Source organism: Eutrigla gurnardus (genome assembly GCF_963514095.1).
Source record: "Eutrigla gurnardus genome assembly, chromosome: 10".
NCBI classification, from domain to species: domain Eukaryota; kingdom Metazoa; phylum Chordata; class Actinopteri; order Perciformes; family Triglidae; genus Eutrigla; species Eutrigla gurnardus.
Window position 1 is genome coordinate 25955188 of NC_139924.1, and position 288358 is coordinate 26243545.

The following is a 288358-nucleotide window of genomic DNA, read 5'->3' on the forward strand; positions in this document are numbered from 1 at the left end:
GAAGGGCATTTATAAAACTGTACGATTTTTAAGATGTGTATTCATTTTCACACACAAATGCTTGTGTGTATTCACAAGCATTTCAATCAATTTGTCAGCGCTTTACTCGTCATAGTATGACTTTTTTTCTACATATTCTATTTTTTTCATCACTTTTTTTTTACATACTATACTATGACTTCATTTCGACATACTATACTTTTACTATACATACTGACTTTATTTTGACATGGCTTTTTATGACTGTTTTGGACTTACTACACAGTAACTTTGCTGGCATTTTATGACTTTTAATCACTTTTTAGAACATTTTATGAATTTTGTCAACTGTCTTTTTTCACTTTTTTCGACATACTATACTATGACTTTTTCACTTTTTTATATTTTCTACACTATGACTTTTTTCACTTTTTTTGACATTCTACACTGACTTTTTTTTCATGTTTTTTGACTTTCTACACTGACTTTTTTCCCCCTTTTTCGACATTCTACACTGACTTTTTTTGACATTCTACACTGACTTGTTTTCTTTTTTTTCGACTTTCTACACTGATTTTTTCACTTTTTTGTCTTTCTACATGGAGTTTTTTTACTTTTTGACATACTATACTATGACTTTTTTCACTTTTTTGGACTTTCTACACTGACTTTTTTTCTAACTTTTTTTGACTTTCTACACAGATTTTTTCACTTTTTTGACATTCTACACTATGACTTTTTTCAACTTTCTACACTGACTTTTTTCATTTTTTTGACCTTCCACACTGACTTTTTTAAATGTTTTCGACTTTCTACACTGACTTTTTTCCACTTTTTTTTTACATACTATACTATGACTTCATTTCGACATACTATACTTTTACTATACATACTGACTTTATTTTGACATGGCTTTTTATGACTGTTTTGGACTTACTACACAGTAACTTTGCTGGCATTTTATGACTTTTAATCACTTTTTAGAACATTTTATGAATTTTGTCAACTGTCTTTTTTCACTTTTTTCGACATACTATACTATGACTTTTTCACTTTTTTATATTTTCTACACTATGACTTTTTTCACTTTTTTTGACATTCTACACTGACTTTTTTTTCATGTTTTTTGACTTTCTACACTGACTTTTTTTCCCCTTTTTCGACATTCTACACTGACTTTTTTTGACATTCTACACTGACTTGTTTTTTTTTTTTTCGACTTTCTACACTGATTTTTTCACTTTTTTGTCTTTCTACATGGAGTTTTTTTACTTTTTGACATACTATACTATGACTTTTTTCACTTTTTTGGACTTTCTACACTGACTTTTTTTCTAACTTTTTTTTGACTTTCTACACAGATTTTTTCACTTTTTTGACATTCTACACTATGACTTTTTTCAACTTTCTACACTGACTTTTTTCATTTTTTTGACCTTCCACACTGACTTTTTTAAATGTTTTCGACTTTCTACACTGACTTTTTTCCACTTTTTTTTTACATACTATACTATGACTTCATTTCGACATACTATACTTTTACTATACATACTGACTTAATTTTGACATGGCTTTTTATGACTGTTTTGGACTTACTACACAGTAACTTTGCTGGCATTTTATGACTTTTAATCACTTTTTAGAACATTTTATGAATTTTGTCAACTGACTTTTTTCACTTTTTTCGACATACTATACTATGACTTTTTCACTTTTTTTATACTTTCTACACTATGACTTTTTTCACTTTTTTTGACATTCTACACTGACTTTTTGTTCATGTTTTTTGACTTTCTACACTGACTTTTTTTCCCCTTTTTCGACATTTCTACACTGACTTTTTTTGACATTCTACACTGACTTTTTTTCTTTTTTTTTCGACTTTCTACTGATTTTTTCACTTTTTTGTCTTTCTACATGGACTTTTTTTACTTTTTGACATACTATACTATGACTTTTTTCGACTTTCTACACTGACTTTTTTTCTAACTTTTTTTGACTTTCTACACAGATTTTTTCACTTTGACATTCTACACTATGACTTTTTTGAACTTTCTACACTGACTTTTTTCATTTTTTGACCTTCCACACTTACTTTTAAAAAAAATTTCGACTTTCTACACTGACTTTTTTCCACTTTTTTTTTTTACATACTCATGACTTTGTTTCGACATACTATAAGCCTACTATTACTTTTTTTTAATTTGACTATGACTTTTTATGATTTTTTTGGACTAACTACACGCTCACTTGGCTTGACGTATATGATACGGTGGCTTTTTATGACATCACTTTTTACCACATTTTATGAATTTTGTCTACTGACTTTTTCTGTGAAGACTTTTTTATCGAAGAATTTGAATATGGCTTTTTATGACATACACCCATTTTCAAAATTCTTTTAAAATACAATGCAATACAATACAATGGTGTTTTGCTCTCAGATAATGCTGACAAATAACCAAAGGAACATGTATAGTTTGAACTTTTTTATTCATCTTTTTTTTAGTCTTTTTACTTTTTTGCTTTACGAAACAAATGCTTGCAGATGTCCTATGAATAAACAACAGCACCCTTCCTCCTTAAAAACTGGGGTCTGTCACCGCTGCCTTATCAAGAAAAGAGACTCTTCTTGTCCAATTACGACCTCTCCAGATTCCCAAAGTGACTCTTATTTCCTGTATTTGACATTCGTTTTAAGTGCATTAGTAGACAACATAACCATTTAGATTAATGTGCAATAGCTGAGTTTATGGTCAATGCGAAAAGATATATACATTGCAGCTATGACTCACATTAACTGTCTTTCAACACTTGAGCTAGCGTCAGAACTGGAGAGGAAGACAATCACAATGCAAGGAGTCTCCTTTCAAGCACAGCATACGTAAACAGCAACCTTTACCTACATCATCATCATCATCATCATCATCATCATCAGGATTAACTAGACTCTTTTGTCATACGTGTTTTCCTCCAGTAAGACAAAAAGGTTAATAGATAGAATGGTTTAAAATAAAGTTTAGTGATTGTGCTTTTAAAACCAAAGTAAAACAAATAACAAACATTGACAACAACACGAAACATAACAGTGCATTACAAAAAAGAAAAAAAGAAAATAATAAAATCCCAAAGTGGCACTTTCTAGGGGCGGCTAAATAATATAGCAATTTACAACATGGATGGAAATGATAAAATAATAATTATATTTACTGGCATAATAAAATTAGAATTCGCAAAATAAAACAAGGAAGACAAATTTGAGGTACCACAGTGGGTAAAACAAGAGGACATCATGTATACACGTATATTTACAGACAGTCCACCCCTCTCTGCTCGCATTTTATTACAGTAACAACTGACTGTGTGGGTTCTCCATAGTTCTTGTTGAGGCAAGCAGAGTCATGTCAATGTCTGGAGTAGCATTTCACTCCATATTGCATTGGAATTAAACATAAATATACTACTGAGTATTTTTGTTTTGAATGCACTCTTTTATCTTCAGACAATCTTTCCTTTTTTTTTTTTAAATGGACATAGAAAATGATAAGTTAGAAAAAAAAACATTGGTCTGTTTTCCAGATGTAAAGAAACACTACTGATGTACAGTATGATGGCAGCCAACATGATGGTGAAATACTGAGATATTTAAAATTGTAAGAGAAACAATGGTCCTCCACTCTTGGAAAAATCAGGACAGTTCCTCGTTTTCCTCCTCCGTTCTTCAGCTTTCTACCATCTAGGTAAAAAAAACAACAACAACATTTTGGTTAACATCCATCATTCATAACTAGAACGATAAATCACCTGATATTAGTTTATGGCAGGTACAACTGTATCTGTTAGTGCCAGTAAGTAATAAGGAATGGCAGTATAGAAATGTGGAACTAGGTTTAAGGTCATTTTACGTGCATAGATACAATTTCCATGGCAACAAATGTAAGGGATCTCTATCAAAATTGGCAATTTTTCTTCTTTTTTTTTAACCACTGAAATATCAATGTTGGATGAATCTGTTGAGGGACAGCTTTTTGACATAATATAATCTAACTTAATGACATTTTTCATAGAATATACTGCACTATGACTTTTTTATGACATACTATACTATGAGATTAGAGTCTGTGTTTACCTCGAGCTCTTCATCTCCTGGTTGGAAGGCCCCCGTGGTATTGAGGCTAATGTCTGCAGGGTTCCTGCGGCCTCCTTCACCTCTCCGCCGGCCCCCTGAGCCCCTGGAGGACATGGAGCTGGAGGAGCTTGGGTCCCGGGGACTGTTGACTGTGGGGAACTGTGGTCGGCTGTAGGGCAGAATGTCCTCTGAAACTAAGGAGCACAGTCGCAGGAAGAATTGAGACGTGTATGATCAAAAACACATTGAGAGATTCCCTCACATTGGATTTGCTGTCTTACCTGCGTGTTGCCGCGCCTTGTTGGCAGTGCTACCCTCATGTTTATTCCCTTTGCCTCCGTGAGCAGTCTTTTGTCTCTCCTGAGCGTCTTTGCGTTCAGATGAGCTGTTTCTGGGGTCCGAGCCCTCTCTGGGCCGATAACCCCCGGTTCCTCCTCTCTTGTCTCGACCCTCACCTACTTTGGGGGAAATCACTCCCCGGCCCTCCAGGACTGCCTTGGAAGGGTGTGTGGGTGACTTTAGCACGGCTGGAGGTGGGATGGGCGGAGGTGGCAGATCTGAAGGAGAAACACATTAACCATCAAAAACTAGGGTTTCGGTATTTGCAGGAACTGAGGCACAGAAATGAAACTTTAGTGTGTATGATCTGTCCCTCGGTTGTCTCACACCTGCAAGGTGACACGCAAACACAGCTGCACTCAGACCAGAGAGCCCTCCGCACAGACATTAAACATAACGGATGGCATTAGAGAGGCGGATTCTAGCCGGAGAGTTATGAGATTTGAGTGAGAGGAAAGAGGGGAGCGTGACGGTCAGCAGCCGGCTCTCTGACCTGCTCGGCTTCCGCCTGTCGATGAATCAATGCTGCTTGTCCTTGAGCTATTATTCATATAAGATCTAGCCGGCGAGCCTCTCCACACATCACACAGTCCTCTAAACGGAAAAAACCTGCCTCTGCTTGCGATCGATGGCTTTTCTTCCAATCAGCTTCCAACCTGAAGGATGGTTTTGTCAGCAACAGGACTCATAATCCACAGAGGATTAGAAAGGTGATAAACGTAGCAAGTGCCAACTCTTACAGCATGCTTTGACTCTCTTCCAACCTGGACTTTGTGGAGGAGATTTATTTTATTTTTTTACACTAAAGGCTAATGGGACAGGTGATGTCTTGTTGGAAGAATCAGGCAGCTTGAATACACTCTTCTGATTATCCTCCACCTCCATCCACTCCTCCTGAATACAAAAGTGGGCCAGTCAATATCATACAGCAGAGAGGCGTCTGCAGGTTTTTAATATCTCTCTTGCCTCCCGAGTCCTGCTTCAGTCCGATCAATGCCACAGTCTGTGAGATATGGCTCACTACAAGGGAGGAGCGGAGCGCCTGTTAGATTTATGAGGAAATATGGGCGAGGACAGAGCTCAGGTCTGGAAAGTGTCTCCGGCTCGCCAAGGAGCTTGTACTGGAGGGTCTGGTGGTTAATTAGGCAGACGAGGCTGACACAGATTCAAAATGACAGGGAAGGGTTAACTACAGGTAGACAAAGGCATTAGAGTCACACACAATATGAATCATGGAGGGGATATAAGTTGGGAGTGTGGGTTCACTTGTTCTACTGCCACTAATGATATTTATGTGTTTTGATAGTGATGCTGCATGGAAAGTAGTCTCAGTCTGGAGTGTAACATCAAATATTGTGTGTTTAACAAACATGGTCAGGGTCTTCTGTCGTCACTGTCCTTTACATTTTATGAAATAACCTAACGGGGGTTGGGATGGGTGGGTTGGAGGGGAAGCAGAGGCAATAACCTCCAAATGAAAAACAATCCATTCAGATCAAATGCAATCAGCGGGAGGACTGATGGACGGACAGAGCGGCGTGGCTGTCAGTCCGCCCCCTCGCTGCTCAAACAAAGACGGAGGAGCGGAGAGGGATGGAGAGATCACTCCGAAGGGAGGGGCAGGAGATGGGGAAGAAGAAGGCAGGATATAAGGATGATGGCAGGAGGCGGAGGTTCGGGGTGGGGGGTTGGATTTTCTGCAGTGATAAAACTCGTCTGGCTCCCAGTGAGCTGGATATTAAATCTCCCTGTCAAGTGCTTCCAACACTCAAGGACACCTGACACTAAGAGGAGAGCCAGCTCCGGGACGCCGCATACTGTACACAGCAGAGCGGGCGTGTGCAGATACCATAAATAAAAAACAGAGATTTCCACAAGATCAACAGCACGGATGAAGTGATTTTCCACCGGTACGCTGTGTTTTTCGTAAAGAACGATGCTTTAAAGAGTCAATTGCTCTTTTCCTAAACAAGGTTAAAGCTTTTCCTTCCTGGTATTTAGCCCTTGTTTGGTTTATGTTCAGCTCCCGCCGAGTGAAAGGTAGCACTTCAGCATGAGCCACAGCACCTGGATCAATTTCATTAGTGGCTAGAGTGGAGAGACATCCCAGTGTCAGCATAGCCGAGCTGGGCAGAGCTCCCATGAGACAACCCCCCCCTGTCCCCTCCTCTCCTCCCCCCACCATGGGCCTTGGTTGGCCTGCAGCCCACCACTCGCCCGATCTGTTCAGCACCGTCACAGATTAGGAGCGATGCCATGTATGCATGTGCACAAACATGAGAGAAGATGATTAAAACTCTGGCTCATGACGCACCCCAACACTCGGTCATTTACAGACACTACATCACAGTAAACTGCACTTTCCATATCTGCAGAAGGAACGGGGCCGTCATTGATACAAACTGGCCATCTGTGCACTAAACTGCTATGTGTCTGTCGCTCTGTCGGTCTGTCGGTTGTATTCAGTCATCAACACCATTACAGACAATATGGGCGACTTAGAGTTTCTTTAATATGGAAGATAGTTTGGACAATTGCAAAATCACAGACATCTATTGATACATTATCATTAGTTATTGTTATTATTATTATTATTATAAGCAATGGTACTAATAGTAATAATAATCATTATTATTTAATTAATTATTAATATGCAAGAAGGGTAATGGAGAAGGGGTGAGAGTAAATAAGTTATACTTCTTCTCACTCCTTTCTGAGCTGTAAAGAAAAGAAAATTGTTGGACATTTAAATTTTGCTTTATGATTTGCTCTGCAAATATTGCTTGGAATGTCTAATTGTTTACCTATTTAGATTTTGTTGTTGTTTTTTAATTCCTATTTTATGTCTTTACTTGTTCGGAACAAATAAACAATTACAAATACAAAATACATCACAGGCATTATACTAATAAATTGATAATAAATTAAATTTAATAGTAATTATTTGGGGAGGAATCTACAAGAGACAACGTTATAATACTTGATTATAATACTGAAGTTTATAGATGTGTACCTTCGTTATAGGCTTCACGTCGCTGGTTGGCTGGATGAGCTGCAGGATGCTGTTTCTGCTTCTTCGGAGGCCTCCTGTGTACAGCTGCCATGCTCATGTTACTGTCTGTCGACACCGGGCTGCCAGGACGGTGACCTGACGGGTTTATTTGGTATTTTCGTGCTGAGACAGAAAAGCGATGATGAGTCATTTACTCTCACCATTCCTCAAACGCCTCGCAGTAACATTTCCTGGATGTGTGTGACCATATAAAACCTACCTGAAGCTCCTCCCACTTCGTGGCCCAGCGTGTTGGGATACTTGGCCACCCTGAGGCCTGAATACTCGGCGGCTGCGGCGACAGCTTGAGCAAAGTCGGCGTCGGTGAAGAACGATCCGTCCGACGAGCTGACGGCGCTGGACCTCCCTGAGGAGACGTTGTCCTCCTCAGAAGCGGACCCCCATCCGTTGATCATGGAGCCGGTCACCGAGCTCTCCAGGTCGCCCATGCTGGACGCGGGCGTCTGTTCCAGCCCTCGTAGCAGCAACCTCCGCGGATGCATCTGGGGGTGGTGGGGGTGTGTGTGGGGGTGTGTGTGGTGGTAGTGCATCTTGGCCACCTCTGCATCTGTCTCGTCACCATCCTCCTCTTCCTCGTCCAATATGTCCTCATCCTCCTCCTCCATACCATCAGTGTCCAAGGCCAGAGGGCTGGTGATGTACCCATATGTGTGTGAAGGAGAGAGGGGCCTCGGAGGAGCCGGGGGGCTCACAGTGTGACGCCTGCAACAGGTGACATGAAACACTAAGTATCAGACACCCATCTTATTATGGGTAAATGATGTATACACCAGTCAATTAGCATGGCATCATCTTTTGTAAAAATCAGGCAAACCTAAGCACATTAGACAGTATTTCAGAGTGTATTGCAATCCAGACATCAATAAGCAATAATAAAACAGAAATAGCAACAATGATGCAGTGATATATTCTGAAATGTTTTCTGTTTGGCAGTTTAATGTCATCTTTATTCCTCTGAGCACAAATGGATGAGTTCCTGCTCATCCATTTGTGCTGAATTACCACACAATGATAATATTACTTTGACAGAATGTTTTATTTTGACTGGGATGTATTACTTTCAAACAACTCCTAAATCCCTGCAAGTTGATTTTTATGCTATTTAGAAATGAGCTCATAAATCAGAAAACCTAAGATATGCTTTTTAACAGTTCTTTTTGGAGTTAAGGGGCTAAAACATGAACAGTTGCACATTTCAAATACTTGGGGTTGGCTGTGAAGCTGGATGAAGCGGATGTCATGCAGGCGTACCTGCGTTCATGGCTGTCCAGGGCGTCCTGGAGCATCGGCTGCATCTCCTCCTGGGGCGAGGGGGTGAGAGTGGCGGTGGACTGGTGACTGTAGGACACAGCTGCAGGGGAGGAGGCGGCCCCTCGGATGGGAGGAGTAGGGCCCCTCTCCATCTCCTCTTCCTCCTCCAGCTCATCAGGCTGCAGGTACATGTGGGAGGGGGGCATGGGGCACTGCATGTCTGGTTCACAGCTGGGGAAGCAGGCATCGTTACTGTCACATCACTCACAGAAAAACATGAATGTTTTCATACACTGAAGGCAGGAAAACATAAAACTAAATATTCATGGCACCCTTCTATCAAGGTTTGACATGAGCCTCGCACTAATAGATAGAAAACCCTCGGGGCTAAGGCTTGCAGAGAAGGTGAGAAACAGCAGAAGCTTCTATTTTCATACAGTGCTGTCAGATTATCTGTGCCTTTGTGTCTGCAGACAAGTCCCACCTTTCTTCCATGGATAGAGAGTACTCCTCCGTGCTCCGGCTCGGGGGTGGGTTTGCAGGGGGAGGGGGCAGAAGGTCAGACCAATTCATTGTGCTCTGTTTGGGTAGTTTGGGGGTGCGCACTCCCTTCTTATGACCCTGACTCCCTGCTCAACAACAAAAAAATGAAAAAGAAAACGTTCCATCAGTCGCAAGACACCTGCAGACACACGTACTCATATTCACACCGTCTCTGAAAAACACATCCATTATTAATGTGGAAGAAATCACAAGGTAATGAGTGAGGAATTGGCGGCAGATAAAAATGCATGAACGAGAGTGGCTAACAAAGAGAAAAATCATGTGACACGTGCGAGTGCAAAGGCTAGTGCAACCCTCCACTTATATGCAAGTGTGCACACATACCTCTCAGCTATTAAAAGATGGGAAATACTATAAAACACAGCCAATTCCCTACAGCAGTATGAGCAAGTACCAAGAGCAAAGGTAGGGGGAAAAGGCTCCAATTAAAAGCAAACTATTAGAATTGTGAACCAATGAGCTGTGAGGTGCAGCAAGCACTAAAGGCTTCTCCTTAATGGCTTGAACTTCAAACGTAATATCAGAATGGATACATGGCATTAAGGTGGCAGTGTTGCATGCCGTCTGCAATGTGTTATCATTTGTCCTTGTCCGCAGACAGACATTGAGGCCCAGACGAAATTAGGCTGCCCCATACTGGAATTAAAGTAAAGCCAATTAACAGAGAAAAACGGAAATAAAATACAACGCAGGGGGAAAAAACAGACATTAAAAAACAGAATTAATAAGAAAAAGGCTTATTTTATCGAATTTGCCATCCCTTGGATGACGTTGCACCCAGAAAACAAAAGGAACAACAAGCGAATGCTTGGCACGGTGCTCGTCTTTGTTCAGAGGCTTTGTTTTCAGTTTCTGCTTCTTTTTGTTCTGCAATTTTCCACTTTCTGAAGGCATCTCCTTTTCAATTTCTCTTCAAGATAGGCTGACGTGGAAATTAATCTAATTACCATTTTAAAGCATGCATTATTAGCCTCTCAAAGTGATTTATTGCTTCTGAGCAATACTGGGGTTTTCAAATAGAGCTGGGGTGGGGGGGGGGGGGGTTGTTATGTGATTATGCTTCACAATAACAACAAGCTGGGGAAATGTGGTGCTTAAATTAAAAAGATCAAGAATACAACAAACTTAAAGACAGAGAAAAAGGCACATGTTGATATACAAACATTTTTAAAGATCACAAAGTCCATTATCAGGTTTTCCTGGATTGTGTCATTGACATGTTCAAGAAATAGTCATAGTATAGTCATAAAAAGTATGTAAATGTAGTAGTGTACGCTATTAAAAATGTTATTTGAAGAAATAGAGTCATTCAAACGTGACATAATCAAATAAAAATAAGCTCATGATTGTGCTGTTGACATAAAAATATTTCAAAGTCATATTATAGTACATCATTTAATGTCGTCAAACGTCACGTGGCATAAAAAAAGTTTTCTTGTGGCGCTGATCTTCTTACCCGAGGTGCTACTGCTGCCTCGGTCCGAGCTGTTGTAGGAGCCTCCGGTGTGGCTGTCGTGGGTCTGGTTGTAGGGGATGGTGGCTGGCATCGAGCTGTCACCTCCTCTGTAGCGGTCTGATGGGGGGGAGTGTATGGTTAGTACGGCCCCAGGCAGACCTCCTCCCAACTTACAAACCTTCAAGCGAAGCATCCACCTCGTAATGAAGGAAACTAACGGTGGTACAAAAAACCACTGATTCTGTCTACCATGAAAGGACACGTTGTACAGCGTTACACGTGACCAGAGGCATGCAGCTCATGTGTTACAATGTTTAAGGTGAGTACGTAAACGCATGCATCATCTGCAAAGACAATCTCAAACCTATCACACCAGACGTTGTTCCTGCTGCAGGTACAACAAGGTGATGATAGCTTTGTTCAAAGCGCTTAAAGATCCAAGAGTTATCTTTGTCTTCTCTTTAGAGACCAAAGATAAACACTCACACCTGCCTTTCATCACACACACACACAGACACACACACACACAAAGACAACCCAGATACCACATTTAGCGGCAACGATTGTACTTGATTGCATGAAGGGATGATGAGGGGTTACATGAATGCCATTCAGACAGCCAGAAAGAAAGTGATGACACTTATGTCGCCTGAGAAGGAGGAAAGTATGAGCATGAGGCTTCCGCAGTGAGAAGAGAGCAGAGAGGCGATGATGGCTCGGAGATGACCTCTTTAACCTGCCGAGTGTTCCACAAACTCACCCTTGTTCAGCTTGTTTTGCTCCATGATGTTGTACTGCAGCTGGGAGCCCATATCCTGCTTCTGCTGCTGGACTGAGGGGGGCTTCCAGCAATGTTTCTCATTCATCTCCCCTCCACCCATGAGGCCTCCGCCGCCGCCGCCGCCGCTCCCTCCGGTCCCTCGGTCCGAGTTCACGTTGTTGCCCATGATGGAGGACTGGATGAGCTGGGTGGTGGCGTACGGCGTGGGCTGGCCCCCCGGACCCACGAAGCGTCCGTCTTTCAGGTTGGGGCTGTTGAAGGTCTTCATCTCGTTGATCTTGTTGGACAAGTCTACGTCTCCGTAGACCCCTGACTCCGGCACCATCAGGTTGGTCTGCTTGTTTTCCATCTGGTTGTTATAATTGGCGATGCAGTCGGCTGGAGAACATGAGGAGGGGGTGTTTTAGTCAATCTGATCGTGCTGATCAGCTGAGAGGCAGAACGCCACTTTGGTGGAACAATATGGCATCATGTGATCTACTGCGGAGATCAAAGTAGCACATTTACATAATCCTTTCAAGAGAAAGAGGGAAACATCTATTTCTGTTTCAGTTTTGTTTGCCAAATGATGATCTACTTTAGGTGAGGTGACACAGGCTGGCGTTACACCTTCCTCCTCTCAGCCTCACCCACGACTCAGTGTGGGTGTCATCCCTGTTCTCTTCCATCTGACGGCGGGAGCATCTCTGCTCATCGAGAGGGACAGAGAGACATGTCTGTATCAAAGACCTGGAATGAGGCGCGCCGTAAAAGCACAGCTCCACTGACAGATCCAATTTTCCCTGGCTCATAAAATATTCAAATCCTCCCGCAGATCTAAGAGCCAGCCTCGCAGTAAATACAGAGGACGGCCATATAGGTGCACGCCGCCCGTGCCACGTGCCTCGCATTTCGGCGGCGGCGTGCAGCTTGACACTTCAAAAGGTTGATGTGAGAAGGCGCCCCTATGGCTGAGATAAAGGGGACATTAACTTCTATTTCTTTGCTCTGTCACCTAGTCAGTGATCCTCTTAATGTTCACAGAGTTTAGGTTTGGCACACACACAAAGCATGCGTCTGGCAAGCTCCTTAGTGTTACACAGTTATACAGCAGGGTGTCATGCAGAGAGTGAGGGCTGCCTTTAGCCTGTTATTCCCCGTTAAACATCTCACACCATGTTAACGCAGAGCGGAACGCTACAACCCTCAGACGAGCGATTAGCACAGAGGAAAAAAAAAAAAGAGAAGGAAACTTGATGACTATAAAGTCCACAAAATGAATTATTAATCCTCGCTTGGAAAAGGTTTGAAGCAAGGAGAATCTATTGAATGGCTGGATGGATATTAGGCCGAACAGCTGGACAGGAATTACGTGCTGCCCTTAAAGGCATCGTCCCGAAGTGCATAATTTAGACCGTAAAGCATTTCATTGCAGTCCAAGTTTCCAAGGATAGGGTTGTTTAAGACTTTGGGTTCGGAGCTGAAGTAAATCCTGTGTCATCCATGCTGACAAATTTGGCCGCAAGTTTTACTCTGCTCTCTTTGATCGCTCTGTATACTGTATCATTTCTGTACTAGTGCTGAATAAACTAAAAGGCTGATGTTCCATACTTTCCTTCCCCCCCCTCTCCTACATCCAGGCTCTCTACCTCGCCTCACACATTCCACTGTGTGCTTTAGCATTACGTATTCGTCATCACTCTTTTGTCCTCCCCGCTCCATCTGCTCCTCCAGGTGCACCTTTCTTCCCTCTATCATTCTCTCTTCCTCTGCTCCTGGCCACCGTCTGCAGTCCAGCCTTGACCTCTCCGCCCGCTGCATATTTCTTAAATAACTGAGCACTTAGGGGAAATTACATTACTGGCTATAACAACAGTATGGAAATCAGCAGAGCAATTCGATTAGCAACAGAGTAGAGCCATAAGCCCCTCTCAGTGTGCTCCTTTTATTTCCTGCCTAAAACAGCTCGACTTTAACCTCCGATAAATCAAACACACAAGTACACCGCCTCTCTTAATCCTAATATTTCTCCAGGTTCTTCCTGATGGAGACCTACAGGTGGAGGGATGCACAGCGAAGCTCTCCAGGGAGCTAATCCAGATATCAGCTGTTGCACCGTGGATTCCCCCAGCTCCTACATTTCTTATCTCTGTAGTGATTTTGTCAAGGACCTCATCATCGTGTAGTGAGAGGAGTGTTTATTTTACCTGGTCGGCTGTAGGTTGCCAAGTTGCTGTCGCTGTTGCCGTTGCCTGCCGTGCAGCAGTTGATGCTGCAGTCGTTGTGGTTGGAGCAGGAGTTGGGCCACGTGTCTGCCAGCCAGGGTTGAGTGGCCGATTCCCCGATGTTTAGCAAACCGGGCCTGTGGAAATAAACGGCAGCAAATGGTTAACAATAGAGACACAATGACACCTTCAAGTCCCACCTCAAAACACACCTTTTTAAATGGTCCTACTCCCTATAATTCTCTGTCCCCATACCGTTTTGTCCTTTTTTCCATTGTATTTGTATTCAACTTGTATATGTGTATGTATTTATATGTGCTATTGTATGTATTTAATACGTTTTTAATCAGTTTTAATACGTTTTTTCTGTTTTTTTTAACATGTAAGGTGACCTTGGGTGTTTGAAAGGCGCCAACAAATAAAATGTATTATTATTATTATTATTATTATTATTAATATTATTATTTATGTGAATGAACTGAAACACCCACACTAACAGAATATCTGAAAGAAAAGATTATGTGGAGTTTATTTATCTGGTAGCTGAGAAAAGGGGGGGGGGGGGGAAATCCAGCTTTAGTATGTTTTGCCCTTTGGCCACACACACACACACACACACACACACACACACACACACACACACACACACACACACACACACACACACACACACACACACACATTAGAAGGAAAAAAGCCCAGCTAAATAGATTGTGTGTGCTTGACTTGCCTACAGCCGATGACACTTTCCTTAAGCCCTCATGAGCATTAGCGGACTGCCTGGATTAGACATCCAGATAACATTCACTCCCAATGTTGCAAAATGTGCGTCCCGATCAGCCAGTGAACCACAAATGCTCCCTGAGTAGATTTCCATGATGTTACACAACATCTCTACGGTTTTAAACAAGTTTGTTTAGCTGTTCAGGAGGAGAGGAATGAATCTCCAGCACCAGAGGAGAAACTCACGTGGACCAGTCTCACCATCATCATCATCTGGCCATCCGTCTCAATATAAGATCAACAGGATTCTACTGTACAACCTGACCAGCGGGGGTTAAAAGAGCTGAGAATAAAATGCATGCTGCTCCTCCAGAGCCATATATAGTTTCAGTATCCAACCGTCCACAGTGTGACTCCCCCGTTTGCATATCCCAACGCCGAATTAGCATTGAGTTACGTCTCCTCGTTCCCTCTCAAATGACTCATTTCTTGGATTCATTTTGGGGTAATGAACGCATTTGTCTTGCGCAGCCAAACACAATCTCACAACAAGCTCCTCAATCACCGCGGCGGCGGCGGTGTGTTGATATTGAATGGCCATTGTCTTTGTGCAGCGCTGACACAGCCACGCCGCATATGGGATTCAATCACACAACCGGGCAATATAATGAATATGGATTTACTGCTGATGGCTCCGAGCTAACTATTAATACACACACACACACATGTACGCTTACAGGCAGTAATGTGTGCATTCTGTGCTCTCAGTAAAGGCAAACAAATATTTTACATACTCAATGTCATCATTCCCCGGCTGTAGGAGTGGATATAGAAAGAGTTTTCTCAGTGCACACAATGCACCATTCCACAGCATGAAGAGGTGTGCCGCTCCTGCTACGTGCATGCATGTATCTCTATATAGTATTTCAGGGTGACGCTACGGCACAGCCTTGTGGTTGGATGTGGCTCTCCACCACGCAGGATGAGGATGGGCACCTGGCAGAATACATGGGGCTTTGTTCCTGTTATCATAACATATTTAATGCACCTCCTTCCTTACCCCTCAGCAGAGCTGGGCTGCTTCAGAAAGTCACAGCACTCCCCCTAGTGTTCGTTTGAACAAAGTACAACCTACTCATGTGGCAGCTGTATTTGTCCATTCCCCCAAAAAATGTGCTTATTTGGAATATCTTCTAAAAAAAATGAACTCTTACCTTCCAGCGCTGCTGACGCCTTCTCCTCCTCTCTGATATGCCACTGAAACAAGAGAAAATAAAGTCAACTATTATTAGTCATCATCTAATTAATCTCTATTTTATTCATTAGATTTTGAATCGTCATTTTGTTCGCTATGATTGGAATGCTTCTTCTTACGAGTGTTTGTATTATTATCAGTTCAAGTGAGCATGTACGTGAGTGTGTGTGTTTGTGTTTGGCATAACTCACACACACACACAGCAACAGCAACAACAACAGGAGGACGATATGTAAGAGGCTTATGAAGGAACAGAAATGCAGAGCTCTTTGGTTCAGTGTCTTTGAAGTTCTGCACGCTGGAAGTTGGACTCTTTCAAGGAGTTCTAAGCTGCCGGTGTGTGAAGGAGAGATAAACCTCAGACTTTAATTCCAATCTCTTCCCTGAGAGGAGGTGGAAGAGCGGCCAGGTCTGGCCTTAGCTGTGTCGATCCCGTGTTTCATTTCCCCAAAACAGGAAGTGAGCTCTTAGATCAGCTCTCTCTAATGCAAACCAAACGTATCGCCATCTAATTCTAGATTAAAATCAGTCAAACTGTAACGTCCTGGCTCTACACCGGGTACCAGGGGTACGGGATTTTCTTCTTAAAGAGACAGACACCTCACCGCACAAGCCAGGAGTGTGTTGCACCTGAAAGATTTCCAGCAGATCATAAAAAAAAAAAAGAGCTTGCAACTGCAAAATTATTCGACATGATTGCACGCCTCGGGGCAGACAGAAACAACACTGCTACTGTTTAGAAAGGAGCTGTGCACAGACAGGATCAGCCTGTAACCACAAACACAAACTCTCTCCTTGCCCTGCTCTCAACTTGACTTCACCGTTTCACAATCGCCATCGCACCAACCAAAAAACCCCCGACATGCCTCTATTAAAGTCACTTCAATTCACAGATAACCTCCTTAGCTCCGCTGCTGCTCGCCTATCTAATTGGTGTGTTGGAGCGCCGGTGGTGTGTCATTCTCTTAAATCCCATCGGAGGTTGCCAGCAGCCCTTTGATCAAGTTACCACGAGTTACAGCAGCACCTCTCAGTAGTGGGGCCTGCTGCTCTTGAACGCTCCGACCCGACCCCGAACACCCGGTGGAACATTTTATTTCTAGGTCGATCTTTAAACCGTCCCGTTGTTTTATTGTTACACACCGAGTGTCCTTGCTGACTTCTTTATTTATAGATCTTTTTCATCTTTTAGTACAGAAAGGTATCATACCCAGTTTTTCACCATCTCACTGCTCTAGAACATGTCGTTTTACAATATTAACAAAATAATCTGTAGTGGGGGCATTTTTCTGGAGCCAACATTTTGTGATGGCTTTTTTACTTGCAGTAGGGACTTCTCTGCAGTTGATGGCAATGAGGACTGCGATGGTTCCAGGTGATAAAATAAAAGAAGTGTTGTGAAGTGAAATGTACTGTATTTATACAGTGAATAAATAGAAACAGACATTCCTCACTGTAAATGATGGAAAAGTGCTTACCTGTTGGTGTGAACGTAAAGGACGGCACTGTTGGGACAGAATCAAAAAACTAAATCACTCATTTGTTTCATTGATGGTTAATGTGCACATAGATTTAGTTCCTGGGACATAACTCATGGGCTTCATCACCACCAGTACAGAAATCCATAAAAAGCATTTTCGACTGTATTCACACGCTTCTCGCTGGCCCCTCGTCTTTGATCCCTGCAGACATCACTGGACCCCAAAGTGAGTGTTGAGCCAGCTGCCGGTTCAAATCCCGGCTCAGACAGTCGGAGGCCTGCTGGGCAGGGGTCACACACCAGGGAGATATCTGTTGCTATCTCTAACACACACATCATCACCCATACAGCTCGATTACTCACACTTTGGCATGGGAAGGGGCCCTTGTGCAAGAAAGAGGAACGGACTGGAGGCAGATTTAGATTCTATAATGGCTGCTGTGGTCTGTGGGTATCTTCTATAAAATTAACTTTGTCCTGCGTTGCCCTCTTTGAAGGAGTGGAGAATGCTACAGTTTGCATTGAATTTGGTGCAACGTTGCACCATGCTGGTAGCGATCCACTTCACGGCTTTAAAAGATGTGCATTAGAAACGCTGCAGTCTGTCTTCAACTTACAGAATGAGACATCTGAGAACAAAAAAGACACTGCAGCCGTCAAACTTTCTACAGTACCTGCACCATCGGATGTCCTCTAAATACCACGAGCATCCTATCACGTCCCAATCTCTCGTCTTGTTGCTCCAACAAGTCGACAGATATGAACAGTTGGTTGGCTTTTATCTGTTTGATGAATCCCTTTGAAGAAGGGACGGACTAACGCTTGGAAGGCAAAGTGATTGAAATACATAAACTGGCTTCTAGACTGTCACAGATAGATGAAGCTGTAACGGAGCTCCGAAGCTCCTTAAGTTACGTCATCATTTAGTTGCTCGTTTTAAGCTGAATTGTTTGAAGTATTTCAGTTCTAAGATTTCTTTTTGAGGATCTCTGCAGCGTGGCATATTCACATGTATATTACAGTATGTCCACACATAAGGTTTGCATGATATCATTCATTGGTAGAGAGAAAATAAGGGTCTATTTGACATTTAAACGTAGATTACAGGCATACACACATACACGAGTCCCTATTCAGCCTATTTCACCCCGAGTGCAGATTGTTGCTTCATGTGGTTGCAATTATGCTCCTTTCAAAACATTCTTAGTAACCAGTTCCAACAAAGACCGCGGCCTCTTGTGGTCTGTGTGCACGGGGAGGAGGAGGGGGGCGTCTGCCTACTGTGCCCCTGAAGAGCCTTTGTGAGTTCATGTGAGTAAACATCAACGTATAGAATCACAGAGAGGCAAAGGGCAACCTCAGCCTACACAAGTCTTATCTGCCACCCGGCCACAGATCGTTACTCTCACCATTAAAGTCTTCAAAGGTACAATTACCTTTATTGAGTATTGCTGATGAGGAAATCTAAGATTGGACGTCATTTCTTCCCAGAAAAACAACGTCCGGCAACATATAACCATTAGTGTGATTGCATTGAGACATAATTGGAAACGTCACATTGGTCTTAGCGAGGATGTTGGAAGAAACAACAGTCGAGACTATTACCGACCACACAGGTATGTGTAAAAGCTGTGAACGACCAAAGAGCTTAAGGAAAAGCTTCTGTCACTTTCACATGACTCGCAACTCCAAACTAACGTTGGACTGCACATGGACGGCCTGTGTGTTTTGCTGTATGACGGCTACAGATTAGAAGCAGCTAAGCCAAGCCGATTGTCTGTGTGTGTCTCGAGGTTGAAGGGTGGATCTCCTCTAACCCTGGCAGTCAGCGGTAAACCTGAGCCCGGCACAGGTAGCGCTCTCAGGCAGCAGCTGCACAGCCCAAGGCCACGCATTAGGACAGCTCACAGATGAATGAGACTCAGAAAGAAAGGCTAATAGCTCTCTTTATACCCCGACTATTGTGGGCAAAGGTGGGCCGTGTCACGAGTCCTGTCACTTTCACTCACGTTAGGTAAAAAAAAAAAAAAAAATTATCCACTGAGTAACGCTGTATCTAGGGGTAGAACATATGCTAAGTAGTGGGTAAAAATATTGATACGGCAATATATACCCAATACAATATCGATTTTTCAACGAAAAAAAGATTAATGTTTAGACACGTTGTGAATGCAGTACTTTATCCTTTTTCATTTGATTTTCAATATTTATTCCAGTGAATTTCATGGGAATTAATAAAATGGAGAGGCTGTTTTGAATGAAATAGTTTTGACTCAATTTGTCCTCTGATCAATATCATCTGATGTACATATACAGGTACTTGTGTTTCCATCTTTATTTATATCGCAATATCGTGATACGTATCGTATCGTGACCAAAGTATCGTGATATGTATCGTATCGTGAGGTTCTTGCCAATACTCACCCCTACTAAGTAGACACGATTAACATTTCTTGCTAAAAGCCCAATATAAAAAAGGAGAGAAGAGTACTTCAAGCATGTGAAAATGCTGGCATGTCCTTGATAAAGATGTATTCTGGTAAGACATTCTCTCTCTCTGTCTCTCTCTCCTAGCAGTCAGAAGGGAGTTGCTAAAAGGGGAGTTGTTGGACCTCAAAATGTACTTTGTGGAAAACACTCTTCACACACCCTCGCAGAATGAGTGTGAGGAGAAGTATGAAAAAGAAATCCATGCTCTCAGCGGGAGTGCTCCATTGGACTTTCAGTTCGACTTCACCTCGAGTGCTCGCTCTGTGTTTGACAGGTTGAATGTGAGGTTGGTTGGCAGCATTTGGGATGCAGAAGATGGAGGAGACTGGGGTTGAAACACCACCAAATCACCAAAACGTCCTGTGCAAACCAGAAGGTGGACGTTCCTGGGAGCGTGCTCGTGTACTGACCCTTGCGTATGCCTGCGTAGCTGCTGGAGAGGCCGTTCCTCTTCTTTCGGTGTCGGTACAACCAGATGCTGAAGACCATGAGGATGATCCAGCAAGCTGCTCCTATGCCGGCTATAAAGGCCGGCTGCTTGACCACGTCTGAGATCTGCTGGGACAGAGGGTTCTCCTGGTCCACGGTCTCCGTCATCCGCCCAGATGCATCTGAAGACGGGGAATGGAGGAGATATTTAAAAAAAAAGGTACATTTGGTGGTGGAAAATTGGATAGCACACATGAAATAAAGGGAGTTAGGGACGTTAAAACAAGAGACGAGGTAACGGAATGTAATTTAAAACTCAAACCAAGTGGAAAAAGCCTGAAATAGAGAAAATATATTCAAAATAAATACATATGAACATTCCTGCTTCATCTCAGCGGGTGTGTGTGAGGCCGCCGCGTGGAAACGCAGTCGTTTCTCTCTATTATTCAAACGTCTTTCATCGCAAATCCCAGTCAACAATGGCAGGTGAGCAGACGGAAAGCAACCGAAAAGACATTAAAACTGCCATCATTTTACACCGAGCAATGGTGGTACCATGGTATAAATAAATCCAATGAGATCATCCTCAAATACTAGTAATTAGCCAAAAAAAACCTGGTGCACATCCGTGGGAAGCCGAGGTGAGAATGCCTTGAAGGCGTTTCTGCTGTGAAACGTCTGCACGGCTGCTCACAACAAGCCGCTCTCGGTCTGTTTTTCTCATCTGTCTATTCTCTCTGTGCCTCTCCCCTCATGCGTGATACATGAAAGACTTCTTTTTGGGTTGCCCCAACCCCCGCCATTCTGAAACGTCTTCATGTTCGTGTTACTTTGTCTTCATCTCTTTTTTGGCTCCACTCTTTCATGTTGCAGCCACCGACTCTCAAAAAGCCAGAGGCAAAAACCAGCTCCCTGCTTTCCCTCCTCCACATCCCTCTGCCGTCTTTATCTCAGTCCATGTCTCTGTTTTCCCACTGCCTCTCTCTCTCTCCTCTGTCTTCTCTATTTGGTGGCTGTCTGGCCGAGTGAACGCAGCCAGCCGATGTGACTAAGCAGCCCACGAGGGACTGTACAGGTATCCGGGGCTCTGGGATGACGCATGCAAGCTCCAGAGTGTGACAAATGCATTTGGGTGTAGCGCGGGTCCCCGAGGCACATTGTTCCACTCCAGTGTTGGAACATGGCAACAATCACCACAGGAACTCTTCAAGGGGAGAGAAATGGTATCAGTCACAGCCCATGCTTCTTCATGCCCACTCCATCACACATTTAAAACCAGACGGAGTTCTGCTGTTTGTTTGTTTTCTACCCTTCTCCTGAGACTTTGGGGAATAAAATAAAGCTCAAAATATCTGCGTGTCTAGACGGACAAAAATAAATAAATTAGAGCAACTAGTCACACAGCAGTCTGCTGTGTGTTTTCTTCGGCATTAATAACGTGTCATGTCCAGGATTCCTCATTGTCGTGGTGGTTTGAAAGCGAAGTGGAGGCTGGAAAGGGAGCAGGGTGGGGCTGCCAGCTCAACAGCTGCCACACAGGAATGTAATGTGCCCACGTCTGTCTGCCAGCTACTGTAGTGCTGTTCATTCAAACTCATCAGAATCTTCCAAGTTTGATGATGTTTCAATAACAGTAATCACATCAATTACAGTTTTTTTTTTAAGCATCACTGTGGATAAAGAGAGGGAAAAGGCTTGGACATGTCCATCAATACAAAGACATGGAATTACATAACCGTACTTGGCAGGAAGTCACATAGCTCTTCCTTGCAGATGACTGGATTAATGCCACGAGTGTTTGTCTTACGATTGGGTTTCATTCTGTTTGGATTGCCAGAGGACAAACACATTGAAACACGGAAAGAAAAAAAGAAAATAAGACCTCCTGAGAGAGAGAGAGAGAGAGAGCTGAAGGTTGTTTCTACACACCGAGCTGGAAGAAGGTGACGTCGCTCTTGACCCCGGGACCCGCCCCCGTGCTGGCTGCTACCTCCACGCTGTAGCGGATCCCCGGGGCCAGACTGGGAATCAGCACGGATAAGGCGGCGCCGTCGACTGTGCGGTTGATGTGGTACCTGCTCTCGTTCCCCAAGCACCAAATCTGCCACGACAGAGACAAATAGAAAGTGGGACGCTGAGGCAATGTTATGACGGCTTTGTGACAACATTCACTTTGGTGTAGCTGCTGCCAATCTGTGTCCTTATAATTGGCCGCTGCTGCTATTGCAAAACATTGAACATGGTGGCTTTCTGTTTTCCAGAGGCGTGCTGAACACAGGGTCAGTATTAGCCGAGGTAGCCATAACAAGTCTCGGTGTAGCCTTAAGCCAATGAAAAACAAATGTGGATCAGTAATCATCCCCATAACCCAATTTTCAGCAGAAGCTAAGTGGTGTCACTCCCAGGAAGGAGGACTGGAACCGGGGGCCACAAAGAGAAGTATACATTCACCTCAGTGTGAGGCCTGGAGACCTCCACATCCTGGACCTGACATTCTGCTTTCTTTACCCCTCCTCCTCCACCTCCTCCTCCCACGCAGTTAACACACACACTTCCTTGTGTCTGTGCTATAGGTGTGTTTGTGTGTGATGGAACTACAAAGCCCTGACATTTTCTGTGTATCTTAAAAAATTGCGGCGAGTGGAGGAGCCGCCGGGGACCGCCGCTCGGTAATGAGCAGGGAACGCTCTCGAGCCGGACTTAAAAAGCATGAAATTACTCTTACGGTCTATCAGCAGAATACATTTACCTGGAAAATTAACAGCGGCCGAACGTTTACAATGACTCTGCCTCATCACTACTTCTACCAACTAACCCCCCCCAAAAAAAAAAGCTTTCAGACAGCGCTGTCCGGAGTGAGGTCATTAGAAAAAGAGGGGACTCGTTAGCATTCCTAAGAAATGACAGGAATGACAATAGAACTACTTACATGGATGCTTCTATTAAATCATATAATACCATCAATACAAGTTAACTTTAACGCAGTTTGCGGTTCAAATAAGTAGTTTAATCATTGAAATCATTTTTACTAAACACACAATGATGTGTAATCACAGGTTAAGGCCCAACCTAGAGAAGATAAAAAAAAAAAACTTCTAATTTTCCCCTTTCATGTGTGGGTCTACTGTCGCCACCAGATGGCACTGTTTCACAACAGTTCCCAGCAGCTCCCCTTGCCTGTGACTCCTTCCCTGACTCGTGTACAAAGGTGTGCCTCCACCAGGAATGCATTACCTTTCCATGTCTGTGTATTGTCTCTCCCCCCTGTTATCTCTGCTCTGACGGCCATGTGTGTCTCCTTTGTGTGTCTCTACAATACGAGTCCCAGTTGCTTGGACTGCTGGATGCTATTTTGTTGTTTTTTGTGTTACCTTGTATTCCTGGACCACCCCATTCTGCTCCTCTTCTGGAGGGGGTTGCCAGGAGACCACGATGGCGGTCCCATTGTCCCCGCTCTCCGCCACTGTAACCTCACGAGGAGGGGCACTAGGGGCTGAGGGGGGCAGACAAAAGACAAAAAAAAACACACCTTCATACATGAAACAGTTGCTTTTTTTCATAGCTGCACGCAGCCTCCCCACCTCATCCTGTTTAGCTGGATCTCTGTGTGAGACTGACGCCGCGGTGAGAACAAAAGACTAATAATCAAAATGACGAGGCTTTTGTGTGACAACCGAGTTGGTTCAACACGAGCGCTTTTGTGGGGAAATAAAAGCAAATAACTGTGTACTGAAAACAGACATTCTGGTGGCGGCGTGAATGACGGTGCGTGTGAACACCAACCTGTGTTCCAGACGTAATTAAACACAAGTAATTATGAATGCAACATAAAAAGACGTAATCACAGGGTGAGTGAGTGTTATAAAAACAGGCTTTTTTTTCTGCACACGGGAGCGACAAACGTTATGTTTATAGCACCGAAAACAATTATCAACAAAATTGGGAACAAAAGGAGAAAAAAAAAAAAAAAACACACTCCCACACATGCAACACGCAGACACTCTCTAAACGCTCACGTTTGGCTACAGATTCAAATATGCAGTTGGGTTTCAACCAAACCTCATGAGACTGCCACAACCACACCCTCCGAGACATTAGTATAACACTTCCACTGGAGTGTTGTATACGGCTTTCCATAGGCCATTTAAAGAGCTGAACATCCACCCTTTTGCACGCTTGAACGCACCACATTTGAGCATAACATAATCCTGGCCTCGCTGCCTGCTGTGAACAGCTGTCGTGCTGCTCTCACACATGCAAGCTGTGCATATAAAAATTGTGTAAACATGAAAACATGCATGCACACATGCAAGCACTAAAGCACACATTCGAGCGGCCGCGCCCCCCCACCTTCTTCCAGCGTCTTGCCAATCTTGATGTCGCTGTCTGTCCCCTGGAACTCGTTGAAGAAGGGGCGGACTTTGAAATCGTACGTGACGCCCTTCCGAAGCTGCGGCACGACGGCGCTGTCCTCCCCGGGCGTCCGCACCTCGAACACGGCCCACTCGCTCCGGTGCTGCCCCTCCGGCGAAGGCCTGTACATCACCTTGTAGCCCTGGATGTACTGAGACTGCTGCTCCACCTTGTGAATGACATGGGGGGCAAAGACTTGATTAGCTGCTTCACGGATCACAGAGGAAGCTGACATGATGAATGGAATAGATATGGATTCGTGCAACTGATACACCAGGAAAAGGTGGGTAGGGATGTCCCGATACTAGGTGTTTAAGGTGGATCGTGATCGGCCGATCCAATTAAATGTCATGGCTGATCCATATTTAATATTTCCCATGATTCCATTTGTTTGTCGTTGTTGTTCTAGTGCATCAGCCGCCATTATCTAGTTGGAAAGTGGTCCCGATCCGATACCCGGATCTGATCGGCCCCAGATACTGGGTTTTTAAGGTGGATCGGGATCGGCCGATCCAATTAAATGTCATGGCTGATCCATATTTAATATTTCCCATGATTCCATTTGTTTGTCGTTGTTGTTCTAGTGCATCAGCCGCCATTATCTAGTTGGAAAGTAGGACAAATAGGTTAGCTAGTTTAAAAAATGTCGCACGTCACAACCAAAGTCCTATTTAACGTCCTAAATGAGGCCATTTATATCGGAAATCGTTATCGGAAAACCAGTTTCAGGAAATATCGGAATCAGATCGGAAGCTAAAAAATGAGATGGGGACATCCCTAAAAGGGGGTCCACGCTCATCCCCATCGACCCTCCGTTAATCCATCCGTATCCACATCTCTCTTTTTCAACTGTCAGTCCATGCGCCATTTGGAGAAGCAGCGATTTTTTTCTTTTTGCGAACCGCAGCATGAGGTCATTGGCCAGAGGTTCCTCTAAGTCTGGAGCTGGTTAAACAGGGCCCAGACTCCCAGAACAGCCTGTCTCATCCTGTGCTGCTCTCCAGCGTACCGACTGGCTGCTGGTTGAGAATACAACAATATTCCTTGAAGAAAAAGAATGATTGCAAAGCCGTATGCTGACATCCCTTACCACCCTCCGTGGAAGGCAGGCAGCACCGACTTGTAAAGATTTCTTTATCCCTCCCCCGTAATATATGCCGCTGGCTCAGGTGGTCTTCATTAGCCTGGAAAACTGTGCAACCATTTACCAGCGCACAAAGGAAAAGTCCACATTGGGAATAGATTTAACGCCACAAAACAAGGAAACCCAGTCGCTCGACTATAATGTCATTCTCCCTCATGTCATGTTTTTTTTTTTGGAACATTCCAAACAGACATGGTAACCGGGCAGTAATGTTTTAAATCAGTCTTGACATGTCAGTATCCTTTTCATGTCTCCTCAGTCCCATTCATCACTCACTATGGCACTTCCCTACCTGGGAATGCAGGGGTGGCCTGATGTCAGAAGGCCTTTCAGTGAGCCATCCCATAATACCAAGATCTGCTACTACGCTGGACAGCATAGCTATACTATTAACCAGATCAGGTGGACATTAGCACTTCATATCAAAGCCACCAGATAAGCTGCTACGTCTTCCTCGCCCACCTATCTAACATCTGGAAGCCATTTCCACTTAAGAGCACGAGTTGGCCGCCTCTTCCTTCTCACTTGTATTATTTTAACAGCCGTCAAGTGTTTCCAATCTGAGAGGGCACAGGCTGGCACGCCACACGCCGCTATACAGCACAACGCGGTGCAGCAGGAAGGCTCTGTAGTCCACTGTGGGCGGAGCTAAGAGTTCTGGTCTCTGGCCAGTCGATCAGTTCAAGCTCGTGCCAGATGGGCAACTGAGAACACTTGGACAGCTGTGTCCGTCCTCTGAAGGGTGCTAGGACGTTAGCACGTTAGCCATCCATGTCAGAAGACTAACCTCAGAGCTTTTGTGACCAGCTGTACCAATGATCCATACAGCTGTGTAGAGCTAGTGGCGTGTTTGTGTGTTTGAGATCACTCGACTCACCGTCCACTGCACCCTGACCGAGGAGGAGGAGAGGATGGTGGGGTTGTGCAGGTGGATGAGCACTTCTCCCAGCTCCCTTTGGATCTGACGATGGTCCACGCCCTGACTGGTGGGAGGGATGTCTGTACGCAGAAGGGCAGACGGACAAAAAAGGACAATATAACATTGCTGTATATGAACGGGACGATGTGGGATTATATCGCTGATCGTGTTAAAATGAAAATAAATGAATCGTGTTGAATTTTAACTGAAAAGAAAATACAGCCTGATTTTAAAAAATACAGATTCACACAATGTTGCTCATATATTTGATTTATTTATCCTTTATTTATGCAGGGGGATTTTATGATTACCTCATTTAATAGAATCTAATTATCCACTCATAAAGATGTGTCCGATCTTCTGATTCAATAAAACTTAAGGTAAAGTATTTTAGATTATTATTTGTATTTATCTATTTATTTAATTCATTATTTATTGCTCAGTAATTTGTTGACTAATGTGTTGGCTCAATTTATCTTTTTAATTATTAATTTTATTAGGACATTTAATTTATTTACCTTTTCTGTATTAGTATTTGAATTACTATATTATGTACATATATGTAGTATGTTTAAATTGTTGGATTTTGTTGTATGAATACAAAAACCAATAAAGACATAAAAAAAAAAAAAAAACTTAATGTAAAGTGATTCCAGTATTTTGACATGAAACGTTCATACAGTCCTATACCTAATGTTTTCTGTGAGCAGGAAGGCGGCTCTCACCTTGTGTTTTCACAGCTTCAGTGATTGGACTGGGATCACTCAGCCCGTAGGCGTTGGCTGCCCGCACCAGGAAGAGGTAGACTGCACTGGGCTTCAAGCCCTTCAGCACAAACGCCTCGGTTTTCACATGCTCGACCAAGGTCTGCCAGCTGCTCCCTGATGCATGACTGTGGACACCCAGCAGACAGAAGCGAGGTTTAAAATGTTGCCTTAAGGCCTTGCAGTTATGTTTACCGATCTCTGCAGCTTTACCTGAAGGCCTCTATTATATACGAGGTGGGCGTGGCTCCGGCGTTGAGGTTCGGTCTCCAGGAGAGGGAGACGGAGGTGCGTGTGACGTCGGTGACCTCTGGTTTGGACGGTGCACTGGGGATCAGGTTGGGGTCAGTCGGCCTGTTTGGCTGGACGGGGACTCCAAACTCTGAATGGAGAACAGAGGAAGGGAGGGAACAGGTGAGAATGTAGCTCAATGCTGTTTCACAGGCATGCAAAACATCTCCGACTTTGATATTACCGCCTTTTATTTAACTTATTGTTAAAGCACATCAAGCAATTTAATAAAGATATACTTGTCATGAGGGATGCAAGGGTTTTAACATAATCTTATTGGGATAATCGTGAATAAAGTCCCATATATGAGTGAATTGAAAAGGTGTCTAGGTAGGGTAGCAAAAAATAGAGTCTGATTTAAAAAGAAGGCCTCCAGAAATATATTTTATTTGTACTACTGATCTTCAAAAAAAAGATGTTATATATGTGATGCAATACAAATTGTGAGTAAAAGTGATTCTCGTATGTTTTTCTGACATTTAAAAGCGTATTTAGATTTTTTTATCGGGATAATATCATCCAGGATAACCGTGACATGAAATGTTCATATCGTCCCAAGCCTACTTGTCATTAGAAAACTCCTACTGGTGGACACTAGACCTCCGTACTGGGTGATGGGTCTTACCGTGGACCTCCAAGTAGGCTTTCCACGAGGCCTCTCCGCTGGGCGTGGAGGCGATGCAGCTGTAGGTACCAGTGTCACCGAGCTGCAGGAGAAGAGACCAGCACATTGGGTTAAATGGAAATTATTAAAACGTGAACCACCCTGCCCCTCCCCCCAACACACACACACACACACACACACACACACACACACACTCCTCTGCTTATTGACATTTGGGTGGAGTCGGTAGCAGGCAGCTGTCATTGCCTGATAATCTCAAGATCATCTCTTTCCCAGCAGAAACTAGCAGACAGCAGCTGAAAAGGCCAAGTGGCAAACCATTCCTAGTCAAATGGGGAAAAAAAAAAAAAAAAAAGAATCACCGGATCATCGGCTAATTGGAGACCTTTTTTTCTCTCTCCGTCCCCCTGAGTGCCAGACGAGGAAGCGACTGCTCTGTGCAACAGATGTGGTGACAAGCTGACGGAATGGTGCAACCACAATTATTCCAACACTTTTAAATATAAAAGGCACGTTGGGAAAAGTCGGACTCACTGTGCTTTTAGAGACCATTATGCATCGGCCAATACAGTGTAGTAATTTTTAGTTTATTTAAATTTTAGGACAGGGGATTACAAAACACTTAAAAGCACTCAGAGAGCTTACGCCTCTCTCTCAGGCAAGTTATTTTTATTCATGGAAAACATAATCTGCCTCTGGATCTGCATCAAAATACACAGAGAGAGAGAGACAATGATGTGGTACATGAGCCAATGTGTTGTCATTGAAAAGAAAGGAGTACATGAGAAAATAGAGCTTGGATCGACACCTGGATTTTGGATCCCAACCAAAAAAAAAAACGACATTTATTTCTTGGCTCACGGCCCTTTTAATTGAAAAAGATTGGCAATTATTTGAGAGGCTTTTCTAGCTAACGGGCTAATGAACAAAAACAGAACATAACCCCGTTGGCAAACGTATAGGAAGCATTTTCACGCTGCTGCATTTTAAAGAGACGTCTGCTTTCAAAGTCTGACGGATAATTCTCTTTGGAGTTTGTTGGTGATGCATGGGACGCTGAGGGCTTCTGTGCCGGAGCACAAACACAGCAAAAGGGAGGAAAACAATAAGATAAATAGTTTGAATAACTGAGCGTGAGCATGTCCCGCCAGTGACCCTCAAGGTATTGTTTTGTCAGGCAGGACAGGAATATGTATTAAACCTCAATAACAGTCGTGCGACCGCATTAATAAAATAAATTACCTCACGCATCAAAAAACATCTTCATTAAAATGTTGTCAGGGAGAAATGACAAGTTCATTAATGTGAAGTGCCTCGCACAAGTCGGGATTCAGACGCATCTCCTCCCGCCCGCCTCGCACCGGCGGACCAATCACACTGCAATCTTGTCACGCCGGCATTCATCAGAACACCGCAGACTGACGTGACCTCTGACCCCCGCCATGCCTCCATCTGGAAGACACGTCAGCACCCCCCTACTTCTCCATAAGAGTGTGTTCAGCATCACACACACACACACACACACACACAATGACACACCGAACCGCCTGCTTGCTGACTGACAGGAACTACAGACTGTTCGACTTCACAGACTCCATTTCAAACCTGCCGACTGACTGACAGCCAGCCGAGGGCTGGATGCCGGCGGGGAACACATGCTTTATTTACCAGCCAGCGGGGGTTTGTCCGGCACGTTATGGATGTGATATGGACCACTTTGAATTGACATTAAAGTGACGTTGATTAAAAACCCAATTATACTTCTAAAGAAATGTGTGGTTCTGCAAACGCCACAGAACCTCCCTTTGCTTGATGTTCCAAAGGCGTATTTGTACATGTGAGCGGGTGTCATACCTTTGCATAGCGTATCTGCAACGCGCCGGTGTCCAGCTGTTTGACCCTGGAGTCGTGCGTGGACACCAAAACACCATCCTTTCTCCACAGGATGGTGGGGGTGGGGTTTCCCGTCGCCACACAGTTAAAAACCACCGTGCCGTCCACGGCTACCGTCTGATTGGTCGGGCCCTGTCGGATAACCGGTGGCGGGCGGTCGGACACAACTGTGGAAAAGAGGAGGGGGGGGGGGGGGGAGGAGAATTATGTGGGGATGTGGTGGTGAAGGTGTTTATGTGCAGGAACAGAAGGAACAGTGGATTCAATGACATCCAGCTTGTGTGAGAAAAAAAAGAAACACACAAAAGGCAGAGAATCTGCCAAACGTGGAGCAATGTGAGCATGCGAATAAGCTGCAAGGGTAGTCGTGGAGGAATTAAATCCAATCCCAAGAACTGGAAACAATTTTCTAATCATTCAGCAGCAGGAGTAGAACTTAGCCAAATAAAAAGCAGCGTAATTAAAAAGAAACAGCCTCAGATACTTCAGTCTCCTCGCTGCAGCTAACAGACGCCTGGCACCAACCGTACCAACGCTCACGGCCAACAATCCCCTCCCCATCCCCCATCCATAAAAAACACAAAACAAGGGAGAAAATGCTTAAAAAAACACAATCTCCCCCTCTCCCCCTACACACACACACACACACACACACACACACACACACACTAATACATCCAGCCAGAACAGAGCATGAGGGCGTTTAGACTCCGCCTCCCTGCCTCCCACAATGTGAACCCTGAGTGTTCAATCAGCACACACAACAACAAAGACATAAAGAGAAAGCATGTATTTGACAGAAGGAGAACATTACATGCACCTGATCATTTTTAATTCCTTATGGTCTGCTGCCCCTCTGATTATTATTATTATCATCATTCATAGCATTGATAACCGTTGCTGTCGGCCCCACTGGATCACAAGTTCCACCCAGTGAGGAACAATCCCATTCTTTCCAGCACGGATCTAAGTCTGTGTGCACGGAGGAATCTCAGGGCCGCTTTGTCTTTGTGCCGGGGATGGTGCAATTACTAAAACATTGTCAGCATGACCTGTAATTACCAGATCTGCCTGCGGAGAAGTGGTGGCCTCAGAGTGGCCCGCTCACTTTAATAACTGTTATTATTATCCAGAGAGCATGACAGAAGGAGAGGGAGACGAGCAGAGAGAGGAGAGACGGCGTACATACGACGGCGGGCCTGAAATGAAGACGGACATTTGGTAAATGAAGGGATGAATCTAGGTGTGTCATAGACAAAATAATAGCTGCCCAGATCTCTCTGCGGGAACGGTGGAAATGAAGCCAAGGTTGGCTAGCGGAGTAATTAGAGGACCCAATCCAGACCTCACCACATAGCCACAGTCTTCCAACGGTAGACAGCAGCAAGCCAGCCGTGGAATACTGAAGGAGACATTAGCCAGTGTGAAGCCAGCGAAAGCCAAATCCCGAGCCACGGTCTGGGTGCACAGGCACCAGAGAGTCTCTATCTCTGACAGGAACACGTAGAACAGGCCAGACCAGACCTCACAAACCTCAACTCGGATATTAATATGCTCCGCGGCATTTTCAGATGAACAGCATTATCCGTGTGAGCCAAAGATTATCCGCAATACCAATATTTATCCACTCAGGTTTTTCTTGCAGCGTTCCCCTAATTCCCTCCCCGAGACTTTTGCAGAAACAGTGTTTCAAAGAAGGTCTCCTACCATCGGTGATCTCCAGCAGAGCCTTGGTGAGGACACTGCCGGCGGTGTTGATGGCTTGGCAGCTGTAGTATCCCATGTCTGAGCGCTCGGCGTCCGTGATGGTCAGGTCACCCGACTGGGACACAGAGAAGCGGCTGGAGGGTTGAGGAGGTTGGTAGGAGAAGAGCAGGTTCTGTGGAAGGTCAACACAGGTCAGACTTATATCAACGGCTGTTAAAAAGTTCATATGCATGCAAGCATCTGTGTTAATATAGCAGTTATCAAGTGAACTATGGCTCCAAAACAGCTCTTTCCAGAACTATGAGTGCATGCGGTATAGAGGAGTGAATCTTTGGCTTCACAGCGATTCGATTAATGATTAAATTCAAGGACACATTTTTTTTTTTTTAACAATTCGATTCTGTAAACCACGATTCAATTCAGTAACTTTTAACCAAAATTCTATATCCATGACATAAACATGCAATAATGCGAGTGAGACTATCTGTATTCTTCTGAAAGGTGAACAAATAAACAGACCACAGAATTACTTATTTAACATATTTATTCTATAAAAAAGTAGTCCTGCATCATATTCTATGTTGAATACAAACATTTGCATTGCATTTATTAAATCTAAAACCTCCGTTGTAGCTCATTTGTTTACCTGACTGCCTTCTCGCTGCCAGAAGATGGCCGGCTGTGGGTTTCCAGTGGCCTCGCACTGGAAGGTGACCGTCCTGCCGACCCCGACCACCTGGTTCCTCGGTCTAACCACGAACGCCGGGGGCACTGGAGGACAGCCATGAGGACGGTTAGCCATTGAACAGCCAGGTGTGCACAATATAGTATTCTAGTTATCACAGTGTTACAGTTATAAGTGTGATTTGAATGGAAGATAACAGACATGTGACTATCATATCGTGCCCGTATTCAAATCTGTTATTAAGGTATCAGGCTCCCTTTCAAACGTGTGTGCAAAGCAGATTAACCACTTCAATGATTAAATTCAAAATGCAGGGCATATTATAGATGTAATGAATGGAAAAAACAACGGTTACACCCATGCCCCTTCATTTGCATGGGCAAGGGCATGGACCATTAAAATTTACATGGAAATGGGGAATAAATTTGAGCCATCTGTCCATGCTGACACCCTCCAATAGTGAAGGCCTCAACCGGGATGCAGAATCCATGCATCTTAATGACAAATTCCATCTCAGACTAAGTGTGGTGTCGCAGCACAAGGCCGTCCATGCAGCGCTGGGCTGATAGGCGTGAGCCCGTTCACACCTTGACTCTAGATAGGCCCAAAAATATCATAAATCTACAATCTGTCATTTGAAACACAAATATAATTGACCATGAATAAGATGGGCTGTTTGCTAATACATAAAAAAGGGGGGAGAAATAATGAAATCAAATGATGTGGCTTTACCTGAGCTGAGCATATTTGTTTTGTTTTTTTACCCATTAACGTCCTTTTGTTACCGTTGCCCGTGACAACAGAAACATGAGTGCTGATTGGAGGGTGGAGAGGTGATGGGAGGAGGATGGAGGGGGGTTGTGACAGCTTCCTGTCTCTGTCAGGGGCGGTGAATAGGTGACGGGTGACATTTCAACTTACCAGACATGACTAAAAAGGAAACAAAAACACAACAACACAAAAATCCAAAGATGAATAAATAAATCATAAAGAGGAGAGATAACAATGTGATGTGCATGGATACAAGTCATCGTAATTATCATTCTATGAATACAACAACCCCACATGATACACACAGCAAATCATAATTAATGAGTGATCAGAGATGCATTAAAACACACATGATTCGACATTAATCCGTATTCTCAAGGAGTACAATGCAATGGCAATAAATGAGACACACAAGACAGATGTTTATGCTTTGAAAACAAAAATGCCGTGTTCAAGGTGAACGTCATCGTGCCGTTAATCGCTTTAAAGCGCCCCGAGGAGCAGCTGGATCCCGGTTCCCCTCCGACGTCGCAGCCTCGCAAAAATGCAAAGCCCGGTTCATAAAAGCAGAAGGTGAACGTTAACCGTCACTCGTTGGTTGTAAATCTCCCCCCAGCCAATCGCTCACCTTATCTAATCTGTGTGCTTCAACGGCTCCCACGGAAACATAAACGCTGTCAGTCAGAGTAATGACCCAGCCCTCCCTCCCCCTGCTGGCCTTTAAAATGCAGATAAGACGCGCATCAAACACTCCCAGAAGAAGAAGACGCGCCGCGGCTATCAGTGTGTGAGAGGCTCTAGATACACACACATGACAACACACACACCCATCCATGTGTGCCTAAACCTTTAATGAGGTAACGCTTCCTCTCGCACGGCACTGTGATCACAATCGTGGACTTGGGAGCCTCAAATCTGACCGGGTCCACTTTGATGTGGACTTTTCCTCCAGCCCAATAGGAGGCAGGCTATGAACCAAAGACCACGGCAGACGTATCAATGGGGACGTGAGGGGTGCTGCTGTTCTCTGGGCCTGACATCAACACAAGAGCAGGACTGCATGCGGAGGATTTAGCATGATTAATAGACGCTCCCACCGGGAGGCCTGTGCCATGCTTTTAAATGCTCTGTCCTTCTCTAAGGTTGTGTGTGCTCTATATACCCGAACTGTGCTTCTCACAGCGTTGCATGGCAGTGACTCACACACACCGAGTGTTCATCTGATGCTGAAGATGAATCAAATGCATGGAAAGAGACACAGATGGAACAATACAAAGCAGCAGCTCTGTATGTGGTTTTGTTATTTATCATCGGTGTAGCAGCACACAGTGGTGCTCACAGGTATGCTCCCTCTCCTTCTGGCTCCGGTTCCAGTCTCCTTCCAGACCCCTTTACATGGGTTATTAACTACGCTGCTCTGGAGACCACCATTCCACTCAAGAGCTTTCCACACATAAATCACTGCTAACGGCAAAACTTAACCAGCTGAGAAAAAACAACACGCTGAGTTTTCTGAATTCGGTCCTGAAATGACGTATTTATGTTCCTCCGCTGGTGAAGTTTAATTGACAAAATACTGTATAAATATCATCCTTGTCTGATTCTTAAACCTGCACACGTGCACGCTCTCACGTGCACCGAGCAGCCCATCTCACCGCTGCATCGTCATGTGGCTTTGATTAATGATTTTACGATGAAACTAGAAATGCAGGGGCTGGTTTCTCGGCCAATTATGAGCTTCTTCCATCAATCAATGAAATATTTTACTTGACATATTTATAAGTTCAAACGAGGTGTAGGGGACTCAGAAACATGTGTGAAAGACAATAATTCACTGATTAAGTAACGAGGGTAGAGCACACAGAAAGGAAAACAGCCCGGGGCTCCACACTTCCACAATGTGGACATTGTTTGCCGCCGATCTGACCGCCGATGGTGTGAAACCCCCCCTCCGTCCACACAGAGATGGATTCTTCCTCACAAACTGTCCAGCTTCGATTTGAATATCTTCAAAAATGGTGCGCCTTGCTATATTTTTAATACAGTTTTCTGCACATATTGCAATGATAAGCTAAATTGCATAATGACACTGCAGGGAACGACGTCTATTTTTAAGCATTTTCTTTTCGCCAAAAACTTTAATTTTATTGGCTTTTATCGTCCATTTACACATTACGGCAGATTTAGCGGAAAAAACTTGACTTCAAAGAATATTTACATTAATTCCACTCTGGCTATGAATATGGGATTACCCATTCTGTGGTGGAGATCTCTGCCAGTGGCTCACCACCACTGAAATTATATTATTCAGCTGTTTAGAATTAAAGTGCATTGGCTCAGGATGCTTGCCATACTTTGACTCTTAAAGTAGAGCGACATCGTTACCCAATAAACCCACAGACTAAACTCCTGCCCCCCCACATGACTGTTGTCTTCCCTCCGACAGCGACATCTTACTACCTATACATCGTTCCGCTACTTTGGCCTGTTTAGGCCTGCAATTACCCGGCCTTTCTTTCCTTTCCTGTGCCCGCGTCTGTAATTAGAAGCATGTCATTTCCGGGCGTGGGACTGTGGCCTGCTTGTCTTTAATTAGCTGGACTACTCAGTGGCCGCAGCCTCCCTGGCCTCCTCCTGTCCTGGTCTGGATGAAGCTCAGGGATCTAAAGAGTGGATGGAAATCGGTTGGAGGTGCAGCCGTCAGTCCGATCCAACCACGAGTAGTGAGGATTCCTATTATTCATTCATCAGTTCCCATGCATCTCTGACTGTAACAGGGGGTTGAAAGGTATGGTGTAACAGAAGAGGGCCAGTGCCTTGCTCCAGCATGCAGACAGCAGGGAATTAGCCCGAGGTTAAGACATTTCACTTGCACCGAGGACGAGGGGGGTTTTAGCATTTCAAAGAGACGGTTCTGAAGCAGGAGAACAGCTTATTGAACCGGCGCATCAATGCTGTTCCCTTTCATTAACTAAGCTTTCATCAGAGAGAGGAAAGGCAATAAGAGAGGCGGATATATCGATGGGTGTATTGGCAGGTGTGGCTAATCTTGCTTTTCAACCAATCAGGGAAAAAAATCAGGAAATAATTGCGAAGGGTAGCCATGTGAAGATGACGTGTGTCTTTGCGCGTGGGGGGTTGACAGAGGAATCAAATGGCATTGTCTCTTTATATTTCCGCTGCGTTGACTGCTGGGAGTGACATTAATATGAGTTACCTCACCACAGAAACCTCCCTCCTCCCCCTCCTCTATCCTCTTCACCACAATCCTCAGCCCCAATTCCCAAAGCGTTCTGCATCGGTGGCGAGCCGCCACCAAGACCAGCACCGCCACCGTCCCCCCATCCAATCCCTATCTCCTGTATGCCTCCTCCTCCTCCTCCTCCTCCCTTCTCCTCTCACCAGACTCCCCAACATTCCCATTAGCTTGGCGTTAAATGGCCCCTGTGTTCCTGCGATCCTCAGGAGGGTTTAGGGGTGATCCCGGCCCCCGGTTCCTCTGAATGGCTCCTTTCTGAATGTTCACGCTCTGTGACCGGGCTGCTTTATATTCCAACTGTGTTAATAAGATGTCCAGAGGAGAGAGGGCCACAGGAGACTCACGGATATTCCATAGGTTCAGAAATAGTTTCTGGATGTCTTCAAACATGACGGAAGACAGGCCTCCGGAGAAATGCCACTTGTGTAGGGCAAATGAAATCGATTGGCGTCAGGCTCCCATGTGCAGCACGTCAAAAGCTGTTATGGATTTCTGCGTTTCTTTTTTTATTAGAAATCAATCGGCTAATTGAGAGAGAATAGTTGAAAGTGATGACCGTGTGGTACTAAAGCTGTAGGCTATTACTGCGATGTGGCCGGGGCTGCACAATGACCCAAAATGGGAATTCATTTAGTTTAGCTCGACCAAGAGGGCTTTAAATTAAAATCTTACCGTGGACGGTGAGCGTGGCCGACGCCTCCGCCTTGCCCACCATGTTCTCCACCACGCAGGTGTAGGAGCCGACGTCGGCCGAGGTCAGACGGCGGATCTTCAGGGTGTGGTCCTCACGGATCTCGAATCTGAATCAAATCCGTGTATCACATGTTCAATCTTCACAGAGTCAATGCGACAAGCAGTGGATCGCACAAAGAGAGGAAGAGGGTGTGGAGGGGGGGGGAGGTATTGTGATGATGAAAGGTTGATGAGTCATACCTTCCTTTGGGGAGGTCACCGTCGTCTTTCCTCCAACGCACGGTGGGAACTGGGTCGCCACGAGCCTCACACCTGAACTCCACGCTCTGGTCAACTAACACCACCTGGCTGCCGGGGCGACGGACGAAGCTGGGACGCTCTGCACGTTTAGAAACACAGAACAGAGACAACGTTTAGATTAAAGCAAATCATTCATTGTGTTGCTTTGAGGCCCGCGCTAAATCTCGGTTTCTGTTCTTTACAGTCGGGCTTTGGAGCTAAAATTTTAATTAAATTGGAAATTGAATCGTTTTAGGTCCTGTGAGATGTCCTGGCATGGAAATAATCAAATTGAGTTTTTTTATACAGCGACACAAAATGACAAGGTAAAAGCCAATTCATGGTTCAAAAGCAAAACACTTTATTTTCCCATCCTTGCTGAGCTGCAGCAACTCTTCTCAGCTTCTTTCTGAAATGTTCTTTTTAGCCCCTCCTTCCCAAAAAGCCCAGTCTGCTCTGATTGGTCAGCTGGCCCACTCTGTTGTTGTCATCATCCTTTTAGAGTGTTAGTCATAATTGTCATAACATTTACCAAAAACCAGATAACAGGAGTTGTTCTACTGAGGAATAATTATACAAATTAATTTCAGCCCATATGAAGAACATTTAAGCTTTCATAGCAGAAAACAACTTCATGGAGACTTCATGCTCAGCAGCTTTGATGAAGCAGAAAAGCATAAAAAATTAGGTCCTCTACACAAACTAAACTAAACTAATTAAAAAACCCAGCTTGGAAACAGTTTCTGCTTTGACACTGACTTATTTGAACACTGAACAAGTCCTGACACAGGAAGTCTAACCTCGTGTGTCACCTTGTTAACCCCCGTCACCCTAAAGTCCAGCTTGGACATCACATCAGTAACGGGTCAGCGATGTTGATTTTTGGCATTTTCTAAGGTTAGATGCTAATTTTTCCATTTACTAACACATTCCATCAGACTTCCCAAAACCTAACCAGCGAGGTTCATGATTAACCAGAGTTTCTAGGTGAGTGACTCAGCAAGGAGCTGCCCTTGTTTGAGCTCTGAGACTATCATTAGAGTGGAATTATTCATCTTCTATGAAACTTCTTTGTTGTTCCGTCTGAACGATTATATAAAGGTCACGAGAAGAAGAGGTGGAGGAAGTAAAAAAAAAAACAGATAAAATCTGTAGTCTGGACATTCTCTCTGCGCGGGACACTGGCGAGTATCGGGGTCAGAGGTCAATCGTGATGAAATAGGGTGCAGCTGGTCATGGCATGGGCCAGCGTGGGATTCACAGTTAAGTGTGAGATTGGAGGTCATCTCACACTCCATCTGACAAAGGTCAGTGACACCGTTTAGTTCCCTGAGAGATAGACAATCAAAGCTTAACATCTGGATTCGGTTTCATGCTGTGGAAAAACAGGGGAAAACAGTGTGTGTGTGTGTGTGTGTGTGTGTGTGTGTGTGTAGACAGACAGTCAAATAGACAACAGATTGAGGTAGAACTATAATAGAGTGGGGAAAAAAACAACTTACCGAGCACTGTAAGTTCGGCTATTTCACTTTCACGTTCTCCGACCATGTTGGTGCCGACGCACACGTACTTCCCAGCATCGCTCTTCCGGGCATTTGTGATCATCAGCTTCGCTCCTCGTATCTGAGGGAGGAGAGGGAGGGAGGGGTGAGAGGCTTATCGTGGAGGAGAAAACAGCAGTATTAAAGTGTGAGAGACACTCGGGGCCTCCGGCTCCAAAACCGAAAACAGCTCAAACATTGCAAAACATTCCCTGATTGCATTTAAGAATGCCTCTGAGCACTTACTTACCCAAAAAGCCATTCCAACACGATGATGAAATGTACTCACAAACACATAATGCCTTAGTGCTAAAGAGTGTTTTTTATTGGGGTTTTTTTTTTTGCTCTGGACTACTCTTTCGTTGCTGTTTCCACTCAGAAATCCACTTGAAGACTAAATCACTATCAGTCCTCCTCAGGGTAAGCTGAGCCAAAGTACACTTCCCCAAGCCAACACAACCACAGGTCCCTGAGGGAACACCTGAGGCCCTGCAGGACCCCAGAGCACTTTTCCAGTCGCCTCAGCTTCAGCACAGTTTTGTCTATTATTGTGGGGGGGGATGTTTAAAAGAAAAGGTTTCTCCAAATGCTTTTTTTTCTGTGTGTGCATACAGCAAGTGAACATTCAAGCACACACACACACCCAGCAGTTTGTCCAGGTGAATGTCATGTCTGTTATTTCCCAGGGCTTTGATTACAGGCCAGAGGAGGTGCTTTGTTCTCAGGCAGTCAGAAAGGCAGCCCCGGCCCCGGGTAAGGCCCCTCAGCCCTCCTCTCGGCTCACAGCCGTGCCAGTCACACAATGGCGATGTCGCACCAATGATCTCTCCGCCTCCATGGGGGGGCTTAAGGTTTTAAATGCACACATCAGCCTGCGAGGGCAGAGACCACCACCTGCAAGCATGTAATCGATACCCTCATTAGAGTCCCACTGACAGAGAGCCTGACACACAATATTGAGAATGCGTGACTGCCATGTTGAAAGCCAGGCCTCCTGCATGTGTGTTCAGTGTGATACCTCTCTGTGGATATACATCACATGCATTCAAGTTGTCATCGCTGACGGACGTGCATGTGGATTTGAGTTTTTAAAGTCGCCAACTTTGCAACCGGACGCATTCTTCTGGTTCAGAGGCATTCCTCAGCCCTTCGCTCCTGTTTAATATTCATGGTGAAGCAGGAAGGAGAGAGGGACTGGGAAGAGGCCGTGGCTTATTTAGGGCACCCCGTGGTGCTGGAGGGGTTTGAAGTATCATTATGTTACTGTTTGTTTGAGGAAAGGCTTAACAGCTAAAACACTGTGACATTCACAAAGGCCCAAGGTCAGGGCAGACCATAGAGCAGAGGGGGTTGGGTTGTACTGTTGGGTCCACAGGGCTCTGACATGAGGATCCACTTAAGGGCCCCGTCTACTCTCCCTATATTCTTACCTCTGTGTGTCTGTGGCGGTTTTTATTCTCTGCAGGCATATTTGGAGTGCCAGAGCAGCGGGGAGTCTGAGAGCAAGTAAACGAATGCAGCAGCGGGCGGCGTTTTCTCCACATGCATATCCTCTCCACACCGCCGCCGCCGCCGCTGAAAGCCCCAACAAGCTGGACCATTATCCCCGCACGACAGGGAGATGGTTCGTTTTGTCTCATGTCATTTGGCAAGTTTGATAATAAAAGAAAAAAAAAATGTCCTATTCAGCGTGCATTCTGTTTAGCCGTTCGTTTTACTGGCTGATAATTAGCCACAACTATTGCACAAAAGGAGGACAATGTGTCGGATTATGGCTGCCTATTTATACATCGCCGCAAATGAAGGTTTGAATCCTGCCGTTTATTGTTCCTGAAAGACCTGTTTGACAGAGTTGAGAGGGACAGCAGCGTTACAGGCCAGCAGTGGGGAACTTTTAACAACTGCCCCGCATGAAGTCATAAATATATGTGAGATGGCACACAGCATGTCGCCGGTGTTTCCACACAGCTGCCTACAATAGATAGAGAAAGCGGAGGGGGCTCCTTCTGATGTGTCTGCCTCCCCCCCCCCTCTCATGTTCATTCCCTCTCTTTATGCCACCAAAGCCAGGCCGAGCCATCCCAGCAAAGAGCAGCACAGAGAAGGAAACGGTGTGGGACCTCGCTGTGATCACCGGTGATCACCAAGGAGACAGCACGTCCCAGCATGCTGCACGGCGGGAGGAATGAACTGAACCGAACCACAATGCAGGCTTGATGGGGGGGGGGGGGGGGGGGGGGTTTGACAAGCTCAGCTGTTCATCACATTATAAAGATTCCACCCTCTGCTTCCCTGCATCCACTCACACACTACACTCGCTATACCATAAACACATTCTGGACATCGTCCCGTGATTGTGCCTAATTCTAATATCTGATCCGTTAACACGGGAGACCGTCCAGACTCCCATCTGTCACCACGCTTGATTACACACGCTCAGATAGTCATACATGACGTGTAGCGCTACTTTAAAAGTGGTCGTTTGGGAACACTTTCGTCTTTTGTTTTTTTTTTGCTTGACAGGAAGTTTACAGTGAGCAACAGCAGCTGCTGCGTGTAGCCGGTTAGAGCTAGCAGAGCCTGTTTTCAGTTCCAGAGAAGGCTACAAGGACACATCTCTAAGTCATTAAGCCTGTGTTACAGCAGCGAGCGTTCACAAGGTTTACTCTCACACAGTCACACGGCAGCGAGAACAAGTCCCCACTTCCACCAGGCATGGAGGTTATTGCAGAAATTATTTATAAACAAGAGAAGAGTCGTGTGTTTGTTGTATTCAGCGGGGTTCAGATATAATTACAGGAAAGGCCGCAATAATAGTGAGATGAGCCAGGGCTGCTTTGTCCTCAAAGCATCACGCACACTCTACAGTAACAGCATGAGGGAGTTCGTCATTAGGCCAAAACTGAAAAAGATGCTTTTTATTTTATAGGAGCAACAACATGCTCAACATTAAACATCAAATAAGGGAAAACAGGATTTTGCATTTTGTCTATAATTTGTGTGAATGCAACCAACACATGAACGTAGAAAACAGTCAATTAAAAGGTCACAAGAGTTCACTATGCAGGCTAGAGGTTCCTCTCTTATCAGTACTGTCTTAACTGAGGGACAGATCTCATTTGATTCACTTTAAACTGGATTATGTGCTTGTTTCTTTCTGTTATGCTGCTCAGCAACCAGACACAGACTCCTAAATCCTCCGCCTATGCACAGAGGACAGACACTCATGTTGGCCGGATTTTAACCCCACGTTACAGGAGTGGAACATCGTTAATAGTGTGTTGTATTCATAATCAGGGGACGATCCGATCGTCTGTGACTGTACTGTGAAGTTGGCCGTCGTCTGTACTTAGAAGCCAAACTATTTGACTGAGTAACAACTTCACAATGTGCAGCCAGAAACCTAAATCCCCGCCAGTCAGATTGTGAAAATGGGATCCAGACCCGGCGCTAACTACTTCCGCCTCACTACGAGCCTGACTCAGAACCTTTAATGGACTTTCCTCACACACATCCATTCAGTGTAATCAAACCCTGCTAAAAGTCCTGCTCAGGGAAAACAAACTACGTGCCCAAAGTTGTGTTTGTTTCAGACAGTTTGAGATTATTCCAGACCTTTGGTAAGCAAGCATGAAGACGTGATTGATACCGCAGCTCCGGCCGGGCTGCTGTTTTAATTAAAGCAGAATAATTGGTGGTTCGGATGCAAATCAAACGTGCAGTAGATGGTTGTTTGCTGCTGAGTACAACTTCCTCCTCTTTGACTCCGGTCAGCTCATTTCTCCCTCGTTCTCCACGTAGATTTCATCAGCAGGTCATCTGTAATCAATGCACTGCTGCTGACTGAAGGAGCGAGACTGATTCTATCTACCACAGTCAATACAGGCTGCTGCTGCTGCTGCTGCCAAAATGGGCTGTTTTGGGTTCGGTAATTGCTATATGTGAATAATGAGAAAAACAAATCAATCTTCCAACAAACACTGAAGTGGTTTTAACAATATGACCCTGCACCACTGGGTCATTCCCACCTCATACATTTAAATGCATCATATAGCTCGTGTCGGCAATTACAATGTGAAAGTCACGGCGGAAACTTACGGTGATTCTCTCGTCTCGGTCGTCGATGTTCGTCCCGTCTTTTTTCCACGATATGGTGGGTTCGGGGTGTCCACGCGGAGGCTGACACTCCAGGACCGCCGGCTCTCCTGCCGCCACGATCACATCCGCGGGGTTTTGTCTGAAGTCGTCACGTAGAACTGCAAGGAAACGGGAAAAAGAGAGGAACGAAAAATGTCAATATATCCTCCTTCGGGGGGAAAACGCCACAAACGAAAGCTGTTGCTACATTTATGAAGTCGAAAGGCAGCTCGTAAAGCAGCAGCCGAGGTGTTTGGAAACACATAATTAGTTCCACACAGATGACAAAATGTGAGGCACACCATCACCATTGATTTACTGCAGCGTAGCTCGCCATGGAAACGGTAACAATCCCACCAAAGAGAAATAAGGAAAGAAGATAAAAAGGTATGCATAGTGTTTCTCCCCATATAACCTTCCTGTCAACAAGCTGTACAACAGCAGTGATGAGCGCGTTGCAATGACCTTCCTCTTTGTTGGCCCAATCACACAGACTTCAATATGATCACGATGATCACCTCTCCATCATCGCCTCCTCATCTCTCTCCTCATTTACATCGTACGCCCGTCTACGTCTTCACATGGATGGAAATCTACATTAGATCCAATCCACCATCGCTGCCTTCGCTTAGGACTTTGATATGATTCTTATTTGCATCGCATTTCCCCGCTGGAGGTGCAGGAAGAAGGATGACAACAGGCGTGGATTTTCATTATTCCACAAATGAGATCCACACATTCCCAGCTCTCATTTGTTGGTACAAGAATTGATACTGAATGGATCTGAAGGTTTAAAAGAGACGATGTGAGCAATTCTGGTTTTCAATTGGGGCTTAATGCAAAATTACAAAACCCGCCTCACCTGGAAGCATCAGTCGCAACAAAGCAGGTCGATGCATTTCTATTTCTTTTTGGAGGGAAACGACATAAATCTGGACTCAATATCTACGTACGTTTGTTTAGAGGGGAGAAAATAATCGAGAAAAAAAGCCAAAAAGCTCCGTTCTGTGTGCCAGTAATCATTTCCCCAGCTTTACGTATAAAAACATCTGAAAAATAGAGCTTGTAAATTTAAAGCTGAAGCTCAAGGCCACACACAAAGTAGTGCAGAGTGTGCGTCGTTATCCCTTTTGCACGTATGGAAAAGGAAATGTGGATGTGAACGGATGAAACCGAGCTTCCCTCCTCGTCTATTGTCTCACGCTCCTCAGCTTGCTACAAAGTCACCTCAGTCCCAGATCAAAGTCAGGCTTACCCCGAGACCCCTAACCTACTGACGGCCAACACATTCCTCACTAAACGCTTTAAGCACTTAATTGGACGGTGCTGAGCCCGGATCCAGCTCCCTGCTTCTCGTAACGCGGAGCGGGGGTCCGATTCAGCGGTATAGGAAGCGAGATGTGGCGGTAATGGCTTCTCCAGTCCGTTGCCGCATAATCACGCACACGCCTCCCTACGTAGAGTTACGACATCACCCCGACCTCAACTCTTCAGCATGGGAAGAGCATTCATCCGACATGATGCAGAAGGATTCATCTAGTTTACGACGAGGAGGCGGCGTTCATCCACGGATGCAGATGAATGACGATTATGTGCGTGAAAACATTTTTCCAAGATTTCCACTCTGATCCGAGTCGAGCTCGGCAGTGCAGCTGCGTGTGCGAGTGAGCTCATTTGGTCCGCTTAAAAGCAGATACAGTCATCCAGGAATGCAACTGTAAACACTAAACATCCGACCCATTAGAGCACCAGCTCCATCTGAAGAAACACCGTCTGTGTTTGTATCAGCGAGGTCAAACTCGCTCCACAGAGGGGGAGCCAGACAATCGAACTCGCAATACTTAGAAGTGAACTTTTAAAAAAACCCACTGAATCGCCCGGTGACGATGTTTGAGACGTATCCTGCTGATGGAGAGGATGTAAGTACGGATCCATGTCTGTCCTGCTAAGTGGGTACATTCAGAGACTTTTACTGTGACATTAAGTGCACATGGTCTCCTCTCAGCAGGACTCTACCTTCGCCTGCTGGAACTCCTACAGCTAACACGCAGCATGCATCTGTTCAAAATAAAGAGGGATGTGTGTGGAGGAACAGAGGTGGAGGTGGAGGTGGAGGGGGGAGGATGCTGTGTTGACTAGCTGGAGGCCCGAGGGATAACTGGCATCATCCAGTGTTTACACCAACAGCGCGGTGACCTCCAGCCCCCCCCCCCCCCCCCCCCCCTTTTCAGCACTAGCTCCCTCACCTCGCCGCCCCTCTCCTCCTCCTCCTCCTCCTCCTCCTCCACACCAACACCTCTTTGTTATAAACACAGCTGAGTGCAGCCCCTAAACATCTGCGTAGTGAAAAACAAAATCCTCTGGGATGGAGAGGCAGCCAGACAGTCTGTCAGACAGACAGACGGACACGGATCTGGATGAGCTACAAAGACCCGGCTCTTCCGCCAGATGAACCGTCAGATCCGGAGCTGTGGCGGGATTGGTTGCCTCTGGTTTTAAAGAAGGCACCCAGCGTCCCTTCTTCCTGTATACATTCTGCAGAAGACCCTGCCCACCAGCTGTTTCTGTTCCAGGACCCGGTATTGGGTAAAAAAAACATGGGAGTCTCTGTCCTGAAAGTGTGGGTGTGTGGTGTGGTCTGAGTCTGGGATAATGAGCCTACTCTACAATTCCGTCTCCCCAGTGAGCCTGCAGCTGTCCCCCAGCAGATAATATTTCCTGCGCTATTACCAGGGAGGCCAGACCCGATGTGTCTGTGTGTGCAGCAGAGAGATTTTCAGTTTGGGGCTTAATATGTGGAAATGGGCCAGAGTCACAGGTCCCAGCATGAAGACGCCTCTTCATCCGTCCGGGATTTGCTCAGATATGCTGATGGTTTGGATGAAACAGAGTGGATATCCGGACCTGGACAGATATCAATATGTTTGTCAAGGTGAAGGGATCTTTTCCTCTTTCCAGTAGTCCAAGAACAAAACACATCCTAATCTCATCTGGCTGACATGCCTCGCTGCGAGACAAAACAGCTGACTGTGCTCAAAAACAACCATATCTTTCAAGGCAGAGGTTTGGTTCGCAGCGCTACCAAATCCAGTCTAACCGCACTGCACAGTATCGTATGATGAATCACTTCCCAGGTCCACGGTAGCAAATCGGAGCTGTGTTGAGGGCTAACGCAATTAGCTGCCATCATTTCTTACACCCAAACCCTCCGTTAAAGGTCAGCTGAGATAGCTGCTCTCAGCTCCGAAAACTCCCAGGTTCATCACCCCCACAAACGATCCTCTGTCCACCCCCACACACACACACACACACACACACTCACACACACACACTCACACACACACACACACACACACACACACACACACACACACACACACACACACAACACACACACACACACACACACACACACACACACAACACACACACACACACACACACACGCACTCTTTTCCTCAGGAAATTGAAAACAGATGTTTAAATGTCAAATTAAAATGAGATTCCCGTGCTGCCCCTCCAACATTAATGAAAATGAAGACTTAATGCCACACACAAGTCGGGGTGGTAAGATCAGATGGGCTTTGTTCTGAGGAAATTAAACCAAGTACAACAAGAATCCCCGCAAATCTTTGGAAGGATATAAAAACAGACCCACCAGGGAATTAAAGATTTATCAGAAAGGCACCCGGACTCAATCCTGCAGGGAGACGGAGCGCAGCATGGGTCTCGCCTTTGGCTTTGGATTTTTCTCCCCCCTTGAAACAGGATGGACGTGGCTTACCCCTTCAGGGATGCAGAATGAATGATGGCAGCGGGGAAAGGGGACTAAAGAGAGGAAGAAGAGCGGCAGAAGCAAGGGACGAGGAAAGAGGCTGCTCCACACAATGAAAGATAATATATCTCTTTTCCAGCTCTCCTGGAGGTAGTTGTGCTTCTTCTGAACTCATCACATTTTGCTTCCATGATGTCAGGCTATCCGGACACAAAACATCCTATTATATTACCTGAGGACACACGGTAGGGATGATTGGACAACAAGCCTTATGTTCACAGTTATACGTGACTTCTTACAGCCTCGACATCTGATTAACAGCAAAACATAAAGGAATATGAGGAATAAAAGGTCATGAATTCTGTATATTCCACATATTCACAGTGCAACCTGTTAAAGTCGACCCCGGCCAAATGACACATTTATCTGTGTTAAAACAGGGCTTACATTAGCTGAGCTCCCCTCCACTGCCCTTCTGCTTACTGTACAATATAATTCCCCTTCACCAGCGTTGTTGATGCGATCAGCAGAACAGCTCAACCCCTCCACACGGACGCTGCTCACCTCGCCTGCAGCTCCGTCCCGTGGGACAAACAACTCTCCCTCCCCCCCCTCCACGTATCTCCCACTCTGGGTCTACATTTCTTTCTCCCCTCAGCGTTTCACCCCCTTATCTCCCCTCTCCGTCAGCTCACACACACTGAGCAGCTCGCATCAAAGCCCGCCTCGTAGCGATGCTGTGTTAACCCTTGCCACTTTATTGCAAAAGGCTGTTGCAGGTGGATAATTTGTCAGTGGCTTGTGTGTGTGTGTGTGTGTGTGTGTGTGTGTGTGTGTGTGTGTGTGTGTGTGTGTGTGTGTGTGTGTGTGTGTGTGTGTGTGTGTGTGTGTTTGCACAGCATAAATCTGTAGTTTTGCTGGTGGGTGTGAAGTCATAACAGGACTCCCACTGTATTTCGGAGAATCACTGCCTCCCTCCTCCTGACACTCCATCCTGTCCGGCAGCACATTACAGATATCACACAGCTACGTACACACACACAAATACAGAGATTAGACGGACACCAAGGGAAGTATTAAATAATAATGGGACAATAAAGCCATCACACTCAGATTTTCATTTATAGATTTCACATTTCTATCCAAATGCCATGTTGATAAATCACATGAAAACCAACGCCTTTCCAGACAACCGTGCTCTTCAATATGAGGTCACATCTGCAGAGTCACATTGGTTTTAAAAAACGGCTCGACAGCGGAAGTGTCTGGTGCACCGCGAGACACGACGCGGACACCCGTAAATATGTCAACAAGAGCACACGGCGTTACCCGACCGGCCTTTAGGGGGTTGCACCTGCACACCCCCAACGCCATGAGGTCATCCTGCTCAATCAGATGTGATGCCACTGAACGGAGACAGGATGCACCAATTAGCTCTTCTAAACATTCAGCTGGAACAATAAACTATCGGGAGTCCTCGGTAATTAAACAAAACATAGCGTCTATCTTGCTTTGGTGCAAAAAACCCCCCCAAAATCGAACTAAAAGGAAAAACAGAATGTAAAATAGAAAAATGAAGATATGTGGACAGTCATGTGATACAAATGTAAACCACGCCATGTAGGGGAATGAAACCACGCCGGCCCTGTGGATTAAACCAGGGGTAAGGCGGGGGGGGAGGGGCATGTACATGGTGATGTGCCAGGTGATTACAGTCTATACCTGGCACCGCCGCCGAGGGCAGATGGGCTTTGCGGAGGTCATAACTGCTCTGGCTGTGGCCCGGCGCCCAGCGCTTCATCCTCGCCGTTTACACACATCAACACACGCGTAGACCTCATGCACACATACGTATCCAACGGCAATTACGTCTGTACATAAAGAAACACACGCCGCATAAAGGAAACCTCGCCCCCACGGCGGCGCAGACAGAGAGGCCATTGAGCGCCTGTGTTTGTTTAAACGCTCGTAAGTCTTCTCGTCAGGCTCGGAGAGAGAGGGAGATGGCGTTTGGCAAACACGGCGAAGGGCAGCGGCGAGGCAGGTTTATGTGAGTGAGTGAGTGAGTGAGTGAGTGACTTGGCACCTCATAGTTCAATAAACAGTGCCTGTGTGATTTCAGTGCTGGGTGAGCAGGAGTCGGACTAAAATAAAGAGCGTTCGGAGTGGTCGGACTGCACAGGCAGGAATGTCGGAGGAGAAACAGAGCTGGAGATCGACTCTTTCTCTCTGTTCAAAAATATTAAAAAAGTCTCATAAAATCCTGATAAGAACAGCCCTCAGTACTACACATCTGTATGGGATTATCACATTTAAAGGTGACGAGTGAAAAACAACGTAAGGATTAGCCAGACTCTCTCAGATCCACAGATTTCCAAGCTGCTTGGATTCTGCGTTACCTGGTGTGGAAACACGGCACTAAGTTCAGTGGTATAGTTTTCCCATAAGGGCCAAACTAAATACAACATTTCGATGCCAATGGAATACATTTTGTTTCCATCCAGGTTCACAATGCAGTAAAAATAATAATGGGGTGGGAGAAGCAGGTAAACAAACACGTTTTACTAGATTTGCCTTCGTTTGCAACAAAACGATGACTTCACGACGCAGCTATCGCAACCAACAAGTCCTCCAACTCATACGACCACAGTTGTCGTTGGTCCATGCACTCGAATACGACCTCTGGGAGCGTATTGCGGAGATTCTTCCGCAACGATAGTAGTGGTTAAGGTTAGGGTTAGGTCGACGTGTGGAGGCGGTCTCTGCCGATGATGCACGCGCGGGGGGGGGGGGGGGGGTTAGCGCGGGGGGGCGCGCGGGGGGGGGGGGTGATTGACGGGGGGGCGCGCGGGGGGGGGGGGGGGTAGCGCGGGGGGCGAGCGGCGGCGCGCGGGGGGGGGGGATGGGGGTGGGGGGGGGGGTAGGGGGGGGGTGGGGAGGGGGGTGGGGGGAAGATGTCGTGGAATCGGGGTAGGTTTAGGTCGACGTGTGGGGGGGGGCGATCGTCTGAGACACCGGATGGTCGATATTTACTTGACCGCTAGAGGGCGCGCTATTTTGAAACGTAACATATGGTCGTAATTCGGTGCTTGACACACGACCTATGTGGTCGTTTTCTCGAGGAGGACAGTCTGATCGCAACACCGCAGGAAGTTAATAGTGTGAGAACTTTACAAACAAGCATTTTACGATTCGTTCTTGTTTTGCTTGTTTTTTGGATTCGGGTTCTACTCGTAGCTGCAAAGATGCAAGCTCGTGTGAGCCTCTGTTGTTTGGAGGTGGAGCTCATCGGCTTTCTCCCCGAGGACCAGGAGGATATGAGAAGCCCAGTAACATATCTCTCACTCACCACTCACTGTCTCAAGCCTGAAGCCCTTTGCATGGAGACACAATGGAGCAGCAGTAACACTATAGTACACATGTACACCTGTACTGTACTATGTTCCCTCATTCTCTGCCTCTCTCTCCCACTCCAAGCAATGGGGTTCTGTTCGTAGCACTCGTGTGAAGCGTGTCAGGGGAATAACCTGCTTCCTATGTATATACAGTCACAGAAACCTGGTTGGGCAGATAAAATAAAGAAACACTTCCTCAGTGAAATCTGCAGAAGGAACACGGTAGATCCCCACGTTCTTGCTCATACAAGCCATAGTATAAAGAAGAACGCAACTCTGTCTTCTGTCTGCATGTTATTCTAACTACATGATCCACACGCCTCGGAGTTAAGTGTTTTCCTGATGTGCATCACTTTGGGGACCACTTTCTCCTGGAGAAGGAGTTCCTTTGGAAAGTGCTGACTGTGTTTTGTGGATTATCCAGAGAAATAGGGGCCATTGATTCTGGAAAGAGACGTCGCTGATGCATTTTTAAAAAGTAATTCATCGATTCGGTGAGCACCGTGAACAAGAGACAGACAGAGGAGCAGCTATCTGTGTGGATTTCTGCTTGAGATTATATGTTTTTCTTCTTCCGTTGCCTCTCTTTTCTCACTGCCCTTCTCCCTTCCCCGTCTGAGTCACCAGACTGTTCTAGTCTGCCGGAGTCTTCACACTGTAATAGGATTTTACACAACACAGTACATGCAGATCGCACATTCGTCACCGTCGAATGTTCATTACAGCAAATCCCTTTACCTCCAGAAAAGCAGGGCATAAACATGCAAAGAGCTTTGGAATATCTTTATCCACTTGTGCCATAATCCCGCCTCGTGTTTTTTTACGCAGCTCAGTTCAAATTGTGTCGGTTATGTTTGCTGACAATATCTCACTGTGAGCCGTCTGTGTGGCCCCGCCAGCTAACCCTCTCTCCCAGCATCTGCAAAGATGAGGGCCTTATTAAAACAATCTTCCCAATTAACATTCCAGGCCCCCGGAGCCCCAAAAGCCCCCATGGACCGCCTCCACATTTGACCCCTCCTCGGCTCCACAATGACAAAGAGGCTGTGTGGGACCCGGACCAGTCACAGGACCCTTGAATATGACTGGACTAAAGAGGGGGATGTGGGGCAACTTATGTTTCTTCCTGAAGAACCAAAAATCGGTGTGATTATGTGTGTGTGTGTGTGTGTTTGTGTGTGTGTGTGTGTGAGCGATGACACATGAAATGGATAAACAAGTTACAACCAGTCATGGCGGCGGCACAGTCATCCCAAACGCTCCTGAATGATATGGACTCGTTTGCACCGGGTGGATAGCTCATGATCCCACGTGAGAAGCAGACCTGTGAGAGGAGCTCGTCCGCTAGCTAACTCACACCATCAGAGACATGACATCCATAAACACAGCACGCTTTCCTGCAGAGTGCCATTTGACCCGCCGCTTACCCCCGTCTGAGCAGTTCAGAACACAAACATCTGCTGCGGATCTTCTCACTCCGAGCCCGAGATCCCGGCCCGGGGCTGCAGATGAGACCTTTCATAATGACTCCGGGTCTGGCTGACTTCATGTCGGGGATAATGGAAATCACAAACATTACACAGCTCCTGTTGCTTGAACTCAGTTGGACCTTCTAGTGGTAACTTTGGAGAAACCAGAGTAAGCTAGATCCATCGGAAAAAAAACCCATTGCAGTGTTGCCAACCGTTTTCCAATGCAAGTAGCAAGAAGCTACCACGGCTGAGTGCTTGGCAGAGGCAACGGTCTGAATCCAAACTTTTCTGCAGGTCTGCCTATCTTCTAATAGCAACAAAACAACTATTTGCTGTGTAAAGATGTGGTGGCGTAATGTCTACCTGAGCAGAGAATGAAGTCACTCTCCCTCTGTGTGTGTTGTAATCCAAGCTTCTCCCATCGTTGTTTGCATAGCTGGGCTGGGTCTGCTTTTTAGTGCACGTAAGCGTGCATGTGAGCGTGCATGTGAGCGTGCCCGACTGGTCGGTCAAGCCGCCCGGATCGATGGAGTCATCGGGGAAGAGGAGCTCCCTCCCTCGGGCTCCTCCTCCTGGTAAACACTTTGTTTGCACTGTCAGCCATGTCGCCATATTGAGAGCCGTTGAGAGACGATGGAAAAGGATAAATCTTCTATTATGCACTTTTTAAAATTAACTAATTGAAAGCAGAATAGCTGGAAGCCTCCCTTCCATCTTAAATTGGTGGCATGGAAATCTTAGCCTATTATACGTTGTGTCCAATGAACATCTAATTTGAGGTTTAGGAAACGGGAGAGAGCGATTGTTGTGGAGAACGGTGACAGGACCGTAAACTAGGATTACATCAGCGGCTGTTGCGGAGACGACTGGGGAAGAGTAACATGATAGCGGCTGTGTGGAGGGAAACAGGCAGGCACAGAGGAAGGAAAAACACAAGGGGATCCAATGTAATGTTACAGCAGATCCCTCAGTCTTTCGTCATGGCCACTTTCATTTCCACCACGCTGATCCCTCTCCAATCACTTTACCAGGCACGGGGGAGACAGGGGAGAGGGAAGAAAGCCGGACCAAGGACCAAGGAGGAAGAGGTTGTAGAGGTTAAGTAAAAGTTTGGAGGTGGGGGGTCCTCCAGAAGTATAGGGCACAGGAATGTTAAAGAGGGTGAGACAAAGCAAATAAGGGTGCTTGGGATCCAAACATGTGCTGCGGCTCCAGAGGGGCACATCTTTCTCTGATCAGTTGCCGTCCCCATTCCAATGGTTTCCACATGGATCCTAAACTCTCCCAGATGGACCCGGAGAAGATGAAAAGATGCCCATATCCCTATCTGAGAGGGGATCTGTTACAGTGGGATGAGATACCAAGAGGAACGGGGCGAGGGGAATGCTGTCACAGATAGTGTGCCAGAAAAGAAATACGGAGCTGGAATTTCATCGTTAGCACTTTTCCCACCACGTGAACGTGGACGCCCACGCCAATCGTTGCCAAACACTTTGGCGCGGTAGCTTTTCACTACATTTGTCAAGTTGTCCAACATGCAATCGCGCAGCACGGCCGATGCCAGGGAGAAAGTTTTGTAAGTGTGCCAGAAATTACCCTGATCCCTGTGAAATTGACACTGTGTAAGGTTTCAAGACTGATGTTAAGCCCAGGATTTTCCATCTTTACATTTTCATTAGATGAGGTACAGACAAAAAAAACCAAAGGTCCCTTATCCCGTACGTTTCCCTCCTTTGTTTTATGGTTTACTTTGCTACTGTTAACATGGCTGAAACATCCTGGTGAGCTGATTTATGATCCCTCTCCCCAGGGTGCAAAGCCAAGCCCAGCAAAAGCAGGGAAATTTAATGCTACTGCACCAACTCTACCCAGACAGGACCCTAAAATATCAACTAGATTTATAGAAGTGGGAGAGAAATCTTTTCCTCCTCAGAGGTCCAGCCTTCCTCTTGCATAGACCCTTTGAGTTCAAGCTTGGCAGCCTAAGACGAATAGAGCGCCGTGTCAAGGTGCATACTGTCTAAAAATAATGCCTGCGGTTGATTTTGGCTTCGGCGTTGACTCGGCCTGTCCAATCTGAGTCCATCTTCTCCTCTTTTCAATCCAATTCTGAAGTCTGACTTTTTTTTTCACATTAGTAATGCAATGTTATGACGTCTGTTTAATGTAACACAACATAAAACAGAAAAAAACTACTGAGAGATGGCAGACAACTGGATGATGAGAGGAGAATATTAAATACTGGTCTCATATCTTTTCAATCCCGTCCCCGGCTGCCTCTCTACATTTGTTTGATGGATCTGCAAAACATCGACATCTGAAAAATTAATATATATGAACACCTAATCACATTGAAGAAGCTCCCTCTCGCAGTTCATCCTCTTGGGAAGAAGAGGGCCTTGGCAAGGAGGGTATGAAACCTATCAAATGTACAATATAATGAATTTATTAAGGATCAGCCGTTGGCATGTTTCAATTTTCTTTTAATAAGGGCAACTTATCCTCCTGGTTCTGGTTTCATTTCTCTGCTGCCCAGTCTGTTGCAGCTCTAAGTAGGAATGTTATTTTTATTCTAACAAAAGCATATATATATATTTTATTATTTCCATGCAAAGATCTACGATGTAAAAGCTTTAAACCCTGACCCCTCTGGCTTATCTCCCCTCCTCTCCTGAACAGGTGTCTTCAGGGACAACCACCGGAAGGAGCAACCTTTAGTTCACCCCATCATAAAAAAAAACTGCTCAACACGGATGCCATTCCCAACATCCAAAGGCATGTGGTCGGCCCAAAGCCCCCCGTGCATCGTAGACAGATTACTCTGGAAGGAAAAGAGGAGCCCATCTGGAGCAGAGGAGTAAGGGGGAAGGGGAGGAAATTTAAGAAATGGAGGAGAAAGAAACTGGCTGGATGACTTGGAGGATAAGGGAATGCAGGGCAGGGAGAAAAACCAAACGACGACACACATTAAAGCCACACAGAACTTGGCTGGAACAGCCTTCGGTTGCTGTTTGAGGGGGCGACAGTGTGTGTCTGAGGTCAGTGCACACACACACACACACACACACACACACACGGCCGGGTTTGTGAGGTCAGCGGTACATCTGATTAGCACCTGCTGAACCGGCCGGTTCACCGCACTCACAGAGCAGCAGAGCCGGGGGTATATAACAGGCGAGCGTGAAGGCAAACACGAAACACTCTTTCTGTGCCAGCAAACAAACCGTCCAATGGCAGACGAGAACATGAGATCAACAAGCCGAGGGGATGAAGCCCCCACAACCATCATCCTGTCCCTCAGTATCTCTTCAACAAATTGAACAACAGCACAGAGAGGTCAGGACTCAGCGAAGAGATAAACTCTCCCTCTATTCTTTCCCCGGCTCTCCCCAGATAAGACATGCCAAACGTGCCTCACATGGGGGAGAACAATTTACCACGAGACGCTGCCACAGCAAATCAGAAAATAAATCCTTGTTTAGTTTCCTGCCAGGCACAAAATATGCCAACAAAGCCCCGATAAGAGTGCGTGCAGCTAAAAAGCTACATTGTGCTCAACAGAAGGGGTGGGGGCTGGCAAATCAGTGGGAGGGGATGTGACGGGGCTTGTTGCCTCTCAAGATGAGGGTGTTCAGGTTTGTTGTGGAGAAAATAAAAAGTTCACGTCATGCGGGTGAGACCTGCCTGGAAGCAACGGCCATATGGGCCACATCAAGGAAACCTGCACCGGATCAACCGAGTGTCTGACACGGGGATCGGTAGCTTGACTTCGGTCCTGCTGGTTGATGCAGCGTCTCAGAACACATAACTATTATTTATATTTTGATGGCATAACGCCCACAGCCAAGTTGTTACAATTATCATTCCACTTGAAGTGCATCTTGTTTGGACTACGGGATGAAACTTGCACACTCGGGTTACTTCGTCGTTACACGTCGGATGGAAAGCTCAACATGGCATTTTAACTTACCTAACAAAGCATCACAGTCCGCTGTATTGGATCTGACTACCCCCCCCACCAGTCCCAGAGACCACATGCCTTCTATCGTCTCCGCCATGTTGTCTCTATCTAGGAGATAGCATCTCTGCGAGCCCTTCTCTGTGGCTTTCCGAGGCCTTCAGAGGCTGTGGGAGGCAGCGCACCTGCACAGCAGACAATAGCAGCGGCTCCTATAGATTCTGCCGGTCTTTGAGGTGGCGATGGACGTGAGCTCAATACCCGTCCCTCCCCTCTTTTATCGCGCATCACTCTGTGGTTTCAGCACGCAGCCTTTTGTGATGAGAGACGGCTTTGAGGATGAGGCGACCGGCGCTTTTTTTTTTAAGGACGTTCAAGTGTTTGGTTGACCGGCCGTTCCACAACAGAAAAGGGATGTTCACTCGAGATACACGCCGCGGGTTCAAATCCACTGCGGTCTGAGTTTTCATAGCACAGGTAATTGGCATCGGGGGTCAGTTATCAAAACAGAGACGGTGAACATATACATTTGAGGGGAGAGAGATGGCGGAAGGCGAGCCGGAGGCTACAGTGTGTTTGAGTTGGGGAGGAGGAAAAAAAACACCACACCAGAGTATCACATCTAATATGACTTCCTTCAGTGGTGCGAGCCCGTTGTCTAACAGGCCTAAGCATAAACTAGCTGTGAAATATGAGATCATAAAAAACAGTGTCTTTTTCGATTATGAAGCATCTATGAATAATTCAGAAGTAAATGATGGCAATATTTTTCTCTCCATCTTCCTGTTTCCATCCATATCTTATCGTTATATCTCCCTTTTTCATGCTCTTTTTTTCCTCTATATATATATTTTTGTCGTTTCTCTACATTTCCATGCTGTGGGATGAGCAGAGCTAGCGATCTGGTCGGTGTAACGGTGTGATTGACTGGTGCTAAAGTGGACGCCTCACCTCTTGGCGTGGGCTACAACAAAGTCAAGTGAGTGGAAACCTTGACTGGTAAACACAGACATCCCGAGCATGCCAGACGCCGTTCCCGTGTTAACTCTGTCATCACGTGGCTCAAACCTCAGCGCCGTTTGTCCTTACAGTCTGACCCTCCATCTGTCACCATCTATTTTACTGTCCCGCCACACGTCATACATGCATTACATTACAGCTTTCTGGCTAAAACGACTGCTGATGTGAGCACTTAAGACCTCACAATGTCGACGGCGTCTTAAAGGGACGGCGTGTAGGATTTGGTGGCATTTTGAAAACAGGTGAATTATGTTTCATCATTGGATTTTGCTTCAAACTTCTTAAAAAGGACATTTAACAAGTTTTTTTTTTTTTTTTGCAGTAGCCCACATAAAGCACATGCATTTTAAACCAGTGTATGAAAGGGAATATTTACTTGGCCCACTTCCAGTGACACATTCTGGATTTTAAATTTAGGTCGCAGAATCTATTATATGTGGTTATCGAACATTTGAGTTTTCCCTTCCAAGCTTTCACTGTGTGCTCCCTCATATGGTGGACATAACTAGGCCAGTTATTAACCATACAAAGGGATATGATTCTCTGAAAATGATTTGACCCGGGTCGTCCTCTACTTCATCGTCAAAGTAATTCACCCCATTCACAAAAACAGGATCGCAGTGTGCCAGTTCAACACACACACACACACACACACACACACACATATATACACACACAGAGGAGAATACAATCCATGAAAACTTCATTTCCTCATGTTTTTTTTTGTAATAACTCGAGTAATGAGAAAGAAAATGAAATAACCTCTAGGAATAGATGAAGCATGACATCCATTCACCAACTAGGCCACGGGCTCCGGTTCTCCCTCCGTTTCATTCACATGAATATGGAAGCCATGTACTGCTGAAAACACATTTTATATATACACACTCTCAATTACGATCTTTAAATGACCCCGCCACCAACAAAAGCCACCGTTTAGAGCGGCGGTGGAAGGGACCGGCAGTGTTCGACCTGAATGGAGGAGTGAGAACCATCAATGGCCACTCCACACGAGATAGAAAAGCAATGCCCAGGCTGAAGAGGCCCTCCACCTTCTCCTCTGTCCACTAAAAGTCCTCCATCACTGCTTCCTGCGTGCGTCCTCGTCCACCCACGCCCTGCATGAGCCCCGGACTAATGCAGAGAACAACACAATTAAACTCCCCACTCCAGTCCGTGGATGAACGTGCAAGAGAGCACTCACTGCGCTGATGTGAGTTTGACCACTCTTGCATGTATATCATGCGTGGGTGTGTGTGGGTGTTTGCTCTAAGAAGCAGAACTGAGTTGACAGCTCCAGCCAGTAGACCTTTGACCTGTGGGCCCGAAGCAGCAGCAATAAGAAGGCAGCGCTGGTTTGCAGGAAGCTCTTCCCTCTGGCACAGAATCCTTGGCAGGTCACCATGAAACACAAAGGCCACAAGGCACATGGACCTGATCCAGGATGCCACGCTTGGTTTGAGCTCCCGCTCGACAAAGAGGGAGGGGGAAAAAATGATTTCCCTCTAGAAAATCCTGGAAGAAAGGGAACTGAGGAACAGTTCAGCAGTGTGTTGCACTGTAGTCAAAGAAATCTAAATCAGATTTCTGCTCTAGCGGGCCAACCCCAGCTCACAATAATGGTTTCACAGAGGCAATATTTGCTTCCAACGGCACTGTGCACGTTAAACTGCCTACACAATGGCCCATTTGTTATGGCCCTGATATATTTGTCTTCTTCTGCCTTTTTTCTTTTTAGGGCCAAGAAGAAAATCATTCTTGGTTTCTGCACTGCCTTGCCTTTCCCCCATTTCTGTCACAGCTATTATTTCATGAAATCTGACTCCTGGTATTCTGTTTCTTTTCAATTTCCTTTTCAGCCAAAAAACAAGCGCTCCCGTCTCCCATGTCAACCTCCTCTTAGTGCACAGCACAATGAGCCAAAAATACCCCCATACCAAGAAACAATCTGCAAGCTACGTTCAATTAAAATGTGCTATTTCACAATCGGAGGAACGAGCGGCGCTCTTTTCTCCAAAACACAAAGCCAATCATCTCGGGGGTTTCACTCTGCCTTTGTTCTACATCGCTGTCAGTCTGGTTATTTACTCCTCTGATGCCATTTGTGTTTGAGCAGCACTTGTTTGGACAGACAACATGAGCTCAACGGACTAACCAAGGAGGCCCTGGCACTGCTCCTTTCCCCGAAGATAATATACACTCGAATGTAGACGGAGAAAGGAGCTAATTGACCTGAAATCAAAGCTAATTGGCTTCTATTTAGCCTCTTCCTGTCCCAGAGCAGTATGGACACCGGGGGGAATATCCACCCTGGCCCAGTTCTCAGAATACCACCAACAAACAAGCAGTTATCAGCAGTGGGAAGTGGAATAGTGGACTGTATGTGTACCTGCAGGGCGTAGTGAGCCCCTGGCTGAGCTGCTGGGTGCAGACCACCTGACCTGTGGCTTGGCTGATGGATATCTCTTTCCCAGGCAGTTCCCACCATAAAGCCTCATTCAAACCGCCATACTTCATTTTACCCCGAGACCTTTCCCCAGCTCCCCATGGATCATTTTCTAGATTTCTTTCCGGCATGGTGTTGTAACATGTGTGTGTGTGTGTGTGTGTGTGTGTGTGTGTGTGTGTGTGTGTTTAAACTGGGGAAAGGACGCATGTTCTTCCTCACTTTTTTCAAACTCCTATTTTCGTTTCTCAGCTTTCGCAGTTTCAATTTGACTTGGCTCAATAAAATCTCTCTCGATTAATATTCAGCTTTCATTTATTGCCGTCGAGCAGTAAGTGAACTTTATAAATATTTTCAGGCTGTGGATTTCGCCTCTGGAGCCTCATAAATGTTGCCCTACAACAAACCCCACCATCTATTTAGGAAAATTGTTTTTTTTATCTGTTGTGAATTGTAGTTGATGCTGTTTAAATTTAACCTGTCAAATTATATTGCTATAAATTAAACTGCAGGTGATGTTACAGGGTTGGTAAAGGACATTATATAGAAAATATACATTATAGAAAATTATTGTACTATTATTATCGAAAGCACTGCAACATAACCAAGTCTGTGATTAATATAGTTTCTTTTTTCTGTTTTCTTAACAGATCCATCAGCCCATTTTCCGCCCACACTCCTAAAGGCAAACTTCTGGCCTTATTGTGTGTGACTACTTAGCGAATAATGCATGCATGGCCTGGAGAGAGAAGACGATTTGATTGTATCTAAGCTCTGTGGGTGCAGCCAAACAGAAGAGACAAAATGGAGCAAGACGCTCGGTTTGATATACGAGGTGCGGCATGGTGTTGTAACATGTGTGTGTGTGTGTGTGTGTGTGTGTGTGTGTGTGTGTGTGTGTGTTAAACTGGGGAAAGGACGCATGTTCTTCCTCACTTTTTTCAAACTCCTATTTTCGTTTCTCAGCTTTCGCAGTTTCAATTTGACTTGGCTCAATAAAATCTCTCTCGATTAATATTCAGCTTTCATTTATTGCCGTCGAGCAGTAAGTGAACTTTATAAATATTTTCAGGCTGTGGATTTCGCCTCTGGAGCCTCATAAATGTTGCCCTACAACAAACCCCACCATCTATTTAGGAAAATTGTTTTTTTTATCTGTTGTGAATTGTAGTTGATGCTGTTTAAATTTAACCTGTCAAATTATATTGCTATAAATTAAACTGCAGGTGATGTTACAGGGTTGGTAAAGGACATTATATAGAAAATATACATTATAGAAAATTATTGTACTATTATTATCGAAAGCACTGCAACATAACCAAGTCTGTGATTAATATAGTTTCTTTTTTCTGTTTTCTTAACAGATCCATCAGCCCATTTTCCGCCCACACTCCTAAAGGCAAACTTCTGGCCTTATTGTGTGTGACTACTTAGCGAATAATGCATGCATGGCCTGGAGAGAGAAGACGATTTGATTGTATCTAAGCTCTGTGGGTGCAGCCAAACAGAAGAGACAAAATGGAGCAAGACGCTCGGTTTGATATACGAGGTGCAAAGGCAGAAAATATCACAGTACACAGTGATGGGCAATAAAACAAATGAAGCAAGACTCAAATGCTGCTTGCACCACTGTGACTACATGACCTACATCTGTAGAGCGGAGGAATGCTGATCCTTATCTAATGTAGGATACAGCCTGAGGACAAGACGAGTCATCATGGCACACAGACCTCAGACCGTATTCACTGGAATCTCCTCATTGTTTCTCCACTACGAGCGGGAGTCGGCGAGTGTGCCTCTTTTATTGATGCGGCGATAGAGTTTGATTCATGTTACATTCTACGAGGAGAGCCACCAAGTATCCGATGAGACATTAAAGGCATTCCCGCGAACCCTCCGCACTCCACGGGACAGGATCCAAGTCTCTGGTTCTCCCTTCCAGACAGATGCCGGGGTCATTGTTTTTCTGAGCCTGCTTTTCAGAGAGAGAAAAACCTGATCTTACTGGCTACCAGTGTCACCAGTGGCCCCCCGTCCTCCCTTGTCATTCAATCCCATGCCTCCTCCTTTCAGGAATGCACTTCAGTCACTCTTTTCTTACCCTCCCTCCCTCTTCTCTCCGGACCGCCGGTGCCCTCAGGCGTTCTGGGGGCTAGCGTGCGTGTTTGGTTGTCCCAGATCCATTCATCCTCTCCTGTTGAAACGGGATACAGCGACCTCCTCTGTGTCCGGCGGCCTCCGTCCCAGGCTCCTGTCTGGTGTCGGAGATCGACAACCTTGAGGGGGGGAGGGGGGGAGTGTAACTCGATGGCCGGTCAGGAGACAAGCCGAGAACATGAGCCGATCGGGGCACCACGGAGAGATGACACTGGATCTGAGTGAATGGACCAGCAGGAATGTTCCTCAGCGACTTTGTGTTAACTGTGTGCCTCCGCACTCGGAGCCATCTGTTGTTCTGTCATCGCGTGACTCCCTCGAACAAAGCGGGAGATTATATCCAGGATCCGCACCGTGACTAATAAACGACGCAGATTGGAGGAACATGCCATAGTGTACCTCAGCAGGGGGGCATGTGCAGAAATGTGAACCTTCCTATGTTATTTCAACACACGGTGACATACTTGAGCCCCTCGCTTCCCATTAACGTACAAAACTAGGGGCAATTACGGGAAGGCTTCCTCCATTATAAAAGGGGAATGTGTGACACCCCCCTACCTCATGAGACATGACAACCTCACTGCACCTCACATTAGCATAATGCACATTTACCATGCGAGCTGCAATCTGTCTAAAATATCTTTCCCCCCCGCAGGTTTATTATTGAGAGTGTGTCCATTAAAAACAACGCAATTACCTTCGCAATTGCCTCGCCATAAGGTAAGGTAAGGTTTGGCAGTCTTTGAAGGCGTGACTGGATCCATAAAGGCAGTCAAAATGCAAGATCCATGTTATTTAGTGTGCATCGTGTGTGTGTGTGTGTGTGTGTGTGTGTGTGTCAGTTCCTGCCAGTTCCTCACAACTTTTTCCCCACTGCAGCAGCAGCACAATTGTTAATTGGGACCAATTAAGATCCATTTTCCTCATTTAATTTCATATTCTTTACATCACAAAGGCAGCAAGTCACTGTAATGACATTTTTCGACAAGTGCAGCACTCAACGCTTTTTATTTTCAGATTTGAATGTGGCTCAGCCAGACATTAATTTCCCTGGCAGCATGAACTGGCTTCACTTCACAATCACTTTCTGTTATTTTTATGCAAAATAACTCACATTCTCAATCGAGTTTTTAGCCAGTTATTTCCGAATAATGTTTTAATGATGTCGATCTCAGCTGCCGTGTCATGAACCAGTTGTTTTGATTGTGCAGAAACACACTTGGTTGAAAATAAAGGTGGAAAACAACACAGCAAATAGGCTGATCCCTGAGTGGATTGGTCACAGCAGCTCAGTGAATCCATTTACAGTTTAGCCCTAATAAAAGCCCCCTTTTAACTCCGCAGCACCTGCAGCTCTGGGCAGCTCATCTAGCTAACGTTAACAAGCCAAACAGGAGTTGTGCTCTGTGATAAATCTGACCACAGCCAGAGAAGCCACCTCCGAAAAAAAGGCCTTCCCCTCGTGATGAATGAACAAGCCTGCAAAAGTCCTTGAAACATGGGGGTTACTAGGAAATGCCACAAACCTATCCGTCTCAATTGTGCTCACTGGCCTGTGATTTCCATGGGTCCATGCAGGAATGTGTGTGTGTGTGTGTGTGTGTGTGCAAAACGAATGAATGCAGCAAAGCCATTACCTGTCTGAAATGGTGGCCCAATTATGACAGTCTCCTTCAGCGTGCAGCCTTGCAAAACCAAACTCCATGAAATTGATTACCCCCCACACCTGGACCTCATTTGTGACATTACTTCTTTTTTTTTTTTTGCTCTCCCTTGTCACTGACTCTCTGTTCATTCACTCCCAACAGAAAACAACGCTTTAAACATGCATATATATCAAGTATTGAGATATTAAATACTAACAAACCATGTTGGGGGGGACAGCAATGCAAAGAAGAATTAATTTTTGCTGAGATGTGAGAAAATCCAACATTTGAGACAAAGAGAGAGAGAATGGGAGGGTAAGGAAGCGAGAGGGAGAATGGTAGGAGATGAATTTCTAGATATTGAATAATCACCTTGGCTCTAAGCGTCGCCCTCCTTCCCTGCTATCATTAGCAAGCCGGACTCTTTTATTCCCTCATTCTAGTCTGTATCGCGTCTTTAAAAGACTCCCCCTCCGCTCCACATTGACCTCCTCCATTAAGCTCAAGGTTACTGGGGCGAGCGCCGGGCCATTCCTTTGAGAGAAACAGCAACGCTTGGCTGCCACTAAATAAATAGAGATGGTGTATGGCTGTTGGTGACAGTAAAACTCTATGAGATGACAAATCTGCCCAGTTGGCCTATTCTGAAAACGCACACGTTTTGAATACTGAGAGGTTTTACCACACTTAATCATATTTCTAAATATACACATTTTTTTACTCATTCATTCCAGAAGACAGCGATGGTTGAAATATCAGGCCGAGAGTTATACGACTTCAATTCAGCAGGAATTCACTGGCAGCCGGCACAAAGCCACGGATGGTATTTCAATGTCCCAGCCTTCGCCGTCTGGTTCCTGGTCTTAGTTAGCACCTCTACTGTGATTCTCTGTGGTCTGTCATAATGAGCTCTCAGTTCTCAGTGACTTATCAGGCAGGGAGTTGGAGTTGGAGGGGGGAGGAAGGTCGTTTCACTCCCTCACAGCTCCTGGAAAAAGAGAATAAGACTATTTGTGTTCTGCTGTTGACCTCCGTCTCTCAGTGGGAAAATCTCCGGGGACTCCGTCCTCCCTCCATCCCTCCATCCCTCCATCCTTCCGCCTGTCCATTCCTCCCTTCATCGCCGACGGCCCGGTAGCTATGCATATCTGCTGATATAATATTACAAGGCTTTTTTGCCTGATGGGGATACGTTACGTTGGAGGCCAGATGACAGCACACTCAAAGTCAAATTGCACACAGATGGCTTGTATCATTGGCCAATTTCAAGAAAGTACAAATGTTGAGTTATTTTTCTCTCCGTTTTTTTTCCTTCCATGAACTGAAATCGTCTGAACTCCCACTCAGTGAGTGCAAAAGCAGCGTACACTGATCCACTACAAACAGGAACAAAAACTCTCCCGAACGGCAGGCGGTGGAAGCATTCTACTATAATGACTGCAACGCAAAGCTCTGGCAGGGAAAGTGTCAGATCTGTATGCTTGTGTGTGTGTGAGGTAAGACAGGCAGTCACGCGGCGGTGGGTCCCACATAGCGGCGTAGCCGGTGAGTGAGGCTGGCGTACGGCTGACTGCGAGGCGACCTCGCCTGTCTCTCCTGACTGTTGTTTTGCATTCTTCATAATTAGAAGCGCCCAAGCATGCCAGGCATTCCTAATAGAGGTGTTTTACACTAGCGGCTGACACCATCACTCAATCCGAAGCCAATGGTCCTTTCACAAAGGTCAGCAGCTCAGCCTTCCAGCCTCCTTCTGAGCTGCCTCCCTTCCCAGAGATGGGGGGGGGGGGGGGGGGTCCACTCGTCAGGGTGACAAAGCCACACGCCTCCTCCTTTTGTTCCCTCCCCCCTCCGCCCGACTCTGCAAACCCTGCAAACCAACACTAAGGCTGGGTCCTAGATAAGACCACGACGCCCTACAGTGATGGACGACTCCTCCGCTCCCTATACCAATGAAGACGAACGCTAAGCATGAATTATTAAGGGCCAGAGCTGAGCGGAATATTTTGATATTGAACCCCTTATGAATAATTCCAGCAGGGCTACCCCCCCAAAATGAATTACCTTGTTCTCCATGTACTGCAGGAGGGAGATGCTCTTTGTCTCCAGGGGTTCATGCAGTGGAGGGAGATGTTGGATGCAATATAGTGGACATAAAAAAAAAATCCATCTCGTACTGATATTTTGGTATTGTGAGCGAGGCGGGAGCAGCCTGAGCCCCGATGTGTTTGGACAGCGCAGGATTGTATATTCTCTTTGATCCAGTGGTCAAAGTCGGGTCCATGGAGAGATGGGGAGAAAGGGGGGAGGGAGAAAGGGGGGAGGGAGGGAGGGTGGAGAGAGCCAATGATTGGGATGCAAAGGTTGGGGTTGCATGTCCAATTATCTAGCAGGCACGGAGAGAGGGGAGCTGGCCAATTAGAGGGAAAGGGGAGAGACCTCTAGTGCAGACCTTGTATAAACCCCCACAGAGAGAGACAGACAGGCAGACAGAACCGACAGAGAGACGGGGAAAAAAGAGAGAAAATATATTTCTCTCATACTTTCCTGAGGTGAAGATGAAAGGATATTTTATTTTTCGTAGTGCTGCTTCTTGTACATGACCCCTGTGCTGTTGAGAATATTACTGAATACTTTATTATGATACGATCCTTGAAGAAAATCCTTATTTTTCCACGTTTTGGTTATATCTGGTTTGTATTTTAAATTTCCTGGCACCTAATCAGGATCTCAGCTGTTAAATGAATGTACTGTTTGGTGAATATAATTACCATTCATATCTGTTGACAGTCAGCTCATGAAAAGAGGATGATTATAACCTTTGAGAAGCTGCAGCGAGCCAGATCCTTGAGTTAATAACACTTAATAGGGTTATTAGTTAATAAACGATGCCACGTATCCACGTCTACAGAAGCTCTCTCTCTGCTCCTGCCATGTGTTCATGAGGTTTACTATAATTTACAGTGAGCTTGACTGTAATTACCTTCTCCCTTCAAGAAACTTGTCAGAGTGACTGGGGATTAAATCCAGGGGTAAACAAAGAGGAAGACAGAGTGTGCCTTCTACTAACACAATGCCATCCTGTCTTTCTTAAGATAGTTGCTTCGCTGTCGAGCTGAGAGATGCTGCTGGAACGAGAGCCTTTCAGCACATCTGGAGCGGAGATGAATGGAACAATTAACAACCATCCATCCTCACTTCCTAATTAAGAAGATCGATGATTTATTGACCTTTAGAACATAAATAATTGCTCAAGTTAAAAGTACTTGAAGGGCGTCCAAATCAAAATAAATGTGATGTGTTGATTGGTTGGATATTTAGTTAGGAATTAGATTTCAAAGATTTTCTTTTGTACTGAGGATTACTCAGCTGTGGTTCACAAGTGCAGGCATGAAAAACCGAATCAAGTATTTGCCCAATAAACTTCAAGTCATTCACCCACAAAAACATGATTGAAAACCCATAAAACTGCGCCAGTCACCCCAGTTCTTAGAAACGCTCGTACTCCAGTATCATTTCTGGTGAAAACCCCACAATCAGTGGCATACCTTCACCATTCCTCAATTACTTGATGACTTTCCTCTCTCATGTCTTTGCCCCGACAATACGGAGTGATCGCTCACACACTCCAGGAATGTCTGCCGACTTCTCAATGTCTCATTTGAGTCTTAGCAAATTGAGGGGTTTTGAGCTAAACCGTGGCCAAGTCAAGTCCAAACAGTGGATTTTGTCATTTTAGACCAACTGTATAATTTCTGACACCACAGGAATGGAACCACAACTCTAAACGGAGACAATGCAGCTTTGAAAGGAACACCGAAGCTTGACTGCCGTTCCACTATCATACACTGCAATAATAAGAAAATGGTCTTCACCGCAATCAGGAGTGTGGCATTTTCTCTTCCAGGCATGTGCATGGCAGATTATCATCTGCTCCCGAGACTGGAGGACATGCCCAATCATCATCAAAGCAGCAGCAGCAGCCTCCTGTTTCTGACCTTCAGGAATGCTCCTCTCTGATACACACATATTTAGGGGCTACAAACAGGATATTAAAGAGCGTAGTCCTCTAGTCTTACAGCTGGCTCCCAGTACAAAGGGCTCTCGCTAGCCAATAATTAGCCACAGGTCCACTTCACACGCCTGCCTTGACCCCTGACCTTTTTTACTCACCACTACTTCCTGTGAGCGTATTTACGGCCCCGTTTTAAATGGCCCTTTGATCAAGGAGCAGCACAGATGGTTAATACATGCAAAGCCATTAGTCGTCTTTTGTGCCTTAATACATCATAATTTGGAGTTAAGCAGACAAAGGTCAAGAGGGCACTCTGGTGTGACCTGGGAAGGCCCTGAGCGGTTGATCAGTGGTCAGTCTCTTCGAGGAGCACGAGTGTGCCGGCTCAGAGAGGGGGGGGGGGGGGGGGGGGCTGCTTGGCGATGTGCGAAGCAATACAATTTAGTTCACATCAGAGCAGAGATTAGAAGTAAATGGGGAAAAGGACAGGGTCATCAGTCTTTTACAGCGCCAGGCCACTCCCCCTTCTTGCTTGGCCTCTTCCACAGCATCTTGTGTATTACTGTGTTGATGGAAACCCTGCTGGGTCTGTCCATAACGTACTGTAATAAAGTACGGGTAATGAGTTCTAGAAAATGTGAATTCTTCCGGGGAGATGTGCATACTCATTAACTGTACACACAACCCGAAGAGTGTTTCATCTACTCAATGTTCTTCACATTCTGTCAGTCTGCTTCCTCTGCTCAACAACTAGGCTTATAATTTAAACATTGTTTCACATACTTCTGCAAAAAATACAAACCATTACGAGCTAATTTACAATTTATAAATCTTGCAAATGTGTGCGTAAATGAACTTTCCTCATTTACTGTCATTTCCAACTTACACTGCATTGAATAGGATAAATCATTTCCAAGAGATGTATGTTTGATAAATAATTACTTTGTTTAATACACATATTATTGAGAAAATGAATACTTTAAATACTTCATAAATGATTCTAAATAAATGCATTGGGTTAACAGGCTTTCACTTTTAACAAACAGAATGCACGCTAGCATTTCAGAATATATTCCACGTTATAAGTGTGCTTAAAATGATCAGAGCAATACATTGAAAGGTGGAGAGCAGATATACATATAAATAATAAAGACTATGAAAGAAGTTAATTTGGCGACGCTGAGCAGATCTGCTACCCAGCGGTAGGTCGCGACCCAGTCCTCGGGAATAACTGATAAAGGACTACTGTAATGGCAAGGACACGTAATGGGCCCCTTTTCATTTTTAGGTCACATGAATAAAGAGTTAAATTATAGCAGGCACACACAGATGGGTCCAGTGTAAATCATTAGAGGGGCTGCAGTTTGTTCAGTGTGCTGATGTGGATATCAAATGAATACATCAATAAAAATTAGCAGAAAGGCTGAAAGCACATTATGAACTGTGCTTTTAATAAATCAATCTATTTCAATGCCGTGGCAAAATAACCGTTTCTCTGTCAGCAATTACAAAGCCGCGTGGACCATTCACTCAGAGTCATTCATCATCAAATACTATGATTCATGCAGAACCAAATAGCTCTAATAATTCCAGCCCCTTCCCCAGCACTCAAAGGGACTCGCTATAAAAACTTGACACAGATAAAACAAGATGTATTAGAAGAGGACGTGGAATGGGACGGGGAGGGGGGGAGGTTGCATGCTGGCATCTGGGCAGATTAAGATGCAGGAATGTTACAGCCCAGCATCTGTCTTTTTGTGTCCTCTGGCTTAAAGAAGACCTCGCACTGTGCATCTTTCTGATTGTAATCTGCGGGTGACCGCAATCAATGAAGACCTCTGTGAGCCGGATCAATGGAGGACAACCGTAGGTGATGGGCATTTATCATGCTGGAATGGTTTGTGTGTGTGTGTGTGTGTGTGTTACAAAATCACAATGCAAGGACGGGCATACACACACACACACACACACACACACACACACACACACAACTGTGTGCTTTTATATATAATACATTGTTTTTGTTCTTTATTTTTCTTTACCAAACTTGTAAAATCCAAAACAAAACCTGAAATAACTACATTTACAAGCATTTTTAGTTTTCCACAGAAGAACAGACAGAACGACTGTTTTGGAGTCGAATAAAAAAAGGGAATTGGAGCAGCGAAGCATCCATAAAAGGCTGGCCTCAAAGAGATGAGAGGGGAGAATGTAGGTTACTAATCCTCCCAAATTAAAGGCATAAAAGAGATTATGTCTACCAAAGGTCTCACTTCTAGGCCAGTACACTCCTCTCCCCTGCACTCACTTATCTTCTGTCTTTCTAACCAATCAGACGCCACATAAACTGCACAACCACAACTGTACACACACACACCCAAACCGCCACGAATACACTGGGATTTGCATAATAAATTGTGCAAAAGTGGCGTCGGATAGACACCTTTATTATTTACCAAAGGAGAATAGCCTGTGGAATACGGTCTTCACTGGAATATGTGTGTAAACACCACTTACTTCCCTTTAAACACCTGTCTATAGTGGGACACAAGCTTACTTTCCTCCTTGGGAGGATTTTAAAAATAGAAAAAACCTTTTTTAACACACATGCAGCCTGACTTTTGCATTGGCTATTTCAGAGGAGCTTTAGAGTCAAAGAACAACCCCATCACTGACCTGACTATTCTAAGTCATGAACTCTCACCTTTAGACAAGGACATGTCAAACACTACTAACTCTACAAGCCTATTTTAGCAGCAAACTACACATGGAGAACATCGTCAGCGACTGATCGGTAAGCATGGATCATATGCGGACCCTATCCAAGTGAGCGAGAGGATGCCTCTTCCAGTCTGCGGAGCATCGGCCGATTCTTTTCATGTTACGAGGATTTGCAACGCGAGCGCTCATGGTGAACGGCGCTCAGACCAGTGTGAATGCCATTCATTCCCAGCTGCATCTGCTCGCCTCGCCGAGGGAGCAGTGGAGAGAGAGCAGAGAGCGCTAACATGAGACGGGGGAGCCGATAACCTGCAGCAGCGCTGCTCTAGCATGACGGGTGATTTGCATTCAGGGGCGAATAGACGGGGGAAACTACAGAGTGCACCATGAACACACCTCCGTCCCAGGTAATGACAGAGCAGAGCTGCGAAATGAGTAGGTTTGGAGAAACATGTGGAAAGACAAGTGAGTTAACTGGGCGAGAGAGAGAGAGGAGGGAAGAACTCACAGACGGCTATGAAGCTGTCAATTGCTCTTTTGACTTTTTTCTCAAGAAGAAAAGTTACCCAAAGTTTTTTCCTTGAAAGGAAATGTTCAAAAGGAGGATATCCTCAAATGTCTGGTGCTCTTTTATGTTCAGCCTAATTATCACCAACATATCTGTCAGGGAATGAGGTCTAAAAGGAGTGTTTTGTCAAAGGAAATACATAAACGATTAAAAGAGCGGGGACGAGAGGAAATATTCACTTTGATGAGCGTATATTTATGCCTGGTATGGAAAGCTCTCCCCGTGTTGTATTTTCATGCCCTCCTTCATGTTCACTGAGATTTGAAGGTTTCCGGGAATCTCCCAAATCTCTGTCGGCAGGAAGGCTGCGTTGAGAGCAACCACATCCCGAGGTAAATGTATGACGGGAATGCTTTCATCCTTCAGAAAACTGTCTCTCTGTGTACGAGGTTTATCACAACACCACTTCCTTGGATACACAGAGGTGGATCTCTGAAGGTAAAACACAGCTGAACCTCACAGAAAGAGATGGACAATTGGCTATTTCACAACCCCGACTGCATTGATTGTAGCTTCGCAGGAAGACATAAATAGCATATTTCTTTGAAAGTCACCACTGGTGATGATAGCGCGGGGCTCATTAGCAGGACCACTGTGATCTTGTGTGAACACCTCGGCCCGCTTCATCCCTCATTCTCGTGGGTTTTCTGAAAGGTTAACAGGGAGGTGATCTGTTATAAAGACCACCACTTGGCTGCATGACTGTGCTGATAACGAATGCACAAGGTTGACACTCTCTATATCCATGGATTTAATAGAAAAGTTATATTCAGAACAGATTCATCTCGTGTGAGTCCACTTCAAAAAAAAAAAGAAAAATACAAAGATAACTACAAACATGTACAAACACGGTGACAACATGTCATTTTCATGCAATTCACAGAAAAAAACAAATGCACATTTCTACTCCCAGCTGACGTGGAATCTCTTTATATGATAATTTTCTATGGTTGACATGCTGGGAGGTCAAGATAAATGTGACAGGGTCTGCAGCGGACCACTGCTAACTGCCACAGTGAGGATCAGAAGCATCCTCACACAAGTGACGGGAGGAGAAGTCTTTGATTCGATGTTTGAGAATCATCTGACAACCTGAGAATGTGTCTTTATCTCGGGGAAGTTGACGGGGAACGCATGCAGAGTGTCACAATCTGCCAACAGTGTGACTATTGGCCATGGACCAGCTCCGCTAGAGTAGCTGCATGTTGAGCACACCTCAACGGCAGCTGTTGGGAAACATGTAGAGCATGAAGGTGGCAGTGTACCGGAACCAAAACAAATGGCACGATTCAAGTGGCAAAACAGCCCGTTTTCTCATGGATAGATGGAGGAGATCGACTTCGGCGAAGCGAGCAGGAGACGCATCTTTATTGTGATGATGATGGTTGGGCCATTCCCGCTTGGCCTCTGGTTGCCAATGTAAGTTATGGGACTGAAAGTGCACTGCGGGTCACCAACTGAATTATAACCCATTATGGGTAAGTGCTCTAGAAGAGATGGCAAGGCCAACCTTGGTGACCGATGTCATGTATATATACAGTATATATAAATGCAGAGGTTTTTCCACTGAAGGCTGAAGGTAAGACATTACAGTCAGGAATAATGGCACGACAGCAGGGTGGCAGGGAATCTCAAGGATCTTCTGCTGATGGATGAAGAGACTGTCATGTGCGGTGGAACGCTGCTGATACGCAGCTAGCTGCATCCGAGGGGGACCAATTAGTTATTTGGAACTCCAATAATTCACACTTACCTGAAGATAGTGATTAAGTATCTCTCAACAGTCCTCATTTTATCTCAGCGTGTGTGTGTGTGTGTGTGTGTGTGTGTGTGTGTTATAGAGGGAGGGGGAGAGGTTGCACACACATCCCATCAGACTTTGAGGTATGGTGATGAAGTGTTGCAAACAGAGCTTATTAACACAGAGGAAAGCTTTGAGGCCCCTTTCGGCCCCTTCTCCACCTAAACACAGCAAAACAAACAGGGTGACCCCGCTTTAACCCCAGCTCTGTCCATCCATCACCCAGCAGCACACACACACACACACACAAACACACACCCATAGCTCTCTCTCTAGCGTTGTCGACATTCGGCCTACCCTGTGGAGAGATTCATGCTGCTTCAAGCCGTTAGCAGTTCCAGCTCACACGTTTCACACCCGGAGTGATTCAAATCTAACAGCTCCTATTCAAACAGGTTCATACGATTTCTTTGCTTTTAGAAGAAAAAAACAGTTGAAATTAAGAGCAGAGTTTGAAACTCTTTTTTCCTGGAAAACGACGTGCTTGACTGTGAAAATGGAATTTCCAACATTTACTAGGAATTTCTCTTGACGAGGAGAGAAAGATAAAACATCTCTTTACCTTTGTTTCTTTACCGTATTTCTAATGGATATTCAGACGGCTAGTGTGATGGTCCTTCCATTCCCCAGGACCCCAGACAGACAGATACAAGATAAGGGCTTAGACAGTCAGACGTGGTCAGTAAGGCAGAGGAAATCCCAATCATTTGTCTAAGGCCCCCCAGACGTATGTTCAAGCTCAAGTCCCCCCCCCTTAATTCTCTCAGCGCTTGTCTCTCACTGGTTGAAGGGTCATACGGAGGTGAGGGTTACCTCCCCTCCCCTTCCCAGTGACCCCTTTGCTCCCTACGTGTCTCAGTTCAACAGACCCCCTCAGGGATCGACCTCTTTCCCCTACAAACAAAAAACACACACACACATGTTGCTTTTATGTGCTCCGCAGGTGTTGCAACACGCCGTCGAGCATACAAACTAACTGCACATGCACACTGAGGCCCAGACACGGACGCAGGGTGATCCTTTTCAAGAACAAAAAGAGATGAAAGCTAGTATCGCTTTTATTCTGCATGTTGCTCAAGCTGGTAGGAGCCCCTCCTTCTCCCCCCGGGGCCTTTGATTGAAATGGCAGCAACGATCTGTGGATTTGATGGTGTTCGATGCGCCAAAAACTATCAGAGGATGTAATTATTGTAATTTGATGTTGAATGGTGCAGCAACAAAAGAAAAATGAGTATTGTTGCTTGGCAGCAGGGGGCGGGGGGCGGGCTTTCCAGGGCAAAGGGGCCGAGAGACCCGGGACGACCCTGATGCATGGAGAGAACGATCAGTCAAAATGCCAGAGTGACTTTAAATCAGCAAACATCTCACTGCTAAGTCAGTTTTCCTAACACACGTGATGAAGGACGCTTCACAGGGCCGTCCAGCTCAGCCGTGTATTCCCACTTACCTCTCACCCATAACCACCGCAGATATATCAACGGGTTCCTGGCCCTTCCAACCGCACAGTCCCTTATATGAAGAGCTCTGGAAAAACCAAACTCAGCAACTATTTGTGCCTGTGTCCATCCCACCGGAGGGAGGGTCTGACGGACTGATGGATGTGTGCATCCTACAGCCGGGCGTGACTAACCGGTCCTGAAATAGGAGGACGAATGGAGTTACCTCGCATGGATAATATTATACAGGGCTGAGGAGCTCAATCAATTTCCATCATACATAATCAATAAGCATTAAGTTTGCTCATCCGTGATACTTAACTATATACCTGGGTGTCATTGTGAGCAGAGCGCTGTGGCCTGACCCTGCTGCTCCACCTCTCAGTGTCCGGGCAGCACCTCTGGGCGTCTGGTGGTAATGAGAGGGCAAGGGGACAGGCGGCCTGGGTTCACCCATGGAGCAGGGGGCCACGGGGGCCAAGCAAGGGAGGCCAAAGGATATGCAGGGCTGAGATGCATACTAAAAAAGGCATCAATTACAAATACCATCAGCAGGCATTCTTTGTCAGTCCCATCAAAGCGAATAAAATTGCCCTGTGATCCCAAAAACCCGACTGAGCACAGAAAACCTAGAGGGAGATTCTGCATATGCTAATGCTGCACGTCAAAGACAAACTTTGATCTGTGGGAGGGACTACTTTTCATCACGGACAAAGTGGCAAAGAGAAGATGAGCACTCGTTTGAATACTTTACCATCCGGCGATGAACTTAAAAACTCCATGCATATTCAATCCTCACATGCAGATGTTTGAGATTGTGTGTTTATGTGTCATTTAATCCTGCGACGGCAGTTCATTCCCCCGCAGGACTGTGGGTTAAGTGACAGCTTGGGCCCATCACTAAGATGAATGGTTTTGTCCTACACCGGACCTTTTAATTAGCTCCACAAGCTGCCTTTTATAAAGAGCACACACACAGAAATGCACCCGCACACACGTGGTGTTGTGCACATGTGTTCAAAAATGTGCCCACAAGCAAATGCATGGACACATATATCAAAACACACATGTTTGGGTTTTTTTTTTTTGTGAATGGTTGAATATTTCAAACACATACACTCAACAACAAAATACCTCAGCCCCCATCTATGCACAACCCCCCCATAAATGTGGGCGTCAGATCAATCCATCATCATTTTCGTGGTAGAATAAAAGAGGGGAGTGATGGGTAGCAGTGGTGGATTAGGGGGGAGGACCTGGAGGAGGGAGCTGCCTGGCAACCAGACGGGTACCATCAAAACCCAGGACAGGAAGCAGGAGATTGCACTCCTCCTCCTCTGGCTCCTTTTCATCACCCCCTCCCTTTTCCCCTTCTTCTCCTCCTCCCTCTCAAGAATCTTCCTCCGCACACATCGTCGGGAATGGAGGGCCCCGTCCACCATTAAGAGTGTGGGCGGGGTTATAACAGGGCCTGGGAAGGCTACAATGAACCACCAGCGCTGTTCCAATTACAGAGTGACTGATACCAGATGATGAAGCTTGCGGCATCTCACATTAACATCCACCATATCCGCACCATCTGCCCAAGATGAAGGGCGATGGAGGGACAGCAAGAAAAATCCAGTACCGTCCAATTAGTGGTGCTGCCAGCCCATCCAGCATCAGTTAGACTGTCGGAGTGGGACTCAAAACCCTGAAATATGTGGGACTCAAAACCCTGAGATACGTGGGACTCAAAACCCTGAAATATGTGGGACTCAAAACCCTGAGATATGTGGGACTCAAAACCCTGAAATATGTGGGACTCAAAACCCTGAGATACGTGGGATTCAAAACCCTGAGATACGTGGGACTCAAAACCCTGAGATACGTGGGACTCAAAACCCTGAGATACGTGGGATTCAAAACCCTGAGATACGTGGGATTCAAAACCCTGAGATACGTGGGACTCAAAACCCTGAGATACGTGGGACTCAAAACCCTGAGATACGTGGGACTCAAAACCCTGAGATACGTGGGACTCAAAACCCTGAGATACGTGGGACTCAAAACCCTGAGATATGTGGGACTCAAAACCCTGAGATACAGAGTCAAGGAGATGCAATGGTTGCTACACACTCTCATTAGGTCAAAGATCCTCCGTGGGCTGCAGCTTACTGGTTGACCATGTGCACCTGTGTGAGTCAGATAGAAAAAGTGAGTCACAGATTCAGCCGAAGATGGTCAGTGAAGTGCACATAATGGCTTGATCTGCCAGGCTCTTCCTCTGGAACGTTCCCCTTTTCTTCCTCCTTACCATACTTGTTCAACCACACACACACACACACACACACACACACACACACACACACACACACACACACACACACACACACACACACACACACACACACACACACACACACACACACACACACACACACACAGACACACACACACACAGGGCTTACAGTACATCTGTCACACTGCTGGAGCAAACACCGTCGCCTCACAAGACACCACCAGCTGTTATGGAGCCTGACTCAAGGTTTGTTTATAGCCCCATTGTTTTCTCTGCCCTGTCTGTCGCTCCTCAATTTCAATTTACTCAGATACACGCGAGCACAAAGGAGGGCAGTGTGTCAACGCCCACAGGCCTTTGAAGTGCAGGCTGACTGTTGGTTTAGACATCTGAGAGCAGTTTTAGAGGGAGTACGCTGTCCCCTCTGCACACATACAGGACACTGCACGCTTATACATTTTACTTTTAAAATGAATAACTTTTTGTACTTATGAGACTATGAAAATGTTGCTGTGTGCACGAGGCGAGCTATTATCCGAGTGATTTCGTGACAATCGGCTTTCAATTTCCCATTTCCAGAAGGTGCATGCCCAGTGTAAGTGAATAGTCGTGTGATTTTTGTGATTATTTCGGAAAAACGCAGATGTGCACAGAAATCGTTTTAAAATGAAAATGTAGAAGTGTGGTTGAGCCTCAGAGCATAAGGAAGGCACCAGGTGGTATCATTCCTGCACATATAAAGGTGCTACATGAGCAGCCTGACGGGGGGAAAAGTTACTAATTTCCTAAACTCCTCCCTATGGAAATAAGATTCTTAATAAAATACAATTCTTTATCTGATCTACTTGAAATACTGACAGTCCTATAAATCTGTCAGGTGCACTGTGAGTAACTACATTCCATTCACTCACTCCTGACGTCCTGTTGCCTGCGTGGAAAATGGTCATAGCTGCTGGGCAAGTCAAACAGATTTGATTTCACTCATATCTAGTAACGGTACGTTTTCTTTCTCCTGCGCTGGCTGTAACAGAATATGCCTTGTTCCCCTCAGGAGAAATCTTCTGCCTAGCAGGGCTAGAGATGGACGGACAGAGACCTGACTGACTGTGGCTGGCGGCGGGTCTGTGGGGAGAGGCCTCATCAGCAGTCTATTGGAGGGGGAAAGAGGGATGGATGGATGGAGGGGAGGGGCGAGGGGAGGTAGGGAAGGGGGGAAATCAATAAGCCGGCCAAGTGTATTCTTTCTGTGGTATGAGCTGGTCCAAATTTCCCTTTTTCCCCTTTCACACAGAAGGGACGGTCCACAGCACTCCAATCACAGAAACACTCAGAAAGAAGAGATATCTTGAGACAGATAATATAGAGAATTGGGAGGACAAAGAATCCAATCATAGAGCCCCTAAGTCGACAACTTTTCTTAGTATTGCATCAAACTGCTATCTCCCTTATTGTGAGAAGGTTATAGTGCCAGATATATCTGCAGGCGTAAAAACACACCACAAGCAATATTACCAAATACAGCCGTGGGGGTGATTCTTCAAACACATCCATAAACAGCACTCTCCTAAGGGGGATTCATCCATTTCATTAAATACACACACTTTCTCTGTTTTATTTGTGTCCTCTCATCAGTATTTCCTGCCAAGGTGTCTCGTTGAGCATCTTATCCTTCTGTCTCTGAGTTGTCAGAGTGTGAAAATATATCAATTCCTGATTACGATGAAACACGGAGAAGCCTCGACACCTCCCTGGAGACGACTCAGAGAGACAGGAAAGAGCTCTTTCTCCAACGTATTCTGCATTTCTAAGCTGAAGGCAAACAAACACCAACGACACAGCGGCACTCCCAACGTCTGACAAGTTCTGGATCATGAATCCTGCTTGTTAGTCATGCGTTTAAAGGGCATCTCTGTTACCGGCGTCATTGAGAGAGAATGCATTCGTCAAACCGACATCAACACACTTAACCTCTGCCCGCGTCGTCAGCAAATGGCCTAATCGATTTCTTAAGATCAGTTAAAGAATGGCAAACAATGGCCGACAATCACCGTGAGCTCTGTGCGGAGGGCAAGGCTGGAAAGCCTCTCCCACAAGGTCAATATTGGAGCCACTCCATGCTGATAAGGAAGCAATGGGTGATAAAGAGAGGGCAGAGGCGGCGAGGAGTTGACACTGTGGTACTTTCCATCGTGATTCATAAAGAAGATGACCTCATATCCTGATTACGATTACCCTTCTTGCTCTGACTCTAGTTCGACAAAGAGCTTTGACTTCAATTGGATAGAAAATAGAGGGGGGATCACAAAGGGGCCCTGGAGGTACCCAATACAACCTAGATCTCCAGAGTGGCAGCTAAAACCATTCATCTGACTCTTGTCAACGGAGCCATGTCACCGTTACTCAGGCATCATCTATCTGAAAGGGCCATGTTTGATGAAAGGACAGCTGTCATAGTGGGGGACCGGCATAAGTAGTTTGATGACAGAGTTATGCTGAAAGAAAAGGAGGTCATGTAGCTGAGAGGCACTTAGGAGCCACGGACCGAGGAGGCCAGGATATTGTTCGTCAACACGACTAACCCCACGGGGCTCACAGAAAACAGTCTGGCCCTCATTTAGCCTGTCCCTGTTCCTCTAGTTGCAACCACAGTACAACAAACATACCAGCACTTAAAAATGGGTATTCAAAATAAAGACTCTCTGATAGGCTGCAGGTTCTTCATTCCACGTGCTTTAAGTCACAAGCATTCACACATTATTGACCACAGCTTTAGATTATATAGTGTATACGCCGATGACAAGATGGTCTCCATTTACATTGTATGCGCAACCCATAAAATAATAGAAATCAGTTGCCTCTCTGTGTTGTCTCACACACCTAGGCCACGCCCCTCGCTGCCAGTAGCACAGGATGCTGATTGGTCCGTGCTCTGGCTTACTGGTCACAAACGCATTACTTGAAGCCTGACTAGATGGATTTTCATGTGATATGGGATCATGTGACATCATGAGAATTCAACTGCTCTGGAAAGTACCAACGATTGAAATGGACATTTCTTAAATTGTACTGGCTAACTAATCTAATGTTATTGTAATAAGAGAACTAAGACCATGTACATCTAGACCACAATCTCTGTTTACAGGAAGTGACTAATAGAAACACAAACTGTTGGTTTTTTTAACAGTACGCCATCCAAAAGCAGCTACATTCACCAGACCCCGATACAGTAAAGCACCACAGACCGGACGAGCTGTTAAACATAAGCATGCTACATACAGTTCACTGACATTTTCCTGGCAATATATGATCATTTTCCCAGTTTTCACTCACTGCTACTTGAAGCTGCCAATGTGTGAGTTGGCGAGCGTAACTCTAATGTCTAAAAATAAAAGGAAAACGTTGAACAAGCCAAGACATTGAAGTTAAACCTTGACAGTAGCAGAAGAAAACTCAGCAAACACTGGCGTGTGTCTTGTTGGTTTAGAGTAACATGCAATCAACTTGTTTTCTCCTTTTCATCTTTTTTTCTCCTGACAAGGGCTTCCAAACAAAACCGCATTGTTCAAACACTGGAGCGATGATTGTTGTGGGCACGAAGTGAAACTTATCTGTCATGTAGCTCCCTTCCAGTATGCGGTACTGAAGTTCTGAGGGGGGAAAGAAAAGCCAAAAAAATGTCCCTCTGGTACAGTGGGGGTCTTTGTCGAACGGCAGGCTGATATATAGCAAACAAAATGGTAAATGTTTCAGCAATGAACCTGAATCCGTGGTTCGTGGCTCAAAGCGGAGCCTCACCTGTTGGAAAGTGGTGAAACATTAAAAATACTTTATCAACTATATATTGAACCATCTGGTTTCATTTAGTCTGTAGCATGCATTTTCTTTTGTATTGCTAACCAGCTGAGCCTACAGTATGTCCACATTTGGTCCTCTGGTGACTAACCTATGTTTTTTGCCTTTTTGGTTAAGGTCATATGCTTTGTTTGGATCCGGGCCCCTGGTCTCGGACTGCCAACTCATACAGTACGAATCCATAAGTCACTCAGCTGTCTCACCGATGGACCCAAGGCAGCGTTTCTGTCCAAGGGAAGAAAATGATGAGATGATGGAGGCTTTGCTCAGAATGGATAATGACTACCTTCTTTGGTTGTGGACTCCATCTAAAGGTCCCTATATTTGCATAGACGGGCCCTCCAACATAACTGGACTTTGATATGTACATGAGGAAAGCCAGACCATGCCTCCTATCTCAAGGGACGATGCTTCGGGGACCAGTCTTTGACACAGTTGACCAGATTCGGAGCTCACTCACCCGCTGAGAATATCCAGATTTATCGTCTTTTCACGAAGTCTCGGGCAGGGATACAAATTACATGTGACATCACGTTGTAAAGACATTGAGCAGAACTGCAGCGTGGAAGGAGGCATGGACAGGAGGAAGGAGAGGATGAAAGGAGGCACCGGGATGTCACAGTGAGTCTATTGTGGATTTTTTGTTCAAGACCCAACGTGCCCTATTGTAGGAGGAAATCAACCGTGCCTTCCTGTGCATGTCTGGTAATGAGGGTGTCCAACCAAGCCCACAAATACCACCCGAAAAGACCAACACTCTTTTTCAACCACCGAACGCAGCGTTGCTTAGTCTACCTATTCACATCGTATAGTCCCGGTCCATAAATAGATGCGGCCAAATGGTACAACATAAACTCAAGACCGAGCTGTGTCTCTCAGCAGCATCTGCCACGGAGTAAATCTGCCCACAGCCTGCATCTGTCAACAGGAAGCCCAGAATGACCTCCACACACACACACACACACACACACACACACATGCTCAAAGAGTCAAACACACCAGTCTTTCATCTGTCCATGATTGGCTCAAGTCCAGCACTATATATCTCTTCCACTCTCTTACAAGATAATATTCAGTCTTGTTCAGCACCACTCCAGGTTATTATTATTATTATTACAGGAAAATGGAATTAGTTAAATAAATTACAGATAAGCAAAGGGACTATTGGCCGTTTTGTAAACACATGCTATATTTAGCTGCAGCCCCTATAGCCTCCAAGCAGAGTGCCGACAAATGCAGGGAAGGGTTTCTGCTTTTTGTCAGCGCAATAGCTGCTAGCACCTCAAGTGCTGCGTCCATATTGTCAGTTTGCTCATATTTTCCCCCCAGCCTGTCGGTGGAAAATTTACATGAACGCTTTTAACAGTTTGTTATTTCATGGGCTGGCAGAGTCAGTTTTGCTGAGAGCCTTGTAAATGTCTCTTAAGACCTCTGATAATCAGGGACTCTTCAGAGAGGAGGACATGAAAGTAGCAGTTTCCAATAATCTATCAGAGAGAGACGGAGGGAAAGGAGTAGAGTAACCACTGTGTGTGTGTGACTGCCAGTTTTCCAGCCTGTATCAGAGAGGATCTTGTCATTCTTCATAATTTTCCATTTTCTTATCATATCATGAAGATTGAATGGGCTGCTGCAGCATTTCCGGTACCGATGGGGTTTAGAAAAAAGTGCTGTAAGTGACAGCCGAAGCCTTGTACAAATCACATCTTTCATCCGTCTTCATTAAACAGACATCTGACCTGAAGTCAGAGTCAACACCCTTGATGAAACAACAGAGACCAGAAAACATGTGCACGTACACCCACGCTCCCAACACACACGAGTGACGTCAACGCAGACCGACGGCGGTCCATTAACGGTAATGAGCGTACACTAAGTCACAGGGATCTCAGGGTCTGACAGCGGTAGAAAGACAGGGAGGGGGTGCACCCTGTTTCAGTGCCAACCTGCCATCTGCGCCCGGGACCGGCTGAGTTAATGAGGGGATTAGGCCCACATGCACAGCCTTGGGACGGGGCCCCTATACCCCACCACCAGCAGGAGCCCACCAAAGCCACCACTTCAATGTGGAAAGCATGACGGAGGCAAGGTGGACCAGTGCACACATGCTGAGCAGAGCCCGCCCACTGACTGTTGAAGTGCAAGGGCATGTGGGTTGTGTGTTTGCCCATTCCTTTATGGAGGAGATGTGTGTGTGTGTGAGCATTTGTGTGATTTCATGGACGAACTAAGAAAAAGGACTAAAAATCGGACCATGATGCAAGAAGTGGGGATCACAGGGACTCTCTCCTCATCTGGCAAAAGAGCTGCTTGATTAAAGGAAACCAGGAGGCAAACTACATCTACAAAAAGAAGAAGACAATCTGTTGAACCGAGGAGGAATATGTTAGCAGCTCTGTTAGGCAGTGACCCTCAGCCAGCACTGGGAGCACAACACTGTTTACACCCAACACACCATCAGCACCCCCAGAGACTGCCTGCATGTCCCCAGGCAGCCTGCCTCTTCACACCAACCCACAAGGAGCACAAGGGGCCCTCGGGTCTTTCCCGGCTAGTGGCGACGTCTTAATGTGTGACTGGCTTCCTCTCTCACGGCCGTCACCACCTCTGCTCATCACACGAGGCTGAGGAAGGGCTCCCTTCAAGGGGAATAAACAGTGATGGAGATAAAAATGACTGCAAACTAACAGATAAATGAATAAATCCACTGACCTTGGGTCCAATTAGCCCTTAATTACTAGACACCGCGTGCCCTGGGAGACAGATTAATTAAAAGAGGATAATGGAAGGCAACAAGGGAGGCTTTGGGTGGAAAAACCTGCCAGCAGAGAAGATCCACCACAAGCATCCAGTATGATTTCTATGTGAGGAATGCTGTATGTCACAGTTATTGTACATATTTGTTATAGTATGCACCAAACACCAAGGAAAATTCCTCCTAAGTGGAAAAACTTGGCAACAAACTTTACTCTATAAATGAAATATATACACCATGAGAAAAAAAAAGAGTTGGCGTGGTAACCGATGCTCAAACCTCATAAGGCTCACAATTTATTATTATAGGTTTGGGAAGTAATGAAATGTGAAATCACAAAAATACTAATATACCACTGAAATGCCTATCATTATAGGTATTATCCTTAAACATCTAGCAGTACTCATGTTGGACATTTTTTAATTCAAACCGTTCACAACCAATATTGCCTCCTGACCACAGCGAGGAAACTTTAACAACTAGTCAAATTGGGTCTTGGCAAAAATGTCAATTCGCCCCTGTGAGCTTGATTCTAGTCCACAACTAACGGTCTTTCCTTACTTCCTTCACGGCTGTGGAAACATCATTATCCTGGCCGCCACCGACGCTGCAGCACTCTTAGCGAGAGCAGACACACATCCAAGGGTCAGACGTAAACCATAACCTCTAACAGTCTTGTTTTCCCCCTTTGTGCCGTGTGAAGCTGCAGCAGTCAGACGGATTAAGCGCCAGTCTTCCCATGGAACCAAAAGGACAATTATATTTATGTCTTGACTGTCCAGGTCTCCCCCTCCGGTCTACCCGTCTCTCCACACCGGCTGATCAAGGCCCTGGGAGCTCTGTAATAACACTCATCACTGATTGTCAATTAGAGCTTCTATGTCCAACGCCGAGACTTTAAGGGTCTGTTGACAGGCTCAGTCGTCTCTACCTGCTTAGTCTCCGTACTGTTTAAAAAGTCACCCCCAAACACCACCAAACGGCTGAGCGTCTCCAGAGCCGCCGTGACAAATCCGCCACAGAAAACAGAGTTAGCACGCGACCAATAAACAGTAAAGCTCCAACCCTAATGGCTGAATGCAGTAGTGTTAAAAAAATCATAAAATAAAAAAGCACTGGCACTCTCAGATAAAGAAGAAGTCATCACTATTTAACAAATGGCTAATAAAGAAAAAGCAGAACCCCGTAATGCACTGGAATGGAATGAATGGCATTGCTTCTCTGAGCCTCGTATACAGCCTATCAGCCCACTGGCAGAGCTGCAGGAACATTGTCCAGCGGTGGTGTTTTATTGGACGCTTGTATTTGTTAATGTGTCTGGGCTCCTGCACTGTTGAGAGAGAGAGAAAGGCGAACAGAGAGGCTGTTGTGTTTGGGTCTGGCTGAGCTCCACTGTCCCCTCCAGCTAAACGACCATATTCACACTTTTTACCATTTTGGTTTTAAAGCCTTATGAACTGGGAGCACTCTGTGTGGGTGAATAGCCACTCTCTCTCTTCACACACACACACACACACACACACACTTTTTTTAAGAGTTCACAGTGTCAGCTGGGCTGAGAGCAATTGTTCCAATGAGAGTGCTTTTGCTTTACTTCCATCACTTTTTTTTACTTGTCCAGCCTTCCCCTGTGTCCTTTTCCGGGCTTCTGAATGGCTGCATACACCCTCTCTTTCATGGTGCCCTCCCTGTTTCTAGAACAGTGACGCCTAGGCAGGGTCCCGGGTCTTAAATAAGGGCTCCAGGCCTGACACATGTGGCCTGCGTACTGACAGCCAGCTTTGTGAGGGCGAGGGGAGTGGGAGTTTAGGGGGCCAGGGGCCAGGGACACTCAGGGAGGAGAGACAAGCTGAAGGAGCCCCTTGAGAAACAGCCGGGGCCAACAACCACAACAACACCTCAACAAGGGCCCCAGTCATCCAGTGGTAGTGGAGCTGGAAAGGGAAAGGAAGAAACGGTACCACTGCTAGGATGCCAACAGGAATCAGAAGAAAAGTCGACGTCAGAGGGGGAAGAAGGGCACCGGGGCTGGAGAGAACCAAGGAGGATGGATGGATGGATGGATGGATGATGGACAGATGGATGGAGAGGGGGAGAATGAAAGGAAAGTAGACTGGTTTGTCACTGAAAGGAATAAATGGAATATACTGGAATTAAATCTGGAGGGAATCAACCTGTGTAAAGGCATGTTGTGAAGAAATGGGAACAGGCAGGTGAGAGCGGAGACGAGAGCAGCATGAAAGCGCGTTGCGTGTCACGATGCATTGCTGCATACACAGCGTGAAGCCGTAAAAAAGGCTAGCAGGGAGATAAACAACTCCCAAAGACACAATAAAAAATAAAAAAAAAGCCAGAAATAGCTCGACGTGACAATGCAGTGACAAAGATTATAACAAATGAAAGTAAAACGGCATCAGAGACATTTTAGAGCTGGATAGGGATCAGCAGAAATGTCTCCACAACAACAAAACGCACTAATGAATGTATCACTGATGATCACCTATAGGAATTCAGCACTAAACTGAAAGAACTTCAATGCAAGGGGAAAGAAAAGGCGAGGAGGAGGAGGAGGAGGAGGAGGAGGAGGAGGAGGAGGAGTGGGTGGTTTTCCAGAACAGCAGACAAAGAGAAAGACAATTACAGAGGCTCAAAAAATCCATTCAGTGCATTTTGCTGTGAACCGTTCCTCCTCCATCTCTCTCTCTCTCTCCCTCCCTGAGTCACCATGTACTCCGCTGGCCCGATCCCAGCCTAATCCACCACTTTACCTCCATCTCAGATGATTTCACAGTTGTCACCGAACGCTGAATTTCCTCTTTCTTCTCTCAAATGTTGACTGGGGGACGTGCCAAGATGGCGCCGAGATAGTGAACTTGCTAGAGGGGGAAAATGTGTCTCTTAAAACTGGCAAATCTGTCTCTCTCTTGCGGGTGTTAGCATTCTGCACAAGTTAAAACACCTTCAGGACTTCACTTACTGGGAGCATTATTCTAATTTGTGTCATGAATTTGTTGAATTTTTTAACTGTCATGGATTCTCTCTCACTATGCAGCGAGTACAATTCTTCGGAAATAGAAGTGGTGACAACATATAGTCTGAAACAAGACAGCCATCTTTATTCCTCCTCCCAACCCTCCCAACAGATTCCTTGCTTCCCTTCTTACTCTCAGATGAGTATTTGTCATTTTCCTGCTGTGTGTAAAGTTCCTAACAGTGTCTTTGAGCAGGTGGAAACAACCAGAACGGAGTCACATGACTTAACATTCAAACCATCAACATTTTACTAACGAGACAACGGAGCCTCTGAGAAGCTGGAGTCCACATGCACACACACACACACACACACACACACACACACACACATACATGCACACACACACACACACACACACACACACACACACGCACACATACATGCACGCACAAGCACTCCGAAGGTCATGATGACATCGCCACCTGTCCCCGACCAATCAACTGACGTCCACACACACACACACACACACACACACACACACACACACAGACACACACACACACACACACACACACACACACACACACACACACACACGCACACGCACACGCACACGCACACACACACACACACACACACACACACACACACACACACACAGTGATGGAAGTCCTGCCTGTGGCTGGTCTTGAAGGGACTGAGCTGGAGCAGACTCCCTGTCTAATTACACTTAGGGAGGTCACTGTCCTTCCTGCAGCCAATGTGGATTTACTGACACTAAATCCAGCCTTAACAAGCCATGAGATCTATCCAAAAAAACACACACACACACACATACAGCTGTGCAGTGTACTTAACAAGACAAGAGACGGTGGCTAATGGTTTAAAATGCCGGCTGAACATTAAATCTCCTCTGTCATGTCCACAATCGTGCCCATTGATTCCCTCCTACAGCTGCGACGCTGTTTTCTTTTCAACACCACAGATCTGTTGAGCTCCGTGCCATGAAGCTACGCCGCTGGTATGCGACGGCTGCGGCCACTGGGGCGAATTAGGTCCGAAACGGGGTCAGAACAACCACGCCGGAGCAGTGATCCTGCACCATGTGTTCCCCGGCTGGTTACCACTACACAGAGGTGTGGTAACAGTAAACAGCCCAGACGCAGGAATGCACAGGGCAGTAAAATGCTACACAGCGTCATTCATCACAGCACCGTGAGCTCAGCGGGGGCACGAATATCAACGCTTCCCCCCCACGCGCCCTGGATCGGCATACTTCCAGTCTCCCACTCACTATAATTCACCCCCCGTGTGCCTCACTGTCTATAACTGCCTGTCCCACATTCTTGCTGCCCGTCACTGATGTTGCTTTTCTTATTAATAGCTCTGTGAGTAAACTATTTGAGGGTTAAGCGTAACGCCACATAGGCCGTGGCGGCGGATGCCGGAGAGGTCACCTCTGGGACAGAACCTCGGGAAATGCCTGCAGAGTGGAAGGTTGCACAGCAGCTGAGGGCTGGGAGTCCAACACATAAGGATGGGGGTGGGGGTGGGGGTGGGGGGGGCAACAACAAAGTGTTTTCAGGGCCAAAGTCATCGCACTGCGATCAATTGCGCCGCGTTAATAGGCAATGATGATAATATACGAGTCAACATTTGTGCGGAGTGAGCTGGCATATTCAATAAAGAGCAAGTGTGTGTGACCAATGAGAGGAGGTGCGGTCCATATACACCGCCATGGATCATTTAGTCCACCGCCAACAGGGTAGAACCGCTGCAGCGCTAAAGCATGTGTGACATTCAGGAGTTGGAGGTGTCTTTATGTGTGTGTGTGTGTGTGTGTGTGTACAGACTTAAGCCTTTGGTGATAAATCCAAACATTTCGGTCCAACTTAAACACGACATAAATCTGTCCTCGGAGCCTTTCGCCAACAAACGGCCTCAGGGACAGATGTGTAAAAGAAAAAAGGAAAGAGTGACAGCCAGCAATCAATTCTCCCCTCCCCTCTATCTCACAGCGATACACAATACTGTTTATCTCGCTAAAGGTTTTAAACTTTCAGTCCCCACTTTCTCCAGTTTCCTAGATGTCACAGCTTGGCAAACAAGTGAGATCCAGACACTAATAAAGCACGGCGCTCTTTCTATTCTCCCACAGATTCCCGAGGATATTGGATAGGCAAACGATTCAACAAAGAGCCCGGGATTAGAACAGCGTGGAACAAGGTGCTTGGAGCTAAAAAAAGAAAAGAAAAGAAAAGGAAACAATGAGCGATAACGAAGACAGCACAGGGGAAGATCATTAATGAATAGCTTGCGTCAAATAACAGGAGCTGTAGCGGTGGGACGTCTTTGTCGTACTTCTGGGCAAACACACATGTACAAAAGGAGGAAGAATTAAGAAGGAATTTAATAGTGATTTACCAACAGACGTCCCCGTTAGAAAGGAGGATGAAATATGAAGTATATAAAAGCTGGCAGACAGCTGGTGTTGAAGCCACAAAAAAATATGCTCAAAGCTAGAAGTTTAGGCTAGGTCGGGGTCAGGTCAGGGATTTGATCCTATAGAGGGGGTTTGGACTTTTATTTGTGAGGCTCTTTCAGATAATCAGGGAAACAGACATGCCCCTCCAAAAAAGTGGACAGAGAACTACTTTATATGGAAATCCTGACACCGTGTTTGCATTAATGATGCAAGTCAGACCAGGAACTATTTCATAGATATATACTGGGCGGATAATGAAACCAGTTTCCAGAGGTGCATATTTACGATAAGATGTGATTTGTAAATTAATATTCAAATATATTCAGTTCATGGATCTTGCCTTGAATTACGAGAGCTATTTTTTTCCGCTCTCACCGTGCCGCATAAGTGCCTTGTTTCTGTGGCAGGTAATTGAGAGCAGTGATGTGAATAGTGTCGGATATATGGCGAAGGCCTGACTCTCCCCTCGGCGTCAATGTCTCTCCGAGGCCCGGGAAAGAACCATTGTGCCATCATGGGACACAAAAAAGGGATTAATTTGAATTTGGTTTACAATGCCATGCCTTTCAAGTTAATCCATCTGGCCTGTGCCCCGGAGTTGCCGGCTACTCCCTCCATCCATTCCCCATTCACTTTGCAGCGCTCTTTGTCTGCGTGAGGGGGTAAATGTCAACTCCACCACGGCCTGGATGGACACAGCCCTGAGAGGCAGGGAGGCAGAAAGGGAAAATGAAGACGGAAAGAAAATAAGCTGGCAACAACAACAACAACAAAAGAGCTGTTTTGATTTGCTAATGAGTTGAAGTTGCACTCCTTTAATGATAATAGCCTACATACTAAATACAAATCTCTGTGGATGCAGAGGAATAAGCACAGATGGAGAGCCAGCATTTAGATTAAAAAAAAAGAAAAGAAAAAAACTCACACACTTCCTTCCTGTCGTGAGTAAGTGGCCCTGCATTATCTGGCCCCCCTGCTGAGAGTGTGAAGATGAGTCTCACCATACATCCATCATGTCCCGTTTCCTTCCCCCAGATTCCACTTCATTACTAGAGAAGCATGTCAGTCTGTTTGTTCCTTTACTTTCATTCTTTCTTTAAAAATGTGTTTTTCTGACACATTTTCCGAATTCGAAAACAACAAAAACAGAAGGCTTCATGCTGTCGTTTCTAAACGTAGCGCTCACGTATCGTGGTGGTTTGAAGAGAAGCAACCAGATCCAGTTTAATACACGCCTGGTATACGGTATTCAGGGAGCAATCTCATTTTACTGCAGAGTGAGAGAGGCGGACTGTGTGGCTGCAATGGGAGAAGCATCTTATGGAGCTAACAGGCACGAAATGATTTAAAAACCCGTTCACTGGCCGAGGCTCTCCTTCACTCTTACAACAACGACAACAGTCGCAACTGGAAATCATACAGATTGTGCTTTTTGAAGTCCCCCTTCGGCTCTTACCTAGTTAGCGAGTCTTTCAATTAGCACGAACGGCAAACACACAGCAACAAATATCACTAAACGCAGAAAAATGGTTCATTTGGAGCCGAAACTTAATTAACGCAATTTATCTCACTCCCGTGAGAGCCAAGTAAAACACAGATAATATATACAAAGAAGAGCGGAGAGGAAACCCAGATTTTAATTAGAGATGTTATATCAAACAAGTCCACCGTCTCAGCTGATGTCCTCCTGGCACCATTTAAACACTCCCCTGCATTAATCAGGCAGCGGAGGAGATTCAGTGGAACTCTCCACACGCTCTAACGCATGGCACCGAGTCGCTGTTTTCTTCACTTAACTTCAGCACCAATAACAGTGCTTCTTACTTATTACAGCAGAGGGGTTGTTTTTCCGTATAAGTAGCATGTCAGGCAGACTAAGCCACTACGGAAAAACCATTAACAATCCTGCTCTGATAGTTTATCCAAACAGTTGCACAGAGACTTTGAAGGGTGGATGATCTCTGCACACGTTTCACACTTAAAAAAGGTGTCGAAACGAATTGCAAATACAAAAATCAAGCAATGAAATAGATGTAAAAGCCACGCAGCTTTCCTTGAGGAAGAACTCAGATGATGACTGAAAAAAAAAAGTTGGATAACCTAATTAAATTAGGATAAATACAATAGCAGAAGGCCAACTGTGATGCCTGAGGGGGGCACTGCACTACTCCAATTACAGATTTGTTTTTAGGTCAAATCTCAGTAGTATGATGGGGATTTAACTAATATTCAATTACACAGTGGCTTAGTTCTAATATAAGCCAGTAGATTTAACCGTCAGTCAGTTTGACAGCATGCATGGTGGAGACTGAAATAAATGGACAGTGTTGTGGCCCCGACAGATGTGTTTAACCTACAAAAGATCCTGCATCCTGCTCGCACTTCCTGCTACACAAGCACACTGTCAACATTGTTCACGAGAGGTATTTCTCACATGCCGAAAAAACGGCCGTGTTCTGTCAGAAGCGAGATTCATGTTGCATGTTGCACAAACTGGACGGGGCTTTCTACAATGCAGCTATTCTTCTGGACTAAATTAGAAGCTGTATACGTTTTGTACTACTTCCATTGGGAGGCTGAGAATCGGAGAAACGCAGCGCTCGGAGCCCCCCACACAGTAAAGAGGTGTATTGAGGTAGACAGCTCATGCCACCCCCCCTCTCATATACCATTAGCCATGGCTGTGTGTTGCACATTCCAGCCCCCCTGAGTGTGTCAGGGAAGTGGGGCCCCTCCATCTATAGAGTGCTAATCCACCGCTGGGCCGATGCAAAACAGGGGGACGACCCAACGTAAATAAATAAGAATGATTTGAATCTTGAGTCTACTTTTTTACCATTTCAATCAAGTGCCGGGATGGAAACCAGACGGCACGGTAACAGTCTGGGGTCAAGAAAGCCCCCTTACTGAAAACAGCCAGTGATTATTTGTAAGCCTTTAAAGTGTCTCTCCCTGCTGGCTGACAAGTAGGGAAGTGGGGCTCAGGAAGATAAAAAAAAAAGTGCTTTTACCCCCTAAATCCGCCTTTCTCCCCACACCGGCTGTCAAATGGTATAAAGTTTATAAACAGAGACAGACAGGATTAAAGGTGCAAGGAGGGAGGTCAAAGACAAGGAAAAGGGAGATTGAGGACCCCCTCAGTCTCTGACTGACAGATACCAGTCGGCAGCGAGCGCCAAGCTGAGCCTCAACACTGAGACCACACTGATGCAGGGAAAAAGAACTGAAGAAGCAGTATGTCTGGAAACCAAACTCTATTTATTCTTATCGTTTAGCATTCAGTTCTGTGCCTACGAGCGGCCTAATGACAGACACCGCACTGGGGGGTGGAAGGAGAGGAATACATGGTAGCGTTAGTGGTTTATATACCCAGGGAGCATTATCATGTAAATGGTAGTTACTGTACAGTAAAAACCTGTATTTTACAAATGATAGCAGCTGGGCCTCCGAGAGGGAGGGACGGATCCTCAACATAAGTGCTCTTCAGGGACACTCTCCCTGCTTTTTTGTCTGCTACATCAAAGCAGCAGAAGAGCTTCCATTTCCATGAACACTATGTACTTTGTCTACAAAACTTCCACATCCCTCTCCCCGACACTAACCATGTGCAGGCGTGACAGGTGCACGGTAACCCGTACCTGGCTACACCATGTTTCCTATTATCTCTTCAGCACGCATTCGCCCCCGCCATGAATAACTGAGGAGTCTCGTAAAGCGGTGTCGCATTTGTGAATCGGGGGATCACTCCCGAGTGTTTCATTAAAACGCTGCTTGATTTGATGACCTTGATGACATCCAGCTAGTTCCAGCTGTACTCTACCTCTATCTGCTTTCACTCATCACCTGGAATCTAATTCCAGCCCCGAGCAATACGCAGAGCACAACTAAATTTCATTATCCAATCCCCTTGTAATTTTCCTAAATATGGTGCTGACACTTCTTTGGAGCGGGAACAAAGGGATGATGTCGGTAAGGGAAGGGGCAATCTCAGTTCAGCCAGGCAGCATGCGTGACGGCTGAAACCAGTCCAAGAACCTTTCCAAGTCGGCCACTGTTTACTATCGACGTCCTGACCCCGAAGGCCAAACTGTGGCATTGTCCACATCACACACTGACCTCTTCTATTGGTCCAGCGCAGTGACATTTAACTCTGTCAGCCAGGCCGACGCTGTCAGCAGGGCGGAGTGATGCCGAGGCTCCCTGATGGATACAGGCATGTCGGGGGTAGAAATCGGTTTCATCTGGAGTCCGTCCGTACAACCCCGACGTGCACATACAATGCACACTTCCACACATCCACACCCGCATCGCCCGCTGAAAGATCCTCCCCTGGGTCTCATCCGTCTCACTTTGTTCCACACTCATGATCAGTGGCAGAAAAAGAAGCTCTGTGGGCATCTGTTAGACTTACTTCTACAGGAGTTTCCTCCCGAACAGCCTTTTAACTTGACATCAAAGCTGACCGATGAGTCCCTACAGTACTTAGCAACTATAAGCTCCCACTATAGAACTGGAGATAAGAGGAAGTGTGATAACGGCATTGTGCACCTTGTGATCGAGTTTCCATCACGGCCCGGATTTAATATTATTATTACATACCTAGAATTAAACACTGTATTCAAGTCTTATTCTGCAACATCCAGGCTCAAACTACCATCCTATATTAAAAATTATTTTTGTCTATATTTAAAATGACATCACATTAGAAAAATGGCTTCTTAATCCTCGACCTGTCCAGGAAATTCATCAAATCCCTCGACATCCCCCGTCTCCTCAAAGATATTCCCAAAACCCCACGACCAAACGGGAAACCCGTTAAGATAAAACATTCCTATTTCATTCCCATTTTCCTATTACCTCGCCGAACTCCTCACCGTGAAGTTAACACAGGTGTGTATTTAATGTATTCTATCATTTCCATGCGGCAAACCTTTTTGTCTACAAGCCGGACAGATGCTCGCTCTCCATCTGTGGCTGAGAGGATTAACAGCCAGGCTAAAGGAGAGTCTTATCTCACCTTGCAGAGATAAATCAGGCAGGGATACGCCGCCGCTCTAGAGAGTAGAGGGAGATGGAGGCATTTCAACAGAAAAGCCACACACAGACTGCTCCACCAGACTGTTTGTTTAAAACCTGCTTTAAGGGTTTACGTTGCGCTCTGCCATGCCCTTATAGGAATGAGTGGCCAGTCGCTCCGGGGTTGTTTGGAACGGGCGAAACGGTCACCTTGATCTCTTCTCCTGTGACAGTTTCCAGACAAACATGAGACAAAAGAGCTGTCGAGCACCTGGCCTAGCCTCCGATTGTTCACCCCGCTTGGGAATATCCTCCCAAATACGCTCTATTTGTGGTTTACTTACCTGTGAACCTCAGACATCAACGTTACACAAACACATAAGAAATACTGAATGAACAGGCTCTCTGAGATTACAGTTGGGGAAGCAGCCAACGAGAATATCTATAGACGTATAACTATAAAAGTCTGTGTGCACAGACAAATGTACAGTTCTGTATGACAAAAAAAAAAAGAAAAGAGAATTCTGCCATTTCCCTTGCGTCCAACATTACATACCAAAGTGAATGTTATAGGAGTCCTTACAACTTTATGGTCAAGAAGAATAACAGTTGATGTTCAAAATGAATATATTTATAGTCAGATGAGGACAGCTATAACAACATCTGTGTCTCGGGAGGACAAAGCTGACTTTATGTGGCTTTGCCTTCAGGGGAAATGCTTAGAATCGTGTGCGGGATGAAAGGAAACCATATTTTCTGATACAATTCAAGCTTGAAAGCAGCTTGAAATTCTTTTTGTGGCAAAGTGAGTCTAAAAAGAGTCCAAGTGGTGATCTATAGTCTTTGCTAAGGATTTCTTCTTCCCGCATTGCCGTTGCTGAGACTTATCATTACCGCCATTTTTCACAAAATAACTTAACCACTGAACATATGGCTCCAGGACGGGAGGAGACACTATATAATGAATGTCAGTAGCTATAAAAGAATCGACCAAGCAAGCTAAACTGTTATTTTACCTTTTTATAGACAATTTCAATTAGGAGATGATGTATGTGTGTGTGTGTGTGTGTGTGTGTGTGTGTGTGTGTGTGTGTGTGTGTGTGTGTGTGTGTGTGTGTGTGAACCTGCCCGCCCCCCAAGCAATTAGAAATATTGATCAGCAGAATTTTCTCAACAATTGTTAATTACAAAGAGCTTCAGTCTAAATGTATTACCCAATGAGATGCTCATTAAAGAGCGAATAAGCCAACAGGAATCTCGATAGAGTCGACGTGAATAAATGATGAAATACGAGCGCCTGATGGGCTGCAGGTAAGTGTAATTATGGTCTTAAAGGGATATGCAATGTCATTATGGGACTACTTGGACAGCTGATTAGATCAGGAATATGCTCCCATCACCGTGATTCATATCTAGTGGAGGGTACAGTTATAATGAAGACGGGTAGCTAATAATATATTTAGCGAAAGCTGAAGAGTGGATACAGATGGTGCCGGCGAGGAGAGAGCTCTTTCATCTTAAAACACTGTCATTAATTTTTGCATATGAAAAAGTTTCCCCCTCATCACAAAGACAGGCATCCACGTCAAGGTGACCTCTGAGGCGTGAAACATCAATGGATCAGGTGCAGACCAACTGTTCTATTGAAGATTTGAAGCTGAAAGGAATTACAGCGACTTCAAAGGCGAAACGCAGAGAGGGGAAAAAAAAGACAGCACTTATAACAGTTGACATTTATCAATAACGGCTTGGAAAATGGATTCACATTCTGGTGACCAAAAGCAGCGCGCCGGAGGGGGGATCTTTATTCTGAGCCTTCACCAGAGCACGATGGCCACGAAGAGCATGAATTACATTTAAGAGCAGCTTGCGTTGTGAACAAACACTGCGACGCCAATGGATGAAAGCCAGCTGTCAAAGCCACAGTGGCAACTGAGTGCTTCACCGCTGAGGACAGTGTCTGTTTGCCAACAGCAAATAACCGCCTCTGGCCCATTTAGTACCATCTCTTTTTCTTTTTCTGCAAACAAAAGCCGTCCGCCACTGAGATGGCACAAGCTCTTCTCAGCGGCCGCCGCCGCCACGCCGCCCGATCAAACACAGAGCCCTATCTGGAGCGAGCCCAAAGCCAACACAGTAAAGAACTCTGAACTTAACGGAGTACATGAACACTACATACTGCCAGGTCAACGCGGAGAGAATTCAAATTCTGTTTCTGGCTCGCTCGTTGTCCTGGCATCTGCTTCGCATGGAAAAGTGGTCATGAAATCAAGTTTATGAGAAGAGCAAACTTAACACACAAAAACCTAGAATTAGACTCTTCAGCAGACTAGAACACGTATGGTATTCTAGTCGGCAGTTTCAAAGCCAAACACCGCTTCACAATTCCAGGTCAACTTCACAGCTAAGTGTTAGAGTCATCTTAGTAGCTAACTAGCATTGGTAGCGTGGAAGCAGCAGTGGTGAATCACAAGGTAGCCACACCACATACTGCATCTAAATGTTCCATAATTTACAGAATGAACATCATGGTGTATTGAAAAAGATTTGAAACTATTGATTAAGACAATAAACCAATGATTACAATGCTTACTGAGGTAATAAATCAAGTGAGAATTAGACTTCTATACAGTCAGACGTTTGTTTACAACCATAATGGCCAGCAGAGAGAATGCACGTTTAAGCCACTTCAGTGTTAGCTTTACTTTCCAGGACCGAGAGGTTGCCGCCCGAGTACGACAGAATTCCAAAGTCACATGAAAAAGGCAACAGAAAATAAAGGTCAGACGGAGTAACACTTGTTAAATCTGAACTGGGTCAGAATAGGAATCAGCCTGCTGGGCCTTTCACACATTAGTACCACATGTTGAAGCTCCAACATGGAGGAGACAAATATTCTCACAGAACAGACTGGTATGAAATGGCCCAAACACCACGAGGCTGCCAGTGAATGGAAAGAAGAAAACCAACAAGGAAAGGATTAAAAGAAGGCTAGGTAAGAGAGTTGAGACTGACTTCAGGGAGATATCTCAGCTGGCCAGCATTCAAACAACCACCACAAATGCAGACACATGTAGCTATAAACACACATGCACTCACAAACAAATGTCAGACCAACACGCACATCCCACTCTCCGGGACATGCACACATACATTCTGTGGCAGCATGCTGATAGAGAGTTGCCAGCTGTCGGAGATCTTTGAGAGAACAGAACACCACCTGTCCCCTTATCTTCCATTCAAGAGCCAAGAGGGAGAATCTCTGTCCAACTGGAGCCACCTCCATCTACTCTCTCATCCCTAGCTTAATGGCAGCTTGTCCAGCTATTTTCTCCTCAACAATTTATCCCCGTCTTTGTTGTTCCTTCCCATCTCTCCTTCTGCACGGCTGATCTCAAAGCACTGCATTCTGTGCAGTTATTCTAAAGCACATCAAGGCCAGAGAGCAATCTAAATGTTGTACCTGGAGTTCTGGCGGTGGCGAGACCTGATTAGGTTTGGATTTTTGGGTTAAGGTGCACGGTTTTGCCAGATGTTGTTCCTGTTGCTGCCAGATAGGAATTTGGTCATCAGGTCAGTGACTGTGTGTGTGTGTGTGTGTGTGTGTGTGTGTGTGTGTGTGTGTGTGTGTGTGTGTGTGTGTGTGTGTGTGTGTGTGTGTGTGTGTGTGTGTGTGTGTGATGGGGTGCAAGGTCAACATTTTTCTGTCTCCTGTGTTTACATTTTCTCACTCTTTCACCTCGGGGACATTGTTTAACTTTTGGTTAGCTGAGCATTTGGGTGCAGGCAGATTGATAGAAGCCAGGCTGAAGCATGGGCAAACTCAAACTATAGCTAAAGCCAGTTTTGCTGCTTTCTGTGTTAACACCAGCCAGTGTGATACCTTCACAGAACCATGTGAGTAGTGAGGGTCATTTTCTCATACATTTCTATACAATCTGACTTCTTTTTGCTACCAGAGGAGTCGCCTCTGATAGCCAGCAGAGAGAATGCTTAAGGCAAGACAGTTTAAGGCACTTCCACATTGGCTTCCCTTTTCAGAACCGCAGGTTGCCACCTGATTCGGCTAACACAGCTCTACTATTGTCCATTTACTGATGTGGAGCACAGTGTTTGGTCGAAGCCATTAAAAACCGGGGAGCATTCTCACAATCTGTGTCAAATAAAAGCTGCGTGTGCAGTTTCCAGGTAAGCAGCTGCAGTGAGAATGTGTATATGATGGCGGTGCTAATGGACCAGAGTTCCTTTGAGAAACATACACTCACACAGACCTTCCTGTCCATACTGTACACACAGCACAGGAGCACTTTAGCCTGGGAAAGGCTCATGGAAGAAATGAGGGATGGCCCAAGCAGCTGTCTGGGAGTTATGGTCTGAATCGTGATGTTTTCCAACAAACCTGAGCAGCACTATAGCAGATGGAGGTCACCACTGGGTAGCACAGCTAAAATTAACCCAAACAGCTTAGCATGAATTAAGCCGGGCCCCTGGGCAGGGAGCTTGCATCCCACAAGATTGTGGCGGGTGCTGGGCAGGGAGTACCAGGCCGGCAGGGACCAGACCGCAGCTGAGGAGAGGTTTCAAGAAACCAGCAGGGTCCCCCTCAGTCTCGGGGCAGTCACTCCAACTCCTCCGAGGTTGAAAGTGAATTTACATGGCAGTGGTGAACCTTGGGTAATGTGATTAAATCCTGGCAACACACTGAGCGATGATTAACTTATTCTATCCCCTCTCTGTGCCCTTCCACGCTGCTTCTTGCATCTTTGTCAGGCAATCAATAAGCTATTATAGCTCCAAACAGTGGGCCAAATTAACTTACAGCTCCACCTGCAGAGTCGGCACTCTCCACTAATCCCATTGGCAGGAGAAAAATCGTACTGGGCCACAAAAGGCCACATCCCGAGATCATCTGCTACCACACCATCGAGTATCGGCGTGATGCTCACAGTGAATGAGAAAGAGGGTTCTGGGGTCCAAACATGGTTCCATTGGGGAGGAGGGGTACTTCAAGCAAGTACAAGAAAGGCACTGAAGAGTGTCAAACCCTAAGCCATTTTGAAGAAGTGAAGGACTCTGGGAAAGGGAGTAGCTATATCCCATCAGGGCACCGAAGGGCTTTCTATCCCATCCATCAGATGGGAGCCAATCGGCTACATGGAGCCGAGGCACCAGTGACAGATTAGAATCTGATACTCCGCAAGGCGGAGAAACAGAGGGGTCTGGATGGGAGAATAGAAATGTCACCCCCGAGCCTAACAGCAGCACTATGGTCATACAATACCGGGCCTCACTGAGTCACATGTCAGCTATTTCAAACTTACCCACAGCAACAGACTCTTGTTTGAATTTTTTGAATGGATCCTCTTCACTTTTCTCCGTTTACACATGACGTCCCCCTGTCTGTCTTTTATCCAACCCTTTGCAGTATATGGTTTCACAGAGATCCTTTTGTGTCCTCGCCACACCCGGTTCAGAAAGGTCACGGCGGCACAAAGAAGAGGTGAGGGTGTATCAGTTCTATTCATCACTTAGTCCCGCTGCCCTTCTCCTCATGGTCCTAATTAGACTATTGTTTATGTTTACGTACACTCCATTGAAGATGATTATGTTCACCGCTCATGTAGTTAAGCCCCAAGGTGCGTAAACAACATTCCCCTAAGTTCATAAGATGCGACAGATGTTCCAAACTAAACATTTCAGATGTGACCTCCATACTTTCAATTATGTTCAGTGGAAGTTTGTTGCTTTCACCATTCCAGGCATTGCTTTTTAGATCCTTTGTCATTAGTGCATCATTACTGTGGTAATAGAGTCAATCCCTGCACTTGTAATGTGAGCCCCGGTACGCTGAATATCTGGGGCTTAGAAAGTGAACTGCTGGCATTACGGAGAGGTCGGGATAACAGAAAGCTCGCATAAGAACTACGGCGTGATAATGAGCAACAACTCTCACTAATGCCGGCCCTATTTCAGGACACACTGGTGTATCTGTGACGCGGAGATGAGGCTGTTGCTTTAATGATCAGATCATCTACCACGACGAGCAAGGACAATTAGATGACATCTGAATGCCCTCGTGTAGCCGCTGTTTGTCAGTGACTGATAGCAGAGGTGTGACTATCCACAGTCAGCAGTAAGTACGCTGCATTTCATTTGTAGTCAGGCAGCAGATCGTTATCGGTGTTTGGTTCTACTGCTTACCTCACCAGCTCTTCTTCCCTGTCTTACTCCAGCCTCGGCAATAGGCTACAACTCCGATAACATTTCAGGAGAGTCACTTTCAGAGTGTGGGAAGACACATTAACAGAAAGGTGAAGGAAACGGGAGATAGCATGTTGCAAAGACAAGGCATATCAGATAAAGACCGATACAACGCAAGGTTGCCACATACACTGTTTTCTGTGTTATCGGTTCATTGAACCTGAGCAGCTGAATAAGCCTTCAGGAGCTACTGTTGGGCAACTCTTCCTCTCAACACCTCCACAAACCCAACAAATACCATGTATCAGTCAGGGATAAAACATATACCCACATGAATCATAACTTGTTTTGTTTCATTTTGCGAAAGGAGCTTGACCCAGCTCGATGTGTGCACTCTGCTGGGAGTTAGAGGATGGCTGAAAAACTATAACTAGGTGGTGAATTTGTGGTCTGTCTCCTGGGAGTAAACAGTGAAAACCAAAGGGGGGGAAAAGCAGGCCATCATAAGCCTGCGCAGGTTCACCTTAAGGAGGACTGAGTGTGCCCCTTGTGCACATTTTTCTAACTTTGCCAAAATGTTGTCTGAAAATCCCTGAAGTTCCAAACCCCTTAATCCTCCCTAACTCCATCGTCTCGGATCGAGGAGCATGATAGAAGGTTTCAAGTTGGGGCTTAACCCGAGTTTAATAAGCAGAGCATGTCCGCGGTGCAGAACACCTCGTCATATGACCAGACACCAGAATGCAAGCACGCACACACGAGCACACACATACACACAAGCCTCTCTGGCCATAGGAGAGGCTCAGACCAAGAGGAGATTACACCTCGCAACAAGAGTAATACTCAGGTCCCCGCAGAAGTAGTGGAGATTAGAGTCAGCAGCATACATTCATCTGGTTCTCACAAGCACTGACACACAGCTTACCAACAGGGACATTTATCACAGAGACACACCTCAGACAAATATGGACACATGTTGATAAAGGATGCACATAAAAAGGAAAAGCAAACAGTGTCGATGGCTTCTAAGAGGGAGGAAGGGACTCTGCTATAAGTGGTAGTGGAAGTACAGGACCACTGAACTCAAGAGTTTGAATACTCTATATCTTATCTGTTGCAGACTAGCACTTCATAGTGCTAATATCATTCTTCACTATCCTGGGAGCCTGCATCCATCCTACCCATGATCCTGTTCTGAGCTCTCGCCAGAGGCAAGGATTATATAGAGATGAATAAGCAGTCACTGTGGCGACCAGGGAGAAAAAAAAACTCTGACGCACAGGAGTTTAGAGAAATGTCCAGACACCCAGACAGAAAGTAGCTCTACTTTATCCAAAGACATCCTGAGATGTCTCAGCAAAGGCCTTGTGTGTAAATGGATGGCCTGAAACCCCCCCATAAAAACAGAGGAAAGTGCTTAAAGTGGACCCCATAAGTCAGCATTCCCTTCCTTGTTAACAGAGACCATTTCCTACATGAATGCACACGGAGGGGAAGTCCAAAAAAGAAAAAAAACGGCGCAGTTGTGTGTCGGCATGAACCAGCTGTGCTTAGCAAATCTAATGCATTTCTTTATTTATCTTTATAGAGAGAGAGAGAGAGATCAAACAGGCAAAATATCTATCACACTAAAGGGACTAACTCAAGCGACGCCTTGTGAAAAAGTATTTTATGTTGCCATTAAAAAAGTGTCTCATTCACCAGGGCTCCGTGTTTATTACTTTATGGTGCAATTTCCTCCTAAATTCCACCTGCGACAATCTGATAATGCAGATGATAAGCTACAGAGTGGGGATCAGCAGGGTCCCATGAAATTATCTCTTGCTTTGTTCATTTGGATTTCTCTTATCTCAAAAATCTCAAACCGTGCCCAGCTTTGTCTTCACACTGTGTTTTCTGCAGGAAAACAAGACACAGGCGGAGGAATGAAACGGGTCCTGGTGTACTTTTTTTGGGTGGCCATGTCTTCCCGGCCCAGTAAGCTGTCAGAGACGGGTGGAGCATGCAATGATTGATGGGACTTTCCCCACGTCTGTACACCTGCCCCTTCAGCTCATGTACAGATTCCTTCACACATCACGCTGCTAGACATTGTTCACTAGAGTGTAGACACACTGACAGATCAAGAATCAAACACACACACAACTCACACACTCGCCAAACACAGCGGCTATTGCCTCACCCAATCTTGTTCTATGGAAAGGCTTCGTTCTGATATAAACCAATCCATTCATACCGCTTCCTCTCACGCAGGATGTGTGTTCTGTTTGGGCTCGGCGCCAGTATTTGCTGTAAAACAACACAAAGCGGCTAAAAACTCAGAAAAAGCTGCCCTGCTTCCCCGCTCCGGCTCTTATCCGCCGCTACACTGCACTCGTTCCCGCGGCGAGCGTTTTGAGCTCTTGGCCCCGCGTGGAGCCAGCGGTATTAGCGTTGGTAGGGGAGGGCTATGTGTGGGCGAGGTTACGCTTGTGTGTTTGTGCAAACCGTGTTCTAAAAAATCCCCAAAATCGGTGTGACGTCTGACACATTTTTACATGACTGAAAGAGACATGAGCATCCTCTTTCTCTTGGCCCCAGACTGCTGTCACTGCAGGGAGTGACAGCAGCGTTATGGATGAATTCTGTCAGCCAATATCTGCCAGAATGTGTCTTTAACATGGTCAAAGTTTTTAGGTACATATTGAGGTCACAGCTTGCCATCAGAAGTGTTTGTTGCATATCACAGACTTTCTCTACTGAAAATGGCATTTTGGTATCGACCAAACATGGCAAATAGATGCTGCAGATTTAATTGCATGGATTGCATCATTGCATTGATTTATGCAAACACCCTCGAGTGCTAAATATGTTAGGTTCAACGGACCACACACAACATGCATGATAAAAAAAACAAGCTCTCTGCGTTTATGGATTAGAAGAAGACTAATTGAAATGCATGCGTGGAACATATCTTCCCTGCAGACATTTCATGGAGACAGAGCTGACAGTTATGTGCCGTGCACGTTCCCCATGTACTATAATTTCAACATTAGCAGCGCTGGACTTAACAACAGCACACACACAACCATAATGCATTTATAATTTATTAAATTAATGTAAAAGGATTTGTTTTAAAGCCACCAGCATGCATGCAAAACGTTAAACACTGGTTTTCTTAGCATGGCAGATGTCAGCTTTGACATCCTCTCTCACACACACACACACACACACACACACACACACACACACACACACACACACACACACACACACACACACACACACACACACACACACACATTGGTCTTTGGGATGGTGGAAAGAGTCTGCATTCCAACATAAAACAGATTGGAGTGGAGGCCAAGGCGAGTCTGTGGTGTGGAGCCCACGCCTGGGCTGCATGTTGACTCATGAAGCAGACCCTGGCTGTGCCGTTTGCACCAATTTGCTCTGAACCTCCCCGAGACAAATAACTGCCACGGAGCTGTAACACACTCTGCCTTCAGTCCGCTGGCAGCTAGCCAGCACGCTCACTGCTGCTTCTGCTGGAGTTAGCCGTCCTGATTTCTTCTCCGTCTGCTCTTGCTCTCTCTCCTCCTCTGTCGTCTCTTTGTCTCTCCCTCGCTCACTTTCTCATAGTCTCATTTTGTATTTGGAACTCGTCAATAACGTTGCCAAGCAGGAAAAAGGAGGCCCACGTTGTACCCCCAAAATAACAAAGTTCATTAAATGCACAAACAGAGAGCTGATGTACGATGCTGCCTCTCTTGTAATACGTTAATGAAAGGCAAAGGCCGTGTCAAATAAATAATTACTGTGGCACCGAGCGGTGAGAGATTTCAGCGATGGGGCTTGTTCCGTTTCAGTGGGTAGCAGAGGTGGAATAATGAGGGGTAAAAAGATGGGTGAGGGAAGGGGAGATGAATAAACTCAGACACTATGTCTCAGGAGGTGGGGTTTAGTTTGAGGTGGGGGGCGTGCTGAAGGGGACGACATGGAAGCCGACAGATGTAGTACAAGGGATTTCCTGCAAGCCAGAGAGATCAGTGGGTGGTGGTGGCCGTGCTGCCTTTAGACTGGCGCATGCCAGCCAACTGTCCTCCGCTCTGCAGCTGACCCCAAATCTGTCAGGATGGACCCTGCCGCCTCCAACATATACTTCCCCCCACTAATCGTGAGAGTGAGCGGAGCCAGCTGGCTGCACACAGTGACAGAGATTTCACAGGAGCATCGAGATCAATGAGATCCTGGGATAAACTTGGCAGACTAGACTTATACGCAACAGGGCCAGATTCAAGTAAACACCCCTTCACTTCTGTTGTTAGTGGCTATAAAAAGTAAACTGTGGAGAGAGGAGTCCGTGTGTGGATAGAAGGCCTACAGCCAGCCCTGTGCGGTCAGCGCTGTGCAGTCAGCCAGGCCGCTAGACAGCAGGCCCTGAGGTTATCGCCCGCTCAAGTGGAGCAGTGTGCCGTCCATTACCTCACTTTACTATCTCTGCAACCAGGGAAAGGGAAACGAGCTATTCATAGAGCCTCTCAGGGGCCTCCTTCACAGTGCTGGGGAAAGGAAATTACTGTGACATGTCACTGTTTACACTATACTGCACACATACTGCGTTGTGTCTGTCCGTAATTGCTAAATAAGACTGAGCACATCCTCTAATACTCTTTTTGGGGTAGTTTGGGGTAAACATGAAGATGCACGGGTTATGGAAACAATTAAAATGTTTCAAATACTTTTTATTAACAGTGTCAATGTGGAGCGGCAAGTTCATTATTTGGTGTTACCATCTCTATTACAGAGAAGAAGAAAGATCACACAATAGGGAAATAATCCCGTCTTAAGCTCGTTTTAATGCACAAAGCACACAGGATCCAAGGTGACTGCATTAGCCCGGCTTTGGGTTAAGAGGCTGAGATAGAGACAGATTGCTGTACTGTACACGTGGTTAATGATAAACCAAACAAGCCGGGTTAGCTCGCCTAGCCTGGCAAAACAGGACTTGTTGAAACTTGGATTATGTTAACAATCGCTGGTGAGTAACGGAAACTGTAAAAGCCAGGCTCTTATAATAACATCTCCAAAAAGGTTGTGTTTTTAGCTTTTAAAGTGAAAACATTAGAGTGGGGGGGGGGGTAGGCAAAAGTAAACGCAATTAAAACCACAACTTCCTTCTTTGGAGTTTCATTGGAAATGAAAAGCCTCAACTTACACCGAGTAAAACAAAAAACCTGTCCGTAACGTTCAACAGTAAAGGTACGACAGGCGTCTTAAGTGACAACGTAAAAATCCCCCAAATGCTCTTAAACGTTCTAACACGCCGTCGTGAGCCAGATGTATGGCTTGTCCTTTCTGCTCTCTGGAGTTTAAATGCAGCCTTGTAAAGACAACTCTGTGTTTCTGGGCTTCTTCTTCTTTTTTTTTTCTGCTGCCTTTTTACTCTTCGGCAGGGTTCCATCCCGGTTGCTCCGACAACATAATTATATGTAGTTAAGCATGAGCTGCAGAGAGGGGAGCGAGGGACATCGACTAAGCCAGAAGGAGAGAGAGAGAGAGGCCCGGAGCACCGTGGCTTGTCATTATGGGTCTGTTTGAACCTTATACAGAATAGGCAGCCCCAAACTTGAGCCTGAGCCAGTGGTACTCTGTACTCCCGTCCTCGCCGGTCCTGCCAAGCTTTTCTCCTTGAAAAAAACAACAAAAACCCACCTCTAATATAATCATGTACAAGAGCATTCTGACCTGTGGGCACTTGTAATGCGCCACACACTTGTCTTTTTCTTATATTCATATTTCTTATTACTAATTCGTTTGCCTCTAAAGTAGTTTTACAGTTTAATTGTGCAGAACTGTGATTGTTGTGTTGACAGGATTCGATATTGCAGGGTTTATGGGCCAAGACATCATCTGGATCCACACCAACACATTCCAGATAATAAGCCTGGAATGTTTCTCACTTAATTTATCAAAAACCACATTAAGAGCAGAGCATTTTGTGGCATCTGTTCCTTCTATACGGATTAAAGCAGCCCTTCTCTATCTGAACTTCACCTCCAAGACCATCACCCCTCAACAAGGCAGCAGCCCCCTGCCCAGCCCCTTCAACCCCCCCTCCTGTACTCCAACATTCAAACACACACACACACACACTTCTTTCTTTCCCCATCTTGATTAGATTACAGTGAGCGGGTTGGTGACAGCCTCTGGGCATGCTGGAGGAGCGGTTGATATCCGAGATCCCCCCTCCTCAGCCTCCACTCTCAGCGAGTCAAGAGAGCAAAGAGATACTGTATCTGAAGAGCTGACCTCACCAACGAAAGCAGCCTCTAAAGAATCATGGGAACTAATTTGTCACCACTCACATAAAAGGCTAAATGGTTCAGATAGATTGTTCTCTCTTCCTACATTGCATACTCACTATAAAGTCCTTACCAAGCCATGTGTTGACCCTGGAGATGCTTAAATCCACATGAGATCAAGCCCGACTTGCTGTTGCAGATAATAAAGGGAATATCTCATACTTCAATGAAACAAGTGGGGTAGCTATATATTAAAAGATGACTGAACACAGACGCAATGATTGCATTCCTAGAGATATAAAACCTCATATATATCTCTCTGACAAAAAGCAAAAGCAGGGGCCAAAACAGAAAGGGCTTTGTTCCCATTGTGGCTCCTGACCACCTACCAGGGGCCCTTTAGAGAAGCACTCACCCCGGAATGATCAGGCCACTTCTCCCCCAAGGATCCGCAGGCCTACGGAGATCGCTGGGCCAAACACATCCTGCCCATCTCCTAAGAGATTATCCAACTCAATGAACACATTGAGCCCAGAAACACTGAAGGAAACAGGAGCCTGCTATTCAGCCGCATCTGAAACCTTAAAAACGCTCCCACCAACACCCACGCTGGAGGGCGAAGGAGACATGCTAGCACTTACTGGCTACTTCCAGCGAGGCGTTGTGGCTCACGGCCTCTCCCAGGTAGTTCCTCGCCACGCAGATGTAGGAGCCCTCGTCCGGCTTGCTCCGGCGTCCGTGGACGATGCGTAGGAAGAAGAGCGAGCCGCTGGGCAGCAGCATGCGCTGAGAACGGGGATTGTCCCGGTCCGTTTCCACCCGCTCTCCATCCTTGTACCACTCCACCGTCGGGGTCGGCCGGCCCTCCGCTTTGCAGTTGAGGGTGGCCGGCTCCCCCTTGGAGACGATCAGGTCAGAGGGGTGCTCCACAATCCGGGGTGCCGTGTCCTCTTGGCGCAGACGGGATCCTGAGAAGAGAAATGACAGAAATTAAACTTTACATCTGCGAGGATTTACACATTTTAATGGACATAATCCACATTGAAGGTACTTATTTAACTGTTATAATTAAATTACTCAATAGGATGGGATAGTTTTAAAGGCAACCTCACTGTATTAATTAATTATCATCGCAGCCATCTTTGGAATAGAGAGCACACATCTTTTTGTCAGTTCAACTGTAATTATTGGTTGTTTTTGTGCTTTTCAGATCCAGAGACACATTTCAGTCCAGACGTATGACTCACTCCTCCACAAAATACACTAATATACAGTATTTTACATTTACATACAGACGATATCATTTGAAAGACGTGGAACGTGTGATTCAAGGTACTGCTGAGTAATAAAGTAACAAATAAACTACCAATCTGTGAGAGAAGCCACCCTTTAATTAGAGAAGGCGCTGAGCCCTGCTGCAGCAGTGTGACTCTGTCATTTCTCGGATCAAAGAGCAAAAACAGAGCAAAAACTAAACGCCACCTTTAAGGTAAAAGGAAATTAAAAGATGCAAGATAAGATATAGATGCTGTGCATAGCTGAGGGACAAAGGAAGGAGCGAGGAGATTACACTATTTAAGCAGGACAGCAGTGCCAACAGCAGTGCCAACAGCAGTGCCAAGGGGGTTAACACCCCAGTGCTATCTCAGACCATTACCATTGCTCTCCGACCAGTCAGCTGTGGCTATCAAACCTCCTTTACATGCAAATTAGCTTCCTGTTGTTAATTCCTGAAGGGTGGGACTTGATGGCTGTGTGTGTATTGTGTGCCTGCACACAATAGTGTGTGTGTGTGTGTGTGTGTGTGTGTGTGTGTGTGTGTGTGTGTGTGAGGGTGAGAGAGAAAGCCTTTTTTTCCCCCCACACTTGCCATATCTCCCAGCATAGGCCTTTGGAGCCCATTCAGGACCAATTAAAAAGAGTCTGGTCTAATTGGAGGCACAGGCCCGCAATTAATTTACCCAGCATCCCGTGAACTTGCCACACTGCCTCGTCTCTGTGTCCTCGCCCATCCCCCCGTTACCCTACAAACCCGCTGCTGAGAAGGCATCTTCCTGCGGTTGCCATATATTTTAGGTAAAGTCAGCATAATCAGTGACAGCTCTGTGGAAAGATGAATCACTTCCATGCCAACGTGTGGAGCGGTCAGTGGAATATAATTAATCCAGTAGCCTAATAGAGGACGTCACTATCATGAGTCTTTCCCAAGCTGTGTGTGACAGTTCTAACTTTTATTAACTATTATTTTTGGACATGCATATTTTCATATATCTCATGCAAACACTAGTGGTCTGGTTGTGTATGGCTGCAATGAAAAAACACACCGAGCCGCTCATTGATGATAATGAATGAGATACTGCATGTAAGATGGTGGAATATTACAGATGCAGGGAAATGGATTTTATGCCACAGAACATCGCATTCAAAATTAAAAAATCACAACTGTTTGGAGCAATTAGACTAAAGCCTATCAGTCTATGATTTATTATTTAGTGGCGAAATGAGACAAAGTCTCAGACATAAATCCCTGTTCTGTCATTCCATAGACACTCAAAAAACATAACTGCAGAGATTAAAGTGTTTCTGAGAGACCGACAGAAACAGATGGACAATTAGAGAGAGCGGCGTACCAAGCCTTTAGCCAAAATGAATTAGTCTGCTATCTGACGCTGAGTAAAATGTATAAAAAATACATGTCTGTCTGGGCTTCCTGGCTATTGGAGCTGCTTGAACCACTAGCAGGCTAATTAACCTCTATTTGTAGCCTGCTCAGGTTTGGACCCAGGGACCGTGTGCTAACGACGTTCGGTCGGGCCGGCGTAGAGCTGAGCTAACGGAACTCGCCATGCTAGCACACACGGGCGCTCCACCAGCACGATTCAGGCTAATATGTTTTATTAAAGAGGACTTTGAAGAGCTCTGCCACTATCTGCTCAGCCCCGCTCCCTTCCTGATTCAGATAGCTCCTCTCTAATTTGAAATGGTCTGAAGTTTGGGGGGTTTATGAAGGGGGGGGGGCATTAACTATTCAGATGTGGCCCACTGTGAAGAGAGCTGTGCAGCAGACAGAGCTGTGTTTGATCAGTGGTTGTTTACTGGAGATGATTACACCCGGTTCTGCATGATGAGGACACAATATACAGGTTCTAGTCTCCTGTTACAGAGAAGCTGGTGAGAATAAACAGCAAAGAGATATTCAGCAGCTCACTGAACGCTAATAAGTGTGTGTTTGGAGCCGAGCACGTATCGGTTACACAATGCTATTATGCTTCCCTTGTTCCTGATTTAATTTGTGTGTGTGTGTGTGTGTGTGTGTGTGTTTTGCTGATCCCCACAGACACTTTGAGTGACCCCGGTTACTTCAGCTCCATTACACCTCACCGGGGGGAAAAAAGACACAAGCGGTGTAAAGGATTATTCTGTCATGATGACAGACACCACCATGCCCCCCCTCTACAGGTGCAGGCTTTTAGAAAATGGACAACTTCACTCCTTCCTCCCTCTGCAGACCGAATGTGAAGACAGAAACCGCGAGAGGAGCAGAGTGCACACTTCACAGCTGAAACAAGCTGTTCGGCATCTCTTTCTCGCTCCCCTCCCTTTATTTTTCAAAGCGCTGCCCTTCCATCTCCTCTGCTGCTTTCAACCACCCTCTCTCCTACTTTCTATCCCCCTGCCCCCCCCTCCTTCTTTCGCTTGCAGACAGAAAATGTGAGATGAGCTAATGCAATACACAGCCTCACCGAAGGGAAGCTGGGACTCCTACTGCAAGGGTCTGATCGATCGGTGCCCGAGGCAACGTTCTCCTTTAACCCTCTCACTTGCTGGAGCGCTCTCTGTTTCTTTTCTCTCATTTCTTTTCTCTCTCTTACACACACACACACACACACACACACACACACACACACACACACACACACACACACACACACACACAGTTAAACTATGCTTGAGGGAGCCTTTGCTTGCTGTGGTGGTGATTAAAAAAAACTACAATTCTCCGTGACTTTTCTCTCAATGCTAAAAGCAATCTCAGTAATGAACATCAAACCATGAGCGCCCCAACAGCAACCAGAAGAACAGGGAATTGAGTGAAATGAACAGCCACAGCCACCACAAGGGTCCAGACCCAGATAACAACACAATATCTATATGCATCCTATAGGCTGCATGAGGACCTCTGGGGTGTTTGCCCACTCTGACATCCAGGCTCTTTCCCCGGTCCGATCATTGATAGACAGGGCATGATTACGGGATTTGCGGAGGTCCTCGTGAAGCCAAGGTCACTCGGCTGTCCATTAAATCACTAGGCATACATTGTATATTAACATTAGGGCTACCAGCTTGGTATTGATTGATCCGTGTCTCGGAGCTAAACTTAATTCTCACCCTGCAACACGAGTCGATATCCTGCAGATCTATATTCCACCAGATAAGCCTGCTTCCTCAATCTGACCATTAAATAATACGCACAAGAGATTGACTGCTGCCGCTCATGCAAATAGATCATAACATAACGTAGTTCACGAGGCAGGTCACATGACTTCTATTTAAATGGACCTTTGTATATGACACCAGTCTGAGAATTATACACATTTACTTCACGATCGAAGAAAGTTTTTTCGTTTCACATATAGAATAATGGTCCAATACATGATAAGAAATGGATAAAAATCAAAGTGATCGCCACAAATACTAACTACATATAGCCTGGAAGAGAAGGGAAACATTATTCCAGTTTTATTAACTCATGGTTTTTATAATGACTGGTTTTAGGGGCGCCTCAGCAGTCCTACTTCCCCTGCTAACGACACTATAGCTACGCCAAGAGCTGCTCTATTGATTGCATATAATAACATAATGCCACAGTTAAGAACGGAAGAATTTAACTGAGAACGTTTACTGTCGGAGTAAATAGCCAATATGTCAACTACAAAAAAAGAAGAAGAAGAAAATGCAATAAAATCATGTTTGCGATGCAACAAAGCTTACATGTCTGGGAGGCAGCGATCGATCTAACGACTCTGACTGAAAGCATTAAAGACGACCCTGGAACTACAAGCTCCACTCTGAGCCGCCTCGGGACAGGAAACAGCTAGCCGGGGTCATCTCTGTCAGAGCCAGGGGTCATTGCTTAAACACAGCATGTTTGACCTCTGCAATTAAAAGCTCATGTAAACCCCCACAGATAACATCATTTGTGCTGCTATTTTATTGCTAATCACTGTCAGCATAAAGATGAAGGAGAGAAGAAAAAAAACAGAAAAAACATCATATAGCTGAAGTAATAAGTTCAGGTCCAGTGATTTCCACCTGCGGTCTCTCAAAGAGTTTGAGGAGGTGGAAAGGAGCCAGGAACCTGTCCCTTACCGCAGACCAGGACAGGGACAGGGAGGCAATTTAGATGGGGCTATGTGTCTACTTCCTTGAATGATAAACCTAACTTCACAACTTCAACTTCCTTCCCTCCAGAACAAACAACCCCCAGCAGCCTATAGGACTGTGCCTGATTATAGTGCGTTAAAGTTTAACCGCCGCCGTAAAAGATGCTCAAGGTCGCCGAATCTCGTAAAGACAGGAGCTTAAATTGGGGAGAGGTGCTGCAGAAGCCGTATCATCACACGCATATCAGATGTCCAGCTGAGCAATGGCGGAGATATGGAATACGGGTCCGTGATAAGGAAGGCCACGCACAGTAGGGCACTCCCCCTATCTACAGTCCCATTAATCTGTGATTAGGGGACTTAAGAGGGATTTATGGTGGAGATAAGAGCAGAGGGCGTGTCCCTCGGGGGGGAAGCCAGGCGGAGACTGGAGCCACGCCTGCTCGGGGGACGGTGCCTGCCGATAGACGACTGAGAGCTAAAGAAAAGGCACCCTTCTCTGTTGAATTAGAGAAGATAACGGGGGGGAGAGAGAGAGTGGAGATAAGAGAGGGAAGCAGAGCGAAAAGTGGAGGCGGCGTACTCCCGGCGATCAGATGACATCAACAGGAAAGAGAAACTGAATCTTTTTACCGTTTCAACATCAGGATCCCACCCCGGAATGCTCCGCCTGAATGAGTCTGCCAGTTGCATCAGATCAGACCTGTTTTTTAATGTTACACAAGGCTATCGCTTACACTCCTAAGAGGCAGGATTAGAGCCCCGTGTGTGTGAGTGTGTATGGGGAGGTGGAGGTGGGGGTGACGGAGGGGGGATGATGGGTATCTTTATGGCCTCTCTCTTTCCTCATCTCTTTGTCTCCGTTTACCAAACAGAACGGGGTTCGGTTACGTCGCTGATACTGCAGCAGCACTTGACAATAGATATCAGTTTCCAAAAAAATAGTACCTCGGTCCAAATAAATAGTACCTCTGACCAAAAAAATTGTACCTCTGTCCAAATAAATAGAACCTCCGACCTAATAAATAGTACCTCCGACCAAAAAAATAGTACCTCCGACCAAAAAAATAGTACCTCTGTCCAAATGCTTTTCTTTTTTTTAACCAAGCACACCTGAAACACCCAACACTGTGACGCAACGCTGCACTATCTGATTGCTTATCTGTATTTGCTGTATATCGAAACCACGCACACTCACAGATGATTACAATGCTCTCGTTGATAATTGAGCGATATATGGACTTCTGCAGACGTTAATGCAAACATGACACAAAGCTCCTTTGTTATTATTAAGGCCAAGACGTTGAGGAAGTAATCAGGAAAGAGTCCACATACTGCAGAAACTCTGCAAGGCTCCCAACACAATGAAATCGTTGATTCATTTCTGATAATCGGAAGGCGTGATACACGCGAAGGTTACCATTGGTGAAACCATAAAACGTCAACACCTCTGGAAATGAGGCCTCATTAAATCCTAAAATCACAGTCGGTGCCTTTGATCGTCATCTGAAGCTCATTCGTTATATATGATACAAAGGTGACAAATCTGCTGACAATACCATAAACAAGCAGCACTCCCTTCAGTGCTTGAGGCCACAGGTTATCACAATAATAATCATACGCTCTGAGGCTGTGGTATAATCACTCTTACCCAACAAAGGCCCGTCTAGGCCCGAAGCTCCAGCCCCTAAAAACTGGTTGAGTCAACTGGGAAACACATCCCTGACTCTCTCTCCTGGCAGGCCAAGCCGGGAGTGAGACAACCCACAGAAGAGTGCTCCTCTGGGAGGCTGGGGTCCATCCTGCTCCCCCCCATCTGGAGCTATACGACAATAGGAGCAGTATTTCCACTTCAGCTCCAGGCTTTTCCCCCAAACGGGCCTGACACATGTGAAAGACACCAGGCTTGATCACATATGATGAAGGAGCGCTGCTGCTCATGAACCACCTCTTAAGTCAACGGACGACAACAAGCACATCTTTGTTTTGTCCGTCTTTAAACACTCAAAGCTCGTAGATAAAAGTTGTGAATGGGAACGCCATATAGAAGAATGCCTTATTCATTAGTTTCCTATCACAATTTCAATACGTAGTTATATCACATGAATTGTCAGCAACATAACAATGGGGAGGTTACTGTGAAAAGACATGTCACCGAGAAAATATACTATACAATAATGAATTTTCAACAGAAACCCAGGGGACACAATTGCGGATGAGTTGTGGCCCCTCCCGATGCCAAGCAGCCCCGGCAGAGTGTCATTAGACACAAATAAAAGCTGTCAAAGTCTGCAGAAGGCCACGAGGGCAGAATTCATTCCTGCAGGATAAACGCAGTTCCTCTGCTTTATTATATCCATTCACCGAGACAAGCGGGAAAAGCTGGAGTGGAAAAGACTGGAATGCTTGTTAGGAGGCTGCCTGTCAAACCGGCTCTGGAGACCACGCAGGCAGACGGGCTGAACAGAGCAGGGAGGATGCGAAGCGTCGGCCGTCTGTTAGCGTATAGTATATACGTGTGTGCCTTGTATCTATCTGACTCAGGTTGACCCTGCGTATTCACAGCGATGACCTCAGAAGAAGACCTGGCCCGTACCTCTCGTGAAAGAACTCCAACACCCGTGTGAAGGATGCGATTCCTTCAGCGGAGCAGAGATCCCAGGAAAGGAGCTGTAATTAATATGTGCCAGGCTTAGAGCCTGTATTAGGAAGCTTCAGTATGTGCCACAGTCACGGTTTGGATCATGTGGGGGGGGATTACAGGAGAGAAGCACAAGGGGAGTGCGAGTGGGCAATTACTTCTTGTTTTTGTTTTCCAACATTGCCAGTTATTAATGAGGTTTGACCATGGCGCTCTCAGTGATACATCAAAGCGGCCTGCAACGGCAGGATGGAAGCAGCCGAGGTAATTGAATATGCTGGTACATTTATTTCCCAACAGGGGAACAAGCAGGAGTTCCACTGCTGACTTGTTCTTCCATCGAGCTGCCGGACCCAAATTCCTCAAGAGATTAATCAATTCTGTTTCAGCAAAAACAATTTGTTTGTTTTTTTGTGAAAAACAAATATATAGTTAAAGGCGTGGACGATAAACATACTTATAAGACGAATAGATGGGTACGGCTCTGTTTCACAGTCTACATTAATGCAGAGGAATGGAAGCAGCCCTGCAGGTCAGATGTAAACAAAACTGTGTGCTTAATTCAATTGAAAACAATCTGCTCAGTTTTGCATCACTAACAATATGGTCTGCTTTCCTTCCAAGGTCACTTTGTGGAGCGGCTGAGCGGTTATGAGGGGACTGGGATAGGTGGCCCGGGACTAAAAAGGGTAGGCGAGGGACGAGCTGCTAAGCAGTCAGCAGGAAGAGGGACCAGCACACTCAGCTGGCACCGGGCAGCCACGGGGAGTATGGCATTTGGGCCGGGTGCCAAGAAAAAGAACAGCTCTGAAGAGATGCCAAAGTGAATCAGGGGCAGGCACGGCCAAAAAGCACCTAATGCTTTTTAAATGTTATTTAGTTGATGGCAGCGGCTGATACCGGTCTGCTGTTGGACCGGTGTTGTATTACAGTCCCTGAGAGCGGAGCCGATGACCTTATGGAGGCTATTCTAAAATGTTGGGCCAAACACATTCTAACGGAAATCTACGACAGCTGGGTGTTGAAAGGGAATTTCAGTTGCAGCGTTCAGACGGCGATGCCCGAGTGCAGAAACGTTGGCACGTTTCCATCCCGTGGCCTTTAGGTTAAGAGGGTAAGCACAGAGCACATAGCAGTGAGCCGTCAATGTGTGAAAGCTTGTGTATGTGCATGCATGTATGTGACAGCGGTTCATACCACGGCACCGTAGCTGTGGGATACGACGGTATTATTAAAGTGAAACGTGGCTCCCGGAGGCATAGCGTAGGATAAGACTCAGTGGAGCCGCTTTCTCTCGTGGCAACATCCCAGAGACACCAGCATGGGCCTGCTGAGTGGGGCATGGCCCCCGTCCAGCCAAATGGAGCGCAAATCGCCCCCAAACTGTTCGAAACCTGGGCCTGGAAAAATGAGAGTGGGATGCAAGGCCTGCCGTGTGATGCACAGTAAATATTTGGTCAAAATTAATGAAGGGGCGAAGTCTGCCAGGAAGCCTTTTTCAAGACGTCCACAGAGGGGAGACTGTGCCCAGTCTGGCATTAAAATTAAATTTCCTAAGGCAGACAACTGCTCACTGGCCTGTCTGCTTTCCAGCACCCACTTACCACGTCCTTTTTTCCCCTGAAAACACATACCATCTGTCCAGGTACACAGTGTATCCAACTAAGTACTGTTTTATTTTCACCATGTAACTGAATATGACTCGGTCGGAACTGCATCCCACTTTCCTAATTTGCATCTGCCAGTTGTCTCCATCCGACAGCGACAGAAAACAAAACTGTCAACATGTGAATAAAAGTTCTTTAAAAGCCTGTTTTCCCCCACAGTTTGGAGACGGAGAGGGGGGATCAGATCGGTGCAAGACAGCTGCAATGACAAACCGTCCCCCTCGCTAACAGCCGTTGGAAGTGGAAATAACCACCCTGAGGATATCTCTGCTTCTCCCCCCCCCCCCGACACTGAATTTCATTGATTTCCCAAACGTCTCCCTTAAAATGTGATCAACGGTGAAGCAGCCAATAAAGAGACTTCTAAATCCGCCATTCATGCTTTGTCAGTTTCTATCCAGAAGGGTGCAGCCGTGCTGAAAAGAGGAAGCCCGTGTATGCTGGATGTCAAACGTCTCTGATGAAAAATTTGAAAAGCAAATACAAAAGAAAAGGAGGGGCGAGGTCAATCAAAGCCTGAGTAAAGAAAACACTCGGGAATAATTTGGGCTTTAGCTACCCGGAGAGAGAGGAACCCAAATAACACTTCAAGATGTCGAAAAGGATGGCCGTCATTATCGTTAAAGCACTGACGGAGGTGGAGAGAGGTGAATGGTATGCTCTGATTAAAGGACATAATGAGACGGGAAAAACACCGGCTGTCAAGACCCAACGTCAGAAAGAATCACAAAAGTCAAGTCGGCGAGGATTCATCACAGAGAGACAGTCAGACATTTATTTTGTCTGAGCCAAAAACACAAAAAGGTGTGATTACTGAAAGTGCATGCAGGGAAATGGCTGTAAACCACAAAGTGCTTTTTTTTTAATAGTTCAAACTTCCAATGAAGACTTGGTGACAAGCAGCGAAAATGTATGAAGCAATCTGTGTGCTTAAAGCCTGAAGAAGCCGTCGCTCACCCGGCGACTACAATTGTTATTCAATTAGAGCTTTCAAGGAGAGGGCACGTACGAGGGGGCTGCATAGAGGGAGGATTTACGGCCAAGCCACACTAAAAAAGTGACAGAAAAGGAGTGATGAACGGCTCGGCAAGTCTTTGAAAGTTGACAAGCGTAGATTAAAAGCTTTTGAAAAGGTGAAAATCCACCATAAGTCAAAAGTGTTGTTCAATTTTTTTACAAACAGAAAGTGGAAACACACGTTATCAACAGCAAAGGGAGAAAAAACCGTTTGGGATTATTCATTTCAGTAGTAAACCTGATAAAAGATCAGGATTAGAGTTAATCTCCCAACGCAGAGCAACCGGGTATTTACATGTCGGAAATTCAACCCGGTTATTTGGAATCCTCCTCACCATGGTTACGGCTGAATGGTGGGAGCGGCTCCAAAAGCGCTCTTATGATAGTGGATTTCAAGGTCACCTTCTCGTTAATTATGTTTTCCAGCACTTCCTCTTTCACAGAACGCACCCCTCCTACTTTTATCGCCGTCTTTGTGTGACAGCATTAGCCGTTCCAGGAGTAAAAGTTGCTGATGCAGGTCTGGATGAGAGTGAGTCTCCTAAAGCATCCACTGCACTGTTGGTTTCAAATTTGAAAACAAACAGGAAATAATGTTCGGGGAAGGAGAGGGGAGCTCGACGACGACAGTGCGGCTGAGAGGGGGGAGGAACCCAAGACATTAATCAACTAATTAGCAGCCTCTCTTTTAACTGCTAATTTAATCTATCCCTCTCAGCCTTTTTTAATGGCATTTTCTCCCTGTCAGTTATAACCAAAGGGAGGTTTAGCATTTCAAAAGTGTATCCAGGCCTTTGCAATGAGAGGCTAATAGAATGGTCACAGAGGCCGGGAGGAGGCCTGAGCTCGGGGAGGGAGGAAGAAAAGAAGGATACTGGGGAGAGACGGTCCCTCAATGCCACCTCTCAGTCTCCCCCAGTGGAGAAAATGAAAGGGAGCCCTTTTTAAAATGCACAACCCCACGGTATCGCACGGCTTTCTCCACCACAGCAAACGCCGGGGCTTCTGGGAGTTCCTGAGCACGCAGAATTCAGATCCAATGCTGGGAATCTGACCAAAAGCAAGCCCTCAATGCCACACTGGAAGCTTTCATTTATTAACTCAGCACTTTTACACTTTCACACATCGACCTCACCTCCCCAGATGTCCACCTTAAAAGGGTAAAGAAAAACACCACCGAGCGTCCTTGCCTAACTGTTTTCCACCACTAACACCCTCATCAGCACATTCTCTGCCATGAGGGACCAGGAGGAATATGCACCGTGAGCACGGAGAGCCAGATTAGGAGTATTCCCAGAGCTGGTGTATCATGGCATGTTTGACTGCTACGTCCTCCCGTTCCTTCCACCCTCCATCCCCCCTTCCACACCCCGGGGTAGTCTTTGTGTAGGCAGCCCCCCCCCCCCCCCGTCTACACACCCTCAGTCCCTTGTGAAGCATTCTCTTCCCCTCCTCCATGCCTTACAATCGCCCTGTTAAGGAGACACAATGCGGCCTCCACGTACCCACAGGCTTTTTTTCCTGCTTTATTTAAGAAAAGCTCTGCACTGACCAGCCACAAAAAAAAGGCAAGTCTTAAAAAAAAAAAAAAAAATGGGCCAAAAAAAAAAAAAAAAGCAGGGGGGATGGGTAAGAGGATGAAGAGATTCCTTAAGCCGCCTTTCGCCACCCCACACATACACAAACACACTCCCCCACCTCTCCTCCTCACTCACATCTAGATTAGTGGAGTCACGGGGAAATGAATCCACGGCGACGCTAGATTAAGTTAGCATGCATATGCCATGTGGAATCAAACGTGGATTAGCGTTATATCATTTGCTTGGGCTTTTTTTTCTTCATCACGGGACTCAAAAGTGGCGGATATTCAAAGCGTGCCACCTTTTTATCCTTATTTATCACTTCCGTACCGAACGTTTGTCCTCCATGTCGACCGTCGGTACCAGATGCATTTACGACACAGAGTGACCCGCGAGTCTCACATCCTGCTGGACACGCCCGCTGCTTTCTAGTATCAGCCGGCTCCAGACTGAAAAGCTTATATGGAGTTATGTTCCGGAGTATTCTTAGTGTGGGTGGCTTAACTCTGTCTGGCTATACGTTTGCGGAGCTTAGACTGACGGACTATTTGACAGACAAAGTGAGACTTGCTAAATAAGTCATAACAACGCTATCAGCGAGAGATGAACATAACTCTACAGTGTCTACACTGAAGCCTGGTGATTCCTGAGGACTTCCAAACAGGGCGTAGGGATGCATCCTCAGGTTTATAACATTATCTAAAATCCTCCGACTCCACGCTCAGACATGCATATCAGTCAGGCTGCAGCCACGGCAAATTACAAACTATTGACGTCAGATGGATTTGTTAATTAATCCAATTAAGCGGCGCTTTTGGCACATTAGGGGAAGAGCAGTTGGAGGGAAAAGCAGATCATTAAGAGTCACCGCCTAATTATCTGCCCTAAAACAAACTGCTTTGAAATGTTTATCTCGTCAGTCATTAATGACTTAGCCACGGTTCTCATGGAAGAGGAAGACGGGCTTGCCCTCCCACATTCCTCCGTGTGGTTTCACTAAGCCAAAGTCTGCCTAATCCTGGATCTTAGGGTGTAAAACCCTGCTTGATTTGGATTAGGATCAGATTAATGTGTATTAGCAGAAGTTATAGAGATATGGCATTAAGGACACAGGTGTGAGATTTTTCAACTCATGGGGGAAAAGAGGCGACACTATGTTTGACAAGACGCCTACTGCCCTCTCAAAGAGTCGGTTCAGAGAGTTAATCCCTCACAATAACATGATGTGGGGGTAATTTGGAATTAAAAAGAAAAGTGAGCAACGACAAGAAGACTTTAATGTTGGTCTTAAATGTGAGGAGGCGATGGTAAAGCAGACAGGAGACGGCTCTCACCTGTGCTCTCCGGTCATTAATTGGCCCTGAATCCCGCCGTGTCCTGTCATGGCGTCGGAGCAGGAGGTGGAAGGGCTCCACAATTTATCAGCACTCACGAGTCAATTTGTCAAACCTCAACGGCCGGGTGCTGCTGGGGGCTGATTACCAGACTCCCACATGGTTCACACTCACACTCACACACACACACACACATTGGTCTGCTTGGATTTAAACACCCAAACAGTTTAACATGACGTGCTTAAAAAAAACACATTTTTGAAATGATATCCTTCATTTTAATACAACAGTCCCACAGTTTGTGAAATAATAATCACAAAATTGAAATCTACTGATTCATGTATAAGAAGAGGGTGTTGTCACCCATTGGCATGTGGACTACATTTTTGTCGCCATCTTGGAATTGAACCAGTGAAAGGAATTGACCATATTTGGACTGATGGACACCTAGGCAGCACCCTTACTGGATCTGGATCCATCACTTAGTAAGATTTGGGAAAAACTTCATGATTGGGCTTCAAATATCTAAATCAGTTCGGTTTAGGCAACAAACGAATGCAAATCCTCTGAGTTAGGTTTAGGAGTCACAAACCAGTGGGACCGGGTTGGTTAATATGTATCACTCAGGCAGCCCTTATCTCCTGAAAGCAATCTTTCAGAGTGTGGCTCTGAGTGTGAGACGTACAGCCACCTCTTGCCCTCATCTGACTGCTTCTTCTGAGGTTGAGTACAAGGTCTGATGAGCACATGGAGGAGAGATAACAACCATTTAGTGTATAGCAGGTGGACAGATCAGCTGATAACAGGGCCCTGACGTGATAGATGAAGGTATCAATTTGCAGCCTTCAGACAGAGCAAGGCGGCAATAAGCAAGTCAACACAAGTCCGACGAGGACAAAGGTCACCTCGCCTCCCCTTCCCTCTACTTCACACACACAAGTGGGATAAAATACTTTTACAAGGAGTCCAACAATGTGAAACATCTCAGAGATTTTGTACCTTCTCTAGATTACAGTGAAGCTATTAAACTTCCAATTAGCAGCAAATATGAAATATTTTCTCAGCAAGTGGTGCGTAATCCAATTTTCCCGACACCAGTGTCTAATCCATGACCAATCCGTTGAGTATCTGCTGTCCAGTCCGTCTCTATTAGCACGGCCTGATTCTCACGCCTCCTCCCCAGAAAACCTCCCCAGACATCCCCACAGCTCGGCGTAATTGGAGACCCCGGTGTCTGACGGCCTCCGTCACAGGACGGGACCATTAGCGGCTCAGCCCCGGCTCAGGATCCAGCCCAGGGTGTAGCAGATGGAGCCGCCGCCTAGCTTCGAGAACGCTAACCTCTGACCCTTACACCCCGTTTAGGTGCTACAGTGTTTCTTCAAAACGACTGTGGTGTCAAAGGCTTCCCTCACATCACTACATGGGAAACAAATATCCACTTCAGGAAAGCAATCAGGAAGCACAGAAGAGGAAGTTCTGCAGAAACCAGATGGACCTGGACAGATAAGCTTTTCAGATCCAAACATGAAAACGATTGTTGCTCAGGTTCTTTTTAAAGGTGTGTCAGAGCTGTGACAAAGAGTCGTGTTACATTAATAAATAAATAAACTTTTCTTTGTGTAAACTGACCCACTTGCTGCCGTTCAGGGCGCACTTTTCCCTAACCTCTTATAATGGGGTGGCAGGCATTCCCTTCCTCATCACTCAGAAGCAACTGACCTGGAAACAGCCAGCTATCATGGAGCTCTATAAAGACATCCATGTGATGGTGAGGAGGAATAATGTGTAATACAAGCAGCGTCAGAGGACAAAGAGAGCTGCGTATTAAACAGCACCAGGCTGAATTAAAAGACGAGCCGTGGAGAGACAAATGGTAAAATGAGAATGTTGTTTGAGATTCACTGCAGATATGAAAGACATAAAGAGTGTCATGCATGGAAACATGGTGCTGCTGTCTGCTGTCTGAACGATGGAAGCTGCTTCAGCACTTTACGTGGGACTTTCTTTACGTGTGTTCAGCTCCTAAAAGTTAGACAAGCCCCCTGCACCCTGAGGTGAAACGCTGTTAGTCAACGGTGGACATTTTCCTCAATCCAGAGCATGAAACTGAAGAAAAACCCTCTTATAAAGGCTCTTATAAACACCAGACCAAACTCTTAAAAATCAAAACCAATGTTTGAAAAGTGGTTTGTTATGTCAACATTTGCCCCAGAGCGACCACTTTTGGCTGAAAAGGCATATTTTATTATAGTTTTGAGAACTTTATTGAAATATTTTAAATTAATTGATATTTTTGGGGAATTTTCTCAAAATTCAACTAGTAGCTAAAAGCCAAATTAAAGGCTATATGACTTGTAAATAATGATCCGTGTCTTACCTGAGCACACATGGAGACTTCCTAACAGAAATACAAATCCAATAGAAGTTGGAGACATCATTCAACGCCTCTCCTTTTGAGAAATGCTCTCGTTGTAATCCAAATTTATTCAAGAAGCTCGCGAGGCATCCTTCATGTCAAACTGCGAAAAACAAAACTCTTAAAATCCAGAGTTTGAAAAAAATAATGTAAAAACCCCAGATTTCAGTTTGAGAAGAGCGTTTTGCTTCACTGAGGATGAAGGGGAATAAAAGGGTTCCAAACAGATCTCAGCGCTGTGTTTCAGTAGTTCTGCTCAACTGACTGATAACATGTGTTCCAACTAAAGCTGCATATACAGAGCTCTATCCTTTCTTTGCGTTCATCCCGGTGCTGCAGTGCGCTCAGACCCTCATTCAAACCATTTAGCTCCTTTGTGCAAAAAAAAAAAAAAAAAAAAAAGAAATCCACTGAAAGTGAAAAGTTACGCGTAAAGTGAGTAAAAGCGCGGAGAGCCTCGATCCCCGCAGTCACATCATTTCAGTCCACTTTCGAATCAGTCACTTGAGATCGGAAACTTTGGGAGTCCGTCCTGTCCTCCCCTCATCCACCACCACCGGATCCACGCACTGAGATCACAGCAACTTTTCCATCACTCCCCCCCACCCCCACCCCACCGCCACCTTAGTTTCTCCCTCCGCGCGCTGCAACTCCCGACTCGAACCGTGGTGCGCGTCGCAGACCCCCGAACCTCAGTGGAGAGGGGCAACATACGGATTCATATTCACAGCATTTCATTCAAGGGGAAAAACAGCGGAATGCCTCGTCAATTTGGTATGCGCCTCTTTCTCCCCCTCTCTCCACAGACCCGGCGACGTTTTCCCAGAGAAGAAATTTAACCTCTTCGTTCCTGGATGGGCGCAGCGGCAGCGCGCACTGGGGAGGCGAGGCTACTGGATTTACTTTAACTGGGTCCAAAAATAAGAGAAAAAAACCTCTCAAAACTATTCGGACATGCTGGTTTTATTCTCTCTGCGGTCCACGACTGAAAACAAAGCTACCAGCCTGTTCCAGTCATCTTTGAAGGGGACTTAGCTGTGTGTTTTTGGAACTTAGCAGTCCTTATATAATGGTTATGTAGCATACGTTAGGGTTTAGCAGTTCATTAATATCACAATATAATAAACTACATCAGCTATGCTATTTTAAACCTTCTGAAATGTATAAAAAAAATCTGATTAAACTGTCCAATCATGATATATTGTATACATAGTGTTCCATTTCCATTAAAACACTTAAAACACAGACTGGGAATGTAAATCATAACCAAGCAGAAGCAGTCTGTTTCACATGTGACTATAATGCAAATCTAAAAAAAATATCAATGTGAAGTTAATATGCATGAGTTGGTTCATTCAAATCAGACTATTTATCTGCAGATCCTGGTTCCTATTTTCCAACAATGTGACACAAACTTGGGACTCACCCACAAAAAAAAAATGTGTTTCTCATCTCATTTGTTTTTCAGGGCTTCGATGAGTTTCTCTGCAATAGTGTCATCACGTGATCATCCTACAGGCTGCTGCTTCTTTAGACAGTCGGTCTACCTGCTTTACATTTGGTGAGAATCATTGCTGAGTTATCTTGCATTAATTCATTAAAAAAAAAAAAGAACAGATGAAAGACTTCCACATTTCTGCTGCTCAACTTCTATGAGGCTCCACTGAACATTAGTTACCAAACAGCGCCCTCCAGTGGAGGCAAAATGAACTGATATAAGAGAAAACCACATGGTGGGCTTATGTCAGCCCGGTGGACATGCAGCGTAAGTCATCAAAACCAGGGCTTTTATCAAAGTGTGTCATGTTTAATGTTTCCCAGAAGAAGCATAAATCGTCAAAGCATAATGACGAACTTGTCCCAGGAATTACCAGAGTAAATACATAAGCATATCCCCAGCAACACTCTATTTAGCACATTGTCAGACAAAAACACAAATGTAAGTACTTTAAAAACAAAAGTAGATCCCCTTCTGTGTCTGTCTGCATCGGTTTGAGACCCTGCTGGAATCCATTTGTGCATTATATCGTTACATCCTCCATTCTTCACACGTGGTCTTCATGTGCCCTGTGTTTTTTTGTTCTGTTTTTGTACCCCCTGAAAGCCTTTTACAGCCCTGGATCTGTAAAGTGGCTGTTCAGCTGATTACCACCAAGTGAAGAATACAATTTCTTCTAGCAAACAGCAGGGGACAGTTACATAGAGGCAATTATCAGCAAAGTTCTCACTGAGAGGCCTGATTGCCACAAGAGGGACGTGAGGGATTTGTTGCTTTACTGGTACCGTCAGATTTCAAAGAAGTTCCCATCCTAAGAAGTATAATTTGCTTGGACTTTGCCCAATGCCCCACCTCTATCAACAACATTCATATTTTAATATTGCATCAAAGCATTTTGTAGTCAGGTGTGGTTTCACCCTTTAAAAACCCACAGTAAGCAGGACGTGGCTCTGTGAACAGGGAGGCTCTCTGTCCTGCTTCGCCTCCCTTTGCAGCCTTGATCCGACCAGCAGAGGCAGGGAAACTGACATCGGCGGAGACAGCAGAGAAAGCTTTTAACACCACGGCCAAAATCGTTTTCACACAAAAACAACATCCAAGAACATACAAGGTACAGGAGGATAAAATCCCCCCCACCCCCGGACTGCAAAGTGCCCTGAAGCTTTAATGCTTTAACAACCAGTAGAGAGAACCAAAACAACTTTGTGTCAAAAGATTTGATGAGTCATTATACTTCGGATGACGCTTATGTAACAGAGCCCTTTTTTTTTGTACTTACTGTGAAAGACCTGGTTGCACTGGTGTGGTTTGTTGTGGGAGTGCCTTGAAGTCTGGTGGTTTTGGTGACGTCCAAAGTTATTGGGCAGCCTTTTGCACCAGTGAGACTTCTGTAAGCCAGCGAGGCGGTGGGCCCCGTGTGGACCCTGATGGTCTTTAGGAACTCCCAGCATGACCAGCATGGCGAACAGCACCATCAGCAAACATGTGATCTGCATGGTGATGTGTCACAGCCGGTAGACGTGCATATATATACGGTATCCACTGCCGACTGCTGTTCTATTAAAAGTGTCCAATAATTAAAATCCAATCCAGAGATCCTCTTGAAAACTCTCAAAAAAACGCAAACATTGCCGCACTTCCCACCAAGAGTCCTTCATGCTGCTATACCCTTGAGATCTGCCAAATACACAAACCCCTGCAGTCTTGGTGGGTCTCCTAAATCCAGATCCCCCCCCCCCAGGAGTACGATGGGATCTTAATGAGGCCAACTGTGTATACAATGTGCATAAGTTCACTCTCTCTCCATCTCAGCATGCCACCGCTCAATAGAGAGACTGTCTCTCATCTCCCCCGGCCCATTTCATCTCTCACGATTCTCCTTTTAATATTCAAAAAAAGGGAGATCTGTCTTTTTCTTATGATGTTTCTATGCATGCAGCAGGACGGGGGATCCTGTAGGCTACACGCTGAGTCCCCCTTTCAGATGTGTCGGACTCTTCACAAAACCTAGGCCCCCTCGGTTTAGAGGTGATGGGGGTGACACACAGGCGGAGTGAGGCGAAAAGGAGCCCAAAATCCCCCTTTTTTTCTTACTAAGACTATTAAATGGCTTTCATTCCCATCTCACCAGCGCCTCAAACAAGATGGCGTAAAACAAAACGTGTCTCCGACTAAAAGATGCTCCCCGTTGAGATGCAAACAAAACACTCTTTCCTCACAGACAGAAAAGGAAAAACACATTTCTATCCTCACAAAAAAATGTTTTTTTGGGGGGGCTGAAGTTTTACCTCCTGAATATGTTGGGCAGTAAACAGAAACTTGTCAAAGTTGCAGCTGGAGTCACCTTGGACCGAACGTGGCATCACAGGTACAGTATGTTTGATCTCCCTTTAGTCGGCACTTTAGTCGGATGCTTCATACACTCACATGCACTGCAGCCTTTCAGCATTCATGTCCTGTCCTTGAAGAGTCGTTCTTTTATTTATTCATTGTGCTACTTTACTTTTTCATAAGACCGCAAAACAAATATGTCGTTCTTTGTGTGTTGGCAACGAGCTGCAATGTGTTTGGAAGAGATAAACAGGAATAACATGAGGTAAAGAAGGAGCGTGTTTGATTGAGCTACTTTAGCATTTTTTTTCGGAGACAATCAGTGAATAGCTGCAGGGTAAACTCTGCCCTGCCTCAGTATTTGGGCTGTGGTTGGTTGTACACTTATGTAAGTGGTCCATCACAAATCAGAAGCAGTATCTGTGATGACTGAGGGAACCAGTCGGGGAGGGCAAGGTCCTCTGACAAGAAAGGGCAGAACTCATCAGGGATGTTTTATGCTCAGACAGACTTGAAGCTGCGTGGAAGAAATGGCTGACCAGCACCGTCTCATAGCAGGTCGGGAAATCTATTGGTTTCATGTACATGGACGTTTTCTTATCAGGGGATAGTCAATTGTAATCCTTTTTTGTGGTGGACAAATTAATGAAATGCATCCACGTGACTATGCAACCACTAGTGACGTATTAAATAGTAATAATATGTTTTATGTACGTTAAAGACTGCATGTCCCAAACCGCTCTTTGGTTTTGTCGTCTGCACGTACTTCTTTTAAGCCCAACCAGGACGTTTTATTGATAAAAATGAACGTTAGTTAGGGCCCGGGCGCTGACAATGTTGGGCTGCGAAGCCCTATTTTATTTTAAAATGTTTCTTATTCTTTATGGATTCGACGTGCCTTTTGGGGGCCTCAGCATAAAAAAGAAAAAACTCACCAAATTTGGTGTCCCATGTGGCCTGGTGAAAAATTTGAGAATTTGGTGGTTTTGCATTCGGCCATGAAATAGTTGCTCGCTAGCGCCACCTAGCGTGGGCATTTGCCAGCCCCACCGACTGGCACGACCGCATATGAGCGAGGGCCCGACACAACACTGCTTGCAGTTTTAACTTTGTATTGATATAAAAACGTAATTCAGGCACAAATTATTCTTCCCGATTGAAATGCGTTAGTTTGAAAGTCGAGCAATGCGACAGGAAATAAAATGGAACATTTGTGTCCATGTAGACAAATCGGGAGACTCCAATTCTAACACTGTGATGAAAGATTCATCATTTTAAAGCTCTGTCCCCTTCTCCTCAACAACCTCAACGGAGGACCAACGGCTTAAAATAGAGGAGTGTTAACATATGGAATTGCATTCACTCAACTGAGCCAACATTCATACAATCTCCTGCAACATCTGGAAAAGCCTTAATTTTAAAACTTCCTGTGAGAGGCTGCGTGAGTGACAAGTGCGGTGGCTCGAATCTGCAGGATGTCTGGTGTTGAATGAAGACTGCTTCGTCATGCTTACGAGGACTCTCTCCGCTCTGTCATGGCGCTCTCGAGAATAAAAATGATTTTCAGGTGGTGTGACAGATTGTCGACGTGGGACCCACAAAAGCCCCGATAAGAAGAGATGGGACACCGGTGATGTGAGTGGAGAGGAGAGGAGAGATGACCGGGAGTCCTGAGGAAGTTATCGGTGTTACTGTGTCACTGCTAAAAGAGGCCACCGATCATTTCTGATTGGTCGCTCGGGGAGCGGTGAAGCTCCAGGAGTGCAAACCATGCCAAGGCTCTCTGCCTTCATAGGAAATGTTGGACTAGAATTACTTTCTGTAGTGTTCTTTGCTGCAAAACCAGCCAAACACGTTCACTAATGTCCATTTTGCAAAGCTAACATGGCTTGTGATTAAAAGTTAAGACTGTCAAACAGTATAACACAGATGAATATGATTCACATCATCGTCTTAAATTGGGCCAAAAGACTGAGTTAAATCCAAATCACAGCCAGACAGACTAAAACCTACAATAGTTAGACCTTGACGCACATCAGCAGAGACTGCAAGTGAAACATTAAGTGCAGCCTCGTCATATTTCGATGACACAAACCTGAGTGATTGTCAGATTATTTCTCCCTGCCTGTCCACTGTGGACAATACTGTGGCCCCTCAGCTCCACACAAGAGCCCGAGAATGAAGAATTCTGGGCTCCATCCCAGAATAAATACAGTCAACCCACTCAGATGAACCTCCGGAACGAGCCAACATCGCCTTTTAAAAATCTGGAAATGTCTCTTGTCACTATTGCATTGAGAGTTTGCCAGAGAGAAAGAGAAAGAGACAGGCGATAACAAAAAGCAAGTAAGATGCAAAGTAGAGTGTTATAAAACATAAACAGACGAGTGGGAGCGTTCTTTATTCTCACTGTAGCCTCTCAGACACGATGATAAAAAATAAAAAAGGACAAGGGTCCAGTGAAAGAAAATGACGAAGAACTAAACAAACCTGTTTTTGTTCAGGCAATGCCCCCATGCATGACGCTGCTGCAAGAAATGTGAGGCAAAAGGGGGGTGTGGGGGTCCATGATGGGGGGGTAGACACTGAGGAGAAAGAAAGAGGGGGAGCTTCACAGGATGCCGCAGCGAGGTTGGGAGCACAAAGCAGGATGAGGCGATAAACAGGCTGTTGCTTTTCCGCTTCCCTGCGCACACTGAATCCCCCTCTTTTCCCCGTGTCTTTTAATGGGCCTCACATTAGCATCTGTTTAGCGTCAGCCTCGACATGGCCTGTGGAGGCTGATTAAAACAACCCAGCTATCACATCACATCCTGGCAGCGACATCAAAATACAGTCAGACGACCGGGAATATGTGGAGCAGCGAGCCGATGTTCAGGAAGTTGGGAAGATGTTTGTTAGTTGCTTCTGTTCAAACTTCCCGTGAGATCGTGTTGCATATGCAAAGATATGACGCCTATTATGTTATTAACATTGAGATTACGACGCAGCACTTAAGTATCCAATTTGTGCATTTTCACGCGTGACTGAAGGAGAATTACAGGAAGATAAAAATCTGAGACAATGAGAGTATTACAGTTATCTGACTGTCCTTGGAGAGCTCTTCTTTTCATGCGACCTGCACCTTCCCACATACAAATGCACAATAGCGGCATTGTGGTTCATGCTTAATTGGCTGAATTGGGAGACAGGAGCGCTGTAATAAGTGACTGTCTCAGGGTAACGGAGCCAAGAGATTCCTTTTGTTCCCATCCCTGCTGGCCCTTGGCCAATCACATGGCAGCGAGATACAAGAAGGCCCTGACCAAGAGTTCAATCAGAGCAACAATCTGACCGTTATTTAAATTAAAAATAAGCAGTAATTTCCAGGTCAAATGGCCTCATAGTGAATTAAGTCGTAAAGGTTTAGCTGTTGCAAACGCTCATCTGTCAGTAAATGTTTCTTGGTGTGACACTTGAAACAACTAAGTTAGTGTTCAGTTTCATTCAGGATGATGTCATCAATGTGAAACTATCCACTAGAAACAGTCAGTCATCAGTCAATCAAAAAAGGCATTTTGTATTTTCTGACTAGAGGACATTCCTGCACTAGATTAAGAGTCCACACATTCAAGCTAGCGACTCTAGGTGCTTTGAGCTAAATGCGAATATATGCTAATATGCTAATACACTGTTTACCATCCCCACCATTTTATTGTAGCAGATTAGCTGCTATTGCTATTCACGCTAGCAACTCTAGGTGCTTTGAGCTAAATGCTAATATATGCTAATACACTGGTTACATTCCCCACCATTTTATTGTAGCAGATTAGCTGCTATTACTGCTAGTGACTCTAGGTGCTTTGAGCTAAATGCTAATATATGCTAATATGCTAATACACTGTTTAAAATCCCCACCATCTTATTGTAGCAGATTAGCTGCTAACATTTGCTATTCATCAATAAATTAAAAGTGCAAAATGACACTGATGGGAATGCCATTCCTTTTAAAAGTATTTGGTCTAAAATCAAAGTGGACAAATAAAACATTTGAGCTGATGATGGAATTAATTCAACAGTCAGGTTATTACAAATCATCCTGTGGGGGAAATTAATGCTCAATTCTTGACAATCCATCCAACTGCTGTCGAGACGTTTCACTCAAAACCAAAAACCTCACAGTGGAGAGAGGAAAAGTCATTCTCTGGGGACCTTGACTATAAATGGCCATGACATCTAACTTTCATGGCAATCCATCCAATAATTGCGGGACCTAAATGGTGGACAGACTGACTGACAGACTGACAGCGCCACCCCTAAAGTAACACCGTTTACTGTGGCTAAAGTGTGAGTCTGTGCCCGGATCAAACTACGTTTGGGCAGTTAACGTGGGCTAGATAAACATTCCTAATTCAAACTATAATAACACTTTGGTTTTTCTCCATGTTTTCTTTCACATTATTCAAACGAAATCAATAAAAGAAGTAAAAACACAATTTGTTCTTTGAATATTCAAGACAAACCTCAACTGTAAACCCAAAACTGCCATCGAGCTGAGAATTGATGGGACATTAATATCTATTTTTTTTCCTCCTCAATGTTATTTCTTCCAGAAACTTTCCAGAAATAGCGTACTTAGAATATCATTGTGCAGTAGTTGTGGTTACAGTCAGCCGACGTCAGTGACTGATCTGTCTCTGAAGACCCGAGCAGAGAAAAACGCGGAGACGCTGCTCATGCTAAAAGCATTCCCCGTCTCTCAAATAAAAAGCCTATTCTTTCGTCCCTTTCCCGGCTATCAGCTGCCAAAACAAACTGGCTCTGTGATGAATGTAATAAATATGATCGATGGGATATCTGGTGCTGCTGACCTCACACCACGCGCCAGAGTCCAGGGAGCAGGTGCTGCCCAGATTTACACCCCTCCCCCCATCCTATGACCACATCTCCCTTCAGCTCAGAGTCTCAGAGAAACAGCCTTAATATTGGCTGTACAACATGACTATGCACGAAATCATATCACCGCCAGTAAAACAGGCAATGATTTTACAGATCATCAAGCCGTCACTCATGGCCGACAGTTATTAGAGTCATTTTCTGCTGGGAGGAACATGAAGATGCTGCCGGGCCTCGACCGTTTAAAATACTTGTATTACATTTCCGAAGGACGTACAGTAGTGCTGAAAGTACTGTAAATTACATATAAATAAAAGTTGATTGTAACATAGTCCGTCATATCATTGATGTATTTTGTTTCACATGAGCGGAAGATGATGGATGTTCTTGTTTTTACTAAACATTATTTTTATTGAACCGTTTCTAATTTAATATTTTTACTCTTATATTCTTCTTGTTGTACAGCACATTGAGTGCTTTATAAATGAATGTATTATTACATTTATTTTTCCAGGAATGCATCTGCAATATGCTGTTTTTCGAAATTCAAAAGAAAATCTCTAAAAAGCTTAGCTATCACTTAGACTTCGTCATTCTTGGAGTGAGCAGAGTGTGCACTCACACTCCTCACTCTATTGTTTAAAAAAAAGTTGATGAAGTTGTGGCTAACACTGGACGGTGGCTTGGATTTTATGAAACATGGCTTATTCAGGCGCTGCAGGGAATCCAAACAGCTGTGCAGCTCCAGCTGTTATACAGCCATCACTGTACAAGTCTTAGACGCGGCATTAATGTGACTCCTCACTGTGTATTACACTGACACTAAGCCAATACAATGTTGTAGCCTACATGCTAACTGCTGTGTCGGTCTGACAAGATATTGATGTTGGGTATTCATTGATACGTGTATTAAAATAAATTGGAAACCATTTTTCAAGATGGCGCCTCTCTCCCTCCTATTAAAGATTATAACTGATGATGACTTCTGAGCATGCAGGCTTTACAGGTATTAACTTATGAACTGTAGTAGGGGTGGGTAAAAATATCGATATGGCAAAATAATCGCGAAACTTTGCCACCCAATACAATATAGATTTTTCAACTCCAAAGATCGATTAAAAAAAAAAAGATTCATGTTTAGACGCATTGTGAATGCAGTACTTTATCCTTTTTCATTTTATTTTCAATATTTATTCCAGTGAATTTCATGGGAATTAATAAAATGGAGAGGCTGTTTTGAATGAAATAGTTTAGACTCAATTTGTCCTCTGATCAACATCATCTGATGTACATATACAGGTACTTATGTTATCATCTTTATTGTATTATATATTATGATATCCTGATGCGTATCGTATCGTGACTCAAGTATCGTGATATGTATCGTATCGTGACTAAAGTATCGTGATATGTATCGTATCGTGACTAAAGTATCGTGATACGTATCGTATCGTGACTAAAGTATCGTGATACATATCGTATCGTGAGGTTCTTGCCAATACTCACCCCTAAACTGTAGTTTCTCCCGAGCACTTCATGACTTTGTAAATGCACGAGGTCAGTGTAACTGCAAATATCTATTCATGAAATATGATACCAGCAGCATAACGGGAGTGCCCGACTCACTGGTGTCTAAAGTGAAGGATCGACATCGCCGAATGTGTGAACATTCTGATTTTAATTGAAGTCAGCTATTTGAACAATCTGCAAAGTCAGAGGAGCCACAACGCTATGACCCATTTCCATCCCTCGAAAACATTTATTATCCTTTCGCTGAGAAATTAAGCTGATTATTAACGCTTAGCAAAACCCTATCCAATCTTCTTGGCAATTATCACGAGGACACTAGAAACGTGAATCATGAATATCCTAATTTAATTCTCACCTCGTGGTCTTTGTGCTTCTGAGCCTCCTGCACTCCCAGCTCAAATCTTACTCCCGCTCCAGAGCCTCTCGACCACATTACTCCGCTCTCCATCCTGACGAGAGCGGCTAATAGACCCATATCCTGGGACGGTGCTAAGCTAAGCTGTGGGGATCAGGGAGATGAAAAGATATTGGATGGGGAACCAAAAAAAAAAAAAAACTCAACTGGCCTCAGCAGCACAGCGGCGGTGGGGAAGCGGCGTGTAGGACATTATGGTTCTAACTAATTATATCTCGAGTGAATTGCTCCTCCACACCAGAGATCCCTCTCTATTGTTGCGTTGCTAGGAAATGAGCTGCTCTACCGGGGATAATATTTGAGAGTGCAGCTAGCCGAACATGCACAAGTTTTTTTTTTTTTTGCTATCATGACCACCGCGGCCCCTAAGACTGATGAACATAAGAGAGTGTCATGGAGATGTGCGACGCTGATGCTGTGGTGACTCTTGGGTAATATATATGGGGGGTGACACTATCAAGGAAATTGGATTTCAGGGTGGGGGAATTCAAGGCCAGGAATGAGAAGGACGAATAGAGAGTGGAGCTCTCCATCCATCTCCCATGGTAAAGCTGTCAGTGACAGAGAGCACTCAAATGCTGCATCAATAAGGGGGACAACAGGCAACCTGGTCTCCACCCACCAGGCCTCAGGACAATCGGTGAGCAACATCTATGTTCTATGAAGACGAGCAAACAGCTTGTAGTCATATGTTCTGCTCAAAACTCCATCAAACCCATCCTGTGCACATATGATATTTTATATTCAGTAATTAACTGTGCAATGATCTACGATCTAATTATGTTCCCATCCTCAAGACAATGGAAGTGTTGTGAGCAACAACTTGCAGCAACATGTCCTGCAGACCCTAGTTCACTGTTAAAGTGGCTCGAGCCAACGTGTAATTAGATGTGGAAATGAGAGAGTCTGCAAAGTGTCTCATTCATTCATTAAAAATAATGGCAGCGTGGCAGATTACGGTTAGACTTGGTCAGCTTTCATTTCATAATTAAGGATTCAAGGTCAATATTACGTAACATTTAAATATTTAAAGAAGTTGACAGTGCTATTTTACGTTCTGAAAGACTTGAAAAACATGTTTCTTCCAGCTTCTTTTATATTTCCAGAGCCAAAAGTCCATCAGCAATACACTGTTCATTGTTCATGTTGGACCTCGCACCGCTCCGTTTGATATTTTGGGGCCAACTTGCAGCCGCCGCCTATTCTCCCCAGTTTAAACCTGCAAATCCTTTCCCAACACTCACAACGGACTTTGTATACTGAATTTTGGGGCACGTTGGATGAAACAATCTTACCGAAGTATAAACACGACTTAAAGCTAACGTATACTTCGGTGAAAATGTGCCGTGTGACAAGGTGTCAGCTGACTGAACCTCATCACACAACACTCACGGCAACGATCCACAGCTCGGTGATGGTATGTGTTCCTGCTGCAGAGGTCAAGTTAAAGACACAGTGTGGCCTATTCAGCTATATTGTTCACATTTTCATAAATATAAGCCCTTTCTGGCCTCTTAAATAAACACCTATTTGTTCATCTGTGTTTATTCTCTACCATTTCTGACTCACACTCCAGAAAATACACACGTTTTTCTTCCAAACATAAGGCACTATGCTTCTTATCTGGGGATTATGTTTTAAAAATGGGTAACCAAATATGAGGGATACTGAAAGAAAGAAGACTGTCATTTAAATTTCCTGCAACTCTTCAGCATCTAAAGTTTTGAAATAAGTCCAGAAACATCCACCTGCACTCGTCCTGATAAGATTGAGACGGCTCTAAAAACCAAGTATGCATCACCAAATTGAGCGTGCACGTAACCATAGTAACTGCACGATGTACGAGGAGAGGGAGAGTTACTTGTTTATATATATACTGTATATATATAAAAGCCAGCTTCACTCTGGGTTGATGGATATTTTCGACACTATCTACCTGATCTCTGTGATTTGTTCGGCGACCGACTTTGTTCTCACATCATCACCCGTCTAGACATCCCTGTGAATCCAGCCAATCAGCGGCCAGCATGCAGCAAACCTTAAACTCCTCTCACTTTCTCCTTCTATCCTGATTTCCATAACCCGACAAATAGAGCAGCTCTCTGAAGCTGCCGTCCTTTGTGATCTGTGACAAACGCAATGGTAGCCGTCAGTGGGAGCGGGAGGAGACGAGCTCCGATCTCACGCTCAGCCTTTCAAGTCCGGGCAGAAGAACCAAAAGACCCGTCTCCAAGCGGCCGGCTAGCAAAGTGTAATAAGAGGGGTTTTTTTTAGCGTGCCTCCTCTAATCCACGGCCTTCACACAGGTCACTCTCATTTATTATGAATGCTGAGCTCTTTGATATTGGGAAACAATTGCAGGGTCGATGTCTTGGGGGACTAATAAGAAACACTCTTCAAGTATGACGAACTTCAGGTCAGCATGCGGCTCCTCATAAAATTCACAGTAGGCTGGATTGATCCCAGGTGACTACCACACAAGACATTAGCGTGTCATTGCCCAGAACTGTGGCAGCTGTTTTTAGTTTTATACCAAGAGAAAAAATGCGTCGGGTTACAGTTTTAGTCATGCAAAGTTCTTCACGGGACTCAATGCAACACACAGCAACAAGGACACACCACCCTTCTCCCTCAGTGTCATGTGTGAGAGATTGGATACTCGTGAATCAATACCCCTCTTTCTGCATGAGGGTCACCGAGCGTACATGACAGAGACACGATTAAAGACAACCAGGCACCGAACAGACTCTTCGCTGTGACGCTCCATTCTCACCTGAGCTCCAGCCGGCTGCTGCCCAGATTATATCCCCACGCTCCGTCCAGCCACTCTGTCTGAAATGGAGTCTCTGGCAGCTGCCCCCACTTCTGTCCTATCAGCGCTAGACTGAGGTATTAGGGCACATTAGTCTCATTTCCAATTCACTGACTGGGCCAGATCGATTTCCTTCATTTTCATGCACAGATGGGATTAAACGGCCAGATTAAAGGCGGACTCCCGGCACCGTCCACCGGGCCAGACTTATCCTCCTAAAAGATGGACCCTGACGCAGTGAGGCAAATATCACATGATTGTCCTCTTTAAAGCCTCGTTCAAAGCACGCCAAGTCTGCTGAAAGGTGGAAACCATGACAACATGGATAAGTATGAAGAAATGTCTTGGCATCACTGATAAAAAGGCTGATGATAATCATATGGTTTTGTTGGTTATTGTCTAGAGCTGCCAAGCTGCTGCACACAGGGATGAAGCTCATAACGGTTTTGACTTCCTTTTCCTGAAGCTGTGTGAGGTCCAGTACATCACCCAAAGGTGGGTCTCCTTCCTGGGACGACCCCCCCACTCTCGGGGGAAAGGGCCCCAAAAAGAACTCAACCACAACACATTACTAATTTTCCCCAGACTTGAATTCTTTGTGTGTGTGCTCATGTATGAGAGAGGAAGTCCCTCAGGTGAGGACCCCGTTTTCCGGACTCTTCATTTCCCTGCAGAGCTCGGTGGCCTGATAACGGCTACATGGACTGATGCATTTGGAGTTGCTTTTTCCCCACAATGCTCCTCTTCCAGCAGTCAAATCTAAGAAACTAACACATCAGCTCATGTCTGAAAGTATATTTGTCTGGGAAAGGGCAAATATATATATATACACACACACAAATAATTCCAACTTTATGGGCCACTAAAGTTGGAATTATTAGTTTTGAGACACAATCCTCTGTTTATTCCTATTTAAATGCATCAGTAATCACCTTTAACCAGGTGCAATGATTTACATTATGTGTCACAATTATTCAGGTGGAATTAATTCACGAGTAACATTTGTTTGTGGCTATAAAAGACAACGACATTTGCAAATTATTCCAACTTCATAGACGACACATGCTTTGTTGATTATATTTGAAATGTGTCTGTGTCCTGCGTGCATGTAAACTGTATTTTTTATCAGTGCAAGATGTTTTTAATGTACTAAATAAGTCATTTCTTCACCAAGGATCAACTTGATACAAGGACGCATGAAGAGAAAGCAGCAGCAGTACCTGTGTAGCCCAAAGAGTTGTCATCCTCGTGTTGGGTGGTGGGAGCCGGCGTTGCCCCCTCGCTGGCCCCGTCCTGAGTGCCTCCCGTCTCTGTCAACAATAACACCACAGGGACTGAGAAGCCAGACGCATTCTGCCCACTTCCCCCACCCACGGTCCGAACCTCAAGCCCTCCGCATCCTTGACACGAGCAGTAAGCCAACGCGCAAAGAAGAGCTGGGCTGCATCCTTGTAAAGTCTGTCTGCAGAATCCAAACACCCACATCGCAGTCAACAGCCAAACACCCAGCATCCCAACGGTTGTGTGTAATCCAAGAAACAAACAAAACGATGATTTCAGACACGAATCAATGGGTCGTTTGGGTATAGATCCATCAGAGTAACCAGCGGGAGGTGGTTCTGTTGTCCTGTGTCGGGCTGGAGTGGACGTGTCTGGGTGTAAAACAGAGTCATCTCCACCGTATTAATAGCCCTAAGTGGCTGCACCCCTAAGGGAGCACATGGGCAGGACAGAGGAGAGGGAGGCCCGGGGCACACTCTGCATGATTGACAACGCCACCCTGCATGCACACACACTCCCGATGCAAATACAATGATGCACCATTAATTACTAATCAGCTCCTTTTGATTCGGGGCCCGTCTGTGTGCCGGGGAGTGACAGGTTGAGTGTGTGCGACAGGAGGTGTGAGGGCGGGACGGTGTGTGTGGGGGGGGGGGGGGGGGGGAAGGAGGCCAACTGTGGCCTTATGATGGCTCTGTGTGAAATAAATCAGACTCGGCCATGCCCACTCTCTTTGTCGTCCGCTGACAGGGGGGTTCATTCGGGCCGAGCCGGGGTCGGGGCGGGGGATCCTAATCAAAGAGCATCCAAGCCCTTTAGCTAACTGAGTGGCAGTCTGTCGGAAGTATCTGTTTCCTCAATGAGATCTGGCATCACTTCAGATAAACAGCAGACGGGCAGACAGAACGGTTCACCGGAGAGTGCTTTAGATCACCGGTGTGTGAAGAAGAGGGGTGACCCGGCACTTCATAAGCCCCTCCCACTGCACGAGAACTGACAGAAAACATCAAATCTACGCAGACTTTTCAAAAACAAAGCAATGACCCAAAATCCCACTTTAGTTTTGCACTCATCAATAATTGTAAACACAAAAATAAGACAAAAATGCAGCTCCTGTAGCGTTGCAACAGAAGTGACAGTTAAAGGGCCCCCACGCTGGGCCAAAGCTGTTATCTGGCACTTCTCTGTTTATCCGAACGCTACAGGAGAGCAGACACAAAAATAACCACAAAGCGTAGGTTAGTCAGAGTCATGCACATGAATGAGATGAGAACATGACATGAAGACACGCAGACATCAAGCCTGTCTGACGCTTACAGCACGACACCAGCCAGATATATGTAGCGTTCTGTTCAAAACACACAGATTACAACCAAAACTAAACAGCAGCTGCTTCTGACAAAGAAAAGTCGTTTTGGAACAAAGCTGTTGAGATAATTATTCTCACAAAACCAACATGTTGTCATCCGATGTTTAATTGTCATTTAATTTATTCAAACAGTGCACAAAGAAACATTAGGCTTAGAGATGCACCAGGTTTTAGCAAACTTTCTATTTTCCACCTGTAGTCCCATGGGCAGGTTGGTGAAACGATACATGATAAATAGATGAGTGTCAGGATTAAACAATCGTTTGGACCCCTGATTGACTGGATAGACTCACTGAAACTGAATAAATACTAAGTTAACACTTAATACATGAATTACCATTCAGATATAATACTTGACAAAGAGGATTCTATCTATATTGCTTTATATCTGCCCTTTATGTCTCCATGTAGATTACCCAGCTGCCCCGGGGGCGCCACAAAGTCAGGACCTCCCCACCCTCTTTTAGCCTCTGCACCCAGCTCCCCTGCCGGCTAATTAACGGGGCACATGTGCAGATAACTGGCCCCGAGCCCTCCTCGAACATGTCCTCTTTTTCTGGATCACAAGCCTTTTCTTTGGAGGCTCAGGCGCCATGCAGGGTTCTGGCCCCGTTTCTATACTCTACCCACAAACGATGCGGTCCAGTCTAACTGGACTTGACTTGCTTGCGACACTGTAGTTTGGTGAAGCGGATCAGCACAACCTGACATGACAATAAAGCCGAAGTCTAACGTATTGCTCCTGTCGTCAAGGTTGCACAGTTTGACAAATGGGTGGGAGCTGCTAATAGATGTAAAAGAAGAAGCCCGAGAGGCTGGCTGCTGTCTCGTCATCGTCTTGTCACGTATCGGCAGCAGCGCTCCGGACCTGGCGGTCAGTAAGGAGTGATGGATGGACTTAGAATGATGAGTGTGGGGAGTCTGACACCGGGGCTTGTTAACAGGACTGACTGATTGTTTTCTGGAGGACACGTTCCTTCACACAGCTCGATGAGAGAAGCCGCATATTTCTGGAACATGACCTCCAGCTATTTCAATCATTTAATTAGTTTCTTGGAAAATGTTCTGCTTTAACGTCTGTTTACTTTTTTGTGTGTTGATCGAAAATGCTAAAAGATTTCCTTCATTGGTTGCATTAATTCTGTAGAACATTTAAATTCCGCTCATGTTCCTCAAACTATAACTCAAAAAAATCATCATCACTTTGAACCTGGATTCAGTAACTTTGACCATTATTCAACGCAGACAGAAGAAAACAAACCAAAAAAAAGAAATCTTGGAGAAAAGTATCTTTTCAGCAGAAGCCAGTTCATCCACTTCATCTGTTTCCATGGCACCATTACACTCATTTCCATTTTGATTACACTTTCTTTGTTTTCTGCATGACTAATGGAGTTTTAATCAGGCCTTGAGATAATACGTATACGCAGTGAGCGCACGCTGCTGCCGAGAGAAAGAAAAAGGACAAAGTCAAAGCAGAGTTTATAACTCTTAACTTAAAATAACTTGAATCGGAGAGAAGACTGCAAAAGTAAAATCATTCTGATTCTATCTGCCAGTAAAAATAAACTCTAATATCAACCAGTCATCATAGCAGCCCTTAAAGAATAAAACAGTTTTATGTCCTTATTGTAACTGCCGTAATTGTAATAAATAAACAATGTATTAACCAGTTAACACATAAAGATGCATGCTGTATATGTCTGGTTTAGGTGCTGGACAGATTTGATGTGTTGCTGAAAGAATGAGTCCAAGAAAGAGCAAGAGAGGCGGATATTCGATTACGTCACTGCCCCAGTTGTGTTTTCAACAGCTATTAAAGATCCGAGCCCTGATAGCGACGGGGACAGACTTCAATCATTAGGACTACATTAGTTCCCATGGGTGAACGGCAGGGAAAAGCAGATTTAAAGCAAATGTTTGCAGATATTTTCCACGTAAACCCTCTGACGTCCTTAACTGTTTCACTGCTGCAGCTGCAGGAACGGTGCGATGACAAACCGGTAGCTCTTTCCATCACGCAGCGTGTGCATGAATGGCTGCACACGGGACTTCCTTGTTGACAGTTGCAGGTTTATCTCTTCCCAAACAGGCTTTCATGGTTACTAAAGCCGGTAAACACCTCAATCCTCAACGTCGGAACGTGACTCATCCCTGAATGCATGATGGGGTTGATTGTGGTTAAATAAATGCGCAAATGTCAGGGAAGAAATATGTGCCAATTGACTCACTGATAGATTTGCTCGGAGGGCACCAGCGTGCAGCCAACCACAAAAAGAAAAACCGTGCAAAGACAAATAGCGGTGATTGGCATACAGCGTGCGATAACTCCTGTATAATTACTGTGAGTTAGAAACAGTTTCATCCCCGGTGATCATGGTTGATTGAAAGAAGCGGGATTTTCCACGTTCCACTCGTTCCCACACCTCGACATTACGTGAATTATCAACGTGAAAATTGTGTTTAACATAACCGATGTCAAATAAGTTCAGAGAACTGAGGCAAGCAACCTCTACGCTGCCAAAAAGCCCTGATGTCCATCTCTGTGACACGGGAATACTTGTTGTGCTCAGAGCGAGACAGATTGAAGGAATGGGGGTAGAAAAAGAGAGAGACAGAGAGACACAGAGAGAGAGAGGATCTTAGTTGAGAAAAAAATGAGGTCTTTCAAGGATTTAGAGCGTCGCAACAAAAGGTGAACCACTTCTGAAAGCTTGTTATGCATCAGTCTGATGTGGCGTCTGCAGCTCATGGTCATGACTCAGCATAACCACAGCCTCCAGACTACGTGACCTTCTATGACCTCTAACTACCATACCTGCTCCCCCTCAATTACTCATTGCTATACACGTGGGGGTTGATCTGACAGTATTTGTTTCTCTCTCGTCCAATACAAAAAAAAAGTCACCATCCTTTTTCACTAACCCAATTACAGAGAGGACAAGAGCAAGGGGGGGGGGGGCATGTATATGAGAAAGTGGAGGCTTATGTCTATGGAAAATGAGTTTAGAGGGCAGTGGAGCAAATAATCCAGACCTCATTTCAAGGCTGTGGCACATTAATGACAAACTATGATGCTACCTTTCCCTGCATGCTCTCCGACTCGCTTAATCAGACACACGTGCTCTAAACACACACACACACACACACACACATTCAAAGACAGAGGAAAGAGCCCTCAAACTGAATTCACATGTGTTTTTTTGTATAATCTGTGAAAATTCCATCAATATGTTAATGTGAACAATTCTTTCCCAAAACCCAGAGACCAAAAAAAAAAAAACAAGCCTCTAATCTATCATCCCTCCCAGAAACATTTGCTGGAGCTGCTCCATTGACAAAGAAATGCAGCTTCCCAGCCACAAGGACAGTATCACATCAGCTTTTATACGTAAAAGAGGCGTCGTCAAACTTTTCAAACTGAAAATGTCACCATAACAGTGTGGCTCACGACTCCCAAACCTGTTTCTCCTGGAGTCACATGATGCTGATTTGGTTGAACAAAGATGTAAAAGACTTGATTGCCGTTTATCATCCACAGTTCATCTGTGCCCTCGGTGCCTGGTTAAGGCCTCCAGGCTGTTTGTGCCATTAACCGAAGCCAAGGGGAACTCTGCACATTTTTAATGAGAGATCCAGGGAGGAGAAAACATCCACCATTGACGTGTAACCTTCACGGTCTTTGATGTGATGACGCTCGGCTTTCAGTTCACACTCGGCAACACCTATTAATCTCCCTTCTTCTCTCAAGCTGTGTTATGGTCAAAACAAATGAGCAAACACTGAATGCATCTTTGGTTTGGCAACGTTTTGCTGAATAGCTCCACTGACAAGCAATTATTGCTTCACGCTGTGGCTTTTTCCTGACCTCTGCTGAAAAAAAAAAAAAAAAAAAAACTCAACAGACAACCGAGGTGCTGTTGAAGAGTAGACGCGTATTTAGTTATAGACCAAAGACTTGGATAAAATACTGTTTCCATCTGATCCTGGTGGATGAAACGTCTGGGAATCACCAAATTATATTTAATACAAGAGGAACATATATGACAGAAGTATTTCAAAAGTCAGATGATCACCAAAGTCATGAGGGTGTATCATCTGGGGAACATGCATGTAAGCATGTACGCAATTTTAATGGCAATTCGTCCAATAGTTGTTGATTTATTTCAGAATATATCAAAGACGCTGTCACTTTAAGAGCTAAAACAAATTAACACGTTTCTGATGCTGCGTCCACAGCAAACGTAAAGCTAACTTTGCAAAGCTAACTTTGCAAACAGCAGTTTGCTTCTGACTTCGAGGTGACGATTCTGCTAATTTTTCTGTGTCACAGTTCAGTCGCAATCTGATCAGAAGTCAAGCGAATAGAACAGCAGGCACTATCTCCTTTTCCCAGCCTCTGTCTACACACACACACACACACACACACACACACACACACACAACCACACACACTCATTCCATCACGGGTTGGTGCTCGTTGGGGGGGCATGTGTATGCTAATTTGCTGGAGCGCATACTAACCATTCACAGTCCAATGAGAGAGAGCACATAAACCAACTTATGCTCTCAATATGTCTCGTTCTGATTAGAGGAGATGGAAATGAGGCCCTGAGAAGATGTGTGGTGAGAAGGTTCTCGGCGTGGAGCCAGCATCTCAGCCCTCCTGAAGAGAGAAAGCCAACAATCTCAGTCGACGGCCAGATCAATACGAGCAGCTTATTTAGCCGGGATCCCGGCGCTCTTTGTCCACAGATGTGCAAAGTAGTTGGTGAGACCACAAGGCGACCATAAAGACGGTCTAAAAAGTGCAGGCTAACGTGACAAGCAGCGCTCCTCTTCTGTTGTTCTATTCTAGGTTACAGTAGTTTACAGCTGGGAACAAGCATGAAATGTCAGCGAGGCTGTGGCACGGCTTTGATTTTTGGGATAAGTGACACTGAGGAGGGACACTCAGACACTTTGCAAGTCTGTCTAACAGTCATGCGCAATTTGCGATATAATTTTTAGTCCAGAAAAACCCAGGGATCAGTGCTTCAAACATCCCACTAAGTCACTGGAAAGGAATGTAAGAGACGTCGTTGGGAAGCCAGCTGAGATTATACCCATTCAAGGTCTCGTCTGTTGTTAAAAGAACGCCTTTGGCACTGGCCGGGTGGTTGTGTTGTGCTAAAAGAAAGACAAATGGTGCGTTCAAATATACAGAAAATGCAGAAGGTTGTCGAGTGGAGAAAAAATGAAGGAAATGTATCACCTTAGGCGAGTTTTGAAATTCTTCAGGATGAGGTCTGGATCAGGATTTATAACGTGAGAACTCACCATGTGCTTTTTTCTGACAGGTTAAGCTTCACGTTTTCCCCACGGAATTCAGACACTTGTTAAACATTCAAGGAGTTTTTTTTTTTTTTTTTTTTTAATGTGCAAAGGCTTTTAGAAAGTTATTAATCCGACCACCCTTGTAAAAGGTAAGAAAATGACCTGAGCTCACCTTTAAAACAGCGTCCTTCTTACTGTCACCTCATTAAATCACAGCTTGTTTCCACCTGATATCCTGCCATGGGGCGTTCAGGTGACGACATAATTATGGGTTATAAAACAATTCAGAATGTTTCATTATGCATTTGCTCTACAAAATCCTGTCAGATAGATTTACAGGATTAATTATTATGGATTTGTATATAAAGCAACATATTTAATAAGCTTTGGCATCCATGTCCATAATTCATATGGAAATAACATCAAGATTGGCCTCATATGGGACAATATAAACTTTTGTTTTCTAAATTATTTAAACATTCAGGGTCACTGGCAAAATTATTCACACACTACTGCCCCATAAAAAATAAGCATTTCCTTTCATGTTTACTCTCAAATCAGTAATAAAAGAAAAATATAGACACAGCTGCTCAAATAACCAAATATATTATTTTTTTTTCCATGAAGTCTTAGTGTCAAATAAAACCTGCGATGGGCTTCTAAGGAAATAATGATTTTTGCCCGCTGCAAAGCAACGGTGTTACATGACACACGGGAATGCCGAGGCAGCCGAGGGCCAGAGGCTGTGAGAAGCAGATCGTAAATCCCAAAAAAAGGCGAGAAATGCAACAAAAGACAGAGTGCAACTCTCCACACCTCCTGTCAAGCCCCCCTCCCCCATCTGTCACCCCTTCACCACACAAAATCAGCCAAATTTATTAGTGGCAGGTGACTCTCTGGATCGCAGCTAGGTTATGGACTGATGTGCTACACTGCAGTGTATCACATTACCATCTGTTTGTGTGAAGCTTGGTCACATGACACACACAAAAAAAACTTTTATTCCAAAGAAACTAGATAGTCGGGTCCTTGAAAGATGAGAGTGTAATTGGTTGCACACAATGCGACGTCTTACGCAACCGTGCATGCTTTATCGCAGTAAATCCACGGCGGTAAATCACGCAAGACACCAACAATTCTATTACATTCATGCTTCCAAGGGGGGAGGGGGGGGGGGGGGGGTGAATGCCATGGTGTCAGACATCTGGTGGGAATATGTCCAATAGTACCTTCATGTGGTGTGGGGCTACGTCTGTGCTATTTCACTTCCATCCAACAGTACTGCATTCTCAAAGCATTACACTTACGCGCACACACGCACACACACACACACACACACACACACACACACACACACACACACACACACACACACACACACAACAATGTCATATCATAAGTCAAAATGCAGTCCTTTTAATCCACAGTCCTTTCAAAGTAAAGACACAAAAAAGGGCTGTTGAGTATAATGGCGCTGACCTTGTCTCATTCCAGATTTCCAATTAGCAAATTAATAAGAGGGGGTTCATTTTCTCTTTTATGGTTAAGAGGCTCCACCGCCAATCTTCATTAGTGCTGATTAGAGCGGCTGCCGTGGCTGACCTCTCACTGAGTGGCTGGTTCCTGATTGTTCCTCCTATTCACACTGCACTCGTAAAAGTCAGCCGTATATTGCTATCTCGACATGAGAGTTGAGCGTAGCAAGACGACACCATCTCATTTTACCAGTTATTGAACTTTGGTTCCAACCAAGACGTTCCCATGGACTTGTTGGGTATAGGATACCTTTCTCAAGACTGCCACATATGGTGTGAATGAAGCTCAATTTAACATGGTGATTGTAATCTATACCCAACCTTCTGCATCCCCTTCAGCGGGATGATGACGTCGACTTTAAACACCCCCCCCAAAAAAAATCTCCTTTCTCTCTGTGTTGTGGAAACAGATGGCTCGAATATCTAGCACCCAGATGCAACACGCGAGCTCGCAGTCAACCGATGGGTTTTGCGTGGAACGCATTTCCATCAGGACGCTGCTAGACAGAGCCGGGGATTGTTGTGAGGAAATGATGTGTGCAAAATGCTGACCGAGAGGATGCTGATGCGAAGACCCCCTTTTTTCGGGGTTCCCACCGTGGAAGAGCAACCGCTGTCACAGCTGGATTGAGCTCACGCCGATGTGGATCTGCCACTACGGAAGCCATGCGGACAGGCGGGATTGGAAAACCATTAAGCCGAGATTCCCAAAAACCATTCCATGGGAGAAAATGTGTTTTTGTTTACTCGCTGTTGTTTGAAAAGGTTCTATAAGTCCAAAAAAAAAAAGAACCACACAATAAAAGTCTCAGTTGCTACTCTGAAACTTTTTTTCTTCCTGTCCTTCACAGATACATGAGGTCTTCTGTTGAAATTGTATAGAATTGCCAAGTGGGTTCACGTCAAATCGGTCCCAGTGCAGTCCAGTCACGCATCAGGAATTTCCCCGTCTTTATTCGACCAGTAGCGGCGACGGCCATTTCTGCTTGTGTTGCTCGTAAAACTCCACTTACACAACTCTCAGCCGCGAGGCCTTTCGGTCAAACGGCGCGACCACAGCGTGTCTGAGAGCGGCATAACAACACGGCAGCTTTGGGCGTTAAGATGTTCTGCTCTCCGGAGGTGTGAGGCCTCTCCTGTAATTACCACTTCATCAGTGAAGGAGAAGGGAAAAACAAGAGGGCCAGGCAGGACTTTTCTGTATGGGATGGTAAACAGCTTGCTGTGGTTGGATGGTAGACGTCGCTGCTGTCATCCAGACAGACTGGCTGCTCTATATGCATGCATTTACGTCTGAAGGCCCTACGGTATGTATTTCAGGAAACCAACAGGGTGGCTGTCTCATCACCGAACAACGGTAATGAAAGAGCCGACAAACTGTACTTTAAATTTAACCCATTCTGTCAAAGCATCAAAATATTTTTAATGAGTATGCAGATGTGTGTCCGAGTCTTTATTTTAAACAATGGCAGGAAGAATATTATGGGTAAAGAAACCTGAAGATTTCAAAGGTATGTTCACAGTTGTGTTTTTATAAATCCTAGGGGTGAGTATTGGCAAGAACCTCACGATACGTATCACGATACTTTGATCACGATACGATACGTATCACGATACTTTGATCACGATACGATATGTATCACAGCACTTTGATCACGATACGATACGTATCACGATATCATGATATTGCGATATAAATAAAGATGAAAACACAAGTACCAGTATATGTACATCAGATGATATTGATCAGAGGACAAATTGAGTCAAAACTATTTCCTTCAAAACAGCCTCTCCATTTTATTAATTCCCATGAAATTCACTGGAATAAATATTGAAAATGAAATGAAAAAGTATAAAGTACTGCATTCACAACACGTCTAAACATGAATCTTTTTTTTTTTTAAATCGATCTTTGGAGTTCAAAATTTGATTTTGTATTGGGCGGCATAGTATCGCAATATATTGCCGTATCGATATTTTTACCCACCCCTAATAAATCCACATTTTCATTTCAGATGGAGACCATCAACACACTGTTTCAACAAGCAAATAAAGCTCCCCTCCATATGTCACATGCAGGCTTATTAGAATAAACTGAACACCATGTGGATGTCTTGACATCTACCTTTGCACAGGTACACTGTATTCTTTCTCACAAGCAAATCAGAGCAGACCGGCTTGTTTAAAGAGACAGGCGCTAAAACTGAGCATTTCAGACGGAGGTGAACACAGGTATATTCAGACAGGCGCTAGGATACAAATAGTTTGTGTTTTGAACATAAAAGAATGTAAAAATGCTCAAGTAGGAATGTAAAATACAGGTATGAACCTGAAAATAAGCATAAGTGCCCTTTAACACTCCGCTGGTTCAATAAAGCAACTGTTTTCCAAACGTAGCGTCATCTCTTAGCATCGGTGCCTTTCGTTTTCTATTTTCAAAACAACAGCTACAAAAACATGCGTCAACATGCTCAATATTGAAAAAGCAACCTTCACACCTCATTAACACCGTATTACATTAATCCTTACGTCATGATTATGCATTGTTATTTACACCCAATTTTTCAACAGCCACTTTGATATCATCTCCACTATCCATATTGTTAAACAGTTTATGAGTGTGGTCTCATGCTGTTATGCACATGTGATACACTTTCTCACAAGCAGACAGAAAAGCCCAGAATGATGTAAGGTCTAAGTGAATGGCGTCGGAGTAACAGGTGTTGGGACTAAAACAGAACACAAATGACAAGTAAAAGCATGTGTTATTTTTTTTTTCTCTTCCCATTTTTATACGTTTCACAGCCAGATGTGGAAACCAGGCCGATCTCTATGTGCAAACATTTGCCTGTAAAACTGTTGAAGTGAAAGTGGCGTGAAAAGGGAGAAATAAAACATCAAGTGGGAGAGGGGGGAGTGGTACCATTTGATTTTTAACCTCTGAAGACCCGCCTCGGCACTTAATGACCCTTGATCCTTCATATCCTCAGAATCCCGGATCCCTGTGCTTTCACTCCGGCCCGGGCCTGTCAGAGCTCCATATTTATGGACCATGTCTGATCACGGTTGTCCACCTGTTTTTCCAATTCTCTCTGCTAAAAAGTTTTGATTCTTCTCATAATTCATCGAGGTTGTTTTAAAAATTGAATACAGTGACTTCCTGTGTGAGAGCAAAATGTACCCATAAAACAAGCTTATGCAATGCATTATCAGATCTGTGAAAGGGGAAGATATTATATTTTTTAAAGCTTATTTTCCACATATTCTGAGAGAATCAGGCGCCTAACATTGTAGATTCTCCCCGCATTGTTAACTTCTTCATAAATGCCCCTTGGATTGGAGTGTGAAGAAGCGCTTCGAGGAAAGAAAGTAAAGCCCTGATGCTCATTAACACCTCTCACGGTTAGTTAGTTAGACATTTTCATATGGAAGTGTAAGTGATGGACGTCTTAGAGTAGAAAGATTTGGACCTGATGTGCATGGGATCCATCCTAGATATCATCCTAATACAGTCATGTGCAACAACCGGTGGAGGTCTACTGGTCCGGGCCCTGTTTCTGATGACATGTCTGTGGTTTCGACTGTCTGGACTGCGTCTGGCCTCTGACCCAAACCACAGGATTCAGTCCACAGCTCATTAGCACTCATTCATTCCCTGCAACTCAACACAGCTGCATGTCACTGTTGCCATCTATTGGATAAATGTGTTCATATCCCTGCATGTGCTACAGCTAAAACACAAACTTGCTCACGAGAAGGCCTCAAATGAAACTACGGACTGATCCAGGCTGAAACCTAGAGTGCTGTAGCTGGGAAATTGCTAGAAAGCGTGTTTCAGGCATTACTATTTTTAATCACACAGATGACAAAATTGTTAAATCCGCTTTTTTGCAGTAATATGCAGAAAGAAATATGCAGACTGTAAATGATATCCATGGAAAAGCTCTGTACACTGGGCATATCTTGGATTCTTAGAATCATCCAGTCATGTTTCTGTGGCTTCTATTAGCATCCAGAGCAAAGTAAATCAGCCATAAATCCCATAATCTTCCCCATCCATCATGGAGGATGAGGCTGTGTCAGAAAGGAGACCAAAAACCTCAGCAAACAGCAAGATGTTCCACTCTCTGGAGTTGCAAGTACAAGTCGGATCAAAGCTCCTCTTTATGCACGTTTGCTGTAAATCGACTGTATTCATTATGATGAAAGCGGGTCGATACATTTACATGCAGCAACGCAGCTAAACCCGCTGCTGAGTCGTACTTTTGAATCGTCATGCGAATTACTGCAGGAACAGAGAAGATGTGAAAGGCAGGGAGTGAAGTTACAGACATTAAGGAAGGGACGGCACGGAGGGACATATCTGAGATCTGTGGACTCCAGGAGACAACTTGTCACTAAAAATAGAAAATGTGATATTTTATTTATCACGTACGCACACACGCACATGCACACACGCACACACGCACACGCACACGCATGGGCTCGCATGCACTAATCTCACTTTAATGCATTAGTCCAGTGTGTGTGTGTGTGTGTGTGTGTGTGTGTGTGTGTGTGTGTGTGTGTGTGAGAAAGAGAGAGAGAGAATGAGTGAGACGTTGGGATAGAGACGGGTTAAAATGTAAAGTATTGAATAAGTTATGTGATTAAAATGTAAGTTAAAATGTTATATATTCAATATGTGGGTTGAAAGCACAGTTAATAATGTGGTGTATTTTTAAGCTGCTAAAGTTTGTAAAGTTAAAATCATCATTAGATAGTGCTTTAAAATGTATTTAATTCATTTTGGGTGCTTTAAATATGCATATTTTCCCACTTATTTTCAACATTAATTTCTAGTACTTTAAAAAACGAAGTATTTGATTTTGGGTTATGTTGATTGATTATGGTTTCTTGGGTTACATTTTTCTTGACCTTGTTTTTGTGCTTGTGTTCAAGGCTTTTCACCTGTGATTGGCTGTGACTGGCTTTGGCAACTTTCAAAATAAAAGAAAGGAAAGAAAGTGAATTCCAGTCCAATCTTCTGAAGCAAGCTGCCTTTTCAAGTTGGGGAAGCTGCAGTTTAAACCTCACAAGAGTGATAAGAGTCTGTGTGCTAACATGAACTACAGAAGTGTGCAGAGATCCGTCTTAGAGGAGATTCAGTCTCAGGTAGCAAATAACAGCTGGTGACATTATCACTTATGTCGCCAGGCTGCCCTCATGCATATCACTGGTTTATTTGTGTGCTGCCAGATGGAACTTTTGTCCGCAGACTCCAGCATGGCACATTCAGACGAGTGAGATAAATATCCCTTACACATTTTTATAGGCAACGTTGTCACATTTTAGTGTTAAACGCAGATAAAGCACAAGAGAAAGGTTGAGGTGATTCCTCCAACAACATCCAACGCTGTATTCTGGTGTTGAATGTAGCAAAATACATGTTGTTCTTATGTAAATGTATGGTGGCTCTGAGAGTTCAGCACGGGAATGCAGATCATCACAAATGACTTGAAAAAGCTGTTAGACGAGTAGAGGAAAATAGAGCCTTTTTATTTATTTATCCTTTATTTATGCAGGAAGACCTTATGATAATCTTATTTAAGAATATTTGATTGCCTAGCGATCTGTCAATCAGCAGGTAGCCCCGCCCCCTAAAGCATCCCCTTCTTTCTGGTCTGTTGGACTATAAATGGACCATGATGTACTAAATGAACATCATGCTGGATTGAAGAAGACTTGAAACTAGAGATTGAGACCATAAACTCATGTTTACAATGTTTACTGAGATAATACATCGCCCCCTGGTGGCCAGCAGAGAGAAGTAGGACCATTTTCTCATAGACTTCTATACAACCAGAGAGGAGTCGCCCCCTGGTGGCCAGCAGAGAGAAGTAGGACCATTTTCTCATAGACTTCTATACAACCAGAGAGGAGTCGCCCCCTGGTGGCCAGCAGAGAGAAGTAGGACCATTTTCTCATAGACTTCTATACAACCAGAGAGGAGTCGCCCCCTGGTGGCCAGCAGAGAGAAGTAGGACTATTTTCTCATCGACTTCTATACAACCAGCGAGGAGTCGCCCCCTAATGGCCAGTAGGGAGAATTGGAGAGAGAGAGTTTTAGGCACTTCAGTGTTGGCTTCACTTTGCAGAAACAGAGGTTGCTGCCTGTGTTCCAGGTCCACAGAGAGGTGTTGGTCCAGGTAAAACATGGCACAGACTTAGAGTTCCTAACCACATCAGGAATGCATGACTCCTGCTGTTAAAGAACACGTTATCAATAAAGCTGATTGACAGGAAGAATGTACACCAGCTTTTGTGTTAAGTATCACATGAACAGTGTATCTGGTGCAAGAGTGTAGAGGTTGGGGTCAGAGTATACAACGACTCTGTAATACCTGCCAAGCTCAAGCTGTGCATAATACATTTAATAGCCTCTCCTGTAGTTTACAGCTAAAAGTGGTGCCAGTTTTTGTGAAATTACACAGCTCATATCACTTTCATAACACTTCATAATCAGAGCCAGATAGAATACTTCCAAATATGAAAAACAGTCTTATCATTTAAAGATACTGTAGAATCCGTGATCTTGTTTTAGCGGCAAATGGTGCTCCAAAATCCCCTAAATCTCACTGTTCACGGAAATTAATCTATGAACAGTGAGACGATGATGAATCTGGGATTTGAGAGTGTTTTACAGAATCAGAAACTCAAGACTTCCAGCCCCACTGCCACCTCAACGCGTCAGGGATATCGTCTTTCATGCCACCCTGAGACCGCCGTGCGTCTCCTTGGGAAGGCAGCTGACCCGCTCCGGCTTGACTTAGTGCCTCTCCCATCCCATTCCAGTCATTTAATCTTGGAACGGTATCAAGATAGCGATCTCCCTTTAACCTCCGCAGAGGGGACGGACACAAAAGGGACAAACCCCCCCCCCCCACTTCATCACTCAGCGTCAAGCAGTGGTGGCATGCCAAACAATCCCATTAGACCACAGCCAAGCGGCCGGCGGGGACGGCAGCTATACGTCCTGAAACAACCGCTCTCGAACATCCTCTCTCCTCCCAACATCCATGCACTCATGTGTCAGCATATATAATGAACACACTCAGAGCCACACTCAGCTTTTTACGCTGAGGAAATGGGCAGTCCCATCACTCTGAGTAGCTTTTTACAACTCGACGCTGATCAATTAATGACTTGGAATGAGACCCGGAGAGACATTCAAGCAGGAATATTACAGTCTTGCTGAAGAGAAAGAGGGATAATAGACTATGAATTGCAACTCACAGAAAATCCAACAGCAGAGAGGCACTTTCACAGCCACGCACACATATTGATACCGCTTAAAGCTGGCAACACATGCCAGGGTTGCTGGCTTCATATAGAAGATTTATTTCACTCATATCCAGCGACTCAAACAGCAACCGGAGTAACCACGATGTTTAGTGCTTTCCGGATCTCACTTCAGGAGTCCGGGGAATGAAAAAGAATAGTGAAACTAAATTAGAAGGAAGAAAAGAGGTGCGACCCTGTTGGTCTTCTCGAGAGGAGGAAGAGAAGGCAAAGAAGAAGAAGAAGGAGAAGGCAAAGAAGAAGAAGAAGAAGAAGAAGAAGAAGAAGAAGAAGAAGAAGAAGAAGAAGAAGAAGAAGAAGAAGAAGAAGAAGAAGAAGAAGAAGAAGAAGAAGAAGAAGAAGAAGAAGAAGAAGAAGAAGAAGAAGAAGAAGAAGAAGAAGAAGAAGAAGAAGAAGAAGAAGAAGAAGAAGAAGAGCGAGCAGAGGGAGGAGGAGTTACTCACGGCTCCTGTCACCTTTCCACCTCCAGCTTCCCTTGTACTTCCCCGAGCCGTCCCCTGGTACACAGCCTCCACTCAGCACCTCCGCCAGCACCACCAGCAGCAGCAGGGGCATCCGCCCACCCGCCATGCCCGACTCTGAAGCTCGCATCGGGGGCTACGACAGAGAGTCGAGGGCCGTGGGGAGTGCCATCCCGCACTCAGTCATATCTCTCACAGCTGTGCGATACGATCCAAACCACCAAAAGCAGGTCCTCCTCCTCCTCGGCTTCCCTGGGAGTGTAAGCCCTGGGCCACGACACTGAAGACCCTGATGGGTCACCACAGACACCTCCTCCTCCTCCTCCTGGGAGACTGGAATGATCCCTCCGAAAGGCAAAAGCTTCACAGACCAGCAGCAGTAGACAGGCAAAGTAAGCCTGGATTTCTGGAGCTTCACTCTGAAATATTGATCTGCTCTCTTTTTTTCCCTTTCACTGCACTCTCCCTCTTTTTCAGTTCCTCTTGGAATTAGGGAGGTATTTATTGCAGTCCTGGTCAAAGCCTCAACCTGAGCTCAGTAGTAACAGCTCCCATGAGCAGAGACGGCACACATCTCTTCCCACAGCATAACTACTGCAGGTCACAGTGTGGACCGGTGACACTGATGGCGACACATCACAGATCCAGCAGCAGCAGCAGCAGCAGCAGCAGCAGCAGCAGCCAACTCTCAAGTCACCCTCGCCAGGCAGTGAGTGAGTTAGTGAGTGTGAGTCCAGGAGTGTAAATGCATGTGCATCCTCCCCCCGCTCCCTTCCTCCAGCCAGCACTCGTCTCAGATCACATGAGGCAGTGTTGATATGAAAATACGGAATAAATCACAGAGATAGTTCACTACAGAGCAGCCTTGACTTTGTCAACAGAGCGTCTGGGAGAGGAAGATGAAGAGAGAGAGAGAGAGAGAGAGAGAGAGAGAGAGAGAGCAAAAGAGGGAGGGAGGGTGATATGGAGGAGAGTGAGACAAGCATGGAGGGTGTGAATGTCAATTTCTCAAGTGCGCTTTTGCACGCCCATGATGCTGGTTCATGAGTGTATTTTTGCAGAATATATGTGTGTGTGTGTGTGTGTGTGTGTGTGTGTGTGTGTGTGTGCAGGTGTACTGCGCTCTAATGATTCCCCAGATTTAAAAAACAAAAGCGCCTGCATGCCCAACCAACTGTCCTACCCAGCATGCACCTGTACAAGCAAGCAGACCAGTCTGACTGGGTGGTTATTTGCATGTGACAGTTAAGCTTTGATTGCTGCAATTCATATAGCCTTCATGCATAAGCTACAAAAGAGTCTTCCAGATGAAAAAGGTGCCACTTTCTCATCGCCGTGACTCATTTCCCATCGTCAGAACGTGAAACCGTTTCTACACTTGTTGTTCCTTTTAATGGCACGGATGGGAATGTTTACACGCCAACAACCTCACAGGAAACAGCACTGCATACGTATGTGTTGAAATAAATGAATCACATTTTACATTTGGTAAACAAGATAACAAGTGTACCTGCAAGACCTTTTTCAGGGAAATAAAACAGAAACACTACCACTATGAAACTAAACCGTTCCTCCTTCTACTTAAATGCAGATTAAGAGGAAGAGAACAAGAGTATGGGGGACAAGTGAGTAACAACTGGCCATTTCAGAGTTAAGTCAAAATCAATTATACTCTATTCATTATTCATGTTTGTAAATACTGGTACTTTTGGGGTGCAGCATTTACATTATTATATCCAACACAGTTTTGTAGCATGTTATAACTGGAATTATGAGATTACAATGGGTGTGTATTGCATGGAATGTTGACAATTACTTGATACGTTCCTCAGAATATTAGTGAACAGCTTTTTAACCCAGACCTCCGTTTTGTTTTCCAGTATTGTACAAAAATACTAAAAGTATCATTTATTTTTGACTAACTTATATTGTTGTTTTGCTTGGTGAGTTTTCATTTTGTTTTTGGCACAATTATGATTGAAGGACTGCCAGACGATTCCCTGCATACATGGCCTCATGTTTTGAGACTGAATGAAGTATGTTGTACGTCGTCCCTGCAGGATATCGGTGTTCAGACGGAGGGTTAGCCAATAGTGAGTTGTATTCGTTCAATCACACAATGCAGCAGTTTCTGTTGCAGACACACCCGACGGAGATACGAACTCCACTGAGTTCACCTTTCTAGTTGGAACCTGATTACAACCAAATCACACTGTAAATCACAGGCTTTATTAAAAAGTTTCACCAAAAACTATCAGAAATTGTCCCACAAATGCCCACATCTTTCTTTCTTTAAAGTAAATTGCATCCTCTATATTGAGATTAAACTTCAGTCTACACACACACACACACACACACACACACACACACACACACACGACACAGCGCAACTATTTTAGTAAAAAACAAGCTCAGCAAGTCTGGGTTTACAGTTACATCGCTCGTTTCCTGAGCCTGCCCGGCCGTCAGGAGGCAGGTGAGTGCAGGTTAACATGGGAAACGGAGGTGTCAGCAGCCCCCCCCCCCCCCCCCCCCCCCCTCTCTCGTATGCCCTTCATAGCCGTTGTGTAAAATGCCATTACCAAGTGTAGGCTGCTCCTGTACCAACACAATGCAATCCTAATAAATGGAGATTTACAGTGAGAGGTCAGTTGAAAGAAGGAGGAAACATAAATCTGTGTACTGATTTTTCTGCTGAAGGCTTTTACCTCACCAGCTATTATAAAATGTGAGTCCAGGTACTCTTCTCAAATGAAGTCTGATTGCTTCACGGGCTTATTTTTGTTGAATGGCGTGGACAATGCCCTACAAAAGTGTCCCTATTTGTCAGACATGTAATCCTGATGTAGTGGCCCTTAAGGATCATGCTCCTGGAGATGTAATTAATTATGTTGCATTAGCCACTGATGGAAGTCTGATTAAAACAGCTCTCTAATGATTAGGCCTCTGGAATAATTACCACTGCAGCGAGGACGGGAGCGCTTCAACCCCTCAGGACGCCAATCCAACATTCCTGCTAGCTGGGAAATGTCAATGCTAATGCCAACCAGAGACATGGACAAGGGAGAATATGGCAAGTTATAACAGATGCAGGATTTATAAACTGTCTACTTGGAGGTTAACATCTTTGTTAATACACAGCCTGAGAAAGAGATTAGGGTTCACCCACGGTTGGATTACGTCGAACAATAACGCACAAATAACTTTCTTCATCAGATTACACTCATAAAAGATTATTGCGTCAACGGCAGAGTTATTATAGACTTATGTCAGCGTCTTTTGTTTTGTGTGGTGAGGGAGAAGACAGGCAAGCGTCAACATGTAATGCGGATGTCACTGAGAAACTCTCACATCATCTTATTGGATTCCAGCTGAAATTGCACACGTGAAATGCTAATGCATGCCGACATCTATTATTCATTTACAATTCAAATTGCTCCCATTCAGTAATTTCTCAGTGAATGTTGTGCTGCTAACACGCAACGTATCTGCTGTAATATTCATTTATTTAGATGGGTCGCCGTATATTCATCATAGTCATAGGATATGCATAAAAAATTCCAAATGTATCCTAAATTAATTTGTTTGATCTGACGTGTGTGCTGCTGTGTGTGTAAAATAAAATGTAAATGTAACTTAAAAAAAAAAAAACACTACAGCTGTTTGGGCAGTTCACTGAAAAATGGAAACACCGCACAGATAAATCACACACACATTTAATAACAAACTCACTTATGTAATCACATGGTGACTCGCTCTGGCAGTTTTTCTCATCAACATTAAAATTATGGGGAATATCACAGCTGGTCAGTGTAAAAGTGCTGCCAACTACATCTACTTTTAAACTTCAGGTCATTTTTAACGCCCATCTTAAAGGGAATGGACAAATACTCCCATGATGCTGCTGCTCCTCTAAATATTGTATGATGTCGAGCAGCTCCTGCACACTGTTGATCTCTGGCTATCCCCCCCTGGACCTGGTTTATCTGCTGCACACATCCCGTCAGTTATGGCGTCCCACAGGGTCAAACCTCGGCCTTATCTTGTCATCTTCTACATGCTCTGGTGAGGCATAATCTCGTCATCTTTCAATGTTTATGCTCATAGATAAAAGTAACACGGAGATACTACTGTCCCATACTGAGCCTCGGCCATATTGTGTGGAAAAAACTGCTTTGAGGGGATTATTAAATAATATTGTGATACTCCCTGCTGCGATACATTATCGATTCACTGGGGCCAAATATTGATATAAAAAATACATTCTTCTTATTATTTTTTAAATTAAAAATATGCAGGCACTAAACACAGTATACGATTCATTCCTGCTTTTGCCTTTTCACTGGTATTTCTTCTCCTTATCATCACATATCGTGATGCAGATCGTAGAGGATTTCAGGCAATATATCGTGTATCGCAGTATTGTGACATCATTATCGTGGGCAAAATATTGTGATATTTCGGTATCGTGAGTTACTCTGTGATTCCCACCCCCATGTCCTGAGTGGAACACCAGGTCCAACACTACCCTGGGACACGATCAGTCACAAGTCTTGTGGTAAAGTTTGATGATCTTCCCCCAGATCCCACCTTAACCCTGAGATGCAAAGGAGCCAGTCCTCAAAGCTGAATTATGGTAACACACAAGTCTCCAGAGATATATCCCGTCCAATCACTAAACAGACACACACACACACACACACACACACACACACACACACACCATCACACCACAACCTTCGTGTCCCAGCAGCAGCCTTCATCTGACGGTTCAGAGCAGCTACAGACTTGAAAGAACTGCTAACCCCTCGAAGTCCTCGTGAGCTCAGATCAAATAACAACCCTCAGGATTAAGCATGATAAAATGCTTATGATTAGTATCAACATGCTTTAGCATTAAATCCCTGATTTAGTGGAGCTACGTGTTCTGGCTGGAAACACATTGTCTCTAAGAACCCAGGAGATGTTCCCAGTGTGACCTTGTGTGTTAAAATGATTTAATAACTGACGCCCGCTTTTATGTCATAAACCCTGGTCAAGGTGGTGGCTTCTTTCTTTTCCTTTCACTCCCCATCTGACTCATATCCCTCTGTAAACAACACAGTTGAAAATATATCTCTTGAGCTCAAATTTCAAACGGTAAAAGCTGAAAATGTAACCGAAGATTATTACATTGGAGTGTTTCACAGCTCAGCCAGCTTGAAAATGAGACCTCCTTTGGATTTCGTTCCTTTTCTCCCTCATGTCAGTTTTTTTGTGTTTATGAGGCTCAAATTCTGGCCAACGCGATGTGACAGCAGGAATGATGGGTGTTACAAAGACACGCAGCGGGGACGGACAGGCAACATGAGTACCCAGCTTGGAGCACAGCAAGAGGGTTTGGGCTGACAAAAAGAAAGCGAGCCTACTTCAGTAGAGTCAGAAATTTAATTTTCTGTTGCTGCATTTGACTCAAAGAGAGAATCTTTCTTGATGCGAACCTCCAGCAGGAGCATCTTATCCTCAATCTAGCATTATTATTAAATATATTCTATTTACAGAGGTGATGTTTTATTATATTATATTATTATACTAAAAGGGTTTGCTCCTTCAATGCAATGCACTTAAAAAGAAAAGTCGGAACATTTTGAAAAATACACTTTATATTCTCTTCCTTGCTGGCAGTTTGAGAAAATGTATTCCACTCTTAAATCTGTACAATAAATAGGAAGTCACAGCTGGTTAGCTTAGCTTAGCTTAGCAGAAAGACTTGAAAACAGGCAGCAAGTGAACTTCCTGTATGTACAAATTAAACAAATGACATTGTGTTAATTATCCAGCTTTGGATGATGTAATACAGTGACTCACACAGGATGTTGTGTGAGGATGCTGTGTACAACTGTATTACTAACCAGCCGTCCCTTCACATTAAACAGACATGGTATCTTCCATCACGCCAGTAGCCCCCATGTTTCCCACTTCTGTTATAAACGTCATCATTTTAGTGTGAAGCCTGTAGGAGCTGAAATAGACAGTTTGGTGTTTGTTGAGTGGGATGTGTGAGGTGCTTCTCTGTATAACTACACTAGATAGTAAAGTTGTATTCCAGTTCTATTCCACGTGGGAAAGAGGCCAATCTGACGGCAAATAAAGGGCTGAGTAAATTCTAAACAGAGCGAGGTTAAAATATGTTTCACCCATGCTGTACATTACTTCTCTCATGCTGACACTGCTGTCTGTTACTCTAATCTGGAGGCGTATCGACCTCCGGATCTACTGTATAACACACCAACTATGGATAAAGTACCTCATACAACTTTAAAAGGCAGAATGAGTTTCCTCCCCCGCTCAACAACAGTGTGTTTAGTCACCACACACACGTCTAGTGAGGTCATAAGTGATGATTGAGAGGGGTTATTTTTGTCTAGTCTAAACATTGTATATGAAAATCCTACTCATTGTGCATTCAACTTGTCTTAAATCAAGGAGGTGAAATCTGATTACAGTATGTCTTTTTAGGGCGTTCGATTAGAATTTTAATTATAGTGCTTTGGGAGGAAGGCAGATGGGGCATAAATTAGCCATTGGGGGACTCTGGCTGGATAGTTACACTGTGTGATGACAGATTATTTTTTTTCCAACCTGCATACCAGAGTTCCAAGCGATTCATATTTCATCACTGTCTCAACCTCCAGAATGCAAAGAGAAATCAGGATCTGTCCACATTCATAGAGATGGGGTGTCATCCCCGAGGTAAGAGTTACTGCTCAGTGACATCTAATCTACGGGTTGGGAGTACAGTTCAGTAGTAATACTGGGTAATACTGTATGGAAACATATCAATGCATCTGCTGCAGAGCCCCCCCGCTGTTTCTGAAGGAGATATTTATGGAGGATGATGAGCAGGGACCACACCCAGCATTCCTTGCATTTCCAGGTTACGATGGTCCTCTCAATCAACGCCACTGTCCCACCCACACCTCCAGCCCTCTATCTATCATCTCACACACACACACACACACACACACACACACACACACACACACACACACACACACACACACACACACACACACACACACACACACACACACACACACACACACACACACACACACACACACACACACACACACTTCAACACCACTCTCCAATCAATGAGGAGTCACAGGCTGAAGGTTAACGTGTGCAGGGGAAAAAAACACACATGTGATCACTTACAAAGACATACCGGGAAAGAAACACCTTCAACAAATCCACACCTGCTCTAGATTCACACTTTCAGTCTAAATAAGAAAATGTTTTTAACCCTGAAATGTGTCTTTTGTTAACATTTGCTCACTTACTTCCCATGTTCCTCTCAGAAGGGGTCACTCGACTTGTGGTACTATAATTGAATCTCTCTATAAGGTTTCTTAGAGGTTGTCTGCGAGTCAATAAAACAGTTTTGCTACAGCTTTGGGGAAAAAATGTCAATTGACTTATAACAATGACATACAAGAGGAAGATAGAATGACTCAATACAGCAGATTGTTGCTTTACATCTCAACATTTTACGACAAAGAAGTGCTGCACTAACGCTAGCATCTGCTCTGTTATAGAGACTTACGGGGCTTAATGTCATCTGCCTCCCCGCCCTCCAAAGTCCTGTAATGGCTGTTGTCAGCGGTCTCACCTTGCAGTGAGATTCCAGCGTGCAGCACTATCGTCCAGATCGCACAACAGCACGGTGATTTACAGCTGCTGCTGCTGCTGCTGCAGGGCCATCTGGACCATGACCACTCCTGAATACGTAACATTACACTCTGCAGCTCTCTATCTCTCAGTTAATGCTTCATTTGGCTGCACGTCTCTTCTTCTTTTCTAATCCACACTCCTCTTTGTGGATCTTCTTTGTACACATGCATGTCTTTTATCGAGAACCAATAATGTTCACTTCATCTGGAAGTATCACGGGATTCAAATGCATGTAAAATCATAAAATCTCATGGAAATGAAAGTGAAAGATTAAAGACTATATCATATTTTTACAGTCGTCACAAAATGTTGCGCAAAATAACCTCAAACTAACTCTCTTTATTTCCCCCCCTTTTCCCAGTTTACTGCAACTGTTATACATACTTTAAATAATCAATAGGAAGTAGCTAAAGTAACAAAGTAAGTAAGTATGGTATATAATAGATTTCTGCTTGCATAATGCATGGAGGGCACAATTTAATCCGTCTGTGACTCTCCTGTAAACACGTTGCAGCTACACACTCACAGTCCGGGCACATTTCCTCATCCTCTTTCAACGTGGCTTTTTTTTATTTTTTTTTGCTTGCACAAAAAGAGCTGCCAGGAGCACTTAAGCTGTAAATTATGTTTAATATGTGTCCATTATCATTGCAGAGGAGCCCCCCTCCGTCATTGAGGTTGCACTTAAGACACCTGCACTTTCCACTCTGCAGAGTCCACACAAGATCCGTGGGAACGCACCAGTGGAAGAACCAAACACACACTGACCGCCGCTGGCCTTCCCCCAAGTACACGGGGTGATAATCGCATAACCCTCAGTGTAAATGTGCCTCATTCACCATTATGGGAGTGTCATAACTGTGGATCTGCATCTTTTAATGCTCCGCGCCGTTGATCCGACGCGTCTCTAAGCAGCCTTCTGCTGCAGTTTGCGTTCGCCGGAGTGTGAGATGAGAACCAGGTGAGACATCTGGTGCCATATAAAAGGTGTTAGAGCATTAAGAGCGCCGGCGTACGGGGTTTTCAAAAAGAGAAGGCCAAATATACAGCAGATGTAAGGAGGGGGTGCTGTTGAGGTCAGCTGCTGTAATATGATGAGCATCCAGCAGGAGGCAGTGTTGAATTCAGTCAATATTAAAGGTGAGACACCCGGAGGGAGGTCTGGGTTTTTTAGGTGTTGAAGGGACACCAGACAGCTGGATTTAGACCCTTTTATAGATTAGATCTGTCAATCAGCCACACTCTATAAGATCCCCACAAGATCAATTACACCACCGATTGATTGGAATTAATTATTTACAGATCATATACATGTACACAAGCCTCTATCCCCTTAGAGTGTCAAGGACGGGCACTTTCCGGGGTCGGTCAGGTGGAGGAGAGGAGTCACCCTGAATAGTGATTTGTTTGTTTTAGTAAACAACGACACAATACACAAAAACATTCAACGTAAAAATATCAGCTGCTTTATTTCTTTGGAGAAGTTTGAAACCAGGTCAGCTCAAGAAATTGAATAAAACTTAGTTTTTCTTATATCGTTCTCCTACATCTGGAGAACTTTGGATTTACAGGCAAAGTGAGAGTAGTTTTTTTAGGAGACCAGGAGAGGTGCTTTCAATTTTATGATTACTTTTATTTCTTTCCAGCATTAAATTTACTTCTGTGAACTTTGAAAAGCTCAGCAGAAGATATCCGTATATATGTATATATACACATATTCATTTATATATACACACACTATCGCATGAGTGTGTGTGTGTGTCTATTAAAGTTTGTGTTGCACAGAGGGACACTTAAAATAAAACTGCGTCTCGCCCTCTTTTGTGCTGCAACTAAGATATTGCATACCCTAAAAAGAAATCTCTAAAGGGCCGCAAAAGTTGTCCACATGAAGCCTTTAGTCATAAAATTGTATGGGAATTCATTCAGGCATAAAACAAAAAATATTGACGCTCTGTTTATTTGTAAATCAAACGTTAGTACCTGCTGTTGTGTGAAGCGGAAGATAACAATAGGAAGGATGTGTGAAATACAGGACTTGGCCAGGAGGTGGCACTATATAACAGCAAACAGAATTAAACCTTTACCCAGGTCATCAGTGTATCTGCTTCATACCTCACACATTGATTTAAGTTGAACTTTTATTTTAAAATAGAGTACATAAGAAGCCAGTTGGCCCCATTTTTTAAATTAAAAAATACAATAATTAAAGTGGAAGTTGGATTAATTAATTATTTAAAAACACAAAGATGCATGTATGCCTCTGTCTTGGTAGTGATGTCAGATCTGCAGATCTTATCCATGAAGCCATTCAATGTTTAACGTCTCTGAAAAGAGGGTTAACTTTATTCTTTTTGCTTGATATTCAGTGATTTTTCCAACACATCAACAACAAAAATGCGTTAACTTCCAAAAGTTATCATCCTAAGTACCGGGTCGACTTAATACTGATTTTAGAGATTTGGGGGGGAATTGCATATAAATGCATATTCGGGTGTATAAGGGGTTATTTATCATTTATTTAGGTTTATTTAGGTTGTCAACAAAGAAACATGAAGTCCTGAAGCAAAAACCTGGATAACAATTTTGATTATAATAATTTAAGAATAACAGATAAAAAATGTGCGAGTAGCAGGAGGGTTAACTACTGTATATCTTTAGCATTGTGTCCATCAAAATCTGTCTAGATGTTCTGTCTGATTCCACAAGAGGGCAGTAGAGTCTCATGATTTGAGCCCTTTAGGGCCACAGCTTCCTCACCGCTCTGACTGCTCATCCTTTCCTTGAGCACATCCTCCTCATGCCGTTTCATTTGGGACTAATTACAGTGTCCTTCATCAAAAGAGAACTGTTAATGATCGATCCGGTTTGTTCCCAAATTGTTGTCAAAACGGCTGCACTGGGCAAGCGTTCACTAATTGGTCGAACAAACGCAGACATACCTGAAGAACACGCTGGCATGACGCTCACATTAAACACTCAAGTGCCCCCTCTCCTCCTCCTGCTCCTCCTCCTGCTCCTCCTCCTCCTCCTCCTCCTCCTCCTCCTCTCCCCAGCAGACCCCCCCTATCGGTTTTATTTTCCCACTCGTTTGCACCGTTTCCTCTTTCTCTCTGTGTGAATTGACAGACCAATAAGCCTTTAATCCCTTTAATACAAACTTCCAACAGAATCACTTTTTAATTGCGTGAAATAAACAGTGGATGCGTAACCAGATCTCCTCTCAGGATAGATTTAGTTCGGCTACTGACGGCGGATTAAGTTGAAAAGTAAGCCTGCAAGTTATTTTTAAAGGAAGGAGGATGAAAGAGCGGAGAACAGCAGCGGATGTCACAATAATTCCTGTGTGGCAAAAGGAGTTAGCCAACACATGAGGAGAATAATCATATGGAGATGATGGCGGTGGTTCTGTGATTAATGGGCCCATTTTCTTTGCACAGCTTGGATAGTGGGTCCCCATTAGGAAAAAGCCTAAAGCCACCCGGTTTCTCTGTATGCCATTCATCAGGCCGCTATGAGCAACAGAAAAGGCTTTTTCCCTCCACGTCCATGAAATATGCACTATGAAACACACAGAAACGCATCCCTCTATCTCTTTCATGCATGCTATTTGATATGATCTATGCATCCGACTACCTGTGTCAGAGGCTATCGTGTCCCGTGCTCAGAGTGAGTCTGGAAGAGGAGACACGGCCGAGCTTCCATCTCCAGTAATTGCTTCTACATGCTGTGCAGCGTTGGAGGCAGGAACACGCTTGTGTATTCCTTATTTGATGGACTACAGGGAGTGGGAGAGCAGCAGCAAACACTGGCCAGACAGCCACAGAGACATGCCAGTCCCCCCCCTTTTAGAGCGGTATGCAAATCCACTGTTAAATTTCATTTTTCTAATCCCTTTAATCAGAAACAGGGGAATAAAGCCAGCTGGTAGGAACCGATGTTAAGATGTAATTAAGCATCTGATTGAATTTCAGTGCATACCAGAGTGTGTGTGCCAATGCGAGAGGAGGAGTGGGAGGAGGGGAGGGGGACGGGGGGATACACGGGAGGAAGGGAGGGAGGGATGGGCACTTGTACACCAGATTGAGCGTTGGGGTTGGTGGGGGACACATTGCCCGGCGACGGGGGACCTGCAGCTCGCGGCAGGCTTGGTATTTTCCAGCATGCTCCACTGCACGAGTGAACAGCGATCAGAAGCACATTTTTATACATTACTAGGAAGGCTCCCATGTCAATCATCTCCCTGCTGGCATTGGAATGGTTTTCTCCTGCTTGAATCTCAACATAAAGGTCCCAAAAAATAGACATAGCCGCGAGTCGTCTCTATCAGCAGATATGTGAAGAAAAGCAGTGCGGAGGTTGTTTTGGTACATTGTTTGCCTCTTGCTCTTTTTCCTCTTCCTGTCTTGTTCAAAACAACTTCACGATCACCACGCTCTACTCTTTAGGGGTGGATGTTGACAGAGATACGACATGTACACATTCTGCAGCCCACCGGGGGGAACCGGCCAAACACCTAACCTAATGGTCTCGTTGACAAAGGCATGTGTGTGAGAACACACATACATACGGGCCTGTAATGAAATTCATTCACTCCAAATGCATTCACTTCCAGACAGAGACAATATAAAAGCTGGTCTGGGGGGGAGGGGGGAGAGCTGTCACGCTGGTTTAGTCGGGCTCGGATACAGAGGAGATCCATTACTGAGGCCTTTCATCACCAAACATTGCATGATACCTGTAGGGCTGGGGGAGGGGGAGGGGGGGGCACAGAGACAGGTGACAGAACTCGACAGGTCATCATGTGTGTGCCCTCCCACTGTCCTTTCCAAGTCATCCTTCACCCTTGCTCCGTGCTATGGCTGTCAGCACCCAGCACCCATCTGGCGAACAAGCTGCCTGCTGATGAACAGCGTTAAAGGAAACCCGGACTGAACCACCCGGACCTCAACGGGGCTCAACACACCGGCCATTCATGATATCATCCCCATAATATGCTCAAATCACTTTCCATTTTGTTAAGAAAATAAATACTTGTATTAGTGAAAAAACAATCTTAAATAAGATGATCATTAATCAGAATTTCTCCCTGCATTAAAAAAAGGATAGATACATATATTCACTATGATCAATACTGCGATCTGCGATAGAATCCTATATTGTCCAATCCCGAAGTGGTAAACATTGAAAAATGTTAAATGATACTCCCATAAAGGGTCAAGAATATGAAGGAATTTAGAGCATCATTTCTAACCTCTCCATTAAACTCAACAGGATTAAACTCGTCTTAAATGTCCAGTCGGAAATGCAATTTTCTGCAGTGATTATCCCAGATTGTATGTATTCCTACAAGCAACTTGTTTTCTGATGGCAATATCGTGTATTCTTGAAAACCAACAAGAAATCTTCCTTCTCCGTCCCTCAGATTTAATTCCATGTTTTCACCACCGTTTCCTGCACGCGTAAGCATCCATAGATAGTTCTTTGTCCACAAACCACAGAGAGAAGTGAAGCCGCAGTGTTTGCTTACAAGTCATTGTTTCTCTTCCAGGGAGGCAAAAGGACAGAGGTGAGCAGTAGTTCAGACACAAAGGTGATGTATGATCAAACGTGAAAGCAGTATTGATTTTTCCTCAATTGTGTTTGCTCCGTTTGCCACTATTAAATATGGATTCTGCGCAACTACTCGTCTTGACTTTGTCTTTGAAATTGATACGCTCTCCGTGAAGGGCTATAGCTTTTTCAATAAAGCCCCGTGTCAAGTGAGAGATCGGCCTGACGCGGGCGGAGACTGGGCGTTTGATTTGCCTCAGAGGCAGCACATCAATGCCACAGCAGTTTAAGTCAGGTTAAAGCACGTCGGGACAGGGAGGAGGACGTGGGGGGGTGATGTTGCCTTAAAATGCTCTCTTTAAAAGGACGATCCCCTTATTATTGAGATGATTAACTCATTGTACCCATGTGTTTGATGTGTGCAAATTACCAAAAGGTTATGAAGATAACAGTCGTGGTAAATTCTCCCTCCAAAGACAAAATAATCCAAACATAAAGTCCAGTAAGTGGAGATTCATCTTCATTATATATATATATATATATATATATATATATATATATATATATTAGGGGTGGGTAAATAAATCGATACAGCAATATATCGTGATATTTGCCGCCCAATACAATATCGATTTTTCAACTCCAAAGATGGATTTAAAAAAAAAAAGATTCATGTTTAGACGCGTTGTGATTGCAGTACCTAATAAATTAATTAATTAAAAAAATGCTCTGATCAATATCATCTGGTGTACAAATACAGGTACTTGTGTTTCCATCTTTATTTATATCGCAATATTGTGATATCATGATACGTATCATGACCAAAGTATCGTATGGTGAGGTTCTTGCGAATACAATATATATATATATATATATATATGACAAATGAAGCAGGCCCTTTAGTGAAATGACAGTCGGTGTCAAAAGATTTGGAACAAAAGCCAATAACACATAAACTAACAGAGCTTCCATTAATAGCACATTCATTTAAAATGGTGGGTTAAAGCATCTTCGACTGATTCCTCCAAAGGAGGGACGTCCCGGTGAATTGTGGCAGCGGCCGCAGAACAAACGCTGTCTGTAGCCTCCTTAATGGCCAAACATCCCATTTACTGCTGTTCTTGCCTTTGTCTGGGTGAATAAATCCAAGTTGATCTCCATCTAATGTTCTGTTTAAAGCCATTACCTGTGACAAATGGCACAATATCCTGGATGACATGTCCTTGTGAAGCCGTCCCTGCGTTGTAGCGTCTATTAGATATTTTTTGTTTGTTTGATTAAGTGAAGAGTTACTTTCACACATTAACACCCGTTTTCAGGAACGTCTGATGTTCAGGAGAGGAGCGTTAAACATAAGGAGTTAATACTTAATGTTTTATTTGAAATGTGTGTCAATTTGGGAAAGATAATTCCTCAAAGTGAGACGCTGATTGATTGAGAATCAGTTTAGGATCGTGTTTAAATACTGGATCAAAGTGTAGATGGGTCAACTAAACTGAAAACACAGAGCTTAATGAATGAAAGGCTGTGTTTTTCATGGTTAACTCACCCGTTTGTTTCATTTTAAGGCCCCGAAAACTCACCTTCTCAATCAGCCTCTTACTATGAGTTACAAGACACTATTCTGACACTATTTGAACCGCTTTTGTAATTTAATAGAATGAGATGATAAGAGTTTCTTTATTTCAAGCTTGGTCCGTGTTCTTTTCACCGCTTTAAGACGGCAGGATTTCACATTTCTGTTCACCAATTAGAATTCAGCAGTATTCTAGCAAAAATGTCATGAAAATGAATAATGAAAATGTTTTGCTCATGTTGAGAGGCTACTGTCAATCAAATCTAATCAAAGCTCACTGTGCTGATGAAGCACATTAGCTGAGCTTTTGACTGTTTTTAAATAATACCTTTGATTTGAAGTGAGACATGGACATTTAATGCTAAGGGTAACCTTAAATCTTGTAGAAATCTGGTGCCTTCTTTTTGCAGCAACAGTTCAATATTCACATATTGGTGGAATGACCTGTCTTTTCATACTTTCATACTACACTACGCCCTCTTAAAGTCTTGTTTGCATCCGTTGTGTTTCTAAAACCAAGTACGTACGTCTCTGCTTCAATTATGATCAACTGAAATACAGGAAATGCTTTCATATGTACTGAAACTGTAGCTTCATGGGTCGTTATCGCACAGTAAATAATGTGTTAGAGGGCAACATGCTGGAAACACATTAGAGACCACACATTTTGACCTTCACATTAGCATACATGGACACACACACACACACACACACACACACACACACACACACACAGGTATGCTATCCCTACAAAGAGCCTCGTCTCATTATTCGGTGTCCCCTGACATTTCAGCACCACGGAGAGCTCCCATATCAATCTGGAACCGTTCGTCTCCTGTTCCCTGCACATCGCCGCCCCTAATGACAGTTTTATCATAACTTATTATTGCCGCCCCAAACCTGAGCTGAAATTATGTAAATGCTGGCACGTTCGGTGCGGAAAAAAACATCTTGATGTTTTGCTCAACGGTCGCTCAAGCGGGAATCTAATCCTGCACACCCAGCAGCCTAAATGAATCGGCTTGTTACGGCTTGAATAATGGTGTAAGCAGCGGGGTCGGCCGGCTGAAGGTTGAGAAGGAGAGACCCACTTAGTTAGGTGCCTGCCTTATCGGATTGTACCCCCGCCTCATTCATTACCTTCCATCACTTCACCTCATTTGCAATAAGCAATATCATTACAGGATGATTTGCCTCAAACGTGAGGTTGAAGTAACATCTCGAGGCAGGAATAACTGCTCCAAGATTTGTAATTTGGGCCGCAATATAAGCCGGTAATAAAGCTTTGAATTCACTCAAGCACACACCCGCCCTGCCCTCTTTGTTTTCCCTCTTTGTCTGTGTCTCTCTCCCGCACACATCCAGACAGGCAATAATGTCGAGAATAACAAAACACACCTTGGCCTTAATAGGATTTTCTTGAATGCACTGCATCTTAATTGCCATAAAAGCATTACAGGTGTCCAAAGTCTCGGCTTCACTCCATCGTTCTGACTCGCTGACTCTCAATTTGTTTGAGTCTTTGTCTTCCTTTCTGTTCAGCCTCTCCATTCCTCTCTCTTTCTGTCTCTCTGCCCCCTCCATCAGACCTTTCTGCAGTGACACCAGACTAATCCTACTTATTTACCTAGTTAACTCAGCAGTCTCAAAAGGAGCAGACCTGCTTTCCAATTACACCTTTGAGAACGTCTTTGGCCTTGAGACGCGGGATCTGCTGTCTTGACACATGAGAGCCTACAACCCTGAGATTATATGTTCAACCTGAGGGATTTCCATGCAGAGGTTGGATCTATACATGGATCTATACATACTTGGAGCCTCCTCCCGCCCCAGTTATCCTTGACGGTCTGCGCAGACTGCTGAGTTGAGACCAACTAAGCAGGGGTTCCTGGTACTGTTAATTCAGCCATATTTTGACAACTTGGACTGGCTTAGAAAGAGCATTTGAGCCCCCTCAACTACACCCGCCACCATGTGGTAAACCATGGGTGGGCACGTCTAACATCTTAATGGTATCCCAGATGATAGAATCCAATCCTCTGTAATTAGATAAATGTCCTCTAACTACCATTTCAGTGCACGCTAGCACGGATATGCCTGTGACTCCCAATAAATTAGCAGGTTGTGATGAAATTAAAAGGATCACAAACCTATTTCGAAACTCTGTCCCCGATCATCCTCCACTCATGAATTAAGTTCACCGAGGGAGTAAAATAAATTGAGAGAACAAGAATGCAAAGTATGACTTGTGATATGCCTCTCTGGTTGACATTTGGCGCCTCGCACTTCATTCTCGGTTTGAAAATGTCACTCGAGGAAAAACGAAAAGTTTCTAAGTCATTGCCCTTTGTGGTGAAGTTGATGCTAAAACAGATATCAACGTGATGCTAATCAGTGGTACAAAGGTATCAGTGGTATGAAATGAAACTGGAGAAAACAAGAGTTAAAGGTGCATACTGCTTGCTTTTTTGGTAAGAACCACTACTGCAAACATCACACAGATAGACCTGGTCTTCCTTTGTCTACCACATGCTGGTTTTGTTGGTGGTGGATGTGGGTGTGGGCTTCAGGGGGCAACAGAAAACAGACAGAGGGATATAAAGAGAAAGACAGCCCGCGAGAAAGAAAGAGCCCCACACCTGCAGACTTGTCAGAGTTTGGAGTCGGATAGAAGTGCCGTCTGCGCGGTCATCGATTGTGAGACAGCTGAGGGTCGGCAGAAACAGCCTGCAGGCAGGGACAGATGGGCCAGTGCCGCTCCAGCACTCCAGCAGCACCGACGCTGGATCTGCTGCTGGGGCCGGCCGCTCCCAGAAGGGTGGGAGGACGGGGGGGATACTGAATTATGAGTGATGCACAACCACTGGGTAGGCACGCCGGAGCATTTGTCATGATTTGGGCAAGTGTGTGGCTATGGGAATGGCTTTTTAGTGCAGGCCAGCACGCTGACGAAGAAACAAATAATCTAATTACATATATATATATATATATATATATATATATATATATATATATATGCTCACATCAGGTGAGAGGGGGCAAAGAAAATCTTCTCGAATTGTGTTACATTTTCCCTGTTTTCCAGTTCTGGCTCAGACATACCCTGTTCTCTCAAAATAAACAAAGGATGGCCTTTAACCTCTCTTGGCACACACATACTGTATACATCCTCCTCTATCTCTCCTGAACAGGAGGCGACTTCTTATTCTGCAGCCTGTATATTTAGGGTGAGTGGAGCTGGAGTGCTTCTCCTTGGCTCTAGGTCAGGGGCTTTGTCCGCCAGGGACTCGGGCTTCTCCAGGCTTCTCAGTGCTCTAATGGGGCACCGAGGGAAAGGAGGTTTCAGCCATGACTATCTACCTCCTGTGGCAAGTTTAATTGGGTATAAAGAGACGTGGCCCTCCCTACGCCCTCCACCTTAGGGTAAAGCACATGCTATGTTTAAGTGAAGGATGTGGTGTGCAGGATAAAGCTTATTTTGCCGAGAAGGGGAAGGAAAGAAAGGAGCCCAAGCCTTTGTATTCTTGTAATGTGCGGGACATTACTCTCAGATGAACCCTTTTCAGTTTTTCCTGATGACCACAGCGGTGCACTTAGGGCTCTGTTGGAATTACCCCTGTTTCAAGGGGAAACTGGCCTTTACATTGATGAATGGACTGGAGTGTCACGGCTCTCTCGCTTTCTTCAATTCCTTCTTTAAACAGATAAATCAAGTCAGAGAGCCGGCTGGATGTGAAGCAGCACTGGGGGCATTTCCAGGGGTACGACTGAACATAAAACCTCCACACGATCAGAAAAAAACAAACAATCCCAATAAAAAAAGGTGGATAAATCACCCTGAATCTGCAGGTCAATAGTATTGAACAATAAACGTCGTCTTCATCTGTGGTCTAAGAAGGGACTGGTGGGGGGTTGGCTCGGCGTGGAGAGAAGTGTTAATGTGTGTTAATACACTAAAAGCCATGGGGCCTTTTCCAGGTGATGGATTGTCACTACTAAATCAGGCTGTATGACGGCTCAAGTGCCGCAGTCAGAGAAGAGCCGTCAGCTTCGGCAGGTAAAGAAGGAAATACAAGTTAGGTTTAGGTATGGGATCCAAACTCAGATTGGCCAAAAAGAAGCCAGCGGCTCTGCAGTTGGCCGGCAGATGCTTAGTCGCTCTGTGTTACTTTTACTGACTTTTAGTCTGCAAAGAAAAAAGAAATGATGAGAATCAACGTAGTGTGAACTACATAGCGAGTAGAAGGGAAGGTTTGACAGCGGTTATGTGGGTATTAAATGGTAGTGGTGCTGCTGAAGCAGAGCACTAAGCGCTCTGGTAAATTAACTAAACTCACTTTATCCTCAAATGTATACAAATGAAAGAGCGGCTGAGATGATGAGATATCAGGAAAACACACGGGTGCTGCACTGGAAAGGCGCCGTTCTCTATGCGGCACAGACAAAATCCACTAATACAAATGTTAAATCAGAAATTATAGACAGTTCCCATTATGGGAGTGGGAGAAAAAGAAACACATTAATGAAGAGACATAAAAAAAAGACCCCACGAGGCCGCTGATCTAATTACGCCATGTTATCATCAATGGTGACATGGACAGGTTTCTCATGTTCCATGAATATGATCAGAACCAGGAACATTAGTGTGCCTGTAAACATGGATTAACTCAGTTAATTGGATAAGACCAGAGAGTTTAACCCATTGGTTGCAGCTCTGCAAAGATGGCTGCATCTTAATTCAGCAGGCCTTGGTCAGCCGGGTCCCTTCGAAGATCGCAAAGGCTGAACCCAGTCGGATTTCCTGTTTGCGTCACATTTGCTGCTACCGTTGCCTAGCAACCTCTTGCAGTTGACAAGAAAGAATTCTAAAGCTGGATCCTACGAATCCCCAAAAAAAGAAGACGGCATTTCGTGGCTCAGCCGCAGCTTTTCTAGCCATTTTGATTACTCAGGGTGTTTAAAGCTACATTCAGCCTTCAGGGGAAATTTGGGCTTCACTATCTTGCCCAAGGACACTTCGGCATTGAAGGAGTGGGGATTCAAACCACCGATCTTCCGATTTTAGGACAACTCGCTCTTCCAACCACAGCCACCCCAAGTTAGAAATACAAATATTGGACTCATTTCAAATTTGACCCGACGAAGTTACTAAACGGAAAGTTCACACATCACCAAAGTTTTTGAAACTCCCCCTGAGGCCGACACAATGTCTCTGTACAAAGTTTCACATCCACAGATCCAAGAGTTCAGATATTTCAGTCGACATTTCCAGCCACACGGCTTCGTGGGTAAAACAAAGAGAGGATAGTTTATAATTATATATAAAGAAAAGAGAGGCTCAAGCTGAGGGAAATGCATATTTGTACGGAGGAACTATTTATTTTGATGCCACTTCGACACACATTAAGATGACACGTTCCATTCCCTCCTCATCTATCCGTTATCTGTCCGTTCTGTTTCCAGCCAGCGGAGAGTATTCCTCAGTGACGGACTCATAACCACATGACTGATGCTAACTCAATACTAAGCGGCCCGGTTCTCATCGGACATATGGCAGAAGAGCAGAAACATCTGGAAACATCAAGACTTCAGAAAGCTTTGGTTGTAGTGGGACACACACACACACACACACACACACACACACACACCAATCGACAGGTGCAAACAGTACATGCAGTAAAAGTGGGCGTGTAGTTGATCTTAAAAGAGCTGACCCAGCTAAAATGTCACAATCCCAACAAAAGGATGTAATGAAATTGAACGAAAGTCGTGTAAATCTCCGGCGTGGCGCTGACGCGGTACGGCGGCGAGGGCTCCTGTTTGACGGCACATGTCAGATGTACTGAGGACGTGTCACGCAGGAGTGATGGGCGCCCTGTCAGCTCCTCACTCACGCCGCCGCCGCGTCCCGGAGTGCTGCGTCAGCTACCTCCACTATTGATTGGCAAGGCTCGCCTTTGGGGAATCCGGCTCGATGCGGTTGTCTCGGAGAGCACCGAAACCAATTGAATAGAGAAATCAGATGTATAAATAAGCAATGTTCTGCATGAGGGCGCCCAGGAATGACACGATGACATAGTCACCTTGACACAACCCTGCAGATCCCTCCCAGAGCAATCAGCGCCGGCCGGCGCTGTAAAGCCCTCACACACTGACACGCTCACATCCCTAATGACTATCTATGTGCTTTTAACTAGATGGAGTGCCAATGTCTTTCACTGGGCACAGTTGGAGCCTCTTTTTTTTCTTGTTTTAAATGGCAGGGGAATTTCTCCATTGATTTATATTGCTACTATAAAATTATAAGACAAGTGTTAAATCTGTCATTATAGGGCTCATTAAAGTCTGTAATTGCTAAGCTGGATACATTTGGTGCTGTTAAAAAGAGAGTGTCCTGCCATTTGTTATTGTTACTGTCAAAGGGTATATGAAAATATGTATAGCACTTTGACAAAAAGGCACAGTGGTGGCCGGCTGCTCGTCATTGGCTGGAGAGCCTCCGTCTTTAAACCCCGTTTGATCTTGAGAGAGCATGACGAGGGAGAAAAATCCGTGCATACCTGTATCCTCAAGTATTCTTCAAATGTAATTGAAAGTGACAAAAGAAGACGGATGAAAGATTGAAATATCAGATTAATTTATTCAATTCAATATGCACTTCCGGGACATTCCGGGGTTTTTTTTGCATATGGGGCAAGAAAAACTATCTCTGAATTTTGTCATTAATTTCACTCCGTAGGTAAATCACACTTCATCACAGCTCATAAATAACTTTCTCTTTCTATAATTCATCTTTCTGGGATGATAAGCACGGGGGCTCTTTCCTCAGGAGTTGACAAAAAAAACACATGAATGAAAAATTGAAGGGCATAAAAAATGTGAGTTTCTACAGTTCAGACTGCGACTAAGGCGGTGTTGAGTGAGAGTTCGGTGGCGTCTGTTCTCATCACTATGCTTTGCTTACTGCCGGTTGCCTGCTGGGCCTGGAAACATGAGCTCAGCACCTCGACTCCTCACACAGAACGGCCATGTCAGCACACTGCGAGGACCCTTTTCCACCGCGGCCCACTCGTTCGGCATGCCAAAAACGCGCTTCACTGCGGCTGTATAGAATTTGAACATCATTTCATGGTATCCTCGGCAACACAGAGAGCCTTCAGACGGACCAATCCTTTGTGCAGCAAGAAAATAACTCTGAAGACTGCGTCGTTTGGTCCTCTCGTACTTCCAATCAGTAGCAGGTAAAGATGAGCCGCCACCCCGCCGGGTCTCCCACCTCCACTCATCATCAAACACGGCTCTGATCAAGTGATTAGATGAGTGGTGCATGGGTGGAAGCCTCAGAGAGACCGGCCTCCCTTTCTTCTGCACATCCCTGGGCGGTCAGGACGAAGAGAGAGACGGGTGAGGACAAGGCAAAAGATACTTGGAATGACAGTCCACTGACAGCAAGATTAATGACCCGACACACAAAGGTCTGGAGCAGCCTTTTGATAAGGAACCCCTGAGTCCTGCCGCCACCTGGCCACAATCCATATGAATCGAAGTCCTGTAGATTCCAGCGGCCAATTAATGAGCGGCCCTGGCAAACGACCCTGTCCCTCACACACACACACACACACACACACACACACACGTCACCGCCACTTCATCCAGATGATCTGATACTTTATCACGGACAGTAAGGAGAAAAAAAGAGCTGTCAGAGATTGTGAAAGGCAGTTATCTATGGTAATGTGCTGCTTTCTTTGGAAAGGGGAGAGTGTGTGTGAGTAACTCCGCACAGTGCAATTTATGAGCAGAGCAGAGGTAAGTGGGCAGGTTGAAGGCCTCTTCAGCGCCGTTGTTCCTATGGAAATGAGAAGCAATGAAGTCGACACTGTCAACTTCACATCTCTTTGCATTGTCATAGTGATAAAGGGCACTAGAGGTAATTAATTTCGGTCAAAACACTGCGTGGAGAACGTCAGCGAAATGATGTCACAGACGCTGAAGAGGCCGTATTGTGCTGTTGTCAAGTTTTATGTCCTCACAAATCTGTCAAAGAGCCCACGAGATTTCATAACAGAAGTCTTTAAACATTAATAACTGTCAATACGGTCCATTAATTAATGCAGATACGATGTGTGGAATCACAGCCTTGCCAAATACCTGTAGGGAGATGGAAACAAAAGCCTGTAAAAGTCTGTTAAAATGCACACAGGCAGCACACGCATAATCAGACTTTGCACCCAATGTGTAATTCCCTGCATGCATATTGTTATACATCTCATTATAGCGCATAGATCACTCATCACACAGCCAGGGAGCTCCAGATGGGAGGATGACACACCCACATTTAACCATGTTTGGACATAAACCAGATTCTGTCCTTCATCTGGCACAACATCCTTTAACACACGCCAAAGTGGTTACCACGGTTACCATGCATGAGCCTCACCAGTCGAGTGACGATGACACGCGAGCAGGGTCAAAGTTATAACCCGACGTGTGTTATTACTTCATAAATAGCTGTGATTTGACTGAAAACCTCTAAATCTATTTACATGAGATGGAATAAAATAAAGCTTTATGTTGAAGGGATGTTATTGTTTACATCTAACAACTAAAGCACTGTTTAGATGACTTCCAATAAATAATTGTTCAAATTTTGCCTTTGCCACACTGGTTTTTATTGAACATTCACCTCAATGTATCCATAAGTCTATGAAGGCGCGGAGTAAAGCCTCTTCAGGGAATAATACTGCTTGCTCCTATTCCTCGCATCAAATATCCTGAGAAACATACTTTATTAGACTGTTTAGCTGTGGATGGAGCAAACAATCTCATTTTACAGCGAAGCAGAACACTGAAATACTTTCCCAAAAACATTTGAGGGAACAGAATCTTGATTCATATTTGAAGGTTTTGATCGGATTTCAGGAGTTTCAAGAACAGCGATTGATCGGGCCTGGTGGAAATCTTGCATTAAAAAGCCCTTAAAGGAGGAAGAGGAACAGAGATTATACGTTTCATGTGCTTCTACAGGATGAAGTGACAGTTTGAGCAAAGTTGCCAAAAAGTAAAGTTGTATTAAAAGTAGCCAGAAGTTCTTTTAACCATCAAATATATTTAGGCATAACAAACTGTGACCAATACTAATGTTATACCAATACACATGGGCGTGAAGGATATATCAATACATCATTTGCAATAGCCTCTGCTGCTCACAGGGCGCCGTAACCTTCAAGCTTCGCCGCGCCGAGAGTCGACTTCCACGGCGCTGATAAAAAAAAAAGTGAATGCTGAGTACACAGCTGCACTTGTGCACCAAAGCCTGAAGGTGTGACAGACACAGGCAATAAAACCCAGCAAAGAACGGCAAGATGGCGGAGGCGGCTCTGTTGTATCTCGGCCTCACCGTTGGAGACATGACATCAATATGATACGGAGACCGCGGGGGGAAGGAGAACACGTATGGATTGAAGAGGAGGGAGGGGAAAAAAGCCGATATAAGTCACCTGAATGTTGTGAAGCGGCATCATCACCATCACTGTCAAGCTGTCTAGAAATACAAATGTGCGTGTAGGATTTCCCTTTTTTTCTGGGCTGTTGTGCCCCAGCTGTGTGTGTTTAACCCCCGATGTCTGAACCTGCCATAGGTCTCGTCATCCAGGCAATCACACGCCAGAGGCCAACGTCCTCCCAGCATCCTTGAGCGCCTGGCGATGGGCACGCAGCCAGTGACTGATCACTGGCTCGTTCCCTCTCGTCAGCACTTTCGCTCATCCGGCTCGTCATCAGCGCGTCGCGGTAATAAAAACCAATGTCATCCCGCTCCTTGTGAAGTTCACGTGGAGAGATAAGGGACGGAAATCTGCCACTGGCTTTTTTTTTTTTTGTTCCAAATTAATGTCTTTCACCGTCTTTTGTGCGCGCCGTTTTCCCGGCTGGCATTTAGTTCCGACAGCGAAGCTAATCTCGCGTTGCCTTCGCCTGATTCCAGCCTTCATTAGGAAAATGTGCTGCTTTAAAGTCAATTTCCATTTGACTTTTATCGTCAAGAGTGTGTATATGTGTGTTTCTAAATGGAAATAATTGATCAGGTGAGGCTGTTCTGGAGCAACAGGAGCACCTCTTTCGTTAATTAAAGCTGCATGTGGGCTGCAGTAAACATTAGGGAAATGGGGCTGTATATCAGGCTTATTACCTGGACATGATCATCAGTGCAAGGACTTTGTCCAGGGAAATCTCCGATAGCCCATCAAACAGGGGCTTTGCTGCAGCTAAGAGCACCTGCTCCGTCTACTGCGAGTCATCCAGGAATGGAAAGCATGATACTGTGATGTCCGTGTGAGGGTTTGGGGAGAGATAGTCGAAGGAAGTGGTTCTGGTATCGTCTGGCCATAACTCAACTTGGAGACATTTTCATTTTTTTATCTTTCTTACTATTATATGAAAACAGAAAAAGTTCCTTAAGTCTAGACAGTAATCCTATCTCCCAACGTCCCCCCAGCATTTCTTATCCAAATCGTTACGTGTGCCGCAGACAGCAGCATGTTGGAACTAAGAGTGCCTGTGGAGATTATGAGGGTGCAGTTGGGACAACAACATTAAGACGAGATAAGGGAAACTCATAAAATAGCAGCGTTTCATTTCCTAAAAACACAATCAATGCCAGGGCCGCCTGAAGGACCGCTATCAGCCGGTCTGTAGAATGAATCCCAGCTTGGTTATCGTTCCCGTGAATGGAAAGGGAGACGGGGACCACATAGGCAGCAGCTGTGGCTGGAATGTTGATGTGAAAGGTAAAACGCCGTCTAATGAACCAGCGTTCGTTCGATGAGAGGGAAGTACTGCTAGTGGATGTGAAGCTTCAACATCCTCTTCCTGACTTTTAGACTCCATCCACACTCTCTCCATGCACCTGACCTTCTGCTTTGCCACAATGCACATTAATATTTCATATCACAAACACAGATTCACATTTTGCCTGACACCTCAGTGGAGGGGAAGTCTCTACAGCGCAGCATATAGTACAACCTGCTTGACTTTCACAGCGCATCCACACAAACAGACAGGCTGCCTATAAAAAGTGTTCACCCTCCCATGAAAGTTTTTATATTTTATTGTTTTGCATCTTTGAATCATCCTTTCTGGTCTGGTGGACTCTAAATGGACCATAATGTACTAAATGAACATCATGCTGGATTGAAGAAGACTTGAAACTAGAGATTGAGACCATAAACTCATGTTTACAATGTTTACTGAGATAATACATCAAGAGAGAAGTAGGACCATTTTCTCATAGACTTCTATACAACCAGAGAGGAGTCGCCTCCTGGTGGCCAGCAGAGAGAAGTAGGACCATTTTCTCATGGACTTCTATACAACCAGAGAGGAGTCACCCCCTGGTGGCCAGCAGAGAGAAGTAGGACCATTTTCTCATAGACTTCTATACAACCAGAGAGGAGTCGCCCCCTGGTGGCCAGCAGAGAGAAGTAGGACCATTTTCTCATAGACTTCTATACAACCAGAGAGGAGTCGCCCCCTGGTGGCCAGCAGAGAGAAGTAGGACCATTTTCTCATAGACTTCTATACAACCAGAGAGGAGTCGCCCCCTGGTGGCCAGCAGAGAGAAGTAGGACCATTTTCTCATAGACTTCTATACAACCAGAGAGGAGTCGCCCCCTGGTGGCCAGCAGAGAGAAGTAGGACCATTTTCTCATAGACTTCTATACAACCAGAGAGGAGTCGCCCCCTGGTGGCCAGCAGAGAGAAGTAGGACCATTTTCTCAAAGACTTCCATGCAATCAGACTTCTTGTAATCAAGAGGATTCGCCCCCTGATGGTCAGCAGAGAGAATGCAAGTTTAAGGCACTTCAGCATTGGCTTCACTTTTCAGAGCTTACCGCCTGGTTTAAGTGTGGACAGAATGTCTAAAAAGGGGACGTAGCACTCCGAATACACAGAAACAAGCAGCAATCTTTACGTATTAGATTATTTTCAACAAAAGATGTTTAATAAAATATAATTTCCATTACTCTTCACTTCAGTTTAAGTCAGAGGAAGGCAGGTCCAACCCTGTTGCAGTTTTCATTTGGACCGAGGCAAAAAAAGAAATTGACAGGCCTCCCTCCTTCCTCCTCTCCTCTTCCTCATCGATTGTCTGACTTTCTGTGCCTTAGTGTCTCATGGCAGCAGAAGCCAAAGTGATGGAGACAAAAGGCGGTTTGGGTATTAATTCAGCGCTCAAGTCTTCTTTCAGGATCCTTTCAGATGCAAAACGCCGGGCTGCGCATCGGGCAGAAGGTGACGCTGACAATTACAGCCTCGCATTGAGCCACCGTTGGAGACTCACTCTTCAGACTGATTGACAAATGAAAGAGCTGAAATAGCTTCCATTTAAAACAGCCACTTGCCAGAATAGGAGGATCATCTCCAATATCTTGTCTCAAATGGGAAAGGGAAAAGGCGAGCGTGCATGGGAAATTGAGCTCCCAATTCAGTACTTTACAAAGGCCATTTAGACGACACGCACAGAATACCCCAGTGGTACTGCGGGGGCTTTAAAGCTCAAATTCAATGGATCATCAAGATAAAGCAGTGACTTTCTGCAGGGATTTGCATCCAACTGCTTCTTTTTCCCTACATCTAAAAACTTTCCATGCTGTGCTCACTAATCCACTCCCCTGTACACAGACACATGAGCATGAGGGCTGCACACAAACATACACTGATTAGCTCAAATGGCCTTGGCCATAAAAGGGAGAATCAACAAAATCTGTCTGGAAATGTCTCTGTATATGAATTCTGGGGAGACAGAGATGCTCATTGTTCTGCCAGGCAAGTCGACACATAGATTTCCAATCACGGATGTTGCTCAATTTGTCTGCTATTCTCTCGGAGTACCCAATCTGCACGGATGAGTTCGGCATCCAAATCGACAGTTTGTGGAGACGGATGCCTGTTGAGCGCCTCATCACGTGTTAAACCAGAACAACACTGCTCCCGAGTGTGTGAAAACTGACAATGTTATCTTGCCGAGACTAACTGCGTAATATTTGCCCGTCCTGATTTACAATTCAAATACGACTGACAAAAAGTTTGCTGGACCCGAAGGAATAAAACAACAAAGATATGCAGAGTGGTGTTGTTACATAAACATTTCTGTCAGGCAAATATATATCGGAGGCTGAAGTAATCTCACTGTTTGAGTTGAACCTCAATTAAAAACGCGGGCTATAAAAATAATACAATGACTATAATTCCATTGTGTTTAAAGGGAAAGTGATAGAAGCCAGACTCCACAGTGATTCTGCAAAGTCTTTGTTTCAAGTGATCTACGAACAAAAGTTAGCTTTTTAAAAAGTGAATAAGGCAAGAAAGATGGTATTCTGTGTGCATGAGATGCAGGTAGCCACACAACAGAGGTATAAATAACAAGTACTTGTGTGTGAGAGCACAAACAGCTGCAGGGGACGGCTGTGTGCTGCTGGAGGAGCACAAACAGGTTCTTTAATGGAGAGAGGGATGTGAGGAGAAATTCATTTGTGAGATGACACTCTCCCGCAGCCCCATGGCACAAACCCCCTTGAGAGGAGCGTGTGTGTGTGTGTGTGTGTGTGTGTGTGTGTGTGTGTGTGTGTGTGTGTGTGTGTGTGTGTGTGTGTGTGTGTGTGTGTGTGTGTGTGTGTGTGAGAGAGGGGTTAGGTGGGTGTGGGGGAGATATTGAGGCCTGTGTCATGTCTCTATGGAAATCAGTAAACTCTGCTGCATGCACAGCCCAACACATCACACATGCATACATGTTCACACACACACACACACACACACACACACACACACACACACACATGCGGCATGGCCATTCCGTTATTGTATTATCTGCTGCTACGTTGTATTTGATTTAAAAGCAATCATATAGGACGGGAAGGGAGCACATTTTTTCTTGTGAGATTTAAAACATTTTTGTCAAATAAATCCTCATGGAAAGCACTCGCTGTTATATTGTATGAATATTCAACAGAAAAGCTTCATGAAGGGCGTTATGAATCACATTAAGAATGGCCTAACTTTAAGTTAGAAAGCCCAAGAGGCTGCAAATGCATTATTTGGGTGGTAATTAGTCAGCATATTTTAAGATGACGTTACAGCTTCAGTCTCATCTGTTGGCAATGACTTTCACATCACTTGTATCATCTGATATTTTCAAACTTTGCTCCAATCTAATTAAGAGTTCACCGTGCCGTCCAGGAAGTGTGACCTGCCCTAAATCTCCCCTTCCCCTCGGACTAACTCGGTTATAGATTCAGCCTCAACAGTAGTGAGCCGAGGCCCAAGGTGAAGTCACGCTGGACGCTCATGAAGCCGTATAGCCGAAGGTGTGGGATGAAGAGAAAGCACACTCAAGCTAAGGACATCAAATTTCAAGCCTGAGAGCAAAATATGAAAGACAGAAACAAGCTGGCTGTGTACAAAGACGCCCCCCGACACACACAAACACCTCCATGACAAAAAGAGAGAAGAGCCCCCAAAAAATAAAAAAGGAGGTGAATAACAATAAAAACAAATGCCCAAACCTGGAGCAGATTTTTCATCATTAAATGATGGCCCGGGGGCAGAGGGAGCGTGATGAGGAAACACTGGCTCGTCCCTGCTCTGTAATTAAATGGTGGCCGGATGGAGAGAGGCAGGAAGATGATAAGCACTGGGCTCCATCTCTTCTCCGCCTCAGGACAGAGGAATATTGTCAGATGCTTTAAGAAATATGCTTATCTGTGAGCAAAGTCGCTTTTCCTGCACAAACAAAGATGGCAGACTGCTACCGTTTCTCTAATGGAATGACAGTCTCTCTCCAAACAGAAATATGAAGAGTGTTCATATTTTTTATAACACAAAAATAAAAAAACAAATAAAAATAAATAATGTGTTTACATAAAATGTGCACAAGATAAGCAGATTTAAAGTGGGTGACGTACAAATAAGTATAAGTATGCACGTGTAGGCGGTCCTTCTCGCCGCCGCCAACCAGTTATGTTCCAATTTACATCCACTGGCATCACTTCATCATCCTATCAGGCATTTGTGTGGGATGGTCATAATTAGCAGATTCATTGTAGCATGAATTTTAAGTGAATTGAACGGCCAGTTCCGTGAGTGACCTTTGACCTTTCAGTTCATCCTCGAGTCCAGGTGGACGTTTGCACCAGGTTTTGAGGAAATTCCCTCCAGGTGTTCCCGAGATATCGCATTCAGGAGAACAATACGGACGGAGAACCTGAAAATAAAATGCCTCCGGCTGTAAGAATCAATAAAAAAAAAGGAAACCAGCTATAGTGCATGGTCCGAGCTGCTTTACGTCTGCTTTAAGACCCGCAGGTCCTGGCCGACAGACCGGCTAAATAGAGTGAAGCTCGTGATATAAAATTAAACTAGAAAACCGAAGGAATCGATGGGGAACCGTGTCATGCGGGCTTGTCGGGAAGGAGGCTGAATAACACGCCAGAGGCTACATTTCAGCAAGGGAAAACCAGCATGGTGATTTTCAAAAGGGATCCCTTGACATCTCAAGATCTCAAGATGTGAATAAAAATGGCTTCTGTGGGTACCCGAGAGTCCGCCCTTTTACAGATGCCCACTTTATGCTAATCCCATGCAGTTTTGAGGCTGTCTGCAAAGGGGAGACTCATGGGTGAAAATGGGTAACACACCGGTCTTTAGCATAAATTGGGCATGTCACTCATGGGTACCCATACAACCCATTTTCATGCATTTTCTGCCCAAAAAATCTGGATTTTTTTGCAATTTAAAAGTGTTATTTTTGCCAGTGTGAATATTTCTGCATACTGGACGCCCTAAACAGACCAGAATTGAATAAATTGGGTCTGACTGGAAATCTGAGACTCTCGTGGATCCAATGAGCCAAATTCTGTTAATTTTCTTATAGAAATCTCCAAATGTCAAAAAGTTTTACACACCAAGTCACAGCCTGACTTCTTCCGTGGTGTTCATGAAGGTCTAAATGTGGAATTTCGGAGGGATTTTTGATCACTTTAACAAATTCTCAAGTAGTAAAAAATAACTAATAATAGTGGCTGGACCAACCAAGACCCATATAATAAAGTTTTAAGGATTTATAAGGACTGCTTTACTGTTAAATAAATAAAATCACATAATAATGCAACACCAATATAAATATTTATGTGCCCACAGCCACAGAGCATGACATGAATAAACATAATATGGAAACAAAAATGAATTTAATATTAAGATTTTGGGAATTATTGTTATCTTTCAAAACAGTATCTGTTAATAGTCTCAAGAGCCCACAGCCATGCTAGCATGTGTGGTATAGGTACAGTGGTAGTTTGAATTAGCAAAGCTTATATGCTAATTTTACTTATCTTGTTAGCATGCTAACATTTCCTCATTAGCATAAAACAAAGTGCTGTGATAGAAGTGATAGAAATGGTAATCAAGGTATTTTTAATTTAAAAAGAAAGTTTTGACAAATTGAAAATGTGACCTGATTAGATGAAAAGTTAATGGATCAGTAAAGTTATTACAATTCATCCTGAGGGGGAACGTGGATGAGTTTACCACATTTAATGACAGTCCATCCAAAAAAAGATTATTATCTTAAAAAAAACTACAAATTCCAACATCCTGGGGCCTCACTGCAAGTGATGGTAAACGTAGTAATTGTGTAAATTCCTCCAACAGTTCATCCCACAGAAAATTATTTTAATCTCAGTGAGAGAAAATGGAAAAAACAGCTTCATGCATCTCGATTGTTGTTTCTTATTATAGTTCAATAAATGTATTTGAACATTAAGTCTATTCAGTGTGATCTTTAGGAAACTGGTTAACCTGCCATTATGAGTCAAGACAAAATAAATGATTAAAAACATTGGTTTGCTCAATTTGCAACTTTAAGTTCAAAAGCTGCCTTAAAAACAGGAGTTAAGGTAACTTGAAAATGTAATTAGTGTGAATTTATAGTATATAGTTCAACTGAAAAATGTAAGTTGAAAGGGTGTGTAATTGTATGTTCAATTGACAAGACATGGCAAGTTTTCTCAAATGGGTGATGTAATATAGTTAGTAGTTTAAACTCAAATTATCAAGTTCAAATGCTAGAAAATCATGAGTTAAATAGCTAGTTTAACTGAACTTTGTGAGTTGAAGCAACATATAATCATAAGTTAAGTTAACAAGAGCAAGTAAGTTTTATTTAATGCATAATGTAACATAGTAAGTCATTTCAACTCAGAGTATCAAGTTCAAACAATAAATGGTGATTCATTCAGTAATTTATATAACTCACCTTCCTGAATTGAAATAAAGCTTTTATCAGAGTTGAGTTTACTCATATATTTAAGGCAGCTTTTGAAATGAAGTTTCTAAGTTAAACCGACCTGAAATGTATTACAGTGTGGGAGGAAGTAAGGCCTTCAGATACCGGGGCGGATTGGTTCTGCGAACCACTTTAAAGTCCACATTCAGTCACTAAGAAGGAAAAAGAGATTTCCTGACATTTGATTCAAGACTTGTCCGCAAACGGCCCCAATAATGCATTTAGTTGCACGGCAAACAATCGAAAGAGCACGCGTTGTTTCAAGTTCCATTAAACACAAGAGCAAACATTTCGCCCCCCGAACACCAACACTGCCATATATCATACTTAATGGTGTCGAAACAGATTAAACCCCCACACAACAAACAACACAGTCCTAAATGCACAATAGAAGAAATAGAAGAAGAAGGTGGAAAAGGGAAATAATGCACGGGGTGACAACCGGGATAAGCACATGTGCAATTTGAACTGACAAGACTTAGATTGGTTTGCTTGAAATCAGCATGGACGTCGTTCAGAGAAAGGGTTCTAGTCTGTCTTTTTGTGACAAAGCTTTTTAATATGTCTTAATGGAATGAATGGTGTCGTTCTCCAGAAAGAAAAGACACTGTGACAAGAATTTCATTATGAAATGCCAAGCTTTCAATCCTTTTCCTTCTTCAATAACGGCACGATCTCCCCCGAGAGAATAAAACACAGTGGTGAAATGTGGATTTTCCACCTAAATACAATTACAGGGCATTTTGCTAAGTGCTGTATAAAGCAATCGGGGATCACTCTTGAAACTTGGCAAGGAGAGAATAATACTTTGTTTTAAAGTCAGGATATTTTATTTGGACTTTTTTTCATTGGTAAAAAGCTTTTGTCTGCCCTTTGCCAAAGCAAAAGATTGTTGTATCGCTGCCAGTCAGGCTTCAAAATCCTCTCGATGGGGATTGAAGATGAGTACCGTCATCCAGTGAAAAATGGCTGTGACTCCATCGGACTCGTGCGACTGATGCCAAAAGAAGACCGCTTCATTTTTCTGACTTTAGCTTCAAATTAGATCAGACATCAGAGACGACCTTCAGATATCAGCAAAGCCAATATGCTGACTAGGATGCATGCGGGAGGAAAAAAAGGGCCGTGATCAAGATTTATGGAGTGAGGCTACGCTGTGTGTCAAGAGTGATACGTGTCTCATCAACGGTGAAATGAAATGTCAAATTAGTTTGTGCGAGGGTGTGTGTGAGAGTGTGTGTGTGTGTGTGTGTTTCAGCTCGTCCAGTCTAATGGCTGTTTGTACACAAGATCGAGAGACAAAGAATTTGCTGTCGAATGAGACCCAAAGTGAGAGATGGAATTGAAAGCGGGAGTGTCCAATCGGGTGCTTATCGTGCAGAACACTAATAAGGAGAGCGTCAGCAGGACGGCGGCGGCGGCAGCAGATCCATTCTCCTCCGGGCTCCATCTTGGCAGCACCTGTTATAAACTTCCTCTGCTGTCTTGCACAATTGGTTCTGTAATTTAAAAAGGTCAGCATGGCTCTTGCGTAATTCAATACTCTTATGGTGCTGTATTAACCACATATTTAATCACCCGCAGGGCGGTGTGCAAGCTGAATACGGAATGTAAAGGGAAGAGGTAGAAACCCACAGTACAACACACACATGACTCACAGTGTGTCTGCTCCGTGCTTCTACATCTGGGAATGTTTTTAAATTAGGAATTCCCCTGCGAGCAGCACACAAAATGCAATTGGATGGTCCACAAAGTGTTTGTTTTGAGTTGTTTGCACAAAAGAAGAAGGATGAGTAAATTTAATTTGTCCGAGTTGCACTGTGGGTTCGAAAGATGCAATATCTCGTGTTATGGAGTTTGGTTGTCGAGAAAATTTAATTAAAGAGCAGGTTCACCAATGAAAAAGCATCAGTTGTATGAAGTAAACTAAGTTCTCTTTCCTGAGACATAAATATTTCACATTTCCTGTGATATAAATCCTGCTGAATGAGACTAAATCTTCTACAAACAGAGATAAATAATTGCATTAACCCAATAATGCAGGAAACAATCTGTACTATAGAAAGCATGTAACCTAACTGGATGCAAGTTATTTAAAAAAATACAAATTGTAGGTTGAAGCTGGTCAGATGAACATATTCAAAGACATTTTTGATTTACAGTGTTTTTATGTTGAGGTTATCAGAGGTTTATTATGCTGTGCTGGAAAGTTCACCAGTAATTTGAAATGATTCAAGGTTAAAAAAAACGACTTCAGTATCTGTACGTTCATGTTAAACTGTGCCTTATCGCATGATCACGTTGCCAGGTTACAATAGCCAACGCTGATATCTGCTTAAGAGTGTTAACGCTGAAGGATTCTCCAAAAACCAACGATTACATCCAATTCAAATATTTACAGAATTCACACTTTTCACAATATATGCACGTTGTGGCATGTTAGGGTGAGGGGAAGATTCCGGTTACTGCGAATAAACAATGGTTAGTTACAGTTCGGGTTTTGCAACTTGGCTAAGGTATGAAAAAGTCTCTGTAGAAGCCATTTTGACATGAATTATTAGGGGTGAGTATTGGCTAGAAGCTTACGATACAATACGTATCGCGATACTTTGGTGACGATACGATACGTATAACAATATCATGATATCACGATATTGCAATATAAATAAAGATGACGATAAGTTGATCTTTGGAGTTGAAAAATCAATATTGTATTTGGCGGCAAAGTATCGCGATCTATTGCCGTATTTTTACACACCCCTTTTAATTATAATGCATGCCTTTTCTGTATGACTTCTTGAGATGTTGTGCCCTCTGTAGGTCAGGCAATAGGAAAGGAACGGGAGAGGAGGTGTGGCCAACTGAGAGCGCACAGCTTTTGACCTCTTCTGGCTTTGCATGTATTGTTTATAGCGCAGGCTGTTATTTGTAAATTCTGCCCTATTATTTATTGAACAGATAAAGGATCTGTAAATTCTCTTATTTTTGGAAACACTGGATTTCTCGTGAATATTCCTTTTTGTTTATTAAGTTATAGAAGCATCAAGAATTCCCCCAGTCGTCACCAGGTGACAAGAAACTACAGTCTCAGTTAATCAAAAGTTCAATTCAATTAATTGCCAAACTGTGACGAGATGTAAAGGCCAGTTCCTGCATTAGCATTGAATGTTGACACTGGATGTAAATGTAATTATCCAGGATAAGTAAGTAACTCTTTGCTAGGCAGGATACCTGAGAGGGTTAACAAAGTACCCAGAAAACCCAGAGGAGGGAAAACGATGAAGAAAGGGAACTAATGCTTTTGGGAACTGCCGGTATTTACTTAAAGGCAAGAAAATTAAAAAGAGCTGTCAGTCAGCAAGTGTGCAAAGAAATCCCATCAAAGAGACGCCGTGGCATTTCTCTCTCATTCAGAGACAATACGGAAACGGAGTCACGGGGTCCTGGTGGAATATGACTTCCCATCTAGATATTTATGACAATTTCTTTATGCTGACACATTTGCAGAAAGTACAATCCATGACTCAGATCTGACATCCCTCTCCGGTTTGGGGGGGAGAATCGTCGCTGAAGCTGAACGACACGCTTGCGGCATCAAAGCGCCGCACATGAGAAAAGGATAACTATTTTCAAATCTTTTTTTTTTCCCCCCAACAACCTCAATACGATCAGACTTAGATACATCATTCTGCACTTACAATTCACGTGGGCATCACCTTGTATCTCCGCAGCCGTAACTAGAGCAGAATATGAGCGAGCGGAGATAAGGAAAGCTGGTGGTTAGAGCACTTTGATGCAATCAGAGTGTTAAGCAAAACGCACCACGAGCTGAATTCAATCCCAAAACAGCTCTTACTGCTGCCAGTTAGAAATCCTGCTTCCAAAGGGTGTGATTGAAAGCATTTTTTTGTCAAAGTAGTGATCCCTCACCTGTGTATACACACACACACACACACTCATGCTCGCACACACACACCATTAAATTCATAGTCCAGGGAGCCACACACTGCCCTCTGCTTGACAAGTAAATTGCTTCCTAGACCGTGTTGAGGAAAGAAAATACGTAGAAAGAAGATGGAGGTGTGGACATGGTGGGAAAAAAATTGAATGAGAGGTGAAAGGAAATAGAAAAGAAGCAAAGGAGGCGTAGTAAGTAAATAAGGGAAAGCAGCGAGTGTGAAATGCTCCCGCTAAGCTGGACCGTGTGGATCTGTAGGAGGGAAATAAACAGGATGTATGTAACTGTGTAGACCTGAGACGACTGTCAAATCAAATGCCTATAGGTGATTCTCTTATCTCGTCTATTCTCCAGCAGGGAGACGCTTCAGTAGCAAGACTTGATGAGAAAAATAACAAAAATCAATCAAGTGAGAGGTGGAAAATCAAGCCCATCTAAATTGTCAAAAAAATGATGCATATAGAACAGTTTCTATCCTGCAAAGGTCAAATAATAAGAGCTCACTTCCTGCCACAGATTTCGACCTTGATGGCAGAAGACGTGGCATACTGCTCCTGGAAAGTGCATCATCGGATCTAATTAAGCAAAGTCATGAAGTCAAGTTGCATCGTGTGTGTGTGTGTTGAATATTTTCTGTCATTGATTGCATTTTTAGACGGACTGGACGACTTTGATCAGCTGTGACTACGATACTTTGACAACAAAAGGCCCAAAACACTCAACCAGGAGATACAATATCTACTCAACTCGTCCTCGGGTTAGAAAGCATCAACATCTGCAGCTCCAGAAAGACCCAACATGGAGGAAGACGGTGTAGCAATAGTCACAAGCTCATATTTCTAATTAACATGTTATCAATACATCAATGTTGTTTTCCTAAATCACTGATTCTCCTTCACTTCCACATTCAAAAGCAAGATCAGATGAAAGAGACATCACTTCAGGATAGTTGGATTTTGTTCCACCGCCCGTCTTTCTGCACATCTGGATCTTTTTGAAGTCCTATATATCCCGACATCATTGCTATGAATGCATTCAGGTCAATCTGAACCGCTTCATATTCATTTTTCTAAACAAATATCAATGTTACATAAGGAGTTCAGCTCCATTTTTTTTAAATATAACCTTATATATTTTTCATATCCATATTGTAAAAAGCCTGGAGGGTATTCCAGTTCTATGATCACTGTTGAACGTCTGATGTAACTTCTCAAACCACAAGTTTACATGGTGACGATAAATCATTAAAACTAGAGTCAAAGGTGTCGAGCACATAATAGTCAGACAGACACATGATGGTGATGATGATGATGAAGTCTTCGTCATGATGAGAAGACATGCCGGTGTAGAGGAATATGATATGTCTTACCTGGGACTAAAGGAACGTCTTGGCACCGGGCCAGCCTCAGAAGAACCATGATGAGGAGGGGCGTGGCCCCGGACCACATGCCACGCATTCTGCTGCTCACTGTCCTGGCATCACTGGGGGTCAATCTGGGGAAAGAAGACGTAAAACATGAAGCACTTCAAGCTGAGATATCCCTCTCTTCACTGGCTCGGAAAACAGAAACAATAATAATGGACATTCATGTGCCAATTACAATAAAATGCCAGCGTGGAGGAGAAAACAACAATGTCATATATAAAACAAGCCATTTCTAATGCGATTGCACAGCATTAGTGAAAAGCTGCTTTCATGACAAACAACATGAAGGGATTTAATTCCCCATCGAGTTCCTTTACGTTGTAATGGTAAAGCGGTTGGATCCATAATTTATAATCCGTGCAGAGTTCAGTCTTGGAATGTGAGGGAGATTACAAATCGACTTGCTAAACTCTTAACACACACACACACACACACACACACCAAATGCCTTTGTGTCACATTGATTCCAGACAGGTGAGACAAAAGTGTCAGAGTTTAGTGGTGTGTGCGAGACGCCGGCGCTCCGCTGACATCACCTGCACGCGGTGACAGAAAGCGTCTGTAGCATGGGAATAAATGGGAGGCTTCTCCGGATCAGCCATCTGTGGAACAACCTGTTCACCCTTGTTTGATTACATCCTGCAGGCCAGGCCGCCTCGCCTCCTCCGTCTCCGTGTCGTTCTCCGTATCTCTCTCTCTCCCTCTTTTTCACGCTTCCCTCTCTGCACCGACATGCACTATGATTTTCTCTTTGCCGGCCTTTTTTTTTTTCTTTCCCAGGCATGACATACTCCTTGAATTGGATATGCTTCAACTAAAATATGATGGACTTGCATTTCTCATGAATTCGAGGCTACGGTAGCGGCCGAGTATCTTTTGAGATGATGAAGAGCATTAAACGTCAACTCCCTACGCCAAAAAAGGTTGAATGTATGTGATTATGAAAAGAAAATGCTCTCTTAGCAAAGATACCAATGCTTGGAAATACATTTCTTCTACAACTATGCTTTAGTGTCAAATGTCCCTTTAATTCTTCCAAACATCCATGTCTTTTTAATTCATGCAACACCAAATGGTCTTTTTGCCACTTATTACCAGCTTTTAAAGGCATCCCTTCTCTTCCCGTCTCCTATACTCTCCTTCCTATAATAGGTTTTGCAGGAGAAAGAAAGCACAAGTACACCAATTTGCCCTCATGGCTTTTTTTTCCTCCAATCTTATCTCCGGGTACTCAGTGAAACACTTTTGCACCTCTTTATATGCACTTCCTGTTCTCAAATTAGAAGAGCGTCTGGAAAAAAACAGCCTGTCTCTCAGATCTCAACCACGGGGGAGCTCATTGTTGCAGCGAGTGTTATCATCACTTCTCATTCCTCCGGTGTCACGGCACAGCCCGAAGAATGATGTGTTCTATTTGCACAATTGCGGCATTTGCATGTGATGATGACGAGCGTTTTCCCCGCCTGAGTGCGCGATGAAGAAGTCCCTGTGGTTAGACTGGGAGATTACAGCGCTTTCACCACCTGAACCAGTAGCACGCCAGCGTCCTGGAGGAGCGGCCGACTTGGTTCCTCCCCCTCCATTTTTCTGTGATAATTGCGTCAGATAAACGCTGCATCGTCTTCCTCGCAGGCAATCTGATAAATACCCAATTACCAGTCAAGAGATGTGGCTGTGACAAGTGGTCACCAAGGGGTCTTGGGTTTGGGATTGTGGGCCTACACGCCTCCTCGACCCCGGATCCCACAAGCAAGCGGTGGGGGGGCTGGACTCGTAATTCAACACCCTGTTCCATTTGATTAATGAATAGCCGGATTAGAGATAAAGGAAGATTTATTTGAGCCCTCCTCTCTGGAAACAACAAACACACATGTGAAGATGCAGCACAGTGCAATCAATGCGTATCCCTCCGTTCTCGTTATTAAACCCGCTCCCATTAAAGGAAATGAGCATGTTTTACAAGGATTGTTTCAGCGGCTTCCTCTGCGTTCAGTACCAATTCAGTTCGAGAGCAATGAAAGGCCCTTATTGTCTCTCTTCATCTGACTCACTGACTGCTGAATGTATTGAAGCCAATTAATCAGGCAGTGACAAGAAGCACTGCTGCTGCTGCTGCTGCTGGCTCGGAGACCAACTCCCACAAAAGACAGGAACCATCAGCAGAACAGTCGCTGCCCGCAAATTGATTTTCGGCCTACTAAACCAAGGCGATGTCATTCAAAACCTGCGGTTCTTCATTGTGACACTTCTGCAAGCACTTAAACTCCACAGATATCAAACAACACGCATGAACAAATGCACAACTTTCCCCTCCGTTCCTGTTGGCAAATGGCAGAAGTTCTCCGAGGCACTAATGAGATGAACTCGTGAGCATGAAGCTTGAACCTGGACAGGTGAAATGTTTAAAACGAGCAAGGTGACTTAAGAGGGCGCTAATTAGAGGCCTCTTAAAAAATAAGAATGAACTTGGTATTACCTCTGACTGCTTAATCTCCTCCTCGTTCAGCTTCTGCTGTGTGCACAGTCTTACCCTGACGAACCAGACGTCAGGTAGAGCAGGAAGCAATTACTTCTTACCCCCTAATAAGAGCCCAACATGGTGTAGTGCATCGGCCATCATGCAATGCTTGTGTATATTCTGGATCTGTGTGTGTTACTGCGTGTTGTAGTCTGATCCTACATGTGTGTGGACGCTGTGTGCTCTCCAATGCCCGAGACAAATTTCTCCCAATTAAGGGAAAACAATAAAAGCTAATTTTACCTGAAAAATACTGGGTTTTTTTTAGTTCCTGCTTTTGTTTCTAGCTGTGTTTCCTAGGATACGTCTTGATGGCGTACTATCAGGACAAAGATCAACTCTGAATAGTAGCTTCACTGAAACAATCATTTCTGTCACAGAAGTCGTGTTGAAAAGAAATCGCTAGATGGACTTGAATTCCTTTAATTGGTATCTATGAATAAAACGCTCTGCGTTCCTTTTCAGACTGTATGACTTTAGAACAATATAAATCTTCTGTGAAGCTTCTTCCCAACCCATACTGCATTTGTCTGCACAGCTACTAGTGCTCACCCACTCACCAGTTCACCATCGACAACAGAGTTTGAGCCTCCAGAGTTCAGCATTAATGAATGCCCCTTCAGATTTCTCTAAGGGTCTTATGAAACACATGGAGAGCAGTGGAGGGGTCCAGCTGGGTGACGCTTTGATGAATCACTGGCTTGAGTTCACCGAGCATTTGTGCATGCCAAATATTCACTTAATAAACTGCTGAGCTAAATGCATTATGGGACGAGGGGTTAGATATTTGTAAATCCATAATTATGATTGTGAGGAGTCTTTTCTAAACTCTTTCGAAATGCTGACTGCTCATTTTAAACTGTTCATTTATTAAATAGATAGTAGCATCACAAACTATAGTTATAATATTGTGTCAGAAGATATATTAAACTTACCTCACAATCCTTTATTAATATATGTTGAATTATATGCAGAAAAGAAAAAACACAATGTCTCTTCATGCAGTTTAAAGTGAAAGGGATCTGTTTTTATCAATTAGTGAACCTTAAGTGTCTTACTGGTCATTTAATGGTCCTTAACTAATTCCTTCCTTCTTTACAATCTAAAGTATATCAAGTCAAAACCTGATGTTGATTTTATTAGCCTGCAAACACCATTTAACTCTTTTACTGCTCTTAAGTTTAAACCTACAAACTGGTGCAATCCACTCTAGAGGGCCGGTCCAGAATCACACAATAACATGCAGACGGGAGGAAGGTAGACACACACACACACACACACACACACACATACACACACGTCCTCAGCTGTGTGTTGTTGTGTCGTGCTACGTCAGCGTGGTGTTTTGATGGATAGTTCCCGTGCCTCTCAAGCACTCTGTTCTCTTTGTCACCATGGCTACTCCTTCCTCATAAAAACGCCAACAGTGGATTAAGCATCTCCCATTCACAGTACATTATGATTCCTCACTTCATTACAATAAAAGGATTAACCTGCCCGGCATGTGTAAAGTGATCGGCGGGGGGAAGCTGAACTGTCCTTCCCCCTTAGCGTAGATCACATCTCCCGGGCTCCTCCGAGTCACGCCACTCATCACCCGTTCCACTGTGGTGGGGGGGGGGACCAGAAACAAATCTGTAGCCATTAGGACGCCCTGCAGTTGACTTACATAATAGCATGCGCTCCATCCATTCAGCAGGGGGAGAAGACGCTGCCTCACTGTCCAACTTCCTCTTCACTGCCACCGTACGTCATGTAGCGTAGGCCGCTCACAAGGGCCGCTACTTAGCCTAGCTGGAAGCTTATTATTCTGGGATATGATAGATGTTTAAAACAGGGGGAAAAGGGTCTCTTCATCCCAAACTGGCAAAATGACGGTGATATGAGGGGAAAACTCAAATTATAATGAATCAGAAGAGCCCAAAGCAGTCCGGCGTGACTGGGGAAACGGGTCCAGTTGCTGAATGTGATCTGTGATAAATTAAAAGCTGATTATTTCCTGAAGGGAGAAGCCAAGCGCCCCCCCCCCCCCCCCCCCCCCCCCTCCCCCTTGCTGGTGGTGATGGATTAGTTCACTGTCTGCACTATGGACCTGTCCCCACTGACTGCACAGCCGTGGACGCCACGGGCCTAAGTGCCTCCTATCTAGATCCCATCTCTGACAACTCTTCATTTATTTGAATAGATGCTCCACCATGTCTTAAAAAGGACAACTCCATTTTTATCACGAGACAGATGGATGAGTCTTCTTTATCGGATTACCATATACATCCAGTCCTATTTAACACTATATATACATGTTTTTAAAAGCTAGACAAAATCACAGATATTTATTAAATATCTATCCAACCCTATCGGAGCAACCAGAGATTCTCTCGTTTCGTGTTACATTTCTACGCCATAATATGCTATGCAGCATGACGGGCACAACAGGCAGCCCCCCGGTGAGAAACGCCTCCCTATGAAACGGCATTATAGCAGCCAGAGAGCAGTCGGCAGCTGGAGGTGCTGCGTCTGAGCTCCTCAGGCTCTCAGAGGTTTTTTACATTACAGTCCCATTCTCATGTGTCTGAACCACTTTCCCTGGGTCGCCATCATTTGGACGGCCAACGGCGCAATTTGTCTGCAGTCATTGGGATCTGCCTGAGTGGGAACAAAGGTGACCAGTCTGGCTATTGTTTCCTTTTGTGTCCCATATGTCAGAAGTCTGCTGCATAAACAAAGCAGCAACTGCCAAAGAACCACAGCGGTCATTATCTGCTGTAGAATCTGTGTCATTATCCTGCTATGCAATCATAACTCTAATTACAAAAAGTTGCTTTGTAAGCAGGTTTGCTTATGCAATGTTAATCATCCGTGCACAATGCGGCCGGCCGCATGTTCAAATGCCACTCACTATTGTGCCTCGGCACAAAAGCAGCACGCGTTTAACCCCTCGGCCACATGGGAAGCAACGATCTCCACCACGGCTGGGATTTAAGCCCACACCATCACGGGCCGCTTGTCATTAATAATTTCTCATTAATTATAGACGTCATGAATCACCCTTAAGTAGATTATCTGACATAAACCAATGTCTGTGTGTAGTTCTAATTGATGAGCCTCATCCTATAAACTGGTCAATCTCATTACTCAATCTCACATCCACCATCAGCTGGAGGAAGCTGAGCTCGTAGGTGTAGATACTCCATCGACCTCTTTCCCAACTCACCAGGCTTTTTAATCCGTCACGGTTATCGCATAATAGTCACTAAAACATCCTATAGGAGTGGGTAAAAATATCGATAAGGCAATATATCGCGATACTTTGCCGCCCAATACAATATCAATTTTTCAACTTCAAAGACTCATGTTTACACATATACCTTTACATTATTTTTGACCTCTTCAGTTCAGTGTTCAAACAGTGACACAAAAGGATAAACATTATTTATTGTCATTATTTTACTATTTATTATTTTGTGCATTGTCAATCAGGGTACTTTATCCTTTTTCATTTTATTTTCAATATTTATTCCAGTGAATTTGATGGGAATTAATAAAACGGAGATTGAATGAAATAGTTTTGACTCAATTTATCCTCTGATCAATATCATCTGATGCACATATACAGGTACTTGTGTTTTCATCTTTATTTATATCGCAATATCGTGATATCGTGATATGTATCGTATCGTGACCAAAGTATTGTGATACGTATCGTATCGTGAGGTTCTTGCCCCTAATCCTGAGGCTGCAATGTTTAAAATATAAATATAAAAAAAAAACATACAAACGCAGCGACGGCGTTCAGAATCGCATTCGTCTGCAAGCAGAAAGCAGAAAGACAGACACGGGATGGTTTTTACCCGAGCGCAGTGCTGCAGCCTTTTTGCATTAATCGCCATAAGGGTGCACTTTACCAACCCACTCTGGCAAATTAAATCCTCAGAATAATATCTCCATCATTGCTGTATTTCTGTGCTCTGACACAAGCATCTATCTGGCTCTGGAAGGCAGCGCAGCAGAGCCTGCCAACTCGGCAAGACCTGAAAACCGCGGGGCAATAAAAAGTGACATCAGCAATGGGAAAGTTAATAGTGTGTTTCAGATGCACTTTCTGGAGGACAGGAGCAGCGGAGGCTTCATTCAGTGTAAGTGACAGTGGCTGGCAATCTCCCCCTGCCTCTCATAGGCCATTAGGAATTCCAACCTGCTCTGTGGAATAACTTATAAAGAGGTAAGGCTTCCAGGCTATAATGTCTGGGCATCCTCTGCATTTACAGTCTGTTTACAGATCATAGAAACAGCTTTGCTTATTCATCCATTCAATGGGATGTTTGATTGCGACTGCAAGTTCCCTGCAAGAGCGTTGCGTGCCGGAAGAAGTGTCACACTGGTGGTCTGTTGTTAGTCGATTCTGGGTTTCACACGAGCCCCATTTCCAACATTGAGGAGCTCATTTTCAGCACAGCTGTCAGAGAATGCCTCAAGCTGAATAAACAGAATATAGAAACACAGACAGACTGAAGACAACATGACTGCAGGCGTCTGTTTCAAAATTGGGCCACAGATAACGTTTCTTCCACAGTCCATGTCCTCTCGCTCGTTTATAATCCGACACATTGCCTGCGTAGTGAATTATTTTGGATCATTTATCTCCACAGGTGGCGTTATTGTCATCAGAGCAAAGACAGCTTATTCTGCGTGGAGAGGTAGAATAAAAGATCCTTTACTCAACGTCCTGCTATACTACACACTCTGGATATACAACTCTGGGCCTGGATTTATCAAACTTGCTCTCAAGAGAGCAAAAAAAGATTTTTAAAAAGTTGAGAGTGAAGAATTAGATACATTTATCAAGTTATCAAATGATTACTTCTTACAGCAAAGTGTAGGAGAAGCAGTTCTCAAGATCACATGATTAATCACATGCATGCTAAGAGCAATAACCAATCACAAACAAGGATTTAGCCTCTGCCCAATGACTCACCTTGAAAAAATATCCCTGTAATGTCCCTTTTTTCTTATTTAGTAAAAACATATGGGATTATACTTTCAAAACGGTATTTTATTTGCATTGAATATCCCCAGTAGCAATTAACATATATATTAATATAAATCCATTACATGTATATTCATAAGGGATGAGGAAAATTGCTGAAATAGAAACTAAATGAAAAAGGAAAGGAGAATCTGGTGTGCAACAATGAGGAGAGATGGGAAGTGACTAAACTAAACCAATGCTATCTTTATCCTTGTTCCTGGTAACCCTGATGAATACAAATCTTACCACAATTATTAAATAAATTAATTTAATATAGCACCAAATCACAGCAGAAGCTACTTCATGACACGTTTCATATTGAGCAGGCCGAGCCTGTCTTCTCTGGCTGTAGAAAGTGTTTGCCAAGTAGAGAAATAACCACAAGGATGTCATCAGGGTTATCTGCCTCGGGCTTAGACCGACTTTGTTACCATCGGCTACAAACTGGTGTGAAGGATGTAATGAAAGGAGACTTTCCTGCCAAGAAGAATAACAGAAATCTGTCATTTCAGCAAGACCCTAAAAAAAACAATATCTGTCTACTTCTAGTGTGAAATCCTGCTAGCAGCCGTATGATTATGAGCAAAGTCAAATTACATTATAGATCAACTAAGTTAGACTAGCGAGGAAGTCATGTGGATATCGGCTTCAGTGAATATGATCAAAAAAATGGGACTTTAAGTAAAGGATGTGCAACACTAAACTGTCGTTTAAGTAAGTCAAAAGAAATTTGATAAATATTTGTTCACTCCTAAAAACTTGCGTGTGTGAAAGCGTTTCACTTTTATCTTCCTTTAAGTGATTCTGTGTATATCAGGACACTTTCGTTCCCCTCGCAACATTCAAACCACTGGCCCGACAACTCATAGTGGTAGACTTTCACGCTCCGGCACACAAGGATCAAATGTGTGATATGAGACATGAAAACTGTACATGGATAAACAGCTGCAGCTGCAGAGACGGCCACAGAGCGGGAGGGAAACTCAGGTGGATAATGAGAACACAGTGGGGGTTTTTCTTTTTGCAGAGCCTCTGTGCTGACAGACAGGAGCAGCGGTGCCGAGCGTGTACGTGGTTCAACAAGACATGGTGAGTCCTCCCTCTCCGGGACTGTCAGCCTTCAGCAGAGCACATCATCTCGCCATGAGGATTTCATCACATTAGCCTAAGCCGGGGCGCCCAGATAGGAGCGGCGGCTATAGCGTATCATCCACACGCAAGACACACACACAATCACCAATTAGAGCTAGCACGCACGCCGTAATTAGCAAGACAGCCTGATTTGAGCTTGTGTAAAACGTATTCATATTATCCAGATTACAAATAAGCACATTCATCTAATTAGCCGGCATCGCTCACAAGCTTAATTAAAGTTAATACATTGTGATACCCCAAAATCTAGAGATTACAATGCTCCGAGGTTCTCGTTAATTAGAGTATTCACACATTGACAGACAGGGATCACAGCGTCCTTTCCACTCAGCCAATTAAAAGTGAGGGTCCAAAACTTTGTTGCTCCCTTCCACAAGCATGTTCTTATGTAAATGTGCTCAAAAGGTAACATTCTTCCTACTAGTGAACGCTCATTCTTTTTGCCAAAAATATTTTTCCCTCTTCCAACACTTCCCCGTCTTTGTTGCATGAAATGATACAACAAGCCAAGTCAAATTGGCAATTACAAAGCCTGTCACCCACACCGCTCCGCCTTAGTGATTGTTTACAGAATGCTCACAAAAAGGGCATTTTACAGATTCCTCCCTCTGTATTTATCTCCACTGTGGCAGGCGAACAGAGGAGAACGCCGAGCTGAATATTCATTGTATCGCAGAGGACTTTCACACTTCGTGGAACTAACTTTGCACTCACATGCTCCACGAAGCAGCATTAACATAAAGTGGCTCATTACAGTATTGCGCGGCTACCGGACCAGTTGTGTTATTAATTTGTTGTCAGGATGTGGGTATAAATGAGAATACAGCCTCCTGAGGTTGCCCTTGTTACCATGAAGCTGATCCTCTTATGAGCACACAATGCCCACGATGCTCTAAAACACATGCACACACGTGGAAATCTCTACCTGTTTGAAAGCGGATCACCAGACTGTATCTACCCCCCCATGCATATGCAATCAGGAGAGAAACTCTAAGGGAATAGTTTGACATTTTAGGGAAGTCTACTCACCACTAAGGCTCACTAATTGAAATCGTATATATTGTTTGTTTAATCCCAAAAAATGTGCATACAAGACTTTAAGGCTAGCTGGTTCCCCTCTGCCTCCAGTCTTTATGCTAAGCTATGCTAACCGTTTGCTGGCGGTAGTCTAACATTTGCAGTACAGATAAAACTAAAAGTAAATCTTGTCGTATAACTCAGCAAATCTCTTTGAACAGATTCTGCATTCATGTGTACAACATTTAGACAACGGGACAAGATTTTGGTTTCCGAAGTGTTGTGGTTTGTTTTGTTTTTTAGTCAGAGTGGTTCCTGAAGACTTTGATTAAATGCAGGTAAAGAGTTTGTGTGGGTAGCAAAAGAGGCGGAAAGCACTGGCTGAAATGTAATTTCAGAACCCACCAGCCATCGTCTGACAATGACGTCGCTTTTTGTTGGTTTGAAATTAGCTTGTAAACCAGCTGCTTGTGAAACGATCCGGTCAGATACGTCGACTCTTAACTTATCAAGTTGCTAAACGGAGTATAAATAAAGAGAAGCGCATGGAGAGAGAAGTCATGGTCTGGATCTCCGCTGGCTACACTGGAACCCCAGAAATATAGCCCCTTGTCCCCAGAGGCTAATCATTTTAGCTGAAGGGTTCCCAAATAGATTTTTCGGCAAGAAAGCAAACAGTCACTTTACCCAAAATGTCATACTTTCCTTTTATGAGGCTTTGATCTTATCTTTGTAACTTCAAGACGTGTATCTCCCTGACCAAGAAAGTGGCTCAGGAAGGAGGGCAATAAGGTGAGAGACCACTTTGAGAGTTTTAAGTGTTTGTCAGAGTTGGAGAAATGGGAATTTACTGGCAGAGAACATGGGGTCGAGGGTTCATGTCTTTTTCTATTATGCCTCGACTACTTTATTTATTCATTCTGGAACAATGCACATTGATCAACATCGCTGTTATTGTGCCAGTGCAAATGGGATGATTTTAAAATGCTGTCCCTTGGCTGGATGTTAAATTATTCATTAAAATAACAACAAAACCAACAAGCAAAATTGTAACAGGAAAACATAAGTGGAACCATAAAGCAGCTACAAAAAAGATCAAAATGTAAAATAGGAAGACAGGCAATATACATAGTAAATACGACTGGAAACAAACAAGCAGTGAAAACTTGTTATGCTGCCATGTTTATTTTAATAATTCGGGGAATACATGTTCATACTACTTAAAACATAGTTAATGAGGCACCTAGAGTTTGAAACAAACTTAAATACACTGTAGTGAATCTTAATTGACTGGCGCATCTGTCTTTTTAATGCAATTAAATGCTCAGCCAATGCTTAACTTTACTGAGGTTGCTGCCTTTGAAATCATCAATTACTGCATCCTCGCGCCTGGTTTACTCCCTTAACATCATTGGCATTGCCCTGTCCTGTTTCAACCACCAGTTCATGAGTATCAATAAATACAGCCCCAGCACAAACCCAATTTCTCAAGGTGTCCCCCAAGGCTCGGTGCTAGGTCCCCTCCACTTCATCCTTTTACATGCTTTCATTCATTGACCTCCTGCAATGACTTCCTGCAACCTCAAACGCCTCGGCTAAAGGCTAGTTGCCCAAGATAAAGCTTTAAAAATATATATTATATTTGCCTTAATGTTTGGGGGGTGGAAATATCAAATTAATCCACAACTCAGCAAAACTTAAATAGACAAAGTGAATTTTTACAATTTACTCGATGTGTGACGGAACAATGGGAAATATACTCATGATTCAAGGCAACCAACCACTAAAGACAGCATGTAACTTATAATAAATGTAATTTACACACAAAGTGTTCATATGAAGAAGCAAACGTGCACACGGACAAACACAGACAACTAGCAGACAGACTCGGAGGGTTTTCCTGTCTCCTGCACCCTGATGTAGATGGATGCCCCTGACTGCTGATCCTGAATCTACATTAGGTCATTACAATAAGCAGCGTGGCCCAACCAAGCCAACAAAGTGGAGGGTGCAGAGAAGCTTGGGGAGGAGAACTACTCCCGGCCCTGTGGGGAAACAACCTTGACACAGTCATCTGTCTTAGTTACTCGGGAGTTAGACCTACTGACACACACATGGAGGAGCCGGGGCCGGCCCCCGCAATCTCTGCGATGTTGTTATTACACTGCATTAATGGAACTAATAGAGTGCATCTAAAAAATATTGAAAATATCACCGGGAGAGAAAGAGGTTTGGCTGAAAATAAAAATGTATTGTGTTGGGGGGAGGGCTGCTGGAAAAGGTGCAAGCAAGGTGAGATATAACCTTACTTCAACACCAGGTGACCCCGTCCGGTGAAGGTAATCCAGGGGGGGTTGAGGGTGGACGAGGTCACGGTGGAGAGACACACAGAGATGAGAAGTCTAGGATTGGGGGGGGAAAGGCGGGACAAGGGCGTCACTGCGGTGAGCTCTCACTCAGTCACCCCGGGGCTGGCGGTGTTTACGCCGCTGTCAGTCACGTGGGGGAGGCGTCTCCCAGGGGACACGGGCCACCAGGGCGATGAGAAAATAATAGCTCCTTCTGTCTGAGCTTGGAGGGACAGGGGTCTGATGGACACCACTGGGAATTAGAGCCAGCCTCCGGGACACATCCCGTCCCGCACTTAAATACTGGCAGGATAGACACTCACACGGGACGCCGGCATCGCCAGTGATATCAATATCCATGCTAAGAAGCCCTCAATATTATGTCCTTGTGTGTCTTAGGTAAGGACGAGTCTTTGTCCTCAGCATTGTATTGTAAGCTATTTCTTGAAGGTCTTGAGAAAATTACCTAATTGTGGTAATGTAGCCGTGGTCAAGGACTTTTTTGACAAAATACTCTCGAGTCCTCTCAATAAATAAATATTTTACTCATTGTTTGTCTCTCGGGTGTGATTCTAGGACAGTATAGCGTGTCGGTGCTGTCAGCCAAACCTCAAATCAGAAACGTCCAAGCATTCTTGAATGCATCGAAGAGAGTTTTCAATTTGCTTACAATTTGACTCAACAATAAGGAATGCCATACGGGCAAACAATGGGATTGATTACCTATCTAAGAAGGTCTCTGCAACTTCATTTTCATATTGCAATGAAATGAAAAACGATCAATGGCTGCCTGGCAGGAAAGACATCGATATTAAAAAACAATGCATTATGTTTTGGAAGATAATCATGTGTGAAGTATAGACTAGTTTGTAATGAAAGGGAACGACTGGTTGGCTCCTAAAGCAAATAGTGCCAGACGTGAGGCAGACTTATCTTCCACACACGGATTTCGGTGTAAACAGTCGGTGATGAGCAAGATTGGAAACCACTGCTCCGTCTATAAAAATCAGACTTTAAATCAGGCTGAACCACCATTAAAAGGGGGTGAAAGATAGCCTAGTGGAGCCCATCATTAGTACAAACACTCAGAAATCATGGGGTAGCATCTGTTTTCTGCACGTCCTCCCACATCAATGCTAAGAGCAGTAGGCCTGAGGGAAGGCGGCCGGCGGAGGGCTATTCCCCCGTCCCTTACCATGAATAACAATCTCTATCTCCACGTAATTAAAGGGGACAAACGATGTCCACGGGGCCACGCCAGCTCATCATTAAGCAAAGCAACTATTGCACAGAGAATGTGTACACACGCATGGGGCGAAATAGCCTCTTCAACTACCGGTCCAGGAAACATAATGGCCATTGATTTGGAGTGGACATTGTGCATTTTGTTATATCTATTACACAGATAAATACATGCATCTTTTTTTTTTTATCCACCTGGCTTAATGATGCACATTTGATGCTTTGTTCCCAGCCGCCTCCAAGGCGGCGTCTACTGCCATTTGCCTTCGGGGGCTTAGACAAGGTGATGCGCTCCTTTACCGATGACCTGGCCTCCGTTGTGGGTTACCACTGATCCCACAGACCACATCCATCTACAGGACTCACTACAAAGACTCACATAGGAAGGTGACGTCTCACTGACACATGATTCTCATTCATGTATGCGAGAGGATGCGTTACAAACGGCGTGCAGATTAATATACACATATTTGACTTCATTACAAATTTAGAGCCAAACACGGAAACACAATCCTCCCCAGCCAGCCGAGGTTCTGCTGAGCGTGCACAAACTTTGCCACTCAGGATACGGCATGAGACAAACAAAAGCATGCAAAAAAAGCAACCCAAGCTAACGCTCTGCAGGAGTGACCTCGCCGTGTGTTTTTGTGTACTCGTTTTCCTCATTGTGTTGCACCATAAAAGGCACATTATTCATGATATTATGCATGGTAGAGGTGACGCGGAGCACACATCAAGACCGGAGACTCGAGCTCACCTCATCCCCGGCAAAATAACTAGAGTAGTGAGCTCTTGATGAGAGATATCTAAAGAACTTGAAAGGTAGAAGGTAGAGCTGGAGGAGGAGAAGGAGGGGGAAAAAACAGGGAGGCGATGCTTTGCTAAGAAATACGTGGCCCTCGGTAGCTCTACACCGGTTCATTCCCACATTTCAAACTGCTTCGACAGTCCAAAATCAAAAGACGCTTTAAAAACCTGGGGAATGAAAAACACCCCCAAGTAAAGCTCAGAGCCTCCCACAGGGATCCAAGCTGTTTTATGACTTTAAAACCTGCTAAATAATGCAGCACTTTACAACAAGAACAAACTCAAAATAATAGACCACGGACGTCCGGCCAAACGCTGGGTGGTGGGGCTGCCTGCCTGCTGTTGAATAGGAGAGATGACGTTACAATCAAGGAAAGGTACAAATATTCAATATTTCATGTAACCTTGATACTGCTTCTATTGCAATGTTCTAATCTATCCAGTTATTTTTAAGGTGCGCATTTAAAAGTTAGTTTTAAGGGCAATAAACACATTTAAACGTGTATCTTTCATGTTAAAGTTGAACTGAAATTTTAATTTTTCTTCACTTTTTGTTTAAGAAAATCGAAACTATGACAATACTGCAGCTATTGTGCACATTCCTCCACTTTTGTAAGAGAATAAAAGTGCTTTTATTCCATTTTGTAACAGCACATAGATGGAAAGCTAGGCTAGGTTTGTCCCTCGTTATAGAAAAGAGGGATATCTGGCGAGCATTAGCCATTTCTTTATTCATTGGTCCAGTGATGGCAACTTACCAGACAGATATTCACAGCAAACAGTAGTCCTTTGACCTCAGCACTACATTACTCTCTGATTTGAATCAGAAGAACCTTTCAGCATCAATCAAATTATGAACGCTAATGTAGAGCGCCCTACAAATAAAATTTTATCTTTCCGGTGATTACATTTTTTAACTTCAGTTTGACATTAACTTTTGACATAAAATCAAACTAAATACCTCTAATGTGCTGCCGGGCATCTGGAGGTGGACAGCGAATGGTTTTTGAGCATTTACATTTATCTGGGAGATTTCCAGCGTAAGAAAAGCCTTGTTCATGCTGAGGCAGCTCCCAAGCCAGCAGCTTATCGCCCGATGCAGGGGCATGAAGCAGCTTACAGCAGGTGTACAACACAAGCCCCTGCACAGGACAGCAGTCTATCACAAAGGCTTACCTCCCAATGCATTGCCTTCAATGCGAAGTGGCAGGGAGCTAAGAATTGGCTCCGGTTTTGAATATATTTTGTACATTTGTTACAGCGAGGGGTGGGACCGAGCTTCAAACGAGATCACACTTTGGATTTCTGCGGCTGTGGAGCAGTAAATGCACACGTATCCTGAGACAAATCATAAGGACCACATTTCTATCGCTTTATGGAGCTGGACATCTGTAAGACATTACAGATTTGGGGACGGAGCAACATCCTCTTCAAAGCCGTGAATACAAACCAAACTGGAATGTCTGAACAACAATAACCATATCCAGTAAAGCATGGGATGATATGAATATTCTGATGACCTAAGTGGTTGTGATTCATGATCATTTCCAGATAATCATCAAAATATAAAAAAAAAATGGCACCTGAACATACTGGAATCACTGTTCATTTAGTTAGAAAGAAATATCTGTATTGAGTAACAGATCTGACATGAAAATATAAAATATTCATTATTTATATATTTATATATTTATGTGCTGTATTTCTTAAATATTGCTCTATTTTGTTTTTTCTAGTCACTCGTGACAATATTTACGATTATCCCGAAAATAGAAATTCACAACGATCAACTTCTTGTGCATTTTCATCTGCGATAAAAACCTGATATCGTCCCATCCTTAATATCGGAATCCCCATTTTTTTTCTGCCACAACTAGACCTGGCAAGCTTTATGTGAGTAGTGTTTTTTGTAAAGCAATCTTTCAGGTACTTAAAAGCATGAATCTCCACGTGGTGCTGCAGATTGCCTGTTTGATTTACACAACACTGAATCTCCTTGAGAGGCAACCGAAGACATCTTAATCCACCGCTTTGATCAGCATCTCCTCCATCCCGTTTCCCACCCTCCTCTCCTCCACACCACCCGCCCTCCTCTCCTCCACACCACCCGTCCTCCTCTCCTCCATACCACCCGCCCTCCTCTCCTCCACACCACCCGTCCTCCTCTCCTCCACACCACCCGCCCTCCTCTCCTCCACACCACCCGCCCTCCTCTCCTCCACACCACCCGTCCTCCTCTCCTCCACACCACCCGTCCTCCTCTCCTCCACACCACCCATCCTCCTCTCCTCCACACCACCCGTCCTCCTCTCCTAGCCCCGTTGTTTTCTTTACTCACAGCATATTATTCTGCTTTGGGACTCTTTCATTCACTGATTTCCATTTGTCAGGCTCAAATGAGGAAAGTAAAAACTATTTGCATGAGGAATAATTGTTATATGAAGCTCGTTATTATATTCGGGCTTTCCATTGCCTCGTGACATGCAGTAAAAAAGTAATTAGAAATTGTATTCTGCCTCCAGTGTGCCCCCACCTGCACGTGAATGACAGAATCCTACCAGCCAACACACCCTAAGCCCCTCCACACATGACTAATTGACTTGCCACCATGGGTGACTGACATGCCATCCAGAGGGCACCATAATGACCGTGTCATGAGGGAATGATGAGACCTGTCGACAGCTAGCAGCGCTCGACCTTTTGCATGTGAGGTCGGGCGTCAGAGGGAACAGGATCCCCATCCTTGTTGTCGGACCCCCAGCCTCAGGGCTCCGTGGGGACGAGTCGCTGATGACGGAGAAAACGGGAGCTTTTCAATCACGCAACCTTGCAGGACAGTGATTTCATTCGTTATGGCGTTGGAATGAAAAATAAAAACAATAAAAGCGAAATCAATCGTCGGCGGCCCCGGGGCGTTCAAACATCTTCAGGGTGGAGGGAAGATGAAGGAGAGTGATGGTAACTTCCTCTATCATTTTCACCTAACAAAAGGTTATTACTGGGGGGGGGGGGGGGGGGGGGTTCTGTTTCTATAGCAGCAATGTCTTCTGCACTAGAAATAGACAGCGTGGTTGAAGAATTCGTTAGATACTTTTCAATCTACTTATGAATAAGTGAGAATGAGTCTTTTCACATAAACAGGAAATGTGATTGCAGACATAATCATCATTCTTGCACTTCTCTGGGATTCGTGAAAGAAAAGTCTGTGTGTCTTTCAAGGAATCTTTATTCACACATTAGTTAGTGTTGTCGGATCTGCTCACGGGGTATTAATGTCTTTTTCATTTTACGCCTCCTGTCTTATTTCCAAATATCACTAATCCTGTCAGATGAAATCTATTAATGCTCTGCTTTGGCTGCCACACACACACACACACACATACCGTACGCGCACACACACACAATTCCAAGTGTGCCCATAAGCCCCAGACTTGCCATGAAGGCATATCTGGTCCGCCTCTGGATTAGAGAGATTTACCCGGGCAACCAGAGACGTGTGACCGGCAGTTCACCGTGGGAAAAGTCACCCGGTCCACAAACAAAAAGCAAGAATAAGCTGCAAAATAAACTCATTTACATTTCTACCCTCTCTGTGAATATGCTGCTGATTTCTCCTTCCTTTGTCACTTTGATTCTGGATGTGGTCATGACAAAGAAAATGATAAAATACTGACTTGTAGACCAAATGTGGAACAAACAGATAAAAAAAAGAAAAGAAAAAAGCCTCTTGGGTTCTCTGGGAAAGTGAATCAATCTGGAATGTACCACAGTGGCAACTCACATGATATCACTACATCACAGTCCGGAGGACGAGCAGGAGGAGGAAACGTGAAGCTCCTGTCACACAGATCCTCACAGCCATGTTGTAGATCTCAGAGACGTGCAGGGACTCAGATAAGTGATAGCAGCAACACACACCGACACACACATTTACACTGGCTGGCAAAGGGAAACTTATGGAAAATATAAAACACATGCTTCATATTGTGTGAAAGTTAGAGGTTCATAGCAGCCCCTAAAACACCTGCTTTCACCATCACTCTGCTACAGTAATTCGTTTAATAACGACGTCTAAAATGTTATTTTATTCAGTAAATTAAAAGCTCCTATTGCTGGATATTTTCACTAAAGGGACTCCCTTCTGTGTTCATTCACACTGTATCGATCCATCGTCCCTCACTGTCCGGTGAATCCCCGCGGAGGCTTCCAGTGCGGCAGCCAGCCTACACGCATCCTCCTCCCCGCCATCCATCCGTCATCCGCCCGCAGGCTGATGGATGGATCTCCCGGTAGCGTTTAGCCTTTAAATCATTACTGTCTTCAGTAACTAGGAGGCACATGCACGCGCTTTTATCGCTGCCCCCCTTTCTTCTTTGACGCAACGAGCCAATGTCAGTGAGGAAACTTTCAGCACCACAGAGGGGGGACAGCTCCGCCGGAGCCGCGCCAGCGTCCCGTCAGTCAGTCTGTCAACAGGCTGCTGTGACAGCTAACAGACACACCTGTCACATCACAGCACACAGCCTCACCACCAGCACCAGCAGGTGATTCTACTCAGTCAGATAACAGACGTGCTGTTTAAGTAGCGCGTGCACGTTGGAGAAGTCTGCCTTCTCCGGGTTTGCGTAAAGGCACCATGCTTTACGCATAGGCTAACGCGAGCCGGCGTGTCTAAGCTGGTGTCTGTGTTGAGAACAAGTGCAGCCTATAGCCTCTATGAATCAGACAGACAGCGCTGCACAGCTGCAGGAAGAGCAACGCGCACCAAAGTGTCGCATTGTGTCCACACTGACATGGAACTTACCCTCTCCAGAACGATGCGAAGGCTGCTGGCACGCTGTTTGTTCCTTAAAAGCAGAAGTGATCCATACCGTAAAAAAACTTTTTTATTTACTGCGCACGTTGCAGGGAAGGGAAAGCCCGGGGAAATGTGCAGCCTGCAACTAGTGACGGACGCTGGTTATCCTCCGCAACTCGAGCCAAAGCAGCGTCCTTTCATCAAGCGTATCCTTCAGGGTGGAGAAGAGAAAAAAAAAAGAATATCCCGTGCCGTGCAGAGCAGTTAGTGCAGCCGCGGAGAGCCAGCGCATACAGATCTGTCCATGCTGCTTCTCCTCCTGCAGGGAGCAGCCGCGTCAGCCTCCCCGGGTCCTAAAGCTGCGCTAAACTCATCACCCCCCGCGCCTGTCAGCCTGCAGCCACGCAGCCTCTTACAAGCTTCTCAGGTGGCACACTGGAGCAAAAAAAAAATAATAATAATCACATGCATTCAAGACGATCTGTAAACTCTGCGTCATCATTTCAAGATCAGCCAAACACTGGAAACCCGTGTTTATAGGCCACCGACTCTAATTAAAAGTGTTTTTGTGTTGCTTTGGTTTCTCCTTTTGCAGTAAATTAATTTGAAGCTACGTCACCACTATAACCTGCGGGTCAGTGAGTCATCATGAAAAGCAGGACAACCTGAAGCTAAGCTGAGCATGGGTTGCCTTTGAACAACTTTCAGGTCCTTCATCTGTCTGGGAGTGTAGCATAATCATACATTTTTAGTTCAAATGAGTTCAAATTCAAAATCATTTTTGGGCTTTTTGATCATTTAGGAATTGCAGCCACTTGGGAAGGACAACATATTGCTGTTCTCCTAATCTTTCATGATTTATGATGAAGTGTCTTTTATTTTTCCTTCTATCAAAAGGAAAGTCCTGCTATAGGACAAAAGATTATATTTGCCTTCAAAATTGAATTTCTACATTGATGCGTTTATGCATTCCACCTTCCTCTCGAATCAGTCCATCATCACATGCATTATGCTTCCCATTTCCTTCTCTCCCTATTTGGCTATTCAATGTCAAGATATTTTGCACTTTCCTGCATATAATCATGTTTTTTTCTATCAGGGTAAATCCAGAAACCTCTCCGCTGTCAATCATTGCTGATGCCGGCTTTTTGAAATGGACATTCAGGCTGCCTCTGCATCTTAACAGGCCTGTCTGTGGCCAGAGAGGGACAGACAGGTCACACCCAGAGGGAACCGGAGGCCACCAATCGCTACTAATTCTACCCATAATCCCTCACATGGACTTTTAAGGGGCCCCACGTTGCATGTGATGTCTCTTAGGAAAGGACTGCCAACTGGGTTGGTGTTTCATGTCTAATTTAATTTAAATGCATGGACGAGATAAGAAGTGTTGTCTGTTCAGATGTTTAATAACAATTATGCTTCATTATATTTTAGGGTAATTAGCTTCAAGGTCCTTGCATGGAGGTTAACGTGACAAATGGCCGTCAGTATTGAATTAGACAACTGAAGTAAAGTGGTTTATTTTCAACGACTCACAAACAAGCAGCACAGGTAAACAACAGGAACTCTGTTTTTAAGTCTGCTGAGTATTTCACATACGTAGAATAAGTGTGGCCCGAAATGCCTTCCAGCTCCACGAATAAACCTGAGCTGAAGGTTCTGTGAATGCTTCTTATTCTCTTGTGATTATTATCAATTTAAAGTTGAAATACATAGAATGTAAATGGTGCTAAAGTGGTGCACGTTGAAGGCAGAAGCATTGGCTCATGTTTAAAATGATCACTTGGCCAACTCATTGGGAACCAACGGTGACAACCATGAAACACAACCATACATAACATTGTCACTCAATAAAGTCAGCGCAGATCTAGATAGAAATCATTTGGAGTCGTGTTTCGGTCCATCTGACAAATGTAAATCCAATAAACTCTGTTTTTAAGCTCGATTTGAGTCCCTATGAACTCCTGAGGGAAATAACCGACTCTTTAGCTGCAGATTGCTCCACTGTGTTCAGCAGCTCTCTACCGTTCAGTGTTGGGCTGATAAAGACACCAAAACAATTAACTAAAAGAAGCTAAAATGCTCCATAGAATCAAGGGGAACTGCTGAGTAACATCAAGCTACATCAGCATCAACAGTGGGAGAAACAGCATCCACATTATCGGTTAGAATCAAATCTCTGAGAGTCATTACTGCATGAATCCCGAATCCGTTCACCGCCATCTCTTTTGTCCGTTACACGCCATCACAGGTGCTGCAATGTGTCAGAATGTGTTGTTGAGAGGCAGCTAAAGTTCAAATCCATTTACATTCACGCCGCGTGCCCCGGGTGGAGGCGAAAAGTGAGGAGTCAGCTGCTGAAACCACACTTGATATGCAGGATAAGCGCCTACATCTGCAACTTGTTAATCATATAAAACCAAGAAAGCAATGACACGCAATGAGGTCAAGCATCAATCTTGAATAAGAGAATAATACTCTTTATCTTTTATTCATTTTTTGGGGAGGGGGGAGGGGCTTCAAGCAAACAGGTGCTGCTGTAGAGGAAAGCCATGTACCATTCAGGTATTTACCGTGTATAAATATTAACAGATGGCAGATTATATACATTACGGTGTTTATAATATGTGCTCATGAGATTGGGGAAGGCGGCTGGTCGGGGCGATCACTCATGCAAACCACTGTCTCTCACACGGAGCTGGTGGGGCAGCTGGTAGGTGGGAGAGTGTGAGATTAAACTCTTGCTGATTTTACGAGGATTTTTTTTAGCGTGTGATCACGGCATCTTTCATGTTCTTCGGAAGATGCTGCACCGTCAACCGCAACCGTCATCGGCAGGTCTAAATCTCTCAGGTACTTGCTGGGATGATGAATGAAGGATTTGATGCTGTTCAGCTACCTTGCAGCAATACTTCTGATGAAATGCGTGTGTGTGTGTGTGTGTGTGTGTGTGTGTGTGTGTGTGTGTGTGTGTGTGTGTGTGTGTGTGTGTGTGTCAGTACTGAGAACAGATGGAGGGGAAAAAAAGCGAAGCAGTTGCAGATGGGCATCGGATGACTTGAACATTAACTTGTAGACGGACCGACACAGGTCAGCTTTCCAGGAGGACCGCCACATGTTCAGCTTAACCAGCCAAAAAACATCATGCTGCTCCTCCAAACGCCTCAAAGCACCAAGCTCATGTGTTCATGTGTTCATGTGTTCATGTGTCAGTCACTGTAAAGCTTGTAAAACAAACTTTCGTCTTCACTAGGGGTGAGTATTGGCAAGAACCTCACGTTACGATACGTATCACGATACTTAGGTCACGATACGATACGTATCACGATACTTAGGTCACGATACTTAGGTCACGATACGTATCACAATCCTTAGGTCACAATACGATACGTATCACGATACTTAGGTCACGATACAATACGTATCACGATATTGCGATATAAATAAAGCTGAAAACACAAGTACCTGTATTTGTACATCAGATGATATTGATCAGAGGACAAATTGAGTCAAAACTATTTCATTCAAAACAGCCTCTCCATTTTATTAATTCCCATGAAATTCACTGGAATAAATATTGAAAATAAAATGAAAAGGGATAAACTACTGCATTCACAACGTGTCTAAACATGAATCTTCTTTTTTTTTGTATTGGGCGGCAAAGTATTGCGATACATTGCCGTATTGATATGTTTACCCACCCCTAGTCTTCACAGGAAGTTGGGATTTAGGCAACAAGAACGAGGTTAAAGTCTCGTTGCCTAATTTATGAGTTCATGAGCACAGTATACTAGCATCAGTATCTGTGCATCCCTACCAACGGCAGTCTCCTGGGTGAAAGTCCTGTGTTTGTTTGACCCGTCCACCTCACCTGACCTCCATCCCACCCTGCATGGAATATCTCACTCTCTATCAGTTTGTCTACCCATAATGCATCAGGTGGATGCGTCAAAAAGACTCAATGAGTGATACTAAATGTATAGATTCTAAACTCTGAATAGCAGTTTCTAACATGGAGAGTGATTTAATGGTACAAGTCAGAAAAACCATTTTTCCCACACAAGTTGCAGGAATAGAGATACGTGCTCGGCAAACGGCGGCGAGGGGGAAGAGTCGGATGAGAAGACGACTAACTGCACGGAGGAGTAAGAAGCCAGAGCCGGTGCAGTCAGTCGAGAAGCACCAATTAGATTTAGTTGGACTCACTTTTGTTCACAGGCTCGTCTCACAACGGGGGGGTGGTGGGTTTGTCTCCTTGTTAGGATGTCTAAGGTGTGATGTTTTGGACAAATTTGCCATCAAAGTTGCAGTGAGGGGGGAAAAAAAGAAGAGAAATGATCTTACTCACTACTTCTATCACAAGCTTTTACCTGTAACAACGGTATCATCGCAATACGCACAACTCTACAGAAACTCAAGAAGACATATCGCTTCAAAAGCAAGAATATAAACCCATTTTGTATAAATCACTGCTTGGAAAGTGTGTTTGCAGCTGAGATTTAACAGTGAGAGCCAAAGTGCAAGGAAACGCTTTAGAAGTCAAATGGCCTTAAAATCAAATGTGTATATTTAACAACGGTAAATGGAATGCAAAGAGCTGTCTCCTGTCATTCATCTATTCACACACACACACACACACTGATGGTGTATGCGCTGCTATGCAATCAAAGTGTCATCATCCATCGGGAGCATTTTATATTATATTTACCTTTTGTGTTGCTCGGCAATGCTTGTATTGGAATGCAAACATTGTGTACCCATGAATACAAAGCAGTTTGAGTGGTTTCAGCATACAGAAATGATCTCAAAGAAGCCTCCTGTGTAACAGTTGACCCATTGAAGTGTCCTGTGGAGACATGGCTGACTGGGACGAGACCTCGTCCAGGCCTTCGACATGCTGGAGGGATTACACTACATCTCCCACTGTGATGGTGCAACGTAAAATCCTGGCCTCGCCCCGAAGGCGCTGTCACGCCGACTCCCATAACTATCGGATAACATCACAATTTGCAAGGGATTGTTATGCAACAAAGGAGCGGTTATCTCGGCAACAATCCGCTGCATTTAAAGAGCTGTGTGGATCCTGTCTGCTTTAAAGCTATGGTCTCCATCCATCCATCGTCTACCGCTTATCCTGTATTCAGGGTCGCGGGGGGGCTGGAGCCGATCCCAGCTGTCATTGGGCGAAGGCAGGGTACACCCTGGACAGGTCGCCAGTCTATCACAGGGCTCAAGGCTCCCATTGGCTCGTACCCTCCATCCAATCCCCTCGTCTCCCCTGCTCCTCGTCATCTCGCCTCGTCCCCTCCCACTCCTGCCTCGTCCAATCGTGGAACACTGAGGGGTTTGGTTGGGGGGGCGGGATGCTTTGTTCAAATCTATTTCAGAGGCTCAACTCATTTTCAGAATGTATACCATAGCTTTAACGTTAAAAGTTACATTTGTGTGAGTTAAATTCGAGTGTCGACAACAAAAAGAAAAAAGGATCCCAATTGACATTCCATTTGCATTGTTTTCTTGCTGACCGACGCAAGAAAAATGAACAATTTGTGTCCCTGGACAGGAAACCGATATTTCATGACTTTTTCCCAACCTGCTGTTAGACTGGGCTTAAACACCTACTGGCTCGCTGCTCAGCGGGATAAAGACATGAAATCCAGCATTCATGCAGCATCCCCTCTTTTCTGAGCAGCGTGTAGGTATGTTAGGGTGTGCAATGAATCCTGTCCCGGGGTGGTCTCCTCTCCTATCCAACTTGGGCCCACATGAAGTTCCGTCACAATGCAGGGGCCTCGGAGCTGCTTTCCGACCTCCTCGTTCCCTCCTACAGTCCTAATTGCAAGGCCCACTTCTGACTGTAACTCTGCCATCTCAACCTCCTCTTACACAGCATGACAAAAACACTTTCTACCCTCAACCGCACCGCTCCGAACCAAAATACGCCGCCTTCTAGAGTTGTATTTGTCATCATTTTCACTTCCTCCTGCCTTGTTTGTGTCGATAATTATTGTGTTTTTAGAAAAGGCGTCCTGTAGGCCACAGCAAACAGAAACCCCCACAACATAAATGAAGAAAATCCTTGGATTAGCATACATCCAACAAGCATGCTAAGCAGGAGATACGGATGCCTCATAGCATATGTAGCAGAGTACATGTGAGATAATGTCATCAATAAGCTCCTCAGAAGCCTGGTGTGGAGAGAGTTGAAATGTAAATCAAGCAGACTGAGAGTCTACAGCCATGATGAATATTCACTCCATTCACAATCTTCATCAGCAGCCGAGGCTGCTGGGAAATCCATTCATTTTGGTTAGAAAACATACAGGAGTGGGCAAATAAAAACTTTGTAAATATGAGTGAAACGATCCAAAAAGTTTTTGACAATTCATCCCAAAAGGGGGGTAAAGAATGCACCGAATGTCACGAAAAAACGGTAAAAAAACAATAAGCAAGGTATGAAATCCTCTGATGCACTTCACACTGTTGCTATTTAAGTATAAGGAGAATTGTTTCCTCTCACAAGAATAACGTGACGCCCCTCTAACAAGGATGCATTCAGGGACGGTTTCTTTTGTTGTCTTCCAAAGTGCATGAGAAAGGAAAAAGTGATGCAAAACTTGAAATAACTGACAATAAAACTGATCACAGGTGCAGAAACTCTCTATTATATACTTTAAATACACCTCAGATGTTCAAGTAAAATATCATTTGTGTCCTCGATCATTTCTGACTGACCTTTCTCAGCAGATATTTGGTTATTTTGTCAAACACAGCTGTAGCATTCAACATTAATAATGGCTGCATTCCATTTAGCTGTGCCAGTGGCAGTGGCAGGGCCCCAGTGTTGTCCATGCTGGCTTACTGGGACACCAAAGTGGAAGTGAGCCATCATTAATGTCCCACCTGATAAGTCAAAATGTCTGCTAGGAAAACAGTAAGTTTCTGCCGAGTCTCACGGCTTCTTATCGTTAGCTGCAGAGGCATTAAAGCCCATCTGCGTTGGGTGGTTTATAGTATAGTTGACAGGCGTGCATCAAAGTCAGCTGGGACGGCCCCAGCAGCACAGAGGGATATCTTTCCCATCACCATCTCCCCCTGCAAATAGCAACCGTGTTTTGAAAGTTAATTCTGCCACGGAATTAAATTATAAAGCATGTCCAAACAAATTAACGTCAAGCGGGAAGCAGGTGAGGTTTGTTTTTTTTTTTTGACAGGCTGAGGGCATTCATAATCAAACGCATGAGCCCATCTCTCTCTCTCTCCTCTAAGCAGGGCCCCAGCTTTCCAAGTAATACAGCCACTTCAACCTCCCCACCACACACACACACACACACACCAAATCTCATTTCAGAACCCATCAGAGTGGAGGCACATGGGGGGACAGAGGTACACTGCTGAGGGATATATATATATATAATATATTAATGTGCCATCTGAATGTGGATCTATGGAGAGCAGCTTCGATCCCTGTTCCTAAAAGTCAAAGCAGAAACGGGGGGGGTTTACCTGTTAAAACATTTATTCTCACTTTCAATTACAATTTCTCATCACATAGAGGAGAAAATGCCCATGTATGATGTTGCCATATAGAGATAAAGTGAGCCTGATATCCAGTTTGATGTTGCCGAGCAAATCATTGTGATACGAGTGAAGATGTTCCCTGTGCTTTTCATCCCATACAGTATTGAGCTTTATGTGAGGGAGCTGCAGGATGGATGGAGATTGATAGCAGGCTTTTACAGCAGCGGGGAGACACTCGTCCTCGGGGACATCACTCTCCTCAAGACACCAACTATTGATCTAGCAGGTTGAAATCAGGGGAACTCACATATTTAATAAAATAATAAAAAAATAAATCTGCGTGGGATGCTCGGTTTTGGCTGCTCCCTCATTAAATTGGTTTCGTGCAAAATTCTGACAACAGTTGACAAATAGCCCAGATATTTAATTTCAGTGTTCTGTTTGGAAACGCTGCATGCAAACTCTTTAACAGCTCGGAAAAAAAATCATTAAAATTAGTCATCAAGCTGATCAAATGTCATGAGAATGATGATTAATGTGTCAGAACAGTCTGTTCATCTGGTCCCCTCATGATGTAGGATAACATTTACATCACAAAACAGAAGAATGTACATTAATGCATGATATAGCATATAAAACATGAAATACCCACTTGTTTGGTATAATAAGAAGGCTTTATGGTCATTTCTATAATTCATGATTGAATGAATTAATGAAGAAGTAAAGCCAACGTCAAAAACACATGAGGGTTGGATACATCCTTATTGCTGCATGTGGTCTGAGCCGGATCGGACTGGATTGGACGTCTGTTTTCTTAAAGAGGAACATTAAAATATGAGTGATTTAATGAGATGAATTCACTTGCAATGCAATAACATTGGATTGGATTTTACTTTTCCCCATTCTTCTTGCATTTTTCATTAAAAAGCCGAAGACCAGAGTCCTCTTCCTCTCGTAGTCCAAACTAAATCAGGCTAACGAGCAAATATCAGGTGAAACTAAACCGGTTTATTACTATCCAACTAAGCAGTTTATAGATTTGATTTGTATGCAGGAGAGTTTTTATCTCAGTGAAAATGTTTTTGAAAGCTACACCAAGAAACATGGATTGAAGCAGAATATTTTGTTAGATAAAAACATGTTTTTTTGAATGATTACATCCATCTTTTAACAAGACGGGAGTTGTTGGAAAAACAGGAGTCGGAAACCACAAATACATAAATATGAATATGAAGTGTTCATCAAATTTGAAACTCAACATTATGAAATAAGTTTCAAACTATTTGGTACAGCGCTACTCCTAAAGGTATGAACGTATACTCACCGCTATGACTTAGTATATTTTAGAGATGACTTTAACTTCTGCATATTTGTACGTTAACATTGGTTACCATGGTGATCTACTGAGGTAAGAACCGAACCAACGTCGTAGGACTGAAAGTTACCGAGCTAAACCCCGAGTCCTGCTCCGTGGTAGAGGACTGGTGAGCCACATGACTGCTGGAGGAGGATCTCGTTGAAACCTCCACACTTAGACGGGGAGGTGAAAGGTCAGCGAAGGCTTTTCATGCTGATGAACAAAGTGCAGCTTCAATTAAACATAACGAACATGTAAGCAGGAGATCTCCAGACGACCTAAAGGAGGATCCGAGCCCCAGTTTAAATCTCTCAGTCAGACTAATTAGTCCGTTCCGTGAAACATTTTAGACAAAATGCATTAGTAGTGAACAAGCGTGCGAGGATTAGACGAAATTTAACATCTCCCTGTCTTCATACTAAAATGCGATTTATTTGGCCGCTCTTCTTCAAACAACAGCGGCGTGTTTGCTCTGCCTCGCTGTGATCTTCCATGCAAATAACACTGTGAGCTCGCCAGCCCACGTGGCCCGCAACAAGACTTTGAACTTCACACCGATGCAAACGGTAACCGGGGGCAACGACAGAGGCGGGAAGAAGACAGGATAAACACGGGGAGCACCCCGGAGGAGAGGAAGGCCAGCAGACGTGATCTACAGTCGGAGGAGGTTAGCAGTAATCGTGGCGGACACCGAGGAGAGGAGAAGATTGAAGCAGTCAGGGCCTGAACAGGTGGTTATCTGAGGCCGAATCGTTTGTGAAAGGAGCTTTTGCCCTTTGATAGAGAGAAGATGAAGGCTGAGGATAAGAAATGGTTATTGATCGACGGTCGCTTTATCTGCCTCAACCCTGATGACCAGACAATGCAATCTAACGGGGTCCGAAAAGGTGCCAAAGGTGCTGATGGGTTTTCAGAGCACTTTATTCACATTTGTACAGTTTAACAATCTTCTCAGTTTGGTTAGTTTTCTTAAAAGGCACTCCACTCCAACGTTCTGGCTTCACGGCTGAGAATTAAAAAAAATGGTTTATTGCAAAACAATAGTCATGTAAATAAGTTATAATTATTACCTCGTGAATTAGCTCGTAATCGTAATTACCTTGTAAAAAGCCACTTTCACCAGATGGTCAGAGACATAATGCCAAACCAATTCTAATGTTGCTTCATAACTAGATGTGAAAATAATCAGCTGATTTTTCTATCTCCTGATATTAAGTCAGGTGTTATGTTTTTTTATGCTTTTTTTTTTTACTTTGCTGCTGTAACACTGCAAACGTAGCCGTTGTGACACTAATAAGTGATGAAATTATCTTACATGTTTTAAAGCTTCTTATGTGCCCTCAAGTGGAAAATTACTGTTTTGCCCGTTGGTGCAAAAGAAACAAAGTTATCAATGTTGAATTTGATAATACAAACTTTAAATCAACCAGTTGCCTATTTATCAAGTCTGACGTCGTTCATGAAATCACAGAGGAGCAGAAATGGTTTAATGCTGCTGAGCACGAAAACAACACCAATGGAAAGTCAATCGGATCCTTGTTTGTGGGGAACACACATTGAACATGATCATGCACATAATAGTATTAAATATTGAGAAAGACTAGTGTAGCTTTGTTGTCTTAATCCAATATTTACATATTGCTTAAATGTTTTAAGTCCAAAGTTTTCCCTAAACCTAAAAAGATTTTGTTGCCTGAACTTAACTTTGATTTTTCAGTGTAATGTCGCCCTGACTGATGTAAAAAACAAAAAAGGCAGACACGTACAATATTTTGTTGTGCTGAGCGACAAGAAAAAGTGGAAGATGTCCAATTTTGGGACTATTTCACAAACTGCAATTTCAAGATAAGATAAGATGATCCTTTATTAGTCCCACAGCGGGGAAATACAGGGTTACAGCAGCAAAAGGGGAAAGTGCAAATAATAAAAAGCATCACTAGCAGATGCAAAATACAAAATGAGATAATAATAGGCATTTCCATAGCAAGCAGATAAGGACTTTGGTTACTTTGGAGTCACGTTTCCGGCCACCTGATGAAGGGTTTGGTCTCCACCAACCCCTGAGAGACACATTGGTGCCTAATTTTAGACCTTTTTTCCATGAAAACAACCAACTGCTGCAAACAAATGTATTGTATAAGTAAGTGTGAAGTATTGAAGCCGTATAAGCCATTGTTACTCTAAAAAAAATATCAACTACAGCTTTAATGTTTTATATCCTATGCAATTCTCCAAGGCTGTGCTTTTATTGCAGCACCGTGAACATCTTGTGAAATGCAGTCAAACATATATTTTCAGTTTCAGGAATATTACTTTTGTTTAGCACTGATCAAACCTGAATCAGAAATAACCATAGAGGCCCGGCTGCACTCAACTATATAGCTTATTGAGTGTGATTGCTTGAACAAAATGCATGCGGTGAATTGCATTTGCATCCCCCGAACACATTACCATTCAATAAACAGAAAGCATGGGTATCAGGGGAGAAGTGTGGCTTTATAATGAGGAGCCGCACTGCTGTTCTCAAATGTCCCAGAGCTCACAAAACGCACAAATCCAGATATATATGGATATATACAATCAAGCCGAGTACACAAATACGCCACAAACATGCCATAAAGTCATTGAGTGCGCGCCAATAAAAGAAAGACTTTACAAGCAAAGATCATTTTGGGAACACTGATGGAATATGGTGAGCCCATGTGGCTCGAGGTGGATATCAATTAAAATGATGTATGGCCCCGGTGTTTTCTAATTGGGACATGGCGATGTATTTAATAACACACATTAGAGCCCTAATTAGAAGGAAATTGAGCTGCATCCCATTGTCATCTAGTCAACACGGTGGATTGGGCTGATAAATAACCTCAGTCGGACGGCCTATGTGCTTACACTTACATGTCAAGAGACATCCATTTGTTTTCTCTGGTCCACTTTGTGTCTCGGCAGTTCCGGGGTGATTTACAGGCGAACAAATAGCAAAGAAAAGACAAAGAAGTGCTCCTGATTAAGATCATCCTTTCCTCCTCCTTTATAAACTGGGGCGATTGCCAATTGTGACTTCATCTGAGCGCGAGAAACAAAAGGAGTCAAATCAATCATATTATTAGTCCCAATAAAGCAGCAAAACCTTTACACTTGGCAGGAGGTGCCTTCCATCACGGGTAATTGGAATATATATGAAAAAGGACCACATAACCTTTCCGGTGAATTTTTAGTACGTATTCTATTTGAACAGTGAGCAGTTATTTTTAGAATTAATGTGGAACCTGACATTGTACCTTTTACATATTGGATTGAACAGAACCTCTGCGTCGGGTTCGTCTCGTCTAATGCTCAACGTGCCGACGAAGGATCGCTTTCAGGCGGAAAAAATGCCAAAAAAAGACAAAGTAAGTATCCATATCACAGGTTGTTGGATAAAAAAAGAATGTTTTTGTGCCGTTCCAGTACGACTGCTTCTCTTGGAGGTCAGCATACTGTAAGTAGTAGTCATACATCCATGCTGACTCCGGAGTTAAAACCCCTCTGAGCGCTTTATATGGATCGGAGAAACGTTTGACAAGCTTTCTGCAACCGGATGTGTCAGTATAAAGGATTATGTGTTTTATGGGTCCTGGTCCTGAGCAGCAGATCTGCTCCTATAAACATGCACTACAATTTAGCCCAAGGTGCACTGGAAAGGTTATCCAATCACCCCTTTGAAAGTGCCTCTCAAAATGAGTAAATACCTTGGCCGATACAGTCGGACTGCAGCAGAGCCACAAAACAGAGTGTTGCCTTAAAACTGATGCAACTTTTTGCATTTTAAAGATATTTCTTTGTGTGTCCCTTCCAACAACGAAGCATTTCTTTTTCCCATCTTCTCAGTTATTCAGATTTGGGAATAAACACACCTACGTGTTGATCACATTCTCACTTGCACTGTACCGGTTATCTATATGGTAATGCAGGGCTGCGTGTCTCATTTTATTAGTTCATCTTTCTCTGCCTCCTCATTACAACAGTGCAGAGCTGTGAACACCTCCTGTGTAACTAGATAAGGCCATTTGAATGGATAACACATTCTCCTCTACATACAAAGGGTTATCTTTAAAAGAGCAAGCCCACCTGCTCCAACACAGCCATTCATCATTGTAGCCCTGTTTCCCCCCTTTGTCTTGGGTGGATAATTAGCATAACTTCACCAGCAGATCTCTTATTCCGAGGCAGAAAAATAGATAGATGGATATTTATCTGCCGGACAAGTTAAAATGTCAGGGACGTTAGCATCGCCGGACGCGTTTAGAGAGGCACTTTAACACAGAACCACGTTAAAGTGGCTTTTTGGATTTTGGCACAATCTTCAATCCCATTAATACTGAAGTCCAGAATGCAGGGTTTTACCATTTTAATGTGCTGACATATTGCACCGGAGTCACTGGATGCTTTCTCCCATTCTTTGATCACCGTCCAGCTCCTCCCTTCCCTTTTTTTTTTTGTACAAATGAATAAATCTGCAGCACACCACAAACAGAGTCTGAAGGGAGCTATAAGAGCCTCGCCAAGAACAGATTTGCGAGCGTAGACTTGAAAGGTGGCTATAAAAGAAGTTTGCAGTTTGCTTCCTCGCTGAGAACAGGCTGTGGTCAGTTAAGAGTTCGATCGGTGGAATAAAACTTCTCCAACAACTCCTGGAGAATAATCTCCATCTTTACTGTCCATCTGTGATTTGTTCCAAACTGTCTTATCTTTGCAAATCTTCTGGGCTGAATATGCTGCTTCTGTCTCAATTATCATCACATGTGATTCTGTCTTTAAGAGTTTATGTTTACGTACTGTACTTATAATTAGAACAAGCAAACATGACGACGACTGAATAATCTTCACCGTAATTAGGAAACATCGGACATTAACATGTTTGTTTCCTGTTTCAAGTAGAGATGTTCCGATACCATTGTTCCCTCCCGATACCGGTACCATCTGTGAAGTACTGCCAAACCGCCGACACGATGCGCTAACATTAGCTCCTTTTAACAGGTGTCAGGTGATCGATTCTTCTTCGCCCCTCTTAAACAGCAGCTGTCGATGGCAGCACAGCGCAACCGTTTCAAGAGCGGCGAAGAAGAACTGTGTCAAAGCTAACGGAGCTAACCAGTAAATAAATTCCTATTTCTAATAAATTACGTGGTATCGGATCGGTGCCTGGACTCCAGTACTTGCCGATACCGATGCCAGCATTTTCGGCAGTATCGGAGGCATGTCCGATACTGGTATCGGAATCGGAACAACTAGTTTCAAGCAGGACAAGACTCTGATCGTCCTATAACCTTAAACAACCTTAACCTTTATTATTGTAACCATGGCGATGAGCCCTTCACCTCGGTGAAAGACCAGCTTGTTTGTTTGTCTGAAATCCTTCTGCGGTTTACTGATTGGCTCCTGGATAGTATTAGTAAATATATACTATAGTTAATAGTTACTTCCTACTGCAGGTTTGTCATTAGAGAAGTAGCTTTCTGCTAGAGGAGCATGATAAGACATTTTACTCACTTTATCTCTCCCACTGTCCAATTACCTTAAGCTACCAACTCTGGTTTAATCTTCAACTCTAAACTTTCATGAGCTAATAAACTCAGAGTCCAGTTTCCTTCAGCTGCGATCGAAAGCCAAATTAAAACCTTTCCAGACCTGGAAATAGCCATCCATGCCTCCATATATTTTTGTTTATTCAGTCGAATGTCATTGTTGTGGTTTTTTGTCTGTATGAGGTTTTATTATTTCTTATCTATTCTTTTAGAGCACTTAGGTCAACGCCTGTTGTTTTTAAATGTCTAAAGTATGAACATTTGAAGCTCAAAAGGCAGATTTTAAAGTACAGCATCGCACTAATGAATCCTTCTGTACAAAGCAGTATCGCCGATGGCAGCAGGAAACTGATTCCAGTGAATATATCCCACATCCCTCTGCACATGTCTGTACCTTCTCTGGGATTCGCTGGTGGTCAGATGAACGTAATGAGGAGGCAGGTGTAATTACTGAGTTGTGACACAGTCGGTCTGTTTGTGCTGCAGGCCTTGTGCTGGCAGCGGTAAATAGAGCTAATTGCATCCTCTGCTCCACAGCCTCTTTATCTAAACTCAGCAAGAAGCAGACCTGCCCACCCAGCACTTCATTATACTGGGAACCCACCTAATGGGGAAGTGATGTTTTTTAAACCGTCCCCACAAATTGCTTTATAACAGTCAGCAGCACGTTGGAAAATGGACAAAGGGCTCATCTGCCCTTCTCAGTATTCGTTGATCTTCGGGAATAATATCAAGTCGTCGTACCGTAATGCCTTCCAAATCAACATGTGAAGTATTTAAATATTCTGAGCTGCCCTTTTAAAGTCTGGTTATGTTGAAGTTATTAAAGCAACCCGGGTCGAGCCAGGACTCCTGATGGAAGTCTGATCATTATTGATCCAAGGAGAAGAGGTAGCTTGTCAGGAGAAGGTAAACAGGACAGCTCATAAACACTGGTGAGGACTATCTCTGCAAAGAGAACGTGTTTGCTGTATAAATAAGTTAATATTAAACCACAATTCTAAATTAAACACTTGCATGGATTAAATGTCCGTTTGCTTTATGTATATTAATTAATATAAAACAAAGAGATTGACCTGAATTCAAACATTTAGTTTCTGCCGTTGATTTCAGTTCTGAAGCAGAAAAAAAAAAACATTTTAAATAAAACACTTATTATACAATTCAAGCCTTGCCAATCCAAATGGATGCAGTTTAAATAGGGTCATTAACGCTGTAAGTGATCTTGCGCTTCGCCCTCGCTGAACTACACGGTGTCACAATGTGAAGATAATGATGTTCCTTAAAATTCAGTCCAACATATCCCCCCGCTAACATTGCGTTGCTTAATTCGTGTTTTGGCTGACATCGCTGAACTCAAGAAAAACAAGATGAAAGACTCTTGAGTGGCTGACAGGAAATGAATGAAAGGAGGAAAAACTTTGTGTCCACCACCGTCAGCCCTTTTTTTTCTGGAGGTTAACAGTTCTGCACACGGGGGAGAAGGAGACGAGGACTGAATCCCACACAGTTCAAACTTCTTCATCCGTGGATCACTTTATACTGAACGAAAGGAGGATCATAAGGATGACATCCAATTCATTCCCCCATAATTCCCTCTGTCATATCTGTGATGAAGCACATCTCATTTACAGCGGCTGAGAGAATTAATTCCGTCTTGATCCGAACCCACAATAGACCACCGTCTAATTCCACACGCTTGACTTTCTGCACCTGAACCCTGACACTGTCACATTTAATTAAACGGCCGTCCAGCACATATGCATGGGTAACGTATATACATATTAATCATAAAACTCACACACTTTATTTGCCATTACTCATGTCGAGCAAGAGACTATTAATCACGTCAACGCAACGATGTCATTACACGAGTCGTGTAGATTCAGCAACTCGGAGGTGTTTTGTGTTTAAAGGTCAGGTGTAAACCCGACGCCTACAGGGGTGGGGGGGGGGGGGGGGGTAATGCAACTAAACAGCACCTTTCACAGCCTAAATGTGCACCGCGGTGCTCTCCGTCCCGGCCACTCAAACAGGCATCGCGTCATGTTAACGTCAGCATGCTTGACAGGTGTGGGTGTTCAGAGCTCATTGATCGCACTGCAGACATCTGAGAAGTCCGGCGATGTGAAGAACCGGGGGGAGTGTGTGTGTGTGTGTGTGTGTGTGTGTGTGTGGGGGTGTGTGTGTGTGGGGGGGGCATCAGAAAGAGATGTAAACAGCTCCAACGCTTTACCGAAGCAAATGGAAGGAGTGGAACAGTAATGAATGGCCACATTTGTAGTCATTGTGTGAAACATCCTCTTTTTTCCACAGACCGTCACGCTCATTCACATTCCACACACACTCACACACACACACACACACACACACACAAACACACACACACACACACACACACACACACAGGCTGGAGGTCACCGGTGTTAGGAGGGGGAGAGTCTCACAGTAACATCCAGCCTCAGTACGTCTCCACTCACATGATAGAAATGCTATTCATTGCATAATCAAACAGTAAGCGTCTTCTTTATGGTGAAATACTACTTTGTTGTTTCAAATATGTGGAGACCTATTTACGGCCTGGGTAATGCGACATCAGAAAACGCAACTAATAGCGGAAGTACGTGCAAACTTCCTTCGTATTTGCTTGTCTGTAATGCATTTGAAAAAGCACACTTTTCTCAGTTCTTTGAAAAGAAAAAAAATGCCATTTTAATCTCATCTCATGCCACCAATGAACCGAACGTCTTCTTCTCATTTCACACTCAGATCTACGCCATTTTATGCTGTGCAGTCGCTACGGAGGAGGACAATGAGTTTGCTTTCCGCTCAAGCAAACACAGATCGGCTTCCTCTGCTATTTACTACGTTTTCACTCTGAATGCCCCTCCCTCTCTCTCTCTCCCTCCCCCCCCCCTCCCCTCCCCCCTCCTGACAGTCACTGTGTTCCCTGCCTCATCTTCATTTGGATCTCCCTGTTTGGAAATAAATCACATTCATAGAACACCTGAGCTGGTGAAGGGAGCCGGGTGGGATCAGGGTCCCAGGTGGACCAATTCAAATAGCAGTCAGTTCTTGTCCTGGAAACACACACACACACATGCACAGACACACACACACATGCACAGACACACACACACAATACAAAGGTTATGGTCAATCAAACCACATGTCCTCATGGGTCACACATACAAACTATAAGCTCCTGCACCAGCATACATATTCTCTGTCTCACTGTTTCTGTATCTCCACACACACACACACACACATGCATGCATGCACACACACACACTCTCTCTCTGCCATTCATTAACTGACAGCTAGGTCTCTCCCAGGTGGAATTGTTGGGAGGAGGATGGAGGATTTGCATTTGTATTTTTCCAATATCTCCCCTGGACGGAGGATCATGGGCTTACATGGGAGAGAAAGGAAGCAGGCAGGGCTGCAGCAGACTGACATTTGTTATAGACATTCATCTCCTCCTTTTATAATTTCACACAGGGCTCCTCAACCTGTTGTGAGTGGCTGTGGGGAAGGGGGGGGGGGGAGGTCACACACGTGTGGAAGTAGCCGTCCTTGCCGGAGCTCGGCAGAGACGAAAGCCCGCTGCTATCAGCGTGTCGCTGCCTGCGACTCGACTAAATCTCACGGACGCTGTGATTTCTGGTTTGGGAATAAGACACTTCAACGAGCATGAACTACTGTCTGCTGAGTCATAGTCTGGAGGAAAAATCGCCCCCGAGCAAAAAGCAAACTTAAAAGATTGATGTCAGACACAAAGCCAATCTTTATTTTGATCCTCTCTTGCCAAGTTGGGGAAATGTTTTTCATCTTGGCCTTCAGCAGGTGGTACATGAGTTATATAACCTCTCGACTTCTGATGGTTGTCCACTTTCCATTACAGCGGATCTGTCCTTTCCCGATGAAAAGGCACGACTGACACTGAGGCACGAACGCACACAATTGGATTCATAATCCACCTCACACCACGGGGTCAGGAGTTGATCACCTGGATCCCCATTAGCTGCTGTACGACCAACATGAAATATGTAAACATGAACACGACCGTCCTCGTTACAGCACATAACCTTACACTTTATGTACGAATTTAACAAACAGAGAACAATGTTTTCCATCCATGAACCGTCCATGATGATGCTGTCATTTATCACTCACTCATATAGACATTAACTTAACCAATTAAAAAATCATTATAGATACAACATGAGACGGACAAACCCGGAAAAAATACAGTAATATGCACAATAATAATCAGTACTATCATAAAACAGAGAACAACAATCCGCTTTCATCAACAGTCAAGATCCACGCGAGCTGAAAGCTCTGCAGTGGAACAAGAATGGACCAATCGTTTGTAGCTTAGTTAAACAAGGTATTATGTGCAAATACACACACACACACACACACACACACACACACACACACACACACACACACACACACACACACACATTATTCATGCCAACACCTGCAAGCCTCTACACAATAAAAGCCTGGCAGTTGGATTTGCATTCACTGTGTGCACATAATAAAATAACAATAATCAAGGTTACAGAAACAGTATCTCTGTTTCACAGTCGGCTATGTAAAATAACTTATATTGAACCTTAGTATGGCTTAATGTTCCTCCATCATATAATATAAACTAATACCGAGCCACTTCTTCAAATTAAAACTATTCTAAACAGTTGAATTATTCTGATTCATGTTGAGGGGACAGAATGCATGTTGAGATATGTTTTTAAAAGCCCGTCTGAAATGAGAAATCCTGTGTGTGCCTTTGAGTAAATACAACAACATATCTATTCATAGTGATTGCAGGGCAGAAGAGGAAAAATGGGAAAGATTTGGCTTTTATGCTGGAGGCAGCAGATAAGGTTATCTCATTCATAGTTTGATTTTCGAGCAGAACAGAACGCCGCGGATACAAATAGCCTGAGGTCAGAAATGTACAAAGAGCAGCCAGGAGATAAATACGATTTTTTTTTTTTTTTTTTTTTTGCAGTTGTGGGGATCTATTCTTGATTTTTACATCTAGCTCCGCTGGACTGATGTATTCTCTGCCTGGCACAGTTACAGTTCAGACCTGGATGTAGGTGCCAGAGCTCAGAACCAACGGTGCTTAGCGCTGATGTAACTCCATTAAGTGACTGGTGTCAGCGTACAGTAGGATAGTTTATTATTCCAATTAGACCTATAAGGGGATTCAGTGAGGAGTATGGATTAGTCCGTCTCCAGCAGGAGACATTCACTGGGCCACAGTCTGACTGCAGATTAATTGCAGCCGTGTCTCATAGCACAGCTTTGTCATTCAGATTAACTTGACCAAACACGGAAACCACCAGAAGCTCCCGAGAAGAGCTGCGGCTTAATAATACAATAAAACCGTTATAGGATAATCCATGTTTCAAACAATTTCTACAGTTGTGCATCATAAGCCAAGTTCCTATTCAAATTATGGCTCAGATTTGGAACAGAGTTTATAGAAAATAAAACCAATTAATGCATGCACTAACTGTCAAATTGCACATGTGATATTACGGTGTGTATGGCTGTCTTGTTCTGCAGTACTTTGCTTAAACGTTTATTCTTTGCAAATATCGTGCGCACTGAACACCAAGGCAAATTCCTCGTATGTGAAAATGTACTCCTTTTACTTTGGCTGTGTCTATCTACCACCACAAGGCAAATATTAGGTTTCATCCAGATAAACAGCCGATGGAGTTAATTCTCCAGTTACACGATGTGATGCACGTTTCTGAACATAGAGTAGTATATCACTGATATGCTCCCACTACATCAGCCTTCTAGACCACTAAGATCTGCTGAGACCAATCTGTTAGTGATTCCCAGAGTAAACAACAATCACGGGAGAGCATCATTTAGTCACTATGCAACAAAGAGCTGGAATAAACTTCCTGAAGATGTGAGACCCCAACTCTGACCACTTTTAAAACTAGACTGGAAACGTTTATGTTAACCTTAGCTTTCTGCTAAATCTTTCAACGTCTGCACTGTTTGATTTTGCCTTTATTTTCTTTTAATTCACCTATTTTTTCACTTGTTATGATGTGAAGCACTTTGAGTCTGCCTTGTGTATGAAAGGTGCTACACAAATAAAGCTGCCTTGCCTAAAGTGAAATTAAAAGTGCGTCTGCCATTATGTATTCCAGAACCACAACAATAGCATCACACCCTCAACACAGAGACGTTGTGCGAGGTTCGACTCTGCCTTCACCACCTCGGCTCGACTGAAATGAATGATTCAAACCTGCCCTTGACATTCCATACAACATGTATGATGGTATAGTCGGTCCAACTCATTCAATGCATGCAGTTTCATCATCCACGTGGTGCAATACTTCTCAGGTTAGAAACACAGGAATAGCTGTTGCACCAGTTGATGCAACAGAGCTGAATTCTCTCAAAGAAAAAAATAAAAATACAGTGCTGAGGGCTTTTTCACAGTCCAACATGTCTTTGTTCTGGTGATGGTGAAAATACAGCAACTTTCATTATTGGTAGGAAATTACATCTACATTTAAGTCATTTAGCAGACGCTTCTGTCCAAAGCGAGTTACAATAAGTACATTTGTCAACAGAACGAAACCACAACATATCATTGCCGATAAACTAAGAGCGAAAAAATAGAAACAAGTGTTAGATCCTCGTCTGAGTAAAGTAGCTGTTTAGCAAGTATACCCTAAAGTCCCAGTCGGCAAGTCCGGCGGATGGAGGGCACTCTGTCACCGAGCTCCTCCCCCACGACCACCGAGCTCCTCTCCCACGACTACCAAGCTCCTCCCCCTCGACCACCGAGCTCCTCCCCCACGACCACCAAGCTCCTTCCCCTCCACCTCGTGCCCTTTGATATCCCTTAGATCACGCCACCTTTGAAACATGGCTCCGATGTTGACTCTGGTTTTATCACGGGCACCGTCGCCATCTTCCTTTTTTTCCTTCTTTTCCACCGGTGTTTTCTTTTCCTTGGTTGTTTTGGACCTCCTCGTTTCGGTTTTTAACGAGGAATTGGAAGCTTGTTGCTACTTCCCTCTGCCTCCCCCCTGTGATAGTGGTACGACCCGAGGGGGAGGGGCTCTGTGTGTGCACGAACACAGCCCTGCGTGCTGATTGGACAGGATGATCCGGGCGCTGTCGATCTTGTCGAAAATAAGGGCTCTACGTGCACGTAGAGGGCATGCTTTTTTTCTAGAACCGGATGATTTATGTTGTTCTATCGGAGCGTAGTGTGCAGTCGAATAGTCTTTTTTGCTTAGGAAGGTTCCTAACTGAAGAAGTGACCCGGAAGTAAACAAGTGGCCGCCATGATAAGAGCTGTTCGGATTCTCTAAATGCAAAGGAAAGGAGCTCCAATGCTTCCTTTCAGAGCTCCTTTAGCATAGGATGCAACGGACCTTCCTATGCAAAAGGAAAGGAGATTACGCCGACCCACAATTCTTAGCGAGAGCAACATTTAAAATGCCGCACACCTCGGCCGTTCATGAAAACAAACCATATGCCTATTTGCATATTTAACAATTACTTTCATGCAGACATATAGTAATTGGAATAGTGATAATAAATGTGTGTGGACAGTGATAATAATTGAATGGTATTTTTATTTATTTATTTCAATCATGTTAAAAACTTGACACAAACGAAACTAAAACCACAAATGAAACGTAAATAAAGCAAACGGTCAAACAGAAAGGAGGAGCTGCTGGACCTGAAGCCGGTCAGTGAACCAGCTGTTTATAAAACCAACATGTGGAGAAGTGGACGATGCGCTTTTTGTAGTCCATTATTGTAGTTTCTCCAGCGCAGACGCACGTCAATCGCCGGTGCCGATCATCAGCTGTCAATCATCAGCGGCCGCGTTATAATGACGTAGCTTAGTGAAAGTCTGGTCGGATTCTCTGAGCACCGCGGTCGACTTTTCAAACAACAGTGCTATGATCAAAGTATAGGTAAGAACATAGAGTGCTATGTAGAGTCGAGGTGAAGTCTGAACAGGTGAGTCTTGAGCCTTTTTCGGAAGATGGCAGTGACTCTGCCGACATGGTCGGGAGTTCTTCCACCACTGAGGACCAGAACAGAGAAGAGTCTGGGTTTGCTGAGCGACCTTTAAGTTAATTCATGGAGTGTTGTAGCCGTGACAACAACATGTTGCACCTGAGCGGCACGAGTAAACATTCCAGCCATTAAACGTTGCTCGTCAGGTGGTAAATAAAATGGTTATTAGGAGCAAAATGAGCTGAAGGCGCAGTCATCCACTTCCTGTTGTTGTGGGATTCTGGGGGGAGGCGAGTCAGGTGGTCTGCAGGTCGCACTCAGACTGGGCAGATATTTGCTCAGGGATGACTAATGATGATAGTCATTACCGGGAACTCGGCGGCATCTGTTAACGGCGTGCAGCTTTGATGACACGGTGTTTATGTATTCTAATCAGTCTGCCCGTGCACGTACACACAATACTCACCACCTGTGAAGATACCAATCTGAAAGAACACTTTTTTTAAGAACTCAGATCTGAGTTAATGCAGCCGTCCTGCTGCATCCATGAAAGCTCCCCAAACCGCTCCAACCTTTCCAATTAGAACACATTGGTTCCGCTGCAGCCGGGATTTTATACACAAACTGGATGGTAAACATTTGGGACTTGAAACCCACCAAATACGACAATGGTGCTGCTTCCTGTGTAATTGGGAGGTTCATCTGAAAAGGTAGAGAGCATGCAGCCCAGTCTCACGGCAGTTTATTTATTTAATCATTATTATTAAAGGTACTCTATTTTACTTTTGCACACAGATTCACGAAGAGGCGACCATAATTCCTCATGTGAATCTTTAAGTTTCTTCCAAAATATCAATAAACAGCTCCACACCAGCGATACATGCATGTGAATGCCTGATGGGTAAACTAACTGATAAAAGGTGATAATAGGAATAATAATTGGAATGTGTTCTAATTTGAGGGAATTCTAGGACACAAAATCCTGGATCCACAGACAGACACTCTCCTTTTCTCCCCTATTTCTATTTGCACTTCATTCGAATATTCAAATTTGCATTGAGTTATTAAAAAAAAGGAAGAAGAAAGAAAAAAACGGAGGGAGGGTACATCCATCCACACACATTACCGGCACAAAGAAGCCAACAGAAGCTATTGATTGTGTCACCTTTCCACAGGCTCGAGGCTGTGAGGGCTCTTTGTGGGTCCGGCTCTCAGTAGAGGACTCCGGCACTCGTACATGAAAAGAGTCAGTGTATAAAAGCAGCTGGTGCTGAAGGGGAAAACTGCATGGTGCTACAAACTGCTCTTTTATGTCTCTCTCCCTCTCTCTCTCTCTTTGAAGGTTTTTATTGAGTCAAGTCAAACAATAACTAGATCCTTTTTTTAAAAAAACACTTAATTTGGCGATCCCGTCTCCGCTCACAGATACCTGCGTGACTTTGTCGATAATGCACAAATGTTGCGGTTTTTTTTTTTCCTGAGAAGTGTTCAGTCACGAAGGCGGCGGTTGGCGCTGGTTTCTGTGGCAACAGCAGTGCAGCCGTTACCGGCCAGATGGCTTCGATGGAGCTGCTTTGCTGTGAACAGCGGTGCTTAAGTGGTGCACTCTCACTTTAATTCGCTTCTGGATTGGACCGGGATTGTAAAAAAAAAAAGAATTCCTCTTGTCTGCTTCGCTGTTGTCAGAGAGGCTAATTAGCTCACTTGAAAATGTTTTACAGAATTCAGGCAGGTGGGTTTTTTTTGTGATGAAGCCTGTGAGGCCACGTCCATCCACCGAGGCTGGAGGAGTCTGTATTAAAGGCCACCAATCAGGCTGCCGTTACAGGCCGACCTCAGCTAATGCTTCTGAAGAGACCACTCACGTGCTGTTTAAACAAGTTCAGTTTTAATACACAAAATTATAAATAAAAAAAACAAATAACACACATGGAAGAAAACAATTCAAAACTTATTTTTCTAAAATGGTGAAATTTCGAAATGCTGCCATGCAGGGGTTATTAAAGGTTTGAGTTTTGCATGTTTTAAGGAACAAAATAACACATTTTGATACAAATGATATACATATTTTAATGTTATCACCATCAGCATTGTTATTATTATACCACTGATCTGCCGATGGGACAGAAATCATGCTGTGCACCAAATATTGTTCAAATGAGATTTATATGACTGAATTTGAGACTGAAAATGTCTATTAATTGATGCAAAACAGCAATGTATATTTCCCTGTGATGGAAAAGTGCTTCTAGAGAAAACATTCAGTCTTGTGTTCGTGCATATAAAAGGCTGGAAGACGTCTTTTTTCTCCCCAACCTTGAAGACATTCTTTCTCGCCTCAGCAGTCATATAAACTTCAAAAAGGCACAAACCAAAGAAACGCTGGATCAATGGAGGGAAACTGCAGAGCAAAAGATTAAGTCTGCTTGTTAACGAAGGACATGCGTGTTAATCCTGGATTTCCTTTGTTGGAATTCTGATGAAGTAGCTGGAAATGTTGAAATGACATCACTTAATCACTAACAGATCAAACACTACGGTGGAAACATTACAGTGATCTCTGTCTGTCTGCCTATCATTGTCAAAATCACTTATTCATTCATTCTTAATATGAATATGAATTAATTAAACAGGCAGTTTTGCTATTTGATAACGCAGCTTCAGCAGCCACGACTGCTTCTTCTCGTTGTTGTTGTAGACTACATAAGGTACCCTGAGGAACACCAAATGTGGTTACCAAGAGGCAAAGCATCATGGGAGTAAAGTAAAAAAACAAACAGTGAATTGGCATAGCTTTGTATATGTATGAAAATACCCCAAATTAACACTGTAAGCAGACTACTTTATGACTTTAAACAGCATTCTGTCCCGAGCTGGTTGATCAAGTGGTTTCCACTGTTGCTGTCTCACAACCTGCTGTGGTTGTACACTATTTACTCCGTCTCTAACTCAACGTCCCAGCAGAGGACTCTCACTCCTACTCTGCTGATAAGCATTATATTTATCACAGCAATGGACAGCTCATTAATTTCCCCAGAAACACCATCTGGGGACATTAGACTGCAGTGCTCCTTGAACAATGCCAACGCACCATAAAATTCCTAATCAAACCAGTGTACACACTTTCACCAACAAAAAATAAATAAATAAATAAATAAAATAAAACAAAGTGTCCTCGCCGCCGTCGGAGCGACGCCGTGAACTCACAGAGCCGCTTCAAGTGGCGGAGGAAAAGGTCAAGCTGATTGAAGGGGAAACGACCCGGCTCAATGGTACGTAGCTGCAGTAACGAGCGCTTTCAGCTGCCTTCTGAGCATGCTGAATTGCATTAGCCACCTTGTCAGGTCGGAGACACAGTCAGTCCACCCACTGACCTGTTGGGCGAGATGTAATTATCTGCTGCAGTTCTTCTGCCGCGTTACAGGTAATTGATGCTTATTTCCTCAGGAAGGGTTGAAATCTGTATCGATTGTCAACTTAAGTAGGCCAAGTTTATCACCTGCCCCCCCATCCTCCAAGGAATCAATACAAATTTCACCCAACAACCTTCTTCACCTATCTTCGCCATCCTAAAGAACTGAAGGTCCCACGCATGCTTATCTACTCCCGAATTCACAATGCCTTCATAGCATACCGCCGCGCTACAAAGCTCCGCTTTGGCTCACGGGAATCTAATTACGGCCTCACTCACTAATCTGGGAGTTAATTCACTTTAGATGAAGGTGATTGATAATGGCCCGTGGAAAAGTCACCTAGGCTGCACGTCAACAGTCTGGCTTCACAGTGAATAAAGCGATTGAACTTGACTGATTATGGCTATTCCAGAGGACAGTAGATCTTTATATTCCAGCTATCTTAAAGGAAGATTTGGGGGTAAATACACTTTCTGGCTGGGAGTTAGATGAGAGGACTGATAACGATCTTGTCTGTCTTGGTCTCATCTATATTACCTTGGCAAAGATTTGTGGTTAAGCTCACCTCGTAAGTCACAAATTCAAATTCACTGTTTTACAGCGTGTTCTGTATCAACCCGCGCTCACTCCCAATGCGTCAGAAATCCTAATAGATTGATGTAAACAAACACAGGACTTTCATTCAGGAGGCCACTGTTAATGTCCCCGCACTAGTCACCAACCTCAAACTAACTTCCTGTAAAGATGGAAGTTTATTTTGACACAAATCTTTACAACAACATATTCGTACAGGTTCATAGCTGAAATTCAACCTTTGCATTTAACCCATGCTCAACATTGGGCTTCAGGGGAGGAACTTCGGATTCAGCGTTTCCCCCTGAATCCCATGTGAAACAGTGTTCTTCACAGTTCATGGTGAATCCAGCCATCAGGACAACCTCCACCGTAGCAGCTAAGCAGCTCTTCCCATCAGTGACTTATAGCGACAGCGAGTGAAACACACCGAACAATGACACGGGCCGTATCTTTCCGTAGAGCTGACAACAATCTAAGATGGAGTCTGAGGCTGATGAACACCTCCCCACCACTCGAGAGTAATAACGTGCGCTGAGCCAGAAAAAGAAGGAAAGCGCTGCAGGGTTGGAGGGTTGAGCATCCCTCTGCCCGTCCTCCACAGTAGAGTCCCACCAACTGGCTCCAGGGGACAGACACAGCTAAATTATGAGGTGAGTACAGCTGGTCCCTCCATCGCTCTAATCCGCAATATCGGATTTTAGAAGATTGCTGTTTATGTTGCCAAAATCACTGGTAACTTAATGTATATTTCCAAATTAAATGACTAAATAGATTGTACTTTTCTGATGTCGGCACGGTGTCATCATTTGCAATACATTTGAGTCAACTTTTGCCTTTTAAAACCTGATCTGACATTATTGTTAACGTCTTATACGTCAAATAAAGTTTAGGTTAAAATAACTACTTGGTCAAATTTAGGGAGCATGTGGTTGGGATTAAAACCAGCGTCGACTTTCAGAACAACTTTGTTGACCGTTCCAAAATCAACGCCTTCCTCCATCTGCAGACTTTTCTACGCTGACGATCACCTGACTTCCTCCTTTGATGCCGACCATAATGAGTCATAAATACAAAGGAATTTGTGTCTTAAGTATACAAAGTACAGTATGTGATGTGATAATTTTGTTGTTATAAGCACCAGAGACAAAAATCCAGTTACCCTTATTGGGGTGAAAGCAAACATCTCAAAGATGGATAATCTGCACTGATAAATACAACTTAATGAATCTGATTATTCACCTGTATGTTCCTACATAACGGTATGTTGATGTTTTTCTTATGGCTTGAACCTAAACTCCATCAACAGAGGAGGTGAAGGCTGGAATGCACAGGAGCATTACTCATCCACCAGAGGAACGTTTCTACCTGGAGGCCAAACAACGAAAGCTTGAACTAAGATACTACAAAGATATTTCCCCCGTTGAATGTACAACATTAAAACACAAATGTTATAGAATACGATGCCCGGACCACCGATGTGCTCTTCACTCAAGATCTGCTCCGGCGAAAAGAGAAAGATAATGGGCTCAAGGCAAAGTGTCACACTTCACATTTAATGGACTCCATTTAGACACTTCATTTCGCCTCGTTGAATTAATAAAACGCAAACTATTTTGGTAAAAAAGGAGACAAAGGAGACAAAGCCCATTTATGGCCAATAACAGAGCAGTGACATTGTGACAGTAGAATTAATTTTAAGAGGGAAATTAGGCTTAAAGTAAATGCTGGTGAGGCTCATACTTTTGTACTGATGTCACTGAAAAGAAGCCATTAAAGCATTGAATGCAATTTATTTCTGGATGACCATATTACTTTTATTATTAGATCATATAATAAAGGTGATTTTGTATAGACTTTGACTGTTAGCAAGATAAACCGGTATAGAGCAGAAGGAATAGGAGGATAAAAGCTGTGATTTTGCTGCTCTCGGGTTACTTTCAGCCGCTGATGTGCATTTGTATTTATCATGTGCGAAACAAAAGCTCTGCACTCGATACGTGGAGTCGTGGGAATGAGTCTGTCTCATGTGGCAGCAGGAAAAAGCCCAGAGAGGAGGAGAACAAAGACAGGAGTCAGGTTTTGCCTGTAGAAGAGTCATACATCTCAGAGATAACAATGACATGAAGGTATCTCTGATGTCTCAAATAACCCTCATGGAAGTTTGTGGGGAAATTAATGAGTTGTGAAGCATGCACACACACAAAGAGGAGCTCTTTGAGACTAATACAGCACATCATGCCTTACATGATTCTCCATTCACGCGCCTGTAATGAATACGCCTCGTCTCTCTCTTTCTTCTTCTCCTCCAGAGCGATCTCTTTGTAATGTATAAGTTGTGTGTGATGAGTCATCCATGCAATGTTTTGTTCTTGAATCAGCAGACATACTTAACAGTCTTCTTGTGTTAACATCCATGTGACAGATCTGTGATCAGATATGTAGCGAATGAGAGGCGAAAAAAAGCTCATTTTCTAAGAAAGATTGGCCGTCAAAAATAATTTACATATTAAGATTACCTGATTAAAAATCAGAAAAAAGCAACAAACATATCCTACGTTAGACCTATCATTTAAACGTTGACATTTTGAGTATTTTAAGTACCCTGGAGTCACAATTGTAAGACAGTTTATGCTTCCTTATCCTTCCAAAATGTTACGTTGTGGGCTACATATTTTACTTTTTTTTTTTTACTTAATTTCTTTACTTCATCGTGTTGATTCTTTTTTTTCTGGTTAATAAACAAACAAAAAAAATACCTTCTATCATGACAGTGGCAGAAATAAATGAGTTGGGATGATTGAAGCATTTAAATCAACATGTAAAACAATGATTAACACTAAGGAGCACTCAAAGTTTTTAAATTGAGTTTAGCGAGCCTTGAACACCTCAACTGGATTCTCCAGAATACTGGGAGCAACTATGGGGAAATATAGGACCGATGCTGGGTTAACTTTACCAAGAACCATGGGTGGAAAAATCATTGGGCCACTAATCAAACCCAATGCAAGACTTTGTTTTTTTGTTTAACAGTGGGACACAACAGTCTTCTACCCACGGGAACCGCTGGATTGATTTGTTGAGTTGTCGGCAGCAGGAGAGGAAAGCCAATGTCAGTGTCAGACGAGTGCAAGGCTGTGGCTAATTCCTGAAAGTATCAGTGCAGATTCGGTATGTATGGAATTGAAAAAAAAGGTGTGTTTTTTTGGCCACTGCTGGACCCTGGGGCGGTGAGAATTGAGGTAATTTAATCTTAAAATAATCTGCAAAAGCACCAGAGGTTTAACTTTGTTGTATATACACAGTGCATTCTGTAAAAAGAAAAAGAAAGGGGGCTACCCGTGGAACTGCGGGTGGTTGAATGATTGAGGAGCTCCCTGCTTCGGCCTCTTTGTCAGTAATGAGCCGAGGGACTCGTGGATCTGGCAGCCCACTCAGGGCGTACCGGTGGGCAAGCACCCTTTGATGGCTGCTGATGAGTGGGGAGCGTCCTGAGCCACCGGGGTGAGAGTTGGCAGGATGCGGGATCTGTCCAGATGGGGTCTCATCTGGCCCTCGCCCTTTAGCCCCCCTCTTTCTACAGACCAGCTCCCCTCACACAATGGGACAGACCTGCAACAGGACCTCTCTCCATCTCAAATCACACCATAATGAAGATAAGAGACATCAAAAGTATTTGTGATTGGCAGGCATCTCAGGGAGAGATCCACCACTGACATTTAGAGTTTGTCTGATGGCCAGACTTGGAAAGGTTAGATTTTTTAGATGTTTGACGCTGAATTGCACAGCAGGGGTGCAGCATGGGATGGGAGGAGAAAACAGAATACAAAACCAGTGAATATCAATGGACAAATAGAACGTGAATAGAACTCATGACGAGCGATGTAGGATAGTGAGATGCTAATGGAATAATTCCTTTACATCCAGTGCACTGAATATGCTTTAAATGTTGGGGAAAAGGAGATTGATTTCCACAACTACAGCCATCAGAAAGCCATTTTCTGCATCTGGCTGAAAAGAAATAATGCAAGAAAGAATCTTTTCCAAACCCGATTTGTAAATCCTTCCTCAGAGTGGAGCTCCTATCGTGCGAATGAAAACATCACCAAACAATAGCTGCTGCTAACCGTTTATCATATTGAGTTTTCTTCTTCACAATGAAGGGTGACAAATCCTCTTTACGTGGACGATATAATTTCACAATACACTGCCAGATGTAAAAGCAATTACTGATATGGAAATGCTTTGACCAACGGCAGTAATTGAAATCGCATTTCACAGTTGCCTGTTTTCCCCTTGCATCATTTACAGTTATATATAAATATATAAATACATCCTTTGCTTCAACAACAGCAGGAATCTCCATGTTGTAATTAGTAATCGTGATTTCTCACCCCTCATCACATAGTGTCATCACTAGGCACATTTCAGGATGCAATATCCTTTTAATTGTTATGACTGGCATCAACTCCCAGGTGACCAAATATAACACACAAATGGTAATATATGATAAACGCATAAAAAGGACATTTCCAAATGGGAGGACACCACAATGATGACACGCTTCATCCATGTCCTTCCTCGCCGACTGTGGAACGAATCAGTGCTGCTCCCGTCCACTGGGAACGGCTCGCAGCAATGATTTCCAATGCACAGCAGATCCCTCCATCCAGCCCTCCTTTGAAAAGCCCAAACTAATTCCCCCTTCCCGGTGCACACGGAGCTAAGCAGGGTTCCCAGCGGACCCGGACCATGCTGAGCGGGGTTACAGCCCAGCTGACTGGCCAAGCATGGGAGTCAATCGATGCAAATCATTGAGAAACCTCCATGAAGAACAATAGGGGGAATAAAATCATGACATCATCAGTATGTATTTGGCTGTTTTCCCCCAACCTAGTTCATCTACTTTATACCTCATTAACACACGGCAAAACTGCTATTTTAATCCTTAAAATGTTGAAAGATGTGCTATGATAGAAGTGCAAAATGGTGAACATGTCATTACGTTTTGGATAACAGAACCTCATTATAGTATTCACACAAGTAATGACAAGTCCACAGTGTTGCGGCACTGAGCTCACACAATTAACCTGCTGCCAGAGAATGAACGTAATCAACCTCGGGGAATCAAAAGGTATAATTAAAAATGCAAATCATCAGGGCTCTAACTTGATTTTGCTCACATTCCCTGTCATAGAAAAGTGGCATCACTGTCGTATCTGCTGCTAAAAGTTCTGAGCTCGACAGGAGGAGCAGGAGTAAGTAAATATTAGTCTCTGGAGGAGCATTGTGGGTATCTGGAATTTATGCCTTTGTGAGCTGAATCTGTTGCATTTACTCAGTTATTTACTTTCTCCACTGGAAGTGTTTCATGTCTCTTGGTGGTTATTTTGCCTCTCGTTGTAGTTGCATTCAGATTTGTGATCTTGTCAACAGGTTGTATATTTCGGTCTTAAAACGTGGATTTTGTCCAGATCCTAGACTTGACATGACGAATGTAAATGTGGGCTTTGTGATCATCATGTTTCTCTTCTGCACTTTGTCATATTTTAATAAATCGTCCTGTTCTGGTTAATAGTCCTTTAGTTTATCTTTGTAGTCATTCTGTTTTTGTAGTCTTTGTGCATCTCTTTGTAGTCGTTTATTGGGTGTTCTATGACTCATTGTAGTCTTTTTGTGGCCATTTATTGATTGATTATTGTAATATTGTGTCTGTTTTTAGTCGTCTTGTGTCTGTTTGTGGTTGTTTTGTATCTCTTTGTAGTCATTTGTGTCTATTTGTAGTCATTCCATGTCTCTTTGTACTCATTTTGTATCTCTTTGTAGTCGTTTGTGTCTATTTGTAGTCATTCCATGTCTCTTGGTAGTCGTTTGTGTCTATTTGTAGTCATTCCATGTCTCTTTGTAGTTGTTTGTGTCTATTTGTAGTCATTCCATGTCTCTTTGTACTCATTTTGTATCTCTTTGTAGTCGTTTGTGTCTATTTGTAGTCATTCCATGTCTCTTGGTAGTCGTTTGTGTCTATTTGTAGTCATTCCATGTCTCTTTGTAGTTGTTTGTGTCTATTTGTAGTCATTCCATGTCTCTTTGTAGTCATTTTGTGTCTATTTGTAGTCATTCCATGTCTCTTTGTAGTCATTTTGTGTCTATTTGTAGTCATTCCATGTCTCTTGATAGTCGTTTGTGTCTATTTGTAGTCATCATGTCTCTTTGTAGTCATTCCATGTCACTTTGTAGTCATTCCACGTCTCTTTGTAGTCGTTTTGTATCTTTTTGTGGTCATTTTGTATGTCTGTGTAGATGTTTTGCATGTCTTTGTAGTCATATATTTGTATTTCCAACAAGAACAGAGACTTTGGCTCAGAGCCCTCCTGGCCCAGAGCCCAATAGACCCGTTGAGTACACCATCCATGTATGTACCGCATGATAATTAAACCTACAGCAGATATAAATTCACCCAGAATCAGGTGCTTTTTACAAGCATATAAAAGAAAAACAGACTCAACTCTTCGGTGCCTGAAACACTGATCATTCCACGCTTTGCGTCCCCTCACATAATGAAAACTAAACAGCACATTAAGTCAGCGCCGGCCTCCTCGGCCATCTGCTGGTGCTGTGAGTGAATCCGTAGTTTAAACAGATTCCATGTGTCTGTTCACCGTCTCGTGGTGACGATGGGGGAGGGCCGTGTCATCACTGTCACCGCCGTATTGAAATGAAGCGTGTCTCTGCTTTCAGGGGGGGGGGGATCGAGGCATTGCTCATTTTGCTTAGCAGATTACCAAAGGGAGGCGTTGGAAGGTATTATGAAGAGTGATGAGCAGCAGTAGGAGGATCACTAAGATGTAAAGAGCTTCATCACGTGCCTCACTGAGCAGCGACGACACGGGGGCCAAACAGGTGGTGCAACTCTCCATCAGAGACAGTCGGAGCATCCGGACTCCAGGCAGTCGATTCAAACCGTGTGGGCAAGCGTGAATCTGCCGATTACTTCCACTTCTGTCCCTGCTGGAGATCCTGATAAACATTATTGATATCGCTCAAAATGAATTATTTATCACCTTGGACTGCAGATGTCTCCTTTAAGGTTCCAAACCAATGAGAGCATATTCACACATTTAACCGTTAGATGCATTGTGAGTTTCTGTTGAATGATTCAGCTTAACGAAACAATAAAACCTCTAAAATTGTACTTTATGGTACGGATTGTTGTTATGATGGAGTCTTACCTCCAGGGTTTATTTTACCACCATAAGAGTAAAGAATATCTAGCTGATTTGGAACCAGACTTATTATTCTCCGTATGTGTACTATGTCAATAATGTATTAGGAAACCTGACCCTGGATAAACAATGTGCTCATCTTTCTGCAGAGATCTCTAGAGATCATGGAGGGAGTCAGAGCTTATCCTTGAGTTCGGTTTGGTGAAACCATGGTTGTATTTTTTAACAGATAAATATACAATTCAGCTCAGCTCCGGTTGTAACAGTGTGGAATTGAGTGGAGGCTAATTTGAAATATGATAATTCAAGTTTCTTGAAATGGATATTTGGTTTTCATCAGCTGGCAACTTGAATAAAAACATGAGTTTCAAACTTTTTCCTTCGTCGTCAATCAGAGTTTAGCTAGTTTAACTAAAGAAATCTGTCAGTTTTATCCATCCCACTGAGATGGACTGAAAGCAATACAAAGACCGCCCCCGTCTTTATTTGGTCTCCAAACAAACAATTATACGAACAGGATAACTTAATCTACACATCAGATAAACTCTGGGTATTATTCGGATCAAGTCCTTCATGGACTCTGTGTTTACGTGAGAGAGACGTATCCTGATGTCTTCTTCTCGAATCCCATACAAAAAAACTAAAATAAACCTCCTTTCCTCTTTAATAACCAACCCGTCGGGTACGGCAGCGGGCGAAACCATTTCTCATTCCAATCATTATTCCTGCGTAAATCCAGTGGCATTTTGAAGTCTGAGCAGTAATTGCAGAGACAGCTCTTGAAATGAAATGAATAAATATAGCTACTTTGAGTCAACCTGTGGACGTCTGAAAGGCTGACAGTGTGAGGATCTAACCGGTGGCAACATTTCTATTTTTTTTTTTTTTTCAGTCACACTTACAATTCAACATCCTCAAGCAAATTGGAACGACTGAAAGAATGACTTATCTATGTATGAGCACGGCTCCCGCACCTCGGGGAAGTGATTCTGCATTAAATTGTTAGTGGTGATTGAAAAGAACGCAGCGACTGCAGGACAACGTACAGATGGGCTCTTTTCTTTACCGAGCCTACGAGCCACTGCCGAGCAAAGAACAGCCACATTGTGGACCACTTTGTCTTGCAACGCCAGGAAAAAGTGTACATTTAGTCGTGAGGGCGAGGAGGACATGTGTCCAGATAAACAGTCAGGCATGGGTGGTAAAATGCATCTCCTCGAGGGCTCTCTAGTATGGGATTAAAAGTGGGGATGTTATCTTCCTGATGTCTAGACAGGTGGCAAGCAAAGCCCCGAGTCACACAGTCGGCCACCTCTCAGCCCCCCCCTCCCGCTTTCTGTACTTCCACAGCCTGAGGCAGTCTGGAGGACAATGGGCACTTAAGAGCCTGACAGTAACCTGGAGCTCCATGTGAGGACAGCAATGAAGGTAAACACACACACACACACACACAACCTCAAGGTCAGCGGCCTCAGCTTTCTGAGAGACGTGTTGTCCATCCGAGTCCGGCTGTGACATACACCGCTCATGTATTACACTCATCATCTTCCCTCCCCCACACACACACCTTGCTCTATCTACCCGCGACCCGCCCTGAGGGACACCTAACAGATCTGCGTTGCTGTTTTACTTCAGAATCCAAATGCAGTTTCCTGAACACGCTCTCTCAGTACAAAGATGAGCCTTCCTTTTCTGATTGAAAACGGGCTTAAACTGCAATAATGAAGGTCCTGTGGGACGGTTGGGAGTTTGACCCGCTGTGGGGTAATGTATGCAGATGATCAGTCAGCCAGACTGAAGCTAGGTCGGGCGGGGGGTCTCATCTCTATATCCCCACTGCCGGCCTCCAGCTGAAGCATTTTCATGGCACTGCTGACATGAAAGTGCTCGCTGCTGGGCAGATTATTGTCCCGTTCACACATGAGTCCATCCCCGAAATGTTCTGGAACATTCCCTGCATGGGGGTCATGTGTGAATGGGAGCAGGAGGTCATATTCAGGAAAGTCTGCACCTAAAGACCTGGTAATATTCCAGCCTTCTTACTTCTGAAACAGATTAGGAAGTTACAGCTCCACTCCCTCTCTCGAGCAAACCACTCTTCAAATATGAAAAGGAAAGTCTGACCATAATGAAATCAGAATAACTCTGCTCTAAATGTCCACATTTTTGCAGCGGCTGGCTGTTACTGCAAAAAGAACCTGCAGGATATTATTCCAGCCAGCCTCTTTAAACTGGGCATGACCGGAGGTTACATTAAATAGAGTAAAAGGCTTCAGGCAGACAACTTGACACACTTTATTCTACTCTGCTTCCCGTGTGGGAGAGTTTATTACTGTTACAGCCTCCATGTCAAAACTAAACTCTGCATACTTTAAATCTTTTCCACATGAATTACAAAAAAGACCCATTTTGTGTTTGTGTCATTTGTGTTATGACAAGCAATTTGTGTAAAATCTGTGTACCTGAGTGTTTCACCCAAGAGGAGAGACATTTGTATTTGCTGCACTGTCAAAGTAATTTATCTTTTTTTTTTAATACCAGCACTCTTCTTCAGTGGATCAGTGGAGATCAAAAGGGAAATCTATTAAAATGGGAGTCTACGAGCAGAAAGAGTCCCTGATCTGGATCAGATTTATCCTTAACTTCACAAGTATATTTGCACTGGAAAGAGCCGCCTTATCGGAAGCCGTCACCTTTATTCCTGTAGAATGCTTATTTGTAGTTGGTGCCAAGAGATAAAGACAGCGGTTCAGTTTTATGAAACAAATGGTTTGAAAGAAGAAATACTGATATTTTCAAGGTATTTCAACCCTCAAATACACAATACAACCACACTTGAATAGATGCAGATTAAGTCCCATAATCATGCTCATTTGTGAGTAATGAAGTGTGAGGTGGTGACATTTAAAATAATGCATCTCTGCAAAAAGCTGAACAATAGAATAAATAGTTTTTCTTTATCCATAAATATTAAAACATTAAAGGGTAACTTTTCTTGCAAGAATAAGATTTTAAAAAACATTCATGTGTCCTTCATCCTTCACTGCCCACAATGCAATTTGACGGCATATTTTATTTGCATCCCTGCCTGAAATAATATCAACATCGTTCAAGCTTTCTGTGAGTCTTGAACTGGACTTAACATGACCCTGATGACATCACGGGGGTAATTTTTTTCCTCAGAGCTCCTCCAGACATACAGAAGACGACTTACTACTGTTTTCACAAGGTCGTGTCGAGCTCAGAACAACATATTGAGGGATTGGTTTCACACGGCTTTCTACATGTTGACGGCTGAGCCGGTGGCTAGAAGCTAACGGTGCTAAGCAGCGTCATGGATTAAAGATGATCACGTGGTGAGCATGTTTAGAAATAGATATACAATTGAGATAAGGAGCTTAAATATCATTGTTAAATCACATGCACTGTAACCTTGAGCATGGTGACCCGATAGACTTGTCAATGCCCCCCCCCCGATGTTTGTATCTGTCATCTGCAAACTTTATAGAATGAGGAGACAGATATCGGCTAACAGTCTACAAGCTGTTCACTGCCTCTGCTCCATTTCTCAAGTTAGAAGTGAGAAATTCTGTCTCCGTCCTTGAAGTTTATAGTCTGTCTCCGCTCAGACAGAATAGCTTAAAGCAGAAAAAAAACAGAACAAATCGATAAGTGTGTGAATAAATCACAACCTCTGTTTTGTACATATTGTATTAAATAAAATATCAGTCATCTTGAGGAAGCAACGCAGCAGCATGTTGCTCAAATCTCAGCGACTAGCAGTCGTCTACCAAAACAGAACAAGCCCTACTTTTTTCCTCTCATAAAAGCCGCCGCAGACGAAACCTCAAAAGACGACAGAGATGAAGTGCGCCCAGAAAAATCAGACGTTTCCTCCTGAGCCAGACACAGCTGTTCATCTTTAAAATGTCAGCTTAACATCGTATGAATAGACTCCGACATTACAGCGTAACAAAGCTCTGCGTGACACAACTCAGATAAAAAAACAGTTACTCACTTTGCAGTGTTTTTGTTCACTTTCCTTGTCAAACCAGAAGGAAGCCTGTTGCCATAAAAGCCCAAATAAATGTCTGGGTCATGAGCGTAAACATCAGTGTAACCAATCATATTCTCAGGGGTACCTCGCCATTTACAGTACGATCGTAACAACCTCACAAAGCTACTTTAAAAAAGCCCAGAAGGAACGATTTACACTGCTAGTTAGTGGTGAAGACGGTGTTTTGGACTTTTGGAATAGGAGTGAAAAAGTATATTAGGTCTGGAATAATATTTGTCTTTCTCTCTTACTGGAGCAGTCAGTCGTGTGTGCACGGAATAACAATCGAATGGTAACTTTCTACAAAGTTTTAAAACTTGCAAAACTTATAGAACAAAATCCAAAAATTACACCTTTAGTCCAGACTTCTGATTTGAGTTTTCAAACTTCTGACATCATCAAACGAATCAAAGAACGGTTCTTCAATCCAACGTGTACGGCAGATAAGCAGGTTGTACAATAACTCACTTTTCATATCGGTTACTTATTCAGACTCTTTCTTTTTGTGAATGCAGGGTTCATTTGAACAAACTGTAGGTTGTTTCTATGTGCTTCGAGGAGAAGTTATTAACTGTGTAAGTATATTCTGATCAATTATTATAATTGTGCATATTCCTGCTGATTTGTTCACTTCAACGTGTGTCACAGTTCTTTTCACGTGAAAAAGGGGTGAAAATGATATTTCCATCGCTGCCAAGCAGAGCCGGAGGCGTTGAAGACCCTGCAGAGTCATTTTGTTGCAGGAATGAACGGCGACTGTCGCCACAGCAGACAAGAGCCAGGTGTTTTTTTCTTTTTTATCCAGTATGGAAAGGTACTTTACAGAGTCGTCAGCATAACTGTGATAATGTCGCAATTCTGTATGCAATAAAGCAACTCAAAACAAAGTCAAATACCTCATTAGTTTCAATGTAAAGGTTATTATTAGTCTTTGTTTTCTTAGTGAGAATCGATCCGATTCATTCTGAAAGATGGAGCTTCAATAGATCAGTAAAATCTGTCGTTATATGCTAATTATGAGCAGGTTACTATGACTGTAAGATATAGAGTTGGGTTATGTTTCTCTTTACAGGTTTAATTTAACCCCCCCTCCTGAAACTAGAAGGTTCATAAAGTCTGGGATTAGGCCAGCGGTCATTAAAGTCATGGGAGCAATTAAGAAGGAGAGCCTTTATCGGATCTCCTCCTTCTGCTGCGTGTTCAATGCAGCGTGGAGGGAAAACACTGATCTATGTGCGCAGCAAGGCGGCGGCATCATGCATCCTCGCCTTCCGTGGCCCTTTAAACAGCAACTTCCCCAATTAACTTTAATGGCCAATAATATCATTTTATGCTTTTCACTCTATTCTCTCCATTGCGACTCCTCCGCGAATCCATATCCCGCTCCTCCCGTGCCCCTCGGCCTCCCCGTCCTGCACAGGCAACTCCTCCGCCTCCATTCTTCTGCAAAAATGTTCACCCCTCCAGACCCGCAGTGTCAATGGTTTAAACGGATTGCTCATGCAGCCAGTTAACCTTCTCATCCCATAAAAAGTATAATTGGTTTACTATAGGAAGGAGCCTTTTCCATGCTAGGGATAATCCCTCAGCTTGATTAATGCTTCTCTAATCAATTGGTGTCTGGGAGACCCGCCTCCTCAGTCACATCCTGTAAAGGGGAACAGCTGGCCTCTCTGAAGGTCATGGAGGGAGGGGTCACCGGGGTCAGAAGGCCTGATGGATCAAGCAGGGGGTGTCAAACCATTTAAAACACGTTAACAAAAACCTCAGTTATTTTTAGGGAGTCGTCAAAACAGTGTGTAAAATAAATCACAGAGTATATCTTGTACTTTTTTGTATGTTTCACCAGCTTTTATGACTCAAAATGGTTCGGTGTTCCATTTTGTCAAAAGGATTATGACAACAATGAGCGTGGCTGTGATTTTTAAGCTGCAGAAAGGCTTTGAATCGGGAATGAGTTCAGGAAGGGTAAAGGTTAAGATTAGGTGTAGCGGTAAGGTTGAAGGTTAAGGCCGAGGGGTCAAGTATTGTAATGGGATCTTCTCAAAAGTATATTGCGATTGTGTGTTTGTTTACAGACGGTGCACAAGCCGGATGAGTCTACTCAATTTATACACAAAAAAAAACACAAAAATGGATGGAGGAAAATACTTCATTTGGATAGAATTGCTCCAAGATGACTTGTGCATTGACATCACGCAGAATGAGAATAGATCCCCGGGTGTATTGCTCTTGTAATTTTCTCCTCAAACAGGACGGGCTATCATCCTCACAGCCGGCACTGCGGAGGGGTTTGTGCTCCATTCAGAAAAGATTTGAATAAGACTTGGAAATTGACACAGAGCCCGCTGCGATGTATGAATATCAATGTCACCTCTGACAGAGGCGGATGACAGGCTGGGAAATATCAATTCATTATGGAGTTTTGGCATCGGGACAAACTATTTCACCGTGAACAAACCTGATGCATAATCTACGCGAAACCATGAACTTCTCGCCACCAAACCAATCAATATGCGATTTTTTATGCTTAAAGATGACCACGCTGAACAAGATGTCACCCCCGAGGTCTTTGGAAGAGCAAATAACGCATCACTCCATTACTACAATGCCTGTTGTATACATTAGCATCCAAAGTGGACATCTAAATTACTTTGAATCCATAAGTGCTACTTGTCACACCGAGAAGACGTATGCTTTCGTCTGCGACGCGATCCTCGACGCCAAAAAGAACTGACCTCGCTTACTGTATGTGCGCTCCCCATAGACTGCTGAGGTACAGGTGCATTAATCTCTGGAGATACGTTGATGCTAATAACCGCAGACTCCTGAGGCAGTGATGAATTATGTCAGCAATCATTTGCCCAACATGCTTTTGGTTTGCCACCTCGCTCTTGCCTTTTCCCTCCCATTTCAACTTTCTGCGGGGTTGTCACAGCTGATCGGCTGGTGATTTAGTTAAACTTGTAAACAACAGCAGCCATCTGTCTCCATCAACTTTAATAACAGCTCACTGCTTATTCCCTTATTTATAAGAATCCAGGCAGCAGGCAACTCCGTGTTGGCATAGGGGGGGAAATCACAGCGCGGGCCCGTGTTAGTATGCACATACATGCCTCTCCTACACACAGACTCACTGCGACAACACTGCAGTGAGAGATGGGGGAGATGGTGGAAAGGGAGTGGGGGATGGATAAAGGGGTTTGAGGAGAAGGGGGGTGTGGGGGATCCGTTTCTGAATACTCTCAGCATCTCCTTGAGGTCAGCGGCTTGGACTCCCTCATACAGAGGGATGCGGAGAGGCATAAGTAGACACACAGCAGATCTTTAATTGGAGCTCAGCAAGGTGCACGGAATACATTTTTCAAGCCGCACACACCAGAAAACACAATTGATTCGCGGTGGATCCGCAGTGAACTAGTAAGTAAGAAAAAGCCCCTTCATTGTGTTATTTTATATTAATGCTCTTCAGCCAACGGGCTGTGGAATATGCATCGAGTGACCTGCCCTTCCCTCTTCTTATGCTAATTGTCATTGACATTTCCTGCACACATGCACCCCCCCCCCTCCTCTGCAGCGGACCAGAAAACCACCGAACATTAGCAACAATGAAATGCTTCTAAAAGGTGCAATAATCCACCCCGAGACATTAGCATACTGGAATTACAGCCGCCCATATGCCGCGCCGCTGACCCCATATCTCTGAAAAGATTTTTGCCGTCATCTTAAAGGCTTTGACCGTCAGGTATTCTTTGTGTGTGAAAGACGAAAGCATTCATCATCCCTGTCTACTTTTCTCCAGCCCTCCATTCATCTGTTCGTCCTTTCATCTCTCCATCCATCAGTTCATATCGCCTTTGTTCCACGTGTGGATTCATCTGTCATGGCCTCTGTGATCCTTGTGCTTTCATATATAGAGACATCTCAGTCCAAGACGTACACCTTTTTTTTTCTTCAAATTGTTTAAAATACACCTTTTTTTTGTGTGTTAAAGCTTTTCTTGGCTTGTAATTCATGCCATCGCTTTGATTCTATCGCTGTTGACTTTGGCTGAACTGAGGAGTCAGAGACACAACGTCCTTCAGATTGTGTCTGGTGTTGTTTCACCTGCATCACCACTCGTCTTCTGTTTGAAAAGGAAAAGCAAGATCATGCTGGAGAGGTGAGGAACAGTGATTTTCTGGTTCAGAGAAGCCACTCCTCCCACACTTTGCTACCCTTTTCTTCAGTTTGAACTTTAAACAGGCTCTTCCTATGAGATTTAAACACATTAAGAGTGAATTTAAATGAAGTTGTTCTTATTTGTAAAAAAAAAAACTATTATTTTGTGATCAAAACAAGGGGATCAATGAGTGGATGGAGATGGAATAAACAACCAGGCTAATTGGATTACCTGGCTCCAATACGAGCCAATTAACCTTACACTGTGGCAATTAACAGTAAATGGAGTGGTTCAATATCACAAAAGTCGAGGCCACCACAAGTTGTTTGCAGGATAGTTTATCTCGATTGAGCTGCGAGGTGCCAGTCTTATCGCAGCCAATCCACTCAGCCTCTTTCCCAGTAACTACCTCTGCTAACCGGGAAACGTGACCCCGTTGCCACGTCATCTTTTAATGATGATTCATGCCGGGGCTTTCTGCCCCCTGCAGTCGGATACTCCTAACCTCTCTGCATGTTAATGGCGACTTTCCCTTCCGACTGGGTGCTGAAGGTTCATCCAGGACAAAGAAAAAGAAAAAGTAGTGCATCACTAGAGACCCCCGGCAGACCTCGGCGTGATAAACACATGATTAGGGAGACAAATGATATTAGGGCCAATCATGTCCCGCCCACTGCGGCCATTAAAACACCACACAGCAACAATAGATCAGTGCTAATTGGATACAGAATATGACCATAACAACACATTACTGCCATCAATCACAGGTTCTGTCTTTAAGGAGAACTTGAGTTGACCTAATGATTTACATGGTGGTTGTTGCTTTCTTGTTTTTTTAACTGCTGCTATAAAAGTCACATGGTTAATGGCAAAGATTGCTTCTGCCTGTTGTTGTTATTTACACTTAGATCTGGATTAACTTCATATCATGTTTCAAATCATGTGGAATGAAATATTTTTCATAATGGTTTTAATGTATTCACTTTTTTTCTTGATAATTTGTATTTTGATAAGTTCTTGTTTGTTTAAGGCAATTTACTTTATATTCCACATGATTCACTATTTGTTAGATCTATTGTATTTGCATGTTGCCTCTCTAATTAGATCCATTTAATACATCTATGATTATTTTATTTTTATTATTTTTTTATGAAGATGAGATGTTGAGTGTCTTTTCATGTTCAGAAGTTGAGAACAATATTTTATTCTGCATTGCATCTTTAATTTGCTTCCTTTTATGTCTATTGTGATGAATGTTTTGGGGAATTTTGTTTGTGGTAATTACCTTTGAGAATTGCATTGGTTATTTCAGGCTGTGGCTTTTAATATTTATGTGTTGTTTCACATTGTAAATTGTTTGACTGTGAAGGTCCAACCTTTTCTCTCGCTTCACATTATCATAAAAATACATTTTAAAAACCCTGGAAAATATTAAAAATATACTCAGCCGGGGATTCCAAAAGGATCCGAATGTGTAGGCGCCTTTGGCAAATCCATCTGTAATCTCTTTCGCAATGTGCTGCCTCTCATTAATAACATATCATTTAGCACAACACCTCTGTTGATCAACATGGGAGGAACTCCTCCCGGACTGAGAAGAGACATGCAGTATGTTTCATCTGCAACACACCGTTTTATTTTAATTATTGTTTACAGCCAATAAGCTACATTCTTGGAAAATCAATTTAGGCATGCTTGTCACAGTTAAAGCCAACCCAAAGTAAAAATGGAAATATATTTGCATTAGTAACATCATATGATACATGTTTCCCTGATTTCACTTTAAACATTACCTTATTAAAGGTACATTTGGATACAATATTTATAGTATCCTTGGATCCTATTATCTAAGCTGCTAAACCTTCTAATCGGTTATAACAGTTCTTCTAACACCCACCAGGAAGGTGTTCCTGCAAGAAGGTGAGCACATTCAAAAGGAAAATCCCACGTAAGGACATGGCTAGACTTGCATCCCAGGAAATGATCGATAAATGTGACCTTGTGACCCGACGGCGGTGCCCCTCATACCGGCCTCCATCCCCGACCGGCTGCATAGATGCTATCATCAGGCCACACCACCAATCACCGGTCGACCGGTGCAGAAAGTATGGGAAGTCAATGGCAATGCTTTGTGATGATGCTTCCACACCCAGAAAAACCTGACAGGAGCCAATAAAAGGTTGCAACAAGGATGCAATGGCAACCATGCAACCGGTTCAGGGGTCAAATAGAAGTCAGAGTTCCAAGACCGAGGGATTAAAAGCCACGAAGAAGAAGAAAATAATTATCATTGAATTATTGACAGGACGGACAAAGGTTTTCGTTTGATTGCTTTAGTGATGGAACTTGACAAGACTATTCAACCGTCGGGTTGTGGACTATACGGTTTTGAAGCCTTGAGGTCGCCATTGAATTTTGCAACCAGTGAAGGAAGTGACCATATTTGGACTACAGAGGAGCGACGGATGAACACAAGCGGCAGAGCGGCACCCTTATTGGATATGGATCCATCTGTTAACAAAGTTAGCTTCCTAATTCATGGTCAACTTTACAGCTAAGTGTTTAAGTCATCTTAGTAGCTAACTAGCATTGGTTGCAATGGTAGCGACGGTAGCAACGGTAGCTGGGTTGGGCCCTGTCAATCACAAGGTATCCAAACACTAAAGCATCTATCATTATTTCCCAGCACCCATTGCAATTTTTTCTTTTTTTGTCTTAAACGTCAATTTAGGAATCAAATTGATTTCCCTGGATATATTGTCTTAGAAAAAGAGAAAATAACAACTCTGTTTTGGAGAAAGAGTGTCCCAGCAGGAGACGTTTTATATCCAACAGAATGACAGATAGCAGTGCAGTGAAATTAGATTTCAAGTGTCCATTAATTTGTATGACAGAGAGCTCTCCCTTCATGATCTGACCCATCAGATGGCCTTCATGTAAAGGGCTCGCTTCCATTAACAACTGTGTCATATTGTGTAACTACTAAAGCCTCATGTGCTCACTGAATCGTATGTAAAAAAAAAAAAAAAACTGGCATTCACAAGTGCTGATCTGTGTTCAGTGACGGCTGCCAAACACATCCGTTACTACGCCAAGTCACAATCAAGCCAAGTGAGATACTGTACAATCCATGATTTAGTTCAAAACGGATAAAAACACCAACCTGGAAGTTTGCACCGGTTCCCTCGACAAAAAAGCAAATGGGGGTTTTTCCACAGGGTTTTTGAGAAAGCAGAAAACCAGCTGTTTGATACTTAGACATTTTTGTTCACCAATATTTCTTGAGTATTCGGGTCATGATTTCTGGAAACAGACGTCGCTGTCGAGTTAAAACGTATATTTTTGGTGCTTTGAGGACCATATAGTCTGTATATTATATTCTAAAGAACGACAGGTATCTCCAACACCCACGCCAAATCAATCTAGATTGATAAATAGCACTACAGGGGGGAAAATATAATTTTTTATTTTGGTGGGAACTCAACCTTTAAAATGTCTTAAGACCTTATTTAAGGCATCTAACCAAAGCCATTAAAAAATAACCCTCTGACTTCAAGACGAGGGAACTCATTTCTGGCTTTTGCATATGTTTAAGAATTCAATGTGTCGAAACGGGAAATGCAGTAGAGTAAACATTTAGTTGTCGCCATTAGTTACTGTTTTTTTTTTTTTTAACATGTGCGGTTGCAAGCAGGGAATGTCTCCTCAAGCGGCTGCACTCCTTTAATATGAGAAGACACCATTTTAAAGGTCATTAAATGAAAGCAATTTAAAGATTTTTTGCAGTGAGAGCTGGTTTGTTGCACAAAACATCAGTTTAAGGAGAGTATTTTTAGTCTTTAAAAGCATAAAACAAAATCTGCAGGACTGAAACATGTAAAACTATGAGTTTCATAAGAGGAAGCATGTGTATTTCTGCTGCATTTAACTTTGCATTTCAAATCTTCTCTGTATCTCAGATCTGTATTTCAAAAGTGACATATCTGCTGTTTCAGCACTAAGCCAGTGAGCCAGTAATGATGTGAGGACAGCAATGCCCTGCTTGCAATGTACAGGCTAATAGTCAGCAATGACCTAAAAGCAACAAGTGCAGGCTGTTGCAATGAATGCGATCAAGACACAATATATAAATAACCTTTATTTACCTAGAAAGTCGCATTGAGATGAAAACCTCTTACGGCTGATACGTAGCTGAGGTTGGGTCAAATAGCAGCATAGAGTAGATTCTTGTTGAGGATGTTCTTTTGCTGTTGAACGCTGAGATGCTTGGAGAAGCCCTGCGGTCTATGCAGTAGCATCTTAGAGGAGGAGGAGGAGGAGAAGGAGGAGGAGAAGGAGGAGGAGGGTTACGTCTAAAAGTGAGTTTCTGAAATCCAGAAATCCCAGCAAAGTAACTGTCCAGTCATCGGCGACAACTTTATCAAATCCCTGATGATTTATTACAGCCATTTGCGCGACGGGGCCAGTAAAATCTTACTTAATGCACCTTTAAGGTACAGTGCTGTAAAAACACCTCGGGGTGATGTAAAATCTTTTTATGTGTGTGTGAGATCGGGGCATATCCAGCCTCTCTCACCTCCTGCAGCCGTGATCGTGACGACCGTTGCTGAAGGGCACTTGCGATAAGTTTATTAGAAACCATCATCAAACGGCACTCAGCTCTGGCTTCTGACAACTGGCAGGTAAGAACTCCCCTTAAAATAATAGTTTGTCCTTCAAAAACTAAACGCCAAAAGGCAGGAGGTATATTTCATTATAGTCCAGTGGCATAAACTGCAGCCCTCATAAAACAGCACTTTCTTCACCGTCCCTCTTTGAAACATCTATTTTTCTTTTGGGGGTCTAATGGGTCTCGTTGGAACTCCTAATTGGCAGTCACTGTACCCACTGTCCTTTGAGCTGCAGGTGCTATAGGGGGGATTTGAAGCGTTCAAAACCGACTTTGAAGTCCTCAAAAGTGGATTTTCTCTCCAGTGCTGTGGCAGCAGAAACAGCAGTGACCAGATGGGATCGTAATTGAATGGGAGACGTACAAATGCAGCCGGTGTCATAAGTCTACAACAGGGTACACTGCCGAGTCCACGGGACCGGCTTCTCATTATTGCCGTGGCAGAAATAGAAAAAAAAAAAAAAAAAAGCTTTCACAAAAGACCTACCATGTTCACTCAGCTGCTATTCCATATGGACCTTCCTGCCTTTGTTAGTGTGTCAGACCACTTGATGTTCAGAGAGCGGGGAGGGAGGCCTTTCATGTCTTTCCTTCCCGGTTACTTTCAACAAACTCAAACTGTTAATTGCTTCTTTCTGAGAGCTCCGCTGGACTCCATTCACAAAGTCCAATTTATTTTAACCTTCCAGATTCTCTTTCTGCACAAACCTAGTAAGTGATCTCATGAACCAACGTGTAAAAGGTGAGCTCGTGGCATAAATTGATACGTTTTAAAAAAATCGAATTTAAATGATTTATGTCAAATCGTCAAGGATTAGAACTAGGGGTGGGTAAAAATATCGGTACTTTGCCGCCCAATACGATATCGTTTTTTCAACTCCAAAGATCGATTTAAAAAAATAAAGATTCATGTTTAGACGCGTTGTGAATGCAGTACTTTATCCTTTTTCATTTTATTTTCAATATTTATTCCAGTGAATTTCATGGGAATTAATAAAATGAAGAGGCTGTTTTGAATGAAATAGTTTTGACTCAATTTGTCCTCTGATCAATATCATCTCATGTACATATACAGGTACTTGTTTTTTCATCTTTATTGATATCGCAATATTGTGATATTGTGATACGTATCGTATCGTGACCAAAGTATCGTGATACGTTTCGTATCGTGAGGTTCTTGCCAATACTCAGCCCTAATTAGAACTAAAGAACACTGCAGTTAATTTTCTCTTTTCATTTAAGAAACATTCAAAGAAAGCATAAACACAACAGTGCTGCACTTATTTCTGTGCCATGTGTGTCTCTTAAGAATCAAAGGGAAAGGCTTTCAATAGGAATCCTTTTTATTACAGGTTAAATCCTGTGCATCTAATTTATCAGAATACAGACACAATCTGCAGGGAGCATTGCAGTGAAAAGGCTCACAGCCTGATACCCACTACACATTCTTCCAGCATAATATGCTCAGGATTACGGTTATTATCAAGGGTCAATGTGCAAACAGTGCATATTCAACGGTAAATGTTCTGTTTAATGCCATCAACAACAAAACCCTCACATTTCTGTGCACTCTACAAGATGAATGCATTGACCCTCCCTCTGTGGCTCCTGCAGGAGGAGGTCTTAAGAGTCTGAGAAACAAAAGCTGAGGCGTAGATGGAGCTTCAGCAGATCGGATTAGGCTAAGTCTTCAAAGAAGTCCCTCCACGCCAAAGCTGCTTCAGTAATGCCAATGCTGTTTATTTTTCTTATCCGTCACCTGCCAGTCAGTGAGGAGGGGTTCAACACGAGTCAAGCCTTCAGCATTCCAGTGAATATATATTGAAAAGTGCATATTTACAGAGGAGGTGTGTAACGGCCTTGAGAGCGGGCCACGCTTTAATGCAGCATCTCGGCCCGAGGCGAGGCCTGGGGACCCTCATCCCGACAGCCAGCCCCTCCTCAACGCCTGCAATCAAGCGACCTCTCCGTTTCATTCGGCCTTTCATGCTTGATGCTACCTTTTTCCTCCCGCTCGCTGCTGTTCATATCAACAAGCACTCACACGGGACTCCGGGGGAAATAAACATTTAATCAAAACCTGTTTTTTAATGCTGTTTTTGCCGTCTTTATGAAGTGTTCAGGGAGCTGTTGTCATTCAGTCGGTCAAATGTGCTCTCTACTCGCATAAATATAAGATCACTTACGCGTGGATTATTCAGCGAGTTCTCACTCAAATAATGCAGCTGGTGTAAGCACTCCTTGGTGTCGGAGAGCATTTCTTTCTGACACAGCAAGCCGGTAAATTGACATAGGGTGCAGTCGAATAGTCTTTTTTGCTTAGGAAGGTTCCTAACTGAAGAAGTGACCCGGAAGTAAACAAGTGGCCGCCATGATAAGAGCTGTTCGAATTCTCTAAATGCATAGGAAAGGAGCTCCAATGCTTCCTTTCAGAGCTCCTTTAGCATAGGATGCAACGGACCTTCCTATGCCATAGGAAAGGAGATTACGCCGACCCACAATTCTTTGCGAGAGCAACATTTAAAGTGCCGCACACCTCGGCCGTTCATGAAAACAAACGATAGGTGCATTTACATATTTAACAATGACTTTCATGCAGACAGAGTAATTGGAATAGTGATGATAAATGTGTGGACAGTGATAATAATTTAATGTTTTTTTTTTATTTATTTCAATCATGTTACAAATGTTTGACAAAAACGAAACTAAAACCACAAATGAAAAGTAAATAAAACAACGGTCAAACAGAAAGGTGGAGCTGCTGGACCTGAAGCCGGTCAGTGAACCAGCTGTTTATAAAACCAACATGTGGAGAAGTGGAAGATGCGCTTTTTGTAGTCCATTATTGTAGTTTCTCCAGCGCAGACGCACGTCAATCGCCGGTGCCGATCATCAGCTGTCAATCATCAGCGGCCGCGATATAATGACGTAGCTTAGTGAAAGTCCGGTCGGATTCTCTGAACACCGCGGTCGACTATTCCTAAGTCCTTTTGAGTTCTCCTATCGCCTTTCCTTAACCCCGTGACGTTTTCCCCAGAGGTCAAGGAATAGGAGATAGGAATAGGAGTTAGGACCTTATTTTTTGACTATTCGACTGCACCCATAGTGTGAAGAGTAGGGGTGAGTATTGGCAAGAACCTCACGATACAATACGTATCACGATACTTTGTTCAAGACACGATACTTATCACAATATCACGATATAAATAAAGATCAAAAGACAAGTACCTGTATTATTATATATTGTATTGGGCAGCAAAGTATCGCAATATATTGCCGTATCGATATTTTTACCCACCCCTAGTGAAGAGCGAGATAACTTATAACTTAAAGTAATCGTTTGTCGCAACGGTCGTTAGTCACACGTTTTTAAGTTGGTGACGTTAAGGTCAAACACGCTGTTTTCCTAAACCTAAATAAGTGGTTTACTTGCCTAAACTCACTTCCTGTGCAGATGGAAGTTTATTTTATTGTCGTCACTGATCATGCAAAAGTGGTGCTAGAGATGGATGTGGAGTCCCAGTTCGGAGCGATGACCAAAAGATGTCGTATTATTATTATCCTGATGGGAAGAGCAGAATAGTTTAAAATCGAGTATCTAGATTCCATATTGTGACGTTTGAAGGAATTTATTGATTTTTTTTGTGTGAAAATATGTTTTTCTTGTTCAAATACAAAGAGATTGATTTTTTTTTTTTTGCATATATTGTTAAATAGGTGCACAACATTCAGCTCACTTTTAAAAGTTCGACCTGGTAAAATGTATACAAAACATGAGTGTTATTGATCGCTGTGAGGAAACTGTTTTTTTTTTAGGCACGTGAAAATTAATCAACTAACCGTAAGTGACTCACTCTCAGTGCAGTCTGGCAGTTTCCAGTTAGTCCACAGAGCTGTCAAGCATGGAGAATTGAATGCAAGGCAGCTGACAAGTAATTAATATCAATTACTGGAGGAAAGTGTGTGAATGTGACTTCGCCATAGAGACTGTAGTTTCCACGTCTGCATGTTAGAAAACCACACCACCTTAATGGCAAATGGGACCCGTGTATAATCGAGTCCAACGCACTGTATTTCACACTCCACTAAAGGCGCTTAAAAGCAGGATTTAAGAGTCTCAAGGCCACGAGTCGCCGGCAAGAAAAGCCATCACATTGTTGCCGCTGCTATTGCCCTCCTCATAATTGCACTCGTGGACTTTTCTCTTTCACCGCGGATGGCGAGAGAGCGACTGGCTTTGTGCACGGCGTCTGATACCGGCAACAAAGAGGGGGCGAAGCAGCCGAGTGAACAAAGCATTATGTAATCAATATGGCTGGTCAGTCGAAACAGAGAGAGGTGTTGATCTGTTGGACTGCAGAACTGTTTGCATAGATTTTATTTTTCTCCTGCTGCAGATGTCAAAAGGAGAAACCAAGCCAGACGGAAAACGAGTGTCACTTCCACCTTTTTCAAAAATAGGAGAAGTTTATTCCACAGAAAAACCCGGAGTTGATTGAAGACATCGGAAAAGGTGCAGAGGCAGCGATCCGAGGCCGGCTTATACCTGTAAATTAAAAGTGTCCCGAATTCAACAATGAGTGGATGATTTCAATTAAATTGTTGCGGTGCAGAATGGGCAAGATCTCAGGAGTCACCGAAGAACAAACACCGGGGCTTTATTGCTTTCGTTTTAACTGTGACTAACGCCTCCGATGTCCCTACGGGTCGAGCTGATGCCCTCTGGGAAAAACACAAATTAGTCGTCGCGTACATTAGATATCGTTTTAATCATGTCGGGTTTAATCAAAATATATCACTGTTAAAGCAACAGCTCAGGAAACGTACAGTACAGCCACATTTATTGCTATTTAATATTCAAATCTGATACAGTTCACACGATCTCCATCCACAGCTGGGAAACTGTGATTGTGTTCGCCTCCGGTAAAAAAATATTTAGCAATTATTATTATTATTATAAAAAAAAAACAATACTTCTACTTCAATAGCAGTGTATTTTAAAACAGACTACCACTACTTCAAATGTTACATTATTGCATTTTTATCATCAATTTTGTGAAACCATAATAACTGCAGTTGAATAATATCAGCTTTGGTCTTCCATACATCCACAAAAAAAAGTGCTTCAGGTTTGATATTTTAGGTTTCATCTAACATCCGATTGATTTCCGAGCGTTCTGACATTTACACCTCAAGTCAAAAGTCACAATGACCTGTAACTCAGGAGCTTCCAAGCAGCATTCATGCTTTGTTGACATTACATTATTAATTTCTTTGACTCATACTGATATTTTTGACATCTGCATTGATACACAGAAAATGTGTCGACAGAATTTCCTTCTTCACGTCGGCATTAATGATGCGTTTTGCAAACATTGGAAATTGGATCACTGATTGCTGATGTGTGCACACATGGTGGGGAATTCAATTTCAATGTGATGAACAACTTTAATGGAACAATATTTGGCCTTTAATAGTTCATTAATTGGAGATAGGATCTGTTAAAGATGTAAGATGTGCTTTGTTTGCCTACCATTTGGACAGAATTATTTTCTTAACACACACAGGTTGGAAACATTTAGTGTGCAAACATGCATGTCAATGAGAGTGCAATTATCACTGGTGGTATCTAAGAGTTGAGATCCGACGGACTGACCTTTGTTCCAGAAGTGGCAGCTGTCACTCTGTCCGACCGTCAGAAACAACATGACCTTCACGAGACGTCAGCTGTTCAAACCCGAGGTCTTTTATTCTGAAGAAACTTTCATTTAAAAGATACGAATGCCTCCAAAGGAATTCTGCAAACTGCTAAGCAGCCTGTCACAACTTCCCCAGAGTTTAAACTACAGTAAGAAGGTGATTGGTTTGTTTTCATCACCATTAGGGTCCAGTGTGTTTGGAGACGCCGATGGATTGTCAGCTGGCCTAATTAAAGCGATTTCACGGTTGCCACACTTTGGGGGGGTTTTAATCTGAAATGCTCCACTGTGCTTATGCAAACACTCAAAATCAAAACCATATCCCTTAAAATTAGCTTCATCTGGGGTTTTTTTCTCCCCCCACCAAGTTTGAAAGCCTTGCCTTAGGTAAACTGATGTGCCACCCTCTAGTGGAGCTGAACGTCAGCATTTATTCTTCATAATCACATTTAGTTAAAACCTAATTGGCAGAGGCAAGGAGGCAGAAATTGAGGGACAACAAAAGCTACGACAAATATAATTAAATCAATGGCGGTGAAATGAGTCTGTGTTTTCAGACACATTTTTTAAAAAAGGCACGGAGAAGGGTGAAGATAAACAACCGGACGAGGAGAGAAGACCCCCTAAAGTGTCCCAACCCTTATTACGCAAAATAATATGCTAGATGCCAAGACAAGGAGCAGCTCCCATGAAGCATTGCACTTCAGGCTCCTTCCCCTCCCATCGCAATTACAGTGTAGCACATCAGTTAACCTGCATACATATTCATATCCCATCATGAGGCAGATCCATGACTGGCTGCAGCTCTGCAGTCTCCGAGCGTGGAGGAAGGCAGAAAGGGCCTCACACCCTGCAGCCACCCGAAAACCGAAAGACACAGGAGGAAGGAGGAGGAGGAGGAGGTTGCCTTTCTGACGGGTGTCACCTTCGTCTCCCACTGACACCACCACGCCACTTTTTTAATGAAACCGGACTACTTGTTCTGCTCAGCAAGCCCTTTGATATCATCCACGGGAGCCTTATACAAAAGCTTGATGATAATTGTTGCTAATAAATCCACCTTTTCTCCTCCTCCTCCTCCTCCTCCTCCTCCTCCGTCCAGCGCCTCACACCCCAGACCTGATCAGTGCCGGGAACACCTTGGCTCGCTGCCAGGAAGCAGAGACGCAGCGGTGTAATGAAAACACACACACACACAACTCATGTTAATTATTTGTTTAATAAATATGCATCCAGCTCCTGGGGCAATAGCAGATCCATCTCCGAGCTGCGTGTCACAGACTGAGTGAGTGGGCTTTCAGTGATTATTTCCCTCAAACTTCTGCAGTAGTTCTATCCTCCACTGTGCGTTTGTTACAGACTCTGAGGGGGAAGTTGGTCTCTTTTTTCCTGTATTGTTTAGTGGGCCAGGCTAATCCTGATTAGACATGTCCACACATAGCATTGGAGACAAGCCACTCGCTGTCTCTCTCCCTCCCGTCTGTCTGCTCCACGAATAGCTCAGTTTTTTTGTTTTTTTATCGCCCAAGTCTTCAAACACCCACCAGAGCTCAGATCAAGGGTTTTACAAGGGTGATTAAGAAAGTTGGTGAGCAAAAGAACTCCTGAGATGACAGAGATACAGTACATCGCTGATCCTCCACTATCAGGCAACGAGGCTATTTAAATGTTTTTTTTTTTATCTCTGTTGGATGACACTGCAAATAATCAGCATGTAAATGAGTGAAACAGTGTGTGTGTGTGTTATTTCCCCTCAGTGTTTGCAGTATGAGTTTAAATTAAGAGATAGCACAAGTAGTATTGAAATATTGAAATTATTCAGATGGACATCAAGTTTGAAGCAGGTGGCAACCTGTGCCTTAAACTGGCATTCTCTCTGCTGGCCACCAGGGGGCAACTCTTCTCTGGTTGTATAGAAGTCTATGAGAAAATGGTCCTACTTCTCTCTGCTGGCCACCAGGGGGCGACTCTTCTCTGGTTGTATAGAAGTCTATGAGAAAATGGTCCTACTTCTCTCTGCTGGCCACCAGGGGGCAACTCTTCTCTGGTTGTATAGAAGTCTATGAGAAAATGGTCCTACTTCTCTCTGCTGGCCACCAGGGGGCAACTCTTCTCTGGTTGTATAGAAGTCTATGAGAAAATGGTCCTACTTCTCTCTGCTGGCCACCAGGGGGCGACTCCTCTCTGGTTGTATAGAAGTCTATGAGAAAATGGTCCTACTTCTCTCTGCTGGCCACCAGGGGGCGACTCCTCTCTGGTTGTATAGAAGTCTATGAGAAAATGGTCCTACTTCTCTCTGCTGGCCACCAGGGGGCGACTCCTCTCTGGTTGTATAGAAGTCTATGAGAAAATGGTCCTACTTCTCTCTACTGGCCACCAGGGGGCGACTCCTCTCTGGTTGTATAGAAGTCTATGAGAAAATGGTCCTACTTCTCTCTGCTGGCCACCAGGGGGCGACTCCTCTCTGGTTGTATAGAAGTCTATGAGAAAATGGTCCTACTTCTCTCTTGATGTATTATCTCAGTAAACATTGTAAACATGAGTTTATGGTCTCAATCTCTAGTTTCAAGTCTTCTTCAATCCAGCATGATGTTCATTTAGTACATTATGGTCCATTTAGAGTCCACCAGACCAGAAAGCAGGGGATGCTTTAGGGGGCGGGGCTTACCTGCTGAGTGACAGGACGCTACCACCCTACCAATGCTAGTTAGCTAAGATGACTTTAACACTTGAATTATGGAGCTAACGTTGTTAGCAGCTTCACACCAGAAGCCAGATGCAGTAAGGTTGCTAAATATGGTCACTTCCGTTCACTTATTGCAAAAAATCAAAGATGGCGACGGCCAAAATGCGGAACTCAAGGCTTCAAAACCCAATAGTCCACAAACAAATGGGTTGGGATGTCACCATGACGACCTCCACTTATATACAATCTATGGTTTGAAGTCAGAGAACTACAAGCTAAATAACCATGATTTGCATAGCGACTGGCTGCATGTTTTAAATTAAGAGGTGATTTGAATGTCGGGAGCATCCGACAGCTCTTTTCCAATTTCTGAATCATGAATTGAAACACATCCTCGGGGCTTCCTGCAACTGCTTCATAGTTAAACATCTTCCAGCTGGCACATTTCTAAATTAAAACCCCCTTTTCAGATGTTCCATTGCTGTATACATCGAAAATCAAATGTGACCAAAACGCTGTCAGAAGCCAAACTAAATCTAAGCAAAGTAATGAAGCAAGATGTGGCTCGTAATATATTAGTACTGTGGAGCTGCTGCGGGAAATGTTGATCTAACAGAATTGATCCAACAGTCAGTTTATGTGCATAAGCTCCAAAAAAAAAAGTGGTTGAAAATCTGCATTTTGATATCGTTTCCTGAAAACTCCCGACAGTAACTTCTATGAGACTCAGTCGCTCCAAAACACAGCGTTTCATCCTGACACCAAGATTAGCGAGTGCTAAAAAATTCATGAACAACTAAGCTGATGACACATTTTACAAATTCATTTATTTCAGTCACATTTCACACACACACACACACACACACACACACACTAATCTACTGCAACACAGTGCACATTCCAGATACAAGCAGTTTAGACTTCGTATATAAGAATCCCTTGATTGTATTCACCCTCACAGTCCTGCACCTGCACACGGAGCCCTGTGGGGTTTCCTGCAGTCAGAAGCTGCCTGAGGTTACTGTTTGCCCCGCGTCTTAGATGATCCGACACCACAGACCTTCATGCAGCTCTTTGTCACAGCGTGATCCAACAAAAGAAAAAATGTTAGAGATCTCTCACGCATTCATCTTTCAGCTTGTGTTGGGTTTGTTGGACTCAAATAACTCCCCGTTTTTTGTGTGAAGCTCAACACAACCTGAGACTGAGCGCCTGGAGCACCAACTCCATCAACAGTCCAGAGAGAGGGAGGGGGGGGGGGGGGGGGGGGGGGTGAAGACAGAAGGAGGGAGACATTTTATTCTGTCCACCATAGTTTTGAAGTGCCTCCTAGTGTAGAACAGCAGACAAAGAAAGAGTGATAGATAGTAGGGGTGGGTAAAAATATCGATGCAGCAATATATCGCGATACTTTGCCGCCCAATACAATATAGATTTTTCAACTCCAAACATCGATAAAAAAAAAGATTCATGTTTAGACGCGTTGTGAATGCAGTACTTTATACTTTTTCATTGTATTTTCAATATTTATTTCAGTGAATTTCATCAATATCATCTGATGTACATATACAGGTACTTGTGTTTTCATCTTTATTTATATCGCAATACCGTGATACGTATCGTTACCAAAGTATCGTGATACGTAACGTATCGTGACCAAAGTATCGTGATACGTATCGTATCGTGAGCTTCTTGCCAATACTCACCCCTAATATATAGACAGGAGGACAAATGGCTCCATCCACTTGAAACTGGATGCAGAATGTTGATGAAACTTGCAGGAATAACATTATATGATAGCCTACATATGGAGTCCTGGTCTACTTTTACATCACATTCTCAATCCAATGCATCAAATAATGCATCTTGGTCGGACTATAAGACGCTCTACGTTCCCCTGCAGCATCACACCAATGTACACTCGTTACGTGCATGGCATATTTTCAAAATAAACTATACCGCCTTCACAGGAAGTTAGGTTTATGCAACAAAACCACTTTGTTGGGTTTAGGAAAAGGACCAGAGAATATTCAACTAAAACAAACCCTAATTTTTCTCTGTAAAGTTTGCTGGAAGTGATGTTATGTAGCCCCGGTGAATTTCATGTGGAGTTGAGCACTGCGCCAGACTCAATTTAAAAAATAACCTTTTATATGCAAGAATACAAAACAGTCGGCAACCAGCTTTAAAAGTGATGTCCTTTCGAATTCTTTCGAGTCTAATTTATGCCGACGTGAGGAGTGGTTCATGTGGATTTAAAAAAGGAAAATCTGTGAATTTACACTTCTAATAACCAGATAAAATGTAACTGAAAAATACCTTTAATTGAATTTAAAGATCTATACTTGAGTTTGGAGGAACATGAGTTGTTGCTTCAGGCAAACAGAATCTCAGGTTGTCTGAGCTAAAGAAATAAAAAACCTGGGGTGGTATTAGAGAGGGGTAAGGGGAAAAAAAGGAGGAATGTTTGCGAGACCCACAAATATATTTTCCGCGCTCACGCTGCGACAAAAAGCTGCATGAGGGTCGGCGGTGTGACAACTTCTAAGGCAGAGGGCAAACAGAAACTCAGGGCAACCTTGGATAATGGCTGGCAGAAAAGAACACAAAGCCACGGGGTCTCTGTTTGAAGCTGGAAAGCAAAACCGAGGATATGAATCTGCAGGAAGAAATAAAGGAGCCGGTTTAGGTTTCGGCTCACATGTGGACAAAATCTGAAATTAAAAATGCCTTTTAGATCCCATCATAATGTGCACCTATTCAACAAAATTCCCTTTTGAGGGACAATAAAGGAATTCTGATTCTGAGGAATTCTGAAAATATAAGATACTTTCATCAGCTACCAACCAATAATATCATTACATCCATCCAATCAGTCTACAAGTTGAAGGTTGTGAGCTCATCTTTTGAACCATCAAATCAAATTCCTCCGTGTATTATGTCCCGCCTGCCTGTCCTTCTTCACAGACTAACATTTAGTTTCTGTATGAACGTACTCGTGACAAAAACAACTGGATGTCAGAAATAGGAATATCAAAAGAAGATGATCTTCATTTCTATAAACAGTCGTCAAAGGAGCTGATGTTTGGAAGCCATTAAATGGACTTCTCATCTCTGTAGCTCAGTTGTCTCCACTTTTTTTTTTAAATCACACACAATGATGTGAAGCAATCACATCTATATATGTAGTTAATAATACATTAGTAATACCAGCAACGCTGCCTTTCTCTGCAGGATATATTTAATAAAACACCAATGATCAATCTTAGCAACATTAGCGTGCTAGCAGAGGATATGCAAAGATGTCCATCTGCTGTTAATAACAGAAAAGAAGGTTTATGTGTAAAATGTGAACATTTCTGACTCACATGCGCCCCCACTGGCAGTCTACCAGTAGTGCACAGTAAATCTAAATGCGGCTCTTAAAGCCTGAGTAAACCTCAGGGTTCTTTTCTCCAGACTTTGAAAAAGGTTGCAGGCGTGTGGGAAAAGACAAGGGCGTTTACAAGTTTCATACGGTCTGATGTAAGACACCATCAAATTGCATTATGGGAATTACAGAGTGTGGGTTTTTTTGGATCCTGAGCTTTATTAGGAGGTAAAAAAGTCTGGATATGTCATCCTCGACTGATGTTTTAAAGCGATGTGTCTCTGATAGACAATAGTAAATCACTGGAGCAGCCTTCCCCTTTAAAGCCATGTCAGTTCTGTTATGCAGTAAATAATTCAATGGATTTGAACACTCAACTATATCTTTCACTGGGATTGTTTCGATTCTCTACTAAACGAGTCATCACGAGGAAGGCAGAGAGTTTGAGTCACTGCTTCTGATCCTCCCCTCCTCGGTAAAAACGATGAAGGCTCAACTGTCACACATCAGTCAAAATATAGAGAGATGTATGTCAGACTTTTTTGGTGGTTCCAACTAAATATGATCAATAATGAGGCTGTCGAGGGAAGGTTGTGTCTTCATTATAACAAGGTTAAACAACTCATTCTTCCAAGTTGCGACACTGATGGGAACTTCAGGCTGAAATTCATGTGTTCAGTTGCTGTTCTTTTGATTAATAACTCATATTATGTTGCTTTGTGTTACGCTTCTCGTCTCTGCAGAATTAGTGTACAACATAATTGTATTGACACATTTTCAAAGATTACCTGAAAGCAAATAACGTAAATATTGTTGTTTTTCCACATTTACAGCTTCAGAAAAAAAAGCTGCATTAATTTAGTGCATTCTTGGTTTATTACTTTGATTTATGGAACCATTTGGACATTATAGGAAATCTATTTCTTTGTTTGTGGGGGGGGGGACGAAAACAACGAACTCCACGAAATTAGCAATGAATTCTTTTAATTAAGGTGGAGCAATTATTCCAATTTGTTTGATTGGCAGCTTCTCATTAAACAGCACTTAGGACAAACCATTTCATCTGCACTGGAAGGATGTTTCCTTCCTTTCTTTTTCCGCACGCAGCAGCTCTTTTTCATTCCGGTAAGTGATCACAGCATGCAGTCATTCACCGACGCCAGGCAGAGCCACTCACCGACAGAAATACACCACCACCTTTTTACCTCCGCGTGTAATTACACCCGGAGACATGCAGCGCATTCACTTACACTGATTACACACGGACAAAGACAAATTGTGGCATCATACTTCCTAATGTCTGGTCAGCTAGAAGTAGACCATTATACATTTTCTTCTACAAATATGTGTGACAGAGAGAGGGGATCTGTTTTCCTTTACCAGACTTGTGGCATCAGCTAATCCCCCCTCAGTGTTCACAACACTGTCAGCACAAGAAACCAAACCAAGAGGCATTTCTGTCTCCTCCAAAGGCTGGATTACAGTAACAAGAAGATTACCCTTCCAACAAGCCAGACAAGCACAAATATAAAGCTATCACAATGCCTCAATGTGGGGCGATTAATAGTATTCTCTCCTCCTCTTCGTATTAATACCAGTCTCGTGGTTTTACATGGTCCAAAAAAACAAAACAAAAGAATCCCTGTGGTGTGAATTCTGTATGAAGCTCAGAATACAGTTTTTATTTGCAACCTCTTGTTCTCCCATGTAATGTCTCTATCCGCTTCCAATGAGGATCTTTTCTAACACTATTGTTGTGTTTCTTCAGGGTGGTGCTGTAGCGATGCGATAGAGGACCGGGCTAACAGACCCCAGGCCGAAGCCCTCTGAGCTGCTGCTTTTTCTTTCCTCCAGCTGCTCATAAATCAAATAATTACATTGCTGCTCTTGAGGGAAGAGAAAAAGTTTTCCCATTAACAGCACTCATTAACCCACTTCCCCCCAAAAAAATCTTGAGGAGGTTCATTTTTCCTTATCGCTTATTCAAACGCAGATAGAGATTCACATGCACGACACGAGTTTTCCCGCTCACTCGGAGCAGTAAGCGATGGTTTTGGGTATAAATATTTTATGATGTACATCAATTAACCTTGAACTGTCTGTGAAACGGCAGACAAACGCTCCCTGGTGGGGGTGTCAGAGGAACTCTGTCAAGTCCAGCGTACACTGTGCCGCCGTGATCGACAGCATTTTAAGAGCTGCTTTTGAGGGATGGATCCTCCTCCTCCTCCTCCTCTTCCTCTACTGCGAGAAGCTAAACGTCACTCATTTTATAGACGTGTGCCGTCTCTTATCCAGCCTGCAGAGGCTTTTACTGAGAGCAGTGAAAGTGATTGGGAGTCAGGGTGACGCGTCCATCATTTAAGAATGATGATTATTGCTCGGCGGCAGAGTTTGTTTGCCATCCACGCTTTGTTCACGTGAGCCTATCTTTCTAAAAAAAACAAATGTAAAAAGCACTTCTGCGTGTTGAAATAACGTGATATTAAAATTTAGATCTGGCTGTAAAATCCTTGAGTTGAGGCACTTAATCTTTTATCCTCATTTGAAAGACATTCCTGAGGAAAGCCAGAGGGGATGAAGTGGCCGCTTGTCGGTCTAGCTCCTCGATTTCAAAGATAAATATCACGCTGGGACAAAGCCTCGTCTCGGCCCCGCCATCACAGGACTGTCAGAGATGACAGGAGGAATACTTTGGTCCTGGTCGACATGACACGGGGACAGGACAGGTGGGTGTCTCTGATCACATCACACCGCTGATTACTGAGGACGGCAGAGGGATGAGAGCCAAGCTAGAGGTCCTATTGATCACACAGATGCATTATGGGACGGTAAGAGCAGAACTGCATCGTGTTACTTCAAATCTCAAAGTTGAAATATCACTTTTAATCCATATTTATGTTGTTTTCGTCTTAGTTTCTTGACAAAAATGTACATTAGTTAAATCACATTTTAATCATTTGATAATCATTTGTTTTAGTTCAGTTTGATGCAACAAAAATGACAAAATAAGGATATTTTTCTAGTCATCAGTGGATGTTCTTATTTCGATGGCCTGTTTTACTCCTGATAACCTAACTCTGTTGCCATGTGAACAGTTTGCACACGGCACTCATCTGTATTCTCCGCCACGCAGCGACCTGATCATTCAGAAGCCGGATCCGCTCACTTGTTCAAATAAAACATCATTAACTGCCCGGCTTTAGTGCCAGACAAGCGGCGGAAACTTCAAACAACATTAAGGCTATAATATTCCTCAAATTTAGATGTTTGACAGCCTACATTAATCCTGCTCTGGTTCATCAAAATAACACTAACTGAACGTAGAAGGTTAAAGGAATATATTGTGAGACACTCATTTGCTTTTTTTAAGTTGAGAGTTAGAGTTGATACCACTTTCTCATGTCTGCATGTGTGGAATAACATAAAGTAAGAGTAATGACCAGCGAAATTCAGCTGCTTCATCTGAAAGCGTCTGGACTAGAACGTGAACAATGACTCCCCACGATTTTTTGTGATCTATGAAGCAGAAACCAAACAAAACCAGCTTGATTAATATGATCACAACGCTTCTGCAGCTGCAGTTTCATCGAGTCAGCGAAGGTCCGGAGAGAAGGAACGAGGAGCAACTAAGGAGGAAGTGATATTTCTTAAAACCCTTGAACCCTTTCCAATAACGCTGAATTCATGTGACCTTTCCCCGGGCTGGGAACGCTCTCACACATGGACTAAGCACAAAATCATTAAAACGGCCACGCAGGCTGACCGACCAGACACATCCGAAAGAGAGCCAAATGTTACGGCACCTTATGGAGTGTGAAAGGTTAACGGGGGGGAAGGAGCGGAAACCTCAAAGGCAGAAAACAAGGAGTGAGAAACGGTGTTATCACACTTCTATTTCTGGGTTTCTCAGTCTCAAACGGTGACACACGGCTTCTCCACCTGCCTCCTCCAATGGGAGGTGACTCTGTTTGCAGGTCTGTGGTCTTGGATCCTGGAGCAGGCCCAGATTGGTGGCTCCATTGGTCAAAAGCAGCAGACCTGCCCTGCCAAATACCAATGTCACATGCCCGATAGGGGTGAGTATAGGCAAGAACCTCACGATACGATACGTATCACGATACTTTAGTCACGATACGTATCACGATATCGCAATAGAAATAAAGATGAAAACACAAGTACCTGTATATGTACATCAGATGATATTGATCAGAGGACAAATTGAGTCAAAATTATTTCATTCAAAACAGCCTCTCCATTTTATTAATTCCCATGAAATTCACTGGAATAAATATTGAAAATACAATGTCTAAACATGAATCTTTTTTTCTTTGGAGTTGAAAAATCGATATTGTATTGGGCGGCAAAGTATCGCGATATATTGCCATACCGATATTTTTACCCACCCCTAATGCCCAATGATTGATATGGATGATTTGAGCTTCCTGAGCTCCTAAACAGCCGGTTCAGCCACCAGAACCCGGGGGTTAATACCAGTCCTGATCCGTACGGCTCACAGCACCAACATCTATTTCTCTAATTGCACGATTGACGAGTTAGATCGGTGCCAAGACTACGAAGCTCAGCTGCACCCCTCAGTGTTAAGCTGAGATCTTTGATTTGACCATTTATTTTAATGCAGGAATAATACAAAGAAGGAGAAATGTGAGATGAAGGGGGAAAGAATCATACATGTATTTTAACTGGAACTGAGCGACTGTGGATGTATATTATCATGATGTGTTATAATCAACTTCATAAAGAGGCACACTGCAGCACAGAGGCGACTTTAATGGGCTTCACAAAATGTAAATAAAACTTCTAAACTGCCTGAAATGATGACTCATGCAACTGGAAACAAACAGGCCTTTATTAAGTGTAGCTCATATTTTTAGACTGTAGTTTGTTATGAGGAAGGACTCTCCATTTCATTTGTTCTTCTCCTTCTCACTTGTTTTGTAAAGTTATATAAAATATACTATAATGCTGCGGCTTTTCTTCAAGAGAAGATAAAACCTTTATTGGCTGGATTTGTAGAAACAGAGTTGTTTCTCTGAAAGGGCCAGCGTTGCTAGGAGACGCTCTTTCAACTTCTGCAGCCGGTTACAGAAAGAAAAAAGATTATTTTCTCTTTTTAAAACCAGCCGAATCATATAACTCATGTCATAGATATGATTTATGAGTATCTCACTCACAAACTTAAGTTTCTTCTTTATGATAATCGCCACTTTTGACCAAAAACTGTAAATATGGGCATCAAATCAAGAAAGTGGAAGTCAATCGATCGCTTGTATGGATCATAAATCATGCAGAGATTCTTTCCTGTACAAATGATGTTCACATAATCTGCTTATAGGAATTAAGTCGCAAACAAGTAGTCAGAAATTAAATTACAGGAATACTTATTATTATAATAATTATAGATCTTATTCTTATTTTACTCCCATGATGCTTTGCCTTGCAGTAATGGAAAACATGTGTGTTAAATATATAGAGGATTATGTATTAACTTTTAAAGTGTGTTGTGATGCTCTAATCACATTAAACATATTATTTCTATACATTTGCCTCAATCTCAATCTACTCTTGTCCGTCTGTCATTTTTACTTCCAACACTACTTTTTAAGATGCTTTGAGTTCACTATATAGGATTTAATAATTCTCACATAGCAAGTTGTCCATTTCATTACTTCATATTCATGAAATCCCTGGCAATACAAGGCTATTGTTCTGTTGCTTCCAATTTGTTTATTGTAACTGCAAACATTAAAAAAGTAGAATGAACCGAGCCATTATTGTCCAGCTGTTACATTAACATTCAACTGCAGATGTCCACTTGCTCAGCGAACACCAAAAACCGGGCACAGATGTCAAAAGCAATAATCTGGAAATGATCAGTATTCAAAATAATCATTCATAATAAGTTGCAGCTTTATTTGTTAGCCGTAATGAGGTTGAGTCCTTTGTGACTTCTACACTTTGTGACAACCTCTAAGTATTCAACACACATAAAAACGCCAGAGAAGCTGTTGCCCATAGCAACTACCGTTGATTTTTTCCCACAACGCCGTGGGGCAGTGACCGCATGAAAAGCCTATACGATGTACTTTTCATTCAGGCGGCGGAAGATTTCTCATCAGACTCTGAAAGCAGCCTCGCACAATTATGCAGCAAGACTCTCTCTCAGAATTATACACGTTTTAAAATTCAAATGGATGCTTGATACATCTGCCAAATATGTTGATGAAATACTTAGCCAAGATAATTCTGCTTACAGTGACGGATGCTTGCCAGCGTGCTCCGCAAATGTTTATGCAAAAGGTGTTAAACCTTCAGTCATGTCTGTTTCTGCATCGCTGTCAGATGCTCCATCTGTTTACAATTATCGCTCTGTTGCAGGTATATGATTGTGTTCGACAGTTTTATTTTGCTATATTGTCAGTTATAGTTATTTGACGTTTTTGGTTGATTCTTTCCATAATCTTGCAATTAACTAATTAACAAAAGCTCCAGATGATTATATTTATTTCTTAAATATAAATTACGAGTACAATAAAACCACCCAAACTTTAAAAAATGTGTTGAATGAGGAGAAATGGATTTAAAAAGACATTTTCATGCTTTAGTTGTAATATAAACTAGTAATACATTTTAATCTTGGCTCAAATGGTTGTTTTATGAAGCATGAGTTTCGGGTTTTTCTTTTTATTTGAGCTAAATGACTCGCATTACCATTTAAGTTCTTATCATTTAACAGCTAAAATCCAGCAATCCTGTGTATTTCTGATGTATTGACGACAAAGGGCTATTAATCCCAACAGCAGCTGTCGAGATAAAGTCGAGCTCTGGCGGTTTGTGCAGAACGCTCCTAAACCTACAAATGTATTGTTATGGCAATTATTAGTCACCATCAATCTCCACATTACTTAGAAAGTCAGTTTATAAAGTTCATCCAGCTTTTGGTATTTAGAGTAATAAACATTCTGCCATGTAGGAGATTTTTTTTCCTGTAATGTTTCCTCATGTTGAAATATTATTTAAAAAATAAATTTTAATTACAAATCTCTATAACAAGGCTCCCTGTGGGAAAACCCCACTCATCACTCCGAGTCTTATACACTCTGAGAATAGTCTACATTAATTATATAGCGCAAAAGTTGCGAATCCAAGGCAAGTTTGACAGTGTTTATTTATTGACGACCATTTCCTGCTACAGAAATCTGTTTTAGGGTTGAAGGAAATGTCCTAAAAGTTTTTCTTACAGTGTCTTCTTCCCTTCAACATCCTGTTGGTCTAATAAAATACCAACATACATACTTGATGATGTGAAGGAACGTAGCTGTGCCTTTAAGTGTAAAGCCTCCTGTACGTAGTGTACCGTGGTGTTTGTTGAAAAGGAGCAGTCTGACTTGCCCTTTTCAAGAATGTGATTAGCAATCCCACTGCATGACCCCAGCTTAGAAAGATCCCTGGACTGGGATTTATTACCTTGGATACCTGAGCACATGAGATCCACGTCGAGCCGTATGTATTCAGCCGTTATAGCACGCCGTAGTGAGGAATCGGTGTTGAATCTGCAGCTAGAAGCAATATATCCCTTCTGTAATCATCCATTAATTTGTTTATCCTACATCATTATGCTGCTTCCAATGAGATGATTTAGATGCTTCAGAGCCCAGCCGGCTGTGACCGAAGTGGTCACGTTGAGGTATTGTGCACCGCGGGTCAGTATGAGCTCCGAGGCTCCGCCTGAATCTACGCTGCTCATCTCTGATACCTCTCACAGTCAATGACTCCATCAACGGCATGACAGAATACAGACAGGGCCCTCTCCATCACTCTCCGCTCTGCCGAAATGAGCTCCTGGATCTGCTTGTTCAAGGGGAAGGGGCTCCACGGGTGCAACAGTCAGCCTGTCCCCAGAAACAAATGGCTCGCAACACATTTCATTTTGTATTATTGAGATTTCTTACACACAGGACAGCCATCGGTCATTGTCAGTGCTGCATATATTTTCTTCAAAACTGTCAGCTTCACAGTCCAATCTAGTTAGTAGTCCAGTGATGGCTAACATGATAATGATTTTTGGAGGAAAAACACTGGAAATTCAAATAAGTTTGAGTTCAAGTGACGAAGCCTTCTAGTGGCCAGAGACAGCTGCTACATTGAAAATTATTATACGTACAATGTCGACTATATGACTTGTGTGTCGTGAGTATAGGGTACCAAACCAAGGGTGTAAAAACAAGCATTAGCGTAGCATTTAGAAGCTACAGAGACAGATATTTTCCTCAGGAGTTGGTGGAGACCAAAAACCGAGGTAAAAGAAGACTGAATATTGGACTTCCAATCATCAAGTGGACACAAACAACTTCAAATGAATGATAATGTTGCTCAGGAGATGTGTAAGGCTCCAATCAGACAAAGCATGTTTAGTACAAACCAGTTTGAATAAATGAACAAACGGCAGTGACAGAATTCTAATAAATACAGCGGATGGGTTTTGAATTTGATCATATAGGAAGGGAACCGGGGGGGAATTGAAACTCCAGGAGAAGAGCAGGGAGAGATAATGAGACCAGAATGAGATTGTTCATATGAGCATATATAATATGTCATGTATATATTGTCTATAGGAGATTATCAGGGTGTTTTCTTGCAAGAAAGATGATGTGCTTGCAGCATGCAGAAACAGCAGGCCAGATGCCAAAACTATTACTGAAGATTGTGAGCAAGTGAGATTTCTGTGAAAAGTCATTCTTATTAAAAACAACAACAACAAAAAAATACACCCCAGGTTGTTAAAAAGCGCCAAGATAAGCAACAGTTTGTCACGTCTTTGTCAATGTCAGCGTTGGGTTCACGGCTTGTTTCTGCTGCCCAAAGTCATAAGTTGTAACCATGACAACATGGCATTGTTACCTTAATCAAGGTCTTATTGAACACAAACCCAGAATTTTGGTTTTCCTAACCAAGTCATTTATTGCACTTAAATGTATAAAACCTTTACCCCAGCTGTGCCGGACCAGAAAGCTGATTTATTTGTGCAACAACTTGTAATGGTCTAGGAAGGCCCTGACAAAGTCCTGCAGATAAGGGCATCCAATCAGAAGACTCCTCCATGTTGTTTTTGTTGAAAGTTGAAGGACTTCTGGTAAATGTCACAGAATTTAATGTACCCTTAGATTAGATAAGATATGTGTTCTGTTGCCAGAGCTATCATTCATCTAAAGCAATCATGTCTTTCTTTCAGCTTCTGATTGCTAAACTGGAAGCTTATCTAAGATATCGATGTTTCCTTAATTTGCCAAAAGGTTTCCCTCTCAGTCACGCTACGGCTAAACTCTAACTCGGTAAAGAGTTTTCCTCAAGCACATTATTCTGTTATATTGTTTGCATTGGTTGAGTGACCAACCGGGGAAATAAATCAGCTCTCCCCAGAACAGATTATCAAGATGTTGCCTGGAAGATGAGACGATCTCTCACTCCGGCAGGATTAGCCGAGCCACTCCAGCTCAATACTACGACGAAGCACAGAGTCTGATACTGATAGTGCACTAAGCTGCTCATTGTCTCGCTCCTTTTTGTTGGGAAAAATGCAAAAATCGGCTAATGTTTACGTACCCAATTACAAAAGCCACAACTCCAGGCCGGCACACTTAAACGTAAAAAGTGTGACATTAATAGCCGTTTAAATGGGGCTGTTTTCCCTGCTAAATTGTTGGACTGCTTATATTCTCTTTAGCAAGATTGGTAGTTTGGGAAATTATTCAATGGCGAGATGCTGCGAGAGAGAAAGAAAAGGGCACAATTAGTTTCCCGATCAATTTCCCAGGAAGAGGAGGGGAGAATCAATACCCTGATTATTCACAAGGACGTCATCCGCTTACATTGAGATCAAAGCATCAATAATCGACACCGAGGAAACCAGGGATCCATCCATACGTGATCCATAAGTCATGTGTGGAGGGGAGAGCTGGCACGTACGCAAAATGGGATAAAAATGCAACGCGATATGTAAATGGAGACAAGTTATCTTTACCCCAGAGCTTATGAAATGATGCAGGCTTTTATTATCTCATTTGTAATCAATAACGTGGAGCTTCTCTGTGGAGGCACTTAGAGGTGTCCTTTGGGGAGTTTCCTGTGTTTGAAGAGCAAACAAGGAAAAGAGGGAGTGGTGAGGTTTTTATCTAAACCACTGCAGGTTCAGGGGAGCATCAAGAAAAGGGCGGCTGGTTATCGCGATGAGTTAAAAGTGATCTTGTGGATCACTCCGAGGGGATTACGTCTCCGTGTCGAAGCATCGCTCACATCTACTTCAGCAAGCAATCAAAGACTGTGACAGATATTCAAATATTCCAAGAATCCTTCCTTGCTTTGAGGTCAGAGGATTAAGATGTTCATATCTCTGGACTGCTGCTTTTGTGATTCATGTATTCAAACATGATCAGAAAGGGAGCACAACAAAACTATCTCCAACATGCCTACATGCCTACATACCACAAAACCACTCAGCCCTCCTGAGTGGAGTATCTGAAAACCCAGTGCCTGAATGGGACGCCTTGTTTTGTCCCTGGGAAGCAGCAGACACGTAAGTAAGTGAGATGAAAGCGAGCGGTACACCTGGCAGGTCCGTGCTCCGACATCTTTGATCCGCCGAGGCAAAAAAAAAAAAAAAGCATCAAAGGCTCCGTTGGGGGCTTTGTGCGGACGGCAGCCCGCCGAGCACTCGCCACTATAAGCACCAATCCCGCGGCGTTGAAGTGCCGCTCAATGAGAGCGGAGGGCTTAAAGGAAGATGGCTTTTTCTGCAGCCAAAATTACAACAATTGTGCAGTCGCTCCGAAGAGAAAGTAACTCAGACGTGATCAATCCGGTGATAATAGGAGTGACGCTCCGGTGCAATTACTGTCAGAGGAAGTGTTTGTGGGAACATAAAACACCCATCAAGTGTGTGTGTGTGTGTGTGTGGGTGTGTGTTTGCTGGAGGGCCTACAAACTCAAAGGAGGACAAATAAGTATTACTGGGTGCTCGTGAACACCTGATCATTCGCCACATTTTCAGGCATTACGTCTCAGTGGTAGCCGACATTTTTGTTTTTTGGCTCACATTGAAGCGATGCCAACTCAATAAGACTTCTTACAGGATGCATAAGCAGATATGTTTTAGCCTTTTATTAAATAATGTATGTCTTGAAGTAAAATTCTCCAGTATATTTTAAGAAAAAAAACATAAGTTTGGATGTGAGTGAGTTTTTTTCAGGTTAATCATAAGAAAAAAATCATTGCAATACGAGTATGTGCAAGTCTTCAACTTGTTTTACACCTCTTTGCTTTTCGCCCCTGGAGGGATTGGCCGGCTGTTGATGCCAGTGTGATCCCATCAAAGATGGTCTAGTTTAGTTCTTGCAATGCAAAGCAATCAGACAACAGCCATCTTTGCCAACCTGCAGGATGAAGCATCAAATATCTCTCATTGTTGGACAGAGCAACCAGACTACCCTTCCCTACTCACCCACCTCCAAAGCTCAACTACACACTTAAAACATGTCATGGCTTCATCTCACAGCATCACGGTTAAAACAACCAAATAAATCCAATTTTTTTCCATCATCTCTGCAGCCTTGTGTGAACAACGTGACCACCGAAGGTGCAGCTTCTACCTGAAATGTATCAGCCATGTTCTTTATTCTAATCTATTTTAGTTGGTGCTGTTCAATGTGTTTGTAATTCTGCATTGTTTTCCCAGCAGTGTGATTGAATTAGCTGTGGGAGAAAAGGAAGCTGGTTCAGCCGGTGAGCCGCTGGTATAGTGGCAGCGTTGGGGGACTAGTTTGACTAGATGTAATTAAACTAGTAAATTTGCATCCTATTTTACAGTCCTCTGGTGGCGTTTCCACTAAATTCAAATTGTGTTCATATTTTTCATCTGTTGGCACAGGAAGCATTGTTAACCACTAGCGCCGTTTCTGCTAATGAATCAGGTTTTTTAAATCACATATTTATTGTGTCGCTAGTTGTATCGTGCACGTATGAAGAAGAGCATTCAGAGGAAGCTGATGCATGAGGGAATCTGTAGATATGATGGGTGATGGATGAAGACAGGGAGGCCATGAACCAATAAAGGGAGTTAGAAGCTGAATTCTTACAGTCTGTGATAAACACACATAATTGGATGAATTAAATCAGCCAAAGTTTTCTCCAAAAAAAACTCTCTTGCAATTATCACATGATATATGAAAGCTTTAAGAGGAGTTGAAATAATCGTTTTGAAGAAGAGGAGTCAAATAAAAGTTTGCAGACGAGCCCATTTGCTCAGATGTAATGAAGCTACGCTTGTGAAAAGGGTTTGAACCACATTGTTGTAAAAAACAGACTGTCCAAAACCCATTTCAGGAAATTATAGGGACAATATCAAGAGGGGTAACCCTGCCTTCGCCCAATGATTGCTGGGATCGGCTCCAGCCCCCCCGTGACCCTGAATACAGGATAAGCCGTAGACAATGGATGGATGGAATATCAAGAGGGAAATGTACATTTTATATGCAATACAATCTCTGGTAAGGTTGCTGTCAAAATGGCCCCAAAAAGTATATCAGAAACTCTTTTTTGCAACAATAACAAAAACATCAACCCTTAGATGTATACGTCGTTGGAATCAACACTTGTCCAAAAACGTTATTATAAGAATCCATCCAATTTTCATTTACAAGTTTTACACTATATTCATAATTTAGATACAAAAATGTGAATTCCACACATGAAATATTTAAGGTTTGTCCTTGAACCGACACCTTATCGTGGTGGAGGGGTTTGAGCACCTGAATGATCCTAGGAGCTATGTTGTCCGGGGCTTAATGCCCCTGGTAGGGTCACCCAAGGCAAACAGGTCCTAGGTGACAGGTCAGACTAAGAGCGGTTCCAAAGCCCTTAATGAAGAAGCTAAAATCGAGGACGTTCACGTCGCCCGGATTGGCGTCACCGGGGCCCCACCCTGGAGCCAGGCCCGGGGTTGGGGCTCGCAGGCGAGCGCCTGGTGGCCGGGTCTGTGCCCACGGGACCCGGCCGGGCACAGCCCGAAAGAGCGACGTGGGCCCGCCCTCCTGTAGGCCCACCACCCGCAGGAGGGTTCAGAAGGGGCCGGTGCGGTGGGATTTGGGTGGCTGTCCTGGGCGGGTGCCCCGGCGACCCAATCCCCGGACGGTGACTCTAGCCATGGGGACATGGAATGTCACCTCACTGGGGGGTAAAGAGCCTGAGCTAGAGCGGGAGGTAGAGCGCTACCGGCTACAGGTAGTCGGGCTCACCTCCACGCACAGTCTGGGCTCTGGAACCCAACTCCTTGAGAGAGGCTGGACTCTCTTCTACTCTGGAGTTGCCCGCGGTGAAAGGCGCCGAGCTGGTGTGGGCTTGCTCATAGCCCCCCAGCTCGGCCGCCATGTGTTGGAGTTTTCCCCGGTGAACGAGAGGGTCGTTTCCCTGCGCCTTCGGGTCGGGGATAGGTCTCTCACTGTTGTTTCGGCCTATGGGCCAAACGGCAGTGCAGAGTACCCGGCCTTCTTGGAGTCCTTGGGAGGGGTACTTGAGAGTGCTCCAACCGGGGACTCCATTGTTTTACTGGGGGACTTCAACGCTCACGTGGGCAACGACAGTGTTACCTGGAGGGGCGTGATTGGGAGGAACGGCCTCCCCGATCAGAACCCGAGTGGGGTTCTGTTATTGGACTTCTGTGCTGGTCACGGTTTGTCCATAACGAACACCATGTTCAAACATAAGGGTGTCCATCAGTGCACATGGCACCAGGACACCCTAGGCCGGAGGTCAATGATCGACTTCGTGGTTGTGTCATCTGACCTCCGGCCGTATGTTTTGGACACTCGGGTGAAGAGAGGGGCTGAGCTGTCAACTGATCACCACCTGGTGGTGAGTTGAATCCGCTGGCAGGGGAGGAAGCTGGACAGACTTGGCAGACCTAAACGCGTTGTGAGGGTCTGCTGGGAACGTCTGGTGGAACCCTCTGTCAGGGAGGTCTTCAACTCCCACCTCCGGGAGAGCTTTGACCAGATCCCGAGGGAGGCTGGGGACATTGAGTCCGAATGGACCTTGTTCTCTGCCTCCATTGTTGACGCGGCTGTTCGAAGCTGTGGCCGTAAGGTCTCCGGTGCCTGTCGTGGTGGCAATCCCCGAACCCGGTGGTGGACACCGGAAGTAAGGGATGCTGTCAAGCTGAAGAAGGAGTCCTACCGAACCTGGTTGGCTCGGGGGACTCCCGAGGCAGCTGATGGGTACCGGCAGGCCAAGCGTGCTGCAGCACGGGCGGTCGCTGAAGCAAAAGTTCGGGTCTGGGAAGAGTTCGGGGAGGCCATGGAGGAGGACTATCGGTCGGCCTCGAGGAAATTCTGGCAAACCATCCGGCGCCTTAGGAAGGGGAAGCAGCCCTCCACCAACACTGTTTACGGTGGAGGTGGGGAGCTGCTGACTTCGACTGGGGATATCGTCGGGCGGTGGAAGGAATACTTCGAGGATCTCCTCAACCCCACTGACACGTCTCCCATTGGGGAAGCAGAGGCTGGAGACTCAGAGGTTCATCCACCCATTACACGGGCTGAAGTCACCGAGGTAGTTAAGAAGCTCCCCGGTGGCAAGGCACCGGGGGTGGATGAGATCCACCCTGAGTACCTCAAGTCTCTGGATGTTGTGGGGCTGTCTTGGTTGACACGTCTCTGCAACATCGCGTGGCAGTCGGGGACAGTGCCTCTGGACTGGCAGACCGGGGTGGTGGTCCCTCTATTCAAAAAGGGGGACCGGAGGGTGTGTTCCAACTATCGGGGGATCACACTTCTCAGCCTCCCCGGGAAAGTCTATTCCAGGGTGCTGGAGAGGAGAATTAGGCCGATAGTCGAACCTCGGATTCAGGAGGAACAATGCGGTTTTCGTCCTGGCCGTGGAACACTGGACCAGCTCTATACCCTCCGCAGGGTGCTCGAGGGTTCATGGGAGTTTGCCCAACCAGTCCACATGTGTTTTGTGGACTTGGAGAAGGCATTCGAACGTGTCCCTCGTGGCATTCTGTGGGGGGTACTTCGGGAGTACGGGGTCGGGGGCCCTCTGCTAAGGGCTGTTCGGTCCCTGTATGACCGGAGCAGGAGCTTGGTTCGCATTGCCGGCAGTAAGTCAGACCTGTTCCAGGTGCATGTTGGACTCCGGCAGGGCTGCCCTTTGTCACCGGTCCTGTTCATTATTTTTATGGACAGGATTTCTAGGCGCAGCCGTGGGCCGGAGGGGATCTGGTTCGGGAGCCACTGGATTTCATCCCTGCTTTTTGCGGACGATGTGGTCTTGTTGGCTCCTTCGAGCCAGGACCTCCAGCATGTCCTGGGGCGGTTTGCAGCCGAGTGTGAAGCAGCCGGGATGAGGATTAGCACCTCCAAATCTGAGGCCATGGTTCTCGACCGGAAAAAGGTGGCTTGCTCCCTCCAGGTCGGGGGGGAGTTCCTGCCTCAAGTGGAGGAGTTTAAGTATCTTGGGGTCTTGTTCACGAGTGAGGGAAGGATGGAACGTGAGATTGACAGGCGGATCGGTGCAGCGGCTGCAGTAATGCGGTCGCTGTATCGGTCCGTCGTGGTAAAGAGAGAGCTAAGCCGAAAGGCGAAGCTCTCGGTTTACCGGTCAATCTACGTTCCTACCCTCACCTATGGTCATGAACTTTGGGTCATGACCGAAAGAATAAGATCCCGGATACAAGCGGCCGAAATGAGCTTCCTCCGCAGGGTGGCGGGGCGCTCCCTTAGAGATAGGGTGAGGAGCTCCGTCACACGGGGGGAGCTCGGAGTAGAGCCGCTGCTCCTCCACATCGAGAGGAGCCAGTTGAGGTGGCTCGGGCATCTGCATCGGATGCCCCCTGGACGCCTCCCTCGGGAGGTGTTCCAGGCATGCCCCACCGGGAGGAGACCCCGAGGAAGACCCAGGACACGCTGGAGTGACTATGTCACCCGGCTGGCCTGGGAACGCCTTGGGGTCCTCCCGGAGGAGCTGGGGGAAGTGTCCGGGGAGAGGGAAGTCTGGGCGTCCCTGCTCAGGCAGCTGCCCCCGCGACCCGGTACCGGATAAGCGGAAGAGAATGGATGGATGGAGGTTTGTTAAGTTTATTTGTCTTTTTATTTTCTAAATGAATGCTACTTAATGTTAGCTGGCAAGCTAATGTTACATGGATTATAACAGCGTTCACATAATTGTATTCAATCATATGTAAAGCTGTCTTGCTGTGTGTGCAGGTGGGTGAAGCGATGCGGTTCGCGATACATTTCCATGCATGAGGCTCACTTTGGAAAACTTTTTCAAAAAACTTTAAAAAGAAATCAATGAAAGAAATTTTATTGAGAAAAATCGGAAAAAAAAAAAAAAAAAGGATTTGCTTGAGGAGAGGCTGAAGGCAAATACTGAAATATTTTCATCATAAAAACATTGCAAAAAGAAAAACAGGCCAAGATAATTTTTCACCCAATAATCCAATTAAATTCAATTAAAAGGGTGATGAATATTTCCCTTCCTCATACAAGTCTAATTCTCAGATTAGTAATATTTCCAACCAGAGGAGGGGCAGCAGTAAACCGCCCCGCTCATTGAGCTGCACGGAAAAAGGGCTGACAACTGTCTCCACTATAATTGGACAAATTAATCGATTGCATCAATAGCAAATTACAACATTCATAATTGATCCCTGAACAAATGCCGTATAGATCATCCCGGCGTTCGATAGCTATACCACAATATTCATGTTACAGCGAGCATATTCAGGAACTAATTAAATCTCAGAGGAGAGGATCGATGTTTGAAGTAGCGAGAGGACTATTGATCACACCACTATCTCTTTTACCAGTGATTTAGACTGCAGGACATGATATCAGGATTTCATTTGTTCTCTGGAAAATCATATTTAGAGAGCAGATAGAGACCACGGCTACAAGACAATAAAAGGTCAATCTAATATATAAAAGTGTGTGTACTTAATGTCACTTTTACAGCCACATGTACGAAGGTGCTAAACACACAGAAAATGAAATATCCCCATGTCTTCGGCATCCTTTCACATGACTTGTATTAACGGTGTTCAGACATCCGACTGGCACTAAGTAGAGCACTGAGGCTTCTTTCAGAAGACGTCCCGGCACTTCCAAAGAAAGAAGGCGGCTGTCAGACGAGGGTTCACTTGACGAATCGTTACCACGGACAGCAGGATGAATGCTAATGTCTGGACCAGACAAGTCTCCTGAGTTGTGAGGCTGACTTTCTGGTTTCCACTCCGCTCTTATCGTGATTAAACGTTCAGATCACCCACTCAGAGAGCCCTTACTGCACTTTGTACTTCAGCTCATTGTGTAGTTACTTCAAATTAGAACGTGAAACAAAGTGGGCATAATATAAGGCGGTTATTGTTTGGGGGTATTTCTTGAAACGTAGTGGTCATTTTTACAGTCTGTAGTTATGATTATTGAATTACGTTGTTATGGTGCAACCCATTTCTACAAGTGAGGATAGAGGAAAACGCCCAATAATAAAACATTTATTTTAGGGAGCCTTTCAGGACACCCAAGGTCACCTTACGATGCATAAATGAATTAACTGAACATTTATTTATTGCTGTAATGCATTCGACTGATTTAGCTTTGGTTAGCAGCTAATAAACTGAATTTATAATCTAGTAAAAATTAAAGTCATATTCAGGTTTAAACTCAAGTTTAACCCCACGTGTAGTTGTGAGGGTTTCGCCTTAGCGAAGCCGAAGAATTATTGAAAAAGCATCACGTTTGAAGGGGAAAAAGGGTTCAAATCCATTTCCAGCTGAAATATTGGCCGTGTCATTTGAAGATGTGCTTCCGCTCCGTTCGCCGCTGACCTTTCTCTCTACTGTCCACGTCTCGGCGCCGGCGGAGACCATTTTTTGGCCACACTCCATCTCTTCCCAAATGAGGCCAGCCGCGGAAGTGAATCAATGTGTTTTTCCTCTAGTCATAGGAAACAGCTGTCGTGCTGTCGTCTGGTACAGAGCTGGGCTGACTTAATGCCAGAGCCGGCTGGGAGAGTCAGCAGGGAGGAGAGAGAGAGCAGCGCCCCCCCTCCTCTTCCTCCTCTTCCTCCTGCATCCAACTAAACCCATCACCTGAGTGGATTCCACTTACCATGCCTCCTAGCTACACACACAGCACAGGGATATAAACAAAAGAAGCAGGGAGCCTTCCTGACACCTCGGCTGTACATCAGCCCCTAATTAACAAGAGCATCACTTGTACACGTCCTTGGCTCGTTTTTAACCATTATTATCTTTCATGCAAATGCTGAAGGTTATTGTTTGCAGATGGATGATCAAACGCGGTGACATGTACGTATAACCACTGATGAAAATGCTAGAAAATCACATTTAAATAAGCAGAAGTTGAGAGGGAGGGAGGTTTCCAACCCGACCTCATCTCCCAGGACCAATTCTTATCTGCCACAGATAGCGCCAGCATGCATTGTAGGAGTGGGCCCTTTGTGCCAAATGCTGCAGGGCAGAGCTCACGCTGCTCTCCTGGTACAGACCACCCCTTTTTTTTTTTTACCCCCACTTCCAAGCCACAGCTGTACAAGCAAATACGAAGACACTCAGGGATGCAGAAAAGCACACACGGAAAGACACTCACCTCCCCTGTGTTCAACACCTCCTCCACCTGCCCCCCCTCCAGAAGAGGCCTTTTTATGAGTCTGGAGATGATGTCTCAGATTGTATCCAGGCTTACATCCTGCAAGACACACAATGGAGGGTTTTTATTTTACCCAGAAGCAATAAAAGACGACAGTAAACCCTCTCCGTCAATCATGGAAATGTATGCATGTCACCAAACATACTGTAATTGCTTTAATTAAAAGAAAGGGAGCATGTGTATGTATATACATGCGCCTGATCTGTATATACACTGTGTGTGTGTGTGTGTGTGTGTGTGTGTGTGTGTGTGTGTGTGTGTGTGTGTGTGTGTGTGTGTGTGTGTGTGTGTGTGTGTGTGTGTGCAGCATCTGTGCAAAGAGTGGAGCGGAGGCTAGCCGCTCCATATTCATGTGTTTCTCCATATGTGACCCTCCACTGTAAACAAAGAATATTAAACATGCATAGAGGGAGGCCACCTAATGAACACATACACATATTACTCACAGTGTAATGAATCGATAGAACTTCCTTCTGTCATCAAATATTTATTGAAGGTATATATATATATATATATATATATATATATATATATATATATATATATATATATATATATATATATTCCTGAGCCCTTTCAAACAGGAGTTTAACGGCGGACCTGAGCACACAGAGTCATTCATCTTGTCTGCAGACTAGAGTCACCTGACGACTCCTGTGTGATGTCTAAGGACGCCATCAGAGTGTGACGGCATCGCGGGGTAAACCACTGCAGTAACAGGAAAGCCTGCTCTGCTTGGCCCCCCCCCCCCCCCCCCCCCCCCTCGAGACCCTCCTGGAGCTGAAGCACAACAGCTGACAGGTTTCAATAGTTGCCTGGAAACCTCTGGAAAAGAAGTGACGGACCACAGCTGGCTCCGACTGCACGCCCTCCTCGCCGCCCATCTGCTGCCTGGGACACACGCCGCCTGGCTTCCAGCTCGTCCTCGCAGAACGGCCAGCAAATAGATCCTCGTTAGTGGATGTCAGAAAGCCAGAGAAATTAAACTACCTGCGTCTTTACTTCACCACGAATGTGACTTTTATCAAGTCATTTTTGTGCATGCAAACAAAAACTGCAGTGCTTGCCCTCTCTCAGCTTGAGGACAAATAGCTATTGGGCTCCCTCTATTGGCCTTCATGCATCTATCTGCATCCCGTCCAGGAGCAGGTTCCAAAGGGGGTTAAAGGTCACGTCCCAGACTTCCTGTGAAGAACCATCTCCGATAGGTTTCCACTGTGGCCTCGACAGTATCTGATTTGTATGTTCAAAAAGAGGATTTCAGTTTGTGGCTGAAGATTAAATGACAATTTATTTTCAATTAATTGCTTAATTGCAATGAAACAGACCTCTTCAGACCAACATTCCAGAAGATATTCAATCATACGAGGAAGAGACAAGCAGCAAATCATCACACTTGAGGAGCTGGAACCAGCAAATTCATTGCCATATAAATATAATATTAATAAACTCCCAAAATAGTTCCTGAATAATTTCCGATCAAAAGGACTAAATGTTTGACAGATAACTCCCAGTCCACACAAAGTTCCTAAAGTTGGAAATGTGATGATCCTCCCGTCAGTGGATTATAAACGGTCACATGACAGGCTTCATGAATGAAATTAAAATGATAAAGACATGCATCCTGTAAAGACATGCAGGAAACAGTACAACCTCTAATCTTATAAAGTGATGTTTGACCAGGTAACTCCACGCTCAGCTGATTAGCATCGTCCGGTCACCTGACCTGACCGTCCCGTTTTAATCCGCCAACGCTACGCCCGATGTTTCCTAAGTGATAATTGTTAAGGAGCCAACTTTCTGGAACACATTCCCTCCTTGTGATTCATTATTCATGGCCCAGAGCAGCAAAAGCCCCAATCATCCATCAACATCAGGGGTAAATACATAAACAAAATTATTAATGCAAGTCAGCCTTAAATCTTGGTTAAGCCATTTAGTGTGCAGCCGGTAACAGAGCACTCGTATTATTTCCATTTCAAAGAGGTTGTGGAGCAACTAATATACATTTACCTGGGGCTCTCGGGGCGATTCATTTCCTGGATTAGTACTTAAACGGTGGCTGTGTTGAAAAAAGGCTTTCACTGGATGTCACTGAGAGTCACTTTGCTGTAGCAGCAGCATTTACCTTCCTCGGTAGGAAGGTGAACTAATAATAATACGTACAATAAGTTGAATTTCTATTATCGGGACGATCGTAAATATCGTCATGAGTGATTTCAAAAAGCTTGTTATAATGATAGAGGAGTGAAAAATAGAGCCTGACTTTATTTAGAAGACTTTATGATTTCTGATCATTTTATTTGTGGTCATTTTAATTACCTTTTGGGGGATTTTTCACTAATACTGATATTTCTGTCTTCTCTGTTAACAAAATGTTAAATGATGTTTTAGCAAACATGTATTGATGATGATCAGGATAATATCGTTCAGCCAGGATAATGTCATTTTCTTGTCATCCCCTGCTCTTC

At 44.1% G+C, this 288358-nt stretch overlaps 1 protein-coding gene across 2 annotated transcripts; it reads right to left on the reverse strand.

Moving 5' to 3' along the window:
• Nucleotides 1–2456: 2456 nt before the first annotated feature.
• On the reverse strand, nt 2457–152540 carry robo1 (roundabout, axon guidance receptor, homolog 1). 2 transcript variants are annotated; one of them, XM_084020155.1, is made up of 30 exons: nt 152318–152540; nt 136253–136342; nt 106171–106497; nt 43236–43393; nt 39099–39219; nt 37558–37696; nt 37297–37424; nt 32556–32680; nt 31910–32081; nt 30164–30369; nt 28310–28391; nt 27607–27775; nt 27355–27521; nt 26588–26709; nt 24504–24735; nt 23525–23646; nt 22083–22254; nt 20135–20335; nt 17233–17259; nt 15714–15756; nt 13759–13913; nt 11552–11950; nt 10792–10908; nt 9256–9400; nt 8772–9002; nt 7720–8222; nt 7461–7622; nt 4390–4665; nt 4109–4302; nt 2457–3715 (listed from the first exon to the last, which is right to left on the reverse strand). In XM_084020155.1, exons 1-30 carry the CDS (start codon nt 152463–152465, stop codon nt 3701–3703), a joined length of 5148 nt encoding a protein of 1715 aa, XP_083876281.1. In that variant the 5' UTR covers nt 152466–152540; the 3' UTR covers nt 2457–3700. The 2 variants fall into 2 exon arrangements, with proteins under 2 accessions (XP_083876281.1, XP_083876282.1); XM_084020156.1 differs by lacking the exons at nt 136253–136342; nt 152318–152540 and adding an exon at nt 121533–122141.
• Nucleotides 152541–288358: the final 135818 nt, after the last annotated feature.

What these genes read in the sequence shown, in the direction of transcription:
- robo1 (XM_084020155.1), bottom strand. Translation starts at nt 152,465, where the DNA reads ATGCGAGCTTCAGAGTCGGGCATGGCGGGTGGGCGGATGCCCCTGCTG. An exon ending in GGCAGCGAGAAGGCAGTCAG is followed by an intron (nt 32,082 to 32,555) that starts GTAAACAAATGA and finishes GACCTTCCACAG; the next exon opens with AACCTGCTCTTCTCCTACCA. An exon ending in AGCCTACTTGGAGGTCCACG is followed by an intron (nt 27,776 to 28,309) that starts GTAAGACCCATC and finishes TTCTCCATTCAG; the next exon opens with AGTTTGGAGTCCCCGTCCAG.